This window comes from Canis lupus, chromosome 3 (assembly GCF_011100685.1).
Source record: "Canis lupus familiaris isolate Mischka breed German Shepherd chromosome 3, alternate assembly UU_Cfam_GSD_1.0, whole genome shotgun sequence".
Lineage (NCBI taxonomy): Eukaryota > Metazoa > Chordata > Mammalia > Carnivora > Canidae > Canis > Canis lupus.
Genome location: NC_049224.1, coordinates 57,697,675 through 57,930,205, shown reverse-complemented (window position 1 = coordinate 57,930,205; position 232,531 = coordinate 57,697,675). Strand labels below are relative to the sequence as shown.

At 47.7% G+C, this 232,531-nt stretch overlaps 3 protein-coding genes and 1 long non-coding RNA gene across 20 annotated transcripts; 3 read left to right on the top strand and 1 right to left on the bottom strand.

Moving 5' to 3' along the window:
- The first annotated feature begins 37,970 nt into the window (after positions 1-37,970).
- ZFAND6 (zinc finger AN1-type containing 6) lies at positions 37,971-102,332 on the top strand. Of its 16 annotated transcripts, none has more exons than XM_038533022.1 (9): positions 38,050-38,072; positions 39,566-39,675; positions 68,483-68,643; positions 80,236-80,367; positions 87,012-87,182; positions 88,338-88,443; positions 89,296-89,396; positions 99,163-99,276; positions 101,418-102,332. In XM_038533022.1, the coding sequence occupies exons 5-9, from the start codon at positions 87,029-87,031 to the stop codon at positions 101,564-101,566; spliced, it is 624 nt and encodes a 207-aa protein (XP_038388950.1). In that variant the 5' UTR covers positions 38,050-38,072; positions 39,566-39,675; positions 68,483-68,643; positions 80,236-80,367; positions 87,012-87,028; the 3' UTR covers positions 101,567-102,332. The 16 variants fall into 16 exon arrangements, with proteins under 16 accessions (XP_038388945.1, XP_038388946.1, XP_038388942.1 ...); XM_038533021.1 differs by lacking the exons at positions 38,050-38,072; positions 39,566-39,675; positions 80,236-80,367 and adding exons at positions 47,004-47,059; positions 48,557-48,602; positions 49,556-49,718; XM_038533014.1 differs by lacking the exon at positions 39,566-39,675 and having other exon boundaries at positions 38,026-38,072; positions 88,335-88,443.
- A 15,371-nt stretch (positions 102,333-117,703) lies between these two features.
- On the top strand, positions 117,704-143,837 carry FAH (fumarylacetoacetate hydrolase). The gene is made up of 14 exons (XM_038533006.1): positions 117,704-117,893; positions 120,836-120,946; positions 121,976-122,097; positions 122,560-122,609; positions 123,907-123,997; positions 126,691-126,788; positions 126,895-126,947; positions 129,475-129,574; positions 130,254-130,384; positions 131,196-131,271; positions 133,007-133,053; positions 135,064-135,165; positions 135,894-136,011; positions 143,597-143,837. The coding sequence occupies exons 1-14, from the start codon at positions 117,813-117,815 to the stop codon at positions 143,674-143,676; spliced, it is 1,260 nt and encodes a 419-aa protein (XP_038388934.1). The 5' UTR covers positions 117,704-117,812; the 3' UTR covers positions 143,677-143,837.
- A 12,245-nt stretch (positions 143,838-156,082) lies between these two features.
- Positions 156,083-211,760, bottom strand: CTXND1 (cortexin domain containing 1). Of its 2 annotated transcripts, XM_038533004.1 has the most exons (4): positions 211,696-211,760; positions 166,270-166,352; positions 159,891-160,038; positions 156,083-158,826 (listed from the first exon to the last, which is right to left on the bottom strand). In XM_038533004.1, the coding sequence occupies exon 4, from the start codon at positions 158,762-158,764 to the stop codon at positions 158,585-158,587; it is 180 nt and encodes a 59-aa protein (XP_038388932.1). In that variant the 5' UTR covers positions 158,765-158,826; positions 159,891-160,038; positions 166,270-166,352; positions 211,696-211,760; the 3' UTR covers positions 156,083-158,584. The 2 variants fall into 2 exon arrangements, with proteins under 2 accessions (XP_038388932.1, XP_038388933.1); XM_038533005.1 differs by lacking the exon at positions 166,270-166,352 and having other exon boundaries at positions 211,696-211,759.
- On the top strand, positions 173,245-179,239 carry LOC119871220. The gene is made up of 3 exons (XR_005357124.1): positions 173,245-173,450; positions 174,181-174,232; positions 178,882-179,239. It is a non-coding gene; the product is annotated as an uncharacterized LOC119871220 (long non-coding RNA).
- Positions 211,761-232,531: the final 20,771 nt, after the last annotated feature.

Below are 232,531 nucleotides of genomic sequence, written 5' to 3'. Positions count from 1 at the left end.
CCCCATGTGCAGGGGATCTCCCTGCACTGGTCAGAGCCAGAGGTCTTCTCTGTGTTCACAGTGACCAGATCTTTAAAGGAGACCACATTTCCCCTGTCACAAAGCCACCATTTCTGTGGTTCTTCCTCCCCAGCCTAAGCTTGCAGGTGATGCTCGGGGGCCAGGCTGTGGTGCATCCTGACTTCCAGCAGGGACATGGCACAGCCGAGAGAGAGACCCCAGATTGGGGAAGGCATTCGGAGACCCAGATGCTGGTCCCAGCTCTCTGCTGACTTAAACCCCTGGGCCTTTGGCTGATCAACACAATACCCGCTGTTCTCAAAGGTGGCTCAACATGCAGTGTCTCACAAACCAGAAAGTTCTGTGTCAATGCCAGTTGCTTCCCCATGTGCTAAGGACTTCTGGAACATTCCGAGTTCTGCTAACTGCCCGCAGCACCAGTGTCTGGATCCTGGGAGTCCTGCAGCCTGGTCTCTAGGCCAGGCTCAAATGCAGGCCTCCTGGGCCCATTATCCTACCTGGGCCTTGATCTTTCCACCTGTAATCTAAAAAAAAAAAAAAGGACCAGAACATTTCCACATTTTCTCCCAGCTCCCCAATTCTTTGATCCTTATCTTAGGTCTGTATAAGGGCTAGTTAGTCTCCTGAGACAAACAAGAGCTGCTTCTACCCCAGCAGAGGTGCGAGGCTGGGAGGGAGGTAGAGTAGCATGAGCCAACAGGTGCAGACGTGGGACGGGGTCAGGGGCACACCGAGCTCTCTCTTGTGTGTATTAAAAGTCTTCTGCAGTAAAAACGTCTTGTTAAGAGAAGCTCCGCTGAATGTGTGTTCACGACCTGGTTTCCAGTGCCCTCAAGTAGTAGCCGTTCTGATACAGGTGCCTTCCGAAGGAAACTCCCCTCCTCTGCCACCTGGAGCCCCCGCCTCTGCCTGGGCCGCAGACGGCTTCACCAGCATGAGACGAACTCAGGGAGGATGGGGGTTTCCAGAATCTTCTATTCCCACTTCTCATTTCTCAAGTCACTTGAATGATCACATACGTAAAGAAAAATGTCAGGGACGGGGAAAAAGTCAAACTGTCACAGCATGAAGGAAGGAAAGCCCTGTCTCTGGAGCTAAGGCTCCGTGTTAGAACCATGGTCCTGATACAGAGGGGTCAGCAGTCAGACGTGCATCCCCCTGTTTCATTATGGGGACTGTGTCCTGTAGCACTTGGGACGTACCAAGGAAGCGCAGTGCTTGGGAGGCTGTGAGGCTGCAGTGATGCTCACCTGGGAGCTGCTTGCAATGCAGGGTCACCTGCCCAGGGGTTCCCTCAACCAGAGGGAACTTGGGGCCACCTGGACAGACAGAAACAGCCCCCCAGAGTGATACCTAAAGCTCTTCTCCCGGGAGTAGAGGGGCTGGCAGGATTATGGGGACTCAAACTCAGCCCTAAACAGAGAGGGATCATCCCAGCGGTGGCCCCTCCTTGCCCGCGTACCTGCCCAGCAAGGGCAGCAAGTCTAGCCTGAGGGCACCTGACCACACCAGTGCCCGTGTGTCTACCCTGAGGGGCCACACTGGTCTTGCATGGGAGCTCCAGGAGGGCCACCCTCCAACCTCACGACTGTAGGCAGGCTGCCCAGCCGTCTCCAGGCCTCCAGATGGCAGGGGAAGGCAGAGAGGCCTCTGGGGTCACTGGCAGCAAAAGTGCCAGTTCAGGTTTTATCATTTCCCCAATTGTGTGTTTAAAGCAACAATCGTCAAGCACTCATACCTGAATGATTCGGATTTTTAAAGGACCCAGGAAGAGAGCACCCCTCCCCTGAGTAGGACCGCAAGCCTGCAGCGAGCTGGGAGCCTCACAAGGAGCCAGGAGCCGAGCGCTGAGGGCAGACAACAATCAGACCGGTCCTGGCCCCAGGGAGGCCCCAGGCTGGAGTAAGTAGCCACACGGGCAGCGGACAGAGGCTGTCATAAAACAAAATAGAGAGCGGCAAGCATCCAGGAGGAATCTCGGTGGTAGAAGGATGTTTGCAAGGGCAGATGAACACTTACTGAACGTCTACTGTGTGCCAGGAACTGCGCTGCAAACCTCACCTCATCCGAAACTCCTAAAGGGTGTCAGGAACTCCACGTCACAGAGCCTGACACAGCCAAGTCAGGATTAAGATCCAGGACTGTCTCACCCCAAAACACACAGGTGAGATGCTTAGCCATCTTTAAAATTCACATGTGGACACGCGCCAGTGCAAATACGTGTTAGCTGTGTTCACCGTGACACGTCAGTGGGGTATCAGTGTCACCGGGGCTCCCAGCTGCAGCCCAGAGGCCGTCACACCCAGGAAAACCCCAGGGCCTCTGCGGAGCGCCACTTCGCGCCCCCACATGGGATGACGGCAGAGGCAGGAAGTGGGCTGGGCTGGGGGCGCAGGGGAGCCGTGGCCAGCACCACCCACAGAGAGGACAGGGTGCGGGCTAGGGTCCCTTCTGTGTGAGCACCAGAAGGAATCTGGGTCGGGGCCAGCCTCTCCCAAGGCACCTGTGGTCCGGCAGGGGAGCTGCGGCCCGGGATGGGGCACAGCAGGGAGGGGGCAGCCGTGATGCTGTGATGCTGAGGGCTGCGTGCTGACAGAGGAGACCATCAGGGGGTGGACACTCCAGCCTGCGCAGGACAGGCTGCCCAGCAGGGAGCCGGCGGGGAGCAGAACAGGGGCTGGGGGCCTCAGGTAGAATCCAGCGGCCACAGGAGCCCAGGCAGAAAGAAGGCCGAGGCCAGATTATCAAAGGCCTCACGCCATGTGTCAGGAGGAGACCTTACTCTGCGAGAGGGGGCTTGATGCAAGGCAGTGCCGCAGTCACATCTGCATTTTAGAAAGAATGATCCAGGAACAGAAGAAAGTCTGAGTGGGACAAGGGCTCTGGGGTGATGGGCCCTAGGGTGTCAGAGACACATGCTCAGTGTGACCTCGGGCAGGACATGCCTCCTCCCCGGGCCTCTGGACTGGCTCAGACTGACCCACAGGCACTAAGGACTCTGACGGGGGAATGAGGCTCTATTTCTCCCCAACACCCCACTTCCTTCAGAGCACCTCTGCTTGCACCTGCCTCATGGGGTGGGTTCCACGAAAGAGGTCATTTGAGAAAAGTGTTTTGTCACTTAAAAAAAAAAAAGCCCACTGTAGAACTCAATGGCCTCTTGAGCTTTTCCTGTTCTGCTGCTTTATGAAGATTTGTTTGTTTGGTTCGCTAAATATTTATTGAACACATACTATATAGTAACAGTCTCTATAAACATAAAGATAACCACGTGTCCCTCTCCTCAATGGGCTTAAAATCTGGCAGTGGAGACAGTAAGAGAAGGAATGATTATGCAGATCACGAAGTAGGGAAGGATTTTAAAGACAAGGTGGCATTTGAGCTGGGCTTTGCAGAATATATAGGAGTTGGCGCTCCACAAACAGGGATGGGGCACGAAGTGATGTAGACTGGCTCTCCCATCAAAGCCAGCCAATGCACCTGCTTTGTGGCATAGTGAGGTAAGAATGTGGCAAACATGACTGGGCCCAGATATAAGATGGGGAAGGGCCCGGCCAGTCTGAGCATTTGGGGCCCTTTCTCCCAGGACAGCTGAGGGCTCAGAGTAATTGTGATGCATACACATCATGTGAGGCTCAGCTTACTCCAGGAGTTCAAAGTTGGTTCAAGATTTTAAAATTTTTTCAGTACATTTTTCCAAATGAACATAACAAGAAGAGCAATCATAGGATCAAGTCAATAAATGCAGAAAAACTTTTGATAAAATGCAATGTCCATTTTGGGTTTTTTAGAAAGTAAATTAAGGGGAACCTGGATGGCTCAGTGGCTCAGCATCCGACTCTAGGTTCGCCTCAGGTCATGACCTCAGGGTTGTAGGATCGAGCTCCACATTGCGCTCTATGCTGGGCAGGAAGCCTGCTTGAGATTCTCTCCCTCTCCCTCTGCCCCTAATAAAAAATGCTAAAAAATTAATTAATAATAGAAACGGACTTCCTTGATCTAATACAGATATAGGCATACCTACAGCAGACATAGGATGATCACAGGACCCAGCAGCTCCATGCCAGGTATACACTCAAAAGAACTGGAAACAGGTGTTCAAATCCAATTGTGTCCTAGGCAGTGCTGTACACACCACTGAAAAGTGGACTCAACACAAATGTTCATCAGCTGAGGCACAAACAAATGGAACATGACCTCTCCAAACAACGGAGCATTCTTCAGCCATAAAAAGAAGGGAGCACAATACCTACACAAGGAATCTAGTGAGGTGGAGCGGAAGAAACCAGACACCGTGGGCCACATGGCCTGTGACCCAGGAGGTAGGAGGATGGGCATGACTGCTTACTGGGGAGGACTTCCCTTGTGGGGGAATAAGGTGCTTGGGATCAGACCGTGGTGATGGTTGCAGGACACCATGGGTGCACTAAATGCGCCAATGCTAAGTTTTCTGTTATGTGTATTTTATCGCATGAGAAATTAGCATTACCACATGTTGGCAAGAACTGAATTCTTGTGCCTTGCTGGTCAGAATGTAAAATGGTACAGCCACTCTGGGACACGCTAGGCATTTTCTTTTAAAATAAAAGTGCATCTGTTTCCCATCCCCACCCTGAGGCGAAAAGAACCCAAGAAAAATGACAACATATGTTTATATGCAGTTTTACAAAGAATGTTCATGGCAGCTTTTCCTCTTAACATCCCCAAACTGGAAACAGCACAGTTGTCCCACTGAATAAACAAACTGGAAGACATATAAGAATGGAATACTAGTCAATGATAAGGAAGCATGAGCAACTGATCCAGGCAACAACGTAGATGGATGTCAAAAACATTACTACGCTAAGTGAACAAAGCTTTCCAGAAAAAGCAAACACTGTACCATTCTACTTACAGGATTCACTGTAAAAAAAAAAAAATCAGAAACATGGTTGTCTCAAAAGGGCAAAAGGAGGGACTGACTATAACAGGTGTAAGGGAACATTCTGGGGTGGCAGCAACATTCTGTAATGTGATGGGGGTTCGCGCTACATCGATGCATTGGTCAAAGCTGAGCAAATGTGCACAGGTCAGGAGGGAGCTCATGTGTACCTCGCTATCTGTTAATGTTACATCGAGAGAAAACACTATAAGCAAATACTGAATGCTAGTTCATAATATGCTTGCTGTCCTATCTGGAAGCAATGTCCTGATATCTACAGTTTACTTGAAAATTTAGTCATATGATAATGAAGCACTGCTCTTCATCCAAGGGTCTGTCAAGAGAATGACAGGCCTGAGTGGTGATGTCTGCAACCCTAGTGATGGAGAGCATCCTATCCATATCATACTGAGTGAGAACTGACTATATACACATATATGTACGTGCACATTATAGACTTTAAGTATCATAAAATGCTTACATTCATAAATGTGCATATACACAGATGTGTAAGATATAAGTGTATTTTATTATATGTGTTAGTCTTATGTACACATATATGTATACGATATGCATACATTTTTCATACATATGTCTCTCTCTCTCTCTCTCTCTCTATATATATATATATATATATATATATATATCCAGAATATGGAAAGAAAAAGACAGCACACACAGCAGGAAAACAAGCCAAAGCCTCAAATAAGCACTTTGCAATAGAACACATCCCATGGCTAGTAAATGCACGTAAAGGTGTTCGAGCTAACTCATCATCAGGGGAATACAAGATGATGCCATCTACACCCCCCAGAATGGCTAAAATTTAAAAAGCCAACAACACCAAGCATTGGTGCAGGTACAGAGCAGGTGCGGCTCTGATAAGCTGCTGATCAGAATATAAGTTGATAACGGTCGCTGATGTGCCAAAGTTGACAATATGCGTACATACCCACGCGTACCGTGACACCCAAGAATTCCATCCCAGGGTTTACAGCCAGCGGGACACATGCACATACGGAGCTGGAGCTATGCTCTGCGCTCACAGCAGCATTATTCATAATTGCCAAAAGCCAGAAACAATGCAATGCCCGTCACAATAGACTAGATCAATCACGGGTGGTCTCTTCAGACCGTGGAAATCTGTACAGCACACAACGGGAACAACCATCAGCAACACACAGCAACTAGAATGGACCTCACAAATGTAAAACTGAGCCAAAGAAGCAAAACTCAAGAGTGCACATGGAGTGATCCCGTTTATAAACAGTGCAAAACAGGCAAAGTTAAACCATACAATTCAAGCCGGCTTTCCGGTGTGGCAAAAGGGAAAGAGCAGCGAAGTGGTTTCCATGAAAGTCAGCACGACAGAGGCAGAGGATGGTAATTGCAGAAGGCCTCAGGGAAAGGGAAGCAGAAGGAGGAGGGGGCCGAATGCCCAACAGGGTTCCAGAATGTTCCATTTCCTGCTCCACGGCTGGTTACTTGGATATCTGCTTCGTAATAATTCCTGGAGCTGTGTGTTTTATGTTTTATACACTTTTCTGAGGGAGTCTTACATTTCACAATATTTTTTTTTTAAAGAGGCTCATGATTTACAGCAGGGAGAAAAGAATTATCGAACCTCCCAGGTGGCACTGCGCAAGCAGGAGTCTCAGAGACCTAGAGAAGAGCTGCAGAGAGGTAACGGGGCCTCGGAGCAGGTGGCACAGTGGGGGCAGGCAGGATGACTGCAGGTCCCACCACAGAAAGGCTGAGGAAGCCAGAGGAGAATTCAAGGCCAGATTAGGAAGGATGGGGAACAGAGCCAGCACACCAGACTGGAAGGTGTACCCCGCGTGTGGGTTCCCAGCCAGGAGGGCAAAGGTGTCCCTTGGCACCTGCCACCTCTGTCAGAGGGAGTGACATCCTGTCTGTTCTTCACAGAGCTCTGCCCCCTGGAGGGGACAGTAGCTTCCAAGTTACTTTTTTCTGATAATTCTGAAGCTCTAAAAATAACATTTTAAAAAATTTATTGTCAGGACCTGGGACTTGACTCTGGAGGCCCTGCCGCATGATAACATGGGGTAGACAGTCTTTCAACACCAGACTCAAGTCTGCCCAACACTTCCTTTCCTTCGCCATCAGAGGGCTCCGGGAGGGGAGCCCCACCAGGTCTCTGGCTTCTCTGCTGCACCCCCAGCCTTCCCCTCCACTGGCCCCCTGCCACCCTGTGCCCCATGAGCCAGAGGGCATGCCAGGCCCAGCAAGGACTCCTCAAACATCACCTGCCACCAGGCTCCATGCTTGCACTCAGGCATCCCTGAGGTCGTGCCAACGATGGCAAAGAATTAAGCCATTATGGTAATTTATAATAGGATAGGGTGATCTCACAGGTGCGCAGGTGCCAGCTGCTCTGAAATATGAAAAGGCCAGACTGTTTTGAAGGTTTTACCAGGAGGCCCAGGGTCAGCAGTGTCAGGAGGAGCCGCACTTGAGGAGCCCAAGGCCTGGGGCAGTGCAGGGGGGCTTCCTCCAGGCCCCCCTCAACTTCCCTGCACCCCAGTCCCTCACCACAGAGCTTCCAGAGTGGCAAAACATCTTGGAAAACCTCCCCTCCCATCATTAGATGAGTAAGACTAAGGACAAGCAAACACCCTTTCTGAGCTGGAGGGTGAGCACACACCTGGGAGCAGGAAGCCCGGCCATGCTGACCATTGCGGTGAGTGTGTCAGCACCCACCAGGCTCCCTGCCACCCTCCTTCCCAGACTGGAAGTCTCAGGGGCCCCAGGGGCATCAGGGGGCTTCAGAAAGAGGAGATGGACCCCACATCCCAGAGCCCCTATGCCACAGGGATCTGCACCTGCCTGGGTATGGGGACAGTGACAGCTCCCACCTGCCCTTCCTGTGCTAGAGCATGGGCAAGCCCCCCTGCCATGTCTCACAGGCTCTCCTGGGCAAAAGCTAGTGCCCTGAGTTGTCTTTGCTTTTAGTCTTTGTCTCAATGGAATCAAAGCAGAATGGGACATCGACACTGCAGTAGAACAACGGGACCCTAGAACCAGCAGCTCAGCCAACATACTCCGTCACATGTGACGTCCAGTTACACTTCTCGCCAAAACCTTCCATCCCTACCCTGGGACGTCTGGATACTCTTGTGCTGTGAGTAAATTAAATTGAAATGTTGGGAGCTATGTGTCACCCCACCCACGCTATGCTACTGTTCCCAGGGGCCAGGCACCCACGTGGAACCACCCCGACCTCTCGGCAGCATCCTCTCTGGTCTCCAGAGTAGGTGCAAGTTCTTGACACTTTGCACCTGCTACATTCAACTTCAGTTATGCCACCGGGAAACCCAGATGTGACTGGGACTCTCTTTCAAAAGCAGGGCCTTCCTAATTTGATGCACTAAAACATTTTGTACGACATTGAAGAAAATGAGGCATAAGTGGCTCAAAATGAAATCTGGTCGTGTATCATTACCATGTAATGAAAAGAATATAATTTGAAACTATTAAGTAAAAAAAAAAAAAATTGTCCCCATGGAGAGTTAGAGATCATCCATTAAGGACAGATCTCCATGAAGCATATGGAGTATTATGGCCAAGGGGTCTCATGCAAACCTCATCAGCAGTGAGTCAAGTTAAAAGTTCACCTTCGCTTCAAACTTTAGCAAATCCTTGAATTAATTAATATTTGCAATAGCTCATTTCTCTCATTTTGAGCCGTCAGGCTCCATTTCCTCTGTCTCCTGGCTTTGAACCTCTTAAAGGCTTTTTTTTAAAACCTTAGATCTTTGGCAGAACAGTATTTTAATTACATTTAATAATTTTTCAGTTCTCATTCTCCAGCATCTTCTCTGTTCCATCAACTGTGTATGGGCAGCTGCTCAGACACGGCTGCTCCTTCTAAGATGAGGCAGCCAGACGTTACTCTGACACTATAATAATCTCAAAATGTACCGGTTTTCCTTGTGACTTAAAAAAGTTTAGTGGAAAAACACTGTCTCCTCAAGCGATCTTTTGAACTGTGTTTCCTCTGAACCGTGTTTTCGCATCTCTACAAAGAGCATCCAGCAGCTCAGTCTGCCACAGGAATGGAAGCACAGAGGCCACCGCCTACTCTCCCCCCGTCCCTGTCCTCGCCTGTGGGCATGAGCAGACAGGTGGTGGGCTTCTGGGGATGTTTCTCAGAGCTGGGGACAAGTGCAGCCTGTGGGCAAAGATGGTACAAAACTGCATGTGGGAGGTAGGAGGCTGAACCCAGGAGAACGTTCTAGAGGCAGGTCAAGAGACAGCATTGGAGGCCTCTGGCCTCCTTACCTTGTCTGTGCCATGAGCTCTGCACTTTTGTGCAGCTTGGGTAGCTCCTTCCTGGGTGAGCACAGAACAGCCCCACTGGGACAGAAGCCCCACTGATTCTCTGGGGGGTGGGGGAGGATACCAAGGGACCCTTGAACAGTCCCCCGTGGCAGGCCTCTCTTGGCCTGTTTGCCTGGTCTTCACTAGCCAGCAGTCCCGCTTGACCAGGCATGGCAAAGCGTGGTGGTGAAGAGCTGGGAGCCAGAGCCCATGGGTTCAAATCCCAGCTTTGCCACTTCACAGCTGCATCACCTTGGGCAAGTTACATGAGCCTGTTGACTTGGTTTCCCCGCATGTAAAACAGGGATAGTAAGAGTACCTGTCCCACAGAGTTGCTGTGCAGACCGCATGGTTAACATGTGGAAGCCTACAACACAGCCTGGAGCATAGTAAACGCTCAGTACATGCAAGTCACCACTGTCGTTTCCATGGAGTTGGTCTCAGGGAGCCTCCATCTCCAGGCTCCTCTCAACGCCTACCTGCATTTCTTTACCCCTAGAGACCAAAGTCCTCATTCTCTCATTTTTTTTCTTATAATAGTCCTAGAGTTTCCATCAGGAAAAGCCTAATTGCTTCACCAAAAAAGCCACATCCCCTAAACCATAAAACCGCTGATAAACTGAACTTAGTCAAAAATAAAATGTGCAAAGAAGGCTGTCGAGAAAATAAGAAGTCACAGATTGGGAGGGGAAAAAAATCATAATGCATGATATATCTGATAAAGGAGCTGTATCCAGAATATATAAAGAACTTTTACAAGTCAGTAACAAGACAAACTACCCACCCCTTGATACCCTCTGGAATGGCTGAAAAAATACAAGAAACAGAAAGGACAGAGCTCGGGGATGGCAAGGTTGTAGGAGGATCCAGATGTTCACAGTGGGATGATGGGAATGGGAGATGCTACGATTATAAACAAAGTGTGGCCATTCAGTGTAAAGTTAAACGTGAACTTCCCGTGCGACCTCAAAACTCCACTGTTAGTATTTTACTCAAATACAATATATCCACCCAAAGAAGTGTGCTCAGACGCTCATAGCAGCTTCGTTCATAATTGCCCCGAACTGGAAACAACCCAAATGCCCATCATCAGGGGAACGGATAAACAAAATGGTAAATCCGTGCAACGGAACACTGATCAACAATAAAACAGAATGCATTACTAAGACACACAACCCTGGGGGGACGTTTTTAAAACAGTACGCTAGGTGAAAGAAGCCAGACACCAAAAAACGACATGCTGTATGGTTCTATGCATATGACAATCTTGAACAAGCAGGGCAAGCAAATCGGTGGTTTCCCGGGGCCGGGAACGGACAGTGAAATATTTCTGAGGGGATGGAAATATTCTATATCTTGATCAAGCTGGCTGGCAGTGATGCAGGTGCCAATACTTGTAAAAAACCTGCTGAACTGAAAATAAAAAGCCCCACTTCGAATCGTATACTTAAAATGGGTACATTTTATTATATGTAAATTTTACCACTGTAAATTTGCTTTTTGAAAACCAGCCAGCTTCATTTCTTCAGCAGGAGAAAAGCTAGTTCTCCATGCGTGGGTTGGCAGAGGGTAGAGCAGTGGGAGGGGACAATGTCCCTGCAGGGGACAGGCCTCCGTGGCCCTGGAAACGCTGTGTACCCCGCCTCCGCTGACCTCCCCAAAAGGGTGCGTCACAGATGAAGAAGGTAGAATGTTTGTACCCCATCACCCTCTGGAACCCTAGCCCCGCGGGAGCAAGGTCCGGGGGTCCTGGGGCGGGAGGGAGGCCAGGCGAGGTGTTTCCACCGCCTCTGCTGGCAGTGTGCAGACCCCCGTGGGCAGAGCCAGTTACACGGGAGCAACCGAGTCCAGACGGAGCTGCGGTGTGGCCTCCCCTGCCCTCTCCAGCATCCCCACGTCCAGCCTCACGCCAACGCCATCAGTGCTAGCTTCAGATGCGCCCCTTTCCTGGGCCTCTCCTGCCCCTGCTCCTCCCCACAATCCGTCCAAAGCTGCCAAGTGTCTCTTAGAAAGTAAACTAGACTAGACAACTGTTTAAAACCCTTCAAAGCTTTGTGGTTACTTTTCAGAAGAATTCCAAAGTCCTTCCTGTGCACTTTGAGGCTTCCTGCCAGGAGGTCTGATGCCTGCTCCTTCTCACGAGGGGTGTTCTGGCCACCCCAGGCTTCCCTTGCCTCTGACACATGCTTTCTCCTGCCTCAGGGCCCTGGTGCCTGTTGCTCTCTCTTCTTAGCTGTTCTCTGCACTCTTCACTTGGGCCACACTTCAGGCTTCAGTTTAGAAGCTACGTCCTGCCCCCTTGTGCTCACATGGAAGCGTCTGATTTTTCTGTTTGTAGACCTTGTCCTATTCTGTGATTATACACGTATCCCTGTGATGATTTGTTTCATGCCTGTTGCCCTCACTGCATGTCTTAAAAGACAGCAACAAGGGTTTGCTCCTTACTGGGCTCTTGAGGCCTAGAACCATGCCTGGCACATAAGAGGCATAAGTAGATATATTCCTCAAATGGGTGGATGAATGAACAGAGGGGTGTTTTAAAGTACAGGTTTTATGATTTTTTTAGATATGGCAGGGCCAACAGATCAGGATTCAATTGCCATTGAAAAAACTGTGTGTTATACTCACAGATCTCGGGAGAGCAGCACACATGGGGGCCATGCAGGGAAGCATCAGGCAGGAAGCAGGGGCCATAGGGGGAATTGGGGCAGGAACCTTTCCTGTGGCTTCCAGAGGAAGGAACAGGTGAGGCAGCATAAGAAGGCTTGAGATTGGCCAGTTTGGAGAACCTCACCCATCCTGGGCAGAGCAGGGGCTGTCCTTGGGCATTGGGTACCGGGTCCCAGGGGATCAGGACAGGCAGTGGCCCAATGCAAGAGGCAGCTGGGGATGGTGGGTTCCCACTCAAGAGATACTTGTTTACTATATCTAGGAAGGACCTGGCCAGCCCCAGAAAGGGAAATCCCTGCTGCATCACAGGGGCCTTAAGATGGCCAAGCCTCAGAACACAGCACACAGAGGCTGTGAGTGACACCAGGGACAAGCCTAGTACTTGACTGGAATAAATTCCCCAGAGGACTGGTCCTTCCATTATTATCACACGCACAAGCATGTGTACACACACACACATAAATTACACCTGACTGTGTCATAGTAGGACTAGAGACAGCAGCTGCGCCCGGAGTAGGGTCACTGAAGGAGGTGCTCCCAGCATGGCTCACCACCTTCTTTCCAGAAGCAGAATGGACCTTTCTTCCAGCATTATCAATAACAGGACCTGCCTCCCCAGCTGGAAGCTGGTCAACTCCCCAAGGGCATGGGCCTCTATTTTAGCAAAGCCACCCACCCAGCCAGAGCTGGAGCAGTGGTGTCATCCCAGTCCCCGGGGGGAGGGCAGTACTGTGCTCCACGCCCACTGGGCCTCTCTCGCAGCCTCAGTTACCAGAAAGAACCCGACTTCGGTCCTCCCAGGCGTGGGGTATGGGTCAGATTCTCACCTGGAGACCACAGAATCTACCCCAGCTGGTTTGAACAGAAAGGTATTTATTAGGGGTTCAAGGCAGACCACAGAATTGCTGGGGAGCAGATAGAGGAATGTGCCTCCAGGAAGGACTCCCCCAAACCACAACACAGAACTGCATGACCATGGGCTCTTCTGTGTGCCCATGATTGAGCAGATTCAGAAGCAGGGAGCTGGCCCCTAAACCAGGCAGCCACCAGCAGCCACCAGCTCCATGTGGCCTCCCCCACATTCCTCCGCCCATGTAATCCAACATCACATGCAGTCCATCTGGGTGATAGCAAGGCACTCACGTCTTGTACCCTATGGGAGTCTGGGAAATGCCATTTTCAGCTCTAGCCTCTCCGTAAGAATGGATGTGTGTGTATTCATCCATGTGTCTACCACACACTGCTCGGTTCCTTTCACTGGGCCTGATGTGTGTCTCTAAGGGACCAGATACATTTGCTTAAAAAAAAAATGAACTGTTGGACAAAATTCTGTCCTTAAATCTCAGTGGCTATGGCTCTACTCCCCATGATCCATCCTTCTATATGCTCAAGGCCATCTCTCTGGACATTGAAGTTCTCTACCCACTGTTGGCAAACACACATGGCTTTTTAGAGCACAGAACCAAACATTTGCCCAAACTCCAGGTAGACATTGGGAGGCTGTGGTTGTGGCTGCTTATCTAGTACATGATCCCATTTCCTAGCTGCCAATGAACAAATATGACCTGCTGGGCCATCTCAAGAGGCTAGGCAATTGGTCTCGACTTTCTCTGTCCCTTGAAATGCATGAAAAAGCCCTGTAACCTATAAGACATGCAGATGAGGAATACCTCATTGGTATCCTTGGGATTTACCTGGAGATCCCTGCATTCAAATCTTGAGTCTCCCATAATGTGTGTGTGTAATTCGGGGCAAGTCATTTAACTGCTTGAGATAGCCATTTTCTCATCTATAAAACAGGCCTGGTATCAACCACTTCACAAAGCACTGAGAAAAGCAAAGGAGACGATGTACAGTAAAACGCCACGCAAACTGGTAAAGTATCAGCCAAGCAAGCAAGCAGGCTACGTCTCGAGCCAACACCCATGGATGGATCGGGCCATCTGGAGAGGCGTGTTGAGAAGGGTTCTGAGTGCCACTGGGAGGCAGATTGCTGGCACTGGGAGGGTGTCACAGACATCACACACTCAACGCTATCACTCTACATAAGTGGGTACTGTGGCTGTCATCAGAGTGACAGAGTGTTCTGGAGCAGCCTTGGGACAATGGAACTCCATCGTTAATGAAGAAAGAGGAAATCTCTTGAAAGATATCATGGCTTGAAGAAAAAAGTGATTTATTTTCTTGGACGGACTTGATTTCCCAAGCAGCAAACCCCAGGCAGGGCTGGGGGAGGGGGCAGGCACGGAGCCGACCCTCCAGCTCCTTCTCTGTCTGCACTGTGAGCCCCTTCTCCAGGCTAGGCCCTCTTCTCCACCCGTGACACAGACTCCCAGACAATCCTGTCTACTCCTATGGCTGCAAATACCTCCATGGAAGGCTCTGTCCCGAGGCTCCCAGGCTCAACCTCCGCTAATCCAACTGCTATTGCACATTTATACTTAGTCTGTTGACTTGCAAGCAACAGAAAACACCTTTGGCAAACATAAGCAGAAAAAAATTCATTTGAAAAGAAATTAAGGGGCAGCCCCGGTGGCGCAGCGGTTTGGCGCCACCTGCGGCCCAGGGCGTGATCTTGGAGACTCTGGATCGAGTCCCATGTCAGGCTCCCTGCATGGAGCCTGCTTCTCCCTCTGCCTGTGTCTCTGCCTCTCTCTCTCTCTCTCTGCATCTCTATGAATAAATAAATAAATAATCTTAAAAAAAAAAGATATTAAGTAGCTCCCAGAAACTCTGAAAGGGCAAGCAGACAACACAGCAAAGAACAGGATCGAAGATCATGCCACAGAACTGCCACTAGAGGACTCAGGCACCGTCTCATGGACGTTGAAGAGTGCGAGGAAGACGCAGCCAGAAGAGGCGCCACTGTAGCCTCTGACACTGGCCACTGCCTCCCTCACTGAATCAGTTCTACTTGGCTGCAGTTCACAGTTAACCTTCCGAATCAAAGTGTTGGGGAGACATGTCTGGATGTCAGAGCCTCAGTCACGTGTCCGTGCTTTGGACTCAGGGGAGTCTGAGAAAGCAAGTCTGGATTTTTGGCCATATGGTGGCAGGTGGGCTCTGCCTCAAAGTTTAGAAGGAGGTTTGGATGCTAGATGGTACTCTGGGGCCAGCCATGGTGGATAAGAGGCACATGTGTGTCCTCCTGTCTCCTTTCTGTTCAACTCTAAGGCCAGGAGATGGTGGAACCACAGGACGGGAGGACCCTGGATCCCTAAACCACTGTATTGACATGCCATCATGCTGACCAGGAATGTCTCTGTACTGGACCATCATGGAGACCCAAAAAAATATTTTTTAATAAGAACTTTTATTGTATTAGGCCACTAGCATTGTGGAGCTTATTTCTCAGACCAGCTAGTATTACCCTAACTTTCACGGTGGCCAAAAAGAATTTAAAATTTCCACTTCATGTTCTCAATGGGTAGCTCATATTTGCCAAGTGATCCTCTTTATCCCACACCTACACACCTGCTCTCACTTTTATTTTAAATCTCCCCCACTCTCAGTCAGAATCCTGGTTGTCACCCTCCATTCTTCCATCTGCCTCACTCCTGACATTCAACCAGAGGTCAAATCCTGCAGATTCTTTCCTGCCAATCCTCTCCTAAGCTTTCCCAGTTCTACCACTTTGGCTTATACATAGATTCTCACCTCTTTCCTTCCTTGACTCAGTCTCCTAAATTGGTCCCTACCATCACTATGCCTCGGCTCCAGTTCATCCATCCATCCATTCATCCATTCATCCATTCATCCATTCATCTATCCATCTATCCAACTATTCATTCATCCATCCAACCAAACATCCACCAATCCATCCATCCAACCATTCATCTCTCCATCCAACCAACATCCATCCATCCACCCACACATCCATCCACCCATCCATCCAATTTGTATTTATTAAATGCATTACCATGTGCTAGGTAGAGTAAGCACTATATAATAAATGAGTCTCTGACACATATGATTGTGAGGACCAACACTAATGAAATAGTCCCCCTAATAAATACATAATTATAGGTTCTATGAAAGAAAATGACAGGTTTTTATGAGAGCATCATAATGGGGCCTCAAACTGGTCAGGGGGCCAAGGGAATCCTTCCCTGTGCAGGTGACCTTTGAGCTAAGGTCTAAAGAACGGAGGTGGTAAACCAGCAGGGGGGTAGAGGAAGGGACTAAGATCTTCTGAGAGAGGGAATAGTTGAACAAGGAGGAGCAGGCCCTATTTGGGATCCTAAAAGTCCAATGTTGCATAGGAACCAGTCTTTTTTATCATTGTATTCCGAGGACATAGCAGAGTACCTGGCATATAATAGGTGTTTCCATAGTCTGTGAATGAGCCAAGGAATACTGAATAAGTAAAAAATGGGTGATGGGGACAGATGGACACGCAGCTGGAATTCATAGCATAGTCTATAACTGAGAAACAGAGCTGCAGCCTCCTTGATGTCCTACCGGTCCAGGTTTGCCACCTCCAACGCCTGCTGAACCCCACGGCCACAGGTGCTTACATACATGCATAGCACATAACACACTGGATGTCTCGACTGGTTATTGTCTTACTCCTCGCCATAATGAGGTCCATGGGAACTCATCCTGTTTACCAGTATAACCCAGCACCCAGCCCATCGCCTGCAGAGGAAGCATAGCATATTAATATTTAATGTGTTGGTAGGCACAGCAGGTAAACACCAAGCATCAAAGTCAGTGGGGAAGGAGAGGGTGGAGTTGGGGGGTGAGTAAAACACAAGTCAGCTGTGAGCGTCAGTAGGCATGGAAGGGGCTGAGAGCCAAGGGGAACGCACGCATGCCCCTGGTGTTTGAGAGCACGTGGGGAGCCAGGACCAGAGATAGTAGAGGTGAGCCAGGCCATGGGTGCTGGGGACTCAGGGAGGAGCCACAGGGCGAGCCCATGTCACAGTGACAACACTCTGGCTTACACCTGTCAGGTCATGCCATGGCCCTCAGAAGGAAGCACGCACACCTGACACTTGGCTGTCTCTCTCCCGCATTACAGCTCTGTGTGTCTGTGTGTGTCTGGGCTGAGTTCCCCCGGGACACACACACCCTGGGGATGGGGAATTCCCTTTCTATTTGCCTCTGTATCCTGCAAGTGCTCTCTTACTGGGATGCAGCAAGTGTGTGCTGGGGGAATGGATGGCCAGCAAGAGCGAGCATAGGACCTGGCCGTCAGACCAGCTGGTGGGGAGGCTAAACAAACAGAACCTTGGCCAGGAGGCCAAGCAACACAAAGCCCCAGGGATGACTGTGAGGTGCTGTCTGAATGCTTCCTGTTTGCTTGCCTGAAACCAGACTTCCTATAGTGTCTATTCCGGTCCTCTCGTTTTGACTTTTCATCCTTCAGAATGAGCAGCTTCTCCATTTCCTTCTGCCCTTTGGCTCCTAGTTTCTGCAACAGATGAACTGCATCTTCGTGCATTGACTGAGCGCCTAGCCTGTGCTGGGAACAATGTCACCAGACCACAGGTTCTGCAGGAGAATCCAGTGGGGAAGATAGCCAGATGATAAACACGCATAATCTAGGGTGACAGGGGAACAAAGCACCCCCGGGATTCTGGGAGTAGATGCCTAAACCAAAATCATGTATTACTTGACCTCTAATTTTTTTCGGACTCCACTTCCTCATGTAAAAGAGTGACTGATGAACCAGAATTGGAGGAATTTGGGTCAGAGATGCTGCTAACTACTACTTGTTTCCCAAACAGCCAGCTGTGTGGTCCTTCAGAGCTGCTCAGAACAGATACTAACCCTGCAGCATTCGGAGCCCAGGTACCCAGCCTGGGGGCTTCGCCTTGAGACCACCAATGACTTGAGGGCACGCGGCCCTCCTTGGTACCTGGCCATGCCTCACGCCCAAGTGCCGAGGTCCTCAATCCTGGGACCTCGTCACTGTCCTAGAGTGACCAACCACCCCAGTTTGTCCGGGACCGGTTCTGTTGTGGATAAACCGGGAGAGCCGGTCACTGCAGTCTGAGCAGTGTGCTGCACCTGCCGGTGCACGCGCATTCCGGGGCAGCCGGTCTGGGTGGTGGCTGGCCGAGGGGGCGGCGTTCACAGAGGCGTCAGAGGATCCTGATGTCAGCACCTGCCCCCCTCTGATCAGCAGCTGGCCAGCCCCAGTCCCGGGATCCAGGCCACGGAACCTGCTGCCTGCTGACTCAGCCATCCGGGCCTGCTGAATCAGGCCTCAGGAAGGCAGGAAGAGCAGCTCTGAGCTCCCGAGGGAGGTGGAGGCCCCACTGCCCCGGGGCTGCATCGCTCTGCCCCAAGTGGTCAGCTCGAGGCCACTTCGTGGGGAAGCAGCTCAGTGATGCGGGAGCGAGCAGTGCTTGGGCTCTCGGTTCAGTGGGGTGTAGAGACAGCCCTGACACAGGCCATGAACATCCCCTGTCAGCTCTCTCCTGTGGCCATTTGGACTCAGAACCCCCGGGTCCCTCCCAGGGGCCCACGGGAACACCCATGTGCCTGGAGCCCTTCCCTCTCTGATCTTCCCACCCTGAGGGGACTCTCAGATCTGCCCTCAGGTGGCCTCACCTTGCTCCTGCCAGATTCCCATGGCCCAGCACTGGGCTTCCAGGCAGACCTCCGGCGTGTTGGCTGCCCAGTCACCCCGGGTCTGAAGTCTGGCAGCCGAGGACCCTGTTCTACTTTGCTCCTCCTCTGGAAAATCTGTGTGTTGACTTTCCTGAACCTTTGAGCTGGCAGGTCCTGGGGGTTCTGTTGCCACCCCCACCCAGCTGTACCTTCAGGGTCAGCCAGCCGACCAGGCAGAAAGAGGGAGAAACGCCAGTCTTTCTTCCTCTCCTTCCCAATGGACACATTTGTCATTAGCGTGCCTGGGAGTCCCTGAGGGCCGGGCGGGGGCCTGGTGGAGCCCTCTGGGTCACAGAGCCTGGCCTCCCACCCGGGCACACTGATGACATATGGGACTTTAGCCTTTGCGGAATCTGCCCTGATGGAATGTTCGCTCCCTCTCCAGAACCTGGTTCCCGGCTGGGTCATGCCTGCCTACCTAGGACATTCGCCCTTCATGTTCATCTCTTAGAAGGAAGCGAACCCCTTGTACATGCTGTGTTCCCATGCTGGTCCCCGGGATGCTGGTGAGCTTAGCAGGCATCTCTAGGGTGGGGTGACAGCTCTCCTGAAGGGACTGACCATTCCCCCCCAACTGTATCCAGCAGGGTCCCAACAGAGGGGCCACTCAAACTAGGATAACATGAGGAAGATGTGTTTAGGAAGGGACTCTTGGCAGGGGGTGGAGGGTGGGGGGATGGGGAGTGGGGGAGGCGACACACCACAGGAACAGTGCAGTGACCTGCTATAAGGAGTCGTAGGGAGCTTACAGGGCAGGCCTGGAGGGCCAGGGCAGGGAACCTGGAGGGACTGGCAAGTAGAGGTGTGTCCATAAGGACTGCTGAGGGGCTTTCAGAGACGCTCCCCACCCCCAGACTGCCAATGTTGGGGTAGGACACCAGGCGGGGTCTTCAGGAGAGGTTCCAGGGCCACTGGTGGCACGTGCAGTACTGCAAAGCAGAGAAGCTGGGCAGCATCATCGGATCTGAAGGCTGAGCTTAGAGCTAAGAAAGCAAAATCAAGGGACGCAGGATTCAGGCGGCTGCTGGCCTGTAGCAGGGAGGCTGGGCTGAGTGCACAGATGCCTGGAGAATTCCTGCAAAAGCAACGAGCCATGGTGCCTACTGCCACCAGTCTGTGGTCCAGGCCTGTGATGCTTCCCAAGAAGTTTTTGCTGCCCCAGACCCAGGACCCATTTCCCGAAGGAGCAGATGACTCCTTCCTCTCCCCCCCACCCCCCACCGGGAGCTTGTTCTGTCTCCCTGGACTCCTCTGTGTCCCTGTTGGCTCCGAATGGTGACCCTGCCCCGAGTGAATCCTGGTGGTTGGTGCTGCTCAGCTAAGTCTCCTTGTCGGGGTCCGGGGCCTTGTTCTGGGGGCCCACCCACTTCCTGATGAGTTTACGATCCAAACCAGTGCTTCCCAAAGTGCAAACTGCACAAAAAGATCTAGGGATCTTGTTATGTGGCAATATTAGCTAGTAGGTCTTAGAGGCTCAGAGGACAATGCACTTCTGAGCAGCTCTCAGGAGATACCAATGCTACCTGCACTGGCAAGGCTTTACCCTTCTTGAACTTTGGCTGGGTCAGGACCACCCAGAGTACATGTGGAGACACAGAGGCCCATCTATCTGCTCGCCGGGGCCAATGAGCATGAGCAACATTTGCTTGGTACAGGGAACAGGCTTGTGTACTTGGGTTGCCATGTGAGGATGGTTCTCAAAGATTCAGAAACAGTTCCTTGCCTGATGGGAAGACTGTAAAATGGTGAGAGAGGAAGCAGCCCGGAGGGAGGCCTAGGGGAAGTGCAGTGAGGCACCTCCCGTCCCTCCCCATCTCCTCCAACCCTGCAACCCAGCCGGGATGCACACAAGAGCAGCAGCACAACAAGATCAGTGTCAAGACCAGGGTGCAGCACCTGCCCTGACAGTCCCCATCTGAGATGCGGCCAGGCTCCTTGGCCTGGACCTGGCTGTGTACAAAGCCCTGGAAGGGGATTGGGGTGACTTTACGGTCCCCTACGGTGCCCCCTCATTCTCTCCTCATGGGACCCCTCTGCAAAGCTCCAGGGCCCTACAGGTGAAGGCTATCCCCACTGCCCAGAGTAGGGCTGAAAGACTAGAGCCCTCAGGCCAAATCCACCTCGCCACTTATTTTGTAAATAGTTGCTCTGGAATGCACCTGGGCTCATCTCTGGTTCTCTGTGGGGAGGAGGGGTATGCTCCCCGCCCTGAGCCCGGGCACATTCTGGGGTGTCATACCGAGGGCTGCAACCAGGCCCGGGAGGCTCCCCTACAGTGCCCAGGACGGTCCCCATAATGAAGACATATCCAGCCTAAAGTGTCCGTAGGGCCCAGACTGAGACACCTTTACAAATCATCTGTGGCTGCTTCTGAGCCACAATGAGACAGATGGGGACCTGTGACCAAGATTCTAAAATGTTTTCTGTTTGGGCTTCATATTACTCAGGGCTCTCCAGAGAAGCAGACCCAACAGGGTGTAAGTGTGGGTGTGTGGGTAGAGAGACAGTGTGTGCAAGAGACAAAGATATTTATTGAAGACATTGGCTTCTGTAATTATGGAGGCTGGTAAATTCCAAATCTGCAGAGTAGGGTGGCAGGTTGGAGCCCCAGGGAAGAGCCTATGTGGCAGTTCAAGTCCCAAGACATCTGCTCAAGAATTCCCTCCCGCTCAGGGGAGGTCTGTCTTTGTTGTATTCAGGCCTTCAATTCATTAGATGGGGCCTACCCACATTACTGAGGCCAATCTGCTTTACTCAAAACATTTAAAGCTTTAAATCCAAATATTCAAAGCAATATAAATGTTACTGTCACCCAGAAACATCTTCACAGGGTAATAATGTTTGTAATGTTTGACCAACTATCTGAGCTCCATGGCTCGACCCAGTGGACACATAAAATTAACCATCCCGGGCTTTTGTCAGAACCCTGTACTGGAGCAGGCCCAGAGTCACACCCTCTCCAAACCAGAAGACGTGCCGGCCTGGGCCCATGAGACAATTCTGGAGAAGACATCTCTGTACTGCGCTCAAGGTGGACATGATTATGGGGGTAAAGAGGAAGAAAGCACAGCCACTGGTGATGGTAAAGCTGGGGGCGCCCCTCCATGACCCAGCTGACCCTTCCGGGGGAGAGTCCACCCTGACTGTGCTGACTCCCAGTGTGGACATAGCCTTGATTTAGGACACAATTCCACAGACACTGCTGTCCTTTGTCTCTGGAAATGGCCCTTTCAGGCTGAGTCAGGGCAGGCGGACCTGTCTCGCTAGATGGCAAGCCAAGGCCCAGACCAGTGAGCTGACTCACTGGCCAGGGAGCCGGGGGTTGGTGGGTGGCATCTCCCAGTTCCCAGCTGGAGTCAGAGCTCACTGCAGGGTGACCAGCTACCCAATTCTTCTGGGCCCAAGGGGTTTCCTGGGAGGCAGCACTTTAGGTGTAAAACCAGGAAGCTCCTGGTGGAACTGGCCATCCTGTTTCATCTCCTCTGGAAGTCTGACCTTGATGGTCACCCTAGCACAAAATAGAATAGGATAACCAGGATCGCAGGCCACATGGGAGCCTCCCCAAGGGCAGTGACCTGTGCTCGCTCCATGCAGCTTGGAGAGGTGAGGAGCAAGGAGCCTTGGGTCCTGGCTGCAGGGGGCTGGTCCCTGGTGGCACCCCGTGTGGCGCAAATCCATGCTTGGCTGTGAGCAACTCCATCTCTAAAAGTACCATCTCTGAGCACACCTCACATACTATTAAGAAAACTGAGGGGGGCCTGGGTGGCTCAGTCTGATGGACATCAGACTCTTGATTTCAGCTCAGGTCATGATCTCAGGGTCATGAGTTAGAGACCCACGTCTAGCTCCATGCTCAGTGAGGAGTCCTCTTCTCTCCTTCTGCCCCTCCCTCCCCTGCTCGCACATGCGCTTTCTTTATCTAAAATAAATAGATCTTTTAAAAAATTTGAAAAGATTACACTTTCTCCTACCATCAGAGTAATAATCATTCATAATCTTAAACATGGAAAATTCAGAAGAGGAAGAAAAATATTTAACATCCAATTTCCACTAAGTTCTAGTTCTTCTCAGATTTGTTTTCCATGCACAAAGTTATCATTTACTTTCACCAACCAGTGACCATACTATACAGTTTTATTTTTTCTTTAACATTTTGGTTTTTTTTTAAATTTCTTTTCAGATTTTAAAGTACAAGGTAATTAGCAAAAATATGAAAAATACATGAAAAAAAAAACCTATAGTAATCCTCCTCCATAATCCTGTGACTCAGAGACAACTATTAAATGTGTGGTACATGATATTCCCATCTATTTTCCTAGGCATGCAGCTGTATATGTAATATAAATACATATAATTTATATCTCTGTTTATATATAATTTAGCTTTCTTTTTTTAAGAGATTTTATTTATTTATTCATGAGAGACATAGAGAGAGAGGCAGAGACATAAACAGAGGGAGAAGCAGGCTCCCTGCGGGGAGCCCGATGCAGGACTGGATTCCAGGACCCTGGGATCACCACCTGAGCTGAAGGCAGACACTTAACCACTGAGCCACCCAAGCATCCCTACAATTTAGTTTTTATTTTTATTTATTTATTTTTAAAGATTTTATTTATTTATTCATGAAAGACACACAGAGAGAGAGAAAGAGAGTCAGAGACAAGGACGAAGAGAGAAGCAGGCTCCATGCAGGGAGGCTGATATGGGACTCAATCCCAGGACTCCAGGATCACACCCTGGGCAAGGCAGACACTCAACCGCTGAGCCACCCAGGCGTCCCCCTACAATTTAGTTTTTAATACAAAATTAACATCTAGTCATTATTAAAAAAAAAATAACTTGAACACTGCAAAGGAAGTTTCCTCTTACCGCTTAAAGCCACCTCTTGGGGATGACAAACACTACATGATAATTTGGTATCTATCCTTTCAGGCATTTATCGTATGTAAATGTATACATATGTCTGTATTTTTAACACAAATATGACCTTAACAGACTGCTATTCTGGGACTTGCCTTTTTCACTTAATATATTACTAGCACGTTTTCATATTCATAGAACTTTCTTTTTTGCTTTCTTCATGGAACATTCGAAGGGGAGCTTGCAGACTCTATAAAGTACAGTATTCCACTGAGTGACTCCAGATGTTGAAGTTCATGTTGGCATTAATTTGTTGTTAATTAAGAATCATTTTGACTCTTCTAAAAAAATTTTAAGATATTTATTTATTTGAGAGAGAGAGAGCGAGCGCGCACGCACAAGCAGGGAGAGGGGCAGAGGGAGAGGGAGAAGCAGGCTTCTGAGCAAGAAGCACAATGTGGCAGGGGATACCACTTGACCTCAACACCCCACGATCATGACCTGATCCAAAGGCAGATGCTTAACCCACTGAGCCACCCAGGAGCCCCGATTCTTTTTTTTTCTTCAATATTTAAGAGTGGAGGAGAGAAAGCACAAGGCTTGATTGTATTCAATTGCTATATAGCAACCCAAACAATGGCCATATGCTCATTTGGTTAGGTGTTTCCTATTGATGGCTATTGAGGTGGTTTCTATCTGTTTCTCTATATCTATCATCTGCCCGTCATCTATCAGCTAGCTGCCTGTTGTTATTACAAACTGTATTACTTCTATTACTTTTTTGTGTATTTCTTGACTACACAACATAGTTACTGGGACAGAAGTAGGTCAATTTTAAATTACTATTGCAAGGGCGCCTGGGGGGCTCAGTTGGTTGAGCAAATGACTCTTGGTTTCTGCTCAGATCACAATCTCAGGGGTCTTGGGGTTGAGCCCTGCGTTGGGCTCAGTGGGGAGTCTGCTCTCCTCTGATTCTCTCTCTCCCTCTGCCCCTTCTCTCTCTCTCTCTCTCTCTATCAAATAAAATCTTTAAAAACAAACAGGGCACCTGGATGGCTCAGTGGTTGAGCATCTGCCTTCAGCTCAGGGCCTGTTCCTGGGGTCCCAGGATTGAGTCCCACATGGGGCTCCCAGCAGGGACCCTGTTTCTCTCACTGCCTGTGTCTCTGCCTCTCTCTGTGTGTCTCTGGTAAATAACACATAAAATCTTTAAAAACAAGCAAACATATTGCACTCTTGTATTTTTAAGCCTCAAACTGAGTGACTCAGAGTCCCTGATTCACTCTGTCCTTTCCAATGTTTAAGTAATTTAAGTATCACTAAAGCAATTTTCTCATTTCAGAGCAAGACATGGTGTCTCACTGTTGTTTTGCTTACTAGCAGGGTGGAACATGTTTACCACTCTGCCTGCCAAGTACGTTTAGCTTGCTTGTTAATTGTCCCTCCTGGATTATCTATTGCACAAGACCATCAGATTTCGGCCATGACCGGGGGAGAGAGCATGCACAACTACTGCTTATGGACCATTTATCTTTGTGGAAGACCCTGCTCTCGAGCATTTTTCATCTATCATTTTTCATGTCCTCAACCTAATGAAGAAAATAATAGGATCTCCACTTTAGAGAGAAGGCATGGGAGCCTGGACGACGTCCACCGCTTGCCCCAGATCGCTCGTCTGGTTGAGAGAAGGAGCCGAGCCCAGTGCCCGACGCCGGCGTTCTAACCACGGGCTGTTGGTTCCCTGCCACAGGGGTCTCCCATCTGTACCCATCCCTGATTCATCGGCTGGCTCGTTCACCTGACAAACATTTATCGAGGGCAAGCACATAGCTGTCTGGTACCCAGTCCCTGGTGGGGTTGCCAGGTGCTACTGATAAGCCCAACCCCCAAAACGTGGAGTGCTGGCTGTGCTCCGCACTGATAAGAGCTGGGAGGGGAGAGCTCTTTCTAGAACTTGTATGAGGAGGTGAATGCAAGAGGCCACAGTGACAGGAGCCACGGCCTTTGATAGAAGAGGATCACTCTGTGATGCAGCACAGCTAGACCCAAGAATAAGCACTCTGGCCGCAGGCTCCTTCTCCCTCCCACCTCCTACCCCCCTCCCAAGGGCCAACCACAACTGGAGGCAGGACAAGGATGCTCACAGAGGCCTCTCGGGGACAGAAAGGCTGTGCAGAGGGGCAAACAGGAAAACACCCAGCATCTGCCTCCATCAGCATGGGCAATGGCTGGTCATCCACTGTCTTGCTCACTGAGTAGCCAGTAGGGAGGCCCAGCTGAGGCAGGCCACTGCTGCATGGGAGCCCTTAGGAGAGAACACAGGCTTTTTTTTTTTTTTTTTTTTTTTTTTTGAGAACACAGGTTTTGACAGGTGTCTGAGGGTCGAGAGGGGTTTCCTTTTTCAAGAAAAGTTTGATTTTATGGTACTTTGAGATTTACAGAGAAGGCATGAAGACAGTGTGGGGAGATCCTACAGACTCCACGCCCACTTCTCCCAACTAGGAACATCTTATGGTCCATGTGTCCTGATCAGAGAGCCAAACTCACACACCCATTACTAACTGTAGCTCCTAGTTGATTTGTCCTCAGTCCTTAATGTCCTTCAGCCATTCCCAAAGTCCACCCCTGACACCACGTTGTATTCAGGTACCGTGCGTCCTCCTCCACACACTTTCTCAGAGATGCACTAAAAGAAGTAAAATTCTGAAAATACACATGGGAGGAGTCTCTTGGAGGAGAGATAAACCAAAGTGGGAATCAGTGTGGGACCCGTGCACACAGAAAGGCATGGCTCAGAGGCAAGTTCGCAGTCCTAAAGGCTTCTATATCAGAGAGATTACAAGGAAACAGATATCCACTGAATGATTTGGGGGAAGGGGGAGCAGTCCTCATGAAACTATTAGGAAGACAGTAATTAAGTTCAAATATTTAAATCAATTGGAAGCTATAAAAAAAGGTAGAATTGATAAATAGATGCAAGATCATATGCTTCAAAAATGATAAAAAAAGAAAAAAAAAAACAGACAATCCAGGGCACCTGGGTGGCTCAGTCAGTGAAGCCTTTGGTTCAGGTCATGATCCAGGGTCCTGCGATCAAGTCCTATGTCAGCTTCCTGCTCAGCGGCCAGTCTGCTTCTCCCTTGTCCTCTCCCACTGTTCTTACTCTCTCTCAAAATAAAATAAATTTTAAAATTCTTACTAAAAAAAAAAAAAGACAATCCTGTGAACTCTAGTTTAAGAGCCTAGCCTAGCAATTACCACAAGGATGTAGAAAAGGGACACACAGGTGGGTTTAGGAGAGTGCTAGGTGCAGAGAACAGTTGGCTTGACTATCACAGTATTGTTAGGACATCCTGCCTAGATGAGGCCAGTGGGGTGCCCCCCAAAGCTTCATAGGGCAGCACTCCCCATCCTGATGTGGTTACATCAGGTCTCCATCTTGCATCTCCGAATACTGCTTTTGTCATCAGATTCATTTCTCACAGACAGACTCACATTAGCCAAGGACACAAGACTGATGTATAAATCCAGGCACCAATTTATAAGTTAAAACTAAGAAATATGACTGAGGCCGGAAGAGAGCCCAGTCATATTAACTCATAACAAAGGAAGTCAGATAAATGGAGCACTGAATAATCAGAATGGCCTCATAAAGAATGTAAACTGGATAAACACTTTCATCCTCTGATAAAAACGGGCTTGCCAGCTAGGGCAGCAGGGATGGAATTCAGCAACTGAAGTAGCCTGTCCCCTGAGCAGTCTGAGGGTTCCATCTGTGAGTCTCCTCTCTCTTCTGTGGTACCCAATCCTCCCCAACTCGTGAGGGACACACACTTACTTCAGACGTCAGTGTGCTGGAAAAGGCTAACCACACTCATCAAAGAAGGCCACTGGCCCACCTTCTAACTGTGGGATCCATGGATATAGGCCTGTGGGCCATAGACAGGACGGGCCTAGGATGTACAAGAATTTCCTAACCTGGACAGAAAACCTGACATACAGTTGGTCAACGCAGTTTTCCAAGGAGAGTCTGTGGCCCCCATGAGGCCCATAAACTGCTGTCAGTGACTGTGGGCTGTCAACAGCTCCACGATGGTCCGTGGGACTGGGGTTTGCAGCTGGATTCTCAGCAGGCAATTTCCCATCTTAGTGTGGGGAGGTGGTGAGACTCACAGTCCCAGCGTATGCCCACACATTTGAAAATCTCAATGAAACAGACCATTTTTAATAAAAAAAAAAAAAAAGTATCAAAGTTAATGAAACCTGGCACAAAATACCTGAACAGACCAATGGGTCAAGCAGAGAGAGAGAGAGCACCCAGGAATCTTGTTGGAAAGCCTCTCTCTCGCTCTCTCTCTCTCTCTCTCTCACACACACACACACACACACACAGACACACACACGAAAGTGTGTGTTCAGGAGACTGAGCATCGTGGAGAGGACTAGAAACTAGGAGCACATGGACTTTCAGAATGGCCCATGGGTCCAAGGAGCCAGGCAGCAGGTGCTCCTGCAACTGATCATCTCACAGCAGGTGGACCCTGGACCCCAGGGAGGAGTGGAGGAAGGGGTGCTTTGACCCCCCTGCCTCCTGGCTGCTGCCCCTGGGGGATGTTTGGATATCAGCCCCATCACTAAGCAGATCTTGCACAGGGGAAGAGGAGATAGGACACATGGTTAGGACTGGTCACTGTGGATGCTGACCGCCAAGTGTCTGCTGCTCACTCTGGACTTACCCTCTCTCTGACAGTAAGTATTCTTTGGGCCACCAAGTGAGTCCTCCAGAGTTAGCACAGAAGGGAGCATGTGGGAGAACCTTTACGATGGGCAGGATGGGAGTTTAGACCCATTTAAATGGAAGCCAATTTGAAACCACTGATGGATTGGGTTAGATCATGTAGATAAAGACGAAAACAGAGAGTAAGAAAAAAACCAGTGGCGGATCCCTGGGTGGCTCAGCGGTTTAGCGCCTGCCTTCGGCCCAGGGCGTGATCCTGGAGACCCGGGGTCAAGTCCCACATCGGGCTCCCTGCATGGAGCCTGCTTCTCCCTCTGCCTGTGTCTCTGCCTCTCTCTCTCTCTCTCTCTCTCTCTCTCTCTGGGTCTCTCATGAATCAATAAATAAAATCTTTTTTAAAAAATCAGTGTAAGTAGCCTATTAATCTGCTACTTTACAACTACAGATCAATTATGAACATGATCTTAGCAATGGTCCTCACAAATGGGGAAAATTCAGCCATACAATTCAACAGCCATTTCTAAGAAATACTACACAGAAACGTACAAGCCACTTCCTTAGCATCATATTTTTTAAAAAGGTATTTATTCCAAATAAATCACCATTTGCCAGAAATTAGCCCAAACTGTCATCTGTTGTCAATATTAATTAACTTGGTGTGGGCAATTCTAGCTGCAGACAGTAAGACATAAAATAAGAAGTACATAGATTGTAAAGGAAGATGGAAAATATTGTTTTGATCAAAAAGCAAGCAACTGAAAAATTATTAAAGACTATTTTAAAAGATCAGGTAAGTGGTTAGATGTAAAATGACATATATAGAATTAAGTAGCAGTTATAATACATTATCAATGACCAGTTTGAAAATATAAGAAAAAAACAGAACTTTGCCCACAGTATCAACAAAGCATAAAATACATAATGAATTATTAGTGAGAAATACTATGATTAAAAAAAAAAAAAAAGAAATACTATGATTGTGTGCCTCTCTTTAATATTTCACTGTTACATAAAATTAAGGAAGCAAACTATGTTGAGAGTCTTTTTTTGGGACAATACATTATTTTTTAATTTATTTTTAATTTATTTTATTTTAATTTTGTTTTTCAAAGACTTTATTTGAGAGAAAGAAAAAGGAAAGAGGAGGGGGGAGGGATGGAGTGAGAGAGGGAGGGGGAGAGAGAGTATTTTTTTAATCTAAAATTAATACACTTTTTCTTGTCTTATAAATAAAACAATTAAAATGGGTATTGACATGATCAACTTTAACAAGATATAACCAGGAATATATTTTTATTTTAAGATTTTTTTGTAGTTTCAAATTTTATTTATTTTTATTTAAAGATTTTATTCATTTATTCATGAGAGACACACAGAGAGAGAGAGAGAGAGAGAGAAAGAGAGAGAGGCAGAGATTAGCTGAGCCACCCAGGGATCCCCTCAACTTTTTCTTTTTTTTAAGATTTTATTCATTTATTCATGAGAGAACACACACACACACAGAGGCAGAGACATAGGCAGAGGGAGAAGCAGGCTTCATGCAGGGAGCCTGATGTGGGACTCGATCCCAGGACTCCAGGATCATGCCCTGGGCCAAAGGTAGGTGCCAAACCACTGAGCCACCCACGCGTTCCTCCCTCAACTTTTTTTTTTTCTTTTTACACCCAATTGAATTTAATCTCTTTATTGCATATTGCTTTTTAAAAAAAGATGTACAGGGCAGCCCGGGTGGCTCGGCAGTTTAGCGCTGCCTTCAGCCCAAGGCGTGATCCTGGAGACCCCAGATCGAGTCCCACATCGGGCTCCCTGCATGGAGCCTGCTTCTCCCTCTGCCCGTGTCTCTGCCTCTCTCATTCTTTCTGTGTCTCTATGAATAAATAAATAAAATCTTAAAAAAAAGATGTACAGTCTCATAACACATAAAACATTTTCTTGGTACTATAACAACAGTCTTGCACCTAAAGACTAAGTGGTTCCAACTACAAAGCTAGTAAGATACAAGACATATAATTAAGTTTACGAATTACAATGCTTTCTTTTGGCATTAATTTAAAAAAACAAACAAAAAACTTTAAAATACACAGCCAAGAGAGAAAAGTGGCTACTTATACCAGCACCAATCTAAAAAGTAGATTTTTTTTTCAACAATGGCACATGGAATTTTATTTTTTATTGGAGTTCAATTTGCCAACATATAGCATAACAGCCAGTGCTCATCCCGCCAAGTGCACCCTCAGTGCCCATCACCCAGTCACCCCAACCCCCCGCCCACCTCCCTTTCCACTACCCCTTGTTCGTTTCCCAGAGTTAGGTGTCTCATGTTTTGTCACCCTCACTGATATTTTCACTCATTTTCTCTCCTTTCCCTTTATTCCCTTTCACTAAGTTTTATATTCCCCTTCACTAATTTTTATATTCCCCAAATGAATGAGACCATATAATGTTTGTCCTTCTCCGATTGACTTACTTCACTCAGCATAATACCCTCCAGTTCCATCCACGTCGAAGCAAATGGTGGGTATTTGTCGTTTCTAATGGCTGAGGAATATTCCATTGTATACATAGACCACATCTTCTTTATCCATTCATCTTTCGATGGATACCGAGGCTCCTTCCACAGTTTGGCTATTGTGGCCATTGCTGCTAGAAACATCGGGGTGCAGGTGTCCCGGCGTTTCATTGCATTTGTATCTTTGGGGTAAATCCCCAGCAGTGCAATTGCTGGGTCGTAGGGCAGGTCTATTTTTAACTCTTTGAGGAACCTCCACAGTTTTCCAGAGTGGCTGCACCAGTTCACATTCCCACCAACAGTGCAAGAGGGTTGGTTCCCCTTTCTCTACATCCTCTCCAACATTTGTGGTTTCCTGCCTTGTTAATTTTCCCCATTCTCACTGGTGTGAGGTGGTATCTCATTGTGGTTTTGGTTTGTATTTCCCTGATGGCCAGTGATGCAGAGCATTTTCTCATGTGCTTGTTGGCCACGTCTTACCTGCACAAAGCTTTTGGGGAAAAGAAACCCAAAACGGAAATGGTGAAGGAGGACTACCAGGATGGCTGTATCAAAATGAGGAGGATTATAAAGGGCAAGAGGGACGTGCTACATGAACTTGCTCCTTTATGTGACACTCCACCCACTTGTCCATTCCTTAAACTGTAAAACAAAGCCATTTTCAAAATACAGTTCTAAAACTGAGCCAGACCAAATTTCTCCTGCTACAAATAGAAAAGAAGATAGAGGCACTTCTGTTAAGGAATAGACATATCCATCGGCATCTCCCATTCCTCATCTCTCAGCCTTTTTGAGCAAAGTCTTTGCACCTTTAACCGGGTGTATTGGCAGACCTTGGTAACTAGGGGCTGGGGGCACAACTTCTGCTGGGAGTTTATGACTATCTTATTTGCCAGAGTCATTTACTTCCATAAAATGGGTAGAAAGTCTCTAAGTTTGCAATGATGCCCCCCTCAACTTTTTATTTAAATTCCAGTTGGTTAATATGTAGTGTAATAACAAGTCTCAGGTGTAGAATTTAGTGGTTCATCATGTACATACAACACCCAGTGCTCATTATAAATGTCTTTTTTAATACCCATCACCAATTTAACACATCCTCTCACCCATATTCCCTTCAGCAGCCCTCAGTTTGTTCTTTTTTTAAAAAAAAATTTTTTTAATTGAAGTTCGATTTGCCAACATATAGTATAACACCCAGTACTCATCCCGTCCAGTGCCCCCCTCAGTGCCCGTCACCCAGTCACTCCATCCCCCAGGCTACCTCTCTTCCACTATCCCTTATTTGGTTTCCAGAGCTAGGAATCTCTCATGTTTTGTCACCCTCTCTCATTTTTCCCACTCATTTTCCCTCCTTTCTCTTATAATCCCTTTCACTATTTCTTATATTCCCCGTATGAGTGAACCATATAATGATTGTCCTCCAGTTGACTTACTTCACTCAACACAATACCCTCCAGTTCCATCCACGTCAAAGCAAATGGTAGGTATTTGTCCTTTCTAATGTCGAGAGTCTTTTTTAAGCTAAATAAATGAAAAAGAAAAACCCCAGCAGACCTCTTGATGGGCCATCCAAATTCTCTGAAGACACACATTTCTTTCCCTGCTCCCCCAAACTGTTTTAGGCATATGGAATCCCAGTTAAAACCCTGGCAGAAAAAAAAAAAAAAAAAAAACCCTGGCAGGAGGGACACCTGGGCAGCTCAGCGGTTGAGTGTCTGTCTTTTACTCAGGTCGTGATCCAGGGGTCCTGGAATCAAGTCCCGCATCCAGCTCCCTACAGGGAGCCTGCTTCTCCCTCTGTCTGTGTCTCTGCCTCTATCTCTGTGTTTCTCATGAGTAAATAAATAAAATCTTAAAAAGAAAAACCTGGCAGGATATTTCTTGGCAACTGACAAAATTATTCCAAAGTTAACACGGAGGCATGAACAGATCAGAATTTTCAACAAAATTCAGAAGGAAAAAAAAAGTAGACGGACAGACTCTATTAGACCCTAAAACTTCTTCTGAGGCCATGGTATTATCACACCACAGGTCTTCATTAAAACCAGACATATGGCTGAAGCAGAACAACAGTATTAGTGGAAAAACCCAGATCTAAAAATCTATTATACAGGGGCAGCCTGGGTGGCTCAGTGGTTTGAGCACCTGCCTTCAGCCCAGGTTGTGATCCTGGAGTCCTGGGATCGAGTCCCACGTCAGGCTCCCTGTATGGAGCCTGCTTCTCCCTCTGCCTGTGTCTCTGCCTCTCTCTCCATCATGAATAAATAAATTTTTTAAAAAAAGATTTAAAATCTGTTATACAGATTTAAAGCAAGAAGTTAGTATACGATAAAGGAGACCTCTAACAAAACCAGGAGGAAGGGGAGGATTCAAACATTTGTCAGGGTCCTTGGTTAGTGATTTGGAAATGGATCAATTTACAACCCACATCTTGTTCCAATACGGAAAAAAACAAAAAACAAAAACAAAAACTCAACCCAAACATCAGATAAAGAACTTTCTGTTCTAATTAGAGAGGAAGCAAACAAACAGACTAAAAAGTTTTCCATTCAACAGGGTAAGTTCTAGTGCAGAAGGAGGCATAAAGTGTGTGACTACACATAAAGAGGAGTCCTAACTTTGCCTATAGGAGTCAAGAAAGCCTTCAGCATGGAGCAGGCATTTATAGTGGGTTTTGGGGGATGAGTAGGAGTTTGGTGGGGATAAGCAGAGTGCACACACAAGAGTAAGGTCATAAAAGGGCTGATGAATGAATGTAGGAATGTTAGTAGATGGGCAGCAGCATGTCCATGGAGTTAAGGGATCTGCTGGCCTGGGCCAGTTGGGGGAACAACTCTGAGTGGTTGTCAAGTATGATCCATGGACCCCTGGGGGTCCCTGAAACCCTCTGAGAGGGTCTGTGAGCTCAAACTGTTTTCACTATAATATTATGTCATGATTTGCCTTTTTCTTATGAGTGTACAGTGGGGTTTTGCAGAGGCTATGTGATGTGTGATACTGCAACAGAGAGAATGCAGAAACAAATATGAGAATCAGACTGCCTTCTGTGCACAACTGTAGCATGGTGTCACTCTTCTTACTGATTCATACTCTGGAAAATATAATTTTTATTTGGGAATGTTAACATGTAAGAGTGTTGTTATTACTATTTTTAAATGAGTTAACGTTTACTTTTAAAACACCTCATTTTTAATTTCTAATGCTGTACATATTGATAGAGGTAACCCACATAAAAGTTATTTGGGGTCCTCAATTTTTGAATATAAGAGGGTCCTGAGACTAAATCCTTTGGCTTAGATTCTGACGAAAAGTCAGAAGAACCACTATGGCTAGTCTGTGAGAAGTTTTTCTGAGGGTACTTCCTCCCCTATTGCTTGGAGCCTCAGGGTCTGGTCTGGCTCTGGCAGGTCCCCACTGAGGTTAGAAGGTGGTGGGACCTGGAGATGGTGTTGAAAAGGTGGGTGGATTAACATGGCCACAAATTCTCTGCAAGTTCCTTGCTTTAAAAAGTAGCATCCGTTTCCCTACTCCTTAATCTGGGTTAGTCTCTGTGATCATTAGAACAAGGCAAGTGGCATCCAAGCTCACACCCTTTGTATCTCCAAAACCTCTATGCTATGAGACCCAACTGAACGGGCATACAGCTCAACAGTCCCCAGCAGCTTCTCCATGAGAGAGTACAGGCAAGACCAACAGATCTGCCCAGCCTGGCCGCACAATCATGAGAAATAGTAAATCATTGTTTTAAGTCACTAAGTTGGAGATGGTTTTTCAGAGTGATAGATCTTTTGTAGAGCTGGGGACCAATTAGCCAGACTCAAATGCAGAAGTTCATATTTTATCTCCTATAAATACTGCCAGGGTTCTCAATTTGGCATGCCTGAAATTCAGGGCTGACAATTCTTTGTTGGCTTGGCCGGGGGCGGGGGTGAAGGTTTGTGCACTGCAGTATTCTAGCAGCATCCCTAGTGTCACTAAGTGATAGCTACACCCCCCCCCCCAAGTTGTAACCACCAAAAATGTCTCCATACATTGCCAAATGTCCCCTGGGGAACGAAGTCACCCCTGGTTTAGAACCATTGTTTTAGGCAAATGATTCTGAGAATAAAAATCACCTGGGGGCTTATTAAAAATAGATGCCCAGGCTCATCCCCTAGAGATTCTGATTCACTGTGTCCAGATCACGGACCTGCAATCTGAACTTTTAAAATGCTGCAGGTACTCTTATTGGAGGAGTCTGAGAGTTGTTCCAGGAGGAATGGGGAGCCCACAGATGTCTGACCTGCTCAATTTGTGTTTCAGGACGATCATTCAGGGAGTGGCTGGAGGACTACCTGGGTGGGGTGCAGAGACAGGAATTGTATTGGAGGCTATTACCTAAATTCAGGTAAGAAATAATAAGCGGGTGTACAGGGCAGTGCGGGGGGTGTATTTCATAGATATATCTAAGGCCGAATCAGTTAAATTTGTGACTAATTGGATGTTGGGAAGGGGAAGACTTAATTAAAAGGATGAGGCAAAATTAAAAACTTCTAGGCTTCAAATGATATCAGCAAGCAAGTGAAAAGAGAGGACCCACACATGAGAGAAAATATTTGCAAATTATATATCTGATAAGGGACTTGTGTTCAGAATATGTAAAGAACTCTCACAACCAAAAATTAAAAAGACAAAGAACCCAATTTAGAAATGAGCAGAGGATCTGAATAGACATTTCTCCAAAGAAGAGCCACAAAACAGCCAACAAGCACATGAAAAGACACTCAAGGTCATTAGCCATCGGGGAGAGGCAAATCCCAATCATTTCACTCTCATGAGGGTGGGCTCTAATCCAGAAGACAGCCCTTAACAGGTGTTGCCAAGGGTATGGAGAAAGTGGAATCCTCACTCCTTGCTGGTGGGAATGTAAAATAGCAAATCTCCTTTGGAAAAGCAGTCCAGCAGTTCAAATAGTGACAAGCAGAAGCACCACATGGCCCAGCAATTACACACCTAGGTACAGACCCTAGAGAAGTGAAAATGCATGTGCCCACTAACTCTTGTAGATAAATGTTCATAGCATTATCTACCCAGCTCACCTGCCCTGAGGCCGGCCCTCTAATTGGGTCTCAGTCTGGAACACTCTTCTCCCGGTTATCCATAGGGCTATATCCTCACCTCTTATAATTCTGTTCAAATCTCACCTTCCCAATGATGCCTATGCTGAACACCGTGTTTAATACTAAAACTTCCCCCTTCCTCGACCCTGCTCTACATTTTCTTTTTTTTTAAGGTTTTATTAATTTATTCATGAGAGACACGGAGAGAGAGAGAGGCAGAGACACAGGCAGAGGGAGAAGCAGGCTCCATGCAGGGAGTCTGCTGTGGGACTCGATCCTGGGCTAAACCGCTGAGCCACCCAGGGATTCCCTACATTTTCTTCTCTCTATACCTCTTACCATCTTCTAATTCACAACACAAATACTTATTACATGTGTCACCCATTAGAACGAAAAATGAATGAAGGCAGGCATCTTCGTTTTGTTCACTGTTTCCCATACTAATAGAAAACCAAGACCCAGGGAGATTGTGAGTATTGCTAACTGTCAAAAATGTATCTGAGTAGGGATGTGAACCGTGGCCAAAATCCTAAAATTCCATATAGTTCTACTATCTAGTGACAAGAGGACAGTGAATAGTTGAGAGAAATCCCCAGTCTGCAAAATTATTCCTAGTACTAGCAGAAATTGTTATAATCCACCATTCCTTCCCTTCCTGATAGTTCTTTTCATGCTAAAATGGCTTCTCATTTCCCACCAAGTAAAGTCAAATACTCAGTTTGGCTGTAAAGACTTGTAACACTTGACCCTAAAACTATCTGTAGTCTCCAAGTTAACCTAGTCTCCATGATCAGACATGAGATCCTTGGGCAAAACCCCCTTCTCGTGGGTTAACCCACTGTGTGTGTGTCTGTTTTTAAAATTAAAAACGAATGCCTGTTACAAACACCCTTTGAATACCTTTCCATCCTGTGCAAACTGTCCCCCTATTGCTGATGACACACTCAACTCTACACTGCATATTCCTCACCTCACAACACATCACTGTTCTTCAAACCTGGAATTCCATCTTCTGGCCTCTTTAGGAGGACAGGAAAATGCTGCTTTCCTATGCACTCTCCAGTGCCAAAGCCAGTGCAACCTCCTCCTTGAAGGCTCCGTTCTGGCCTGAATCTTCTCAACTGTTAGGCAGTTCTTATCCCCAAGCCCTATTTGCAAAAGACCTACTCTCTACACTTCCAGTTCCACCAAAATCCCTCTCCACTGGGGTTAGGACACTAAGCTAGTGACTTCAAGCCTAAAATGTAAAGGGGAACCAAAAAGCTCAGTAATCAAGATAAGTAAGATCCTGAGACTTTAGTTTTTTTGCACATTAATGCAAAAAATCCATGGTGAGTAAAATAAAATGTCCCATCTGGAAACATATGGGACCTTTGAGGCTCCTACCTTTCGGTCCCACCCTCTAAGGTCGGACTTAATGTCCTTGAACTGGTCTTGGTCCTCCCGCGCGCGCTGCACCTGAGCCGGAAGGCTGAGCTGCTCTGGGGGCACCGTTCCTACATCGCTCCGCTGGCCAGGGGTCTCGGAAGGGCGCGTGGCAGGTGTGCACAGCAGGTGTGCACGCATGTGTGCATGGCACTGTGTGCATGCAGTGGTGTGTAAGCAGCTGTGCACGGCACGGTGTGCACGGGCTCAACGCTGCACGCACGAATGCACGGCACGGTGTGTATGCAGGTGTGCACGCGCTCCCCGCTGCAGGCTGGGGCTCGGGACCCCGCGGCGGGGCGCCCCCGCAGCTCGACCCCCCGCGCTCTCCAGGGTGCGCGTGGGGCCGGCTAGGAGTGCCTTCGCGCACCCCCGGCAGGTGGAGCACCCGCTTCCCCGCGCCACGCCCCGCGAGGCAGCGGAGGTCCCACCCCCACCGCCCCCTGCACGAGGTTGCAGCTCTGGCGCGCGCCCAGCCCAGGAAGCGCCCGCCGCTGGGCAAGGGCGGGGGAGGGCTCCTCGCTTGCAGCCCCGCCCCCGCACGGGGCTCCGGCCAATCAGCGCGCGCCGCGGGCCCCGGCCCCGCCCCCCGCGTGCCCGCCCCGCGGCCCCGCCCGGCCGGTAATAATTAGGAGGCGGGCGGGGCGCCGCGTCAGCGCCGGGAGCCGGCCAATCGCGGAGCTCGGGCGCCGCCGCGTCACAGGCCGAACAACCAAACAGAAAAGTTTAATAAACAGCGGACGGAGGGCCGGCGGCGGCGGCGGCGGGGCGGGAGCGAGCGGGGGTTCGGCGGCCTCACCTGTCCCCACTCTCCGGCGGCGACCGGCGGCGGGCAGCGCGGCGGGCGGGGAGGGCCGCCGCCAGGTGAGCAGCTCCCTTCCCCCACCGGCTGAGGCGCGGCCCCGGCGCTCCCGGGCGGAAGCCAGGGCGGCGGGCGGCGGGCGGCGGGGGGCAGGGCGGGCCGGGGGTCCGCGAGCAGTTGGTGGGAGGGGTGGGCCGCGTGGAGCGGGCGTGCACCTGCTGCGGCCGGGGCGGGGGGCGGCCCCTCCTGTCACGGCCCGTTCCTGCGGCCCCGGGGTGCGGGGGCGGGGGGGGCGTTCCGAGCGGCGGCGGGGCGGGTCCGGCGGTCCCGAGCGGCCCCAGGGCGGGGGGTCCGGGGGTCCCGAGCGGCGCCGTGGGGGGGGTCCCGAGCGGCCCCAGGGCGGGGGTCCGGGGGTCCCGAGCGGCCCGGGGGCGGGGTAGGCGTTGGGGAGAGCGGTGGCCCCGGGCGGCCCCGGTGGGGGGTGGGCGTGGCAGGGGGTCCCGAGCGCCCCCTCTGCCGCAGCCGCACCTCCCGGGCCGTGCGGGGGGCGGAGCGCCGGGGAGGGGGCGGCCCGGGACCCGGTGCGCGCTGGACGCTGTGGGGCGGTCGGTGCCCCACGGTGCGCTGGCCGTGATGCCCTGAGACAGGGTTCCGGTAGGAGTTTGCTTTTCCCGAGGCTAGGCGGGGAGTCACAGGCCAGAACTTTAGGGGAAAATGCTCTTTTTCTGCAAAAGTTGCACATTTAGGTTTATGCAACAGGTTGTGTCTCAGCTGTTCCTTGCACGTTTTACGCCGTAGTCCGGGCGGGCAGGGGTGCCGGGGGCACCTGAGGAGGGGTGGGGCGGAGGGGGGACCGTGCCCTGGGTCTGTGGGTCCGCGGACGCCGCCTTCCCTGCGGGCGGTTGGTCGTGAAGCCTCCTTTCGCAGGGCGAGCGACTCGGGGCCCCAGGGCCGCAACACGACCTAGGTGGTAGGACGGGAGAGGGGCCGGCCGGAGCCCGCACCTGCTGGCCGGTGGCCTGTCTGTCCTGTGCCCTCCTCCCTGGCAGGTCAGGCCCGCCCGTAGTGTGTTCATCGTGGTTTCCTCACCCGGTTCGTGTGTCCACCACGTGCTGTCGGGCCCTTCTCCGCAGCTTTGTAGGGTCAGCGGGGCCCTGCTCACAGCCCGCCGTCCGTGGGCCCTTGGAAGTCACGGTACCTTGTTTGGCGTCAGCACCTGGCTCCCGCTGCGCACCTGCAGACGGTGTAGCCCGTACTCAGGAGTGGAGGGCGTGGGGGGAGCCGAGGGACTTTGTCACGGAGGATCCGGAGCCGGAGGACTACTTCCGAGTTTTGAACATGTGAATGAGAAACCGAGATCCCCTCCGTGTGTGTGTATGATGGATCTCCTCTGCAATCACCGGGGAGAAGTCAGGCTCTGTTTGCTACCTACTTTTTCAATGCTAAAGTAATATAAGTACAAAAACCACTTGATTGTGTGTAAAGTAAGTCACCGTGTGTGCTGGCCACTCTGTGTCACCTCTGGCCACTCACCTAAGGCTCTCTTCTCCCTTAGCACGTCCTGTAGGAGAAACCTGCCCTAATCGTCCTTCCAGCTCTGCACCGTGGGCCGAGGGAAGCCCCATCCGATGGTAGGGCCTCTCAAGGAACAGGATTGGGACCGAGGTGCTCTCTGTGCTGTGATGTTGACGGTGTCCTCGGGGCACTCTGGGAGGACTGTGCTGGCCGGTAGGATAGGCTCACCACACATTGAGGGACTTGACTTCCTTAGCCTTGGGTGTGTGCCCTGAAGGATACTTCTAAGGCCATGTGTTATTTACCACGCTCAGCAACGCACTGACAGAGTAGGAGCGGTATTAATTTCCGGAAAGTGGTGTGTAAGTAATAGGAGTTTATATATAGCTTCAAATAAGTTGTCTTTAAAGGCACAGGAGTAGAGGTGCTTTGTTGTTGTAACCAGCCTGTGTAGCTTGCTGACAAATAGGGTGGTTTGTTTTTTTTGTTTGGTTGGTTGTTGTTGTTGTGTTTTTTTTTTTTTTTTTTGTAGGGCTGTTTTATTTATCCTGTTGAAAAGCTTTTTTAAAAAAAGTCATTTTTGTATTAAGGGCAATGTGTTTTTGGTGTCTTTCCTCCCCAGCTTTCAGAAGGAATAGAAAGTTACAAAGAATAAATAACCGTTGCTAAAGTTTTGGCAGGTATACCCCTAGTCTGTGTGTGTATATTCTACACAATTGGAAGTGGGATTCTGAACAATACTGGGTTGCGTCTACTTTCAGAGCTTATCCCAAATGCAATCCATCTCAGCACCTTTGTTGTACACAGGACAGTAACAATAGTCATCTAACTGGTGTCCCTGCTTCAGTTCTGGCTCTCCTGTGGGGGAACCATCATTTAAATATGTAAGGTAGAGAGGCTCAACATCCTCCAATGACTTTTCGATACACAAAATAAAATCGAAACTCTTTACTATGACACCTATACCCAAGACCAGCAATCTCTCATGGAAATAGAATGGGAGCCACATAAGTAATTTAAAGTTTTCTGATAGCCCGGGGCGCCTGTGTAGCTCAGTGGTTAAGCATCTGACTCTTGATTTTGGCTCAGGTCAGAACCTCAGGGTTGTGAGATGGAGCCCTGTGTAGGGCTCCATGCTCAGCGGGGAGTCTGCTTGAGGTTCTCTCCCTCTGCCTCCCTGTCTGCACTCCCTACTGCTTGCTCTTGCTCATAAATGAATAAATAAATAAATAAATAAATAAATAAATAAATAAATAAAATCTTGAAATAAATAAATCTTTAAAATTTTCTGATAGCCACATTAAAAAGAGAAACAGGTGAGATATATTTTACTTATCACAAGATACTATGATTTTAATAAGTAATTAGCATAAGAAATTATTAATAGGATATTTTACTAAATTTTTCAGACTGTCTTCAAAATCCACTATATATTTTCCATGTAAAGTGCTTGGGGGACTGGCCTTGTTTCAAGTGCTGATTAGCCAGCCACACATGACTTATAGCTGTGGGTTGACTATCCAGCCTTGCCAACTTTCCCCCTGATTCATGCACCTCCAGCTATACTGGTCTTCTTGGGATTCTTCAGCATGCCATGCTTACTTCCTTAAAATTGTTGTGTTTTTCTGCCTGGCACACTTCAATCTTGTATCTGCTCAAATGTCACTGCTTCAGGCATGCCTCCACACACCATGTTCCCTGACTATATGACTCTGCATCATGTCCTTATGGAACCTGTCATCCGAAGTTGTTTTGGTTGTTGTCTGTCACTTGAGGGCAGAAGTTAGGACTCTAAGGTACACAAGCATTTCATCTTACTGTGATTAGTCGCCTGTCCTGTGGGGCTTGTTGCTTTGTCCTTTTGTCACTGGAGAGAGTGGTAAGGAGCTAAGTCTCCACATATTCCTCATTTCTTTGGGATTCAGTCTGTCTTAAATGGCTGAGTCAAAGCACATGAACTTTTTTTTGTGTCTTTTTATAAATATTGCCAAATCTTATTGTAAAATTTTGCTGAGATTATAATATAAAGTTGACTGAACCAGTATAAAGTTTGATGAAAAATGTGAGAGTACAAATTTTCTCTGTATCTTTGCCAACACTTGAATATTTTCTTTCCTGCCTGCCTTCTTCATAAGACTCTTTATATATTTCTTAGAATAATTATGATGACAAATGGAGAGAAAGGTATTATGTCTTCTAATTTGTTTTTGCTTATTTGGAGTGATGTTCTATGTTCAAAATACCCTTTTTATTCTTTTATATAATTAGGATAGCAATCCTTTGTCACATCCCACAGATATTTTCCCTGGCTCTTCGTTTGCCTTTTACTTGCTTATGGTATTTTGTTTTTTTTAACTTCAAAGAGTTTTTACCTTTTAAGAAATTTAAGTTAGTAGTTTCTTTTTATGGCTCCTACTTCACTCTCATGTTTAATGGGTACTCCTGACCAGATAACTCTTCTAGTCCTTCTATGGTTTCATTCTCATACGTATCTCTCTCTGTTTATCTAGGATTTGTTTTGATAGTATAAGTCAAGAGAAATAACTTCTTTATTTTTCCTTAATAGTTATTTTAGCCTGATTAACAAAAATCTTGTTGCCTTGAAATAAAACTGCCTTCATTATATACTAAAAGCATATATATACTTGGTTCTTTTTAGCTTTTATACAGTGTTCATAATTTGATGCTAGTGCATTGTTTTAGTAACTGGGAATAATGTGTTTTCGTTTTGTCTCCCTCCCTTTTCATCCCCAAATTTTTGACTGTTGCTTTGTTCTCTAGTTTTTTAGTTGATTCCTTAGAGTCTGCAGGTGGTTTGGGGTTTTGAAATTTTAAATTAAGTTACTGTATTTCTACACTTTGTTTTATTTTCTATGATAAAAATATTTTGTGCCATTAAATTGTCCTTTGCGTGTAGTTTTGCTTTGTTCCTTAAATGTTGATGTGTAAAAATATCTGTATTGAGTGACTCTTCCATCATCACTGCAGTTGCTCCTCGCTGCCTGTACTTTGTGCCCAGTGCTGAGGCCTTCACCCAGTTCAGAACCTCTGGGAAAGCTACGCTATTCATAGACCGATGAATAAGGAGTTTTCAGATGTTGACCAGTGCTAGCAAGGAAAGAAATCCGGTGTGCCAGCAGAGATTGGAAGGTGCTAACTCCACGTCCTAAGAATGTCTCTGTGAGGATGTAACATTTAGGAAGATTAATGGTGTAACCAAGGTTTGTTTGGGGAGTTTCTTTGGTTTCCCTATCTATCAGAACATTAAAACTTAGTAACAAGGGCACACTGAATTTCTTTTGCAAGATTTTTTTTGTAAAAATTGCCTTGTAAACAGTTATGAGCCCATAGCTTGTCCTGTAGAAAATTTGCAACTGTGCTTGTGAGTTCTGAGATCAAGAGTCAGCTAGGGGAGTGCTGGCTCGAACAGGAGAGCTTGGCTTGATTCAGGATGTACCAGAGGAGTGGAACGACTGGGGCTCCCTGAGGGAGCATTGTGGGGCCAGCCAGACTTCTTGGGGAGACAGTCCTTCCTTAATGCTGGCAAAAGAGGTTAAGCCTCTGTTGGCTGTATTTATTCATTTCATATTGGACATTTTTTTCTGCTGTAAACACTTGTAATAACTGCAATTCATTAAGTGTGTGTAATTTGTTTTACTGTCTGTTTCTTCCCTTGAGCTGTTATTTCCAAGCTAGTAGATAGCCACTTGTCACTATTTGAATGCATTAAAATTAAATAATATTAAAAATTCAGTTCCTCAGTCATACTAGTAACGTACCAGTTGCTCAATAGCCACATGTGGCTAGGGGTTGTTGTACTGGACAGCAGAGATATAAATTTAAGTAGCCAGTGGCTGTTGAAATATCACAAATCTGAATGATGCCGTAAATATGAAATAGGAACTGGATTTCTACTGCAAAAGAAAAAAATCTCAATTTTAAAAATGATTACATATCGAAGTAATGCTATTTTATGTGTATTGTGTTAAGTCAAATATATTACTACAATTGATTTAACTATTTTAATATTGTAATGTAGCTATGAGAACACTGAAAATTGCCCATGTTCCCATGACATCCCTGTGGTCTGACTCTAGACCTTAAGTCTCCACAGTGTGAGGGACAGTCTACCATGACGTGCCCTGCTACTAGTGGTGCCCAGCACATAGTAGGTGTTCTCAACCTTTGATGAGTTAAGAAGCTTTTCTTTTCTTTTCTTTTCTTTTCTTTTTAGAAGCTTTTCTTTTAACTTTGAACATTACTGTGTGATCATCAGAGGATGTTACTTACCTGTTCAACTTGTGCTTTTCAAAACCGTTTATTTTCTGTGACTATAATTTTTAAAAATTTTCCATGACTGTTGAAAAACGCAGCTTTTCTTTGGATAGCTGTATAAAAATTAATCTTATTAAATAATTAGAGTGGATGATTTATCTTTTCAAATTTTATTTATTTATTTTTTAGCTTAGGCTGCTAAGGAGAGAGGAAGGAACTTAGAATCTGCCGATCTGTTTTCCATCACTTTTCTATGTCCCACAGTTTACTTAGATCAGCGGTGGTGTTACTTGGCACATGAAAATTGATGGCTCTTAATAATTAAGCATTGAGAATGCTTTTTCCTTTACATATACTTTTGTCTCAATATTGTGACTTCTGTTCCTTTTTAATTTACATTTGTTGGTGACCTTGCTTATCCCTGTAGATCTAAAATAGTTTATCATCTTATAGACAGATACCTCAACTGGGTTTAGTTTATGCTTTCCATGGTTCAATTCCTGAATATTTCCTTTGTGTTTAGTATTTTGCTGAGTGGGCCATTAGCCCTCTCCCAGTGCTCACCTTGTGTTGTTTTCCCTTCATGAATTGGAAGACCCACGACAGGAGTTGGAGACTTAATAAATACATGCCTCACTTTTGTAAGCAATGTGTATTTGTCAGGGAAATATTGTTCTAAATGATTTTCTTTTTCTCCATTAGATAGTGATTTTGAGACCATATCTTTAGGGACCCAGTCATGCTTTGTGAATGTCAAGCTGGGCCTTTTATCAACTACTGCCTAGACCCACCTGTTAGCACCCAGGGATGATACCAAGGATTAATTTTTGTTGTATGAAGAATAGTTTGACCTCCTCTCTCAGTCCTTTAAAATCCTGAGGACATTTTCACCCTGCTCTGTACCTACTGAAAGTTACTCTTGATGGTCTAGGTACTTAATTCCTTATGCAGGGTCTTTTTAAAATGAGATGAGACCAGTTGTTCTGGCTTATCCTCTCCATTGTTAGTTGATAGGTTTGAGAAAGCTTCTGAGCTCCTCCCCCACCAAGAATATACAGTACATCCTTTGAATCCTTGATGTTCAAAAAGTGATATTGTCACATGCAATCAGGAAGCCTTGGAGCATTTGCAGGCTCCATGTTCCTATGAAGCAATATTGTTTTCAAATAATCTCAGTTGTGATATTACTTTCCTTTTATTTATTTTTGCTGTTTTCTTCTGCTACAGACTTTGAAGTGGAATAAAATCCGCGTATATAAAATGACATTTATCACCATGAAGCTCTTTCAAGTAGATCCTAGAGACCTTTGAATGGTCTGGTATAATCATATCTGTATTTCTTTTTTGGTTATAGATTGAGGGTGGTCCTGGTGTTATTTTAGTGTATGTAATACGTGTCTGTTTTATACAAATTATTGACTGAAGTGAAAAATTGAGAATGGAGCAAAAGTTATTTTGGTTCCCGTAACTCTACTAATTTTATGCTTGCCAAATTTTAAGATTTAAATGCTTGCCATCTCTTTTTCTATAGCCCTGTCAAATTCTGGCCATCTAAAACCTTTTTTTTTCTTTCAAATTTATGCTGTAACTAAAATTTTGTATTCTTTCTGTTACTTGTTCCTGTACCTCTTATGCTTCCAGTGTTACTTTGCCAGAGTGGGAAGAAGACCTCAACTTGACTTGTGAAGTACTGGGCATTCAGGGCAGAGAATCCTTGCAAAGCATCTTGGGACTAGGCCTCTGTGAATTGGCTCTTTCAATTTGTCCACTTAAAAGGCATAATAGATGATGCAGCTGTTTGGGCTTCTGCAGGGTATTACTCCATATTCATGTCTAGTTGCAATTATGTGAATTTTCAGTTTCGTACAGACTTCTCTTTGTAGTCAAAACAAGTTTGTTGGCTTTGTGTTCTAATATATGGATTTTTCTGAGGGAAAATGCAAAATTTTAGACTTTAAAAACTGTACATTTAACGTGAAATATTCTTATATAAACTTATTGAAAGCGTTTTTAAGAAACTTTAATTTGCTTTACTTTTTGGGTTTTATTTTTATAAATCACTTAAAATTTTGGTAGAGTTGAGAATCATACTTTACTGAACAAGTTAAATGCCATTCAATCAGGTAATGATTCATGTCAGTAATATTTGGTGGGCCAAGCTACTAGGACATACGGAGTTTTAATTGAAGTAAACGTACTAAAATACAGCAAACGGAGTCCTGGGTAAAGTGTTTGTGTGGGATGTTTAGAAGCCCCGCAGGTGACTTGTCCTGTCACCCGGGATTTCCAGAGGAAGACCTTGCCCTTGGCTGCAGCCCTGGTGAACTAAGGGATACTCAGGTGGGCTGCACCCCCAGGTGAACTAAGTGATGCTCAGGTGTGGTGCACGGTCGGGTTTACCCGTGTTTAGAAAGCAACAGGAATTGGCAACTGAAACAACTCAAGCCCTCCTGACCTTGGCCGGCCCTGCGCTCAGGGCACGCGGCCTCTGCCTGCGTCGCTGCCCCTCTGCGGTGCCCAGGCTGCCCCCGAGGCAGCCCTGTCCCGGCTGCAGGTGTTTGTGCCCTTGGCAGTGGAGACGGCAGAGGCTGGGCCCCCACGTTCTCGGCCCCGCTGATGCTCAGGACGCGGCCGGGACTCGGATGGCGCAGAAAGGAGTGTTTTGCATTTGGTGGTTCAGGGCTCTCTATTTTCCATGACTTAAATGATCCTATTTTCAAGTCTTAGAGAAAATATCGTTTTGTTCAGTGTGGCGAAATTTTGCATTGGATTTTCTGTTTGCCACCTTAAAACAAACGTGAACTGTTGAAAAGGGAGCGTGAGTGAACAGAGCTTCAGTGTCCCTCCGTGGCTGTGCGGGGGCACGGTCGGACGCAGGCGGGGAGCATCGTGTCTGCTGCCGCGCTTGCACTCGGTCGGGGCACCGCGGGGTGCGCGTTCTCCCCGAGACAAAAGAGTGAGCCAACACTCCGCGAGGGGAAACCGAAACCCTGCGTCCTGTCTCTTTAAGAAACCAGCTTATCAGCGGGTTTCGGCCGCGCGACCTAACCTGCTAGCGAGGAAAAGTTCTTTAAAGTAATGGATGTCAGCCGCGTCCAATCACCGCGGCCAGCCGCCCGGGCGGGGCGGGGCCTGGCGGCGGCGGCCAGTGGGCGCGCTGGGGGCGGGGCTTGCCGTGCAGGCTCGGTTGCCGGGGAGCACGGCTTCAAGTGAAGTTAATCTGAGGGGAAGCAAACAGAAAATTGTGGAGGTTTTGTTGGTAGGCTTTTTGTTCCGATCTTCTAATAATTCTTTATTTTACACTCTTGCTCCTTTATGTTTCTGTGTGTGCTAGGTTGTGTCATTGTGCTATTTTCTGCTGCAAACCGAACATGAACATTAAGCAGGGAAGCAGAACAAAAGGGCTGTTTGGACAGGAAATAGGTGTTGAGAGGATCAAACTTGACTTTGTTCGTCAGGCTCCGTAGTTGGGGCCCGAGTGGGGGCCGGGGTCCCCTCCGACGGCGGGCGCCTCCGCCCTCCCCGCCGGGGGGTCGCGGGGTCCCGGGGGGCGCGGGGGCGACCTGCCCCGGCCCGGACCGTGCAGGGGTGGGGGGGGGCGGGCGGGGGCTGGGTGGAGGCGCGGCTCCCCCCCCCGGCCCCCCCGGGTCCCCCCCGCCCCCCTCCGGCCCCCCCGCGCCCCCCACCCCGTCCGCCTCTCCGAGTGCGGGCTGCGGCGGGGGGCGGGGGGCGCGGGGCGCAACTTTCGGGGGTCGGCATCCGCGTCCCGAGGGCGCCCGGAGCCTCGGCCCCGCTGGCTGGTCCGCGCCCGGCCGCCGGCTGCTCGGGCTGCTGCTCGGAGCGCTCCGCGGCCGCGGCGGGGCCGGAGCCGGAGCCGGAAAGTCGCTCCGCACCCCGCACCCCGCACCCCGCGTCCCTGTGTGCTGTGCTGTGCTGTGCTCTGCTCGTTTTTACTCTTTTCTTTTGTACCTTACCAGATTCTTGCATTTTTCCCCCCATAATTGCAAATAAGTGCAGTTTTACATTTTTTTTTCAGTAAACTGTGTTATCGGTTAACATTCTTTAAATTTTAGTTCTATAATCCGTTAAAGTTAGTAGGACCTAAGATATACTTAGTCTTTTGCCTATTGTGTTTACGTTGTTCCCACGTTTTCACCATTTTAAATAGTATTGCATTAAACAGACTTCTGTGTGTACATTTAAAAATACTTCCTCCCCCCCGCCCCCCGCAAGATTTTTCTTCTTCTGGAAAAATCCCCAGTGGGCTTACCTAGATCAAAGAATATGAACACTTGATTGGCCAAATTGCTTCTTAGAGAGGTTGTACCAGTTTATATTGCCACCAGCAGGACGTGCTTCAAAATTTTTCTAATGGGCATCCCCTTAAGCGTTCTATTAAAGTGTGCCTCTGAAGCTCTCTGATTGGGTGACTAGTTTTTGCCTAAACTAATGACCTATTTTAAATCCCATTTTCCAAGATGTAGATGAATATAAAGTCATTTTCTGGACATTAAAGCGAGCTGAAGGAAATTGGAAAAATTTTTACCTGCTTAAGTGAGCGATTATATCTTTGTTGGGTATTTTACTCATTGTATGTATTTCTGTCAGTACTGGGCTTAATGTTTTACATCAGCCTTCCTGTTCAGACCAGGTTTTCTAGTAGATGCTTTTTCTAGTAAGCACATATTGGAGGAAGTATTTTCTTGCAAGATCTGTCAGAAACCTTTTTTTTTTTTTTTTTTTTTTTTTTTTTAAGAGAGGAGCTGCAGTGGTGCCACTTAACATTACCTGCCTCTGAACAGGTGTGGACAGCCTTTGTCACTGTTTGTGCTTCTCTGGGTTTTTTTTATATGGGAGAGAAACAGAATTAGTATGCGTGGATCTAGATTTTAAAATGGTATATCAACACCTTTTTAGTATTGCATAGGCTTTCAATTAAATGTGAGAAGATGACTGCACTCACACACAGTGGTACTAGACCTGTGTTGTTTTTGTCTTTAAGAGTGTTCTTTGTTTGGCAATGACTGCTGATCATGTGCTCTTAACAGCCAGTGTGTTCAGTGGGCTAGGCGTGACTGCTCAGGGTATCAACTTGTTAACTGATGTTCCAGAATAAACTTTTAAAAAGTTGTTTTAAAGCAAAATTCAAAACGATTAAAAGTGCTCATTTCATTGATGAATGGGAGGCAGTGATAAATCTTGGGTTAAGCTCTAACTCACTGATGCAACAGTAGTTGAGCACAGCTGCAGTTTAAATAATTTAACGTATTTTCTGTGAATTTTTATTTCAATTACTGATAACAGCATGTTTCCAACCTCCAAAGTTAATATTGCTTTGTTGGTTATTGTATTTTGTTTTTTCAGGGTAAAGCTTTTTTAAATGTCTGTTTTGGGTGAAGATTTGGGTGAGTTTTCCAGACATTAGGATTTCTCTTAATGTTTGGAGTGGAGGAGGATTTAAAACTCAACAGTTTTAATTACTGAAATAGTTACCATGAAACACATTTCCCATACATTTAAATTTTGTGGCTGTATCAGAATTTACACAGATAAATTCTTCATTCATGAATAGAACTTGAGTTTCACTTGAATTTTTGAAATTTGTGTTGGTGCTTCAATATTTATATCACCAATCTTTCCTTTGTTCTGAATTTGAGAAAGTGTGTGGTTTTTTTTTTTTTTCCAATCTTAACAGATTGATCTTGTTGCTCTATAGAGACGAAGATAATTGTAAATTTAACTATTTTAATGAAAGCCTTTGCAGGTTTAGCTGTGGCTCACATTTGAATGGGGGACCTGTTCCTCTGGGGCTCTGGGAACACCAGCACTTAGAGAAGTGAGCACCTGTAAAAGTGGCTGTGCTGTGTGTCTACTGTACTGCTCTCTGGTTAACAACACTAGGGAGTCGCAGCCTTTCGGTAAGTAGGTTTCATTCAGAGTAGAAACCAATTTTCTAGAGGGAGAAGAAAACTCTTAAATTGAACTAATACTGAGGCAAGATAAAAATAATGATAGCCAAAAAAAAATAGTGATAACTCCATTTTATTAAGGATTAGAAAAAAAAGTGATCTGAGAGGGAATATTAAATACATTCAGAGCTTCTATTGTTAAATGTCTCCATTCAAGGGAAATGGAGTGATTTTTTTTTTTCCTCCTAATGACATAGGGCAAAATTTTAATGGGCAGTTAAGTTGGTAAAACTTGAGAGAACCTAGAACCAGTGGTTTAGTATTTACAAAGTCGCTTTGTTCCTTGAAATAGGGGGGACTTTACAGTTTTGCAGTGTTCTCCTTTGTGACTTCTTTACAAAAGTAGGTAAATGTTTTAGGAAGTAATTTTTCTTCATAACTTAGAAAGTGCTTATTAATTGATGTGTCTGAGAACCTGTCTGACTTAAATCTGATTTTTCATAGTTATTAGAAAAAAGGAACTTGAAACATTTTGTTTTTGGTAAAAAGGAGCAGATCCATCATCTGTCTTTATACCTCTTTCCTTTCCTCCCCAATATAAGCACCTTCCTCCCCCACCAGTGGACTTTTTTGTTGAATATGTACTTGATTTCTCAGTAAAATTTAGCACTGTTAACTCCTTTTATTCTTCTTGAAACTCTTCCAGTGAGTTTTAGAATATTGCTTCAGCTTCTTTTTTGTGACCTCTGTCCTTTGCAAATGTTTCCTCTTTATAAACCATTAAGTATTGAAATTTCATAGGATTCTGACCATAACATTCCTCTCAGGCTAACCTTGGGTGAACTCTAGGACCACATCTTTAGTTAACTGCCTGTACGTAGTAACGATTCCAAGATCTGTATCTTAAATCCAGATTTTTTTAGTTGCACTTGAAACCCATGTCCATCCAGCTCACAAAGGTCTCTCTTCTGTACCTATGTGGAACTCAGCAAGGCTAAATTTTAACTGCCTTTTGTTGCCCTCCCAGCAGTATCCTACAATCCTTTCTTCCCTGTCCCAGAAAATGGGTGGTATGCAAGATCTATTTTTTTTTTATTCTTCCTTCTTTACCCACAGTGAGCCTCAACGTCCTATCAATTCTGATTATCTATTTTAAAAGATTTTACTTTTAAATACTCTCTACACTCAACGTGGAGCTTGAACTCATAAGCCGGAGATCAAGAGTCAAACACACCACAAACTGAGCCAGCCACCTATCTCTCCTATCAGTTTAAAATCCATGGCATCTAGGGTCCATGGCTTCTTATTTAGATTACTAAAACAGTCTCTTAACTCATCTTCACTTCCAGTTTTGTCTCTCTACATTCTCCACTGTGCAGTTGTGTCTGTTTTTCTCTGCTTAAAATTCTTCAGTGTTTCTTGTTGCCCTTTGAACTGTCTTAGCTACCTAGGGCGAGAATAATACCAGCTAATTCTGTGCTAAGCATTCTCTGAGGTAGTCCCCAAACAACTTTAAGAGGTTAAGTACGGTTACCTTCATTTAACAAGTGAGACAATTTGGAAAGGCTAAATAATTTGTCCAGGGTTGACTTAGCTGGTAAGCAGCTAGCACACTTTGAACTCAAGTGTGCCAGAGCAAAGTCCTACCTCTTAACTACTGAGCCATGTTCCCTCCTAAGCTGGCCTCTTGCTTCTTCACCCCCCTCCCCACCCACACACACACCAGTTCATTTCATCCTCTCACTAACTATTTGCAGTTCCTCCTTAGTCTAGAGGATACTCAAAACTTGTTGCTGGAGTCTAAAAGTGCTTTAAGGGTTTTCAAGAAAACATTTTTGACAATTTTTTTTAGAACACTCCAAAAAAGATCTAAGAGATTTTAGCATCCCCAAAATATAAGAAGATAAATATGAGATATAGGAAAGATACAGGTAGTTTTTCATACCTAGTTGGTTTTGAATTTCAAAGCTGTTAAATTCTTCATGTTTCATAAAAAGCTTGACACCTAGCTGTGTAAGAGGAAGATTAGGCAAAGTGGGAAATCGCTTATCAGAGCTATTTGAAATGCTAATGGGCTCTTTACATGGCTGTTCTAGTAGACCTTGTGTGTACTTCTGTGACCAGGTGTAGGAAGCTTGTACCTGTGAACACAGGTCAAATAAGTGACTGCATGATGGTGGTATATGTTCTTTTGCACCCAACATTGTATCACTACAAAAGGTTAAATACTGCAGCTGATTTTTTGCAGAAGGAAAATCGAGGTAAACAGAGACATGGTAGTTGTTTTGTTTTGTTTGTTTTTACCATTCAGGTATTTTAGAGGCAGGAAATTCTGTAGTACTCTCAAAAGTTTTAATTTGCCATACTTTATTATCCAGAATTATCTTTTGCTATTTTCTTATTTGATACAAATGCAAAGTAATAGGTCATTTAATAGATTTTAAGTTTTGTATTTTACAATAATCAAATATAGAATTTAAAAATGTATAACTTAGTGTAGGTGAATAGAAAATACAATCTTTTTAATTAATTGCTTGAAAGTGTATAGTGTATCTTTTTTCAATGGATACCAACTCTCAGTAGCTATAGAACTTTATAAAATAGAATCAGTTTTAGTGGGAAAAATTAATCTTGGCCTATTATTTAAGATGAAAACCCACACCAAAAAAGTCTCATTAATTGCCTAAAAATAATAGTTGAGTAAGCAAATTCTTATTGAGCTGTGTTCACAGAGGCTAGTCAAGTAGTCTGACCCAGTCACCTAATCAAGTGAGTTTGCCAAAGTGCTGAAAGACCTTTTTCTTTAGCAAGTTCACTTATTGTTTGAATAAATTGGGGCATCTGAATATTCTCTGCCCTATAAGTCAGTGTTTTATGTTACTGAGTGCCAAATTGTGGTTTGTTTATAAATGATTGCTGTAGAAGCTCAGCAGGGAGAAAGATACTATGAGGTAGGATAATTAAGAAATTCTAAAAAAGTAAAATCTGAAGCAGGTCTTGAAGGTTAGATACGTTTGAGACTACAGCAGTGACAGCCTTCTTCTTCTTGCTTTTTAAATTTATTTATTTTGGACGTAGAGTAAAGCTTTATTCTTTTCACCTGAAAAGGGACAACCTTGAAACAGTAGAGAGTAATAAAAGAGAAACTCTTATCTGCCTTCCACCAAAGTTTTCCTGCTTTGGTGGCTGCCATATAAATTTCCACTTGTCCAGTAAGCAGGTGGATGTCTAGTTGTTCCAGCACCATTTGTTGAAAAGACCAACGTGGTTGTATTGCCTTTGCTCCTTTATTAAAGATCAGTTGGCTATATTTATATGGGTCTGTTGCTGGGTTCTCTGTTTTATTCTAGTAATCTGTTCTTTCACCAATACAATATGGCTTGACTACTTCATATTAAATCTTGAAGCTGGGCAGTGTCAGCTCTTCAGCTCTGTTTTCCTTCAACCTTGTATTGGCTCTTCTGAGTCTTTTGCCTCTCCATATAAACTTGAGAATCAGTTTGTTTATATCGCAAAATACCTTGTAGGAATTCTGACTGGGGTTTTATTGCATCTGTAGATTAAGTTTGGAAGAACTGACACCTGGATAATACTGAGTCTTCCCATGGACATGGAATATCCCCGTGTTTATTAGTTCTTTCTTGATTTCATTCAGCAGAGTTTTGTAGTTTTCTTAATATGGATTATATGTGTTTTGTTAGATTTATACAACCTAGGTATTTCATTTTTGGTTGCTGACATAAATGGTATTAGGTTTTCAATTTCACAATCATTGTTGTATAAGAAAACAATTGACTTTTATATATTAACCTTATATCCTGCAACTTTGCTGTAATCACTAGTTTCATGAGATTTCTTTGTATTGTCGTTAATTCACATTTTCTGCATAGGCGATGATATTGTCTGTGAACAAAACCAATTTCATTTCCTCCTTTGTAATCTGTATGCCTTCTATTTCTTTTTCTTGTCTTATTGCAGTGGGTAGTACTTTTAGTACCATGTTGAAAAGAGGGTACATACTTGCCATGTTCCTGAACTTTGTGGGAAACCTTCAAGTTTCTCACAATCAGGTGTGATGTTACCTGTAGGATTTTTGTAGATATTCTTTATCAACTTGAGGTTTCCTTTTGTTCCCATACTTAACTGTTCAAATCCTCACAACAAACAGTACGTGAGCTGAGTCTCATTGTCTGTTCCACGGGTGATGATACTGAGGTGCATAGGGAATTTAGGCCACTTACAAAAGTCAGACAGCTGGTTATGGCACGTTCAGTTTGGCAGGTCTGACACCAGTGCATGATCCTGCCATTCAGATTTGCTTGGAGAAGAAAAGATACTCAAGGTGGGGAGACTGCCAGGATTGTTTTGGGAAGCTCCATGGTAATCGAAGTAATTTTACTAATCTTCTTGAACTTTAGGATTGTGATCTCAAGGCCAGATGACTTCCTGGGAGAGGTAAGGAGTACACCTTTCTTATTCCAGTGAGTGTCAGATGATAGAATTGGTGGAATTCCAGCTCTAGTGGGTCTCTCTAAGGCTGGGACCATGACTTCTCCCCACCTTTTGCTGAGTTCACATCTTCTGGTTCTTTGATTTACTGTGAGCTCAAAATTAGAAGTTTTTGTGGAGATTTATTCATCAGTTACCCTATCTTTACCTTTCTTAATTTTCTTTTTACAAAAATTTCTGAGGTGGATATGGTGCAGATAAAATGGTGGTGTACTGAGCACTGTGCTTTCTTCTTTATTATTTTTAATCTTCTAGCCCTGTGAACTCCTGGTAGTGGTACCCACATTGACAGATATTCCGCAGATTTCTTGAGCACCTACTAGGTGCTTTGGCAGGAACTTACGATATCTTGGGGAAACCTATCCAGAAGGATTAAAATGTTTGGAGATAGAAAGGGAAAAGACATCAGGTTTGTTTGTTTTTATAGATTTTATGTATTCATGAGAGGCAGAGACACAGGCAGAGGGAGATGCAGGCTCCCAGCAAGGAGCCTGATGTGGGACTCAATCCCAGGACCCCAGGATCATGACCTGAGCTAAAAGTAGATGCTCAACCACTGAGCCACCCAGGCGTCCCAAGACCTCAGGTTTTAATAAGAGCAGAGAGTGAGAGAAGACTTTATAGAGGAGAAAGTACTTATACTAAGATTAAGAAGATACTAAAAGTTACCCAGATTGAATAAAAGGTATGGAATAGGGTGGGTCTTGTAGCTGGAGAGTAAAGCACTTGCAAGATAATGATTAACAGCATAGACGTGGGGAGCTTCAAGACCCCCTTAAGAAAGAATGACAGGAGAACGAGGCTGGATAGGCAGGCCAGCAGAGTCTATTCTCTTAGTGATGGAAAGTCATTGGGTTATTGATCTGGGGAGTGGTCTGACCAGGTATATTTGCTTGAGTATTTACTTTGGCAGTAGAGTGGCAGCAGAAGGGGTTCAAGGTTACGTTGCTGGTAAGAATCAACAGCAGTTTGAATTGAGGTCACTCTGCCTTTCTTTAAATCTATTTAAGCATAGACCATTTAAGATACCTGGTGCTCAGGTTCATTGGTTAGTAATGTGGGCAGGGGAAGTGAGTATAGTACACAGGTAGTTACTGAAAATAAGCTCAGAAGACAAGAGATTAGGTGAGATTTATCATGAGATCTGTCTAATGATTGAAGTGTGACTGGCCAAAAGTGGGAAGATGTGGACTTAAACCAGGTATAATTGCATAAAAGGGTGAGATCTGAAGGATCAAGGACCTAACTACTAATTTCCATTTGAAAGAGAGATCAAAATTGACTAGCGAGTTAGTAAGCCAAGTTGGCAAAGTGAGTGATAGTTCCTTGAAAGAAATTACTGTCAGGCAGAGGTATTTTTTTGGAACAAGTTCTCAAGCAGTGTTGAATTTTGAAGTAAACCATTGAGGGTGTTCGACACTATTAGCCTGCACACTTGGCTGGCTATTAGACTCTGAGGACACACAGATAAATGAGACATGCTGGCCCAGCACCTGAGGACCACATCATGATCCTCTTGCATCTTTGACCTTCAAAATGCCTCCTAGGCTGCAGCCTAAACTTGGTGAAGAATTTTGAGGTCACTTAATTCCTGCAATGCCCACTTTATTCTTATGCCAAGTACAGTGTACTCTACTTTGTGCTCTACAGCTCTTTTCTAGAGGGAACAAGATCTTTAACCCTTCACAGAATATTTCTTTGTCACCTGCCCCTAACTGCAACTTTTCTCTTCCCAGAAGCCACCACTCTACTGTGAAATTGTACTTTCTACTTGAAATTGGTGGCAGCTGATGCCATACTCCACACCAAGAAGTTAAAAGGGATGTGAGGTCTGTGTTTTTAGCTCCATTTGTTATTTGCAGATCATTATTACTCTTCCAGGCAAAAACCTAGTGATCTATCATAGCTTTTTTCCTATTCATTATTTTCTCTACATCATTTTCATGTTTATTGAGGATTTGGCACCTGATTTAAGTTCTGCTTCATCCCATTCAGCCATCCATGTGACTTTCTACTTCTGTGAATGAAGAGATTTTGGATTTTTTTTTTTTTTTTTTATTCCTGTATCCTCAGAGCCTATAACAGTGGCTGGCACATAAGAAATACTTAATTCTTATTGAATAAATAAATTAAATTTTTAAAACTTGGTGACTTGTGTATCCATAGAGCTTTAGCAACCCACTCCAAAGACCAATCCTTACACCTTATTGCTTGAAGCAGTTCCACCTCTGAAATTGTTTTCCACCTGTGGAAGTGTAATACATATTAATTATTAAAAATTTTTAAAATGAATAGACCAAAAAAAATTCACTTACAGTCTAGCTACCTAGGGATGAAAGTGGATATTTTGCTTTTATATCTTTCTAGGCTTTTTTTCCTATGTACATGCAAATATATTATTTTTAGTTTTTTGAGAAATCACAGTTTCATAATGTGAGATCTTTCCATGTGATTATTCTTTATTAAAACATGAATGTGTGCTGCCTGCTAAGGTGATGTGTCAGTTGCAGATGGTATAGGAGGTTAAAGGAAATAGGCTCTGCAGTAGAGCTGCTTATGGGAGTCTGGTAGGCAAGGGCATCATGGCTCATGGCTGCACAGTGCTCTGTCACACAAAGCACCATAGTTTGTGTAACCACCAGATATTCTTTTTACTTTGGGACTGATTATTTTATTGTTAGACATAGTGCCACGATAATTATGTCCTTAGGGTAAATTCAAAGAAGTGGAGTTTTAGGTCGAAGACTATATGCGTTTTTAACTTATTGTTTTAGAGAAAAGTTATACTACTTTATATTCTCACCAGAAAGGTGAGCTAGTCTGTGTAAAAGCTAGTTTATCTGTACCCACACCGGAAGGTATGTGAGGTTTTTTTTAATGATCTCTGTATTATGTAAAATTCACCCATTTAGTAAGAGTTCAATTCAGTAATTTTATTTTATTTTTTAAAGATTTTATTTATTCATAGAGACACAGAGAGAGAGAGAGAGAGAGAGCTAGAGAGAGAGGCAGAAACACAGGCAGAAGGAGAAGCAGGCTCCATGCAGAGAGACTGACGTGGGACTTGATCCAGGGTCTCCAGGATCTCACCCTGGGCTGCAGGTGGCACTAAACCGCTGCGCCACTGGGGCTGCCCCAATTCAGTAATTTTAAATACATTTACAAAGTTATGTGTTTATTACCACACTCCACTTAGAACATTTCCGTCATTCTGAAAAGATCCCTCAAGCCTGTTTATAAACAGGTCTCATTCCCCAGCCCCAGTCCTGGGTAATCAATATATCTAGTCACTGTCCCTTGTAGACTTGTTCTTTCTGAACATTTAAATGGAATATATATTAATGTGGTCTTTTGAGTTTGCCTACTGTCACCAGCATGTCTTTGAGATGCATCCATGTTGTAACACCTGTCATTAGCTTGGTCCTTTTTTCTTTATTTTTTATTGTGGTAAAATACACATAAAAATAAACCACTTAAATCATTTTTAAGTGTAGAGTTGATTGGTATTAAATGCATGTACACTAATGTGCAGCCATTACTGCTAACCATCTCCAGAACTTGTCTTGAAACTGTACCCATTAAACAGGAACTCCCCATCCCTGCTGCCCAGTGATTCCTATTATTTGTGTCTGTGAATTTGCCTATTTGAAGTTCTCTCTGTTGTTGTTTTACAGTAAGCTCTACACCAGTGTGGGGCTTGAACTCATGACCCCAAGATTAAGAGTCTCATGCTCAAAAAAAAAAAAAAAAAAAAAAAAAAAAAAGACGCTCATGCTCTACCAACTGAGCATGGTGCACCTGAGGTTCTTTGTAAAAGTGGAATCAAACAGAATTTGTCCTTTTGTGTCTGGCTTATTTCACTTAGTATGAGAATTTCACTCCTACTAAAGACTAATATTCCATTGTGAGTATATATATCTTACTCTGTTTAACCATTCACCTATCTACAGACATTCAGGGTCTTTCTGCCTTTTGGCCGTTTTGAGTAGTGCTGCTGTAAACTCTGGGGGAGAAGTAACTGTTCCAGTTCCTGTTTTCACATCTTGGTAATATGCCCAGAAGTGGAGTTGGTGGATCATATGGTCATCCTCCATTTAGCTTTCTGAGGAACCACCAAACTTTTCTGTAGAAGCTCTACCATTTTACATTTTCACCACCATTGTGCAAGGGTTCCAATTTTTCCACATTCTCACCAATACTTGCCTTTTTGAAATTAGCTATCTAGGTGGTATGAAGTGGTATCTCATTGTGGTGGTGATTTGCATTTTCTAATGATTGCTCAGATGTTGAGCATCTTTTCATGTGCTTCTTGGTCATATATTAGTATGTCTTCTTTGGGGATATGTCTGTCCAAGTTCTCTGCTCCATTTTTGGATTGGGTTGGGTTTTTTGTTTTTGAGTTGTAGTTCTCTGTACTTTCTGGATACCTATCTGACGATAGCATTTGCATATATTTTCTCCCATTCTGCAGGTTGCCATTTTACTCTGTTGATTGTGTCCTTTGGACAGAATTTTTAAATTTTGATAATGTTCAAATTATCTTTTGTTACCTGTGCTTTTGGTGTCATATTCCAAGAAATCCTTGCTAAATCCAACATCCAGTCTTTCACGGTATGTTTTCTTCTAGGAGTTTTATAGTTTATATGTTTAGGTGTTTTGTCCATTTTCAGGTCATTTTTGTACATAGTATAAAGTAAGGAGCAAACTTCATTCCTTTGCATATGGAGATCCAGTTTTCCCACCACTGGCTTTTGAAAAGACTGCCCTTTCTGCCATTGAATGGTCTTGGCTTGGTAGTATTCATTATGTAGATATATACCAAATGTCACTACTCCGCTTACCAGGAGTGGACATTTGGGTTGTTTCCAGCTTTTGGGCTAGTCTTAATGCCACTGTGAACATTTAGGTGGAAGTTTTTGGGTGGCATACATTTTTGTTTCTCTTGGATAGAAACCTAGAAGTGGAATTACTAGATCATACAATAACTGCAAGTTTAACTTTATAAGAAATGGCAAACTTTTCCTAAGTTCCCACAATCTTTTACATTCCCAGTGGCAATGTGTGAAAATTTGTTTTCTCTTCACCATCACTAACACGTGATAGTCAGTCTTTTTTAAGTGTAGCTACTCCAGTAGATAATGAGTGGTATCTCATTGTGGGGGGAATTTAAATTTCTTAAACAACTGCACACAACTCCTAACATTGAATACTAGTGTAGGTCTTTCTGCTGGAACCTCCTGTTGTTCTGCTGTCCTCCTCCTTTTCCCACCACTTACTCTGAAGCTTTATAACCCCCAATCTCAGTATGACTCTTGTTTCCTTCTCCCTCCCTTGTAGCTGCAGATACTTCTTCAGTAACTTTGAGTTTCTCATCTTGGACCAGGTCAACCATTTATATACTCTACTTCTAAACCTAAGCAGTTAGTGCTACCAGAGAAGGTCACATACTTTTTGTTTTGATACTGCTGTGAGTTTCTGTAACTTTTTATGTTGATTTAATTTCAAACTTAATATAGAAGTTGCATGAATAGTGTAAGGAACTCCTGTTTCTTTTTCCCAGATTCTGAATTGTTCTGCTTTGTCCCATTTGCATATCATATTTTTTTCTGTTTCTCTATAAGTATATGTGTATACAAATATATGCATATTTTTTCCTGAATCACTGCTGTAAGCTGGAAACTTACTCAGGTTGCATAGCTATTGAATGGTAAAGCAGGGATTTGAATCCAGATCGAGTGTCTGTACGCATGCGTGCATGTGTCTGTGTACCTCTTCAGTATCTGGCACATACTTTTGGTACTCAGGAAATGCCTCTTGAATTGACTAGAGACCACAGTTCACCTGTCAGAATCTGTATCACATCTCTTCTTGGGGTTTCGGCATGTATAGGTGCTTGGGCTTTGGAGTCAGACTCTTTGGGTTCAGAACCTTGCTTTCCTGCTTAGTAGTGGTTTGTCCCGATCAGGTTCCATCATCTCACTAAAGCTCAGTTTCCTCATCTCTAGAATGGAGGAGACACAGGTCCCTACTTGGAAGGAACATTATGAAGATTAGAGGAGACAACACAGGTATAGCATTTGTCATGGACATTATCGCTTCTGCTTGTGGCTCGTCCTGCTCCTCTGATGTAGCTACTAGCTTGTCTTATTTTGGAGACACTTGCTCTGTGCTCTTACTTTAGAGCTGTAAGACTGAAGCTTCGTTCATAAAAAGACAGATACCAGGGGCGGCCCGGGTGTGATCCTGGGCAGGGGCAGCGGTTTAGCGCCGCCTTCAGCCCAGGGTGTGATCCTGGAGATCGAGTCCCATGTTAGGCTCCCTGCATGGAGCCTGCTTCTCCCTCTGCCTGTGTCTCTGCTTCTTTCTCTCCTCTCTGTGTTGCTCATGAATAAATAAAATCTTTATTTTTTTATTTTTTTTTATTTTTATTTTATTTTATTTTTTTTAAATAAAATCTTTAAAAAGTATATTTAAAAAAAAAAAAAGAAAAAAAAAAAAAATAAAAATAAAAAAAAAAAAAAAAAAAATAAAAAAAAAAAAAGATACCAGGCGTGGAGATTTTGAGATCTGGTTCCAGGAGCCATGCTGCCTTTGGGTGTTCCAGTTCTTGAATATTTTTAGTTGCCCTTCTAAACGAATGGAGTATTTCAGAAATACCATACCTTTTAGGGCCCATAAAATTCAGAATCACGTTTGGAAGCAGTACAGAAATTTGAGGTAGACTAACATGTCTGCCCTGTCCTCCAACCCTCTCAAAGGTACGTGTGTTTTCCAGCAAACTGTTCTATCATGTTGTTAGATCACACATCCTAGGTTTTTCTTCAAAAGATAAGGTCTCCTTAGGTGTGATCCCATTTGGCAAGTAGGAGGAAGAGAAAGTCGTAAAGCAAAAACTTCCAAAGTAGGATTTCATTGATCTTGTCTTTTTAGTCAGTGGAATAGTAACCTATGAGGTGATGGGGTTGTTTTGTTTTGTTTTTTAAATATATCTTTTTTTCGAAATAGTGAATGAGGTAAGGGGGTGTGTGTGAAACTAGAGACTAAGGGTAGGTGAGAGCATAGGGGCATCTCTGAGGAGTCTGGATGTTTAATTGCTGGTCTGTGTATGACTGAACTCTAAGCCATGTTTTATTATTATAATGATTTAGATAGTTTTCTTGGAATAATTAAATATCTTTTTTAAGGAAACAGTTCTTAGCACCTCTTATCTAATTATTTTCACCAAATGAGTTTCATTTAGGCAAAAATTTTAATGTGATTTTTTTTTTTTAATAATGCTGTCTTAATTTTTTATAATGCTGTCCTTTGTTAGGCCTGGGTTCTTCAACAGTTAGACAACCAAGTTTTTAGTAATGCCCATAGTACAGAGAGCACAGGCAGCGAGATAGTGACTGAGTTTCTGTAAGGTGGGGGCCACAGCTGAGCGTTTCCAAATGATCGTAATCCCAACAGATCTGACTATTTTATAATTTATGTTTGCCTAATCAGAATATGGAATATGAATCACATTCCATCTTTTTTGCTGGAAACCTTCAGTGCATTGTAGTTGGTTTCAGAAATTTAGAAAAAGCAGGAAAAGAAGCTACATTAACTATAGCTATTCTCTACAAAATGTGAACATCTTGGAATAATTTTTTTTTAAGATTTTGTTTATTCATTCATGAGAGAGACCGAGAGAGAGGCAGAGACTAGGCAGAGAGAGAAGCAAGCTCCATGCAGGGAGGCTGATGTTGAGACTCGAATCCGGGACTCCAGGATCATGCCCAGGACTGAAGGCAGGTGCTCAACCACTGAGCCACCCAGGTGTCCCACATCTTGGAATAATTTAAGCACAGTAGATGTATTGTAGCTTTGTTCTGTGAAGTCATACATTTATTTGTGTACATGTCACGTGTGTTACCTATTCTATAAAAAAAGGATGAAACCCAGGAAAAGCTTATGAACGTCTCAGTTCTCTCTGAAAAATAGGCTCCTCGGTGAAGAAGGACTTGACTTGTGTTAGTATACGAGGGTAGCATTGACCATGTTCTGTGTTAATTGGTGTTCACCCCCAAAATAATTGAGGCAGAGAGAGTGGAGCCAGGGATTCTGACTCTCCAAACTAGTGTTTCTTTGCCTCCAGCTGCCACAGCTTTTCCACCTTACATGCCAGTCTGAGGAGTGAGGTCAACGAGGACTGGTTTTGTAATTTAAATAATATAAAGATGAGCTAAGTGTATCTCTTAAGATTTCAAGAAGTATATATCATATACATGCTTTAAATGTGTGACATGCTGAAAACTATAATTCCTTAAACTTAAAAATAATTTTGAAAAAGTAAAGTGCTTATTAGTTCAGTGCTTGCTACAAGGAGGCTTTCAAAAAGTAATGTTTTTTTCAGTTCTTCTGTTTACATGCACTGTTTTGCCTGATAAACTTTTCTGTTTGCACTTTGAGCTCTTTTTTGTAGGTAGGAGTGGGATTGGTGAGCAGAGGGAAGATCTAAATTTTCTTTATACAAATTTTCATTTTTCAAACAACTTTCAGGTTTCTTTCCAGGTCAGATGGCTTGTGCTGTATCCATCCCTTTGCCTTCAGCCTGTTGGCTTTTCCTCCCTTTAGTCATTCATCTTCCAGGCTTTCTCTCACTCAGCGTGATTGTAAATGGATTGTGGTTCAGGGTTACACTTGTCTTGTGTTTCATTGAAGACAGAATTTGTGTTCTATTTCTTGTCCTCCTTGTTACTGCATGAGTATGAGAGAAACTGTTTTATTCTGTAATCCTGAAATTGGAAGTGCTCATTTCCTGTTCTATCCTGGTGCCTTCAGTGCCTTTCCAGCATTTCAGAGGAAAGCATATAAAATGGACCATAATCACCCTGGGAGTAGAACATTGTATTAGTTCAGGACATACCATCTTGAAAAATTCTTCCTGTGTACTTGAACCCTCATCTCCTCCAAGTTTTACTAAAAATTTTTGCCCCAAGTTCTGAGCAGCAGATGTCTACTAATACCATTCTTATTTTAGTTATGTCCATTACTGAAGAGTGGAGGGAACCACTTGTTCCCTACCAGCTACTTTGGTTACTTACAGACCATGTTTGCTTTTGTCCAGCCAACAAAAAGCACTTCCTAAAATTTTAAATAGTGGTTCTCCAGAGTTTGTAGTGAGAAACCATTGTTTTTTGACATTACTTTTGAGATGCATCCTTTCACTTAATTTTAGTTGGCTGAAATTATTCCAAAGTTACAATGTGGTAATTTGAAACTTGTTTTCATTTCAGCTGTAAATATGTATTTACTGTGTTTTTACTGTGTTTTGTGCTAAAATAATATTTCCCAGTATGTATCTAAAGTAGTGGTTCTCAGATTTGAATCTAAGAATTCCTCGGAAGCTTGTTAGAATGCTAATCCTTGGTATCCGTCTCCAGAAACTGATTTAAGTAGGTGTGGGTTAGGACCTAGAAATTTGTGATTTTCTGCTGTTAATCCATGTGTTTGAGAAACACTGATGTAAAGGTTATATAGGGAAACTGTTCAGAGGTTGGGTTAGGAGAACTCTTTAACTCTTTCTTGAACTTTTGTTTTTTGTTTTGTTTTAAAGACATTTATTTAAGAGACAGGGAGCACAAGCAGAGGGTGGGGGGGCAGGGGAGGGCAGAAGGAGAGGGAGAAGCAGACTCTCTACTGAGCAGGGAGCCTGACTGGGGGGCTTAATCAGAGGACCTGGGGATGGTGACCTGAGCTGAAGCAGATGCTTCACCGACTGAGCCACCCAGGTGCCCCTCTCTTGGAATTTTGAATCCTACTCTCCTTGGTCTTTGCTTTCGGCTGGCTTAAAGCTAACTCCTTGTGTCTGTTACAATCTTGGCAGTGTTAGGTAAGATAGATTTAGAAGCAAAGAATGCCTGAAAACTTGCTTCCTGCCCTCCCAGATATGTATGTATACATATAAATGTCCATATGGATACACAACCCGTATTTCTTTTTTTTTTTTTTCTTAAGATTGATTGATTTATTTGGGGCGGGGGGAGGGCGTGTGGAGGAGAATCTCAAGCCGACTTTGCACTGAGGGTGGAGCCTGATGTGGGGCTTGATCTCAAGACCCCAAGATCACAACCCAAGCTAAAACCAAGATTCAGATGCTCAATAACTGTGCCACCCATGTGCCCCTCACATCCCATATTTCTTAAATTAAGGATTTTCGGTCCAAAATTGACTTAAATTTTAAGTTTGAGTTAGCTTTCTTTTACAAGGTGGATTATTATGATTCTTGTAAAGAAAGGGCATCAACCTGCAGCATTCAAAGATTGGAGTTTGAATTGAGATCGGAGGAAAATTTGGAAAGCTAGTGCATAGATCCAATGGGCAAAGGATTTGATAATGCGCTGCCTGAGAAAATGGCAACAAACACAGGGATTCAGGTCAGGATAAAGTACCTTTGCCTTGTTTTGCAATTAAGCATTCTGTAAGGGCCTATAAAGTGCCTTCTTTAGACAAGATAGTTTGCTGTTGGGTTACAGAGATTAATCTGCTAGAGAGCCTGCCTGAAAGAAGGCCGCAGCTCTGTAACAGAGTTGATCTGGAATTAGCTAAAGTACAGTAAACAGTGGGCCACAGGATGCTCATACCTGTTGGAGGGGATCTTGAGTATAGAAGACTACAATCATCCTTTCTTCCCAGTTCATCTTTGTTCAGCCTTGACTTTCTAATATTGCTGGATATCTATCCCTCCGATTCCTGCCTTCTTTGTTAGTACGCATAGTGCTATCATTCTACTCCTTTCCCAAGTGAATTGTTTGTGAGATTTTTCCTAATAGACTATTGTTCTGTGCCTCTTGAAGAGGGGGGGGGGAAGAGTATGGTTATAACATGCAAATAGTTATACTGTAGTCAGAGCTGTGCTCTTACAGCTGTTAGTCTTACAGAGACCCTTATAACCATAGGTGAGCTGGAGTACAGGAGAAGACTAAATTGAACTGAAAACAGGGAGGGGAAAATAGGCCAAGGCACTGGGGAGGAAGATGAGCTGGGTGTTAGTAGCCTTTCTCATGCTTGCTTCGTATTATTCCTCACTGTTATCTCTCTTTTTTCCTCCCTCTTTATTTTATGGCTTCATGGCACTGAAATGTTGTGTATTACCCATTTGGGGGCCAGCTTCTCAGTGATTAACATTCTGTTAGCTTGTCTTTTCCGGGTGCTCTGTAGTGAATGTGTGCTCTATCAGCTTTTTATTGGCATTATTGAGTTTTGTTTGGGGAGGGATGTTTGTTTTACTATTTTCCTTGCATCTTGTTGATCACTCATCTCCTGTTTTGGTTCTGCTTTGCTGCTTGGCATAAGCAGAAATTTACCTGGAGTTTTTAGCAAGGTGGCACCCTTCCGCATTCCCCAGTTGAAAAAGAGCAGTTGGCCAGTGGGAGAGGTCTGCCTCTCTGACTGCTATGTGGTTTGGGGGAGGTTGCAGCAGGGTAACAAGGTTGGGAGGACCCACATGTGCCCTTGACTCAGATCCACGGAGTCATACCTTATCATCGGTGTGGAATGGCCTGTGTCGTCATTCAGCACTTTTTAAGTCATCCATCCACATAGGTTAATCAAAGAGGACTTCAGGTTGCTGTTGGATAGGAGTTTGAATATATGGAGATCAGATTGGATAATGGTCCACTTGTTCGGTATTCAGAATCCTTAGAACATCAGCTTCAAATATTTATCTTTCTCAGATTTTATTTTGAAATCATTTCACAATTATAGAAAGTTACATTGATAGTATAAATAATTCCCATATAAAAAAAATAATTCCCATATACCGCTTAGCAAGATTCACCTACTGTTAATCCTTTGCCACATTCACTCTCATTCTCTCTTGTATTTTTTTCTGAACTGTGTGACAGTAAGTTTGTGCATCCTGTCCGTTTACCATGTAATGCTTACACATTTTCTGATAAGGCCATTCTTGTATTTTCGAAGACAGTTCACTTATCAAATAAAGGAAACTTAACACTGATCTAATAGAATTCTCTAATACAGTCCACTTTTGGATTTCTTTTTCCCATCATGTCCTTCCTTCATTAATTTTTCTCCAGTCCAGGATCCAGCCCAGAATCACCTGCTGCATTTAGTTACTATGCTGCTTTATTTTCCCTGAGTCAGGAGCACTTCTTTCACCTTTCCTTGTCTTGTAGGACATAGACATTGTTTGAAGAGTGACCATTTATTTACAGAATTCTCTCAATCTAGGTTTGTCTGATATGTCCTTGTGATTAAATTTAGGAGCTGTAGTGTTGGCAGGGATGCTCCACTAGTGACGTGTGCTTCTCAGTACATCACATCAGGAGGCAACATGCCCATCTGTCCCATTATCAGTGATATTAATTTTTTATCTTTTAGTTAATGTGGTATCTGCCAGATTCTTCCATTTAAAGGATTGTTATTTTTCATTTTGTAATAAGCAATGTGTGGAGAGGTAACTTTGAGACTCAGTATACACTATTACCTGTCAAACCTGCATCTGCAAAGACTTTCAATGTGCTTTGGTCATTTTGGCTGAATCAATGTTCACTGTGGTAGTTGAGGTTCAAATACTGAATTGCACAGACTCAGTAATATAGGAGGGAGTCTATTCCAGCTTTTGGATTCCCTAGAATCAGAAAGTGTCCTATGTTGAACTGGAATTTGTCTTCTGAGACTTCCACACATTGTTTCAAATTCTGTACTTTTGCACCACATGAGATAAGCCTGCTCTTTTCCTCCTCTGTAACAGCCCTTCAAAACGCATTGCTTTCTGTCTCTTCCCTAGGTTACTTCCATTTCTCACAGTCGTTTCTTGTGAGAGATGGCTTTCCTGAATTTGTAGCCATCCTGTTGGTTACCTGATGGCATTCATTCATTAGCACCATCCCTTCTCATGGGGAGCCATATCCAGGTACCTGTTCTAGGTGCGGTTGATTAGGACACTGGACTGCTGTTGCACCACATTAATCTAGATTGATGCTCGAAGCACCAGGCTTTGGAGACAAATAAATCTGGATTCAGGGCCTGTCTCTGTAACTTATTGGCTCTGTGATCTTAAACAGGTTTCTAGCATCTCCAGACTCTTCAGCTCCATAATCTGTAAGGGGTTAGTAATAATTGTACCCACCCTTTATGGTGGAATGAGGATTAAGTGTGCATGTAACATTTTCAGCATGGGGCCTATTACACTGTAATCACTCATTAAATGTTATTGTTATCATTCAGAAAGTGTGCTTCTGTTTTACAGCCCAAGATATGGTACCATTTATTTGTTAGCTATTGTGTTTTACTGTAGGCTTATTTAAACCTAGGGCGACACTCAAGAAGTTTGAGTTCTGCTGCAGCACAGGGGAGACTCTTGGACAAATACTTCAACTCGTGTGAAAGTTACTCCATCGAGTTATAGCTTTTATGAGGCTTGAATTATTTCTTAAATCCTTTATATGCACAGTATAAGTAAAATATAAACAATTTTATTTTATAGTATATATGCAGTAGCTTATTTCAGTGTTAAGTAATACTTTAAAAATGCTCAGTGAAATTTGAGTATTGGGATGTTACTTCTCATATTTCTAAACCATGTTGCTATTATAATTAGTAAGTTTACTCTGTGAAGTACTAAATCATCTCCTAAAATTTTTTGTAGAAAATTTGAGGCCCATGTTATACGTGTAGGTGGGAAGTAGTTAACCTGGGTATTCTAGGACACTTTGATTGAATGCAGTTCTGTTTTCCAGGCAAGCCTTCTAATACTTGATAAACCTGTAACAATAGTGCTACTATAGAAATTTGAATCTGTGGGTAAATATACTGTAGATGTCCGAAACCGAGCTCATACCTCTATCAAAACAGGACCAGGGATCTCATTCTCTCTACTCAGGAGTGTCCCAAGGATACTGAAGTCATCCCCTTTGACTGTAAAATTTTTTCTTTAGTTGCTGGCTGTTTGTGCTAAATAAATTAACTAAACTTTAGAAAAGCAAAAAAGTATACCTAGTTTTGCTTATTTTGGGTATAGATGGTATATAAAAAGTAATTCTTGCTCACCTAGCCTGGGGCCAGGTGAAGAAAAATCTATATGGTGAAGTTACATGTTGCTATATTTATACATTGGTGTCTAATACCAAATAAAATGTTTTTATTACTTGTTATTTCAACAAGCCTTTTTATGTAGCTATAATAGTGAAAACACTTCAAAAATTTTAGACAATTAAAATGTACACAGTCAATTTTAACTGTCTCAACTCTGTTTCATGTTAAATGTGTTACAGGAATGAATCTGAAGTCTGCTGCAGTAAAACACTGAAGGCTTTACAATGTTTTCTTGCATAAAACTCAAACTTTAAGTAGCTGCTTATGAGGCTAGGGAAGGCAGGAGGCTAATGTGTGTCTCAAGATACAGGACAGCTGTTTGCCCATCAACCTCAACTGTGTGAGTAGACTTAACCTGTAGCCCTAGGTCATTGGGAATAGTAGCTAAATTTTTTAAATCTAAAGTGTTTGACGATACACTTGAGTCAGCATGATGACACATTTTTTTTTAGAGTCTGTTTTTTTTTCTGGTGGGTAGGATACTGAGGGTGGAGTGGGTGGTAGATTTTTATTTATAAAATATTTTTGAGAAAAACAATATTAAGTATCAGTGATCATGCATCTTTTTTCAGATATATTTTAAGCATGGGAATTTGTATTAACTGATCTTATTAGAGTGAAGCAAAAGGTTTTAATTCTTAAGATTGCAGCTTCTTTTACAGTTGATTTCATAGCATTTTTATATTAATATTTTTACCAAACAACCATAAAAATGTATTTTGGGAATACAGTGTTCTGTATTAATATAGGAAATTGCTCTTAGGAATAATTTCATAATTTAAATTACAATTAAATTGCTTAATTTTTAAATAGTTCTGTTTAACCAGACAAAGCATATACTTCCAAATAAATAAATTCTTATTGTCTAAATGCAGTTTGGAAGTCTTCAACTTACCAACTTTGTGTTTTAAAGGTGCTTTGATAATATAAGTACCTATTGAAGAAAAAATTATTTTTCTCTTATTAAAAGTTACTGCCTTAGGAATCAACAGGAGGCCAGCGGGGGTGGGGGCTTTTTTTTTTTTTTTGTCCCCCCTGCTGTTCCCTGGTTGTGTTTTTGCTTTTATTTTTTGTTTCCTTTGTTTTGTGTTGGGTTTTTTTTTTTCTACATGGATTTAGGAGTAAGACTCTTACTTGATTTTCCCCCTTAGAGGAATACATGATACGTATAGATGAGGTGATTAAAATACAAGATGTTGCTGTGAGCAAACTGTCACATGGAGTGGAGGGAATGGTATTTGCATGAAGATGAATTTACTTTCTCTTTCACATCACAAATGTCTTGGTGGAAGAAAAGTCAAAGTTGACAGTCTTTAGAATCAGTGAATGAGAAGGCATTTAGGAAGCTCATGAGGAGCGTGCCCCATGTATGAGGTCAGGTCCCAAATGTCCCTTTGCACAGCATGTTTTATTGAACGAGTGACTTCAGCCTTTCTGTGCTTTAGTGCCTGTAATCTGGAAAGCAGACATTACAATCTGATATGGGATCTTGTGAGGCTGAGTGAGTCATCAATACTTGTAAAATACTGTTATTATTAAAGGTTTGCTTCTTTAAGAGGAGGAATACTAAATGGTATATTCCAAATCCTCAGAGGAATAGATTTTAAAGGCTTTAGGATTAAGAATTTGGAAAGTCACAAAGTTAAGGTGTTTTGAGGTAGGTATCATGGGAGGCATTTCCTTAGTAGTAGGATGGAAATCCTTAACTCTTCTGCCCTCCTGTTCCCTGTCAGCTATGTACACTAGCCCTGTTTCAAATTCTCAGTAGCCTGGTGTGGCTCATGTATTTTCTAGGTAGTTGGATTTGGATCTAGGTAGTGCAGTTCTGTTAAATGTGACATTTCTCAGTGACACACAACTCTTTACTTGTCTGGAACACAAAAGATTGGCTCTTGCATCAGACTTAAGTCTACAAAGGAAGAGGAAAGTAAACCATATTTCTTTCAAAATCTTGGTGAAAGTTAGGTGTATTTTCTCTGGGTTTTAGGTAAAGTGATTTTTAGGCAATATACAAAAATCATTACAGCTTTTTTGCAATGAAGGCATGGATGAGCACTGAGGGGGCCAAGCAGTGTTCCAGGTATTGAATTCTGTCTGTATTGACTGCTGCTCGGATTAAAGCAAGCCATTTTTTATGTTTGGATGCTGCTTCATCAGAGTGCTTTCTGATACAGAAGCATCTTTGAAAGAGTGGTGGCACGGGTGGTACACGAATCTGAAGACTTTAAGGAAGGGCTAGGTATCAGTTGGCAGTTTTAATTGAAAGGGAATCTTCTCTCTTTTGGACGATCCTGCTACAGGCTCCAGAGTAGTCTGGATTTTAGCCTGAGAATCACTCTTACTGTGTATTTAAAAATAGTGCAGGAGTTCAGGGTATACCAAGAAGTAGAAACATGGCTCTGTGTTCTACAGGAGCTCACTGTTTGCTAGATTATAATCAAGGAGCAGAACACATTTGGACAGATAACTGTTCTAACTAAAGAAAGGATAAAAGAATGAAAAATCCTAAAAGAATTGCAAGAAGTTTGCGGCCTTGGTATCTTTTAATGTATCTGATATTCTATCTCTTCCCCATCCCCACATCTGACTTTAGGTTGGTTCATTGAGTCATGTGATCACCCAGGTCTAGTTAGCTTAACTGGAGTATTACCCATGGTACCATCAGAACAGCAAGAGTTGCAAGTAGTGCAGAATCTATTAAAGGGGGATGTTCACAGGGAGACAGTGATCGGGCGTGTCAATTTTAATTTCTGTAACTGAAAAGTGGGTGGTGGGGGTATGCTTCTGGAGCTTCCCTCATGGGGATACGGTGGGAACCGAAGGACGTACTTCATGTAAGGACATAGCACAGGGCCTCGTACGTAGTGATAAGGGCTGACAAGTTCAGTGAGAGCCTACGAATACATATCTAAGTGTGTGGCTTTCTGATTTGATTTTTTAATTTAGAGGAAAAGTTTGGAGAATATAAGATGGAATGATGACCTATGGATACCTACTCAGAGTATCTTAAGCCAGAGGTGGAGTGGCCACCTAACCAGGCTGGTGATCTGATGATGCTCTGGAGTTGTTGGTGGTAGCCTCCCAACCCTAGCCCAGGTTGGCTTGCCATCGGGCACTGTGTGCTCTTAACCAGAAACTTAGGGTGGATTTTCTGTATTCTAGCCATTAAAACCTCTTTGTTTAAATGCAGTCTTTTCTAGAAACCTGATCTGTAAAAATACTAGAGGAGAGAGGTTTCCGTGTGCCATCTCCTCTTTGTCCTCCCACTCCCTGCCCTCTGCCTCCATGGTAGTTGAGTAGAACGAAGCACACACAGTGAGACACAAACCTGATGAAGGACCACTGGAATGCTAAGCATATATGCTAAGTCCATGCACACCCTCAGATGCTTGCAGATTTTGTGACTCTGGCTTCTGGCACACTGCCCATTAACTGAAGTTGGGCCATGATATTATTGTTTATATTAAAAGGTGGTATCAGTAAACAAAGTAAACAACCCCCAGAAACGTGTGCTTTATTTGACAGATCTGTTGACCCTTTCACGTTATGCTCTACTTACGAACTGTAGAGGAAATGATCTTAAGTCATCTGAGTCAAGTTAATTGAACTTCTAGATAATTGATTTTTCTTTTCTTTCGGATATTTTACCTCTTTGCTGATCATATTCTTCTTTGCCTTAACTGCTAGGGTGAATAGAGTCAAATGGATGGCTTCTATTTCACAAATACACCCTTATGGGCATGTGTTTATTGACAACATACCTGACCTCTCCTTGCTTTTCCTTCCATTTTTCACTGCATCAACCATTTTTGCTTGCTTCTAATGTCATACAGCATGCACTTTTAAAGTCACCTGAACTCCTTTTCAGAACAGCAGGAGGTGCATCAACAGTGGTGGTGGTGAGGAATTAGTGAACAGTTCTGGAGAAACCCTCCTTCCTACTCTAGGGGATTGGGTTCCCTGTGGCCTGCAGGTTTACATGCAGAGCCACTCCCACCTTCTTCTGTTCCGGGCCTCTAGTGAGTTTTTCACTGGCAGTTACCCAAAATGACCAGTGTGTCCTTTCATGAACTTCAGAGAGGAGGATTTAGAAACCATTCCTTCTCACTTTTAGTCCAGAAGGCCGTATGGCTTCAGTAGTCAGGGAGGATGTGCTCAGAGGTTTGCTAGTGGGCAGTCTGTGATGAGGGTGCCTCTCAGGTTTGCTGTGGGCAGGTGAGGATTCTTGGCTTTATGACTGCAGCTTCTACCAAGTACCTGGCACTGTGCAGCTTTCCCTCACAGAGTGGCCTGCAGGGGGTTGACTTAAAAGCCACCAAAATTGAAGATTTATATTACTGTTTATGGGTCATAAAGTGTTCCACAATCATGGTCTCAATTGATTTCCTAAAGTCCTATAAATTAAAAAAGACATGTTAAAATTTAGTGATAATCTGAGGAACCAGAGGCTGACCATTTATCTACATTGAAGGTGGCAGAGTCAGAACCAACTTGAAGATTAAGTCCATTCTTTGTTCTTTCTACTCTGCCATACTACATATCAGGTTGTCCTATGTATATACGATTGTTTGTGATGGTTCATAGTTGTTCTTCTCACAATGTATTTGTTATCCCTCTCTCCAAGGTATTACATTTTAACTGAAAAAGAGTAATCAGCTTCTGGAATGTCTTGCAATTACTTTGGGCAACTATTTTTTTAAATACCTCTATGAAAGTAGAGTACCAAAAACTGTGTTTTTGGTATTGCTTATTAGCATTTTGTGGAGGTTTTTTTTTTTTTTTTTTTAAGATTTTTATTTATTTATTCATGAGAGACACAGAGAGAGAGGCAGAGACACAGGCAGAGGGAGAAGCAGGCTCCATGCAGGGAGCCTGAAGTGGGACTCGATCCTGGGTCTCCAGGATCACACCCTGGGCCAAAGGTGGCGCTAAACTGCTAAGCCACCTGGGCTGCCCCTCATTTTGTGTTTTTGTGGCTGATAGGGCTTATTGTAATTTTGGAGTTGGATGTGATATCTACAGATACATGAAAATCACACGTTAATATTCCTGTCCTTATGCATCTATTGATCCTCGAGCAGAACTGTATCATGCCTACTGTTCTACAGTTCCTGATAGATCAGTAGGCACCACAATAAGCTTATCAAGCAGGACACCCTTGTAGAAAGGGCTGTGACAAAAGAAAGTGAAACTGATTCACTCTTGTATAATTTTACTATCTTTCCTGATAGCATTCCACCTAAAACATTTTGGAAACCATTCATTTGTTCATCCAGAATTTATTTGAGAATTTCCTCTGTGCCTGGCATTTGGTCTAGAACTGGGATTGGCACACTGTGGCCTGCTAGCCAAACAAAACCTTTTGGCCACCTCTTTGTGTAAATAAAAGTTGTATTAGAACACAGCTATGCCCATCCATTTTTATAATGTGGTGGCTTCTCATTATCAAAGTGAAGTAGCCCCAATGGCCTGTCACAGAGTACACAGAGCCTTGGGTCTTTTAGAAAAAGTTGATCAATCCCTAGGGTGCACCGCTGGGGTAAAACCCTGAACAAACCAAGTAATTGGTTTGTGTATTTAATACATTTTTTTCTCTTCTAGTCTAGTCTACTCTTAGTCCTTACAGACCATATTATCCACTAATCATTCATATTTCAGTTTGTATTAAAGAACACTGTTGATTCCTAGAAGTTGCTGTCTGTTTTCCTGGTATCAGTGCTAGGCTTTCCCAGAGATGAGATGCAGAGTAGGGGCTGTGTGCCCAAGCTCCGTCCTGGGGTGACTCTAATGGGACATGTGGCTGGAAAACAGGCAGGAGGAAGACTCTGCTCTGGGATGCCAATGTGTCAGAGTAGGTCAGTGAGACAGAACATGAAATAGTAAAGCCAGTTATTCATCTAAAAAGTGTTGCACAGTTTCAGGGGAATGGAAGAGATTTTAATGTGAAGGTTGGCTATATTAGAAGAAATCAGAGAGATTCATTCACAACTACTGGAAGCTGCATTGGAGATTTGCCTTAAGGGAAGAGTGTCCTGAAACAGTGATGGGGCAGAGAATGAGGCACAGTCTGCATGATTGAATTACAAGCTTCAAGGTCAAAGAGGAGAGAGTTTTAAAAAGTGATTTTGCATGTGGATCTTGCATATATAAAAATCGTATTTTGTGTTAATCTTTTTGAGAAAAAGAGTGAATGAAAACCCATAAATGTGGAACCCAGTGGGAAATAGGAGAGGGTCCCTCCCCGTCCCCCTCACTTTTTGCAGAGAAGGAGATTCAGTTGCCTTGTGCAGATAGTAACTGTGTCTTGATTCTTTAAGGTATACAATGTGGAACCTAGGTCAGTTTGAGAACCTAAAATTGCATCTTAGGTTTAATGATAAAATTACTACATATAGTGTTCGAACCTCCTAGTGAAGCCCTCCCTCAGCGGGCTGAATTGGAAAAGACATCCATGGGCTTGGAGCATTGGAGCATGAAGCTAACCATCTTTGTTCAGTGCATACACTACCTAACCAAAGTAGTGTACCCTGCTGGCAGACCTGGATCTCTTGTCAAACAGCAAGTTCAGTTTTTTTAAAGAAGAGTCTATTCCAGTTTCTTGCCTTGCAGTAAATATTTGAGCATTCCAGGTTGTGTGCTGGCAAAGTGGCAGGGCTACTTCGTTTGTGCATGCATTCTGCAAATACTGAATGCCTACCATGTGCCAAGCATTATTTTAAGCAGCACTGAACAAAATGGACGAATTCCCTGCTGTTACTGAGATACCATTTTAGTAGGGGAAAGACAGACAAAATAAATGTGACTTAATAGTAAATTAAGATTGAAATTAAGGACATTGAAGAATAATAAAGCTGGAAAGGCTAATGATGCTGGGGGTAATTTCAAATAGAGTGGTAACGGGACATTCTCCCCGAAAGGGTGACATGCGATTAAAGGCCTGAGGGAGGTGAGGGAACCTGCTTATGAGGATGTCTGGGGGGTGGACGGTAGAAGTACAAAGTCCTCAAGACGAAGGCAGACCTGGCTTGCCTGGAGGTATGTATTGTCAGGGAGTTGGGGAGCCAATGATGAGGAGCCTCTGTCATGGTAAGGAATTTGACTTTTACTCTTGGTAACTGGAAAGCCTTTGGAGGATTTTGAGCAAGCTAGTGGTGTGATGTGCTCTGGATCTTAACATGATCACGGCTGGTATTGAAAATAGACTATAGGAGGACAAGAACAGAAGCAAGGGGACTTCTGTACTAGCAACTAATGTTATCAATTGCTGTATAACAGAGTACCTCAAAACTTAAACAATTGATGATCTCACATAATTTCTGTCAGGAATATGGAGGGAGTTGAGCTGCGTGGTTCTGGCTCAGGGTCTCCCGTGAGGTTGCAGTCCTCTGGAAACTGAACAGGGCTGAAGGATGGGCTCCTGAGTTCACTCACATAACTCTTGGCCAGAGGCCTTCCCAATGGATGATCAAGAGGGAGAGAGAGAGCAAGGCAGTAGCCACAGCATCTTTCATGGCTAGGTCAGAAGGGGTACAGCATTGCTTACATGGTATTCTGGATCAACACTGATACAGTGTGGGAGAGGGCTAAGGGGGGCCTGAATACCAGTGGCCTGAGGATCCCTGGGGCCACTTGGGAACTGGCTGGCAAACAAGTAGAAAATGAGGTTTTTAGAATATACCACTTAGAGTCAATGTTAACAAATCCCATACCTAGGAACGTCTAACAAGGTAATACAAGTCCTCTTCATGAACACTGTAACACGTTGGACATTTAAAGGAGACCTAAGTAAATTGAGGCTTATGCTGTGTTTGTACATCTGGAGATTGAACATAATCCTATTGGGTCTTTTTTGTTTTTTTTAATAGAAATTGACAAACCAACTCTAAAATTTGTATAGAAATGCAAAGAGCCATAAAGAAGCAGCACAATCTTGAGGAAGAATAAAACTGATAGTAGATGTTTGAACCTGAACTAATACCAGATATCCAAAATCTATAGTAGTTCAGAACAGGATAGACAGTCAAGTGGACTGCTAGAGTGAGTCTCTGTGAGAGGCTTTGTATGTACATGGTGCCCAGTGCGTGGACAGAGATGAGGCTGTAGTGCCACTGGGAAGGGCAGTCTCTTTAATAATGGCTTTAGAGTAATTAGGTAGCCATGTGCAGAAACACATGAATCTGAATCTCTACCCATACCTTATTTAAAAAACAAAAAACAAAAAACCCAACCCTGGATGGATTGCAGACTGCAATGTGAGAGGTGAGGTTCTAAAATGGAGGAGAGGACATGTTTATGACCGTGGAGTAAAGCACAGACTTAGTAAATCACTGGGTATCAACATACAAGAAAAGTTTATCAGTATTGTTAATCTATCAATCCAACAGGTTCAGGATGCACGAAAACCTTAAACAGGCACTTCACACTAGAGGACCCCCAGCTGGCCAGTCAGCACATGGAGGTGTGTTCGGCTGCCTTAGTCTTCGCAATAGTAGGAAGCCTGAGACAGCTGAGACATTACTACACCCATGAGAACACTTAAAATGGAAAGACACATGCATTGGTTCTCAGGTCTGCTGTGACAGTTTACCTCAAACCGGAGGCAAAGGTTTCTTCTCCCACAGTTCTGAAGTCCCATGGTTCAAGATCAGGTGTTGGCAGTGCCATGCTCCCTGCGGAGAAGCTTCTGGAGAGAATGCTTTCCTTGTTTCCAGATTCTGGCTGCAGGCGTCCCCTGGCTCCCGGCCACATCACTCCAGGCTCTACCTCTGTCTCTGCACCCCCTTCTCTATGTGTCTCAGAACTCCTTCCGCCTCTTGCAGTTCAGGCCCACCAAGGAAATCCAGGGCAAGCTCCCCCTCTTAGAAGGTAATGTTCACAGGTTCCAGGGGATAGGACATAGACAAGTCTGGGGCCACTACTCAGCCCTGTGCAGCACACTGTGCCACATACTGGTAAAATGGGGAGTAACTGGAATGCTCTTTTGTTACCAGGAGATATTCTTTCGTTACCAGTAGAATTGTATGACTGCTTTGGGAAACTGGTAGCACCTGCCAAGGATGAACATACATGCAGTAGAGCATGCCTGTGAAACCTGGAAGATGAATAGGCTACAGTGAAGAAGCCTTTATCATTAATTTATATGGAAGATTCTTTGAGTGTTCCCAGACCCAAAAATATGTCAGGACACATTGCTAACACGCATACACCATAAACCAAGATGAAGCCCAGATGCTCACAGATGCAGTTACAAGCTGTGGTAGCTGGATGCTGAGGTGCTGAGCGTGGCTGGGGGGAGCGCACTGTCTGTAAACTTGTAGTGAACGCTGTTTCTGCTTGGTGCCTCTTCTCATAAAAGCTAAAATAATCTTCGAATTTCTCAAAATAGGTACTAAATGTAGATCTTTCTTAAATTGGAGCAACAGGACACAAACCTTGGAAAGGCAGGGGATATGTGTGTGTCCTGTGACCAGCATTTCCACTCCTATATATTTATACACACACACTCTCAGGAGAAATGTGTGTGTTAATCAAAAGACACGGTCATGTTCAAAACCACAGTATTTGTCATACTCCTAAACTGAAATGTCCCCAGCCCCTGTCAACATTAGAATGAATCACGGTTTATTTGTACAAATACTCTAGATAGCAGTAAGAATGAATGCACTACAGTTAGACACGTTAGCAACATTGAATCTCAGAAACAGTGTAAGAGCAGCCAGACACTGTGTATACACTGTATATTTCCATTTATAAAAATGGAAGAGCAGAAGCTACTCTAGGGGTTTTTGAACCCCACAGTGACTTCAGAGAAAGGGTATACCTGGGAGAGGTGTGAGGAAGCTTTTGGAGCTTACTGGTGATGTTCAGTTCTTATGGGGGCGCCAGTTTCAGTGTTCAGTTCGCAAGCATTTAAGCTTTACGCTTACGTTTTTTTCTTTACGTTTTTTTTAATTTTCTTTAAATTCAATTAACATATACTGTACCATGAGTTTCAGACGTAGAGTTCAATGATTCATCAGTTGTGTACAACAGCCAGTGCTCATTCCATCACATGCCCTCCTTCCTGTCATCCCCCAGCCCTCGCCCCTCCAGTATGTTTTTCTGGGTGAAAAGAACGATAAGTAGTGGGAATTGTATTGATTTCTCTTTCTTTTCTTTTTCTTTTTCTTTCTTTTCTTTCTTTCTTTCTTTCCTTTCTTGCAGGGTAGGGGGGAGGGAGTGTCGGTGGGGTGGGGGGCTGAGATTAGGGTAGGGGGGGGAGTGCGGGATTTTGTGTTAGGGTTTGGACGAGTCATTACACCCTCGCACCTGCAACCCCCTCTCCCCTCTCACTCCCCCTCCTCCTCTTCCTTCATCTCCACCCGCTCCGCTCCTCTCCCTTGGACTAATGGAATACTACCTTCATTTTTATATCATTGATTATTCCCTTAAGTTGGAAGAGTTTTGTAGGGCAACATTTTGTACTTCCCTAGGGACTTGAATTAATTGCAAGTGAAAGCAGCCCAAATGGAACTAAAGCAGAAGCAGGATTTGTCTCCCATAACTGGGAAATCAGAGAGTTAGAGATGCCCTCAGCAAGGTGGATGCTGGAGTTCAGACCCTGTTGGATCTTGGCGCTCTCCTCCCTCTCTACCTCTCTTCCCATTTTGGCTTTGCTTACCCTATTTTTAATTGTCATGTGGAGACTGTCAGTTGTGGCAAAGAGGGCCCCAGCTACACCCAGGTGTCTGTCGTTGGCCTCTTCCCCAGCAGCACCAGTAAAATCCAGGGAGGACTGACTGGCTCAGCTTGAGACACTGCCCACCTGTGAGATGGTCCGGGCCCAGGGAGCGGTGGCTAGGCCTACTGCATACAAATGGAATGCTTTTGCCACAGGAAAGAGGTTCTGTTACCTGAAGGAAAGAACATGCTAGGCAGACCAGAACTATCTATTTCAGGAGTACAGGTATCTTCCAGGTGCAGCTACTGGGTGATTTTGTAATTATTGAGATACTTTAGCCTTGTTAAGGAGAAGATGGCATGCAATGCAGAGGTGGGTTTGTACCAAGAATATTTCTGCCACTTTTCACATTGTCACTGCACTTCTGTATAAACCTGAGGATACAGGTGTGGATGAGAGATTGCCTTTTCTTGTTCTTTCCCTTCCTGGGTGGTAAACATATACTAAATTAAGAGATGAGACTTTAGCAAGAGCAAATGATACTTAACGTTTATGTTCCGTTTGGATTAGAGAATCCCACAGTTGAGTGCCTCTGCTGGAGTCCCATGTCTGCCTGGCCTCCCTGCCTCATCTGTGGCGATGCTTACACTAAAGTCACCTGCTTGGGGCACCTGGGTGCCCAATTGGTAAAGCACCTGCCTTTGGCTCAGGTCATGATCTCAGGGTCCTGGGATCAACCCCTGCATCAGGAACCTCAAATAAATGAATACAATCTTAAATAAAGTCACCTGCTCATTTAATAGAAAATGGAGAGTTTACAAACTTTGGGCTTGTCACCTATTTTTGTTCAGCTAAGAATGGCTTTTATGTTTTTAAGTGGTTAGGGAAAAAATTAGAAGAGTAACATTTTGTGGTGTGAAAATGCTGTTGAAATTCAAATTTTGTGGCCATAAACATAGTATTTTTGAAATACAGCCATGCTCGTTGGTTTAGAACTGTCCTTAGCTGCTTTTGCAGGACACAGCAGAGTTGAACGGTTGTAAAAGCAACAGTATGGCTTATGAAGCCTAAAATATTTACTGTCTGGTCACGTACAGAAAAGTTTGACAACCCTTGATTTAAACATTGTTGGGCAGAATGTAAACAATGAATGCCTTATAAGCTACTTTGTTGGAAACAAAGAGTTAATTATTTGCTGGGAAAGAATGAATATAGAGTTCCTCCAGTGATGCTACCCTCACATGAGCCAGACGGCACCTTTGTGTTTTTCAGCCCAAGCAACAGCAGGAAAGACAGCCTGACCTAGGGCGTGGGGAACTGCTGTACACAGACACGACTACAGAGCATCCTCCGTGCAGTAGGAACCCCAATCCAGAGTCCCTATACTTTTATACTTTTATCAGAGTGAGTAGCTTTCATCCCAGGTAGTTTATATCAAGTCATACTTTCTGATCTATTTGCTTTATGAACTTTCCCAGTTTTTTTGGTCATCTCTGCAAAGGTTCTTGACCCCCAGAACATAGGTATACGGCCCATGTGATAGCTGGTAGATCCACATGCTCATAATGCTATGGGGAATTACTGTATGCCTCAGGAAATAGTCATCCCAGCTATGCCAGGATTCTCTTCTGGGATCTCCATTTGATGTAATTGCAAAGATAATTAGTTCCCAGTGATATCCAGTGATTAAAAAAGCAGGAGGGTAGGGGGAAACTGGAAGAATGCACCTTTACAAATTATATTTCCAACCTGTTTTTTTCCGGAGGAGGGAGAAAAACAATGAAAAGAAATATCTGTGTGTTTTACAGCTGGCTGGGGACTGATGGTCGTTCTTGCTGAAGGACAGCTTCATTATATAAATTATGACAACTAGGTGTGAAAGCATTTGATTCATGTTTTCTCCCCTTTTCCTTGGAAAAACAACCATTTTTGCCTGACGTGAATACTTCTAACAATAATGAAATGCCTTTATTCAAGAAAATATTCTGTGGAATTCATTCTAGACATGAAGGGGGTTTGAAGAAGACACTTAGGAGTTTAGTTGGGAAATTGTCTGCTGAAAGCACCTGAGTGATGGCCAGCCGAAGTGCCACAGAGGGATGAGTGCTGCTTTGGGGAGAAAGAGCAGAGGAGGATTGTGGTGGGCAAAAGTGGACCCAAAAGAAAAATGTTTGAACTGATTCCTGAGATCAAGATTGTTGTAGGCAGAGTACAGAAGCAGACCTTATCCACCAAGAGAGGAGCAGTGTGATAGAGCTGGAGCTTGTGTCCAGCAGATGGGGGCTGACTGTGCTTCCAGGAGACGCAGAGGAAGAGCCAGGCACTGTCTGTGCTTCCTGTCTTCCTGTCAACATTATCTGTAGTCTGGTGAGACATGCTGGATGCGACCTCCTGGGGAGTTGACACTTGGAGAAGTTTGGTAACATGTCCAGGCTATGACAGGTGACAAACACGGTGGAGCAGAGCATCAAACCGATGCCAGCCTGACCCCACACCCATCCTCTTCTCATGCAGCCTCCTTTCTAGGGAAACTGGGTTGGTTGGAGTAAAAGATCTACGACATACGTGCTAGGTCTAGTGCTCCTTCCTGGAGCAGCTCTACAGTAACTAAAACAGAAGTAATGTGATGGGAACTGGGTGTTTTAGGAGAATGTCAATAAATGGGTTGGGAGGAGGGGGAGTAAAACAAAAATCTGTTAACTCAGCGGTGAAGTGATGAGCATCAGAATTTGGAACGGAAAAGAAAGGAGCATGGAACATTTCAAAATGATCGGAATCTGGTGACTCAAACTCTAAGGCACAAAACAGGAAAGGAAGTTCAATTGACATGTATTTGCAGTTAATAATGAGGTCTGTGTTACATCCACTCATTGCTGTTCTTTTATCAGAATTTTAATAATTGAAAAAAAATAAAAAAATTTTAAAAAAAGAATTTTAATAATTGGTAATGAATTTTCTTTGCAGTCTTAAAATATTTGATCTTGAGTTTTTTAATGCCAACAAGAATTTCTTAGGTAAAAAGATTTGAAAAACAAATTTTCTTCAGAGCTTGGTTAACCTTATTAAAGCTCATAATATCTTAAGGTCGAATAAATGAGTGAAAATTTAAATTATCTTTCAATGAAAAGCATAAGAATTCGTGGATTGCTCACAAAATCACAGGTTTAGCAGGAGCAGGTTGGACTTTGAAAGTCATTCTCTTGTGTTTTAGGAGATAAAGGAAAAGACACTGACCAAAGACAGCTGCTTCCTAGATATGTGGCCTTGGGCAAGTTCTTAAATCTCGTTGAATATCAGTTCCTAATTTTTAAAACAGCACAGGGTTCTAGAGCTAAATAAAACAGAAGACATGGTTCTTGGCCCACAGTCAGTTCTAGTACCTGCTCAGTACCATTTCAGGGAAGAGAGCAGACTTGGCTGTGGTTTTGATTACAAATAGTAAGAGTCAGAAACCACATTTTCTGAATTTTCTGCAATGCATAGACATTTGTTTTTAAATTATACCATGCTAGTGAACTTTTCTGTTTATGTCTGATAATCCCGTTCTTTACCTCCTTGACTTTGCTGCTTTATAATCCCTCAAAATGGTAGCTAAGGGATTGTTCTGCATTCTCATTCCCTTACGCTCTTCCCTCCTGAGTGCCAGTCTGATGGCCTGCAGAGTCCTTCCCTGCCTCCCTCCCTCCTGAGTGCCAGTCTGGTGGCCCGCAGAGTCCTTCCCTGCCAAGAAGGTGGAACAGAGGAAGGCAAGATTTCCAGTTTCTCCACAACTGTGCCATCTTTGCCACTGCACATTGGGATAAACTAAACTACCCTTTTATGGTGGTGGTTCTCTTTGTGAGTCTTCATGGAAAGGTATATTTTGTGGCCTAAAGATGAATAAATGTCTTTTTTTCTTTTTAAATAGCCTACAAAATCCTTTGTGCTTTTTACCTGCCAAGATGATAGTTTTTTTTTAATAAGAAAGCTCACCAAAAAAAAAATAAATAAGAAAGCTCAACTTATGAAAATCATTGTTAAATTGCTGCTGTGCAGGGCAGTTTGGCTTGGGGAAATCACTAGTGCTACATGTTTTTAAAATTTATTCAGAAGCAGGTAATATGAATGAAAGCTTGGTGGTCGTATTCTAATCTGTGACTATTAAGTTTTCAAAGAAATAGAATATTTCTCTTCTCTGGGTGCTTATGATTGCCGGCCAGATGCTGAAAGGTTTATCTGTGCCACTGGAGAAAGTCTTTTTAAAGATTTTATTTATTTATTCATGATAGAGAGAGGCAGAGAGAGACAGGCAGAGGGAGATGCAGGCTCCATGCCCGGAGCCCGATGCGGGACTCGATCCGGAAACCCCAGGATTGCACCCTGGGCCAAAGGCAGGCGCTAAATCATTGAGCCACCCAGGGATCCCCTGGAGAGAGTCTTTTAATTCTCACCTTATAAATACCATTATAATGTTATTAATAGGCAACACAGGATAATTGTGGTTTAGAACAATGTTTTTCAATCTTTTTTTTTCCTCTCTGACAAAAAGCCTTTTTAAAGTTTTTTCCAACTTAGCTTCCCACCTCCATAAAATTTTAATCCACAGATATACTATATCTCTATTTATGTATTCCATATATACATACAGAGTAAGGTTTCTTATGTGCTTCCTTCCCCCAAAGAGTTGGGTTTTGTGCCCTTAAGTTGATACTGTCTACACTGGGTATGCATAGTTTACAGCAGTGGATTCTCAAAGGTTTTCATTTCAAGACTTTCATATTCTCTTAAAATTACTGAGTACCCTGAAGAACTTTGGTTTATGTGTGTCATATTTAACGATACTTCTCTTCTTACAAAATAAGGCTGAAAAAAATTACAAAATAATAATATTAAAAAATATTTTGTCAAGGATGCCTGGGCGGTTTGGTGGTTAAGCGTCTGCCTTCAGCCCAGGACGTGATCCTGGAGTCCTGGGATCCAGTCCCACATCGGGCTCCCTGCATGGAGCCTGCTTGTCTCTCTGCCTGTATCTCTGCCTCTCTCTCTCTCTCTGTCTCTCTCTCTCTGTCTCTCATGGATAAATAAGTAAAATCTTTAAAGAAAAAAAATTTTTTTTTTTTTTTTGTCAGAAGTAACCATCCCTTCCCTCATCCCCACCATCACCACCGAAAAAGTTTAGTGAGAAAAGTGCCATTGTTAGGCATTTGTGCAAATAGTAAGATTCTCATAGTTGGCTCTGCATTTTATCTGTTACAGTGTTATAAATAAAAACTGATATCATACAGATACGTCATTGAAAAAGAAAGGATGTTTTTAATAACCTTTTCAGATAACAGAGGTTGCCTTTCTTTGATATTATACCAAAATTAGGCAATTTGTAGTTTCTTTAAAGGGTTAATTGCAGTCTAGCATCTCAAACTATATGTAAAAATTTTCTGTCCCCTTACTTTAAAATTCCTTGGTCTTCCAATTTGAATGGATCTTTTGTTCATGAATCATTTTGTGCCATCATACATGATCACTGGAAAATACTGCTTCTCTGACTTACCCGGATCCTCCAGATGTTAATACCATACCAACTACTCACATGTCATTAATATCACTACTGATCTTATCAGAAACTCTAAAAATAAGAGATACTTGTCAAGCTTTTTTTTTTTCTTTTTTTTTTAAATGTGGTCCTTGGCAATGAATACTGTTATTTTTCTTGAAGTGACAGGCTCACTTTGTTCATTTATGAGAAAATGTCAGCTGTATACTCAGGTTTAAATAAACAGAGCCAGTTCTTGAAATAAAAAACGTCTTCCATGAAAAAGGTGCCTTGGGCAGCTTGAGCATTTGGGCCAGTATCTCTCCTTCCCTCTGTCTTCACACTTCTGTATGCAGCAGGAACAGTCTGTACACTTTCCAGTTTGTCACCCAAAATATTTACAAGACGTATGTTCAGGCTCAAGATTTAATAAAGTTAGTCTGTTGCTGTGAAAATGTGGCGAGGGGGGATATAGCTAGTATTGGGGCACTTTCCTGATTTGGCTCCTTAATAGGGTTCCTGTCATCGATCCATCATTGCTTGTGCACCACGAGTGCACATGGCAGCACAGTGGAAAAGGACAGACAGCTGGTAATGGAAACAGTTCTGACCTCCCTAGGGGTTCACGGAAGCACACTTTGAGAACCACTGATTGAGAGCAAGACCTTTGAGCCAGTCTGCCTGGATTGACTCCAACAAGTTGTAAGCTACATGCATGACCCTGAGCAGTTACCCTGATAACCCAACAGCACTCATAGACATTTTACCCCCAGAACAGAGGCCACAAATCCCCACAGAGTGTTTATTCGTTTTTCTATCCCATCTTTGTTTTTGGTGTTTTGTTTGTTTTTTTCATTTACATGTATATTTATATAGAACTACCAAAGTAGTCCATATAGGGAGCAGAGCAGCCAAGATTGAATTCTGAAGCAATTTGCCATGATGGAGTAAGAAAGAGGTTTGTCCAAATCCCAAATTATTCCCAGGCTAAAGGTTTAAATATTCTCATTGGTTTTAGGGCGGTTCTTTGTAAAGGCAAATGCAAAATTTGCTGCTTTGTTTTGTAATCCTGTCAAATGTATTACAGCCCTTGGTTCTGAAATTTGTGTTAAGTATACCCCTCACCCAACAGTCTTTTCAAATAATTCAGGTAAAGAAAAAATCTGTCCAAGATAAACATTGAATGCTTTCCTTCATTGTTGATTTGATTCAGGGCAACTTTAGTGGCAAAACCTTTGTCTTCCTCTGGTGATTCTTACCCCTCAGGATCTTTTATAGACTTGTCTTTATTTTTTTTTATTATTATTATTATTTTTTAGACTTGTCTTTAAATACACATACACCCATTTTGGAGTAACCTTCATTGCATTTGGGAGGATTTGGGGTTTGTTTGTTGTTGTTGTTTTAAATAGTCTGATATTACCTTCTGTCATGTTATTTATGCCAAAGGATCACTCGCTCTATGGGAGAAACAGCACATGGGGTTCTTCCATCTGTTGTGATTGATGACCAGACAGGTCCTGTGTCACAGCAGTTCTTTCATCTTAAGCACTTCAGTAAATATTTCATTCCCAATCAGGCACATTGTACCTTCATTTAAAAGGATTTCAAAAGTTCAGAAAAAGGATAATTCAGCATTACTAGCTTTGCTGTCCTCAGACACATTCTTTCCTGTCCTTCGCGATGGTTGTAGATTCTCTTTTTGTCCTAATTGACAACACATCATATATACATTTCATGTTGTGTCTTTTGTTACCAGCACTCTCTTCTACCAAAAAAGTCTTCTAAAATGTTTTAATAATCTATAACTTGAAACAAATCCATTCTCCTCATGTTGGGCATTTATTTTAAATTTACCAACATTATAAATAGTGCTGTGGAGCACATCTGTTAGGTATTTTGGTCTTTTTTTCTGATTGTACTCTAGTTATTCCGTTGGAGACCTGTGGGAGAGTGACTGGTTCTGAGGGCAGTTTTGTAAGGCTCTTAAGGTGAATTGCTAAATTTTTTGCCAGAAGGATTGAGCCAGTTTCTCATTTCCCTTGCATTCTGCCCATTTCTTCCTATCTTCACCAGTATTGGTATACTGTAAAATGCTTTTTAAACAGAAAAATATTATACAAGTAAAACATGAACTTTGAGCATAAGTGTCAGTACTTAGAAATTAATAGTATAACATATAATAAAACGTATAATGTATTATTATTAGAAGTCCAAACTGAACTAGCCTCAAGGAATTTTCCTTAGGGCTCTGGTGGTAGGGAGTCTTCAGAACAGACCTCCCTAGAGTTGTTTACATTTTCTAAGCCAGTACAAACCTTGTGTAGAGAAGGTGGGAAATACAAGCTCAGTTTGTATCTTTTGGTCTTTAGTTTTTCTCTCTATCTTAGCCCTAGGTTTTAAGACAGGTGTATATAGAATGAGTGATTTTAGATAGAGCAGAAGTGTATGTGGGTTTTTAAAAATTATATAAAGCAAATTTGGATAATGCATGACTGCTGTGTGTCTGAGTTCTTTACTAATTCTGTGTAAATTTCAGGTGTGCAACAGAGGAACATGGCTCAAGAAACTAATCACAGCCAAGTGCCTATGCTTTGTTCCACTGGCTGCGGATTTTATGGAAACCCTCGTACAAATGGCATGTGTTCAGTATGCTATAAAGAACATCTTCAAAGACAGAATAGTAGTAATGGTAGAATAAGCCCACCTGGTAAGTAATTCTGTCAAAACCCAGCAGTATTCATCATTGAGATAGATTCAGATAGCATAATGCACTGGATACGTTTTTATGCTCTCACATTGTGCACATATTACTGCATTCATATCAGAAAGTTCCTCCTTCCACATCATCATTATCAATGGTGTCCTTACCCATTGAAAATAACCAGTCCAAATGCATTCCACAGCCTTATTTGCTGTGCTATAGAACTGTTATCTTATGAAAGTACAGGCATACTCTGAGTATATGTAGGTGTCTGGGTAAAGTCAGGTGTAAGGGAGGGTGGGTTATGAAGACCTTGGTTATTTTATTGATGACTTCAAAGTCAAGATAGCTGTAGAAGAGTAGGTTACAGGTGGCCACAGCTGACTTCAGAGAAAGCCATATGCCGTAAGCGGGGAGAGGTGTAGCAGTGTGACTGGGAGTAAGGGGTGTTCATCGCCTGCTCACCTTAATTCTGGGTGCATACTGTGTGTCTGAGGATTCTGGGGTTGTGGAGGTGAGTTTCTTAGGTCAGTCAGTGGTTGTATCGGAACAATCAGAAGGATTCTGAGTGTGAGCTTTGCAGAGGTGTAGCGGGCAGTGAAGGCTGTTACCTAGTTTGTGTAAGATTCTGCATGGGGTCTTTCTCATCATTGCTTCGTGTTCAAGCCAAAAGCTAGAGCCATTTAATCAAAATTTCTCCAAATTTTCTCAAAGCTAAGATCAAATGAATATAAATTGTTTTTTAAAATTAAATCATCTACATATTTTGCCTTATGAAGAACAAGGAATATAGCTAAAATTGCTAGCACAGATTTCAATTCCGAACTTAGGTTTGCCTTAACTACTCCATCTTTTAAATACCTCATTTGTGTACTAGGACTTGCAAGATGTGTGTGAGTAACACACAGTCCTGAGAAAGAGGAGTTCAGTTCGTTAATATATACAGTTTGTATATGATTTCTTTCTTGGTTTAAATGACCTTTTTTCCATTGGGAAATTACTGAAAATTCTTACTAAAAGTAATGAACCAGCATATGATAGATGTTAGTAAAACAGGATTGGCCCACTCTGTTGCACAGATAGGTATTCTCTGTTTAGATCAGGTGTTGGGATTCCCAGAGCACAATGTCCCTAATGCAAAATGTGCTTCTGTTGCAGCAGCTTCTGTCAGTACTCTGTCTGAATCTTTACCCGTCCAGTGCACAGACGGCAGTGTCGCGGATGCTCAGTTACCACTAGACTCCACGTCTGCATCTGTGCAGCCAAGGTAAGATGTGGGCTCTGAGTGCTGCTTGTGAAGCTAGTGAAGAATAAAGCACATGTTCTCTATTTGATCAGGGCTGTGAGAAAAACTGGATCCAGTCCCTTTAGGGTTAACCTGCCCAAAGCTATGTCTATCTCATTACTGACCAACTGACCTGTTAGAAGAGGCTTCTTGTTGTGTTTGCATTGGGAAGCAGTTGGGAAGGTGTCTTTAAGTTCCCATTTCTTTTGAGACGGCCTTTCCTTTATTTCTCCCGGTAACATGTCCCAGCCCTGAAGTCCTTCTGAATTCAGACTGGCTTCTCCTAACCATGTCCTGTTCCTGCAGGGGCCCTGCCTATGACTCTCCGCTCCCTCCCTGGCATGGCGCCCCCAATTCAGGCCATGCCAGAGCTTTCCATTCTCACTGTGAAGTCCCGCCAGATAGAAGCCTGAAAACGCAGAAGTACTTGATTCGCCTGCAGTCTGCCATTAGGAGACAAGGATGACATTTCTAGTCGATAGTTTCTTTCCCCAGTTTGTGATGGGAGATGCCTAGTTCTGCTGCACCAGCACATACTTTACAGTATTATACCCGGGCTCCTGACTCTGTACCAGGCGTGACTGCACTGGTGTTCATGTGCTGAATTCATGCACAGAGACCACTCACTATTATTTTTAAAAGCCATGAATTTCTGGTCCAAACTGGTCTCTGAGTTCATGGCCTGTGGTTCATGCAGAGGTTAGAAAACAGTATCTCTGTGTTCTCTCTTGTAATGATGTACTTAGATATGTTGAACTTGTACTTATTACATCACTTTAATTACTGCTCCTACATGAGATCATTTTTCAAATCTACATATTTTTGCTTTTCTAGCCCTGTATCAAATCAGTCACTTTTATCAGAATCTGTAGCATCTTCCCAAGTGGACAGTACATCTGTGGACAAAGCAGTACCTGAAACAGAAGACCTGCAAGGTTTGCATATGAGCTAGCATACTTTTGTCGTTCATTTAACAGTTGAGGATTACAGGCCAGGCAGTAACCTAGGTGCATATTTTTTTTTAATTGACTGCCTAAAATATATTTTTACATTTATTATTATGAGCAGAATATTTTATATCTCAAGTATTTAATTGAAGTGTTGGGAGCCATTTCCCACTGATCTATAATTATGTCAACGTAAATGTAGAAAATTGTAAATGTATTTAGTTTGAGAACTATAAGTGAATGAGTAGTGGTATTACAATATACTGTTCTCTTTTACTGTTATTTTTACCAATTTAACCTAAGTATTATTTCCCCTGCAAGCAACTATAGCTGTGGCCTAAGAGGAATCTCTTGGGTTCTTTTGTTTTGTTTTGTTTTTGTTTTGTTTTTTAAAGATTTTATTTATTCATGAGTGACACAAAGAGAAAGGCAGAGACGTAGGCAGAGCGAGAAGCAGGTTCCTTGTGGGGAGCCCAGTGTGGGACTCAGTCCTCGGATCGCAGGAACATGCCCTGAGCCGAAGGCAGATGCTCAACCATTGAGCCACCCAGGAGCCCAAATCTCTTGTTTTTTGACTCAGATTGTCAGAGAGACTGTTTGACTTGACTGGTGGTCGCCCGTCTCTCAGTATCTGTGGCCACGAGCATAGCCATCACGTTCAGTTTCCCATTTTCACAGCACGGTGCCTCTAGTTCTTGCCCACACTCTTTATATCCCCATTACGTGGATTAGAATGATGTAGAAGGGTTTTAAAATGTGTATGAAGGTTTTCTGGATAGGCAAAGATGATAGACATTGTGGAGGCTGGTAGATAGTGCAGGTATGTGTGGAGACAATGGCTCACTGAAGGAGGACACTTGGGAAAGGTAAGCCCATGGCTGAGCCTGCGGCATGATTTAGAGAAGATGCCAGACCAGTGAGAACTTCCATCAAACATAGTGTTCATGTGGTAGTGACAGAGAAGTTTGCTGAAGTTTAAATGTGGCTGAGCTGGCTGGTTCCTTTGCTCTGAGTTTATGCCCAGCAAATGATTAGCATAATTTGCCTATTCATAGATGTTGTTATAGCAAGAAAATAGAGCGTCTGGCCAACATCAGTATTGTCTTCCATGCAGCATAAATATTATTTTAAGCTAATAAGTAAATATTATAATTGAATAAATTTTACTTTTTAGTTAAATAGAAAAATATAAGGAAAGGCAGAAATAGAAAAATCCCTAAGATTTTGTTATCCATGGGACGTGAGGAATAGGAGAAGGGTGGTAAGGCTTTTTGGTTTTGTGATGGTGGCAGTGGCCAGCAGCTTTAGATGGGGTGCTGAAAGAGGTGGTGTGGCCAAACAGGATGTGCATAAAGTTGGGCATGATCGCATTTCAGAACTAGCTCCATTGGAGGTTGTAGGTAAGTAATTGGTATTCAAATATGTGAGGAGTATTAATGTCTGAGATTTGGGAGTCCTTGGCACATGTTGAGAAATGAGGGCTGGGACACCTGGGTGGCTCAGCAGTTGGGCGTCTGCCTTCAGTCCAGGGCGTGATCCTGGGGTCCCAGGATCGTGTCCTGCATTGGGCTCCCCACATGGAGCCTGCTTCTCTCTCTGCCTGTGTCTCTGTCTCTCTCTCTCTGTCTCTCATGAATTAATAAACTCGAAAGAAAGAAAGAAGAAAGAAGAAAGAAAGAAAGAAAGAAAGAAAGAAAGAAAGAAAGAAAGAAAGAAAGGAAAGAAAGGAAAGAAAAGGAAAGAAAAGGAAAGAAAGGGAAAGGAAAGGAAAGAAAGGGAAAGGAAGGAAAGGAAAGAAAGAGAAGAGAAGAAAAAGAAAATGAGGGCTGAGATTAGGAGGAGCAAGTTGGAAAATGAGTCAGCAAAGGAAGGAGGAGTCATCTGGGTCCTGGTTAATTCCAGCCCACAGGTGCCCACGTCGGAGTGTTTCTAGAAGCAAGGGTTGCTTAGCAGTTTAGGAAGAGAGCTAAGTAAGGAACAGTGAAAACAGGCTGCTAATAATCATGAAGATGTTACGTCTCACAATGGAACAAATTTCAGAATGTTGGTAATGAACAGAACAGATGCGGCTTAAGGATCTGGTAGCAGTTGTTTCGCAAGTCTGACAAAGAATGAAGAGAGGTTGGTGAAAGATCATTGTGTAAAGTGCCTTTATACCACTCATGGTTAATGGATGACAACAGCCCTGAGAACAGGAATGGAGAAGGTGGTCTTGAAGCCATAGCAGGAGAAATCGAGGGTTTTGAAAATTACACTCCTTTTTCCACATACAATTTCAATGACTTTTGTGATTAAACCAGTATTAACTTGTAAGTACCTGTCTTTACAACTTAGCATTCCTTATTTTAACATTGCAGAATCTTTGAAACATCAAGTATAAGTTTCATCTGAGTTTGAGAGGATTCATTTTTCAGTATGTAAAGTCCTCTAATAGCCTAGTTTTTAAAAAGGTCTTGCTTATTCTGTTGAATTAAAAGTGTCTTCTTTCATTATAAACATGTTTCTCCTGCTATCCAAAAGTAGAGTATTTCTGTGAAACCTTTTGTAAACCAAAATGGTGTAAAGAAGCAATTACCATTTCATAAAAGCGAAAATTCTCTTTGGATATCTTTCAGTCAGCAAAAAAGGTACTAACGTAGGTTTTTCATAAAAGTGAAGTGGCATATAGCAAACTCTCAGTAGCGGGGGAATTGAATGTGTGTGTATGTGTGCCTTTAAGTATACACATACACTCATAACGTAAACGTACTTGTGATTTCTCTGTTGGATAGAAATAAATGCAGAGAATATTTTTTTCCCATCTATTTAGTGGATGGACAAAAATTGATAAAGAAGAAGTCTTGTACTCAAGTCCTGTGGTCATTTGAGCTAGAACCAGAACCCAGGCATCTGACCTGAGGCCAGTCTGTCTACTGGACAGTTGTAGCACTCCCTAGACTGGGATGTGGGTATGTGCATTCCTGTTGACATGTGAGGCCCCACCATTCATTCAGCATGGTGTCGTCTGGTTTGGTGACTGACCAATTATCTACTTTCTTCCATATTACTCCATTTGCATCCTTCAGGGAAATTTATTTAGATGGGAAGATCATCCCAGATGGAAGAGGGTACATGAGTAGCAGCTGTACATCTAATCTAAGCCAGCATCTTCTAACATTCTTTATTAGAGTTTTCAGATTAGTTTTCTTGAAACAGCTTTCTTCTCTGTAGGTATCCTGCTTATAATGAGGATATGTTGCTACCAGTTGGGTGGGACTGCTTTCATTTTGTCCTCGTGGCTCTGAAGAATTTTTCTCCTCTTTGAATGAGAATTTAATGTATCATAGCATGTTTCTCATTTAATTTTTTTATTTTAACCATTGGCAGTACCTAACTTATATTGTCTCACTTAGGAATGTCAGATTTTCAGTTGACAGAAGCTAGCTTTAAAAACATTTTTTCAAGTGTTTTGGTACATTTCACATTATCATGCTGGATTGTCGTGCTGCGCATTATGCTTCGCTTCATTTAACTGCTCAGTCCCTCGGTTCCTGGACCTCAATAAAAAGAAGTGGAATTTGGATCAAAGGTTCTGTTTGCATACATTGACACCTCCACTTCTCTGAGCCGTATTTTTATCACTTTTAAAGGAGAATAAGTAATAGCCACATGCACCTTACAGGGTGCTCGAAGTCATTGAAATAACAGAAGTGAAGTGGGCTTTGTTACACATAAGAGAAGATTGTGAAGCTTCCCAACAGTGGCACGAGGTGATGAAGCACAGGGCTGAGCCCTTCATCAGTGACACATTCTAGGAGGACTTGAGTTCATGTCAGCACAGTGGATAGGAATGCCATCCAGAGTAACTTCGTGCACTAGACTTTCAGGCTCCAGCTTTCAGGGATCCTGACTTCATGCAAACTTGAGTGGACAACTCAGTGGCTCAGAACAATCTGAGAGGAATAGTCCCATTAGACTAATTTGAGAAAGCTGCCTGGATTAAAAAATCAAAGATTTCTTCTGATTTTAAAAGCTGGGTGAGAATAGCCAAACAATCTTGAAAAAGTAAAACAGTTGGAGGAAGACTAACCATTCCCAGTCTCAGAACTGCCCACCAGCTGCAGTAGTTGAGACTTACAGGCACAGGCATGAGGACACTCCTGTTGATGGTGGGGCTAGCACAACATCCAGAAATATGCTCTGATGGTTGTGGGCAGTTGATGTTCAGCAAGTGTGCCAAGATCTTCCAGTAGGGGAGGAGTAGGCTTTAGCAGATGATGCTGGACAGTTGACAGAGTGAAGTTGGATCTCTGCCTCACCTTATACAGAAGTTTACTCCAGAATACCAGAACGTAGGAGCCAAGACTGTAAAACGTTTAAAAGAAAACAGACATAAGTCTTAATGACCTTGGCTCAGGCATGCTTCCTTACGTGGGGTATCTGAAGCACAAGCCACCAGATTAAAACACACATTAAACCTATTACTTCAAGGGCCACCATCAAGACGGTGAAAAGGGGGCAACCCTGGTGGCTCAGCGTAAAGTTTAGTGCCTCCTTCAGCCCAGGGCTTGATCCTGGAGACCCAGGATCGAGTCCCACGTCAGGCTCCCTGCATGGAGCCTGCTTGTCCCTCTGCCTGTGTCTCTGCCTCTCTCTCTATGTCTCAAATGAATAAATAAATAAAATCTTAATAAAGAGAAAAAAAAAGATGATGAAAAGGCAGGCCACAGAATAGGAAAATAACATTTGCCAGTGAGACATATCTGATTAAGATACAAAGAATGTTATAATTCAACAGTAGAAAGACCACAGTTTTTTAAAGGGCAAAGGATCTAAATAGACGTTGATCCAAAAAAGATATGCAGATGGCCGAGTGTTAAGGAATGGAGAAATTAGAACCCTAATACATGCTTGTTGGGGGTGGAAAATGGAGCAGCCATCTTGGGAAACATTTGGGCAGTTACACATTTAATTCAGAAAGTTAGAGAGTTAACCCATATGAGCCAGAAATTCCATTCCTAAATTCCAGGGGACTGAAAACGTGTGTCCACACAGAAACTTGTGTGAGAATGCTCATAGCAGCATTGTTCATAGTTACCAAAATGTGGAAACAGCCCAGATGGCCATCAGTAGGTGACTGGATAAACGAGATGTTGCCTGTCCATACTGGGATGTGTGTTCAGCTGTGAAAGGATTCCAAGTTCTGATACCTGCCACAGCAGGAGTGAACTCTGAAAACATGCAGAGTACATGCAGGTAGCAAGGCCACATGTCGTATGGTTCATTTATACAAAAGGTAAGTCTGGTGGAGAAGGCTCCCAGCCGGAGCAGAAACTGTGAGACAGGCATACAGGAGGACACATGCCATTGTGGGTGGTGGGAGCTGAGGGAGCTTGCTGGAGGGGCCAGTTCAGCAAGTCTGTGTCAGAACTAAAGCCAAGGAGGTGGTTGAAAGCAAGTCATGGAAGATCCCTGAGGTATTGGTTCTAGTAAGTGGTTAGGGGAAGAGAGCCTCATGAAGGAAGGCTGGTTGGTTTTTTGTTGTTTTTTTTTTTAAAGATGGCCTGAAATTGTACTTTAATAAGATTAATGTGACACTTCTTCACCCCAAGATAGCTGCTGATAGAAATTGCTTTCCTGCACAGAGCTGCTCTGTCCAGAAAGGTGACCACACATCTTGGGTAGCTGCTGAGCACTTGAAATGTGTCTCCTCTGAAATTAGATACTTTTTACTACATATTTGTTTGCTAGTTACACCAAGTGTAACATACACACAAGTTTCAAAGACCAGTATCAAAAAGATGAGAAATGTTAAATACCGATTACATTTTAAATGATAATATATGTTAACTTTGCCTTTCCTATACTTTTTAACACAGTGACTGGAAAATATAAAATTAAATCTATAGCTTGGTATATTTTTTTTGGAGCCTGCTATACTATAAGACTTATTTTTCCCTGGAATATTTAAAATGTTCTCATTTTGTGAAGAATTTTTGGGCTAGGACCACAGATCATTTTGTCCAATCCCTCATTTTACATAAAGTAAAGGACAGGGGAGGAAAATGAATGTTCTCCCAGTGGGTTATTGGGAAGGTGTGTGTTCATTCAATGTTTGTTGAGCGGCTGCGCTATCAGCACTGGGTGGAAGTGGTGAGCAGAAGCCTCCCAGGAAGATGTGTGTGTGTGTGTCACTTCACGTGGGGATTGTGTCTGCTGTCAGACGACTCCAGTTGCCTATTAGTATCATCACACATATTAATATGCTCCCAGAGGTAATGCTAAATCGTTTATATACTTTTATATTTGTGTGCTTTTTTTTTTTTTTTTTTTTTTTTTTTTTAACAGGACCCAGAGCTGAGGGCCTTGTTCCTCCTGAATGGGACCCTCCACGTGGGTAGTTGAACTAATTTTACCTTCCCTGTGCTTGTGAAGTGTCAAGTTACTGGCCAGTACACTTTGTCTAGTTGGGATTCCCATTAAAAATTAAGTTTACTAAAAAAAAAAAAATTTTAAGTTTACTTCCCAGGCCTCATGCCTAGGAGTCCCAAACAGCCCCTGAGGACCAGCAGGTCACACGTAGGCAGCTGACCTTGTGCACAGTTGCCATGTCACTCTGAGAAACTGCCTAGTTCTAAGGACACTTGTTCTTTTTGGCATCACGTGCAGTATGTGTACGGCTCTTTTAAAATATGGAATTGTTTCCTTTTCCATAAATAAGAGTCTGATAAGGCAGGCTTTGATTTTCAGTTTCACATACAAGAAAATGGGTCATTTTGGGGAATCCTAAGCCCTCACACAACACTAGATCATTTTCCCTATGAACTAATCCGGTGAATGTTTAAATTCAGGATGCCAGGGCAGCCCGGGTGGCTCAGTGGTTTAGCGCAGCCTTCAGCCCAGGGCCTGATCCTGGAGACCTGGGATCGAGTCCCACATCGGGATCCCTGCATGGAGCCTGCTTCTCCCTCTGCCTGTGTCTCTGCCTCTCTCTCTCTCTCTCTCTCATGAATAAGTAAATAAAATCTTAAAAAAAAAAAAAAAATTCAGGCTGCCAGTCCCCTAACTAGTTTGAAACAAGTGAAGGTCATCTTAGTCTCATGGGATCATGGTGGATGGTGAGATCAGCCTCAGAAGATGGTCCTCGTGCGTAAGCTCTCAGACTGCCTGTGGATCCTTAACTCTAAAGATAGTGTGTTTGCCATCGACAGGTTGTTGGAGCTGATACCATGAAATGTCTTCACAGAGATGTGTGTACGGAGTAGCATTTGTGTCTGTGGCAGGGAAACATGTTTTCATTCTCCTCCGTTTCCAGATTCCAAAGTTTGTGCCTCAGCAATTTACCCAGTTTTGTTTTAAAAAAGTTTTCTTGGAATAATGCTGTTATTGCTGTTGAAGCATTGTTCATATAAGTTTATGTGAACATCACAGTTTCTTGGGAGACCAGGTTAGATATTATGGCTTATAGATTTCAAAGGTAATAAACAGATTCTTTTCTGATACCAAGTTAAACTATTTTTGAGCTCTTTACAAATAGTGGAACGTTATTTGATATGTTCTGGGGGCTGTGGGTAAAACAAGTAAGACATTCAGACCCTATCCTCATGAGTTCACATTCTGAGGATATTTATTTATTAATACTGAAAGGCTTTATGTGTTCCATAGCCTGTTTTAAAACATTCATAAAATGTTTATATTTACAGCTGTCTCCCACCTGGTTTCAGAATGTCTAGGTGGAATAATCAGTTATAGAATTGTTCATTCGTGCATATTTACTTGTTAGTTGGTAGTGTTTTGTCTTTGTCATATTTTGTTAAAACGGGAGGTAATGTAGTTAGCATAAGCAGTCTAGAATCCATTACATCAGATGCTTGAGCATCTACTCTAGAATTCACTGTGCTGGAGATTCGGATAGGAAATAAGATCTCATCTGTCCTTGGTGGGCTTACAGTGTAATTGGGGAAACTGGGGCACGTGACTCCAGTAAGTGAGTAATTGAGGAATGCAGTTGAGCAGGTTTTTGTGGCGTGCCTGCCAATGTGGTCTGGGGTGTGAGGACAGGCACTGGTGGCAGGAGTGGAATGGACAAGCTCCTGCCCTGGAGGAGCTCACTGCTAAGCCAGGTTAAGACAAAGAGGCCATTATAATAGCATGGGCTATACTATTGGGGTACATAGGAAGAGCTTCCTATTCTAAGCTGTTGCATAGGGGATAGAGTGAAAGTTGATGGTATAAGCTTAAACAAGACAAGAGAGACCAGTTCAATTAAGCCAGGTAAAGAGTGAGACAAGAGGGGCATGGGAAAGCATTCCGCACAGAAAGGTTATTGACAGAATCCTTTGTATGTTTGGAGAAACTGGCATTTCCTAAGGCTGGAGCAGGGAGTGTGGCTAGGCATGGGAGAAGAGTCTTTTTTATATATATATATATTTTTTCCAGGTGATTTTATTGTGTAAAGTGAGTGTGACAGGCCTCTGAGCTTTCTCCTGGAGGTGAGTCACACCGTCAGACTTGCACTCGGAGCAGGTGGCTGGAGGTAGCGTGTGTAGACTGCAGAAGCAGCTGTGCCCACAACACGAGCTGTGCCCAGGACTTGACAGAGCCTAGCAAGGGAGCCAAGGCTAATCTGTGAACCCTGCATTTCTCCAGAGCAAGGGGGGCTTGAGCTTCACCTGCACAACGGAAGAGGTAGACCCAGGGTAGATGAGGAAGAGAAAGGAGTCCCTTTGCATAGGTTATAAATGGTGTGAGCAGAGGACTGGCTCCACGGTTGTTGAGTAGCAGGCTGCTTAGGAAGGACTAGAGGGTGAGAGGGACACCTGGGTAGTTCAGCGGTTGAGCATCTACCTTTGGCTCAGGGCGTGATCCCAGTGTCCTGGGATGGAATCCTGCATTGGGCTCCCCACAGGGAGCCTGCTTCTCCCTCTGCCTGTATCTCTCTCTCTCTGTCTCTCATGAATAAAATAAACTCTTTAAAAAAAAAAAAAAAAAGACTAGAAGGGTGAGTACTTGGCCGTGGAAAGTCACTGTTCGAGAGCAAGATGTACTGTGCCCTGGGTTATGCGCAGACTCTGGCAGCAGTGTGCAGGAGGGCCAGGGGGGTCACATTGGCTAGGGTCGACATACCGTGATTTGACTGAATCTTGCTGCAGCCAACCTTGGCCTTGCTACTTGTGTGCATCCATTTGTTATCCTAATTTTAATGTTCTGATAAATTTATCTTCTAACATTTTAGAGGTTTTATGTGAAACATTCTGGAAATTTGAAACATGGCATTCCGTCTAATCTTGGTATCAGCTTTTTTTGTCCTTGTTCTCTGAGATATATACGTAGTTCTGACCCCAACGATATTTCGACGTTGACACGTGGCTGTTTTACTTACGCACTCCCTTAGAATACCCAGCTAGTATTTGCGTGTGTGTGCGCTTGGGCATGCGCAGGCACACGCACACGCACACCTTTTATTGATCAAATACATAATTATTAGAAAAAGGGAATACAGAGTGAGACCTCAAGTCACTGCTTTAACATGTCAGTATACTAGATTTCCTGTGTGTGTATGCACAGATACATAACATGTACATACATATAATGAAAGGGGGTGTGTATTATGTAATCCACTTTGTAACTTTATGTAAGCTTCTTTCCGTGCTGACAGATTCCTCAGCTCTCCTCACAATAACAGATCAGTGAGGTTGGGGTAGGGGGACAACCACCACCCAGCATTAAAATCTTACTGAATAATTAAATTTTACCACCTTCCTGTTTTTGTCAGCTTCAGTATCAGATACGGCACAGCAGCCATCTGAAGAGCAAAGCAAGTCTCTTGAAAAACCAAAACAAAAAAAGAATCGCTGTTTCATGTGCAGGAAGAAAGTGGGACTTACTGGTAAGGACCTAAATCTAATGGTTTAAACTTAAGATTATATATTAAAATATGTATGGCTTACTGTTCTGGCTTCAATGGAGATCATTTTTGTTACCGTGAGAGTTAATACTGGATATGCTTCAGCGTCTGAATTCTCTTAAATAAAATAGCTTTAATTATATACCTGAAAGTGAAATGAATAGATTTTCTTTTAAAAATTCATTCCAGCTGGGTTTGAGAGCATTAGACCCCAGGTTGACCCCAGGTTGGGTCAGTGTGCCAGGTGCTTTGAAAGATGTGGCTCCTGCCTTAGCATAGCCAGAAATTGCAGATGAGGGAGTGTTTAAATACCTGAGAGGTACTTTCTCTGTGTAGTAATGGTAGTGGTGTGAGGGCTCAGTGAGTTAGCACTTGTGAGGTGTTAGCCCGGGGTCACCACACGACTGCAATGGAGCTGTTGACAACATTGTTACTAAGAGAGGAAGAGAAAAATATTTGAAACATTACTTGGGTGTTTAGCAAACAAAATAGATGAAGTGCCATCAATAGATTACTTTGGGAGTTCAGGGATAGGTATCCTAATTAATTCATACAAAAGGGGAATAGAGGCCCATCATGGAAAGTATCATGGAGACAGTGTGTTTCAGCTGGATCTTGAAAGATGAGGAGGACTTAGAAATGATGGGAATAGGAGCATTTCACGCAGAAAGAATAGCTTGGACAAAAGATCAGAGAAAGGAAAGAATAGGGCCTGTTGAGGTTCCCAGATGGAGAGGCTGGCTGGCGACAGCACGCAACATGTGAAGAGGGGGTGTCGACTGCTGTGGCCAGACAGGCGCCTAGTGGCGGCTGCTGCTTTGGGCTGTGCTGAACGGTGAGAGCAGGCCCAGCTGGAAAGAATGGTCATTTATTATTTATTGTGTGCCAGGCGTTGTGCTGAATCCTCCACATAAAAATTTGACCGAGGAGCTGAAGAGAGTAGATTAAGATTTTTGGTATCTCTTAGGAAGGTTTCTCTGGGCAAGGAATAGGTTTTAGCTAAGGTGGAAAGGGGAGGGGAGTACAGTCTGATATCAAAGATGTTTAAGATTGGCACATACTTTGGCAAATGTGTTTATTTAAAGAATACATGAGTAATGAGCCAATAAGATATTTTAAAATATACTTATTTAGTGTCAAATGTAGTCTTTTACATCTCAGAAACTCTCAAACTGCATGATTGGAAGGCTGAGACTTAGTAACTTTTGTCTTGTCCAACCTGTCTGGTGTTGCTCTAGCTTCATTTTCCATTTGTTATCATGAAGCTACGGAATGTTTCTAAAGCTAAAACAAAATGTGGTAAAGGAAGCTTACATCAGATGTCCGTATTTGAAATATTGATTCCTATGCTCCATTTCCAACAGTTCCATCATACCATAAAATCTTAATTTTAGGAAGTAGTCCTATTTTATATAGACTATCCACACTCTCTTTTGGCTTCAACTCCTTGGGTATTTCCCTAAAATAAATATCATTTATTGCATGTTTACTAAATATTAAGTGCTTAACACATTATTCCCTTAATCCCTAAAATAATTATTCCAAAATTATAGATGCAGAAACTGAGGCTCAGAGAAGCTAAGTAATTTGCCTACGTTAGTATAAGTAGATTTCTGCTTAGGCGCCAGACTCCAGCTCCTGCTTTTACTCAACCAGCAAGAGCAGCTCAGTCACCGCTGGCAGTCTTCCAGGGGAAGCCAGCGTGGATACTGCAGTGTTTCTTAACAGTTCTGCCAGAAGTTTCGTTATGCCTTTCTTAGTTAAATTTTAAGGTTGCTTATTATGACAATGTGCTTATTTTCATATTTGAGGAATGTCTTCCGTCCAGTGTAGCAGTCCTGATTTTGATAGGAAGTGATCCTGGCCACATCACAGGTGAAGAGACCTGAGCTCAGGGAAGTGGCTAGGATCTGTTGTGGTACAGACCTCTATTTGTAAGATAGGAACACGAAATGAAGCTATCAGCTAGTGAATTCTGAAAATGTTATTAGGTCCTGAAACTGTCTGGAATGATTCTTTAGATGGCTGTCCTAAATACATATTTTTAACATTAATGATACTAAGGAACTTAATAGTTCGACCTTCAGTCTGACTCACATGTGTGTGTATTGATCCATTTGCAGGGTTTGAATGCCGGTGTGGAAATGTTTACTGTGGTGTACACCGTTACTCCGATGTACACAATTGCTCTTACAATTACAAAGCTGATGCTGCTGAGAAAATCAGAAAAGAAAATCCAGTAGTTGTTGGTGAAAAGATCCAGAAGATTTGAACTCCTGCTGGAATACAAAATCCTTTGACCATCTGCAAACTAAAAATTGACTTGAGGTTTTTTTTCCTAGTCATTGGGAATGTAGAGCACTGTATCTTGCATAGACCTTTTAATCATGCATGTCATCAGAAGAATAGATTTTTGTTTTTGTTTTGAAAATGACTCTGAACATTTATTTCCATTGCAGTTTCTGTGGCTGAAAAGACTTAAGTAAACTTTACAAGTATTATCCTTTTAAGATCATTTTAATTTTAGTTGAGTGCAGAGGGCTTTTATAACAAACGTGAAGAAATTTTGGAGGGCCGTGATTTTTCCAGTATTAAACATGCATGCGTTGATCTTGCAGTTTATTTTCTCATTGTGTGTGTACATAGCTTTTCTCTGCAGCACGACCTCTGTCGATGGCGCCTCTTGGGGCACAGCTACTTACCAGTCACTGAATGTACCTTCATCCTTACGGCTGCTTTGGGGTTTTCATTAACAAAGGTTCTACATATGTTAGCATATAGTTTCTTTGCACCCACTATTTATGTCTGAATCATTTGTCACAGGAGAGTGTGTGCTGATGAGATTCTAAGTTTGTGTGTTTTTAAATTTTTTTGAGCGAGGGAAGGAAAAGCTGTATGCATTTCATTGCCGACTGCAGGTTTCTTTCAGATTACGTTCATCGGTCTGTGTGTATACAATATGAAGAATGATCTGAAGTAATTGTGCTGTATTTATGTTTATCCACCAGTCTTTGATTAAATAAAAAGGAAAACCATAATTGTTCCCTTGTATTACTTTTTCTGTAATTCTTTCTGGTAGTTCATTTTGACTTTTGGTCCTTTAGTTTTCTACTGTATTAGTTTTGTTCAAGTCCTGCTGCTGTTGCATGAACATCTATTTGTGACCAATCTTATGAGGATAAATTGTAATCTTAGATTCCTTTGAGTTGGAGGTGTCAGCATTTCTTTAACACCACGAACTACTTTCTGTCACGTAGATACCGACTTTTCTAGCTCTTTTCTACATCCCGTCATGCTGAGTTAGCATCTGGTTAGGAGCTCCTTTTTCTGGTAGAATTCGAGAAAACCGAAAGGGCATAATTCAGACATGGCAGCTGGAGGATTGTAGATGAGAAAGACCATTTGTCCTGTGGTTTTCAAACTTATCTGGCAGCCAATCCTTTTTTTTTTAAACATGAAACATAAAACGGGTGAAAAGCAGTATCTTAAAATACAAATTCCTAGGCTTAAATTTGTTTATCACTACTTTATTTGTAAGTTCTATCTTTCTATGTAAGAATGGCTTAGCATGAAAATCTATAAATGTAATTTATTTAAATGTAATCTGTTAATTTATTACACAAACAGATTAAAAAGAGAAAACTGTTCTCAGTAGCCCAACAGATTCAGGCTGTAAGTATTTAATAGAATTTAACACCCGTTCATGATGAGAGCTCCTGATAAATTAGAACGAGGGAGGAATTTCTTTTAGCTGATAGTTTCTATGTAAACCCAGACAAACGAAAAGCAGGCATCTTTCAAAGAGAGGAAACTCCCTTTTTTTTTTTTTTTTTTTTTTTTTTATTGGTGTTCAATTTACTAACATACAGAATAACACCCAGTGCCCGTCACCCATTCACTCCCACCCCCCGCCCTCCTCCCCTTCTACCACCCCTAGTTCGGGAAACTCCCTTTTTTAAAAAGTCGGAAACGGGATCCCTGGGGTGGCTCAGCAGTTTAGCGCCTGCCTTTGGCCCAGGGCACGATCCTGGAGTCCCGGGATCGAGTCCCACGTCAGGCTCCCGGCATGGAGCCTGCTTCTCCCTCCTCCTGTGTCTCTGCCCCTCTCTCTCTCTCTCTCTCTATGTCTATCATAAATAAATAAATCTTAAAAAAAAAAAAAAAGGAAAGGGCTGCTGGCTGTCCTGTGCTTGTTCAAAATTGAGTTGGAGATCCTGTATTCAATAGAATAGTCAAAACAGTCCTAAAAAGAAGAAAGGAAAAAGCACTGGATATTTACATGTTAGGTGTTTGTTCTTAGAGAAAATCCAGATGAATCTAGAGAAAGTACTAGACGTAAAGAATGTGGTTAAGCAGCGAGTATGACATTAACTTTCGGAGGCTGGGTGCATTCCTGATAGTGGTAATAACTAGAAAACCAGAAGACAACCTTTATGGTAGTTTCAACCCCACATACCTAGGAGATTAACCATACGTATTGAAGGTCTCTTCAAGAAAAAATTCTAAAGTATTATTAAGAGACAATAACAGATTTCAGTAAACAGGAGGGACACATGTTAATGGCTAGGAAGACCATATAAAGATGCCATGTAGGCAGCCCCAGTGGCACAGTGGTTTAGTGCCACCTGCAGCTAGGGGTGTGATCCTAGAGACCCAGGATCCGAGTCCCATGTCGGGCTTCCTGCAGGGAGCCTGCTTCTCCGTCTGCCTGTGTCTCTGCTTCTCTCTCTCATGAATAAATAAAATCTTTAAAAATAATAAAGATGCCATGTGTCCCCAGAGAAACCTATAGATGCAACGCAATTCCAATCAAAATCCCACCAAGTTTTCTCCTGGAACTTGTTAAAGCAATTATAAGTAAAAGGTTAAGATAAAGGGCTAGGGCGTTTTTGAAAAGAAAGGTCAGGGAGGTGGGCACTTGGCCTGACAGATGCTAGTGCTCATTCACATGAAGCCACATTAAAGAGCTTGGTATTAGCTAAAGGATGTACACACTTCCCAGTGGGATAGACTTGATTGCCCAGAAAAAGGCACGTATGTACTGAACTTTGGTGTAAGAGGTGGCATGTCACGTTAGGGAAAGTTAATTTGATAATTTAGCTAGAACAGTTGGTTATCTGTGTGGGAAAGAGTGAAAATTGACTCCTACCTCCTGCCCTAGGAAGTTAATGTCTTAAATGTGACACAAAATTTTCAAACTTGGGAAAAATGATAACTACTTCTTTGACCTTGAGATAGAGTACTACTTAAGACACAAAGCATTAACTGATAAATTTGATATTAAAATGAGGTATTTTATACCTAGGAATAAATTTAACCGAGATGGTAAAAGACCTGTACTCAGAAGACACTGGTGGAAGAAATTGAAGGTGATACAAATGAATGAAAAGATATTCCATGTTCATGGATTTGAAGAATTAATATTGATAAAATGTCCATACTACCCAAAGTAATCTACAGATTCAGTGCAATACCTATCAGTATACCAATAGCATTTTTTTCACAGAATCAGAATAAATGATACTAAAATCTGGAACCACAAAAGAGCCCAAAAGGATTTTAATCCCATGCTTTCATGGAACTACCTCAAACTAAAAAGCTTTCACATAGTGAAGGAAACCATCAACAAGATGAAAAGGCAACCTCCCAAGGGGAGAAAATGATTTATCCAATAAGGAGTTAATATCCTATATATATATGGGATAAAGAATTCCTACAATTCAACAGCAAGAATTTTAAAAATGGGCAGAAGACCTGAGTAGGCACTTTTCTAAAGAAGACCTTACAGATGCCCAACAGGCACATGAAAAAGATGTTCCACATCACTCATCAGGGAAAGGCAAATCAAAACCACAAGGAGATTCCCACCTCATGCCTGTCAGAATGGCTAAAATTAACCCAAGAAACAACAGGTATTGGCAAGGATGTGGAGAAAGGGGAATACTGTTCCCCTCGTACACTGTTGGTAGGAATGTAAACTGGTCCAACCACTGTGGAAAACAGTGGAGGTACCTCAATTTAAAATACCATACATTTCAATAGTTACGCTTTGGACTGTTAGGGAAACCAAAAGCTAATTCAGAAAGATAAAAGCAGCATCATTTTTATTGCAGCATTGTCTACAGTAGCCAAGGTATGGAAGCAACCTATGTCTCCAGTGGGTGAGTGGATAAAGAAGATTCGTATATATAGGCACAATGTAGTATTAGTCATAAAAAAAAAAAAAAAGAAATCTTGTCATTTGCAACGACACAGATGGACCTAGAGGTTATTTTCTTCAGTGAAATAAGAGACACATATTGTATGGTTTCACTCCTGTGGAATAATAAAAAAAAAAAACAAAAAACAAAAAAACAGACATTAACTGCAGAGAACAAGCTGGTGGCTGCCAGAGAGGAGGTGGGTCCAGTAGGTGATGGGGATAAAGAAGTACAAACTCATATTTAGAAAATAAGTCACGGGGATGAAAAGTACAGCACAGGGAATATAGTCAATAATACCATGAGAACTGATGACAGATGGTGATTCCACCTAACTGTGGTGAGCATTCTGAATGTATATAAATGCCAAATCACTGCCTTGTACACCTGAAACTAATACAACGTTGTGTGTGTCAACTATATTTCAGCTTTAAAAGGAAAATGAGATCTTTTATGCGTAATTTAAGATATCTTCAAAAAAGAAAAGATGAGTTACAGATTGGGAGAAGTTACAATGCAAATCAATACCAAAATGAGATACCCATTTTATATCCATTCAATTGGCAAAAATTTAAAAGTCTGGCAACATGTAGTGTTGGAGGGATCCCACATAACCTCTGCTGGTATTAGCCAAGAGTGGTTCAGTCCTTTAGAAGATTTGGGAGTTGCCTTTTATTTTTTAACCTTTTTATTGAAGTTTTTATTTATTTAAGTAATCTCTGTGCCCAACATGGGGCTCAAACTCACAACTCTGAGATCGAATCACTTGCTCTTCTGACTGAACCAGCCAGGTGCCCCTGGCGTTACCTTTTAAAGTTGTACTTTCACACATCCTGACATGCAGAAATTTCAGTCCTAAGTATATACCCAAGAAAAACTTGCACATAGATAACAGGAGACATGAACAAGAATTTTCGTAGCACTGTTTACAGAAAGCAAAAACCTAGAAACAACCTAAGTCCCATTAAAGAATGCGTGAATAAAATATATAATCTCACAGTAGAATATTGTACAGTAATCAAAGCTAGTGATCCTTAGTGACAACAGAATAGAAGGCATAGTAAACCTTAGAGGCATAGTGAGCAAAATCTCAAAATATACAACATGCTCACCTATAAAAGTTTTAGTAAGGTAACACTCCTTTGCGAGTCCTATAGATGTGATTTAGATGAAGAGAAAATAAGGATGGTACATGTAGAAGGGAGGAGGCAAGGGATGTGGTGCCATGTGGTCAAGCCCCCAACTCTAAAGAGTAAGTTCAGTTCTGTTTTCAGCAGGCTCCATGCCCAGTGTGGAGCCCAATGCAGGACTTGAATTCATGACCCTGAGATCCAGACTAAAGCCAAAATCAAGGGTTGGACGCTTAACCAACTGGGGCCCTGAGAGTAAGTCCATTCAGGATGCTTACATTGGATATAACTGAAGGCAGACTGTGTGTGAACCAGTGCTGAAAGTGTCATAAATCAAAGATTAAGACTAATCCAGTTTTCTGTACCCGAGTTCCAAAGTATTAAGTTATTTATAAAGCCATTTTGATAAGCACAGTTTGAAATTGAGAATAATAAATGAAATGGGCTGTTGAATCAGCTCCAGCATTCAATTTGTAATTTACTCTTTTTTTTTTTACAAAATTGTCACAAATCCATTCACTATATTAAATATATTTATATATTTATATATATTATATTATATATATTATATTTTATATATATATTAAAGCCATAAATCACAAATTGTCTTATAGTTTGGTCTTCATATCTAATTTGGGATTTCTATACTGAGATCTAGCAAAACGTCCTTTCCCCTAATTTTACTGGAATGCTAACTTGTGTGCTTTGCAGTGAAATTATTCCTTTGCTTTAAGCTCGAGGCTCAGAAGACCTGTTTTTTCCTGATGTGAAGATGGTTTATGCTAAAGTGATAATGGCTAGACAGCCCCCTTTTTCCCATAGGTTGTCTAGAACATCTAAATAGATACTCTTGGGAATTTAGGAAAGGACTCCTATTGTTTGTTGTATCTTTCCAAAGACTGGCTTCCTGGCCTTGTTTTTCCTCTTTTGTGAACACACAGCATGAAGAGTAGTTGAGAGAGTCAGTAGAATGGAAAATAAGGAATGCAGTCATGAGATGGATCTCTCAGCAACATCTGGGAACCTCTGTAGAAGGAAGCCTCCCAAAAGGCCAGGGATGTCTGTAACATCAAGCAGCAGCTCCAAGAGAGGCCACTGCATATCCTACAGGTGTTAAAAGAGTAAGGGAATATTATTAATAACTCTCTTTCCTCACAAATGTGATAACTTAGATGAAATGGACCAATTCCTTGAAAGGCATAATCTACCAAAATGCACACAGGAAGAAAGATAATCTAACAGGGCCGAATCAAAAGAAATTTAATCCACAATTAATTATCTCACAAAAAGGAAAGCACCAGGTCCAGACAGGTCAATTCTACCAAACACTGAAGGAACAAATTACTATCAATTCTCTGCAACCTCTTCCAGAAAATAGAAACAGAGGGACTGTTTCCTAACTCATTTTATGGGGCCAGCATTCCCATAATAACCAAAACCAGACAAAGACATTACAAGACAAGAAAACTAAAGCCTAATGTCTCTTATGAACATACGTGCAAAACTCCTCCACAAAATATTGGCAAATTGAATCCAACAATGTATAAAAAGAATTGTACCCCACAGCCGAGTGGGATTTATTTCAAGGGGCCGTTGACATCCAAAAATCAACTAATATGATCATACTCATAGGCTAATGAAGAAAATAGGGTCATATTGACAGATGCAGGAGAAGCATTAATGAAACCCAACACCCATTCATGATTAAAAAAAAAAAAACTCAGGAAAACTAAGAATATGGAGAAACCTTTTCAGCTACATGAGAAACATCTATGAAAAACCTAGTTAACATCAGATTTAGTGGTTAGAAACTAGATGTTTTCCCTCCTAGATGAAACAAGACAAGGATGTCCTGTCTCACCTCCAGTCCTATTCCACATTGTGCTGGGATTCCTAGCTAATGTAGTTGAGTCAACCCCCACTCCCGACCTCAAAAAAAACAAAAAAAGAAAGAAAGAAAAGGTTTATAGATTGCAAAGGAAAAAAATAAAACCATCTTTGTTCACAGATGACATGATTGCCAAATTTAGGAAAATTCCAAAGGATCAACATATAAATTCCTGGAATGAATAAGCAATGATAGCAAGATTGCCAGGCACTAGGTTAATATACAAGAGTCCATTGACTTAATAATACCAGCAACAACAAAAACAAAAAAAATAGATTTGAAATAAACATGTTATTTTACATTAACACTGGCAAAAACATGAAATAATTAGGTAAAAATCTAATATGTACAAGATTTCTGTCTGGAAGACTACAAAATTAATGAAAGAAATCAAAATCTAAATAAATGGAAATAAATCCATGTTCGTTCATTGAAGGATGACTCAGTATCCTCAAATTCTTCCCAAGTTGATCTAGAAATCCAACACAATCCCAATCAAAATCCCAGCAGGTTGTTTTGTGGATAGTGATAAAAGTGATTCAGAAGTTCCTGTGGAAAGACACACAGTCCTGGATAGCCAGGGCAGTATTGAACAAAGTCATAAGGTTGACACCACCAGACTTGAAGACTCACTACAAAGCTGCCATAATCTAGACTGTGGTCATGGTGGACGAATACATCAATGGAACAGAACAGAAAGCCCAGAAATAGACCCACATAAACAGTCAACTGACTTGACAAAGGAGCAAATGCAATTCATGGAGAAAAGAGAGTCTTCAACCAGTGATGCTGGGACGACTGGACATTCACATGCAAAAAAAATGAATCTTGACACAGACCTTGAACTTTCACAAAAATAAAATGGATCATAGACCTAAATGTAAATCACAAAACTAGAAAACAAGAAAATCTAGGTGACTTTGGGTTTGATGATGATTTTTTAGATAAAATATCAAAAGCTTGGGCACCCGGGTGGCTCAGCGGTTTAGCGCCACCTTCAGCCCAGGGCATGATCCTGGAGACTCGAGATCAGGTTCCATGTCAGGCTCCCTGCATGGAGCCTGTATTTCCCTCTCTGCCTGTGTCTCTGCCTCTCTCTCTCTCTCTCTCTGTCTGTCTCTCATTAATAAATAAAATCTTAAAAAATAAAATAAAATAAAACATCAAAAGCTTGACACGTGAAAGAAAACACTGCTAGGCTGGACTTTATCAAAGTTAAAAATTGCTCTGTAAATGACCCTATTAAGAGAATGAAAAGACAAGCCAGAGACAAGCAGAAAATATTCACAAAACACATATCCAAAAAAGGATTTTTACCCAAAATGTGTAAATAACTCAAACCTTAACTATGAGAAACCAACCCAATTGAATAATGGGCAAAATATCTGAACAATCACCTCATCAAAGAAGATATATGTTATGATAACCAAATGGAGAGATGCTCAACTTAATAAGTCATTGGGGAAATGCAAATTCACTGAGATACCACTACCTATGTATTTTTATAAATATATTTATGTATGTGTATATATCACATGTGTATATAATAGCTAAGATTGAAAACCCCAAATGCTATCTCATTCATTGCTGGTGGGAACACAGCATGATGCAGCCACTTTGCAAGATAGTTTGACAGTTTCTTGAAAGATAGTTTGGCAGTTTCTAAACATAGTCTTAACCCTACAAGCTAGCAGTTGCACTCCTAGGTATAATTTGTCCTTATGACTTAAAAATGACTTAAAAAATATGTCCACACAAGACCTGCACACAGATGTTTTTAGCAGGTTTCTTTATAATTCCCCAAAATTGTAAGCCACCAAGATATCTTTCAATAAGTGCACGGACAAACAAACCATGGTCCATCCAGACAATGGAACGATACTCAGCGATGGAAAGAAATGAGTTGACAAGGTACAAAGACAGGGAGGCATCTTAAATGTAAATTGGGAAATGAAAGAAGCCAGCGTGAAAAGGCTGGCAACTGTGTATGACGATAGCGACAGAGTGGTGGTTATGGTCCGAGTGGAGGATGGAAGACAGGAAGCATAGACTGGCGAAGCGTGGGATTTTCAGGACAGTGAAAGAAAGTCCGTATGATCCTGTAATGGTGGCTCAATGACGTGATGCATTTGTCAAAGCTGAGGACTGGACAACACAAGGTGTAGAACCATCCTGTCAACCATGGGCTTCAGTTGATGATAATGTATCAGTACTGGTGCATCAATTGTAACAAATCCACACAAATCCAAGATGTTAATAATAGCAGACTGTTGGGGGTAGAAGATAAGAGGGATGCTGTGTACTTTCTACTTTATTTTTCTGAAAACTTAAGACTGCTTTAAAAAACAAAGTCTAGGGACGCCTAGGTGGCTCAGCGGTTGAGGATCTACCTTCGGCTCAGGTCGTGATCTTGGAGACCCAGGATCAAGATCAAGTCCCGCATCAGGCTCCTTGCATGGAGCCTGCTTCTCCCTCTGCCTGTGTTTCTGCCTCTCTCTGTGTCTCTCATGAATGAATAAATAAAATCTTTTTTTTTTTTTTTAAGTCTATTAGTTAAAAATGCCAAGTGCTCTCCTTTGATGGTAGGTTCAGACAAGTCTGTAGAGACCCCTGCAAGGTAGATTGGGTTGGGCCTGCTTCTCCTGGCTCTCTGGTTTGCTGTATTTTTTGACAGCAGGGTAAACCTTTCACCCTTTTAAAACAATGTCAAAAAAATAAATAAATAAAAATAAAAAAATAAAACAATGTCATGTTAAATTCCAGGGCCCTGGGATACCGCCACAGACAGCAGCGGAGTCTGCAGGTGCGCTGTCTAATATAATAACCACCAGCCATGGGTGGCATTGTAAACTTAAATTTAAATAAGCTTAAGTTAAGTAAAATGAGGACTTTGATTTTTCATTCACAGATGACGTTTCAGATGCTCTGGTGGCTCTGTGTTGGGTAGCACAGATCTAGAACACCTTTGTACTCACAGAACTTTGTTAGATCACGGTGGTCTGGCCCAGTGATTGTGTCCGGCTTGGCTGCTCTGGTTTCTCCCCTCCGTGGTGGATGGGAGGCTTCAGGATGCCCCTGGGGTGTTCAGCACAGAGGGATGGGGGTGGGTCAGGGGCTTGGAATCAGACTCAGAGGAGGCAGATGACAGACGAGGAAAGCTTTTGGTCCAGAAACCTCAGGGAGTGAGAAACAGGCCTGACCTGGATGCTTCATTCCCGGGGAATCTTAGAAGAGGGGAGCAGAGATGTTAATGAGAGATGTATCTTGGTGAGCAGTTCCTGAGAGAGGAAAGCTGCATCTGGGGGAGAGAGGCACTGAGAATTATCTGCTCCACACCTAATGGGGTAGAGATGGAGTGCATGGTAAGTGTCGAAATTCCTCTGCATTTCTGGGAGTGCAGGGAGATACACAGCTGTAGTGCAAAAGGGCCCAGAAAACTCACTTGGGAAAAGGAGGAGTTTGGACGGAAAATCCTCCAGTATGTATTCATGTGAGACTGAGAAACAAAGAGATGAGTATCTTGCTGAAATCATGGGGACGGAGAATCTGAATTCAGAGTCGCTTGTTGCAGTGGTAACCATAAATGGAAACTCACTACATGCTACACATCATCTTGTCAGGCCACCTGTCAATCATAGTCTTCTTCTAAAGGTCTTCTAGATCAGCTTTAGTCCCCACATGGCTGTCAGGTGGCTGCTCCACCAAGACATGGACACAGTGGCACCTGGTACAGGTAGAGCAGCCTGAAGACAGGGGGCAGGGGGGCAGAAAGGGGAGACCTGGTGCTGCAAGCCCCGCACCAAGGTGCTGGTTGGGCTGCTTCCCTTGGCTCTGCACTTGGGGAGTCTAGAAACAGGGAGCTGTGACAGAGGCCCCACGCTCGGATGGAGTGTGTGTCTTCTCTCCTTCAGGCTCATGCCTGGAAATGTTTATTGCACACGTTTTAGAGTGGGCATCTTGTTTGTGGCATGTGTGTCATACATTTTGTCATCAGAGGAATATGTATCCTATGCAAACCCACGGGATATTCTGTGCTCTCAAAGGAGCTCACCATGTAGGGGACCTTGGGGATTGCACTCGGGTATTTTGAGTGCGAGTGATGTCATAGAGTGGGTAGAAGGGTAATGGGTGGGCCTCCGGAGGACCGCAAAGAGGCCACCTGGCCCATTACCCCCACTGCAGGCAGTGTCCCCCTCCTGCGTACCTGAGGGCCTCCAGTAGCTGTGCCCTTTCCCCTTCTCTTGCAAGGGAGTGAGGGGCGCGCCTGTGTGAAGGGGCCCCCAGTGCAGCTGCTGGAGCCTCTGGGTGCTGCATTGTAGCGTCCGAATTTGGTGCCTCCCAGGCTCAAACCAGCCCTTGGCCGTGGAGGTCCTGAGAGCATCCACACCCTCCACCCAGGAGCCCGCGCACAGGCAGTCATGCTGGGAAACCCCCGCGCACACAGATCTTCATCCGTGGGTTCCCCAGGCACCGCAACGTCTTCAGCTGCTGAAACTGGCCACGTGGAAACACATTCAGGAGAAAATTACAGGGACTAATAACCAGAGCAGGTGGAGAGTAGGGTGGTGGGGTTGAGGGCAGTCGTTTTGTCTGCAAGGGGTGTAACGGACATGCTCAACGCATCCCCCTCCCCAAAGGGAACGAGGAAAGAGAATACAGCGTATTTGCAAGTTAGTTCGCATGGTTTTTTCCCAAATGGAGAACAGCTTCGGCGTTTTCAGGCACGATGTATAATTAGTGGGTTGGCGAGTCTATTTTAAAACTATAAAATCTTCCTCCCCCTCAGCTCTCTCGTGCCCACACCCCTGCCCACAGGCACATGTGCCCCACGCCCTTCCCCCAGAAGGGCTGTTGGTTCTGTGTCTCCGAGGCCCTGGTCAGCCCGCTGCGCTCAGCAGAGCTGACGCTGAAGCTGCCAGGGTGGGAGCCGGCTCTGGGCCCAGGCCCCCGGGGGGGGGGGGGGGGGGTCACTGGCTACTGATTCCTGGCCTTCGCTCCGCCGTTGGATATTAACCCTTCTGTATCTGCAGAGCACCCGTCCTGTGCCCGCTGTTGCTGGGTGTTGGCAAAGCGGCGCACCAGAGGTACCAGACGAGACACTTCGTGCCGTAGGAGGAGGAGCCGGGCCAACAGCACAGAACCTGGGAACGCTCCGGGCCCTCAGCCCAGGCAGCCCTGGAATCAGGCCCCTGGTCAGGCCTCAGGACAGCTGCAGCACGCCCCTCCTCTTCCCCCTTCTGGAACCTCCTGAAACCAGCCAGACCACCTGCCTCTGCCACATCTGCCTTCATCCCTCCCAGGGCAGATTGACCATGGTCGGGGTGGGAGAGCCAGGGGGCTGGGCACGGCGGAGCCCCTGAACCTGGAGATCGCGGGCCGGCTCCGGTCACTTCGGGGCCTCGGGTCGGGGGCAGCGCTGCCTCTGCTTTCAGGCCCTCCGCTCACTGGACTCCTGCAGCTTCCAGCCTGTCTTCCCTCCAGGCCGAAGGCAGGACAGCCTCCCTGCCTCTGCACCCACACTGTGCCATTTCCCAGGGAGCCCCGAGGACCGGTCACCGGCCACTCTGCTAAGTGCGCTGGATGTGATGTGGTGTCATCCCTGCTGCACTCACAGCCCCTTCTCATTCGCATGTGCACCTCAGGTGATTCCAGATAATGCCTGGAATCCACCCTAACACATTCTCTCTCCCTTCCTCCCCCTCCTTCCTCCCCCCTCCTCCCCTCCCGCCTCCTCCCTCCCGTCCTCCCCCTCTGCTCCATGTTCCTCCTCTTCCTCTTCCCTCCTCCTCCCCTCCTCCCTCCTCCCCTCCCTCCTCCTCCTCTTCGGGTACATCACTCACTCACAGGTGTAATACTGTATTCTAACTGCAAGTTACATGCTACGCGTCTTACTGCTGACCTCGTTGAGAAGGCAGAGCTGTTCCAGCAGGGATGAATGAGCAAGGGGTCCGGGAGGGAGGAACTGAGGCCTGGCTCTGAACAGTGAAGATCACCGAGGCTGATGTAGGGAGGAGGACAGTGGGAAGTGGGCAGAAGAGTCCCAACTTCTTCTTTATGTGTAGGTCTTTCTGTCTGTTGTTATTATTATTCGTCAAAAATGTTTTTGAGGGAAAAGGGCTATTTTTTACAAACCAAACCTCGGGATGGTTCTACAACCTTTAAATGTTCTTCATTAAAATAATGTCTAGGATTTCGGCTTAAATTTATTTTCAGTCCACTCTACTTGTGTAGTCCTTGATTCATGAACATCTCCTCCCAACTTTATTGAGATATAATTGACACATAACACTGTGTCACTTCAAGGTGTACAGTGTATTGACTATACATTTACTAGTTGCAGGATGATCAGCACCTCCATCCCATCACATAGCTACCAGGTCTTTTTTATGATGAAAACATTTAAGATCTACTCTCTTGGGATGCCTGGGTGGCTCAGCGGTTGAGCGTCTGCTTTTGGCCCACGGCATGATCCTGGAGTCCTGGGATTGAGTCTCGTATCTGGCTCCCTGCGAGGAGCCTGCTTCTCCCTCCACCTGTGTCTCTGCCTCTTTCTGTGTCTCTTATGAATAAATAAATAAAATCTAAAAAAAAAAAAAGATCTAATCTCTTAGCAATATTCAAGCATATGATACAGTATTACCAATATAACCACCACATATATATTAGAACTTCAAACTTAGTATATTTTAAAGATTTTATTTATTACTTATTTGAGAGACTGAGCACATGTGCGTGAGAGAGCACAAGCAGGAGCAGAAGGAGAGGGAGAAACCAACTCTCTGCTGAGCATGGAGCCTGATGGGGGCCTCCATCCCTGGACTGTAGGATCACAACTGAGCCGAAGGCAGACACTCAACCACTGAGCCACCCAGTCATCCCCAAACTTAATTTTTTTAAAAAAAAAATTTAAATGAAGCATAGTTGACATACTAGTTTCAGATGGATAATGTAGTGATTCAACACTGTGTGCATTCTCAAGGGCTCACCGAGGTAAGTGCAGTCACCTCCTGTCACCATACAAAGTGATTACAATATTATTGACTATATTCCCTGTTCTGTATGTTTTTCATCCCTGTGACTTTTTACTTTATAACTGGAAGTTTGTACCTCTTCATCCTCTTCACTCCTGTCCTCTGTCTCCCCACCTCACCCTCCTCTGGCAACCACCACTTTGTTCTGTGTCTAGGAGTCTGTTCCTGTTCAGTTTGTTTTGTTTTTTAGATTCCATATGAGTGAAATCATATAGTATTTGTCTCTGACTTATTTCACTTAACATAAGTGCTCATAAATGGCAGGATCTCATTCTTTTTGATGGCTGAGTAATACTCCATTGTGTGTGTGTGTGTGTGTGTGTGTGTGTGTGTATCACAGCTTTATGCATTCATCTGTGGATGGACAGGTGGGTTGGTTGCTTATCTTGGCTATTGTAAATAATGCTGCAGTAGATGTCGGGGTGCATGCATCTTTTTGTATCAATTCATTAGTTTTTGACTCTAACATAAAAATTCCAATGCAAATCAACCAAAAGTCAGTGTTTCAAATACTAGTTTGTGTATTAATAAGTAGTGTGCAGCCTATACTTACATAATTTTAACTTTTTAAGAATTCCAAATTTTTAAAAAATAATTTTATTAGATCTCTACGAAATTTACATTCATATTATAAACGTACTTTCAATCAGTGATGACCACTTTGCTTTTATAGTAGTGTTCTCTCCTTTTCTGATGGTCTTCTTCATAAAGAAAAGCAAAACTCCGAAACAAAGGAATGGCTAACATTCTGGTCAGATGTCCCTGGAGGGAGAAGTGCTTGATTGATGCGGAGCTCTGTGCCAGGCATTATTTGACCATCATGCAGGTGCCAGCGTAGGCATGAATCTTAGGTCTGTGTTGCAGATGAGCAAACTCTGGAGGGCAGAGTTGAACTTGCTCCGGGCTCCGCACTTCCTTACCGTCCCAGGCGCACCTGAGATCTCCGTGCGTTCAGCCGTGACCCCCTGCCCGGACCTGCGCTGTCCGGTCCTCGCTCTCACGAGCTCCTACGTCCCTGCGCAGGCACCTGCGTCCAGTTAGTTCACTGCTGAGACGCCCTGGAGGGAGCAGGGGCCGTGGTCCTAGGAGGACAAAGCCCTCGCAGCGGCAGGGGGTAAGTGACTTGTCGGAAGTCCGGCAGCTCGTCCGCGTCATTCCGACATCAGATGCGAAACCGCAGGGGAGCTTTACTTTTTAGGCCTCGTTCTCCTGCACGCAGCCTGCCGAAGGCGCGCCCGTCCCCGCTGACCCCCGCTGACCTCCTGCGGGACTCTCGGGCCGCGGACCCGGCGGGGAGGGGTCGAGGGGGGTGCACCGGGCTGGGGTCACCGGGCCGAAGCCACCAGGGTCGGGGGCTGCCCTCCGTGGGGCCCTGAGCCCGCGCCCGCAGCTGGACTCGTGTCTCCGCGGGGGCGGCGGGCGCTCGGCTGCGGGGAGCCTGTCCCGGCGGCGGGAAGGACTAGGGCCGCGGCGCCTCCAGGACCGCCCCAGGCGGGGGAGGGGCCAGGGGCGGGCGGGGGGCCTGGAGCCCCGGGGGGTGGGGCCGTGGGGTGGCGGGGCGGAGCCGGGGGAGGAGCCGGGGGAGGGGCGGGGGGCGTGGAGCCCCGGGGGGGGGCCGTGGGGTGGCGGGGCGGAGCCGGGGGAGGAGCCGGGGGGCCCGGGGGGGCCTGGAGCCCCGGGGGGTGGGGCCGTGGGGTGGCGGGGCGGAGCCGGGGGAGGAGCCGGGGGAGGGGCGGGGGGCGTGGAGCTCCGGGGGGGGGCCGTGGGGTGGCGGGGCGGAGCCGGGGGAGGAGCCGGGGGGCCCGGGGGGGCGTGGAGCCCCGGGGGGTGGGGCCGTGGGGTGGCGGGGCGGAGCCGGGGGAGGAGCCGGGGGGCCCGGGGGGGCGTGGAGCCCCGGGGGGTGGGGCCGTGGGGTGGCGGGGCGGAGCCGGGGGAGGAGCCGGGGGGCCCGGGGGGGCGTGGAGCTCCGGGGGGGGGGCCATGGGGTGGCGGGGCGGAGCCGGGGGGGCAGGATGCGGAGCCCCTGGGGTAAGAGCCGGGGGGTGGTCGGGGGGCGCGTGAAGCCTCGGGGGGGGGCCCGTGGGGTGGCGGGGCGGAGCCGGGGGCGGACCTCAGGGGCGGGGCCGGCCTGGAGCCGCGGGGTCGCGGGGCCGGGTCGCGGGGCGGGGCCGCAGGGGCCGCGGCCCGGAGGTCTGCGGTGGCAGCACGCGGGGCGCGGTCCTGCCTGGCCCAGTGGCGCGCAGCCGGGCCCTGCTCCTCGCTGGCCAGCATGTCCTTCGTCGCGGTGGCCGAGGATTCGGACTTCCCCATCCACAACCTGCCCTACGGCGTCTTCTCCACCCCAGGCAACGTGAGCTGCTCCGCTTGGCCTCTGGGCGGGGCGGGGCGGGGGGTGCCCCCTCCGCTGGGACCCCCGCCCGAGCCCTGCAGCCTGTGGCCGGGGCCTGACCACGCAGGACGCCGGCCCGTGGTTCCCCTGCTGGACGCGGCCCGCGGGCCCCCGGGGTCACTGGGGGGCTGCGGTTTCCCTACTGGACCTGCCCCCCCCAGCCCTCTGCCATGCGCCCTGTGGTCACGGGGGCGGGGGGCAGGGGTGGTGAGATGGGGGTGGAGGGAGGCTTTGGCACTATCTCTTGAGGAGCCTCTGGTGCTGGGTGTCTGTGGGTCTGAATCTGGCCTGGTAACTTTCTAGATGTGCACATGATGTGCGTGTTTGTGTGGGATTAGATGGGAAATTAGAATCCACAAGTGTCCCTCCCAGGCAAGCAGAGCAAGAACGATTATTGCTACCGAGGAGTTGAAGCACCTGTTCTCACTGCTTACTCCGAGTTACTGGGGTTTGTTTTCAACCCCCAAACCACCATGTGGTGGCTGCTTGTTCCTCCTGCAGGTTATTATACCCTAACCCTAGGACCCAGGAAATGTTAGGGACCTCAACATTTTTAGTAGCTTAGTAAAGGGATGAGCACCTTTGCTGGCCACCTGGCTGGAAGAAATCAAGCGAATTTGCCTCCAGCTAGAATTCTTTCAGCTTACAGGGTGGGCCCCCTGGCCTTCCCTTGCTGACCAGAAGAAGCCCTTTGGACAGAAAGGAGTTCTCCCTTAGTAAGTATGGCCTGATTGGTAGAAAGAAATCTTTGAAAACTGGAGGCTTATCGACAAATATGTAAGAAGATCCCTGGGTGGGGACAGCAGATTCCCTTGGATTTATTCATGGTATTTTTTGCTTCCAACCCTAAAGGTAACCTCTGGATTCAGCTCTGTAAGCCCTAGATCCCCAGAATCTGCTTACGGTGTTCAGGAAATATTTACTAAATGAAGCTGCTGGCAGTCAGCCCCTTTCCCCTTGGTGGACCTTTGACACCATGTGGCCGGCCTTCTGTGGGCCTGCCTGCAGCAAATGCCCTGGTCTGCTAGAGCCAATGTGTGCTTTCACAATGGCCAGGACTGAGCAAACATTGCAAGGGTGTGGAAAGTTAACACTGTTCCCTGGTAGGACGGGAATACAATGAGGCAGGTTAACCCTTGACCTGTGTTAGTCAACCACACTTTCTGCCCACCACCCTCCCACTTTGCCCTCAGCGGGATGTCCTCACCTTTACCCGGGGGCACAGAAAGCTGGTGACTTGCTCTGACTTGCCTTCTCAAGGACTCGGGAGTGAATGCCCTTTGGAGGGGGGCTGGTGGCCTTTGGACCTCGGGCCCCTGCTGTTGCCATGTTAGAATGTGCAGGGACAGCCACCAAGGAGGCCTGGGGGACAGGCCCCTTCCCATGGCCCTCTGAAAAGCGCACTGCCCCACTGGCATTCCAGAAGGCTCAGCATGTTCGCAGGGAGTAGGGGTCTCATCTGAAGCGGTCCCTGCCCTCAGTGGATGTTCCAGGGTTGTGGCTGCCTCTCGGGGCTGGTCTGGCTGCCAGGGCACAGCCTCCCCTCCTCTGCCCCAGTGGCCAGCTCTTCATAATTTGGGTGGAACAGTAGTGCATTAATGTAGTCATTACCTCGTTCATACTCTTACACAGGGAATGGTTAAGAACCCCAACTTGGGCCAGACTCTGGGGGATGGGGGCTGGAGATCAAAGACACACGAGACCCCCCTCCCTCCATCTCGGAGTACTCATAGAGTGGTAGAATGTAGGAGGCTTTCTCTGTGAGGACAGGAGCAGTGGCTTCGGAGATAGGACACTGTGGTCATCTGCAGCTGATGGCCAAGTTGTTAGAGTCCCGGGGCCTGATGTACATGGGGAGGTATCCACCTCCTATCAGCCTGCTGAAATGAGCAGCCACGGGGAGAAGGCCAGCCTGTTACCCACATCTAGGCTCTGGAGCTGAAAGGGTTATGCTGGTCCCTTGGGAGAGGTGGCATCTCGGCTCAGGACAGGGCTCCCGGAGGTCAGGTCTACAGACATGCTCTCTGGTTCCTTGTTGACCAGAAAAGCTCAGTGTCATGGAACAAAGGCCAGACCTTGCCAAATACTTGAGACACCTTCATAGTCTGGGCTGAAGCTGGGATTTTATGTTGTGGGAAGGCACTTCCCTGCATGTTCCAAGCAGCTTGGCTGCATGCTCCCTGGTGACCTGAGCCCTCCGCTGTTTGAGCCACAGCCCCTGGTCTTCACACTGGGCCTGGGGCGCTCTCTGTTCTGCCATGCACAGAAATTCCCCCAGGAAGGCCTACAGTAGTCCTGGGAAATAATCCAGCTGCTTGGTGAGGTAGGGAGCTCCTCACCAGCAGAAGCATGTAAGCAGTAGCTGAGGAGCTTCTCTGGGGATGTTGCCTCGATATGGGGCTTGGACTAGGCCACTTGCATCTTCCCCTCTCCAGGGGATTTATCTCCCATTCAGTGAACATGGGTTTTTTCTTGTCCGAGAAATAGATAGGGTTCCAGGGACACCTGGGTAGCTCAGTGGTTGAGCATCTGCCTTTGGCTCAGGTCGTGATCCCGGGATCCTGGGATCAAGTCCTGCATCGTGCTCCCCAGAGGGAGCCTGCTTCTCCCTCTCCTTCTGCCTATGTCTCTGTCAGTCTGTCACGAGTAAATAAATAAAATCTTTAAAAAAAAAAAAAAAGAGGGTTCCAGATTCTGCCGGGGCAGAGATCACTGGGGTGATCTTGGTTCACTGGGAGACAGAGGGAGCTGGGTTCCGGGGCTCAGGATGCAGTTCCTTAATCCCTCTCCTTAGAGGACCATCAAAGGGAGACCATGGGCTCTTAACTAGACAGATCTTTTGGGTGAAGAACCAAGCCTGGCCAAGGCTCTCCTCCCTGTTGACTGTTCTATCTCCCTCCCAGCCAAGACAGAGGATTGGCGTGGCCATTGGGGACCAGATCCTGGACCTCAGTGTCATTAAGCACCTCTTCACTGGGCCCATCCTCTCCAAACACCAGGATGTGTTCAATCAGGTAGGACACTGGGATGGCAGGTCCTGGATCTCAGGGGCATTTGTTGCACATGCCACCAGGATGAAGCTCTTTCCCTTCTGTTCCAGATAAGAGATAGTGCCTCTGGAGGTCTCAGAAATATTACCTGGGTCAGGCTGGGTTGTTTTGGGACAGGCTGGCAGCCCACAGCCTGGGGACAGCTCCCATGGGTTCCTAGGTGGGAAGGATGTCTGTTTCTACAGTGCCGGGCCCTTCCCAGGGGTCTCTGGATGAGGCTTTCCAATAATTGCTATACATTCCCCCACCGAGCTGAGTGGGTGCTGGCCCTCGGGGTCTGTAGACACAGCCAGGGAGGAGCGGACGGCTCGCATGCACAGAAGCCTTCCGTGTTCCCAGCAGGTGGGAGGAGTCAGCCTGAGGTCCACGTCCCTGTGGGGTGGACGAGACTCTATGGCCCCATCAATGGTCAGGGGCTTTGATGCACGCCTCCCGCTCCATGGCTCAGGAGGGAGGATGGTGTTTGTTCCGCACCTCCTGTGTGCCAAGTTTCAAGCACGTCTCTCATCCCATCCTCACAACGACCCTCTGGCACAGGAATCGGATCCTCGTTACTTGGTTGGGATCTCCTCTGAAATAAGCTGCGATTCTCCATGTCACACGGCTACAAGTATTAGAGCCCTCAGAATGCACACTGCTCCTTTTGTCACACCTCCATGGCTGAGAAACCTCATGAGGCCAGTGGAGGGGTCCATGTGGACTAGTTCCCTGCAGATGGAGTGTGTGCTTCCGTGGCAGGAATGCAGCCCCCCTCAGCTGCACCCCAGGCCAGGTGGTCACCGGGCTTTGCCCCAGATAGTGGCTCCCGGGCTTTGCTGTTCGTGTGCAAACCCACAAGGTTGGGGGGGGGGCAGGGGATGATCCCTTTCCCCAGTTCCAGGGGCAGCTGGGGAAGCTAAGTACAAGAGTCCTGAGAGTGGGGGACCCTGAAGGTGACCGGCCTCTCTTCCTGGGCTTTTCTGTGTGTGATCTGCTCTCTCTGTTCCGGGGTAGCCAGCTCTCAACAGCTTCATGGGCCTGGGCCAGGCCGCCTGGAAGGAAGCAAGAGCATTCTTGCAGAACTTGCTGTCCGCTAGCCATGCCAGGCTCCGAGACGACACGGAGCTTCGGAGACGGTGAGGGGCCTGCGGATGTCGGTGGGCGGGGGGAGGGAACGGTGGGGTGGTCAGGTTGACAGCCTCTGCCTTGTCCAGCCCCTGCGGGCAGGTGTTGGTGGCAGGGCTCTGGGCCGACTGGGACAACCCGTGTGCCTGGACTGGAGGGTCCTAGCCGGGTCCAGCCCCCTGCCCATTCCCTTCTTCATCAGTATGTTCCACATCTGCATCTGGTTTCTGGAGAAGAAATAATGTGGCTCATTTTCTAGAGGGGAAAATAGGAGGCGTCGTGGCTCTTGTGGGCGGATGCCCTCCCTAGGGTGGGCTGTTGCAGCCGAGCCCTGGTCCTAGGCCAGTCTGGGGGTGCTGGCCACAGGCTCTGAGCAGGATTCCAGGGCTGGTTTGGGCTGAGCGTTCAGTGAGTGTCCAGAGCAGGGACTCCACTTCGTGCTTGACCTTGAAGCCCCCGGCTCTGTGTTGCAGTGCGTTCACCGATCAGGCTTCTGCTGTGATGCACCTGCCGGCTATCATAGGTGAGTGTGGTCCCTGTCCCCAGAGCAGCTCAATGGAGCAGTTCAGTGGGCCCAGACGGCTGGCCGGATGCTGCAGGCCTTGCTGCCTGTTGGCGGGAGGTGGGGGAGGTGGGGGGGGGGGGGGACGACGGCACGGGGAAGACTTCTGGGCTTTACCCCGTCCCCTTCAATGACCCAGGCCTATCTGAAAGCCAGAGCCCTTGCCGGGTGGCTGCTACCTGCCAAGATTTGCAGATGGCCACTGGCTCCCTTGGCAGCAACTCACTCTGTCCCGGAGGCCACAGGTAGTGCTCCCAGCTCATCCAAGAGTCTGAGTCCCACAGACAAGAGTCTGAGAGCCACAGCGTGAGCCCTCCGCAGGGAGTCTGATGGAAGTTTCAACCAGCAAGTTGCAAATGTGCCAAGTCCCTTAGCTGAAACAGAGGAGGCCCTCCACCTTGGTCTCCCAGCCCTCGGGCCCACCCACTGGGTTTGTCTGGGCATCTGTGTTCTGGAAGCTTCCAGAACCCTGGGCTGCAGGGCCCTGGCAGACCTTGTGTTGGGTCTGCCCTGAATCCTAGCACTGTCCCAGGAGGCCTTCCTGGTGGAGAATGCCCTTCCAGAGGACAGGTACATGAATCACAACTTACCCCATCCTCAGGTCGGAGGGTTAGAGCAGCTGAAGCGCACAGAGCACAGAGCTAGGTCACGCTGCATGTGGTCAGAGCCTGACACCCCTTGGTAGCTACTGCTCCTCCTCCCTCTCCCCCTGCTCCCCTCCTCCCTCTCCCCCTGCTCCCCTTCCCTCTCCTCCTCCTCCCCCTCTTTTCTGTTGTCCTCTTCTCCCTCTTCCTCTTACCCTCCTCTTCCTCCTGGACCAGTCCTGCCAGAGAGATTGGAGGGGAAGAGGCTTCCAAATATTTCCAGGATTTGGACTCAGACAGTGGAGGCGAGAACCGTGCAGGTGGCAGACGGCGCTCAAGCAAAGGCGTGGGGAGCAGAGCCCTGGGTTGTGGGTGGTGACGTGAGAAGCCCAGGAAGGGGTGGAGTGGCCATTGTCTATCTCAGGCTGTCTTGGCTCCTTGTTCCTTGTTTCTCGGAGGAGAGCTCTAAGAACAGATTGTGAATGAGGTTCCCTCGTGCTGCATTTCTAGCAGAACCTTGGACGGCGCTGTTGGGGTGCGCTCACGGGGTGGGGCTGAAGGGAAGCCTGCACTCCTGCCTCCTCCTCCTGACCTGGCTGGTCCCGGGCTCTGAGACGGTCTGTCCGTGTCCTGGGCTACTGGCCACCGCCGGGATCTCTGTGTCTCCTCTGCAGGTGACTACACGGACTTCTATTCCTCCCGGCAGCATGCCACCAACGTCGGGATCATGTTCCGGGGCAAGGAGAATGCACTGATGCCAAATTGGTATGTCTATTTCCAGCAGCGCATTTCCCAGGAGCTATATAGTCCTGCTCATGGTAAAGAGATTGGAGAGGGGACCCCATGCCTGTGATGCCACTACTTCTGGACACAGAGGGTCCACCCCTCAGCCCCTTGGCTCCTCAGCCCCTCAGCCCCTTTGTCTAGAGAACGCCAGCTGGAGATCCATCCCCGGGGGCGTAGGTCCTCCTAGGCTCCTTCATTCGGGAGCCCTGTGTTATTACTCTACTGACATGCCTTCTTCATACCTGGAACTTTGCGATGCCCGAAAATCATCAAGCATGCCCACATTCTTTATCCCTCAAAGTGTAGCCAGCCCACCCCTCAAAGTGTAGCCAACCCACAGCCTGAGCCGTGTTTGTTTGTGTGATCCACACACTAGCTGGTGGGGTCTCCAGAGCTGTGGTTGTTAGCCCCATTTCATGGGAGGGGAAACAGGCTGAGAAGGGTTGACCTGCCAGAGGACAGACAGGCCCAGAGGTGTCTCCTAACTCCAGATCAAGGCCACGCCCCGCAGGGAGCACAGGGCCCAGATCCTTGCCCCTTTGGTCCATGTTGCTCTCTGGATGTGGCGTGTACTGAGAGCGTGGTGGCAGGTGTGCACCCCAGGCCGGTCCTACCAACCACGGTAGGCAGGAAGCTGTGTGTCAAAGTCCAGATGGGGAAGGAGATAGTGAAGCAACCAGACCAAGGTGGCAGGGCAAGGTGGGTGGGCCTGGGAGTGCAGGTGCTTGGAGAGAGCGGACCCTGGTCCCGTGCAGGCTCCGGGCCGAGTAGGGGAGGCAGGCGTTGCTGTCTGCAGGTGCGAACAAAGGGGCTCCTCTCGGGACGTTTGCTGTGAGGGGGCCAACGGAGGTGCCTTTTTCACCCTGCAGATATCCTTTAGTATAAGGGGTGTGTGCGTCTGGTGATGAAGCCACGCTCTCCCTCCCTGCGCCCACCTCTGAGTCCCTTCTCCCAGGGCGGAGCGCTTGTCTGCTTCCGATATTCTTTCACCCGCATCCAGGCCTTCTCTCTGCCTGCTTTTCTATGCAATCCCTGCCCTCTTATTAATCTGAAAGAATGTTTTATGTGTGGTAGAAATGAACCCTTTGCTGTCACGCACGGTAAATATTTTCTCCCAGTGCAGTGTCTCACTTTCTTAATACAGAAACTCAACACTTTTATAAAGTCAAACACATCATTTTTTTTTTTTTTAATGACATTTGCTTTCATGTCATCCTGAGGCTTTTTCCTGCCTGAGAGTTTGGGGATAGTCTCTGTGCTTTGCTCCTAGCGCTTACTGTCACGTGACTCTGTGCAGCTTTAGATATGTGCCCCACCTTGGGACTCCCCACTATGTAGGGTGGGACGTACAGGTTCGTATTTGCTCCTGGACTGCCATAAGGCTGCTCTAATCCAGTGGCAGAAATTTATGGAGGCTGCAGGTGACCCCGGGCCTGACCTGTCACTGGATTTAGGGCCCCCCTGGGTGATCCAGGATGACCTCATCTCAAGACCTTTTTCCATAAGGTCTTTTCTGGGGGACCTACCATCAGGTCTGACTTGTGCAGACATTTATTGTCTGTTTGTCACCTTATGATGCTGTCACCTATGCTTGGGGCCCAGATTGTTGGGTCATCCATTCCCACCGCGCTGTGCTATTTTATTTTTATTTTTTAAAGATTTTATTTATTTATTCATGAGACACAGAAAGAGAGAGGGGCAGAAAGAGACACAGGCAGAGGGAGAAGCAGGCTCCATGCAGGGAGCCCAATGTGGGACTCGATCCCGGGCCTCCAGGATCACGCCCTGGGCTGAAAGCAGACGCTCAACTGCTGAGCCACCCCGGCGCCCCAGCACTGTGCTATTTTAAATCACATTATCGTGCATTTTGATATTGGGGTGCACTTTCCTATTTGACTTCCTCTGCCGCTCTTCTGTCCTGGAGACAGAGCTCTTGGCATTGTTCCTGCAGACCTGCAGCTCCTGTGTTCTGAACCTCATGGGCCAGGCCAGGGTCCCAGGATGGCGGGGAGGGAGACCTCGGAGCAAGCAGCAGGGCTTTGCTATCCGACAGGCCCGGGTGACCCAGGCCGAGCCCTGGATGCTGCTTTCCGTGAGCCAGGCTGAGTTTGCAGGGTGCTGGCCACTGGCACCTGCAGCTCAGGGTGTGGGTGCTGCCAGCTGGCTCTGAGCGCCGTGTGTGCACGGCAGCTGTTAACGTGCCCATGTCCGGTGGTGCTGGCGCTGGAGACCAGGATGGAAGAACCATGGGTGAGTGTCGGCTTCTGTGGCCCTGAGGACACTCACTACCATCCACCTCCAGAACTTGCTCATGTCGCACAGCTGAAGCTCCCCAGGCCCCCTGCTCTGGCTCTAGGAACCACCCCTCTCTTTGATTGTGGAACTGTCTGGGTCTCTGAGACAGGCCAGCGTGGTGTCATTAAGGCTCACCCGCCGTGTGGTGTGGGCTGGCATTTTCCCCCCGGGTTCATGCTTGCTGGGTGGTCACTGTCCACGGCATGTGCCAGCCTCACTTTGCTTATCCATGTGTCTGTGGGATACACACTTCGGAATACCTTTTGGTTTTGAACCATGCGTATACATGTGGGCTCCCTTTTTTGTTTTTAATTTTTTAAATGGAGATTTATTTTGCATCGTGTAACTGTTGGACGTCCCTCCGCCTTCTGTCTCAGGCTGCACTTGCCAGTGGGCTACCATGGCCGTGCCTCCTCTGTCGTGGTGTCCGGCACTCCGATTCGCAGGCCCATGGGACAGATGAGCCCCGATGACTGTAAGTGACCCCGGCGCCCAGGCCTCCCTGGTCCCTGCTCTGTGCACCCATGCGGCCAGTTCTGTGGCCTGGCGCCCACCACAGCCTCTCTCCTGGTCTCTTCCAGCTAAGCCTCCTGTCTATGGTGCCTGCAAGCTCTTGGACATGGAGCTAGAAATGGTAAGCTGGGTCTTGGTCCCTGTGCGGGTGTCTGGAGCAGCAGCACCCCCGAGAGGGTGGCCGTGGTGGGGGAGACGGTCCATCCTTACACGGGCTCCCTGTTTGGGAACTTGCTGAACGTTCACCAGGGGCCTTGTGGACAGAGCTCGCAGGGGTCATGTGTGGACTTGCACCAAGTCCCCAGCACGTGTGCTCCCTGCCGGACTGTACAAGGCCCTGCTCCACCTTCTTGTTCCAGCTCACACTGTGAACAAGTATTATTTGCACTATTTAAAGCCACATTATTTTGCACCTTTGTGCTTTTTTGGGGAGATTTTTAAAAAATATTTTATTTATTCATGAGAGACACAGAGAGGAGAGAGGCAGAGACACAGGCAGAGGGAGAAGCAGGCTCCATGCAGGGAGCCCAATGCAGGACTCTATCCTGGGTCTCCAGGATCAGGCCCTGGGCTGAAGGTGGCGCTAAACCGCTGAGCCACCCGGGCTGCCTCCATGGGGGGATGTTTTCAGTTTCAGTTACCCCTTGAGTGCTGTACTGTCATCATCTGGTGTTCGTGGGCACGAGGCAGTGGTGATGCGCCCCTCAGAGAAGATGCAGGTGGTGGATGGCCTGCATTGGACAGGACAGAGCTGGTGCTTGTGCCTTTGTGTCCGCACGTCAACAGTAGATGTTGGACAGGGTGCCTTTAACCCAGCACATCCAGAACCAGGTCACGTATTGGTTGGTGACGCAGGCCTGGTATCTTCCATAGCACTGATGGTGTGCAGCTGGATGTTCTTTATCGATAGACTGTAAGTAGCAGTAATCGACGCTGTAGCCCTGCTGCCACCATGGCCCATGCAACCTCAGAACCGTGGCTGTTCCAGGGCTGCAGAGTATTTTAAATTAAGCTTTTTATTTTGAGATAACTGTAGAGTGATGTGCAGTTGTGAGGAATAACATGGAGAGATCCCGAATGCCCTCCACACAGTCTCCCTCCAGGGTAGCATCCCCCGTGGCGGTACCTGCCATAGCCTCAGCCCTGGGACGCTGGCACTCGTCATCAGTTCCGTCACCCCGAGGACCCCCTCATGCTGCAGGGCTGGGCATTGTATGGGGGATGCTGAACTTAGGGCAGCCCCCAAGGCAAGAGGACAGTGATGGGAGGGAGGAGCTGAGTGGATGGAGGACTCTGATTCCTGGGGCAGTGACATTAAGCTCTGCTGGGTGGCCAGAGGGTTCGCAGTGGAGCCGGGCCCTGGGGGTTGGGGGGGGAAGCGTAGGCAGACAGGTGGCGGGTGGCTTCCCACGATCAGCACCTGTGGTTTTAGGTGATGTCTCTTGGTGGCAGGTGGAGGAGAAAGGGTTGTGGGGCCATCTGAGCTCCGCTCCTGCCACGTGGTTTCCTGGGCTTCCGTCCTGAGGCAGGAATGTGTGCACACTTCCAAACAGCCAGCCCTCTGCCTCCCCACAGTGAGGGTGCCACGCAGACCTGGGGAGGTCAGCCAGTCCAGAGGCCCTGCAGCCGGGCAGGTGCCCACCCTCCCCTTGGGGTGGGCAGCAAGCTGGGAAAAGCCAGAAAATCCGTGTGTGGAGAGATGTGGGGTGGGGAGCAGATGACCCGTCCTGGATGGTGATAAGATTCCAGATAAATTGGTGCCCTTGGGTTTTTTTTTTTAAATATCTTGATTAAAAAATATTTGCAGTGTTTATTTTTTTTTAAAGATTTTATTTACTCATTCATGAGAGACACAGAGAAAGAGAGAGGCAGAGACACAGGCAGAGGGAGAAGCAGGCTCCATGCAGGGAGCCAGACGTAGGACTTGATCCAGGGTCTCCAGGATCAGGCCCTGGGCTGAAGGCGGTGCCAAACTGCTGAGCCCCCCGGGCTGCCCTATTTGCAGTGTTTAAACACTGTCAGAGAACAAATCAAACTGTGAGTCAGGTTTTGCGAATGTCACAACTGATTGTGTATGTCTGATGACTGTTTTGCCAACTTCTTCCTCCAACGATGACTCGGAATTCTGCTGGTGCCTGAGCGCTGTGTTGCTGATGTTTCTCTGCAGAGGGGGCGGAGGGAAGGGGGTGTGGAGGTGTGGAGGTGCCCAGGTGCCCCCACAGAGGCAGACTTTAGATTTTTCACGACACGAGTACACAGCCAGATAGTTCTGTCTTCTATAAGCCTCGTGTAGCTGTGAGATCTTGAAATGCAGCATGTGTGTGTGCAGGGGTGTGTGTGCATGGGTGCAGGGGTACAGGGGAAAGGCAGGGTGGACTGGGGCTCGCTGAGGGAGGGAGTGGAGCCAGCACGCAGTCCAGGGCTGTCAGGAGGCCAGGTGTGCTGGCCCTGTGCTGCTCACCACTCTCCGGAGGTGACCATCTGTCTGCTTGAGTGCAGTTCATGATTTAGAACTTCGAGTGGGTTCGTAGCCTGGTTGGGACCCTGGGACCCAGGTGGCAGTCCTGGTCCCTGTCCTGGGTCAACAAATGCCTGACCTTTGCCCCCCCGGAAGCCACCGAATTCTAATCAACTTTACCCCACACCAGGCTTTCTTTGTAGGCCCTGGGAACAAGTTTGGAGAGCCGATCCCCATTTCCAGGGCCCATGAGCACATTTTTGGAATGGTCCTCATGAACGACTGGAGCGGTAATTATTGGGGTGTGGGCGTGCTGAGGTCGGGCTCACTGTGCACACTGCCGTGGGTGGAACCCGGGTGCTGGGGACACAGTCACAGAAGCCACGGGTGGTCTCCGCGTCCGGTGCTGGTCAGAGGCTGGGGTTTCACGCAGACTTGTCAGCTCGGAGCCCCTGGGCCAGTTACCTCCCCTCTCTGATCTCTGGGTTTCTCATAAGGTCAGCAGGGGCAAAGCAGACATCACAGCTAACATTTGTGAGCCCTTGTGTGCGGGGCCCCGTGCCGAACCCCTCCAAGGGGTGGCGACGTCACCTTCCCGGGCGAGGAACTGAGGCACAGGGAAATTGCACTCCGTTGCTGAGCTTAGATTACAAACTGAAGCAGTCCCATGTCCAAGTGGCTGAGTCCTGGGACATCTGTGCCCCCCAACTGGGGGAGGATGAGCCTCTAGCCCCTCCTGGGGGGAATGCCTGCCTGCCCTTTGGTCATCCTTTTTGCTGTGACCTGGCACAGTGACCTCAAAGGAACTCTGTCCTTGGCACTGAATGCTGTTGCACGCGGCCCCGGGCGGGGTGGCCAGGCCAGAGCTCCTTGCAGGACAGGACGGTGGAGGTGGGGGTGGGGTGGGGGATGGAGCCCTGGGGAAAGGCCGGGCGTCCTCTGTAAGCCCTGCCCGGCCGTCTCTTGCAGCTCGGGACATTCAGAAGTGGGAGTATGTCCCCCTGGGGCCGTTCCTCGGGAAGAGTTTTGGCACCACCATCTCCCCGTGGGTGGTGCCCATGGATGCCCTCATGCCCTTTGTGGTGCCCAACCCGGAGCAGGTAAGCATACTCTCGGCGCCTGCTGGCCCACCAGGCATCCGTGCTGTCTGACCTGGGGGAGGGCTCTGTGCCCCCCACATGCCCCTGTACTGGGGAGCCGGCTGGCAGGAAAAGAAGGGGTCCTGGCCAGTACCTCCACCTTGCACAACCTCCCCGTCCTGAGTTGTGTCCTGTGTGGTGGCACCCCCTGGGCCCCGATTGGCGGAATGCAGTCTGGAGCCAGGCCACGGAGGTCCTGGCCCCCACCCGGCGGATGGGCCAGCATCCAGAGCGTGACCTTTCCCACCTGGTCCCGTGGCAGCCCCTGCTCTTCCCCTGTCCTCCCCCTGCCTCCCGTGTCTCCCCAGGCCTGCAGTGCTCTCATCCTTTACCGAGGTCCTCACCGCCTGTTACTTATTTGTTGTTTTCCATAAAAGCAGTTTCTGTTTTTAAACTCAATATATTTAGAAAAGGAAGCTTTGTTTCTTTTACTTCATATTCTTACCGGTGTCACTAGCCTCCAAGTTAATCATAAAAAGAAAAACATACCTGTTAAAATCACCCCAGATTACTCAAGTCTTGGCTTCAGGTAGCCCTGCCAGGGGCTGCCGTGGGGACCTGTGGCCGGGCCGTGGGGCTGCCTCCACCCGGTCCCCGTTGGCTGCTGCTTCCCCCACGCTCTGCTCGCTGGCTCTCCGGGGTGTCTCTGATCTGACCTCTGCACCCTTGAGCTGTGGGTGCTCCGGCCCCACGTCTCTCCCTGTGCCTGGGGAGCAGGTTCCAGGCCAGAGCCCTCTGCCAGTGGCCCCACTGCTGTGCTCTGCCCTCACAGGACCCCAAGCCCCTGCCGTATCTCCGCCACAGCCAGCCCTACACGTTCGACATCAACCTCTCTGTCACCCTGAAAGGTACTGTCGTGGAGTGGAGGGCATGCCCAGGCCTGGGGGAGGGGCACATGTGGCCCAACACCGTTGCCCCAATTGCTCCTGAGTTCCTGGGGATGGGGGGCAGTGAGAGGGTGTCACTCACTGTTGCCTGGAGCCACGGGGAGATCTTGCACAGGGAAGAGAGGGGACGGGATGCCCTTTGCTCCTGAGGACGCCAGGCGGAGCTCGAAAGACATTGTGACCTGTCACTGCACTTTCCACTCTCAGGGCCAGAATGTGTGGAGTCTGGGTGGGGCCTCCCCCGTCTGCCTGAACTCCCGTGCCAGCTCCCCGGACACAGTCTGCCCAGCCTGCACTCACACGCACTGACCCCTTGCTCCTGCGCCCCATGTTCTGTCTGGGGCCTGTTGGAAAGCCTGGCTCTGCTCCGGGGCCGCACACCTGGGCCCCCACGCCCCACGCAGGGTCAGCCCTGAGAGCCTGGCAGACGAGGCCCCGTCCCCTGGAGGCTCTTCAGCTCGGCTCCATTGATGGTCTGCTAGAGCATTAGTGTAAAGAGCCCGGCCCTGCAGGCGGTGGCTGGGGCCTGGCTCACAGCTGCTCGGCTCTGGGCTCTGGGCAAGCGGCTGGCCCGTCTGTGCACCAGGTTGTCATCTGTACAATGGGACAGTAATGGCCCTGACTTGACTCCGTGGTGGTGAGGGTTAACGAGATGGATTCACATGAAGGTCTAGAGCAGACCAGTACCTAGGAAGAGCATGGTGGTGTTCCCATTCCTGGGGCCCTGGCTCTTGCTGCCTGTTCCAGCGTCCCCACCCTTCACAGAGGTGGTCCTCCTGCAGAAGGGTTCAGAGCTGTCACCTTGGGGGCGGGACGCTACCAGGGGACGGGGCTTCAGAGCTGTCATGGTGCCCCCTGGACATCTGTGGTGGCCCAGTCCTTCCATGTTACACTGTGGCAAAATGAGGCTCAGAGAGGAAAACAGGTTCACCTCGAGTCTTTTAGGGGGCTCCTGGCCAGGCTGAGAGGAGCACCCAGTGTCGTTGGATCTGGGCTAGTCTCCTCCTGTGCACAGACCCTCTTTGGGGCCCATTTGTGTCTCAGGTTCCTCTGCCTGCCTGGAGACATACAGAGGTATGTCCTGTCAGGGAAGGGGAGAGAGTATCAAGAAGATGCGGTGTCCAGAGTTGTAGAAAGACCTAGAAGGGGAGCATGGAGTGCAGGGAGGGCTTCCAAGACCCCCTCTGCACCACAGTCCTGAATATGCAGTTCTGACAGCCCTTTTTGGGATCCAGGTGATGGGTGTGGGCAGGAGGAGGCTAGAGGGCCGACCTTGTGTGGGGCTGAGGAGCACACCTGCTCTGTGCAGCTGTTGGAGAGACGCCAGGGCCCCGTGCCCTGGGGGAGTAAAGGGCTGTCGCGGTGTGAGCACTGTTGAGAAGCGAACAGCAGTGGCCTATGCCCTACCTGTAGTAGCTGTTCAGTTAATGCTGCTGCAGTGAATCACAAAGCAGGACGCTGCACATCTGGGGGGTGGCTTATAGGTGTCAACATGTGCACGTCTCCCGGTCATCACTTCTGGGCAGGAGGAGCTGTGAGCTCACCGTTCTGTGGGTTCCGTACGTGAAATGCTTTTGGACGAGTGCAAGCCTCAGCCACCAAACCCATTACCTAAGTGCCCCCCGCCCTCCCCACCCCCCCGTCCTTGATGAATGGAGCGAAGTCCCTTTGTCAATGCTGCTTGTGTTTCCGACAGGAGAAGGAATGAGCCAGGCAGCGACCATATGCAAGTCCAATTTTAAGGTAAGCGTGGAAGCTGGGCAGGCTGCTTCTTGGAAGCTTGGGAGACGGAGGGCCGTCTGGGAAGGAACGGGAGGTTTGCACTGATGTGGGGACATGGGGGTGGGCCCATGCCTGGGCCTGGAGTTTCTGTGGCCCTGTTCCTTTCTAAAGAGGTGATGAGGCCACAGGGATTCCTCCAGATGCAGAGACGTGACCAGTGGTTTCCTTGGGGAAACGATAGATGTTCCTATAAGGCTCCAGTCTCCTGCTGCTTCTGTCCTGGCAGGGGCTGGATTGGTCCCAGTGGTTTATCTGTGTTTGAACTGAGCTTGTAATTGAAGCATCCCACACACGGAGGAAAATGCATAAATTATAAGTGTCCAGCTCAATTGTTTTTCCCAAATCCACGTTCTTGTGTGGCCAATACCTGGGTCGGGGAATGGGAGATTTGCAGGGCATCAGCTGTCCATCTCTGTCCCTGTCCAGGGACAGTGTCACCACCCCTCCTCCCAACCTGAGATGCCATGCATTAAATTGGTCTGTTCTTCTGTTTTATGGAAACAGAATCATACAGCGTGTGTGCTGTTCCCCGCGGCTTTGGCTCTCACATCGTAGCTATGTTGCCGTTTGTAGTGGCATTTCTTTATTGCCTCTAGATGTCCCACCACTGGTTCTCCCAGTCCACTCTTTTTTAAAGATTTTATTTATTTATCTGAGACAGAGAGAGAGAGCATACAAGCAGGGAGGAAGGTCAGAGGAGGAGGGAGAAGCAGGCTCCCTGCTGAGCAAGGACCTGCCCCCGCGCCCCCGCCAACCCCCTGCCAACATGGGACTCGATCCCAGGACCCTGAGATCATGACCTGAGCCAAGGGCAGACACTTCACCCACTGAGCCCCCAGGTGCCCCCTAGTCCATTCTTGATGGACACACAGGTTGTTTCCATGGGGGGCGAGGATAGACTCCCTAGAAACAACCCAGAACACGTCCTTTGGGACACACGGGCACTTTTCACTGGGTGTGTATCCGTACAGTCGCCAATCACAGAGCACATCTATCTGTGTACTCCGCCCACAAGGACTTCCAGGTAGCTTCCTGAGGGGCCCTGCCGGCCTGGGGGGCACCCCAGCAGCACGTCAGCGTCCCTGCTGCCTGGCTGCTCCATGTCCTGGCCGGCGCGGCTGCTGTGTGCCTTCCCCTGCTGCTCGGAGGGTGGTGGTTTCCACGTGCGCCTCCCTGACGGCAATGCTGCTGGGCACCTTCCCACGTGTTTACTGGGTACACGAGCATACCCTCGATCAGTGTAGCTCTGTTTCCTGTCTCCCTTCAAGCTGGACACTGTCTGGGCTCCTTAAGCTAAGAAATCAGGGGCCTCCTCAAAGGGGCCTGTTTCTGAGTTTTCCTGCACCTGGACGTGCAGCTGCAGGAGCAGCAGGTCTAAGACGTGGGTTTGCACTGCATCTGAGCATCTGGGGGGCCATGGTCCTTGTTCCTCTTCCCCTGGTGGAGCTCACCTTCTGCTCCTTCACTCCTGGGCCTGCCTGGACATCCTGTTTGCATCGTTCAGTGGGTGGCCCTATCTGCTTGAAGGCCTGGGAGCTGGAATGGGTGGGGACTGGGGGGGGAGGATGCAAGTGTGCTCTTGGCCCACGAGGAGCCTCTGCTGTGATGAGGTCCTAAAGTGTGCCAACTCAGCACCCAAGGGTAGTCCCAGGGCAGCATGTGAGTGTGGACACCTGAGCAGGTTGTAGACTGAGCATCTGGGCAGGGAGAAGGTCTGCCTTCCTGGAGAAGGCGGGTTAGGGATGCCTGAAGGAGCAGAGGAGCTGAGGCCGTAGCCAGTGCACAGCCGGGAGGGAGGGGAGGACCCTGGGTGACCCCAGGAGGACAGCTTGTGGTTGCCATGGGCGATGGGGGCAAGCTGGTGGGGAGAGCACCTGGGGACGCTGTCTGTCCCGAGTGGCTGTGGGAGCTGCTAGCCCGGGGGCTGGGGTCAGTCACCTTGCCTGTCCCCCTCTATGTCTCTGCCCTCAGTACATGTACTGGACGATGCTCCAGCAGCTGACCCATCACACCGTCAATGGCTGCAACCTTCGGCCAGGGGACCTGTTGGCTTCTGGAACCATCAGCGGGCCGGTGAGTGTCTGGTTGCCTTGGGCACTGCCCATGTAGCCAGCCACCCCCACCCCCAACACACACAGACCTAAAGGCCCTCAGCTGGTCGTCCACAAGGGACCTCCCACCCAGGGTAGATGTATCCTAGGACTCTGACCCACAAGGATGCATGCGGGGCTTCCCTTCCAGGTCCAGACCTAAAGACACTGTCAGAATGGGAGGCCACATTTGTCTGTATAGAGGACAGAGTGACGTGGGGGGGGACGGAATCAGGGAGTGGCCACGGAGCCTGGCTGTCACTGGCTCTTGTTGGGCAGCCCCCAGAATGAGGTGGCGCCACTGCTGTGCCCCCCCATGCCACCATAAGCCCATGGTAGGGTCACAGAACCTTAGGGGCTGGTGGCTTTGGGGTGGTGTGTGTACCAGCACCTCCTGCAAGGTCCTGACCGCAGCCTCTTGGTGGATGGGAAATCTCTTCCCAGTGGAAGGGTGTCTGGCATGGCACCATCTGGGTACACTGCAGCCCCCAGGGCTGGCGGGGGCCCGGGCACATGGTTCCACACTCCCCGAGTCCCGAATAAAGCAAGCAGGGCACCATGCCGAGGTCCCACCGAGGCAGGGTCTTTGAGGGGCACGGCACCCTGTCCCTGCCCAGGGCTCCTAGGCTTTGCTAAGCATCCAGTCTGCGGCTGCCACACTCACCAACATGTGAATACACGCGAGGCTTTCTTCCCTTTCCTGTGCTGAAGGAGCCAGAGAGCTTCGGCTCCATGCTAGAGCTGTCGTGGAGGGGAACGAAGGCCATCGAGCTGGGGAACGGACAGACCAGGAGGTTTCTGCTGGATGGAGATGAAGTCGTCATAACAGGTGAGGGCAGCCAGGCCTCGCGGGCTCCGTCCCGCTCCTTCTGTTATGACCGCGTGGCGCTCCGGGCTGGCCGAGAAGCCATCTGTCCAGCTCGTCCCCGCGCTGGCATTCCCAGGCCTGTGTCTGCGCCTCGTGACCTTCCCCCCGGCCTTGGCCACCAGGGACTCTGAACCGGACCAGAGAGCCCACGGGAGTCCCGCTGTGTCTCCCTTCTGAGCGAAACTGTAAAGTGACCGCAGGCTCCTGGAGTTCTGGGCTTTGCGGTGTGGAGGCCCGAGTCCTCTGACCCGGCCGAGCCAGTGACAGGTGTCCCAGCAGCTTGTTCTCAGGGGGTGAGGGCACCCCTCCTCTCCGGGGGCCATTCTGGCTGCTGTATGGTGTGACTCGGGGGGAAGGCCCCGTGATGGCCAGCAGCGCCCTCTTCACAGTCAGACCCAAGTCGGCCCCAGAGCCCCCTGGCTGTGTGACCTTCACCAAGCTGTCGAGCTCTCTGAGACTCCAGTTCCTCATTTTTAAAATGGAGTCAGTGATACAGAACTGACCCTCATGTGGCTGTGAGGATGAGGGGAGCCGGCTTACCCCTCCATGCCAGCACACCTGCTGGGAGTCCCACTGTGGGGTCCCAGTCGTGAACGGGACAAATGCACTGTCTGGTCTTCGGGAGTGCCTGGCAGGGTTCAACTGCTTGCCTGGGGTCTTGCCGCCCGCAGGTGCTGAAACCGAGGTCCCCGCCCACGTGGCTTATGCTGGGACCCTGACTCCTAACCCCTCTGATGGGGTGACAGACTGTTTTCCCTGTCGTCACTGTGGATTTTTCCAGACACACATTTTAGAATGCAATGCACACCTGCCCCAGCCCTCCATGCCAGTACTCTACGTCTGCTCTCGGCCTGCTGACCCACACGCCACTCCTGAGTGTCATATTGCCACCCTGTTTTCCTGGCCCCGTCTTGGTGCTGCTGACAGTTTACTCTGTGGGCTGGCACCTCGGCCCCATTCCACTCTCACAGCCTGCTGACATCCTTCTAAAGCGTCATGTCACCTCTGCAGCTGCCTGTCCCATGACACCACCCCTCCGTGCCTGGACTGCCAGCTTGTGCCAGGCCCCTGTGGTCCATCCTGCGCAGGGCACCTGGAGGATGCCCTTCAGGGCTGTGTTCCCGTCCCTCTGCTGCTCCAGGTTGCCTCCTGGCTCCCTATGGCCTCTTGCGTCTAATGCGCACCTGCTGCTCCTCTGATTCTGCTCCGCCCGCTGAGCCCCATCTAACACCTGCATGCCTTTGACTTACATCTTGCTCAGCCCACACCAGGTCCCCTTTGGTCACTCAGGTAGACTCAGTCGGTGACAGCAGCAGCCTATCTAAAACACCGAATTCGGGTTCATCGTACGCATGTCTGTTCCCTAGCTCAGCTTCCTCGGGCTGCCGTAGCAAATGGCCACAAACTTGCTGGCTTAAAACAACAGAAACTTATTCTCTCCCAGTTCTGAGGGGCAGAAGTCTGAACCGCAAGGATTGGCTCTAGGGGAGGACCCGTTCTGGCCTCTGCCACTGGCTAGTCAGTCGCCTGGCAGCCATCACCCAGCCTGCTCGGCGTCCTCACGCAGATTTGTCCCAGCTGTCTGTCTCTGTCGTGCACTCACGGTGGCATTTAGGGCCCGCCCGGGTCATCTCCACATCTAAGATCCCTAATTTAACTCACACCTGCAAAAACTGCTCTGTTGGAAAACCGTCACGATCCCAGGGCCAAGGGCCTGAGGTCTTTGGGGTCATTGTGCAGCCGATTGCACGGTGCTTACAGGGCAGGCTCCAGGCCCTGCACGTCTCTGCAGGCTGACTGTGTGCCAGCCACACAGTAGGACTTGTGCGGTGGTTGGTTGATGAGGTGAAGTGGAGCTGGTAGAGAAGAGGCAGGCGGAGCTCAGGCTGCAGCACAGGGTACCCCAAATGGTCGGGAAGTACCCACTGCCCTTGCTGGTCCCACAGCCCTGTCACAGCCTAATTCCAGTTTCCCTGAGTTTATTGAGAACCTGTCAGGGACCAACCGTGTTGTAGCACATATGCCTCCCTGACTCTGTCCTACATTCACAGGAACCCTTGGGCAAGGAATTGTTACCCTGATTTACAGAGCAAAGAGCTTGGGTTACCTGCTGGGATCACACTCGGGGAGAGCTGGGGTACAGCTCAGGTCTTCTTCGTGGCCATGGTCCTCTCCGTGGTCGTTGTCCTTTCCATGGTCATGATTCTCTCTATGGGCATGGTCCTCTCAGTGGCCTTGGTCTTCTTTGTGTCTGCAGTCCTCTCCATGGCCATGATCTTTTCAGTGGCCATGGTCCTCTCAGTGGCCATGATCCTCTCCATGGCCGTGGTCTTTTCAATGGCCCTGGTTCTGTCCATGGCCATGGTTCTCTCTGTGGCTATGGTCCTCAGTGGCCATGGTCCTCTCTGTGGCTTAGTCATCTTTGTGGTCACAGTCCTCTCTATGGCCATGATCCTCTTTGTGGCCATGGTCCTCTCAGTGGCCCTGGTCTTCTTCGTGGCTGCAGTTCTCTCCATGGCCATGATCCTCTCTGTGGCTGTGGTCCTCTCAATGACCCTGGTCCTGTCTGTGGCCATGGTTCTCCCTCTGGCTATGGTCCTCAGTGGCCATGGTCCTCTCTGTGGCCCTGGTCTTCTTTGTAGCCACAGTCCTCTCCATTGCCATGGTCCTCTCAGTGGCCATGATCCTCTCCTTGGCCATGGTCCTCTCTGTGGCCTTGGTCTTCTTTGTGGTCACAGTCCTCTCCGTGGCCATGATCCTCTCTATGGCCGTTGTCCTCTCAATGGCCCTGGTCTTCTTCATGGCTGCAGTTCTCTCCATGGCCATGTTCCTCTCTGGCCGTGGTCCTCTCTGGAGCCCTGGTCCTCTCTGGAGCCAGTCTTATTTCCAGGGTTCCTGTGATGCTCGCCGACCCTGCTGCAGACCCTCAGCCTGCCTTCAGTGCTGGAGCATTGAGCCCCGAAGCATATTCTGAAGTTCTGTCTGGGGAGGGAGATGGGAAGGGAGAGGAGAGAATTCTGGCTTCAGCTCTCTGTCCCTGTCCTGGGCCCCCTATCCCTCCAAGCTGTTTCAGGCGAGCAGTGGTCCAGGCTGGGGCAGAGGAGCCTGGTGCTCAGGCCGCTCCTGTGACCATGGCATCTGAGCCACCCACGGTGGGAGAAGGATGCGAGAGGCCATGAGGGCCGCTTACTGGTGGTCATGCGTGCCTTGCTCATGACGGAGTTATGGAGGCAGAGACACTCGGGAAAGGCAGTTCCTTGGTCTGCAGCAGCGAATGTTGGCAAGAGAGGAGGGACTTGGGAACAGGTTCATGGAATCTCTGGAACCAGGACGGGGAGTTAGGCCATGGGAGAGGTGTGGGTTGCATGTTAATAGAGAGATAAAGAAAAGAGACTTTCATGGAACTGCAGGGAGTGGGTGCAGGGGAGACCCCACTGTAGGCTCTGGCAGGAGGGAGTGCATGCATGTGGTATGGGCAGTAGGACCTGGGTTCACCTGCCACCACCTGCAGGGCACCTGGCCCTGCTGCGCTGACTCCGGCTGGGAGCCACTCTGCATCCCTGTGGCCTGGTCCCCGCTCAAGCTGATGCCGCTCAGATGCCACCTTGTCATCTCCCAGCTCTGCCCTCACGGGGACTGCCCCCACATCCGTCTCTTACCCTCAGGAACGTGATGGGGCGCTCAGAGGTCCTGATGGCGCCGACACGGCAGCACATTCCGTCGGCCAGACATTTCTAGGTGCTTTACCTGTCACACACTTCCCCACGGGGCAGGGGCCCTGCTCATACCCACATTTCAGATGCAGCAACCATGGCCCAGGAAGATTCATGTCTCCCCACAGTCACATAGACAGTAAAAGGTGGAGCAGGATTTGACCCCAGGTGGCTGTGCTGTGGGGGTCCATGCTCTTAACCATCATGTCACCTTGTCCTTCTGTGACACAGCGTGACTCTCATTTCCAAGTCCCCCAACCACGCAGTGCTCAGCAGGAGAGGAGGCAGGTAAACCCTCAGCTCCACCAAGACTCTGAGCACTTGGATGCCGCCCATCCATCCCCAGGCCTGCCGTCTCTGCCCATCTGGCGTTCAGCCCGGGACCTGGAGGAGGTGTCTGCTCTGCAGACATTCGCGCAGCTCCCCGCGTGGACGTTTCTCACCCTCTGTCTGGTGGTTGACGGGTTGGTAGTTGTGCTCAGGGGTGGCTTTTTCCTTGGCATCCACAGTTATTTGTGTGGTTTTTTTTTTTGTTTTGTTTTAAGATTTTATTTATTCATGAGAGAGAGAGAGAGAGAGAGGCAGAGACAGGCAGAGGGAGAAGCAGGCTCCATGCAGGGAGCCCGACATGGGACTCGATCCCGGGTCTCCAGGATCCCACCCTGGGCTGAAGGCGGCGCTAAACCGCTGAGCCACCTGGGCTGGCCCGGGATCCATAGTTATTTGGCAATGGTACTCAAACATCTCTCCGTGTGTTCCCCGAGGCTGCCCCCACCCCCAACCACCACGCAGGCGCCTTCGGGCAGGTCTATCCACCTGCTTTCCATCCCAACGTGGCTGCTTCGTTGGCCCGCTCTGGGGTCCCTGTGCAAGGCTGATGGGAGTGACAGGGCATGGACGCAGCAGCCCTCTTGTCCGGGATCCTAGACGGTGGCCCGGGTGGCTGTGCGAGGGGTCTCAACCCCGTCAGGGGAGCCACATGACTCCTGTGGAGCCCTGAGAGTCAGGATGGGTCTCTTTTTTCTCCGCTCTTGCTCGCTGGCTCCCTGACACTTGTGAGCCCTGCCAGTGGCGTCTATTCTTGTGCTCTCACCTTGGCCAACATTTTGGGCAGAGAGGCCTCCTATGCTCAGTGCCAAGTGCAGGTGCTGGTGCACGTGGGTCCTCTGCGCGGCCTGCCCTCTGGCCGTATCCCAAGGCTCCTCACCCTCCGTGTCTCCTGCCACCGCCCCCCCCACCCCCTCCAGCCCCATCTTCTTTAGGAGTTTTGTTTCCTTCTGTTGTTGATGTAGACTCTTCCCTGGTATTTATATTTCTTGGGCCATTTCCACAGGAATAAGAGAAGGAGAAAGTTAATGTGGAATCAGAGCTCCATCCCGAGCCAGAAGCTATTTAGCAGTAATCTTTACATAAGATGCAAAGGTCCGTGATGAGCACAACAGCAGCACGATGGTTTGATGGTTTACTGTGCACTTACCATGTGCCAGGAACCGTGCGCATCATTTTACACACATCACCACATTGAATTCCCCCAATGCTGTTCTGATTTACAGAAAAGCCCTTGGCGGCCCCGCGGGGTTAAGTACTTGGACCAGAACCATGGTTAGCAGGTGGAATGCCCCTGACTGCTTGGGATGCAAAGCCCAACACCTTCACCTCCCCACGAATGCAAGCCTCCCCCATCTGCTTTCCCCAATCAATTCCTTAGTTTGGTTTAGTGGTGTAACATGCTTGGGACTCCCCGAAGCTCTGGTGGCAGAGAGACCTCTGGTTTCCAGCCTGGCTCTGCCACTTGGGGCTGGTCCCGGGTCCCTGGGGTTCCTCTGAAAAGGGAGGCGCTGACAGGAGTGGCATTCCAGGAAGCTGGGCAGCTGGGCTGCAGCTGTGGATTCGCATTTGCGTGGGTGGGATGGAGTTGGGGGGTGGGCAGAGGGTCAGGAAGGGCCAGTGAGGTCAGGATGCAGGGCTCATACTCCAAAGAAGGGGGGTATGTTTCACCGTCCACTTCTATAATTGGTGGGAGGTGGGGGGCTGACCCTGCCCTCTTGGGTCCCTCTGTCCCTGCGGGGATACACCTGCCCCCAGCTGCTTCTCTCTAGACCTGGAACCAGCATCATGGGGTCTTGGGAAGGCTCTGGGGTCGCTCCCCATGGGTTGCAGCTGCTTTCATCCCCTGGACAGCTCTGCCCCTCAGGGGACATTTGGCAACGTCCGCAGAGAATCTTGGTTGGTGGCCATGCACGGTGAGCCCTCACTAGTGGGTGACACCCGGCCCAAGATGTCACTAGCGCTGGGGATGAGAAGTGCCATCTAGGCCACCTGCTGTACCAGCCATGACATGGGAAGGATGTGGCCAGCCTCACCTATGGGGTGGCCGGTCGGGAAATGAAATGATGGGATCGTGGATCTGTGTCCAGGAAGCAGGCTGTGCGTTAGTGGGACTGGTAGCTGTCCTGCTCCAGGGCCGGGGGCCCGTGATGGACTGAGCGTTGGGGTTGGGGCCGGGGCCAGGGGAGGAGGCTGGCGGGTCAGTGTTTGCGGAGAGGAAGGCCCTTTAAAGATGCTCCTGTTCTGACTTAGTCGCTTCGACACATTTCCTGGTGGACTTTTGTGTCCTGGTGTCCACATGGGGCAGCAGAGGGCCCAGCCCCGGATTCTGTAGCAGGTGGGGGACGGGGGAGTCTGGTGGTGTTTTTCTGTACCTCAGGGTCACGAGCAGCCCTGCAGGAGCCCTCAGTCACCAGAGCCAGCGCTGCCCCCTCCCATCCCCAGCTCTGGCTTCCGCGGCCCGGGGCCTGGGGGGTCTGGGGAGTCTGACACTCACAACTCTGGGCGTTTCCATCCACCCAGGCTCTCTCTGAACTGTAGCTGGAATGTGTCACCGTCTGGCCTGAAAGTCCCCAGTGGACCCTGGGGGGCTCCAGGATGAGATTCAAGCTCCACACCACGGCTCATCAGAGCTCCTATAACCAGGCTCTCAGCCCCACGGCAGCTTCAGGCAGCACCTGCCTCTGGCCTGGGCCTCCATTCCTGTGCGGTGCCGGTCACCTGGTGCCCTTCTGGTGAACTCCTACCCACCCTTCAAATCCCAGCTCAGGGCTCCTCCCTTCCCCCTCTGAGCTCCTCCACGCTGGCCTCTCCGGAGCGCGCGCGGCCCCTCTAGCCGGGTCTGGACAGGCCCCGCCAGACCCTCCCCTGGTCCTTCCCCCACTTCTGTGGAGGTGGCATCGGGGTGCTGAGGTTCACGTGTGTTGAACATCTACTCTGCGATGTGCATCACGCTGGCGGCCCCAACGGAAGGCTTGCTGTTGCCGTTTGCAGACGTGGGGCTAGGCTTAGGTCACCACTTCCCGTGGCCACTGCCACAGGCGCCAGCTCTATCCAGGCAATGACGGGCTCCTGTCCTGTTTCCTGCACGTGAGCTCAGCCCCACGCCGTGGGTACTGTCCCCAGAGCCACTTCACAGAGGAGGAGACAGGGTTCTGCGGAGACCCACGGCCAGCAGGTGGAGCGGCCAGGTTTGGGAGTCCAGCCATGTGGCCTCGGCCAATTAGTAGGCCTGGCCTTTGAACCCAAGCCCACTCGGGGAGGGTGACCCCCGTCTGGAAAGCCACGGAGCCAGTGCTTTGGAGGGGCCTGGGCGGCAGAGCGTGCCTGGAGCTCCTCGTGGTCCTCCGTGGCTCTGCTCGGCCTCCGCTTGGCCTCTGGGGAGAGTGATTCTTCTGTTTGAAATACGTGCCATCGTTTCCGCCTAGGGCCCAGCCACAGGCCGCCCGGGTGGTGTCCAGTGTGCCCGGCAGCCTCGTGGCTCACCCTGTCCTTCTCTGCCCCAGGACACTGCCAGGGGGACGGGTACCGTGTCGGCTTCGGCCAGTGTGCTGGGAAAGTGCTGCCCGCCCTCCCGCCAGCGTGAGGTCGTCGGCGGTCCCGGACATCAGGAGCTCCGCGCCCCCCGCCTGCGGCATCAGCAGCCTCAGCGGCCTCTCTGTGGCTGTGGGCCTGGCTCTTCGTTAGTGGTAAATAAATCCACGGTGCTCGGCGTCCACGTGCTGAGCCCTGTGCTGTCGTGTGTGATGTCCACTTGTGTTCTTGGTTTGACCCAGAGGGTCGAGGCGCATCCCACTTCCTTGAGAGACATTCTTGTGTTTCCTCATTGTTATTAGTGATGCTCATCAGGCATCCTTCCCATCAGACATCCCGGACCTCTCAGTGTTCGCTGGGGGGTGGAAAGAGAGTGGACCTACATTGGCCAGGGTCCTCAGAGAGACAGATATTCCTTATTTTAAGGAGTTGGTTCATGTGGCTGTGGGGCTGCCGGGTCCAAATTTGCAGGATGGGCCAATGGGCTGGAGATGCAGGGAAGAGTTACAGGTTGAGTTTGAAGGTACTCTGCTGCGGAATTCCCTCCTCCTCAGGCAAGATCAGGCCTAGTTCTCTTAAGGCCTTCAGATGATTAGATGAGGCCCACCCCCATTATGGAAGATAATCTACTTTAGTCAAAGTTCACTTACTTAAATATTAATCTCTTTTTTATTTTTTTATTTTTATTTTTCATTTTTTTTAAGATTATTTATTTATTCATAGAGAGACAGAGAGAAAGAGAGGCAGAGACACAGGCAGAGGGAGAAGCAGGCACCATGCAGAGAGCCTGATGTGGGACTCGATCCAGGGTCTCCAGAATCACGCCTGGGGCTGCAGGTGGCGCTAAACCGCTGCGCCACTGGGGCTGCCCCTAATCTCTTTTTTTAAAAAAGATTTTATTTATTCGTGAGAGACAGAGAGAGAGAAGCAGAGACACAGGCAGCGGGAGAAGCAGGCTCCGTGCAGGGAGTCTGACATGGGACTCAATCCCGGATCTCCAGGATCAGGCCCTGGGCTGAGGGTGGTGCTAAACTGCTGAGCCACCTGGGCTGCCCAAATATTAATCTCATCTGAAAAATGCCTCCACAGAAACCTCTAGACTAATGTTGGACCAAACATATGGGTATCATAGCCCAGCCAAGCGGATACATAAAATCATCCCAGCATCCCACACATCCAGTATTCCTTGTGGCTGCCTCATGGGGGTACACGAGGTGCAGACTTGGTCCACAGGCTCTGTGGCCATCTCAGCACATTGGGAACCTCGGGTGGAGCCGCCAGGATGTGGACACACACACCAGAACTGTGAGAGGGCAGAAAGGGGGCTAGGGGCTAGCATTGCTTCCCCTGTAAGCCCACGAGAATCCAGAGGGTGCACTCCACGCCCTCTCCTCCACCCTATCCATGGCAGACAGGCAGCCCCAGTCCCAGCCTAGTCCCTGGTTCCCACGGTGGCTTTTCCTGAGCCTGATGGACCTCACACCAGAGCCCGGGAGGATGATGATGATGCCATTCACTGAATCCCTAAAGCTTTATCGAGCGCCCCCTCTGTGCCAAGCACCGTTCTGGGCACAGGAGATGCAGCGGAGCACAGAACAGCCCCACCTCTGCCCTGTGGTGTTTATATCGCAGGAGGAAGGAGACAGACGATAAGCAAAGGGATGAGGAAGAGATAGTGTATAAGGTAGCGATGACTTCATAAGCAGGCTGCTCAGAGAAGGCTCGATGTCATCCTCAGTGCTTTCCTGCCCGGAGGCCGAAGGAAGTGAGGGAGCCAACTGGATGGTATCTGCAGAGAGAGAATGCCCCGGGCAGAAGGACTAGTGGTACAAAGCTCCGAGGACGGAGCGTGCTTATCACGTCTAGGGACATCGAGGAGGCTGCTCATTCTCCCATGAAAGCATTCTAGGGCCGGGAAGCGTGGGGTTTGTACGCAGCACCGCAGTGTCATGGACGAGCCACATGGCTCATCCTCAGCACATGGTTTTCATCCTCAAGGCCACCTCATGGTACCAGAGGCTGCTGGAGCTCCAGCCACTGTGCTTAAGCTCCAGGCCTGTAGAAGGAAGTCCAGAGGCAGGGCTTGGGGAGCATAGAAGCACCCCCCTTCCGGCTGAGTTATATCAGTTTAAGCAGCCGTTCTGGGAGTTCCAGATCACACTTTTCACCCAATTTCATGGGCAAGGACTTAGTCACAAGGCCACACCTCATTGCAAGGAAGTCTAGGATGTAATCTTTTTAGCTGCATACATTGTTTCTTCAGTTAAAACCAGAGCTCAGTGGCTAAGGAAGAGGAGGGGAGCGGCTGCTGGGGCAGCTGGTAGTCTCTGCAGCCCGCTTGCTCGGAGGCACACCTGCTCTCACGCAGCCGACCCTTCCATGGCGCCCAGCCCTGGGCCATAGTCTCCGATCTTTGCTGATTTCCTGGAAATCCTGTATAGTCCGGGTGGCGGCAGGGACTCCCAGGCCCCTATACCATCCGGATAAGATTGATCCAAACACTTACTCTCTGAATTTGGAAGGCCAGACTCTTCCTGGGGGGGGGGGGGGTTTGTTCCCAGGGCCACCTCCCCTTACGTGGGCTCTGCTGGAATCTGTTCGCAGCAGAGCTTTCCCAGAGGTCTCCGGCTCACAGACAAATGTCATTAAAATCATCATCACTCCACCTGGCCACACTGGTGCCAGGGAATGCTGGAATCGGCTCCTGAAACTACACACTTATACCCCCGCTGTGTACTTGAAGTGGAAATCTGCTGGGTGGGGCTGGGGAGCCCGGGACATACGGGCAGGTGGACCCAGACGCATCCACGTATCCACGCGGCCCGAGCACGCACCTGCCTGGGCTCCCTCCGGCCGGGACTCCTTGACCTGCAGCCGCCAGGAATACCTGGGGCGCCCCCGACCACAAGGGAATGAGTGCTCTGTGGTTTGGGAGCCGAGCTCATTGAAACATCTCTGTATGTGAGGACAAGAAATACACAAACACAGCATTCGTGGCCAAATCTTCTTTCTTTAGCCACGGTGTGTCGTGAACTGGAGGCTTTTTGAAGCTGTGGATGGAGCTTGCGATCTGGTGGCGTGCATCCCCAGGCACACTGGTCACCGTAATTACTGCATCTTCTTATTAATTCGTATTTCATTTGTGCTTCCTGTCTCTAGGGGCCCTGGGGAGTGTAAATGGATGAATACACGACTGAGAGTATAATCCTTTAGACATGCCCCGACCAGGAGGAGCGAGCCCAGAGGTGTCTCTGGCAGGATGGGGTCTATGGGAGGTTATCCTGGAGGTGCTGATTGGACTTACGGACACCCTGCTGCAGGGAGGGAGGAGGGGGTAGGAGCCCTGTTGCTCCCACCACGGGCCCTCTATACCCTGCACCCTCTCCCCGATGTTGCTCCACCTTTGAGATGCCTGTTGCACATTTAGAACTTGTCCAAGAATGAGGCTAGCTTCAGGCCAACACCATATTTTTTTAATAAATTTATTTTTTATTGGTGTTCAATTTACCAACATACAGAATAACACCCAGTGCTCATCCCATCAAGTGCCCCCTTAAGTGCCTGTCACCCATTCACCCCCACCCCCCGCCCTCCTCCCCTTCCACCACCCCTAGTTCGTTTCCCAGAGTTAGGAGTCTTTATGTTCTGTCTCCCTTTCTGATATTTCCCACACATTTCTTCTCCCTTCCCTTATATTCCCTTTCACTATTATTTATATTCCCCAAATGAATGAGAACATACACTGTTTGTCCTTCTCCGACTGACTTACTTCCCTCAGCATAATACCCTCCAGTTCCATCCATGTTGAAGCAAATGGTGGGTATTTGTCGTTTCTAATGGCTGAGGACTACTCCGTTGTATACATAAACCACATCTTCTTTATCCATTCATCTTTCAATGGACACCGAGGCTCCTTCCACAGTTTGGCTATTGTGGACATTGCTGCTAGAAACATCGGGGTGCATGTCCCAGCGTTTCACTGCATCTGAATATTTGGGGTAAATCCCCAACAGTGCAATTGCTGGGTCGTAGGGCAGGTATATTTTTCACTCTTTGAGGAACCTCCACACAGTTTTCCAGAGTGGCTGCACCAGTTCACGTTCCCACCAACAGTGTAAGAGGGTTCCCTTTTCTCCGCATCCTCTCCAACATTTGTGGTTTCCTGCCTTGTTAATTTTCCCCATTCTCACTGGACAACACCATATTTTTGAGGACAAGGGAGCTTTAGGATTTGAAGTGCCGTATTGATTTTATCTCAAAGATTCCTCATGCAAAATGGACCACAAAAGTGGTTATGTATTTTTTTTCTTATTTAGTTTTGAAGCATGTATTTTTTAACGACCTCAGGAAAAATTAACGTGGCAGGGTTGCCTTCCAAAGCATGAATCTGCTTCCTGTAAATGCTCCTTATCTGCCCCCTCGGCAGGACCCTCGGGCCTGGGGGAGAAGCAGCAAGGACTCAGAGGAGCCACTGATCTACGGGAGCTGGAGACAGTGGATGCTTCCTTGCAGATTCTGCTTTTTTGTCTGTTTGGCTTTGTTTTTCATGGTCTCAGGCTAAGACTGGGGCCAGGCTTATTTCGAGACCAGTGCTCCAGTAGCTGGAGCAGGGAAACCTTTCTTGCAGCGGGATCGGGATGGGACATCTCCGTGTCCATGGAGGATGTGGCCTCTGCGATAACGGACCAGTGTTGTCTGATGATGTGCACAACGTCTGCCTCCTCCAGAGGTTCAGCTCCCGAGGGCAGGGCTAGCTGCTGCTCACGGGCTTTCTCCACTACCCAGCCCGGCGCTTGGCCAGCACAGTAGGCACGCAGCACGTATTTGCTGAATGAATGAGTATCTGGGAGATCCCTGGGGACAGGATTAGGCCATATTCCTAGGTCTACCCCTAAACTGCGAGACCCACTGAGACCCATTTCTGCCTCAGTACTTAAGATGCATAAGCCATGCTATACACTGAAATAAAATACATCCTGTTCTCCTGCCTCGACGTACGTTTTCATAATGACAAAACAAAAATAGTTGCAGAACTATCTGTAGTTTTTCTATGATCGAAAATTGGCAAGACATCAAAGTAACAGTTCTTTTTCTTTTTTAAATTGAAGTGTAACTAACATACAGTATTGTATTAGTTTCAGGTGTAGAGCTTCAGCACTTGCTTACATCACCCCGTGTCCTCTTGCTCCCCGGCCTCCGATGAACCTACCTCCCCAACACGTTCCTTCTATTCTTTTTTTTTTAAAAAAATGCTACCACTTTTTTTTAAATTTTATTTATGATAGTCACAGAGAGAGAGAGGCAGAGACATAGGCAGAGGGAGAAGCAGGCTCCATGCACCGGGAGCCTGACGTGGGATTCGATCCCGGGTCTCCAGGATTGCGCCCTGGGCCAAAGGCAGGCGCTAAACCGCTGCGCCACCCAGGGATCCCCCCTCTATTCTCTTAATCAGACATAATGGCTCAAGCTCTGCACATGAGCCGTGCTGGGGTGGCAGTGTGGGGGTGAGCATTAAAGACACACAAATTCACGAGTTGTTTTATTAATTTTTTTAAAGTAAAATGTTAACATTTAAAATCTATCATTCTTAATTTCACTAGAGTCGCTAATTACTTTGTCATAACCTAACTCTTGACATAATTCAGGGTTTTTATTTTATTTATTTATTCATTCATGAGAAACAGAGAGAGAGAGAGGCAGAGACACAGGCAGAGGGAGAAGCAGGCTCCATGCAGGGATCCCGATGTGGGACTCGATCCCAGATCTCCAGGATCAGGCCCCAAGCTGAAGGCAGATGCTCAACTACTGAGCCACTCAGGGATCCCCAATCGCATTTTAATCCTTTAGATTCATCTCTCAATAAAATCTGAATTATGGGGGACACCTGGGTGGCTCAGCAGTTAAGCATCTGCCTTTGGCTCAGGGCGTGATCCCAGGGTTCCAGGATCGAGTCCCACATTGGGCTCCCTGCATGGGGCCTGCTTCTGCCTGTGTCTCTGCCTCTCTCTCTGTGTCTCTCATGAAAAAATATAATCATAAAAAATAAATAAATAAAATGCAAATTGAATGATACTCAAAATGTACAAAATGTGGAGTCTCACAAAACTCTAATATAAAATTTATTTTATATGCATTTTTCAGTTACTTTTCTTTGATAACATTCAAAATGTCCATTAAAATTAAAGGCAAGATACAAATTATAATTGAAGAACATTAACGTTTCATATCAAAATTATTTCAATCAAGCTGAAATGTTTAAATTGATTTTTTAAAATTTCAATTAAATCATTTACATACTTCTTATAAAAATAAAACTATTTGCAATCCTAGTGTTTAGTGTCCATCACGTTGCCAAAATAATTCATATCACTCTTGAGTCCTGATGAGGCCTAATGTATACATAAATTAATACGAATCAGTTAATATTGCCAAGTGTGCCCTCATTGCCATGTGCAGCTGTTGTGACTACCAGGCTGAATCTGTACGTGCCTCCAGAAGCAGAAATTGGAAAAAGAGCAAGAAAATGGGTATTTGTTACAACTGCAAAATGCCACTGGGTTGGGCCTGAGTCAGTTGCATTTGTGCTGAGAACATTTAACCCGCTAACCAATCACCTTTCCTTTTACCCATTTTCTTTTTAATGCTGCCCTGGGTCCCCACGGTCAGGGACGAACCCACCTGCCACCGTGGCCCCGACCCACCGCAGACCTGCGTGGCATCCACACACTGTTGCTCCGAGGACACGGTGCAGGGCCGGGGGAGGCCGCCCGGCAGGTGTCACTCACGAGAGGGGCGCCTGTGGTGCAGGTCGTGATGCCAGGTGGACTCTTGGGGGCTCGCCGGGCCCCGGGACTCTTACATGAGTTTGCACGTCTATCTGCCCCATGCTGGGCCCTGAAAAGCGTGAGTCCTAGGGGAGGACCCCCGACCCAGGGGTAAGGGCAGGACGGCTCCCGCACCTCCCTGACATTTGGTGTGTGAGTGAAGAGACGTGTTCCTCTCTGACACCCGAGGGAGTGGCAGAGCCGAGGCAGGACCCAGAGCTCCGAGCTTCCAGGGCAGATGCTTCTCTCCGGCAGGCAGAGTCTGGTGCTTGGAACTTTTTTTTTTAAGATTTTTTTTTAAAGATTTTATTTACTTATTCATGAGAGACACACAGAAAGAGAGAGAGAGAGAGGCAGAGACACAGGCAGAGGGAGAAGCAGGCTCCACGCAGGGAGCCCGATGCGGGACTCGATCCCAGGTCTCCAGGATCAGGCCCTGGGCCGACGGCGGCGCTAAACCGCTGAGCCACCCGGGCTGCCCAGGTGCTTGGAACTTTGGCCTCGACCCGTGGTTTGCGTGCGAACCCCTGTCGCATGGGAGCTGCTCAGAAATGTGTGCACGGATGTTCGCCACAGCCCTGCTTGTGGAGCCCAGGCTCCAGCTCCGGGGCGTCCGGTCCCTTGGCCTTGGCCTTCTGGGCTCACCGTCCTGGGCCCTCACTCTGCCTACAGGGTGAGGCCCGACTCTCCTCAGGTTGTGGACTAATAGGCATGCCCCAAGGGTGGCTGACGCTACCGACTGTGACTACCTGGGAGCCTATTGATCAGCTGTGTCCCCTGCGGTCCCCCTTCACTATGTCAGGCCAGAGGACGCTCTTTCTCTCGGAGGAGGGGACCCAGCGGGACTTAGCCAGGGTGCCCGTGGCTTTGCTGCAGCCGAGTGGAGAGAGAGAGAGAGGGAGGACCGGAGTGTATAAAGAGTCCCAGGGGCATCGGGGACTGCCACTCCAGTCCTCGTGCCCGAATATTCAAAGTTAGAAAATCGGTTTGGGGCCGTGGCTGGGCCACGCCTAACATCTGTTGGCAGGAAGAAGACCATGGGCCCAGCGCTGGCGGTGCTCCCTTGTCTCTCCGCGTCTGTTCTCCATCCTTCCCTGCCCTGCTGTGTCCCCAGGGGTTGACACCGCCCAGGCTCATGCCCTCTGCCTCCTGGTGAGAGTGGGCAGCAGAGGCTTAAGGCGAGAGTGGAGGGCAGGAGGAGAAAGCAGCTGGGAGCAGTTGTTCTCACTCCTTCCCTTCTGGGCCAGGGTCCTGGGGTGGCTGTGTCCTGCTGTGTCCCTCTACCGATGGCTCACAGCTCCTCCGGGCACATGGCTGTGACCCTTGCTGGCTCCTGGTACTGCTGCCCCCTCCCCCAAGCAAGGGATGGCAACGGCTTCTCATTGTCATCGATTCCGAGTTACTCAATGTCCCTTAATGGTTCTTTTAGACCTGCCTACGCTGCTGAGAATAGTCCCTAAATTAAGCCCTCCTTGATGAATCCTTTGAGTGTCTGGAGTGATGATGTCTTGGGTTTCCTGGGAATACTGGGGAACGAGTCTGAGGGCTCAGGGAGATGGGAATGTTGGGGTGAGTCTGTCACGTGCAAGTGGTTCAGTCACCCCAAACCCAACCTGTCTAGGGGGCCCTGAGGATGATTCTATCACAAAGGCATTGAGAATGTGCTAGTAAGGTGGGGGGGGTCCTCCAGCATTCTTGTAGAACTCTCCCTCAGGGTGGAGACAATGATGTTCTTGCACGAAGTTTCCAGATGTCAGTGGTAATAACGGGGTCCTATGGACTGGAAGGGGCCAGGTGGTCCGGGAGACCCAATGGCGTAGGGAGGGTCTGCAGCACACAGGGATACCGTGTGGAGCTTCTAACCATCCCCAGTGGGAGACTCAGAACAGCAGCCCAACTGTAGAGGATTCAGGAGGAGACGATGCAGGGCTGTCCCCGGGAGATGTGTGTGGAAGTACATCTTTTGAAAGGTCTCGCATTTGAAGATGTTCATGTGCCAACTACATGCCCATCAGAAGACATCCAGGGCAGAGAAGGCGGTCAGTAATCCAGTGGGGATGTTGACCCCTTCCCTTATCCACTCCAGTGCTTGCTCGGTGGTGCCACCAGCTAAGCGGCCAAATGGAAGGGATATGGTGGGATATGGGGTCAGCAACACGGCCCCCCCCTCACTGAGGCTCATTTGCTCCATCATTTCTAGATATACACCCTGTCAATGAATGAGGTCAACGTCCCATCCCTGGGACTGGGCTGTGGGGACAGGCCAGCCCCTTGGGGGCAGGTTGATTGCGCTGGACCCTGTCTGTCATGGAGGGTGGTAGGAAGAGCTTCATATTCTGTATATGGGCTTGCCATCCCTGCCTCCCCAGCATTTGTAGGATGTTATTTATCTCACTGACATGACCTCCCACCAAAGGAATTGCAGCCTTGGACTCCTGCCCCAGAAGGCCTCTTGTGTACCACGTGCCTCATCACCCAGAAGCGGTTGGCATGATGGAAATTTGGAATGTCCTGTGGGAGGCTCAGTTCTGGTGGCTGACCTATAGGACGCAGTGTTTACCTTGACCCAGAGGCTGTATGGTGCCACCCTTCCCCCTAGCTGGATGATCCTGGTCTGGGAACCAAGGGATGGAGGCACAAGTGAATCCTCTGGCTGTTACACTAATAACCCACTTACAGTATTTCTGGTTTTCATCCTTGTATCCTTGGCCTTGGTGGTTTTGAGAATTCTTAGGAAAAAGAAATGCTTCCACCAGAGTACACGGTTATGGGTGTGTTAGGTTAGAAACTGAGATCCTCCTGTGGCCATTGGGTCTCCTCTGACTGGCCCAGGAGGGCAGAGAAGGGGATGACTGCACTGTTGGGGTGATCTATCCCAACAGCCAGTGGGAAGCGGGGGTGCTTCTCCACAGTGTGGGGGGCAAGGAGGATGGGTTCTGGAACCCAGAGGTTTACCGAGGAGCCATCCTACACCCCTACACCCCCATTCTGTAGGTCTGAGGTGGGGGTGTGAACTTGGATTCCTAACAAACCCCCAATGTGGCTGATACCATTATCCTAAAACCATAGTCTGAGTAGTGCCGTCCTAGGGCACCTATTCCTGCTGAGAAGGTGAGGCCTTCACACCCTCTTCCTGTGCTTTGTGGGTTGGTAGAGACTGGCAACCCAGTGAAGACAGGGCACCAGGAATCCAGATCCTTCCACGGATGAAGATATGGGACATTCTGTGAGGTAGGATACTCCACCAGCCAAGGGAACCCCAGAATAGGTAGACGGGACGTGAGTGATGCTCAAGCTGGGCCTGGTGACCAGCCACAGAAGGGAGGACTCTAGCAGCTGTGCTTTATAGCAATTGTTTATTTACTCACCCAGCGGTGGATGGGTCCGGGTGGGAGTGAGGCTACACAGCTATCGCGCCCTCCCCCGACAACATGGGGGTGGATGGAACTTTATGTTTCCCCTATGGGGGGCACATGTACACCTCTTCCCCATCCAAGCGAAGTTCATGAATGACACCATGTGCTCACAGGGGTGGGTTGTACTGGTTATGTTTCCAGGACGTTAACATATATGAGTCACTTTGCGCGGGATCCCCTGACTATGAGGTTCGGTCATTTTGGCCCATGGCAGAGCCCGAGGAGACAGTGGAGAGCTGAAGGTGAGAGATCCGGGTGTATGTTTCCCCACGTTCTCCCTGCTGCCTGTGGCGTGGGAAGGAGTCTTGACCGTCTCCCTGTGGCCACGGCTCCCGTTGGGTGACCCTCTCCCATGGTCACAGTCCTGTGGGTTCTGAGAACACTCTCCTCCTTGCCACTTCTGGCCAATCCCACGTTTCCCTCAGCCCTGCCTGACCTCTAGACATCCTTTTGCTAAGCCCTCAAACTGTGGACCACTTTGGGTGTGCCATGGCTTTCCTGCTAGGATGCGTGCTGCCTGCCTTGGTCCCGAAGAGAAGCTCCGCAGGAGGGAGGCAGAGCCTTGCTGACTGTCAAGGACGTGAGGACCTCGCGGGGAGGGCCAATATCACTGAGGCTGTCTACCCCTCTGGACACAGCCAACCTGGGTGTGGACAGAATGGCTGGAAATGGGGGTGTGGACCCTGGGAGCTCAGCAGGGGCACCTCTCCAGAGACAGCGCCCCCGGCCAGGGGGGGCCATGCAGGTTGTCCACCATAGGCGGCAGGGCCGGTCTTCGACGGTGAGTCCGGGGGGCGGAGGGGCATGGAACCACAGCAGTGGACACACAGGTCAGGCAGTTCTCCACCTGCTATTTGACCGCATGGCCAGCTCCTTTCAGACTGGGCTGGCCTCTGAGTTCTGGGACAAGGTTATGGGTGACAGAGGCCTGGGTCTTCCAATTCCATAAAAACATATGGACATTTGAGTGGTTGGAAAAAATGCAATAGAGATGCTGGGAAGTGATGCTTGGGGCTGGTGAGGCTCGTGTCCTGTCACTCCTGTCAGCCTATCTGAACACACTCAGCAGCCTCGCATCTCTGCATGCCTGTTACTCTGTCCGCTCCCGCCTATTTTTTGCTGCCACACCTGTCCTTTTCCAGACTGCGTTCCTTCACATGGCCCATCATCCAGATGCCTTTAATTGCCCCCATATACCACTACCACGGAATGCATTTTACATCAGACCTCACTGAGGGTTCGGGGGGACATGATGGGGCTGCACAGGGCATGGGGCCCTCAGCAGCCTGCAGTGGCCCCTGGATACCTTGTCTGGAAAATCCTCCACCTATTCTCTGCAGGGGGACCTGTTCTCTGGTCGAGTTTTCCCTTAACCCTTGGGCTGCAGCCAACTTCACAGACCTCTCCCCCTGCGTGCTTTCATTTCCTCTCTACCCGCTTCTGGTCTTTAAAAGTTCAGTTCGTTTCTCTTGCTGGACAGTTTGTCTCTCTGTCCACAACCCAATCTCATCTCAGCTGGCCAGGAACTGGCTGAGAGGCTCTGACCACAAAGACCACCCCCTCATCCTTAGCAGCACAGAGCAATAGCAGAAGCTCCAAATTCCCTTTAATAGGTTCAAATGCGCAGCAGGCCTCCCTCCCCAGTGAGTGTCTTAGGTGGAGGGGCTATGGTTGAAGTGTGTATTTCCCACTGTCCTGAGCAAGCTCCCAGGACTCGTGACACCTGTCTTCATCTTTCTTTGGTCTCTTGGAACACATATAATAGGGCAAATGAAAGTGATCCAAGTACTGGATGATAGGAGTCTGAATAATTGTGTACACCCACTAGATGGCATGTTCTGTTGCCACTCAAAAGATAAATAGGGGGCAGCCCGGGTGGCTCAGCGGTTTAGCACCACCTTCAGCCCAGAATGTTATCCTGGAGACCCAGGATCGAGTCCCACATTGGTCTCCCCACATGGAGCCTGCTTCTCCCTCTGCCTGTGTGTCTGCCTCTCTCTCTCTGTTTCTCATGAATAAATAAATAAAATCTTAAAAAAAAAAAGATAAATAGGAAGACCATGGCAGAAACATGCTCATGGGGTAATGTTGGGGGGGGGTATAATTTTAAATTAGATAACTGATAACATTTATAGAAAATGTATCTTGCATTTGGACAAAGATTAGAAGGGAGCATATGGATACTCAATGAAAATCACTGTTTTGTTGGAGGCTTGGATGGGGCATGATCTTTTTATTTTTCATCTTTTCTGAAATGTTATTTCCCCTTGCCACCAAAAAAACCCCAAAAAACAAAACAAACCAAAACCCTCACAAACCCAGTCCAGAGATAGGGTGGGAGATATCAGCAAATCTCAGTGTGGAAAAGAATGAAGTGGGATCACAAGATCCTCAGGGCAATGCTCCTCAAACTTGAGGGTGTCCCCAGCTGCATGGTGGCCCTTGCTAGCAGATTCCTGGGCACCGCCTCCACGGACATGGATTCTGGAGGTCTGAACTGGGCACAGGATTCTGGATTCCCAGCGAGCTCCTCACCACCACACATGTGCTTCGTTCCTCATCACAGTTTGGGTCGCACGGCCCTAGGGCACCTGCTTTTCACTCCTGAGAATTCCAGAGAATCTCCAAGTGAGGTCTTGACACCGCCCCCTTGTTCTTTGGGATCTGTTCCTAGCTGATGGGGAGTTGGTTCTGATTTACATCATAAATCCATGCTGATGAGTTTTCACAGAAGTGCTGGGTGTCTCTGAGGTAGGCTGCATAGCCAGGGCTGCTGCTGGGCCTGAGGCAACGCACGAGGTCCTTGCTCTAGATCCTTCCTGCATACAGAGTCTCCACTGCATTGGGGCTCACTGCCCCGTCCAGCTGTCCCTTTGTGCATCCCACATAGCGTGTGTGTGTGTGTGTGTGTGTGTGTGGGCAGGGGGAGACAGCTGAACAGGCCCTGGAATGTGCCTAAACAACTGTTGCCTTGTTCACTCTCAGGGGTCACCTAGTGGTAACAGGGCTCTGGAGACCCATTTCCCAGTGCCTAGGTTGGAGCTGGACCCAGGGCTGGGATGCAGGCAATGGGAAGGGAGTGCTGTGCTTTTTCACAGATGCAGGTCTCTCCTGATGGGGATGGCAGGCTGTGCCTTGGAGGGGAGGGGGTTTGGGTGGTCTAACCTCATACCATGTGCTTTCACAGATGACAATGACAATGATGTAAATGACTAGACACCGTATCCCTTGAGGTCAGGTGCTGGGAGAGGTTGCTGTGAGTATCCCTCTGGCCAGTGGTTCTGGCTGGGAGGTTTGGCCTGGGAAGTGGCCCCGGGAAGTTGAGGAAAGTTCAGGGCTCCAGGCTGTGCAGGGAGGGGCCCCCAGAACCCATGCCCCTCCTGGCTCAGACCTCTGGCTTCTCCTGGGGTGGTGGAGTCAAGGAAGGACATTGAGGTTGGTCCATGTTCCTCCATTCCATCCTCACAACAACCTTGTGAGGTAGACATGTTTCCCTCATTTTCCAGATGAGAGAATTGGGGCTCAGAGAGGCTGAGTGACTTATTTGGGGTCACATAACAGGAAGCAAATGAGCCAGGACTTGGGAGCAGTGCAATGGGTTCTGGGATCTTGCCACAAGGTCATGGATGAAGGTGATGGGGGAGGAGGGAGGCCTCGAGGGCACTCAGTATCAGCAACCTGTTCCCAGCGCCCCATATGTCCCCTCCCATCCTTTCAGCACAGGAGCCTTGCACCAAACAAGGGAGGTGGTGAAGCTTTTCCTCCCCATTGTGACAGGAGGGGACCAAGGCACGGAGAGGTGGCGGGACTTGCTCATGGCCACACGGCTTTTGAATGATTGAGGATGAGGCCCAGGACTCTCAGTCCAGTGCTCACCCTGCAGATGGAGCCTGCCCACAAGACTGCTCCATGGAATAAATTTCTGTGTAAAGAGGTCAGCCAACAATTAACTGTGTGGCCAGAGGAGACACTGCTGGAGCCGTGACCTCCCCGCCTGCTGGAATCCCCTGCAGCCGCTGGGATGATGGGTAGGCGATGCGACAGGAAGGCGTCCATGCTCTAAGAGGAGGTGGTGCAACATCGTGCATACGGTACGAATAGGACTATTTAAAAAGATACGTGTAAAAAAGCTTGGGAGAAATATATCAAAATGGCGGCTTTTGGGAGGTGGGATTATAAGTGTTATTTCCACTTTTCCTTCTATTTTTCTGTATTTTTCCCAATTCCCAAAATGCACATTTCATTCATGACAGGAAAAATAGACCCCTCTCTGTTTTAGTTTTAAAAATACTGCTGGGAAGCAGCCCCATGCCTTATGTGAAGTTGGTGAGGCCTTGGCCTTCACCACCGTTCCCTGGAGGCCCAATGGGGACATCTGTGCCCCAAGCTGCTGGGGCTCATGCGCGTGTGGCTTTGCCCTGTCAGGGCAGAGCGTGTCATCACATGGAGGGCACTATGGCGTGACGATGGGTGTCTGCCCCGGGTCCTGTCCCGGCAGGTGCCCAGGAGCCAGGGCACAGGGCCACCCCCCAGTCCCACGGAGACTCCCCAGCCTGGACCAGCCTCTGGACTCCGGGGCCAGCGCTCTCATCTCCAGGCTGGGCCCCGCTGAGCCCCCGCAGGTGGGGGCCCAGTGAACCTCCTCCGTCTGGGGCCAGGTCCACCCCCAGCTGCGTGGGCCGGCAGCCAGGGGACACAGAGGTCCCCCCACACCCGCACCTCAGTCATCCAGGTGCTGCTCCTCCCAGGTGGACGTGGGAATGGCGCTGTAGGGGTCCATGATGACCTTGGCGCAGCGAATGATCATCACCACGAGGAAGAGGCAGAGGAAGACGAAGCAGGCCAGGGTCAGCCCTTTGTCCACGTCGACATAGACGGGCTCGGGCGTGGGCTCCTCCATGTCGGGGCTGCGGCCGCGGGCTCCTCGTGCAGCCGGGGGCTGACCGGTACCATCTTCCACCCCTGCGGAGAGCCGGGGCGGTGGGGAGGCAGGGCCGGCCCGGGCTGGGGACACGGGCCCCTCCTGAGCGTAAGGACGGGCCACGGACGCAGGCGTCCTTTCAGGGACCCGGCCCTGAACCTCGGGGCCAAGCCCCGCGGAGGCCTCCTGGGCAGGGGGAGAGGTGACAGGGTGCTGGCAGGGGTGGGCCTGGGGTGCAGGTGGGGCGTGTGGGGAGCGGGCTCTGCACTGCGTCCACTGCCCGACACCCTCAGGACGGACAGCATCCTGATGCTCTCGACTGTGCCAGGCCGCTGCCCGAGGGTGAGCAGGGAGCCCTAACGGGTGGGGTCATTGGCACGTTCGTGAAACGAGCAGAAGCCCTACTTGGGACAGCACGTGTGGACAGCTGCAGGGGCTCCGCTGTCACTGCCGGGGGCGGGGGGGGGAGTGGAGGGTCTGCATCCCGTCCCCACGCCGCCTCCCCAGGGACTTGTGAGCAGGGCTTGAAGGCACAGGTGTGGCAGGAGGATGGGTGAGGGCAGCCACAGGGGCCCCGTCCCAGCCCGGCAGGGACCTGTAAGACCCTGCAGTGACTCCGTGGGTCCCGCCTGCACCTCCCTGCTGAGGGCAGCGACAACACGCAGGCACCAGGCCACATGGGGGGGTGAGGTGGCCTTACGGTCCTTGTGGCCTCTGGCCCCAGGGCCGGTGAGGCCATGCTCTGCTAGGATCCAGGAGCCACCTGCAGCAGGACTCGCCCTACACGTGACACCAGCACCTCACCCCCGATTCCTCTGAGCACTAACTGTGGTTGTACCTTCACATCGCTGTGTCATCTCCTCATCAGTGGAGGGACTGAGCCACAGATGGAGGGAGTGACTCCCGCTCAGCCTCCGCCTGCCTCTCCCTCCGCTGCCGGGGGGCCAGGTGGGCTCCGTCCCCTCCCCCCGCCCCCCGGCCTTCAGGAGGACGTGGAGGCCAGCTTCAGGTGGGCAGGTCCGGACACATCCATAACCACCAGCGACCATGCTCCCCCCTGGCCTGGACCTTGCCTGCCTCCCCACCCCTGCCTGGGGGCACTGACCTGCAGTCGGAGTGGTCACCAGGTCACAAGGGCCACTGGGAGGATATGCACTCTGGGTCGGGCCACCCCGGGAGGTCAGGCCAGAGGCTGGACATCACCACAGCTGAGAGCTGTTCACGCTGACAGCAGGCCCCTGCATGGGCAGCCACTGAAACAGAACAGGACAGATGGCCCTAGATGCTGTCAGGCTGGCAGGAAGGACCAGCTTGGGGGCTCCTCCCTGGGCTTGGCGGAGGGGCCCAAACACTTTGTTCCAATGCTGGTTTTTCTTTCCTTCTTTCTTTTACAAATGATAGTGCCTTAAAAATTTTTTTTGTAAAATATACATAACATTTGCCATAGTGACCACTGTGACATGTCCAGGTCAGTGGCATTGAGGACGTTCACGCGGCTATGCAACCATCCCCACCATCCATCTCCAGAACTCTTCATCCTGCAAAACAGAAGCTCAGTCCCTGTTAAACCACCAGGCCCTGGCCCCACCGTCTCCTTTCTGCTCTATGAACTTGACTCCTCCCAGGACCTCACATGCACAGAATCCTACAGAATTTGTCCTTTTGTGACTGGCTGACTTCACTGAGCACAGTGTCCTCTGGATGCATCCACACTGTAGCAGGGGTCAGGATTTCCCTCCTTGGTAAGGCTGAGTCGTGTTCCAACGCATGCGTGTGCCACGGGTGTTTACCCATTCCCCTGTACATGGAGGATTGGGTTGTCTCCATGCCCTGCTGCTGTGGACAATGCTTCTCTGAATATGAGTGTACAAATATCTCGAAACCCTGCTTCAATTCCTTTGGGAATATATATCTGGAAGCCACATTGCTGGATCAGTGTTATTCTATTTTTAATTTTTTGAGGACTAATTTTTTTAAAGATTTTATTTATTTGAGAGAGTGAGACAGAGATAGCATGAGCCCGGGGGAGAGAGAGAGGGAGACTCCCTGCTGAGCGAGCAGCTTGATGTGGGGCTCCATCCCAGGACCCCAAGATCATGACCTGAGCCAAAGGCAGACACTTAGCCAACCGAGCCACCCAGCTGCCTTGAGGACTAAACGTAACATTTTTGTACAAGTACTTGTACACAGTTCAAAATTCAAAAAGCACAAGGAGAAAGGAGTGAAAACTTCCTCCACCCCCAGTAATCCAGCTCATCTGTGGAGAGACAGCTGTTCCAAGCAGAGCCTCGTACATCCTTTTGATCTGAAGGTATATTCTCTGCACATATGAGAAAATACGGATGCTTATGTATTTGTTATTTACACAAATGCAAGTCTGTTATACAAACTGTTCTACGTCTTACTTTTTTTTTTACCGTTCTTTTTTGCCGATTAGACATTTAGATGGTTTCTCGTCTTTTGTTTATCATGCAACAATGGGAATATGTCCAAAAGCTATGTCGTTTTGCACGTCTGAGTACATCTGTAAATTAAATTTTGTCAGGTGCAATTGCCATCCTTAAGGATATATCCAAATTAGAATTCAAATGGATATAGAAGTCTATACCTAGAAGTCTGTGCCTGTGTAAACTTCTACTGTTGTCCTACAACCTTGAAAACTGTTATCAAGTTCTTCAATTTTTCCCAATTTGGGGGAAAATGTTATCCAGAGATATTTTTTCCCTAGGTTGAAAAAAAAATATACAGTGAACATAGATATATTTACCACTCACGCTCTACAGTTGTTAACATTTTGCTATATTTATTTTATTTCATTTTATTCCATTTTATCCATCTATACATCCTTCTTATTTTTTGGATGCAGTTCAAAGAAAGAGGGAGGTATTAGCATACTTAAAGCACCTCAGCATGCATATCATTAATTAGAATTCAATACTTGTTTATAGCTTTTTGAAAAGTGAAACTCACCTACAGTGAAATGCATGAATCTTAAGTGTGTCATTCTTGAGATCTGACAGGTGCATGTGCCTTTGTAACTCTTGGGAGTATTTTTATTGTTCATTTCTGCTAGTGACTGAGGTTAAACATCTTAAGATCCATTTGTATTTCCTTTTTGTGAAGGAAAAAGGTCAGTTTATTTCTTTTATCTATTTTTCTATTGGAATTTTGTTCTCTTTTGTGACTTTGGAAGCAGAGTGTTGAGATAAATATATGGATTTTTATTTGTTCATCTGATTTTTATTTTCCTCTGTTTGTGATTTTTTTTCTTTATCCCTGATTCCTGCTCCTAGTTCTTCCTCTTTTACCACCTGATTTTAGTCATTGGTATTAGCTCTCTGATTGTTGCGTTGCTCTTTTACATGTGCTTACATTTCTATAATTTGAATTGTCAATGTTAAGTATCTTTTTATTCCCAGCTATTACACATGAAGAAATTAGAGAACTTGTTCTAATTTCCACCTTTCCCCCCATTCTTTACATTTTAGTTGGTTCTGTTATTTTCCGGTGGTGAAATTACATCACATTTACATATTGTTTTAATCTCAATTTTCAGGGATCCCTGGGTGGTTCAGTGGTTTAGTGCCTGCCTTTGGCCCAGAGCATGATCCTGGAGTCCTGGGATCGAGTCCTGCATCGGGCTCCCTGCATGGAGCCTGCTTCTCCCTCTGCCTGTGTCTCTGCCTCTCTCTCTCTCTCTCTCTCTGTCTCTCATGAATAAATAAATAAAATATTTTTTTTAAAAAGTTGTTTAAAAAGAAATCTCAATTTTCCAGTGAGACACATTCAGTGTCCACATAGTCCTTCCGCTGGGGTTTTCCTGGCAGCTGGGATGTTCTCCAGCATGACTTTTGAGAAAGAAGGCCTCAAGGGAAGAATATTCCCCGAAGTCTCACCTGTTGGCTTCTTTGAAAATAATATACCTTTTTCTCTGACTGCCTTAAAGATTTCTCTTTGTCTTTGCTTTACTGCAGATGAGCCTGGGTGTGGTCTTCCCTGTATTTTCCTATGTAGTATTTGTACTCCTCCTTCCATCTCACTTCATGTCTCATCAATTTTTGAAAACTTTTGGCCCTTCCCCTCGTCAAATGTTCATTTGTCCTTTTCTCTCACTTACCCTTTCTGGCTCTCCAAATACACATAGACTTTTTCATTATGTTGATCTGTCTCTAATGCTTTATTCCTGTATTTTTTCTTCTCATGCTGTGGTTTGAATACTTTCTTCTGAAGCAACTTCCAGTCCATTCACCTTTTCTTCTGCTCTGTCCAGTTAGCTGTTAATTTAGCTATTCAAATTTCCATTTAAACCATACTTTTCAGTTGTGTAATTTCCCTTGGATCCTTTAAAAAAATTTCTAGCTCTCCAGTGAAACTTTCAACCTTGTTACCTATTTCCTTAAACATATTAATCACAATTTTTTATTTTTAAATTTTTTTAAGATTTAATTTTATTTTTTTAAAGATTTTATTTATTTATTCATAGAGACACACACAGAGAGAGAGAGAGAGAGAGAGGCAGAGACACAGGCAGAGGGAGAAGTAGGCTCCATGCAGGAAGCCTGATGTGGGACTCGATCCCGGGTCTCCAGGATCATACCCCCGGCTGCAGGCAGCGCCAAACCGCTGTGCCACCAGGGCTGCCCTAATCACAATTTTTTAAAGACCATATTTGACAACTCTAATGTTTGGGTCATCTGTGGATCTGCTTCTATTGTTTATTTTTTCTTTTGGTTCAATTTTTTTTTTTTAAGATTTTATCTATTCATTCATGAGAGACACAGGAAGAGAGAGAGGCAGAGACACAGGCAGAGGGAGAAGCAGGCTCCATGCAGGGAGCCTGATGTGGGACTTGCTCCCTGGTCCCCAGGATCACGTCCTGGACTGAAGGCAGGCACTAAACCACTGAGCCACCCAGGGATACCCTCAATTTCTTGATATATCTGATAAAACTTTCACTGGGATATCAAGCATTGATATGAACAATGCTTGACTCTGGATGACATTATTCTTATTCTTTGGCAGAGTGGGTTCAGTGCCTGCTCTGGTAAGCAGCTAGAATTTAGGCAGGTGAGCTAATCCAATAGAGGACTGAGCTCACTTGAAGCAGGGTTTACTTCTTGTTAACCAGGCTAGTGACCACTTCTGCTTTGACAAAACTCTATGATCTTGTGCTTCAAGATTCTGAATCGAGAACCTGGAGTGTTTCCTTCGGCTGTTTCTTCTTGGCATGTCTTGAATTCAAGTTTTTCTCTTCAATGCGTTGAGACAGATGAAAACTGGGTGAGGCAAACTATCCAGAATTATTCAGCAACTGATATTTGAATCTCCACAAGAGCATGAACTCTAATAACACTGGCCATTAGCTAATGGCACTAATGATTACATGGAAGCCCAGACCTAGGCCTGAGGACATATGTGTTTGATCAAAGTTCTCCTGTTTCTTTGCTCAGGGATTTTGAAAGCTGTTCATTGCAGCATTGTTGTAACAGTAAAAAAAACTGAGAACAAACTGAGTGTCAGTTTTGTAGTGGTTAAAGCTGCCATGATATAAATCTGTGTCATGGAATACTGTGAGGCCATTAAAAAGAAACATACACGTGTGCACACAAACGAGGTCAAAGAAATGTTCTTAAGTGGAAAAGTTGAGGAACAATAAATATGATATGATTTTTACAAAATAAAAAGAGCTTTTGGGCGTGCCTGGGTGATGCAGTCAAACATCTGAGTCTTGGTATCAGCTCAGGTTCGTGATCTCAGGGTCCTGAGATTGAGGCCCGAGTCTAGCTCCACACTCAGCGGAGAGGCTACTTGAGAGTCTGTCTCCCTCTCTCCTCCCACTCATGCTATCACTCTTTCTCTCTCTCATATAAATAAATAAATCTTAAAAAGAACTTTTAAATATCAGTATGTACACACACTTGTTTAGGGGTGGGAGGTTAGGGCCCTACTCACTGCTAGATTGAGACCTGCTTCTGCTTTAATTGGGAGATTTAAGAAAAGGGTAAGCAATATTATTATAAGTGTCTACATTTCCATCATGCAGAATTTGTTTTTTTTTTTAAGTTTATTTATTTATTTATGATAGTCACACACACAGAGAGAGGGGCAGAGACACAGGCAGAGGGAGAAGCAGGCTCCATGCACCGGGAGCCCGACGTGGGATTCGATCCCGGGTCTCCAGGATCACGCCCTGGGCCAAAGGCAGGCGCCAAACCGCTGCACCACCCAGGAATCCCCAGAATTTGTAACTATCACCTAATCGTATTTGCTTTTCCTTTTTGTTTCCATCAATATATTCCTCTCTTGTAACCACTAACCTACAGAGTCATCTCCTCTCACCCTATCTAGCAGTAACACCATCCTGAGTGTGGTATGCAGTTTCCATTCTGGGCATCCATGGAAATCCTAGGGTTCCTTGAACCATACTTTGAAAACACATTCAGGGACACCTGGGTGGCTCAGTGGTTGAGCATCTGCCTTCGGCTCAGGGCGTGATCCCAGAGTCCCAGGATCAAGTTTCACAGTGGGCTCCCTGCAGGGAACCTGCTTCTCCCTCTGCCTATGTCTCTGCTTCCCTCCCTCCCTCCCTCTCTTGCTCCCCCCCTCCCTCCCTCCCTCCCTCTCTCCCTCCCTCCCTCTCTCTCTCTCTCTTTCTCTGTGTGTGTCTCTAATGAAGAAATAAATAAAATCTTAAAAAAAAAAAAAAGAAAACATGTCCACTTCACAGACAAAGAGACCGGAATATAGGGAGAAGATGGAGTTTTCTCAGGATCTCAGAGCAATGGAATAGCTGAGTTGGGAGCAAACCCATCTTTCTGACCCTGGCCACAGGCCTTGTGGTACTGATGCCTCATGGTTGCTGGTGGCTCTTGAGGAAGGCTGAATGTGCTGGAGTGGCACAGCAGGACTCTGGCCTCTGAAATCCCAGGCCCAGGGTCTGACTTAAGTTATTAATGATACCCTGCACAGACTGTAGAGGTCAGGCCTCAGAGAGAGAGACTTTTGATCACCCCTGTCTTGTCTGGGGCCAGGATTGGGCTCTATAACCTTGGAATAGGCTCCAGAAGAAGATTATCAGTGTTTTCTGGATCCTTCCGGCTGGGAGGAATGCCAAGGATGCAGACTCAAAAAAAACAGATTCAACTTTCCGCCCTCCAGATGGAGTGTGCTCATTAACCTTAATTACCGGGCAGACACAAGTGCCATCCAGCTCTGTTTCAGAGTGAGGACACAACACCCGGGAGAGATAGTAACCCAGAACTCAGCTGCCTTTCCCAGGGAGCTGAGGGACTGGCCTTCCTGAAGGCCCGCTCAGGGCTCGCCAACATAGCTGAACTGTCCTTCAGCATGGGGCCTGCACGAGCTGGGGGCTCCATCTGCCACCTTCCTGGGGAGACTGGAGGTGAGCCTGTTTCAGAGGCAGGGACTCTGGCCAGTGAATGACCCCAAGGGGACTGGCTGCTGGACTACCTCAGCATACTCACCAGAGCCTGCAGTGTTAGGGTTCAGGTATAGCAGATCCAAATGGAGAAGAGTCCTGCCAAATGCCACAATTCAAATATAGAGCCTGGGAAGAAGTATATAAGTCAGGGTTTTCGGGAAAAACTAGCAATAAGTGTACACAAATATAGGATCTAAGTATAAATCTGTGTCCTTCTTCAGGGCTGGGGGTGGGAGGCCCAGATCCTTGATTTTATGCTGATATATTTGTTTCTGTCCATACATGTGTCTCCGTCTGCTAGGGGTGGCTTATGCAACAAGAGTGTCTGTCAACGTCTCAGTTCTGGAGGCTGGAAGTCTGGGTTAGGATCTGGCAGGGTTTATTTTCGGTGAGGGCTCTCTTCCTGGAGTCCCCACGGTCACCTTCTCACCATGACCTTGCCTCAATGTGCGTGCATGCAAAGAGGGAGAGGTTGCTCTCTCTTCTTCTTTTTATAAAGTCACCAATCTATTCAGAATAAGACCCTGACCTTTGTCACTGCATCTGACCTCCTAAAATCCCTCTCCCCAAATACAATCACACTGGGTGTCAGGATATCAATAAATGAATTGGGGGGGGCATAATTCAGTCTGCGGCAATGTGTGAGTTCCTCAAGGGAAGGGCCCACGTCTGCCGGAGGGGCAGAGCGATCTGGAGCCAGGCCAGGCTCACACTGTGTGGGCACACAGGCAATGTTGAGAGGATGAGGACCGGTGCTTGGCCATGGCCATCCAGACACCACTAGTCAGAAGACGAGATGATTGAAAAAACAATGCCGCTTGTTATTGTGGGGATAAACTTGAGGCTGTACCGACGCAGTGAACCCACCCAGAAAACAAAGACCAGAGCTGGTCACGAGCCATCGTCAGCCGGTTCTATAAATAGTAGCGGAGCCATTATGAAAGGTGACCTGTCAGAATCACTTCCCCGGATAGCAGATGGGTTAAGTGGATGGTGTTTGCTCAGGACAGAGAAGTTATCCAGTGTTTTAACCTCACACCAGTCACATTGTCCTGTGGGACTGCACTTGGTGGCCTCGCTCATCCGTCAGGGTAATTAGCATGCTGGTCAGTGTATGTTCAGAGATGATTAAGATCGTGACATCTACCAGGACTGGAGAGAGGTGTGGAGGGGATGGTATTCATGGAATACTGTAGTTAGGACTTGTCTTCCAATATTTAAACCTCTCTTATAGCTAAAGAACCTTCCAGAGCAAAGAGGCAGAAAGAAGCAACACCACTTTGGATAAAAGGGAAGAGGATGTGTCTGCCACGAGAGCGCATCATCACTGTGCCATGCTTGTGCAACCCATCGGACAATCTGCCTTCTCATTCTAGAATAGATGCTGATGCTGCCAGTATCACTGGGATCTCCTTGGACTCCCTTAACCAGTCAGTGTGCACACTTCCCAGCCTCTGCATGTTTTGCTCCTAGCAGCTCACATCTAACAGTTCCTTAGACAGCCCTTGGGTCACTGCAGCTGCCCCATTCATGCAAGCAGGGAGCTGGAAGTGCCTGGGAGTTCATGCCACTTGTGCCCTCCAGGACTCTTAGCCCATCCAGATTGAAGAAGATGCTGCCATTGGGAGACTCACCATCAGGAAATTAGGTGCTAACAGAAGGCCAGGGATGAGACTAGAGAGATGAGATGTGTTGCTCATGGATCCTGCCAGCAACCACCTCAGCAGAAGCCAGGGATAGAAATGAGATTATCCAAGAAAGACCTTTGGAAGACTCTCTCATCAAATGGAGTGCATCCCTGTGACACACATGGGCAACACACAATAGTTCTGAGATTGTTATACTGGTAGAAACACTGCCCATGGCGTCTGAAAGGGACAGAGAAGATAGGATGAAAGAAGGCTGCTGGGTTCTCAGAATTCTGTAGCAGAACACAGGCTGATGGGAATGATTGCCATAAACATGTCCTGCCCTTCAGGAACATGAAAGAATGACTCTCCATGCAACAGCTTTGGCCCAGGGGACAGAGATATGGGTATAGAGGGTGAAGCCTTGAACCCCAGATTATTCCCAGGCCTTGAAAATGAATGGAGTTTTTCTGGTGGAATTTTGGAATTGCATGGGACTGATGACTCCTTTTTTTCCTTATTTTTTTCTCTTTTGAAATGGGAATGTGTGTAACTATTTTTTTTTAAGATTTTATTTATTTATCATGAGAGACACAGAGAGAGGCAGAGACCTAGGCAGAGGGAGAAGCAGCCTCCCTGCGGGGAGCCCAATGTGGGACTTGATCCCAGGACCCAAGGATCATGACCTGAGCCAAAGGCAGACGCTCAACCACTGAGCCACCCAGGCGTCCCATGTGTGTAACTATTGTCCTATGCCTGTCCCATCACTGTATTTTTGGAGTAGATAACTCCTTTTCCACGTCCCCACAGGTGGAAAGGGATTTTATCCCAGATGGATCACATGCAGAGTGTAACCAATACCTAAATCAGACAACTGAAATGAGATTTTGGACTTCAGGTTGACAGTATAATGGGTTGAAAGGGGTGAATTCATACAGGATAGACACGAATATTTGGAGGCCAGAAAGCAGGCTGCAGGAGGTTGAATAATTACCACCCCCACCCCCAAGAAATCCACAAGGAATCTTCAGAACCTATGAATGTTATCTTAAATAGCACAAGGAACTTTGCAGATGTGATAGCTAAGGATCTTGCGATGGGGTGAATCTCCTAGGTTTTCTGGCTGAGTGCTCCACGTAACTGCCACTGTCCTTGTAAGCGTGAGGCGGAGGGAGGTTTGGCTGTAGCAGGGGAGGAAATGTGATCATGGAGCAGAGATGGTGTCAGGAGGCCAGGAGGCCAGAAAGAACCAGCCTGTCAACACCTTGATTTTGCCCCCTTAGGATTCATTTTGGACCTGTGACCTCCAGAGCTGTAGGAACACACATTTACATGATTCTAAAGCACTGAGGTTTGTGGCAGGTTGTCACAGAGGCAAGAGGAAGTCACAATCCTTTTGACTCTTACAGCACATCTTTAAGAGGCAGAAGGCTATTTTTGCTTTCTTTCCCCAGGATTGGAGAAATTGAAACAAACCGACCAAGGGCACACAAGAACATGATGTCTGGCTACCAGACGAGGAGTGACTCACTGGCAGACTGTCAGAAAAATAAGTTTCCTTAAAAGGGAACCGAAAACCCAAATGAGGGAGGAACGTGTGCAGCAGCTTTGGGTGCTGATGCAGTCATAGGAGGCAGCCACAGCTGGGGAAAGGGGAGGGAGACAGTGACAGACAGAGAGTCGCCCTGATGGTCACACTGAGGCCCGGGCCCTGGTGCTCTGGGTGCCCCAGCTCTTCCCAGCCTGCTGACCCACCACACGCAATAGTGGTAACAGGCCGGAGCAAGAACACTGGCAGAGACCCCAGGGGGCAAAGGAGGGCGAGAGGGCAAGGCTGCTTCTCGTCCTTACCCTGAGGAGTCCATTCTTTGAGGGTGAACCTGGTAAACCTCCATTCCTCACACAATCACCCCCCAGTATAGGACACCCCTGGAAAAAGCACCTTCACTTCTGGGAGGCAGTGCACCAAACAGGACCAAGAAGAGACTCGCTTTCCAGTGGTTGTGAGGAACAGATGTAGGAAAGAAAGGGTAACCCCGCTCTGTCTCCCTAATGCTGTGGAGGGCACTGTGGTGCCTGGGGACTGCTCTGACTCCAGAGACTCGGGGACCTGGGTTCGCATCCTGGCTGTGTGGTTTGCTTGAAGAAGGTGCTCTATTGGGCCTCAGTCCCTCTGCCTCTGCCTGTCAGATGCAGCTGTTACTGTGCTTATGGGCCATAACTGGGGTCCGATGACAGGGCCACACCTTTCCTATGGCCCGTGAGCACAGGACAGGACACACTTTGGAGGTTTCAAATTATTCCCCATCTGCTCAGAGCCTGCCTTCTCTCCGCTTCACTTGTCTGACATCCCCGAATGGGGCCCTGGGCCTGCCTGGCTTCAGCTGGCTTTTGGACCCTTCTCTTCTTCTCAGCCAGCATATGTCCCCAGTTACCTGCTTAGCCTGCGGCTTCAGTGTGCAAATTTGGACGTGGAGTCCAGGCCGATGCCGTGTGCTTGCTGGGTGAGGACCTTCATGCCCCGTCCCAACTTGGCCTGAGGTCTCGCCGCTTGTCTCCAAGGGTGACAACTGTCCCTGGTTTCCTCCCCACGGTGGCCCTGTTTGTGCCTTCCACTGCGACACCCCCAACCTCTGGGAGGACCAGGTCAAGTCCTGTCCGCAACCCCCGCAGGTCAGGTGCCTCCACTATTTCCAAGCTTTCTGGAAACATTAAAGAGAAATGTTCTTATCCCACAAGTAAAGAAAATCTGAGATGAATGCAAGTCAACCACAAGCCCTCTGAGCAAAATAAAATTGCTTGAAGAGGCACTTTATCCAAGGCGCAATGAATCGGAGTGAAAAATTCAGGGGGAGGAAGACAGGGAGAGAAGAAAAAAAACCAGTAAGGCGCTAATTACAGTGCAAACAATTGTCATAAATAAAGATACAGAACAATGCAAATGTTAAAAATAATTTTTGAAATAAGTTACATGATCAAAAGGTTTTATAAATATACTTTGTACCTCAAATTCCAAATTATTTTGATGAAAATGAGTGGGGTGGAGGTGGAAAGAAATTAGAGCACAATGCATTTTTTATATTATTTGGGCAATGTCAGGAAGTATTGCTTTAAAATTGATAGAAAAAACAGGATCAGATATGTGTTTGAGCATTTAAAGCTAACACTGGTAGAATGGCCTGGAATATTTGAATAGTATGGATTAAGAAGCTGAATAGACATTTTTCCTGCCTGTAGGGAATACGAGTTATTTTCAGATGTTCACGGAACATTTACGAAAATTGATTTCATATAAATTTACAAAGAAAACATCCATACATTTTTAAATGTGGAAGCTTTATAAGCTGTATTCTCTGACCACAAAGAAAAAAAAAATTAAGCAAACCAACAAACCCACAAGTCATTTTGATTAATTTTTTTAAATTGAGTTCATTAAAAAACTGAGGTGAATTATAGAATATTTAGAAAATCATTCTAATGAGAATACCACCTATTAAAAGTTATGAGATGAGGTGAGCGACAGCTGTTACTGCCCTCAGGGGCAAATTCGTACCTTTCATTACTGAACCAGAAGAATCAATTGCAGTGACACAAGGAATCCAGCGGGACGGTTATATAAACAACATCGAGAGGATCCAGAAGATGGGATCAGTAAAATTAAGAGCAAATATTCATAATTCACAAGAACAGAAAATCAGTAGCATTAAAAATAAACCATTAAGAAAGTTCTCTAAAATAGTTTAAGCTTGGATAAACCCCTGGAAAAAAAGAGAGCGAAATGGGCACACACACATCTCCAAGAATGAGAAGGAGATGCAGCCACAGAGAGGAAGGAAATCGATTATAGACACCAGGCAGTGCTACGTGGAGCTCCGCCAATACATTTAAAAAATTCAATGTTGGAATGTTTTCCAGAATGTGAAGGGTCAAAACTGACCCAAAGTGTTATTAGAAGCCCCAACACACAACCTCCAGGAGGGCTTGTTGAGAGTTTCTACTTGGCCCGAGGTGTGCTGGTGTCCGGCAGCCAGAGCAAGGTCAGGTGCACGAACTACATCGGGGCACCGGCGGTTCCTGTCCTGAGAGCTGGGGGTAGCCCGGCGGCCACCATTAACGTTCTTCTTCCCTTGTTCATTTATGTTCCTCCTCGCCATGTAGGGACCACAAAACAACACATTTCCTGTGAACTCTTCTCTGGAATGGCTCAAACTCCAATACCGTCTACTTTGAGTATGTTTCTTGTGATTAAGAAGTCCCCAAGGTGCTTATTTATGACCAAAGGGCTAGTTTGCTCATGCCTTCCAGATGGAGTGTCCCCTTGAGGCCAAAGGAGGCCACGTCACCCAGGAAGCCGGTGGACGTCAGGAAGTCTACTCCAGTGTCTGTGGCAACAGTTCAAATGGGGTGGTCCCTCAGGGGAGCTTCCCAGCATTCCTCAGTGCTCTGCCCAGAGTCCCTAGAGTCACCCCCACATGTGGGCCATGTTCCTAGGACACAAGACAGCCTCCAGGATAAGTGAACTGGGACTAACCTAAGGGTCCAGAGCTTCAGGGATTGGAGCCATTCCTCTCTCAAGAGAACCCAGCTCTGCGCAGGGTCCTGCCCCAAGCCTAATGCTCTTGTCCCCATGATGATTTTATCTCAGGGTAAAATCCTCCTTCCTTCCCTTTGGGTATCACTTAACTACTGGGTAGTTCCTCCTCCCTTTGGGTATCACTTAACTACTGGGACAGGTTTAACTTGCATCTTGGTGGGAAAGGGGTAGAGTCTCGATCGTTTCCATTCCTGAGGCTTCCAGGCTTCTCGCAAATATGCCAGCCTCCCCCGGGGCACCTCCCACGGTCTGCGTATCAGCACTTTATGTCCCAGAGAGAAATGTTCATTTTCCACCTTTTGACTATCCTGCTATAGAGAACCAACATGACATTGGGAAACAGCTATCTATACCTCGTCCCTCATTAGAAAACTCTGAAGGCCGTGTCCTGGGTCCCCGGGGGCTGTGGCTCTACCCAACAGGACGGAGCTGTGTCTGCTCTCTCTCTGGGGGTGTGTGTGTTAGGCGTGTGGCAAAAAGAGACACTTTCTTTTGATCGTATTTCCCCCAAATTCATGCAAGTCCCCCTTGCAAGCTACACACAAATTGATTTCCTGTGTCTGAAGGGTGAACAGACAAAAGCCGCCGTCTTGAGAACCAGGGGAGAGAGGTCTCTTTTCCAAAGGACATATTTCATTTGTTCCCAGCCTGGAGTTGAGATGTCCCCATTTCCCCTGCTCACCACTTTACACGAGTCCTACAGCAGCGGAGGGGCTGATGGCTCACACCTACTCTACCGCATTTGCAAAAGTAACTTGAGCTTTGGTTTTGGATCTTCTGCCTTAATGCAGAATCAGAAGTGGAGGCTTCAGAGGTCACGCCATCCAGAGCCCGTATTCAGAAGGAGGGAGACTGGTGCTCAGGGAGACAAGTGGTGGGATTCAGGGTCCCCCCCAGGGGACCCAGACCCTGGAATCTTGCAGGCGGCGAGTGCCTTGGCGTTATCCATGGTACCTCCAACTAGATTCTCTGGTGTCCTTGAGCTGCTTCCAACGGCAGAAGGTAGGTTCTGATGCCAGGACACGAGGGAGAAAATTCGTCTTGTGTTACAGTGCGCGCCAATTATAAGCTGGGCCTCTCTTCCACTATGGGCTGCATGGTAGCACAGCTCCTCAGGGAATTAGGGAAAAATGTAGGAAATGAGACAAGACTGCCAGGGATGAAGTCTGGTGGAGATCCAAGCAGATAAGGGGTTGGCATCCCATTTAAATGATTATGATATTGGTTACAGGTTTCTGGTTAATAAGTTCCACCAAATTATGGAAGTTCTCTACCTAGCTGGGACAAAGTACTTATTTTTCTTTTAATTTTAAACAATTTTTTAAAAAGATTTTATTTATTTATTCATGAGAGACACAGTAAGAGGCAGAGACACAAGCAGAGGGAGAAGCAGGCTCCCTTTGGGGACCCCGATGCGGGACTCGATTCTGGGACCCCGGGAACATGACTGGAGCCAAAGGCAGATGCTCAACCACTGAGCCACCCAGGTGCCCCCAAAGTACTTATATTCTCTAAGTTTCAATACCTTATATAGAACACAAGGGATGATAATAACACAGGCCTCATAGGACTGTTGTCAGGATCGGATAAAACACATGAAGCTCCTAGCACAGTGCCTAACACACAGTAAACACATGGTAAAATGTGCTATTTTTATTGGTTCTAGGATTCTAATGAGTTTCGGGATTTCCTAAGATAAACATGTGTTTTTTTTTCCTTTGTCTCTGAGTAGATAGAAATCTTCATGTTGCAACAACTGTATATCCTGGAGCAAATCCTACTCGGTATGTTATCTTTTAATGCATGGTTGGATTTGAATATTAATATTTTATGTGAGGTTGTTACAGTCATTACTAAGTAAAATGGAATCTATTGATTTTGTGTGTGCTATTTTTTTAAGATTTTGTTTATTTATTTGAGATATATATATAGAGAGAGGGAGAGCACGAGTTGGGGGGAGCGGCAGGCAGAGGGAGAGGGAGAAGCAGATGCCCCGCTGAGCAGGGAGCCCAATGTGGGACTCGATTCCAGGACCCTGAAATCATGACCTGAGCCAAAGGCAGATGCTTCACCGACTGAGCCACCCAGGGGCCCCTGTGTGTGCTATTTTGTTAAATTTTTTGTATCTAATTTTTTGTATTTTGTTAAATTTTTGTGCTAATTTATAAGCACAAATTGGGGGAGATTTCTTTGTGATTCTGTGCTGTTTAGTGGTTTAAAGAAGAGGAATTATCTGCTCCTCAGAACAGTTTTGAACTCAGCCTATAATCATTTTTTTGTGTGTGTGGGAAATTGGTGATGGATAGCACTGTTTAATTTTTGAACAGATGATGTGTATTTGGATTTTCTACCTCTAACAGCAATTTGAGAAATCTATTATATTTTTACAAAATTGTCCATATTATATACATATTCAATTTCAGTGACATAAAAGCATGCACAGTATTCTCTTGTTATTTTTTATGTGTCACTCTTGCTTGTGATTATCTGCTTATTTCTTATTGCACACATTACTTGGTTGTGTTTTCTCTTGGTCAGAACTTCCATAAATGTCTCCATTTTGTTAGTATTTTAAAATTATTGATACTACATATCCACTGTTTGATTTCTCTTGCTTTCCAAAGAATTACTCTTGTCATCCATTATTTTACCTTTTTAAATCAATATTACCTACGGCATTTTTTTCCTGCCAATACTTTATCTGAAGCAGGTAAACATGCAGAAAATTAGAGAATATAGTGAGTATCTGTACTATTCAGCTTTAACCAATATTTGCCTTTTGTCATATTCATTCCCTTTTTCTAAAACAAACAAGACAGAACTTAATTATATATTTTAACTAGACCCCATGCCCCATTTTTATGTTTTTACTATACAAACAGGTATTCACACACAACATTGAGTGCTATTTGCTGCAGTTATTAGGTCTTTTTCTTGTTTGGCGTTTGGACTTTATTCTAGGTATCATTTCTTCATTGGTCCTGTGCTTTGAAAATTCTCCCCCACGCCCCCAGTCTGTGGCTTGTCTTTTAATTTGTTCATAGAATCTTATTTATTCTTGCTCAGATGTTTTAAATTTTAATGGCCTCATTAATCTCTTCCTTTATAATTTATGCTTTCTGTGACTCCTTAAATCCTTTCCTATCTTAAAGTCAAATATCTTCATACACATATATAATTTTCTCTTTCCTAAAATTAGGACATTTTGGTTTTCTTCTTTAGGTCAGTGATCCATCTGAAATGGATTTTCCTGTGGTCTGACATGGGGTTCAGATTTATGTCTTCCTGTATGTAGAAAGAGTTGTCGTATCCCTGATGACTGACTAGCCTGCCTTTCTGCCGTGACTTGTAACCTCAAGTTACCGTGTAAACATGAGATCACCCCGGGCTCCCTATGCTTTTATACGTGTCTGCTGGCTATCCCTGCACCAATACCACACGGTCTGAATTCACCTGATACTGGCTTTATAATTTTTTTAAAAGATTTTTAATTTATTTATTCATGAGAGACACAGAGAGGCAGAGACACAGGCAGAGGGAGAAGCAGGTTCCATGCAGGGAGCCCGACGTGGGACTCGATCCCAGGACTCCGGGATCACGCCCTGGGTGGAAGGTGGTGCTAAACCATTGAGCCACCCGGAGCTGCCCTGACACTGGCTTGATAATACATCTTGATAACATGCCAGTCCACGCCCTACCCCATGGGACTTTTATTCAAAAGCAGCGTGGCTCCTTGTACGTGTTACGATCATCTGATCATCTCATTGGGATGTTGATTGGAACTGCATTGAATTTTAGATCAGTAGCAATGAATTACTGTCTGTATGATACAGTATTACCTTTTCCCACTCGTGAATTAGCCATTTAGGCTTTCATTCATGTCCATTCATCATGTTTTGACCATCTGGCCACGGGAAAATGCATTTTCTGTTTGTCAACTCCTGGGTACTCTGCAGTTTATGATAGGCATTAGCTTGTTCCCTTTTGCATTTTCTATTGGGTTGTCATGTGTATATACAAACAACAGAGATTTTTTTATATATGAGCTTTAAATCCCACAGCTTCCCAAGTTCTATTATTTTTTTAAAGATTTATTTATTTATTTATTTATTTATTTATCATAGACAGAGAGAGAGAGAGAGAGAGAGAGAGAGGCAGAGACACAGGCAGAGGGAGAAGCAGGCTCCATGCCGGGAGCCCAACGCGGGACTCGATCCCGGGACTCCAGGATCGCGCCCCGGGCCAAAGGCAGGCACCAAACCGCTGCGCCACCCAGGGATTCCCCCCAAGTTCTATTATTAATTTGTTTATCTTCTATTTAGAAAATCAGTGTCAGGACGCCTGGGTGGCTCAGTCAGTTGAGCTTCCGATTCGAGGTTTCAGTGCAGGTTGTGATGTCAGGGTCCTGGGATCGAGCTCCACATTGGGCTCTGAGCTCAGCTTAGAGTCTGCTTCTCCCTGTCCCTCTGCTTCTCCCCCTGCTCTCTCTCTAAAATAATAAATAAATAAAATCTTAAAAAAAAAAAAAAGAAAACCAATGTCTGCAAGGAATACTTTTTCTTTTCCTGTTGAATCTGATCACAAGCAAAATAGTCAACTGTGGGGGTGACAGGGGGCATCCTTGTCTTGTTCCTTATTTCAAAGGGAATATTTCTAATCTTTCATCATAAAAATGATGAGTTTTGTAGGTCTGAGTTTGCCTCTTTCTGCTTTTATTAGTTTTTGTTGTTCTTTATTTTAGCTTCACAGGTTGACAGTTTAATAAATTTATTTTCAATCTTTCTTGTTATATATAACAATAATTTTTAAGGCTATGGATTTTTTAAGTATGATTTTTTTTGCTACTTGCATGGAATATATGTTATTGTCTGTGGATTTTATAGATCATTTTTCTCATTGCTTTAATTTTTACATAGATTTGGATTTTTATTTTGATTTAAAGTTTCTTTGGAAATATGATTTTTCAAAAATTATTAAATAATTAGAAAATTTTATTTATTTAAAAACATTTGTTTTTGGGATCCCTGGGTGGCGCAGCGGTTTGGCGCCTGCCTTTGGCCCAGGGCGCGATCCTGGAGACCTGGGATCGAATCCCACATCGGGCTCCCAGTACATGGAGCCTGCTTCTCCCTCTGCCTGTGTCTCTGCCTCTCTCTCTCTCTCTGTGTGACTGTCATAAATAAATAAAAAATTAAAAAAAAATTTTGTTTTTAGTTCTATTACACTGTGGCCAGAAAACATAGCCTCTTCAGATTTTACTCTTTGTGGTTTGTGTGTGTGTGTGTGTGTGTGTGTGTGTGTGTGTACATGATTAATTTTTGGAAAATATTTCATGGACATTTACAAAATTTGCTATTCTCTGTTTTAGGCATGTGAGATTTTATATGTATTCATTAGACCAAGATTATTCACTATGTTATTAGAATCCTCTTCCCTCATGGCTATTGGATCCATCCAACTTTAAATTTATATTCATTTTTATGGAAATTAAAGATTCTGAATTTAAAATTTTATGGAAATTTAAAACCATCCACAAAGTAGAGATAGTAAAGAATCTTTGCCAAACCCAACGTCATTAAGATCTTCTATGTTTGCTCCCAGCAATCACTCAACTAAATGTCTGTGTGTGGTGTTAAGTAAAGTTCATTCTTTCCCCAAAAGGGATCCAGTTCTCTTGATTCATTTATTGAAAAGACCATCTTTCCTCCTAATGAACCACCATGGCACTTTGTTGCAAGTCAAGTGATCTGCGTAGGTGGGTTGATGTGCTGACTTTGAAGTACATCCACAAATCCTTTGAAAAGGTGGAGTCCATGGTGCCTCCCCTTGAGTCTGGGGGGGGGTCTCTGTGGCCCCATCATGAATAAAAGGAGGTAGAAGTGACTTCGGGGCTGGGTTAGAGAGGGCCACATGGCTTCAGCTGGTCTCACCTGTGCCACAGGCTCTGGGAGCTTTGGGCTGCCGTGCCAGGAGTTGGTGCCCTGTGGAGAGCTCGTGAGACCCTAGGGGTCCTGCCTCATCAGGGAGTCTTCCCAGCCTGGTGCCTGACATGTGGGTGAAGACAGCTTCCCGGGGACCCCAGCCCCAGCTGCCACCTGCCCACGGCCACTGAGAGCCCCTGAACAGTAGCCGCTAGCTGAGCCCACTAAACCCCCAGATTTGTGCACAAAATAAATGACTATTTTAAGCCAAGATTGGGGTGGCTGTTATGCAGCAGTAGATAACCAGAACAGCCTGGGTCTGGACTCCTCTGTCCTGTTCCACTGCTTTTCTTTTCACCAACGCCACATTTTCTTCATTCTAGCTGTAGTGTAAGTCTTGACATCTGCCAGTGTAAATTCTTCTCATTTGTTTGTTTTCAAGATTATCTTGGATATTCCTGGTTCTTTTCATTCACATAAAAATTTTAAAATTGGCTTGTCTATTTCCACAGAAATACACCTGCCAGGATTTTGATTGGGATTGCACCAAATCTGGATCAACCTGGAGACCATCGGCGTCTTCACAACACTGAGCAGTCCAAACAATGAACATGGTAGGGCTCACCATTTCTGAGTCTTTATTGACTTTGAGCGCCGTTTCCAAGTTTTCTGAATGCCTCAGAATAACTTTGTTTTGCCTTTACTCATAGACTTGTTTTGTTGAACATAGATTTCTAGGTTCAAGGTGATCCTTTCTCAGAACTTTAAAGATATTGCTTCATTATTACCTGACATCTTAGCACTTAGTGTCAGAAACAAGACATCTAGGGGTGCCTGGGTGGCTCAGTTGGTTATGTGTCCAACCCTTGATCTCAGCTCAGATCTTGATCTCAGGGTGGTGAGTTCAAGCCCTGTGTTGGGGAGCCTATTTAAAGAAAAAAAATGAAATGAGACATCTAATTTTTCTTTCCATTGTTGGCCACAAATATAAGTTATTTTCTGATCAGGAAGCTTGTAGGATTTAATCTTTGTTCCTAATATTTAAAAAGTTCTACAAGAAGATTACTAACGAGTGTGTCTTTTTTCCTTTTTTTTTTTTTTTTTTTTTTTACCTTCATTGGTTTGGGCGCTTCTTTTTAAAATAAGAAAAAACTTTTATTGAGGTATGATTGACATACAACATTATATCAGTTTCAAGTGTGTAACACAGTGAATCGATATCTGTCTATGGCACATTGGTCACCCCAACACTTCTAGCAAACATCTGTCACTGTACAGAATTGCAGTTTTTTTCTTGTGATGAGGCCTTTTAAGATTGACTCTCTCATGGTGAACATCTTGATCCAAAACTTCAAGCCTTTCTTCAGCTCTGAGAAATTGTTTCCTATTTTTTTCATTCCAACATCCTCTTGAGTCTGCCTTTCTGGTTGTATTATACAGATACAGAGTGCTGGAGATCTGTCTTCCATGCCTCTTGCTTTTTTTCCCCTGCAGGTTGTCCTTTGTTTCACACCTTTGACCTTGAAGTTTTTAGTTGGTGATCTGGTTTCCCCACCAAGTTTACCCTGTTACTCACTGCCTCTGTTAATCCTTCTGTTTTGTCCATTGTGCTCTGAATTTCAAAGACTATTCCCCCCTCTTCTCATATAGTTCTTAGGTCACAATAGTTTGCTTTTGCTTTTATGACATGTATTTTGTTACTTCATAAAATCAATATTCCTGAGGATACACATTAAAATTTAATTTTTCCTCCTGGTCCCTCAGAGCCTTTTTTTTTTTTTAATTAAAGGTCATTTATTCTAATTGCTCAACTTATTGGGATGCTGAATGTCCTCATATCTTTTCTGCCCACTTTTATGAATGGAGGTGCAGGTGCCTCTCTGTGGGTGGCTGGTGGAGGTCCTTGCACGGCTGCCTCGGTTTGGTCCCTGAGCTGTCTCCTCCAGGAGCAGAGTCCAGCTGGCACAGGGATGGGAGGGGAGGCTCGGTGCATATAGACCGAAGCAGATTAACCCTCCCCTCCCCTCCTCCTACATCAGGGTATGATGGAGAAGCCAGACCCCAACTGCAGCCAATACAGAAAGATCAGGGGAGAGTCCTGGTCCACAGAAGCTGCATGTGGGACCCAGGGAGAGACCTCTAACCTCCTTCATCAGCTCTCTGATGCCCAATTGCTCTTGTGGTCTCCTGAGAGTGTTTGGGTTAGGATGGAGGAATGTTTTAGAAAGCAAAACAAAACAAAAAACCTAGAATATTGTTCTTTTGAGGGGTTTTCATCTCCATGCACAGTTGCTATGGTGGTCCCAAGGGTCCCCCCTCCTCGCCCTCCTTGGCCTCGTGCTGTGCGAGCAGTCCCCCAGAGCAAACGCGGTCCATTTCAGCAGCAGGTGTGCATGAGGCCTTGCGGTAAACAGAAAGCTGCCCTGGGTGAGGCCTGCCCGGCGCTTAGACTACACGTTTCCCCACCTCCCCACGGCCGAGTGCTCCAGCCTTGCTGCCAGGGCTCAGTGCTCCGACCTGGGTGCTCTGTCGCTCTGCTGGGGGCAGTGACACCCGCTCCTGGTAGGTAGGGGCCAGCCTCTGACACCAGGGCTGAGCACTCGGGCATAGACTGCCAACCTACTCTCATCTGCTTCATGTCTTCCAGAAATCCCAATAGCCCTCAGCCCACCTGGACACCCCGAGGACACCCTGACTCAGTTTCTAGCACTGCTACATTTAGAGTCTGTGCTTTGTTTGGTAATTTCAGCGGGAAATATAGAGCAAAGGGAAGGAAAGGAACAATCAATTCACCATTTTTAAAGGAGCAAGACTTTCCCCCATCTTGCTTATTTGTCTATTAACTGATTTAATAGTTAATAATAGCCCTCATATTTGACTAAACTAGGGTTCGTGGTTTATTGAGTTTTATAGAGTGCACATTGCAGGTGCTATTTCAAATTTACTTGTTTTGTGAAATACATCATTTCCTACATGTTTCCCCTGACTTTTAAATTTCAGCTTCTTCCTGGGGCACCTGGGATTCATAGTGTAAATCCTGCAAGTATGCAAACTGTGCTGATTTCTCCAAGCAGGGCCAGTGATGCTCAACCTTCAGACTCTAAAATCCAGTATGCCTAGGGACGTCTGTGGGGCTCAGCGGTTGAGTGTCTGCCTTTGGCTCAAGTCATGATCCCGGGGTCCTGGGATCGAGTCCTGCATCAGGTCCCCGCAGGGAGTCTGCTTCTCCCTCTGCCTATGTCTCTACCTCTCTCTGTGTCTCTCAGGAATAAATAAATAAAATCTTAAAAAAATAAATTTCAGCTTCTTCCTTAATGTTACAAAAACAAGACAAACACAGTAACCTTGAAATGTAAAGAAAATAACTTCTGTTTCCTATAGCAGATGGAATGTCCTTTGGAGGCACTTACTGTGATGAGGAGTGGGAGACCCTTATTATCAATACCATGTCTTTCACATTATGTTTTTTCATGTTTATCTTTTAAATTGATCAGCATTAAAATTTTTATTCTGCCTGAGTGTACTTACACTCAAATAAGTTGATATCCTTGTTACAAAAATTTTTTTTTAAATAATAATACTTTGGGAGAAGGGTTGACTTTGTCTGATATCTCTGGACGTATTTCTGGGGAATCTAGGCAGAATCATTAAAAACAAGTAAATTGAATAGATGTAAATTTTTAAAAAATTTTTGGGTATAAAATTGCTGAACAATTATATTGTACACCTCAAACTAATATAACTCTATGTTAATTATGGCTGAATAGAGAAAGGAATAAAAGAAAGAAAATTTTAGGCAAAAAAAATGTTTTTGGACAGTGTGTGATCTGATTGCAGTACTATCGACAGAGTCCTTCCACTTTAAAAAGTCTCCTTTGAGTTTTGATATGTGTGTCCCACTTCCCAGCCCCCAGGGATGATCCCAGTGAATTGCTTCCTTAGGTGAACGTGGGGTGTTCATGCTCCCTCCTCCCCAAGCAGACATCTGGGGACCTGAGGGTGTCCCTGGCGGTGGGCGATGACCAGTCCTCAGATCCATGCAGTGTTCTCAGGATCTGTACTGGCTTCTGTTTCCCAGATGACTATGGCTGGGCTGTGCTGGTCCCTCCTGGACCCTGCCTATATCCAGGTCTCCGTGCACAGAACTCCTTCTCACCCCACTCTGGGCCTTGGTCCCTCTCAGGCTCACGTCCCGGGATGCATGTTGACGTCTGAATGCCCCGCACATGGTGCACAGGCGGCAGGGAAATGGGAACACAGTCTCAAGACTTGCCGTCCCTGCGCCATTTGTCCTGCACATAGGGGCCACAGGTGGGCTCACCCTAGGGTCCTGCAGCTTCCCTCGTGGCAGGTCCAGAAGTGAGCTCCTGGCCCCTTCCATGTAGCTGGGTATCTCGAGAGCTCCTCAGGTGAGACCCTGAGACTGGGGTGAGGACAGGTTGGGACTTCCAACAGTCTCCTGGGCTGGAGGGACTGTCAGGCCTGCTGTCTTCTCTACATGAGTGCTCCATGCCTGCCTTTGAAATTACTGGTTCACATTGGGGGACGCACAGACCCTCAGAGGCAGTGCTAGGAAATGCTCATAGCGATGTGACATTGTGGGGACATCCAAGTGTATGTTAACAGACTCTCTCCTTGAACAGGACACAGGCGAGCCAGGTGTGAGGCACGCGGTACATGCTGAGTATTGCTCATGCACGGTAAAGCCATGTGTGAGTCCATGACACATTGGAGATTTAGGGAAGAAGCCAGCTGGATAGTCTGAGAAGGCCTGTCTCCATCATAATCTGCTTCCATCCTGCGGCCTCAAGCTCAGTGGCCTGGGGGTGTGGGGACATCCTCTCTCTAGGACAGAAACTCTGGGACTTTGACAGTTTAATGGAAATTAAAGCATGCTAGAACATCCTCTGTTCCCTCGGCATTCTGGCTCCCAAGAGCAATACTGACTTGGCTAACAAGTTCCACTATAGGGTATGGCAGTCAAAAGCTGAATGGGAGGACACCTGGGTGGCTCAGTGGTTGAGCATCTGCCTTTGGCTCAGGGCATGATCCTGGGGTCCTGGGATCGAGTCCCGCATTGGGGTCCCCACAGGGAGCCCACTTCTCCCTCTGCCTATGTCTCTGCCTCTCCCCTTGTCTCTCATGATTAAATAAATAAAATCTTTAAAAAAATTTAAAAAGCTGAATGGGGCCTTTCTGTTTGCATTCATGTGCATGTGCTTTGGGCCAATGAGGGGACAAGATTAGGTGCATAAAAATACAAAAATACCTCTATATAGCTTGTAATTTGTCTTTTATATTTATCTCAAGCCAGAAAGTTCTACTGAGGCTTGAACAAGCTTCCCAAGATACGACAATTCTCCTTTCACATTGTAGGCTGAGAGGCCTTGGTAGAAAATTGGTAACAATGCAGATTATTCCTGCCTGACAGCAGTGCAAAGAATTTTGTCTGGTAGAAAAGATTGCCCCAAAGGATATGGTTTAATTACTCTGTAGGACATTAAAAAGTTCTCTGTAAATTAGCAATCTTATCCAAGCAGGCTTTCTTTCAGGGACTTGAAAGACTCACTTTCTCCAATTCTCTTTGAGCCGGACTTGCATTGTAATGGTCCCATCATTAATGAATTAAATAAATCACTGCTCACTTCACATATTTGCATGAGAGTTGCGATTCTAACTTTTTGAAAATCATACTAGGACACTTCTATTATCCCCTTGGGAACCAGACAATGCATCAAAATTGAAGATCATTCAAACCGCAATGCCAACATGCAGAGAAAATGCAGTGTCTTTATTTTATCTATCATTTAAGTCATCTTTTTCTGAACGTTAAGTATAGTTCAAATTTTATCAGATCCAGTGATTCATTGCAGCCTTGTAAGGCAACCCCAGGGAAAACACGTTGTGTGTGTGGATGGCATGCCCCAGGTCCTGGGAAAAGGCACCTTCGGGTATGGTGGTGGCCCTCGTGTCCTGGTCTCTGGGGCAAGATCACTGGTCTGCTGCTTTGGGTGCCCGGTGGTGCTCCTTGGCACGGGCCATGGGCTGTGTGCCTTGGGCTTTGATTTTGGTTCCTTGACTGACACAGCTCCTCACCTGCTCTCTCCACTGCAGAACCCACGTCCCCGTATCTTCCCCGTGGGCCTGGCTCACAGGCTGCAGAGGAAGCAAGGAGCCTGAGAAGGCAAAGCCTCCCCTCTCTGGATCTCAGAGGACACTGCATCTGGTGAGCAGTGCTTTTAAAGAAATGTGTCCTTTCCATCTGAATGGTCAAACTTACCACATTGAACTGCTCTCTTAGCATTTTTAACGTCTGAGACTCTGTTGTAATGCTGCCCTTTAATTCTTGATATTGGCAATCTGCATTTCTGTTTTCTTCTTTCTTCACGTTCATAAATGTCATTGATACTTTCAAAAAGCTAACCTTAAGCTTTGTTGTACCATTGCTTTCTATTGAGTTGATTTCTATCCTCACTTTTACTATTCCTTCCCTTTGGTTTTCTTTGGGTTTGACTTGCCATTCTTTTTCTGGTTGATTCCATTGGATGCACATATCACTGAAGCCGGAACTGCCTTCTTTCCTAACCGATGCACTTAGAGCTGCCCACCTTCCCTTCAGCGCTACCTTACCTGCAACCCACAAGCTCAACATGTTTTCTCGTTTGCATTGTGATTTCTTCTGTGGCCTGTGAGTATTTAACAGTGTTTGTTTAGGACACCTGGGTGGCTCAGTGGTTGAGCATCTGCCTTTGGCTCAGGTCGTGATCCCGGGGTCCTGGGATCGAGTCCTGCATCAGACTTCCTGCAGGGAGCCTGCTTTCCCTCTGCCTATGTCTCTGCCTTTCTTCTGTGTTTCTCATGAATAAATAAATAAAAATATTTTTTAAAAAGTGTTTGCTTAATTACCAAACATTTAGAGATTGTCCCAGGAAGATTCCTGTGATTGATACTGGAGTCTGCTCCCTACTTCTCCATGTCTGTCACACAATCTCCAACAAAGCTGTCACTCATCCCTAAGGGGCAAGGACCCCAGTCCTCAATGTTTCCTCAATGAGTCTAATGCACTTTGCCTTTCCAAGTCTCAGCTTGGAGAAGAAAAATGGGGAGACACAAATCTCACTACCTTCTGTCTCTCTTTCTTACCATCCTCTGCTGTTTTAGTCCTGCCTTGTTTTTACTTCCCTTGGGCCAGCGTTTCCTTCTTGAATGCAGCGAATATCTCATTAAGGACACGGGCAAAGCTCTAAGCCGCGGGAGAGATTTATGAGCCAACACCTCTAAATGGGTTTGTGATATGCTAAACAGAAAAGGAAATAAGGGAATTTGGAAAATTTCTTCTCGAGAAAATAGCTTGGGTTGTAAGGCTATTATTCTGCTGCATAATCATATTTTTGATTGTCAGGAACTGAGTATTAGCGTAGCCTTTCTTTCGCATGCTTCTTGTAGCATTCTAATCTGCTTGCAGGCGGATTGTCGCTTAGGATGAACTGGGTGAAGGTCATACACCCAGGGATGGGCAAGAGAATGGCCCATTCACCTTCATAAAGACATTCCCCACTTACAACAAGAGAAAAGTCTGTGCATGGTGAGAGCAGTGACCGCTGATACCTGTGCACAATTCATATTTTGGAAAAGGGTCGCCATTCATGGCCTCATGGAAGCAGTAACAATGTGGTTGCTATGGCTACCAAGCTAGGCAGCTTCCCAGTCTCAGGCGCCAGATGATGGGGAGGTTCTGGGGCCACAGTAGGACTGGGGCATGGGGACCCACAGTGGTACTGGGGAACATGAGTTCCTGTATTTGGAGGATCGGGCGTGGGGTGGACATGGGGACGGCCAAGCCATAGGAATGGGTGAAATCTGGCCATGACCATGAAGGCCCAGATGCATAGTCGGCCAGCAGAGAGGTGCCCAGGCTGGGAGCTCGGGTGGGAGCAGGAAAGCAGAGAGGTGCCCAGGCTGGGAGCTCGGGGTGAGCAGGAAAGCTGAGCCGAGTGGGCAGTGCTGCAGGAGCAGAAGGCATGGTGCCTGGCTCCAGGGTACCTTCCACCCTGGATCTCGGAGGGGTCACATGCTCCCTTTTGTTGTAGACCAGACTAGTGGCCAAAGATATATCTAAGAAACAGCTAACATTTCTAATTTGATTGCAATTTCATTTGTGCCCTGATGCAATTAATGACCTTTTACTTTACTAAACATTGGCAACAAGCCTCTAGCAGAAATTTTAAATGGAAAGAATCAAGCCTTCCCCTCCAAACAACGAAATCAAGTCACGGCAAGAGGAGGTGAGCAACTTTGTCAAGCCGCCCTTCGCAGCCCGCTGAAGGCCCCGCAGCAGCGGCAGGCACAGGCCCAAGCCTGCTATCTGTGCCCTCTCACCACCCAAAATAAAATCCAAGTGCCTCAGCGGAAAGCTCCTTTCATAGTATAGACCAGGTGCCCTCCCAGGTATGTCTGCACAGCAGAGTTAATGCCCAGCCACCCAGCTGGAAATGGAAAGTGGCACCTACAGAAGGCTCACTGGTCGGGAGAGCATGTGCTTGAGCTCACGTCCTGGGACACACAGTCCATGTTCCAATCCCAGCCAGCCATGCAACACCAGACAAACGAGAGAACCTCTCCAGGTCTCAGCCTCTGTATCATTCACATGGGGGTGGTCGATCCCCCTGGATCTTACCGGATCTGTGAGAAGAATGAGGATGGATGCTCGTGGTGCTTAGCCCAGCATCTGACACAGAGTAAGCGCACAGTGAAAATACCACCTATTGTGTTTATTTTTGTTTTGATGGTGCCCCTCTATAGGACTCCGTCTCCCAAGCTGGCCGCAAAAGATGCTCCTGTCCTTTGGCCTGCAAACCCCGGGTGGCTCTCGGTGGTGGCTTCCCCAGAGCACAGCCAATGACACAGCAAATAGCCTGGTGTCCTCTGCCAGAGGGACATCCTGCAATGACCAGATTCCCCTGGGGACACTTCCCTCCACCCAAAGGGAGACCAGAGGGCTGTGGGCTGCACTCTGCTGGGACAAAGGGCAAAGGAGAGCTACGCAAGCTTGCCTCCCCCACAACAACTCAGACCAACAGGGGTGAGCTGCAAGAGACCAGCGTGGCTGTCCCCAAGAATGATTAATCTCCCTGAAATGAATGGCCCCTCCAAGGCAGGAGCTGCAGTGGCTGTGCGGCTCCAGCCGTGGGACTCAGCTGTATAGGCTAAGGTGGCAGTCGGGAACCCACACACCTGCCTGTGGGTTCTGTGGGGCGCTCAGGACTGGGGGCACCATCACCGGGCTCCATGTCCACTGCCTCCATCCCCATAAACAGAGGAAAAGAGTGTATGAGTCCCTTATAACAGGAGCCAGTTTGCTGTAGAGAAGCTGAATGACCTTGAGCAAGTCTCTGAGTCTGGTGTCCTCAAGCAAATGGATGGAACAGGTTTCAGGGCACCACGCAGAAAATGGAAAACAAGGACCCCCAGCCTTGTCACCTCAGGAGGGGAGGGATGATTAAGGAAGCCTGACATTTGGGAGGCTGCTCCTCTGAGATCAGGGACACTAAATCAGTAAACGCTTTTGTAAACCAAGCCATGTGCTAAATTAGGAGTGTGATTAGGGTCAAGGATGGATGAGAACTGGAGCAGGAGTAGGGTCAGGTGAGACGGGGCTGCCTGATGTGTACCTAGAAATAAATCTGTGACCCCGCACTTCAGCCCTGCTCTTTTGATGGAGTCGTATCTGTCAAAATGTCCCTTTTATCACAACTGCTCTACAGACGGTCCGCTGCCCAAAGTCCTGCTGTGCACAATGGCCCAGGCTGGTTCTGAACGCGAACCTGCTTCTTGACTGTGGTCCTCTTTGCTGAGGCAGGAAGAGAGCAGGAGGCTGAGGGGCAGCCCTCAGAGCTTGAGCAACAGCTCTGCCCCTTGGTGGCTGTGTGACCCTGGTAAGGCTGAATGACCTCTCTGCACTATGCGACCAGAGACTTCCCCCACCCCTCAGCTGCTCTTCCCTGTAGGACCACGATGAGATGGTGAGAAGGCGAATGGGCTCTTGCACTAGTTCAGCTATAGGGCAGCCAGCCTGCCCCTCCCTGCCGGCCAGCAGGTCCAGAGCCCGTGCCCTGGGCTCCTGGGCTCCTCCATTCAAGGGATCGGGTGTGGTCACCCCCAGGTGCTGTCAGAGTCCAAGTGAAGGACCGGAGCTGCTGGAGCCTGTAGATCAGGATGCTCTCTCCAGGCACCAGAAGCACATCTCAAGGCAACCTGCAGAAGTGATGCAGGACATTTGCCACGTTTCCCCGGGTGGATCTTGGCACGAGCACGCCATAAATTGTGCCTGTTTGCATAACCCGTCGTGGGCTTGGCTGGCAGGGAACAGCAACGTCACTATGGAGGGCTGCAGGGGAAGCCATGCACCGGGCTTCTGCGTTTAGCTGGACCTCTCTGCTGAGGACTCGTTTCGCCACTGGACATCTGCACTGGGATGTCCGGAGAAGCTGCTCTGGGCTCCACAGAGGCACCATCGTGCAGCCTGTACTTCACACCCAGCACCTCCCCAGCTCCCAGAGGCCCTGCACCCTCCATGCTGCTGGCCTGCCACCAAGAGCTGAAGCCTTCCGACCTCAGCTTGCTCATCTGCAAAATGGGTGAGGCAACAGTAACTGCCTCAAGAGGGGCTACAACAGTGTCTGGTCCGCAGCAGGCACCACAGAGTCCCACCTGCACAGCTGTCAGGGCCTCAGTCCCTTCGGGCTGCTGTCACAGTCTGCCGCGGGCTGGGCAGCTCATAAGCGAGGGAGGTTTAGTTGGCAGAGTTCAGGATGCTGGAAGTTCGAGATCAAGCTGCCAGTGAGGGCCCTGCTCTGGGGCACAGGGGCGATGAGGGAGTGCTGCAGGGTCCCTTTCATCAGGGCACTGATCCCACTTGGGGGGGCGGTGCTCCTCAGACCCTCATGCCAGTGGCTAGGATTTCAATATATGAGTTTGGGTGGGAGGAGAAAACATTCAAATGAGCAGCTGGGAACCATAGTCCTCTAGATTCACATTCTCAGCACGACAGTTCTGGAATGTGTTGGATGGAAAAGGGTGAGGGTCACCCTGAGGACGGCTCGGTCCTGGCCCCTCTGGGATGTGCCCACCAGGCTCCCATGGGGTCAGCACCTGCTATCTTTCCTTGTGGGGCCCCCAAGATGAGAAAGGCTTCTGCATTTTTAAATAATTGAAAAAACTGGGGGCCCCGGGTGGTTCCATCGGGTAATCGTCCATCTGCCTTCGGCTCGGGTCATGATCTCAGGGTCCTGGGATGGAGCCTGCTTCTCTCTCCCCCTCTGCCTCTTCCCCTTGCTCATGCTCTCTCTCATTCTCTCTCAAGTAAATAAAATCTTAAAAAATAATAATAAAAAATAAGTAATTGAAAACACTAAAAAACCGAAGGCATAACACATGGTAGTCATCTGGGATTCAGGCATCAGTGCTCGGGGGACGGTTTTCTGGGAGCCCAGGCCAGCTAACAGCTCACCTACGCACAGAAGAGTGGGGTGCGCTCAGAGATCACGGACCCACAAAGCCTAAAGCACTTACCACCCTTCGCTTTGTGGAACAAGTGTGCTGACTTCTGGGTGAGAGGCCCTGTGAGGTCCAGCTCTGTGGTTCTACAGCAATTCCCAGGTGTATTTACTCCCAGCCTGAAGTGACAGTTGTTCACATTCTGAGCCTTCACTAAGGGCTGCAGCACTGCCTCGGAGTTGTCCCTGACCTTTCACTAGCTTCTCCTGGCATCCCAGCCCTGGGACTCAGCCCTCTCCACTCAGCCCAGTCCTTCTAGCTCCCTCGTGGGTCCTAGCACCCTGTGCCATGGCCCCCTTGTGTCCCCTGCTGCTCACCTCTTCGTTCCATGCCCACTGCTAGACTAACCATCCCAAATGACCACGTTCATCACCAACTTGCTACAGTGCCCACCATCCCCACCATCAAGTCAGACCCTCAGCTAAGCACTCAAGGCTGCCTTGAGTGGGTCTGCCCCAGCCTCCCTGCCTCCCTGGCTGTAGGAACCCCTACAGACCACCCAGAGCTGCTCCTCCCATTGCTCCTGACACACTGGATGCCTCTGTTTGTGTTAATCCCTATACTTGGAGTGTCCACCCTCACTGACCAGCCAAAGTCTCTAAGCCTGGCTCAACTGCCTCTTCTTCCAGGAAACCTTCCCAGACTTTCTGGGTCCCACTTCAGAGGTACATTTACCATAAAGCAAAAGGAGCTGACATTTCAGGGCCCCTCATTCATGTGGGTTCCTTCCAAGACCTTAGGCAAGCGCTCCAACAGCATGTCCATGGCAGATATTTTAGCGTATTTTGCAAAAGTCAGATGTATTAGCTGGAGTCGATGAGGACCAGCCCCTCTTTCTAGCCCATATCCTGACCTCTCACCTCTGGGCTCACTTTCTCTCCATTCTAGAGGCCTCTCAGAGCCGGCACTACTCTGGGGATCTGGCCAAGGTGAGGTTCAGTCACGAGGACACTTAGCTTGCATTTAGTGGGATGTGTTTCTGTGGCCCACGGTGACTTCTGTATAAAGAGGCCATGCATACCTCTTTTTATGTTTTAGCTTTTATTTTAATACCAGGTAGTTAGCACACAGTGTTCTACTAGTTTCGGGCGTGTAACGTAGTGGTTTTACCCACTACTGGGTGGTAGGAAAGACTCAAACTGACGTCTGTGTAACTTGTTGGCTACTAGTATTAAGAATACGCTCTATGGCCTCATATGCTCAGAGATTCATGGTCAAGCCTTTGATTCGCTGGGTAAAGGCAGGTTAGTCTACTTCCAGGGGCCTGTGAGCATTCCACACTGCTTCCCACCCTGCAACTGCTCCCGGGGCTTTCTTGCCCTGGGGATGGGGGGCTTTTGGGGGCCGCCAAGCCATCCGCACACCCTCTGTCACTCAGGGGTCCCCCACCCCCAGCAGCTGGAAGGGGTCCAGCCCTGTCATCTGTGCATCTCACTGGTTTGCTGAGGTCTGACATGATACACTGACACCCACGAAGACGAGGAGAGGCTCACACTACACACGACAGTGCAGACATCAACAACCACTGGTTAACGAGGTTAGCCAGTGCCTCGAGGACCGCAAACACCTTGGAATCTTCCCACTCACACGGGCGAGAGCTCTGCAGAGCCTTCCTCACGGAGGATCAGCTACGTGATGTTATCAGCAACGAGCTGTGTAACTGAAAGAAACATTTCTAAGCTAAGCCAATAAAAACCAAAGTTTGGCCAACTATGCATGAAGACTGACAATGCTGCTGTGTTCTGTAGAGGTGATCTTACTGAATCTGTTGAAATATACACTAGAGATCAAAATTCAGCCAAAATCATAGGAGTGAAAATATCATGCAGGTGAGTCAGCAGTTAATTTCTTTTATGGATTTTGTGATGTTTATGGTATCTTTCTCTCTTTAAGACTTACTTATTCATTATAGAAAGGGGAGGGGGCAGAGGGAGAGGGATAGAGAGAATCCCAAGCAGACTCCTCGCATTGAGCCCCACGTGGGGCTCGATCTCACGACACTGAGATCATGACCTGAGCTGAAATAAGAATCAGATGCTTACCGACTAAGCCACCCAGGTGTCCCCCCATCTTTCTCTTTCTTAATTAAAAAAACACTTAAATGTTTTTATCACTTGTAATTTGCTGTGACTTACTTTCTCATTCTAATTAAAGATCAATTTTTATGCTACATTTTGTTTTCATAATTTTGTACTGCTTCATTAAGGAGGGCTCCCTGCACTGCGCACACTCTTTCAGGCTCTAAAGCCTGGGCCTCCCCTCGTCTGTCACCACCAGGTTGGGGGGGGGCAAGTTCACCCTCTCTAGACAGTCCTCGTGCTGTGCTGCGGGGATGCGGCTGGAATCCCATCATAAGCAGACCCGCGTCAGCCGAGGGGCGCGTTGCCTGCCAACAACCCCCCCAAAACACAAGCAGCTCCCAGCAATGCACTCAGCTCTAATCGCTGTGTGCCGTGAAGAGGCCCCATGAAGACTCCCTTCTGGAAGTCCTGAGAACTTTCCAGACATCTGTTATGGGGAACAGGATTTTAGAAGCTAATTTGTTTCCCTGATTCATTGAATGGAGCTCTTTAAAATGCATCTGTTTACTGGAGACACTTTGTACAAGATATAAAAATCAGTGGCAAATGTCACATTTGAGTGAAAACAAATGCAATGAATAAAAGCTCAAGCAGCCGTGAACAAGGGATAGTATTTTCTCTGGAGCAGGCTGCATCGGGATGCTCCCGGGACATAGAGCAGTCCCCGGGACAAATCTGGCTCCCTCTGCCTCTTGGTCCTGCTATGTGCCAGGCCCTGAAGGCATGAGGGCAACCTGCCGGGGAGACGAGCCCACAGAGCGGAAAGACCTAAAGACAGCAAACGCCAGCCACTGTGCCCAGAACCCTCAAACCCACAGTGGGTGCTCACTGCACCCTCGCCAAGGCCTTGGGACGGGAGTCACGGGACCCGTGTTTGGACCTGGCCAGCAGCCCCAAGGAGGTGCAGGTGTGCGCTGACTGCTTGTCTCTGGGCAGCACACCCTTGAGCCAGGTGGTGCCCCCACCCTCTGCCCAGGTGCTGAGGGCAGGGGAGCCCCGTGGGGAGGGCTTAGCACCCACAGTCCCCGGACCGTGGGTCTGGGTGGAGGTGGGGCTTGGCAAGAAACCCAGTCCTGTTCTCTCAGCAGACTTCCTAAGGTCCTGGGTACTCGAGGCAGAGGGTGGTCTGTGCTCCTCCCCCTCCGCCTCCCTCCCTCCCTCTTGCTCTTCCTTTTCTCATATATGATGCTCCTATCACCCTGTTTATCAAAGACAATACGGGTTTTTCCCACTTCCAGACTTTGTTCACACAGACCCCTCTGCCTGGAGAGCCCAGTGCCCTTAGGAAACCCTTCAGGTCAAGTTCAAACATCACCCCCTCTAATCTGATCTGAAGACCCCCTTCAAGTGTGTGCTGTGCCCAAACATGGAAAGGCTTCAGCTGCGGGAGCCCATGTCCTCCTCCTTCTCCCCACTCTGAGGGCAAGGACCACCCTCCCACGTGCCACTGCTTCTGTCTGTGGAGAGTGGGTGCTCAGTGGATGTGCACGGTGAGGTCAGCTCCCCCCACTCTGCCTTCTGTGCTGGGAGAGGGCATGGGGACTGGGGGCTGGACGAGCCCTTGCACCTGTCAACACAGCGGGGACCCCCTCATCCTGACCCCCGGCCAGCTGCGGGTCCTCCACACCAGTCCGCCCCCCTCCACCCGCAGCAAAAGCAAAGCCAGGGAGTCTTGATGATCAGAGCGTTCAGACGTCCCCTGTGCCCGGCCCTGGAAGCCCAGTGAGCACAGCTGGGGCAGGAGAGGCAGAAACACCAAAGGTAATTCTCCCCACCTGCAGGTGAGGAACCCAGGCAGGCAAGAGGGTGCTAAAGCCTTTGCCCTGCATGGCTTCGGGGTCCAACACTTCCACGGCCGTGTCCCTGGGGGGTGGGCAGAGCGGTGACCAGTACTGGGGTTTTGCAGGAGGCTGGGGGACGCTGGGGGAGGCCTCCTGGCACAGGCCGAGTGCTCAGCCAGCCTGCCGCACGTCACCCCGAGGAGAGGCGGCCAGTGAGCTCCGACCGCATCCGTGTCACTCAGGGAGAGGAGGCAGGGAGGGGCCCAAAGGGTGCCCCTGCCCCGCAGACGTCCTTCACTCCCTGCTTTCGGATTAGGATCTCGTGGCACCCTGGACACTGAAGCCTGAGGACTCTCCTGGCCCACAGGGGGCTCCCATGAACCTGGGGACACAGAGCGTGAGGAAGCCTCAGTGACAAGGCCTCGGGGTCCCCGGAGCCTGGGGCAGGAGGGGGAGCCTGAGACATGGTCCCCTCGGGCTCCTCTTCACCAGAATAGCCCTGAATTGTCTGTCGTCTCAACTGGGCCTCATACTCCACCGGACAATGCCAGGGCAGTGTCTCCAAAGGTCACAAAGCGGCGGTCCTCCGGTAGATTTGGGTATGTTTGGCCTACAGAATGGTTTTCAGGTTAATTCTGTTTTAATCTTTAAAAATTGGCCGCTGGCAGATGTTACATATAATTCAGCGCTTCTGCTCTGGCAGGGCTGTCACATGGGCAGCACGGTGCCTACCTTTCTGCTTGGCAGCGTGTGCTGGAGCCCTGCAGCCCATGGCCCCTCAGATGGCTCGTGGGTACCATTCCCCCCGTCCTCACCGCTCCCTGCGTCACCTGCCCTGCCTCCGAGGGATCTGATTGTGCCATCACAGTCATGTGGCACCATGTTGCATGGAGAGGTCGGGAGCCTTGAACCGGTAGGAGATTTGATCTGGGGTCACACGAGCAGGGCTCTCATCTGCCAATCCTCGGATTTCCCTCCAGCACCTCCTCCTCACTCAGGAAGGACACTGTGCAAAGTGCACCTGCCCGTTTCCCGGGACCCACCACCAGAATGGATATGGGTCGGCAGGGCCAGCAAGGCTGGGCCCTGGGGGGACTCTAGGGTGGCCTACGTGGCCTGCTTGCCGGGAACTGTTGTAAGCTGTCCCAGCTGAATGCAAAGTCAGACTCCTCCAAGAGATGGTATGAAGACGCTTTACCAGCCAGCAGGTTCCCTGTGTCCACTGTCAGCTGGGCAAGCTTTCTGAGCAGACTCAGAGGCCCTGAAGGTCAGGCATGACCTTGGGGGCGAGAGGTGAGGGCTGGGGGTGGGCAGAAGTTTGTACTGGCAGGGCTCCTAGGGAGGTGGCCAGTGGCTGCAGCAAGTGCCCTGGACCAAAGGCTAGAGCTAGTTTCTCAGCTAGGGGGGGTCCTGCCGGGTTGAGAGGCTCCAGGCTCTTTGGCATTAGCATCTTTCTTTGCCACAAAATTCCAGCTGTAAAAGTGTCTCTCTCCTTGCTCCCCTCCCTGCATGGAGATAATGCCTCCCGACAGAGCACCAGGAAGATGTAGTCCAGAGCGCAGACCTGGGCTCAGCTCACACATCACTGGGGGCTTCTGTGCCTCCTCACATAAGCGGGCAGCGACCCCCGGCCCTCAGGGTGGACGGCGTCAGTGCAGCAGTGAACGTGGGGGAAGAGTCTCCACGCAAGTGGACTGAGCGGCGGTCTGCAGGCCTGCAATGCTCTGTGCCGCCTGGAGAGCCGGAAGGAGTGGGGTCCTGGGGTAGTCCAGCACTGTGCCCCAGGCACAGCTATCCTCACCCCTCAGCCACCTCTGGGTACCTCTGTGCAGACACTCCCACTTGGTCCCCAGCCAGTGCTCGCATTGGTCATCCAGGGTGTGGGAGGTGAGAGGGGCCATCCAGCCCCCCGTTATTAACTGCCCTTCCCTGTTGAATGTCCCTGAAAGTGTCAGCTTGTTTTCTGCTGAACTTAGAGCAATCTTCTCAGACTCTGCTAACATCATCTTTCCTCTGAACCCAGTAAGCAAGATTCAAATGAACAGATGAGGCCTGAGAATTTATGTGCACAGCCCCACTCTCAGGACAGTGGGGGATACGCTGGTGCAGGATGTGTCCAAATCATAGATGTTATAATCACCCTTTTATTATTCCTGAGAAACACGACCATAGGAGGGGCAACCCACACAGGGTCGACCGTGAGAGGTTGGGCCAGCAGATGCCCGGCCCCTCAGCTAGGATGCAGGCTGGGCGCAGCCAGACCCCACCCTCCCAGGAAGATGAGCAGCATAGAGAGAGGCCGCTAGTGCAGGAAGAGTGAAGGGTCGCCCGTGATGGAGACGGAGCAGACTGTCTTCGGAGTCACTGCAGAAGGGCTCATCCTGGAGCGATACGGGCAGATAGGTCAGCAAGGACGGGGTAGCTTTGCACAGTTCTGGCCATCAGACGGACTGAATCATGCTGCCCTCTGCAGTCAGGGCAAGGGTGACACCAGGGATGGGAACTGCGTTCCTTTTTTTTTTTTTTTTTTTTTTTTTTTCATTTTTTATTTATTTATTTTTTTTTTTTTATTTTTTTTTTTATTGGTGTTCAATTTACTAACATACAGAATAACACCCAGTGCCCGTCACCCATTCACTCCCACCCCCCGCCCTCCTCCCCTTCTACCACCCCTAGTTCGTTTCCCAGAGTTAGCAGTCTTTATGTTCTGTCTCCCTTTCTGATATTTCCCACACATTTCTTCTCCCTTCCCTTATTTTCCCTTTCACTATTATTTATATTCCCCAAATGAATGAGAACATATAATGTTTGTCCTTCTCCGACTGACTTACTTCACTCAGCATAATACCCTCCAGTTCCATCCACGTTGAAGCAAATGGTGGGTATTTGTCATTTCTAATAGCTGAGTAATATTCCATTGTATACATAAACCACATCTTCTTTATCCATTCATCTTTCGTTGGACACCGAGGCTCCTTCCACAGTTTGGCTATCGTGGCCATTGCTGCTAGAAACATCGGGGTGCAGGTGTCCCAGCGTTTCATTGCATTTGTATCTTTGGGGTAAATCCCCAACAGTGCAATTGCTGGGTCGTAGGGCAGGTCTATTTTTAACTGTTTGAGGAACCTCCACACAGTTTTCCACAGTGGCTGCACCAGTTCACATTCCCACCAACAGTGTAAGAGGGTTCCCTTTTCTCCACATCCTCTCCAACATTTGTTGTTTCCTGCCTTGTTAATTTTTCCCATTCTCACTGGTGTGAGGTGGTATCTCATTGTGGTTTTGATTTGTATTTCCCTGATGGCAAGTGATGCAGAGCATTTTCTCATGTGCATGTTGGCCATGTCTATGTCTTCTTCTGTGAGATTTCTGTTCATGTCTTTTGCCCATTTCATGATTGGATTGTTTGTTTCTTTGGTGTTGAGTTTAATAAGTTCTTTATAGATCTTGGAAACTAGCCCTTTATCTGATATGTCATTTGCAAATATCTTCTCCCATTCTGTAGGTTGTCTTTGAGTTTTGTTGACTGTATCCTTTGCTGTGCAAAAGCTTCTTATCTTGATGAAGTCCCAATAGTTCATTTTTGCTTTTGTTTCTTTTGCCTTCGTGGATGTATCTTGCAAGAAGTTACTATGGCCGAGTTCAAAAAGGGTGTTGCCTGTGTTCTTCTCTAGGATTTTGATGGAATCTTGTCTCACATTTAGATCTTTCATCCATTTTGAGTTTATCTTTGTGTATGGTGAAAGAGAGTGGTCTAGTTTCATTCTTCTGCATGTGGATGTCCAATTTTCCCAGCACCATTTATTGAAGAGACTGTCTTTCTTCCAATGGATAGTCTTTCCTCCTTTATCGAATATTAGTTGCCCATAAAGTTCAGGGTCCACTTCTGGATTCTCTATTCTGTTCCACTGATCTATGCGTCTGTTTTTGTGCCAGTACCACACTGTCTTGCTGACCACAGCTTTGTAGTACAACCTGAAATCTGGCATTGTGATGCCCCCAGATATGGTTTTCTTTTTTAAAATTCCCCTGGCTATTCGGGGTCTTTTCTGATTCCACACAAATCTTAAAATAATTTGTTCTAACTCTCTGAAGAAAGTCCATGGTATTTTGATAGGGATTGCATTAAACGTGTATATTGCCCTGGGTAACATTGACATTTTCACAATATTAATTCTGCCAATCCATGAGCATGGAATATTTTTCCATCTCTTTGTGTCTTCCTCAATTTCTTTCAGAAGTGTTCTATAGTTTTGAGGGTATAGATCCTTTACATCTTTGGTGAGGTTTATTCCTAGGTATCTTATGCTTTTGGGTGCAATTGTAAATGGGATTGACTTCTTAATTTCTCTTTCTTCAGTCTCATTGTTAGTGTATAGAAATGCCACTGACTTCTGGGCATTGATTTTGTATCCTGCCACGCTACCGAATTGCTGTATGAGTTCTAGCAATCTTGGGGTGGAGACTTTTGGGTTTTCTATGTAGAGTATCATGTCATCGGCGAAGAGGGAGAGTTTGACTTCTTCTTTGCCAATTTGAATGCCTTTAATGTCTTTTCGTTGTCTGATTGCTGAGGCTAGGACTTCCAGTACTATGTTGAATAGCAGTGGTGAGAGTGGACATCCCTGTCTTGTTCCTGATCTTAGGGGAAAGGCTCCCAGTGCTTCCCCATTGAGAATGATATTTGCTGTGGGCTTTTCATAGATGGCTTTTAAGATGTCGAGGAATGTTCCCTCTATCCCTACACTCTGAAGAGTTTTGATCAGGAATGGATGCTGTATTTTGTCAAATGCTTTCTCTGCATCCAATGAGAGGATCATATGGTTCTTGGTTTTTCTCTTGCTGATATGATGAATCACATTGATTGTTTTACGGGTGTTGAACCAGCCTTGTGTCCCAGGGATAAATCCTACTTGGTCATGGTGAATAATTTTCTTAATGTATTGTTGGATCCTATTGGCCAGTATCTTGTTGAGAATTTTTGCATCCATGTTCATCAGGGATATTGGTCTGTAATTCTCCTTTTTGGCGGGGTCTTTGTCTGGCTTTGGAATTAAGGTGATGCTGGCTTCATAGAACGAATTTGGAAGTACTCCATCTCTTTCTATCTTTCCAAACAGCTTTAGGAGAATAGGTATGATTTCTTCTTTAAACGTTTGATAAAATTCTCCTGGGAAGCCATCTGGCCCTGGACTCTTGTGTCTTGGGAGGTTTTTGATGACTGCTTCAATTTCCTCCCTGGTTATTGGCCTGTTCAGGTTTTCTATTTCTTCCTGTTCCAGTTTTGGTAGTTTGTGGCTTTCCAGGAATGCGTCCATTTCTTCTAGATTGCCTAATTTATTGGCGTATAGCTGTTCATAATATGTTTTTAAAATCGTTTGTATTTCCTTGGTGTTGGTAGTGATCTCTCCTTTCTCATTCATGATTTTATTAATTTGAGTCTTCTCTCTCTTCTTTTTAATAAGGCTGGCTAATGGTTTATCTATCTTATTAATTCTTTCAAAGAACCAACTCCTGGTTCTGTTGATCTGTTCCACAGTTCTTCTGGTCTCGATTTCGTTGAGTTCTGCTCGAATCTTTATTAGCTCCCTTCTTCTCTTGGGTGTAGGATCTATTTGCTGTTTTTTCTCTAGCTCCTTTATGTGTAAGGTTAGCTTTTGTATTTGAGTTCTTTCCAGTTTTTGAATGGATGCTTGTATTGCGATGTATTTCCCCCTTAGGACTGCTTTTGCTGCATCCCAAAGATTTTGAACGGTTGTATCTTCATTCTCATTAGTTTCCATGAGTCTTTTTAATTCTTCCTTAATTTCCTGGTTGACCCTTTTATCTTTTAGCAGGATGGTCCTTAACCTCCATGTGTTTGAGGTCCTTCCAAACTTCTTGTTGTGATTTAGTTCTAATTTCAAGGCATTATGGTCCGAGAATATGCAGGGGACAATCCCAATCTTTTGGTATCGGTTCAGACCCGATTTGTGACCCAATATGTGGTCTATTCTGGAGAAAGTTCCATGTGCGCTTGAGAAGAATGTGTATTCAGTTGAGTTTGGATGTAAAGTTCTGTAGATATCTGTGAAATCCATCTGGTCCAGTGTATCATTTAAAGCTCTCGTTTCTTTGGAGATGTTTTGCTTAGAAGACCTATCAAGTATAGAAAGAGCTAGATTGAAGTCACCAAGTATAAGTGTATTATTATCTAAGTATTTCTTCACTTTGGTTAATAATTGATTTATATATTTGGCAGCTCCCACATTCGGAGCATATATATTGAGGATTGTTAAGTCCTCTTGTTGAATAGATCCTTTAAGTATGATATAGTGTCCCTCTTCATCTCTCACTACAGTCTTTGGGGTAAATTTTAGTTTATCTGATATAAGGATGGCTACCCCTGCTTTCTTTTGAGGACCATTCGAATGGTAAATGGTTCTCCAACCTTTTATTTTCAGGCTGTAGGTGTCCTTCTGTCTAAAATGAGTCTCTTGTAGACAGCAAATAGATGGGTCCTGCTTTTTTATCCAGTCTGAAACCCTGCGCCTTTTGATGGGGTCATTAAGCCCGTTCACATTCAGAGTTACTATTGAGAGATATGAGTTTAGTGTCATCATGATATCTATTCAGTCTTTGTTTTTGTGGACTGTTCCACTGAACTTCTTCTTAAAGGGGAATTTTAAGAGGCCCCCTTAAAATTTCTTGCAGAGCTGGTTTGGAGGTCACATATTCTTTTAGTTGCTGCCTGTCTTGGAAGCTCTTTATCTCTCCTTCCATTTTGAATGAGAGCCTTGCTGGATAAAGTATTCTTGGTTGCATGTTCTTTTCATTTAGGACCCTGAATATATCCTGCCAGCCCTTTCTGGCCTGCCAGGTCTCTGTGGAGAGGTCTGCTGTTACCCTAATACTCCTCCCCATAAAAGTCAGGGATTTCTTGTCTCTTGCTGCTTTAAGGATCTTCTCCTTATCTTTGGAATTTGCAAGCTTCACAATTAAATGTCGAGGTGTTGAACGGTTTTTATTGATTTTAGGGGGGGATCTCTCTATTTCCTGGATCTGAATGCCTGTTTCCCTTCCCAGATTAGGAAAGTTTTCAGCTAGAATTTGTTCAAATACATATTCTGGCCCTCTGTCCCTTTCGGCGCCCTCGGGAACCCCAATTAAACGTAGGTTTTTCTTCCTCAGGCTGTCGTTTATTTCCCTTAATCTATCTTCATGGTCTTTTAATTGTTTGTCTCTTTTTTCCTCAGTTTCCCTCTTTGCTGTCAACTTGTCTTCTAGGTCACTCACTCGTTCTTCCACCTCGTTAACCCTCGTCGTTAGGACTTCTAGTTTGGATTGCATCTCATTCAATTGGTTTTTAATTTCTGCCTGATTAGCTCTAAATTCTGCAGTCATGAAGTCTCTTGAGTCCTTTATACTTTTTTCTAGAGCCACCAGTAGCTGTATAATAGTGCTTCTGAATTGGCTTTCTGACATTGAATTGTAATCCAGATTTTGTAACTCTGTGGGAGAGAGGACTGTTTCTGATTCTTTCTTTTGAGGTGAGGTTTTCCTTCTAGTCATTTTGCTCAGTGCAGAGTGGCCAAAAGCAAGTTGTATTGGGAAAAAGAGAAAAAGAGAGGAGAGAAAGAAGGAAAGAAAAGAGAAAGAGAAAAAAAAAGGGAAGAAAAAGAAAAAAAAACGAAAAAAAAAAAAGAAGAAAAAGAGAAAGAAAAAGAAAGGAGAAAAAAAGGGGGTGGGGGAAGGAAACAAATCAAAAAGCAAAACAAAACAAAAACAAAAACAAAAACAAAAACAAACAAACAAAAAAAGAACCACCGGGGAGTATCTTCTGATTCTGTGTTCTTTAAGTCCCTTGGCTTCTCCTTGAAGTTGTCAGTCTAGCTGGTGTTCTGGGGGAGGGGCCTGTTGTGCTGATTTTCAGGTGTTAGCAGTTGGGGGAGCTGCTGTGCCCCTGCCTGGTGCAGGGCTGGTGGGGGTTGTTTACCCCGTGAGGCCGCAGGAGGAACAGCCCCAGTGGCGGGGCAGCTCTGGAAACCTGGAGTCAGCTCCGGCAGGAACTCCGTCTGCAGGGCCTGGAGGCTCCGGGGCGGGGCCGCTGATCTGCTCAGCTGGGGCAGGAGCGTCCTCGCTGTCCTGGGCCCTCCCGGCCTCTGCCTGTCCCGGGGGAGGCGGGATCCTGGGCTGTGTCCCGGCGCCCTGTGCTCCGGAGCCTGCGCTGGTGGATTCGCGCTCCCGGGCCGCGCAACCCCCTCCGCGGAGCTGCCGCCCGAGCCCCTCCGAGCTGCTCCTGGAACCGCGCAGCCCCCTCCGCACGGAGCCTCTTCCTCTGCCCGAGCCCCTCCGAGCTGCTCCCGGGGCCGCGCAGCCCCCTCCGCGGAGCCGCCGCCCGAGCCCCTCCAGCTGCTCCGGGTCCCGCCGGGTCCCGCCGTGCGCGCTGCAGCCCTTAGGGAGCTCGGCGCACTCTCCTGGGCGCGCAGTTGCTGTTACTGTCCCAGGGAGCCCGAGGGCATCCCCGCCCTCCTGGGTCCTGCTCCAACTCCCCGCGAGCCCCTTTCCACCCGGGAAGGTCGGTGCAGCTCCTGCTCCTCCGGGACGGGGCTCTCCTGTCCTGGGGACCCTCGCCCCGGCCTCAGCCCGGCTCCTCGCGGGGCCCCTCCCCCTTGGAGGCCTTTGTTCCTTTATTTCTTTTTCCCCGTCTTCCTACCTTGATAGATGCGCGAACTCTTCTCACTGTAGCATTCCAGCTGGTCTCTCTTTAAATCTCAGGCCGAATTCATAGATTTTCAGGATAATTTGAAGGTTTTCTAGGTAGTTTGGTGGAGACAGGTGATTTGGAGACCCTACTCCTCCGCCATCTTGCTCCTCCCCCGGGAACTGCGTTCCTAACAGGTGCCCTGGTCCTGCTGCTGCCGCTGGGCCGCGAGCCCTGTGTGCTGGGTCTGTCCCACAGAGAAGGGCCAGTCCGGCTCCTATTATGATCAGACCTCTACACCTGCAGCTACACAGCAGCCTCCATGAACAGGGAGAGAGGGTAAGGATGGAGAACAGGGTTTTGAATCCCAGCCCAAATCCCGTTTGCGAGCAGTGTAGCCTGGGCTAAAAGTTTATTTAACCTGTGACTCAGTTTCCCAATGGGCAGAACAGGGTGATGACGAGCACACTAACCTCCCGGAGTCCAAGTGAGGGCTAGAGGCATGATTTCACTTGAACACAGAGATGCTGACAGCGCTCCAGCCGGTCTGGAGGGTGAACTGGCTCCAAGTTCAGCTGCTCCTTGCTGTCTGACCTAAGTCCTGTGGTCTGTAGCAGAAGCAGCCTGCTCCTCTGGAGATCTGTGACCATTGGCCTTGAGACTAAAGGACCAGATGTCCCCAGAAGACAACCTCAGATGCCTGCAAGTCCATTCAGGGTCATGTCCATGCACGACTAAACACTTGTGCACCTGCTTCGCCTGCATGCAGATCCCGCTTCCCATGCTTTCCCCTTCAACACCCTCCACTCTGCCTCGACAGGAAGATGCTTTTTGAGACAGGAGTCCCCCATATTCCCAGGTGGCTGGGTTCCTGAATAAAGCAAGCTTTCCTCTCCCATCATTGCTCGTCTCTTGAATACTGATTTTCAAGCGCCAAGCAGCTGAACCTGAGTTCAGAACCAGTTCTCTGGTGACAAGATGAAGGTCCAGCATCGGCTGCTGTGATTCTATCCCTTGGTGGAGAGGACCCTCACCGAGCACCTGGGGGTCAGGTCCTGGGCATCAAGGCCCTTCTAGGTTTTGACCCCAACCAGCCTCCTGCTGCCTGTGGTATCCCTGGTCCCCCCCAAACTGAAATACACCCCGTTCCTGAGCAGGCTGCTGTGATTTATTCACAAAGCACCATCATTGCTTATGAATCTAGAGGATGACTGGGCTCAGCTGGGTGCTTCTCACTGGGGGCTTTGTCCGAGGGCACAGAGGCTCAAGGGTTGCAGAGAGGGTCCCAAGAGAGACCACCCCCAGCTGTGCCAGGCACAAAGTGTCACTTCACCCCACTGTATTCACTGAGCTGGCCCCAGACCCCAGCAGGGCTCAGGGGGAGGGGCTACGGATGCACCTGTTGTGGGGCAAGAAGGACTGGGGAGTCTGGAGGCACATTTAAAGCCACCCCGAAAAAAAATAATCAAAAAAAATAAAGCCACCCCGAGGCTCTATGCCTTCTTCCCCACCCCCTCTGCCACCTGTTCTACCTGAAATGACACCTGCCCGCCATCCAAAGCCCTCCGAATGCTCCTTCCCCCATGCTGCAGAGTCTCCTGTGTTTGTGACCACGATTCACAATTCACAGGGTTTCACCCTTACAGATCCCACTGAGGCAGACAAGCAAATAGCGACGCCAGCAAAGGTATGCGCATGGGGGGTGGGAAGCAGAAGCTGCAGGGACCTCGAAAAGGTTCCTTCTGTGCCTGGCCTGGTAGGCAGTGGTTGTTCCCTTCTGCTATATTTTTCAGTATTTCCCCAAACTTCTATAAAGCCGTCTATAACTTGAATCATCAGAAAAATATTTTGCCGGAAAAAGTACCTTTAAAAATAGATGATAAACGTTTCTTGCCCTGAATCCAAAGCCCTGGGCTACTAAGCTATCAGACTCTTTGTCCTCCAAAGAAGCAAACTGTCTCTAATTCCAAAGTCCACTCTCTATTATAAAGGGGACAAAATACCACGTGACAGATCAAAGGCAAACAGAAAGAGTCTTTCTGGTGCACGGACGGAAATTGGAGCAATCCCGGGCTTCTGTTCGTGACTCAGTGATGGTTAAAAGATGCAATGGCATTACACCTAGAAGCAGGTTTCTTTCCGTACTCGGGCTTCTCCATGGTTGTGCAGGGCTGGCCTGGACATCGAGGCTTTGGCCGCGGCAGCGCTGACGGCCGACTGAGTCGTGACTTCTGTGGCAAACAGGAAATGATGAGCTGAAGCCCATTGGGGGAGTTAATGTGCATCTCTTTGGAGCCCCACGGAGAAAAAGAGCCCACAGGGGACATCCAGGGATTCATGGTGTAAACCCTGCAAGTATGCACACTATGCTGATTTCTCCACCCAGGCCCAGTGATGCTCAACCTGCAGACTCTAAAATCCAGTGTGTCTAGGGACGCCTGGGTGGCTCAGCGGGTGAGCGTCTGCCTTTGGCTCGGGTCATGATCCCAGGGTCCTGGGATTGAGTCCCACATCAGGCTCCCCTCACAGTGCCTGCTTCTCCCTCTGCCTGTGTCTCTGCCTCTCTCTCTGTGTCTCTCAGGAATAAATAAATACAATCTTTAAAAATAAATAAAATCCTGTGTGCCTCATAATGTCTGACAGAGCTCGTTACAAATGTGCACTGCTAGCTTCATGCTGGGGAGTCCTGGGTCAGGGGTTTCAGGCTGGGTCAGGGGTTTCCTGAATCTGCACTTTATAACAAGCTTCCGGAGAATTCTTGCAACATAAGCTCTGCTCTCATCATCAGAGTCAACGTAAGCTCCGCTCTTATCATCAGAGTCAGACTCTCCAGACCTGCTGCATGACCAGCACAGTGCTCACTACTTGTACCTAGTCTCTGTGGGTTCTTCCTGCAGGTTAGAGTCCATACTCATACCTCCACCTGCCCCTGAGAAAACGGTGGCATGGAGCAGGGGAGGCATGGTTCTCCTTGGTCCTGTGGCTGTGAGTTGTGGAGTCAAGATCTGGAAGCAGGTCAGGGGAGCCTGTTAAGCGGAGGCCCTTGTGTTCCCCCAGGGGAATATCTCCACGGTTCCATAATCTGTGAATCCAACCAGCTGAGGTACTGATTACTGGGTCACTATCTCTACTGCCTTCCAGCATCTGGCTACATTCCACATGCGGGGAGACCTCTCCTTACCCCCACCACCTCTGCTTCTGAAATGCCTGCCAGAGGGGTTTCTTTTGTCTTCTGAGCAGCCAAAGGTTCTCTCCTTGGAGTCCAGGTGGGGACACCTGCTCCGAAGCAGGGCGGCCCTCGGGGTGGGTGGGGGGTGCCACGGTAAGAAAGAAATCAGTTCTTCTGGTCAGTGGTCTGGCCCTTGAGACAGTGCAAAGCCACTCTCCCCACAGTAACATAGACACCCAGTATCTAAGGAGCATTCTCAGAAATCAGAGTAATTGCTGAACACAAAGGCAATTTCAGGAGAGTCAGATGTCACTGGGCATGCATACTGATGAAGGGTAATGTCCTTGTTCCCCTGGAGATATGGCCTCTGGATGAGGCAGGATTTTCAAAACTCAGTTTGCCAAAAGTGGCAACATTTCTCTATTCTTCTGGAGATACTGAGAGTGAATGTAGCAGCGTTTTACCCAGGGTCCAGAGAAGGGGGACACTCTCTGTGGGCTGCCACTGGGACCCAGGTCACCTGCTGGGACTTGAGTCCAGATGTCTATCTGTCCGGCCCCCTGACCCCCTGGAGGGCACCTCTCTCAGGGATCGGTTTGTAAGAAGCAAGGGGAACGACTGCTTCCAAGAAGAGAGGAGGTCATATTGGAAGCTGAACAGCCACCCTTTTGATGGAGGTTTGGATGGCAAGTCCCTCCGTGCCTTCCAGGGACCCCATGCATGGGGCCTCAGGGCTGTGCCAGCCTGGACTGCACCCTGTCAGCTACAAACAGGCCAAGTTTAAGTGCTATTCCATCAGATGTTGTCAGATGTTGTTGCAGACATAATGGTGTCCCCTGCCTTCCAAATTCATACTCAAATCCTAACACCGGTATCTTGGAATGTGGCTGTATTTGGAGAATCCAGTCTCCAAAAGTATTTGATCTTTTACTTTCTTTTTAAGCAGGTTCCACACCCAGCATACAGCCTAATGCGGGGCTTGATCTCATGACCCTGAGATAAAGATCTGAGCCGAGATCAAGAGTCGGATGCTTAATGCACTGAGCCACCTGGGTGCCCCTGGAGAAAGGTCTTTTAAAGAGGTGATCAGGGTAAAATGAAGTCAGATGGATGGGCTCTAGCCTGATACAACTGGCTGGAGTCCTTAAAAGAGGAGGTGAGGACACAGACATGCACAGAGGAGGGATCATGTAAGGACAGGGGGAGCAGAGCCCAAGGTGGGCAGAGGAGCAGCGCTGCATCACGCTCACCCGGCAGCACACAACTCAGAGTCTGCGCTCCATCCTGGTGAGTGTGGGGTGCGCCGGGCTACAGGGGTAGTCTGTGTTCACACCCCTATGGCTACCGGAGGGGCAGAGGGGAAAGGTGACCATCGCCTTCCTCCTCACAGTCTCATCATCTACAGACCCAACTAAATGCCATTTCATGAGCAGACTCCAGGCAATGGTCGAGAAGGATCCCGAGGCCCCACTCTGGCTCTGTGGGAAAGAATGTCATGATTGATTAGCAAAGTCTGCTCTGGGCAAGGGAAGGAGGCATGACAGATGTGTGCCATAAATTTGCAGCCTTCTAGAACACAGGGAGCTCCACTCGAGCCAAGGAGAAGTCAGGGTAGCCAGAGGGAGCTGGGTATGATTTAAAGGACATGCAGTTCCAGGCCACTTACTGGCCACCAAGGCCCATCACTGGATGACAAACAGATGTCATCATGACCACTACCTCTGGTCAACTCACCGTGGCCACCTGAGCATGAAAACATACGTCCCTGTTTATGTCCATGAGGAGAACATTATAATTCAATTCCCACTGTCTCCATGGGCCTGGATTGCAGGAGTGCTGGCAGGACTCCCTGTCCCTCTGACCTCCTTGCATTCTCAAGGGTAGACTCAGGGCCCTCTACCATCACATCATCCCAAGGACATAGATGAAATGCCAGTTTGGGGCCCATGGGTTTATGGGTTACATGGGGCCAGGGGACAGGAGATGGATTGTTAAGAAGGAAGACAGATGACTGAAGGCTTGGCCTCCCTCCCTGGGGCATGTGTACACTGAGTGGGTGGCAGTGCGGTCCAGTGGTCAAGGTCACTGCCTCCAGAGTGGTGTTGGTGCTGGGCTTCTCCTCTCCCTCCCTGCTTCCTTTATTGGTTGGGGAGGGGCAGAGTCAGAGGGAGAGAGAGAATCCTAAGCCGGCTCCATGCCCAGCACAGAGCCTGACACAGGGCTGCATCTCAGGACTCTGAGATCACGACCTGAGGCAAAATCAAAAGTTGCAGATGCTTAACCAACTGAGCCACCCCGGGCTGCCTTGCTTTATATTAAGAAAGATAAATTATGGAGTGGAACAAAACAATTTTTAAATTTTTAATTAAATTAACAAAATTTTTAAACATAAAAATAGAATGTAGTCCTATATACCAAAAATGAAATATGTGCCTTGAGACCCTTTACTGAGGGCTTTGTTGGGGGCACACTCCTTTGGGGGTCATTGGTGGTTTTCAGTGGGGAAGTAGAAGAAGCTCTGGTCTAAGTGGGTACGTGCTGTGTCCTCCCTCCATCGGTACCCATCCTTGCCACGGGAATGGTGATGGAGAGGGCCAGGGAGCACCTGCTCTGCTTTCAGCCTGGACTCAAGCAAGAGGGAACAGCAGTCCTGGGCTGTGCCCAGGAAGGGCAGGACCACAGGGGCTTGAGGCTGAGCTGCAGGTGTACTTGGGGGTGCCTGCTCATGTAGAAGCCCCTCTGTGCCACCCAGGCCTCAGCAAAACATGCTCAGGCCATAGGTGGAGGGCTGGGGATTTGGGGATTAGGAATCCCAACCTGATCTCTTCCCATCGAGGACAGTGTCCTTTTACATTGCCCTTGAAATGAGTTCCCTGAGGAGGCTCTGCCTGGAAGGGCTTGGAAGGTCCTTAACATGGGGGCACAGCAAGGACCCCTCCAGAAACTTGCAGCCATTGAGGGACATGTTCAAGAACATGCAGAGGAGTCTCCCCTGAGCTCTGAGGTCCACGGTGACACAGGGCGGACCACGGGAGGGAAGGTTCACAAGGCTTCTTTTATAAAACACCTGCAATGTGATAGGCTCACATCCGTCGTCACCGATGAGTCCCCACAACAACCCAGCAAAGAAGGCAACCATTCCCTAAGGTGACAAATGGGAAGACCGAGTCTCAGATGGAGTCCGAAGCTTCCGTGCAGCAGCCCATTACAACAGAGACCCAGCAGAGATGGACTGCGTCTGCAGCCTCTGTACGCATTAACGGATTTAATGTCACCCTCACAGCTGGCATCACAGCTCAGCGCAGATATACTTTTGGTGTGTTGAGCGCTGACTCTAAATCAGGGATGCCTCCTCTGAGCAGCCTCCTGGGACAGGTACAGCACAGGTGAGAAGAACCCAGGCTTGGAAATCAGATGAGCCCTCCGCCCCAGGAACGCTAGCTCTCCTTCCCTGAACCGACCTCGGGGACACTGCGTTGCTTCTCTGCTCACAGGAAAACAAGGATGATAACTGTCGTCTGGGGAATTAGGCAGCAGCATCCACAAAGCGCTTCAGATGAAACTAACTTTCAGGTACTGGTTCTCCTTAGTTTTACGACTGAGAGACTGATGCTCAAAAGGCAACTGGCTTACAGTTACCCGGCCAGGGCAGAGCCAGGAGCAAATGCTGCCCTGTTGGCCGCAAGCGTCAGGATTCTTTCTCCCCCACAAACCGGAGAAGTGAGGTTCACAGGGCTGATCCTGAGTTGTCAGGGAACATCTGGATGCCCATTAGCCAGCTCTCTGATTGTAGGAAGCACGTAACGTGCTTCAGCAGTATTTTCTTCCAACACCATTATTTTCACCCTCAGTTGAAAATCCTGTCACTTCTAACGCTTTCCTGTGAACCTCAGTTATCTAAAGAATTCACCGACATGGACCCATTCCAGAGCCTTCCACGCCAAAATTCAGAGCCATTACGGTCTTCCTCCATATCAGAATTTATTAGAAGCTTTAGCCTTAGAATCTTGGAACCTTGTCAATTTTATAAACGCTGTTCTTTCTATCATGGCTGGACAGGAGGATTTAAGGACACTTTCCTTGATACCACTTCATTTTCCACTTAAATCGTGGAAACACTGTGGAACTTGAGAGATACTGTGCACAAACTACCCCAGGACGGCAGCTTCTGAGAGCTAGGGTAATCTGGTAGTGTAAATATTTGTTGGAGAAAGATTAACTAGCAAGGCAGTGTATTCAGAACGGCTGCCTCTCTCATTAGCCCAGGAAGGAAGTAAACTGGAAGGCTGAGCAGTTCTCTACATCTCAGCTTATAAGCAGTCATTGGACATCTGGACAAACTACCTGTTTTTAAAGGCTAATTCAGGTTTGTACGATTGAAAAAAAAATTCTCTATTTCGCCATAACCTCGTTTAACGTAAATTTGCATTTTAAATATCTAACGGCCAAAAGTTTGCTATAATTTTCCAAATTCATTTGAATTCAGAGACACATTACACTTGATGCATTCGTTGCTGGCATGTTGTTGTTTATCAATAATAAATATAGCCAATAATGATTGGGGAATTAATCATTCAAGACAAGAGCATTTAATGCAAAAATTACATTGAATAAATGAACAGCTTACCCTCAATTTCTCTTATGGATAATGTGAAGTTACTGGTTTCGGAGCAGTTTTCCAGAAATAACTGTTTGCTGGCAAAGCTTCCCTCCCAGTGGGTCCTCAAAGCTGGTCTTATGCTGAGCCATCCTTGAAAATGGAACCTTCACCCAACTCCAATTTGTAAGTCACATCTACAGCCTTGGGTGTTTGGTTTTATTCTGAGGTTTGCAAGGACCACACGTCAGGTTACTACAATTCCTCTCCAGGGGAGCCTCTGGTCGCAGAAGGACTCACAGGGGACTTGAACCCCCCAGCTGCTAGACACAGACCCCCTCATCCACTGGACACAGATTTGACATCAAGGAGTAAGACGGCATTGCGGTGCCAAGCCAGGTACTCCTCTGGCTGGAATCCGGGGAAGCTCCGGGAGACCCACAAAAGGATTCAGAGGCCCCTGCAAGCTGCTGCAGACCCGGCTTAGAGCAGAACCTTTTCCCAGTGAGGGCAGCCTGCAAGCCCTGCCTGGGACTCATTTCTGGGTCCAAGGCCACATTGCGACCTTACTGAGAATCTAGTGAGAAGGTGTATCACCATGGTCTCCCAACAGGCTTTCCCTTCCAGAACTTTCCCCGTGGAGACAGACACTCATAGAATTCAGTTCCATAATACAGTCCCCAAACATCTCCCAGAGGCATTCTCAACACCGAAACGGAGGGGAAAGGATGGGAAAGATTGCAGTAAGGCTTTTCGCTGGAGATCAGAACAAAACCCAACTGAGACTTGACATTTTGGAAAGGCGGCCACCAGCAGAACTTCTCCCAGAAGTTACACGATTGTGACCTTCATCCCCTCCCCTGTTACGATCAGCCACAGAAGGGGTGGATTTCAGGCACTGAACTTGTAGAGAAGGAATTTCTAACTTCGATTCAGTTTCCAGTTGCACCCCCTCCACACCCGGGGACAGAGGGCCGGGTCCCCCACCCGGTGCCGAGGGGCGGCTGGGTTGGGGTGGGTGGCCGCACCCCCTCTGGAGTCTGGAGCCCGCAGCACCCCATGCCCCGGGCTCGCCCTCCGCGCAGCCTCCCCGCGCCCCCGGGGCTCGCCCTCCCCGCAGCCTCCCCGCGCCCCCGGGGCTCGCCCTCCCCGCAGCCTCCCCGCGCCCCCGGGGCTCGCCCTCCGCGCAGCCTCCCCGCGCCCCCGGGGTCGCCCTCCCCGCAGCCTCCCCGCGCCCCCGGGGCTCGCCCTCCGCGCAGCCTCCCCGCGCCCCCGGGGCTCGCCCTCCCCGCAGCCTCCCCGCGCCCCCGGGGCTCGCCCTCCGCGCAGCCGCCCCGCAGCCTCGCCGAGCCCCCGGGGCGCAGAGGCTGGGGGGGTCCGTGCTCCCCGCGGGCAGCGCGCGTGGACCCCGCGGGGCTGCCGGGCACCCGGTGACGCGCGGAGCCGCGGCGCTCCTTACCTGGCGAGGCCGTCCCGTGCGCTCGCGGGTCCCGGGCGGCGGGGCTGGGGCGCGGGGCGCAGCGCAGGCCCGGCTCGGCGGGGAGGGCGGCTGCGGCTGAGTCAGCGCCCCGGAGGTGCGGGCGAGCCCGGCCCGGCGGCCGACAGGGGCTGAGCGCGGAGTCGCGGCCGCCCCGGCATTTTAAAGGCGAGGCAGCTGGATGCGGTTCAAGCGGAAGCGCAGGGCGAAACTTCACCGCGGCCGGCGCGGGGAGGGGGCGCTGGCGGGGACGGAGGGGGGCCCCGGAGAGGCTCGGGAAGGGAATGTGGGGAGGAGGAGGCAGGGAGGGGAGAGGGCGGCGGGCGCCGGGCGCGGGGGTGCGGGGCGGGGCGGGGCGGCGCGGCGGGTCCCCCGCGGGCGCGCAGCCTAACGGGCGCTTCTGCGGGCTCCTGGGACGCGCTGCCTCCGGAGGTTCCCCAGACAGGGTCGCGGGGCCTCTCCTGCATTATGCTTAATAGCGACACGTTTCCATCGAAGTTGGGAGCGAGACCGGGGCGGTTTGCAAAGTCCAGGCAATGCAATTAGACCAGAGAAGAAAGATGGTGTGAAAACCTTACCAGGTTTGCCTTTGTAAAGCCAAAACCAATTTTTTTTTAATTGGCTTTTTTAAAATTGGAAAACAGGGGAAACGATTGCTATTTGCAGTGTCTGTACTGGTCCAGCTGGAGAATCCAAACTGGAGATGGAAATAGTAGCCTTTTCAATGAACTGGCCCATTGTCCGACAACAGACCAGATGAGCCATATTCTTGGGCACTTATTAACCAGTTGGAAATGGAAATGAAGAATCCCATTGATAACAAAACCACAAATAGCGGGGAATATAAGCATAGAAGGGAATATGTTCTACTTTGTAAAAACAAAAACAAAAACACCTGCTCTTTACTGAGGTGTTAGGTTGGATCTGTTAGGACACAATCCTTATTCTTGGACAAGAAGCAGTGAACGTTGTAACCCTATTACATCCTCTTGGTAAATTCAATACAATCTCCATCAAATTCCATGTGGAATTTTCTTTTCGACTTGATGTAATGATTCTAGGTCTCGTGTGGAAGAATAAAGAGAGGAGTCAACAAAAGGTTGATAAAGAAGAGGAGGATGAGGGAAAGCAGCCCTGAGGGATTTTATAATGAAAGAACGTGCCTGCACGAATGAATGAATAGAACAGCCTCTGCTGAAGAAAGTGCTTCCCAGGTACGAGCGCGTGTGGTGCCTCACAATCCTACGATGCAGATATGAATCTTGCTGTCACTTTCAGATAAGGACATGCAGGCCCCATGGAATAAATATCACACCTAAAGTCACACAGGGATTTGAGGCCGGCACTCTGCCTCCAGAGCCTTTGCATCTGTGCTAACCCTCGTCACACAGCACTGCCTTTCTCACAAAGCAGCGTAATTAAAACAGCATGTCACTGGCCAGCAGATGAGTTTGGTGCAGAAGGACGAAAAGACCAAAATCAGGAGTACAGGAGAAACTGGTATTTAAGAGGCCACTTCAAGCTGATAGAATAGTTGAATGTTTCAAAAAACAAAGTTGGCATAACTAGATAGTACGTAGTAGGGGCTGAGTTTCTACCTGGTTCTCTAGAGCAAAATAAATTCCAAAATCCAACAAAAGGTGAATACAGGAAAGTGAAGTTATAAAGCAATAAGGTGGATATATAGGTGAATATTTATCCTAAAGCTTCCTGGTGAGAGGTGGGAACATTTCCAAATATATCACAAAACCATAAAGGAAAACACTAATAGATGGGATTATAAAATATACACACACCCAGTTAAATGTGAATTTCAGGTAGACAACAAATGATTTTTTAGTATAAGTATGTTCCATTCATTGTTTATCTGATAGTCAAGTTAAACCAGATGTCCAGTATTTTATCTGCTACCCCTAATATTACAGAAACATTTGAAGGCAGAAAATTCACAAAGATCTCTTATAATCATTATACAAAGATGACCACCCTGATAGAGCAAGAAATAAAAGAAATAAGCAGTCAACTCACAAAAGAAGAAAACACTAAAGTCCAAAATATAGAACAAAGCAATCATCTTGCTGCAACCAAGAAACTCAGAAAGCTCTACTTTTACCTACTAGGCTGCAAATTTTAAGATACTGACAAAGTTCAGTGCTGGTGTGGGGCTTGGGGAAAATAGACATTCTCTCTCACTGTTGATGAAAAGGTCAGTTAGCATAGTGTTTCCAGAAAGCAGTTTGAGAACAAATACCTAATTGAGTTCTTTATGTGCTTAGGAATAAACCAAGCAAATCCACCTTGAAGAATTTTTTTTTAATATTTTTTTTAATTTTTATTTATTTATGATAGTCACAGAGAGAGAAAGAGAGGCAGAGACACAGGCAGAGAGAAGCAGGCTCCATGCACCAGGAGCCCGATGTGGGAATCGATCCCGGGTCTCCAGGATCGCGCCCTGGGCCAAAGGCAGGCGCCAAACCGCTGCGCCACCCAGGGATCCCCACCTTGAAGAATTTATTGAAAGATAATTTTGCAAGTGAGCAAAATGCATAAAGCGGATGCTTCTTGCTTTCCATAAATAAAATATAATTGTTAAAAGTTGGTAGTGAGCTAAATGTCTATACATGGGGGGAGGTTAATTAAATAGTAACAACATGTGTTGAGACTTTACTGTGATGCAGGCATTGTTCTAAGCACCTCCTGTATACTCACTTGTTTAATCCTCAAAAACAAAACAAATCCTTCATACTCCCCACGCCCCAGCTCCCCTGAGTGGAAGGTACTGTCAGCATTTCCATCTTACAGAAGGGAAAAGAGGACAGGGAGGGGAGGCGACTCTCCCAGGGTCCCACAGCTGGAAAGGGACTTCAACGGAGCAGATTATGTTCAGCCACCACGGGATCAGCTCTTGTGCCATGTGGTGTAATTAGGGGACTCTCTGGGATGGCATGCCAGATGACTCCATTCATAGGATGGAAAGCTATATGGTCGCTAAAAATGACAACACGGCTTATACGTGTTGGCACAGAAAAAGTTCATGACATGGTGTTAAGTGAGAAAGGAAGTTTCCAAAAATACAGTGCTGTGGACTGAAGGTCTGTGTCTCCCCCAAAATTCATATGTTGAAACCCAATCCATCAGGTGAGGGTATTAAAAGGTGAGGCCTCTGGAAGGGGATCAGGTCAGGAGGGTAGAGCCCTCCTGAATGAGATAAGCACCCTTACAAGAAGGACCCCAGAGAGCTCTGTTGCCCTCCTGAGGACACATGGACAATAGGGCACATCTGTGAGCCAGGAAGGGGGGCCCTCCCCAGACACAGAATTTGCCTGCATGTTGATCTTGGACGTTATAGCCTCCAGAACAGCAAGAAATAAGTTTCTATTGTTTATAAGCCCCCTGGTTTATGGAATTCTGTTGTATTGCTTGAACAAACAATGACCCATTTATGTAAAATCGAAAATATTTGTATGCAGCTGTATGTGAACATAGGGATAAGTTTGGATGAATAGTCACTAATATATTAACAGGCTCTCTTTCTGACTGACGGGAGTTCAGATGATTTCTTACTTTCTTCTTTATACTTTCCCAAATGACTCAGATTTTTAAATGATGAACACATATCATTGAAATACCCAGGAAAAAAAAAACCCGAGAAAATAACATCTTCCCATTTTATGATTCAGTTCTTCAGGATCATGATGCTCTAGATTTCTCCCAAGCTTTTCCCTCTGAATTCGGGGAGCTCAGATCCCTGGCTGAGGACTCAGTTCTCCACCCAGGCGAGTCCCAGGCATCCCTCCCACCTCCTGCCTGCCTCCTCGTGAGCAAGGAGGACAGTGCCCGGGACCTCGGACCTCTCAGGTGGAGTCCAGGCGCTCTTACAAAGGCCCCGGAGGACCCGGGGGAAGCACTACCCACGGGCTGGCCCCGTGTCTCAGCTGTACAGGATGCGTAAGTTAGGGCCATGGTTGCCAAGGACGGAAACCAATGGAAACTAGCTTAAGAAATAAGGCAACGTTCCCTGGAAGGGTTGGGCAATCCCAGCATCCAGGCAGAGGAGGACGCCAGGGCCGGGTGAGGCCCGAGTTGCGCGTGAGCCTTCAGAGCCGCTGGGGACGCTGGACCCGCACCTGACACCTCCCTCTGCGTCTCCCTGGGCCTCTGCTTCCTCTCCTCCTCCATCCACAGAAACATGGCAGCCTCCCGAGCCTTATGTAACAGCTTTGGTCACCCAAAGAGATTAATTTTCTTGCTACTTAGTTTTAAAATCTCCGAGTCAGGGATCCCTGGGTGGCGCAGCGGTTTGGCACCTGCCTTTGGCCCAGAGCGCGATCCTGGAGACCCGGGATCGAATCCCACATCGGGCTCCCGGTGCATGGAGCCTGCTTCTCCCTCTGCCTGTGTCTCTGCCTCTCTCTCTCTCTCTCTCTCTCTCTCTCTGTGTGACTATCATAAATAAATAAAAATTAAAAAAAATAAAAAAATAAAAAATAAAATAAAATCTCCAAGTCAGGGCTTCATTAACTCAGCTTGGTGCAAATGTGCGTGCCGTGCATCCATTGCGGATGGGCTGTGGCTCGGCTCCAGGTCAGGGATCCCGTGTGGGACCCAGGCTGAAGAAGCAGCTTGTATATGGAGCGTTTGGGTCTAGTGGCAGAGAGGAAGCGAGTACAGCCAGTCTTGGGTTGGCTCTTAGCCTGCTGCCAGACCAGATCGCATGGCCGAGCCCAGCGTCCCTGGGGAGGAAGTCAGAGCAGCAACACCACCTCCCACAGCCAGCGCGTGGTGGGAAGGGGTCGTAGCAGAATATGGCACTGGGGACCGCAACCCTTGGATGGGATAGATGGTGGTGCCATGTTCTGATACATCCCCATCCAAGGAAAATGACACAGGGCCATGAAACAGACAGTTGCAGCCTTACCCCAACGGTCATTACATTAGGACCGTGTGAGGCTGGACAGGGGCTAGGTGGCCCCTGGGGCACTTGGGTGCACGGGAAGATACAAGAGCCCACAAGTTGCTTCTTAAGTCATTGGTAGCTTGAAATCACCTGTAAGGTTTTCAGCACTGCGCTCAGGAGGCCACGTCCTGGAGAGCGGCGGGGCACTTTGAGCCCTGGCACGGGCTGCGGAAGGGCGAGCCGGTCAGTCTCCAGGTTCCTGGGTCCAGTCCACCATGGCCTTCCCTTGGGGCCCCAGGGGAGCACATCAGGAGAGGCCAACTCTGCCGTGTGTAGGGAGGTGTCGCAGCAGCTTCCACTCCCTTTCAAGCCAGCAATCATTTTTAAACATTTTTATTTGTTTTTTAAGAGAGAGAGCATGGTGCCTGTGGGGGAGTGGGTAGTGGCAAGCGGGGACAAGGGGAATGGGAAGGAGAATCTCAAGCAGACTCCATAGTGCAGAGCTGGGTGCAGGGCTTGATCCCAGGACTCTGAGATCATGACCTGAGCTGAAGCCAGGGGTCAGCCGCTCAACCCACTGAGCTACCCAGACACCCCAAACCTAACAGTCATTTTTAAGGTTCTTTAACTCTCCATTTACAACTCCTAGTTAATTAACTTGCCTCTGTCTATAAAATACCTGAATGAACGTTTCGTCAACTCCTCCGAACAGCAGCCAGAGACCCTTTAAAACCTACTTCTGCTTTGCACAGAAATCTCCGGTGGTTTTCCATTTCACTCAGAGCGAAATCCAAGGTCTTTTGATGACTGACAAGCGCTAGATCACCTGGTCCCTCTGCGGCCTCCTTTCCGACCTCCATCCCCCCTGCCTCTCCAGCCCAGCAGCTAGCGGGCTCCCCCGGCATCCCCAGTCATTCCTGTCCCTGGGCCTTTGTGCTTTCTGCTCTTTCTCCTGGGACTGCTCTTCCACCGGAGATGGACAAGATTAGCTCTCTCTCCTTCCTTGGCTCAAACATCAGATCAGGTAACTTCCATGATCATTCTGAGCAAAAGGGAAACTCTGTCCCTTTCACTCTGTCTCAGCTCCCTTGCTTTTCGTGTTTGTATTATTCACCTCCACGGCCAGAGTGCACGCTTACTGGTGTGTCTGTGGTCTCTCTCCCATAGAGTCCCCATCCGTGAGGGCAGGGCTTTGTTTTGTCACATCCTGTGTCTTTAACAATTGGCCCAAGCTGAGGACATGGGCGCTCAGATGGGTTGCCTGGTGGAAGGGAGCCTGCTGCCTCACCAAGGATGCGAGAGCCGCAGCCTGGCCTGCTGGAGGCAGGGCACTGGCTCCTGTGGGGTCTGCCAGTGAAGGCTCAGTTGGGAGCTTCAACTTGATTGGCCTTGTCCCAGCCCTGGGCAGGGCTCATTGCCTTGCAGACTCAGAAGGAGGAGACCCCCAAAGACCCTCAGAAAAGCCCTCGGGGGCCAGCTCAGGAGCAGGTTGGACAGGACACACTAGACAGGGTTCTGCACTTGACCTCGGGCCAGCCCCTCTCTCTTTGGGGCTTCCTTTTCTCCATCAGATCAGAGTGTGTGGTGCTCTGAGCTCCCTGTCTGCTCTGGCATTCCCTGTTTCATCCCTGGATGGGCTGAGGAGGCAGCTTTTGAGGGAAAGCTTTTTGGAAAATCCCCAGCTGTTGGCTGTTGTCTGCATCGTGGTGCTGTGGATGCTTTGCTCTGGGCTCCCTGCCTCTGCTGGATGACACAGCACGGCCGTGGGTCAGCTCATCCTTCTCCTCCTCTCACCCTGTGCCTCCGGGCCAGGACTTCCAGGCTGATTCGTGGTCTCGGTGAACTGGAAAGGCAGCATGGGGCAGACTTTAGTGACAGCCCATCCCTCCTCTCTGCATTTTAGGGAAGGCTGATGGATGGCCTAGTCCTGATAGAAGAGGCTCAAAGGAAGGAGATGGTGTCTGCCAGCTGGAACAGCTCAGGGGGTACAGAGCCCATTTTCATACAGCGTCTGTACTGCTAATCCCACTTACAGGCAGGCAGGACAGAGCAGGTAGGAAATGATGCAGGCAGGGAAACTGAGGACGGAGAGGTGATACAGCTGGTCCAGAGTCCTGAAACATCAGGCCCAAATCCCAGAACTAGAAGCCAAGTCACCTGAGTCTTTGTTTGATACAGTTTCTTCCACTTCCAATTGCCTGCCCTGGCACAGTGTCACATTGTCACACTCTTGAAATTGTTGCTGAGTGGCCAAGTGGCACCAGAGCTTGTGGCCTATGGCCTGTGGGCTGTGGGGGCTGGCCATCTCTGCTTCCATGAGGTCCCAGGAGATCCCAGCACTGGCAGCCCTGCAGGGTCTGATCCCTCTGGGCTCTGTGTCATTCAGCATCATCCAGAGAGCGCCTAATCACTGGGCTCTCCCCTGTCAGCTCAGAATGGGGGAGAGTGTGTAGAGTGAGGTCTGCTGAGACGTGCTGTTAAGATGGACCTGCTACAGGGAAGGTTCAAGCTGGTGGCGCCCACAGGAGCCACGATGCTGCAGAGCCCTACTCGACTGAGGACCCTGCTCCCCTCTTGCCAGAGCCTGGCATTACTCCTCCTCCTTTGGCCTCCACAGCTCAATCTGATCTCCTGGGCCTTCTCTTGGAGTGGGGCTGACCTTCCAGCTTCCCTTTAGAGACAAGCCTACTTTTAAGGGGCTTCCTCTGATCCTCCGGGTAAGCGGAAGACAGTGACAAATGGCAGGGGTTGGGAGAAGTGGCAGTTTCTGGAACTTACAGAGTTCTCACTGACCCTCGGTCCTGATCCTTGCTCTGTGGCTCCTGACTCTCTTCCCAGTGGGTCAGAGCAGATGCTTCCGTGGATGCCCTGCCAGCTCAGAAACCCACGGTCCCCTGGAGAGCCATATGGAACCCCTGCTCTGAGAAGGACCATTTGCCTGTTCACTCCTTGCATCTGTTTCCCCTGAGGGCTGGGTACAAGGGCACAGCTCCAGCCACTGCTGGCGTCTCCCCAAATCCTCTTTCTCCAAACCTCAGCATTGTCTACCAGATGGATGCACTTCTAATTCCTTCTAATTCAAGCAAGCTATGTCCCCGTGAAGGTACTGCCAGAGGGAAGAGAGGAAAAGCTGGGAGGTAAGACTTTTAAAAAGCTTTGGGTCTGGGACAGGAAGGGAGAGAGACCAAAATGAAATCTCAGGTCACTCACTCTCCGTCTGTGATCTGTTCTTGTTTTATCCCCAAGGCTGATGAATTTGTCATTGAAAGGGGTCAGTTAGACAGTGGTAGGGTGAGAGTCTCCGCTCTCCTTCCCTGTGATTCCCGCTGCCTCGCTGACTTCCTTTGGGACACCTGCCTCAGGAGAGCCTGGCTGTTCAGAGTGCTGGGTAGTGACGAGCCATCTCTAGCTGTGGAAGAGGGAGGAGGCTCTGTTGGCTTGTATCTGCTCTTCTGTCATCCTCATGCCTGGGAATTCCACATTCTCCACAGGGCTATGCAGGATGACACGCATTTATCTTATTTTCTCTCTTGTCTTCCCTAGCCACACACGCATATGACCCCCTCCCTGCGCTCACTGGATGAGTATGTACTGAGTTTCCACAGTGAGGTCAGTGACTACAGAAGACATGGTCTCTGCTCTCGTGGAATTTACAATCCAGTGGGTCAGAGTGACATAGAAGGAACATTTACACAGTATCTGGTTACAATTGTGTTAAGTCTCATGACAGACAAGGGCAGGGTGTGGTGAGGAAATGTAATAGGAGACCAGACTGAATCTGGACAGTGGGGAGGCTCCCTGGAGGAAGTGACACTCGTGCTGAGGTTTATAGCATGAGCAGGAGCGTGGAAGACGGGAGCCTGGAAAGCAGACCAAGATGGCCATGCGTGCAAAGGCCCTGCAGTAATGCAGAATTCGATTTAGAGGATGAACTAAAAAAGGACCAGGGTAGGGGTGGGCAAGGCAGCAAGCGAAGCCAGAATGGTGAGAAGTCAAATGTGAATGACCTTGGAGGCCTCCATAAGGATTTTGCCCTCATTATAAGAGCAATGGATGGTACGGTTCTTAGGAGGGAGAGACTTGGCCAGATTTACATCTTAAAGTAGCATGGGGGAAATGCATGAATGGGCCACAAAGTGGAAGAGGTGCCCATCTGGAGGCACAAGATGATGGGCCTGACCAGGGCAGTGGGGGTGGGGACAGATGACACAGAAGGAGGACTTCCAGATTTGTTTGAGGGTAGAGCCAATAGGACTTGGCAGTAAGCTAGTTTTAGAGGTATTGAGAGAGAAAGGCCTGTCCAGAATAGTGCTCAGGATTTTAGCTTGAGCAAATGGGCAAGAATAGGATGGGGGCTGGAGGGTGCGGCATTTGCTGAGGTGAGAAGCAGATTTGGGTGCCACTAGATCATTGGTTCAGACTTAATATGTCAAGCTTGAGATGTGTGTGGATGTTTGAGCGGAGATTTTATGGATACAGTTAGATACAGGGAATCCAGCTACAAAGAAAAGATGAAATTGGAGGATATGTGGGTAGTAGAAGTCACGCACCAGCTGGGATTGCCTGGGAGGAAGCAGAGGCTGGGAGGATGGATGACCCATCCTGGGTGCACCAGCATTTACACACTGGGTGGAGGAAGATGGTCAGCTAAGAAGATGGGCATGGAGTTACAGAGGGTCTGAGGGGGCCTCTGGGAAATAGTGGCTTCCAGACCAAAGGAGGTTCCTTTCAGGAGGAGGACACCCTCCTAACACTGCTGGCTAACACTGAAAGCTGAAAAACCACACCCACGAGAGCTGAAAAGCAAGCCTGGAACTTAGCAGTTTCAGGGTTCGGGGTAACCTTCATGAGAACAGGTGTGGCAGAGGGCATGGAGAGAACTCAGACTGAAACTGGTGGAGGAGCAATTAGGAGGGGGGTAAGATATGGAGACTAAGTTCAGACAATTTGTGAGGAGAGAAGAAGGTGGGGAACGCATGGGGTCAGGAAAAGTGCTTTTTGTTGTTGCTTGACTTTGTTGTTGCTTTTGTTTTTTTTTTTTCAGAGGGAAATGACTTGAGCAATTTGGACACTGATAGGATGGATCCAGCAGAAGGAGAGGCTAGTGTGGATAATGGCTGTTTCTAAAGCCCTCAGGAGGCTGACGGTGGGGTCGAGGAGGAGGGCTGACTTCTATGGGGAGGCAGGTGCTTTTCTATCACGTCAAGTGGAAAGGTGCAGCCTGGCTGCAGTTAAAGACAACTTTGTGAATGCCAAGGAGGGGGCAGGTGGCGCCTGCTGGTTTCTATCTTCTCTGTGAAGAATGAGGCCAGTGTATTCTCCCAGAGTGAGGGAGGCAGAGGAGAGGTCAGAGTGGAGAAGGCACATTATCACTGAGAGGTGTCAGAGCTTTGCCTTTGGAACAGCAGGGTTTGGGGTTAATGAGGCTCCATAAACCACAGGTTCACCCTTTCATGCCCACTTTTCCCAGATTCCTCATCTCAATCCTTGTACCAAAGGCATAATTCTAAGGTCTACACTGCAGTTGGTCTACAGCCTGCACTCATGCCCCCCTGAACTCTAATTGCAACCAGTGGCCAAGGGCAGTTGGTTTACACCTCTGATACCACGCCCCACTCCTCACCATCTGCCACTGCTACATCCTCTTCCTTCTGCATCAGAACATTAAAAAAAAAAATCACAGGCAAGTACAGAGCTTATTATCACAAATCTTCGTGTACCTGCCACTCGTTTAATGAATACCAACATTTTGCCACTTTTGCTTAGTTTTTCTTTCAAAAATGCAACATGTTACTGGATTTCTTGCTCTCACGACCTATTTGTCTTTGATTTATATTTTTAATAGGTAAATAGTCATGTGATCCAAGGTTTTAAAAGTAGGAGAGTTGATCCTGCTCCTGTCTCCTGGTGGCACCATCTGATGTCAACGACTGGGCATCTCACAAAGGGGTCTGTGTGTCGACCTCTAGTCTGACAGGGCTGCAGTAAGGATTGGGGAGAGGTAGGGAGCATTGGCACAGCACAGACCCTATCCTTCCACATCCTTCCAATCCACCGAGAACCCATCTTCTGTTGACAATTCCATCTGAGGGTGATCTGAACTCAGAGTCGGGGCTGAGTTGACTGTCTCACTCCCCAACCCATGCACTTTCCACCATCCTGCAGGTGCCAAAGAGAATAACATGGCGATGTATTGTGGTCTCTGCTGCCCTGGAGACCGTGAAGGTCACTGGTGGGGTTGCAAAGGGACCTGGTGCTGTTTTTACAGAGGTTCAAAGCCAATGGAGCAGGACCTCGGGTCCCACTACCTTGACCAGCAGTGAGGCAAGGGCATCCCTGGGCATGTTGTGTAAAACAGCAGGAGGGCCGCTGTGGCCGCTGCGGCAGGGTTACACCCGGCAAGATGCCTGTGTTCCTGCCCTCCCTTGCCCCATGGCCTGCACATCCTGGGGCTCCAGGGAGCTCATTGTCGTCGGCACTGGGCCATATGGTGGAAAGCAGGATGCATTCCCCTCCCCGGCGGAGCCAGCTCAGTATGCTTTCCATTCAAGCAGAGAACACAGCTGTCTCCTTCCAAATGCCATGGGAACAAGCTCATATTTTGCCCTCGTGAGTGGGCACAGGGTGCTCTAGCCCACTCACTATCTGTCATTCAGAAAAACATAAGCTAAAATCTCCCAACTTTCATTGGGCAGCTCATTTGTGTTAGACACCCCTGGGCCCAGAGATGGGAAGCCGACTGCTCCTGGTTTTACGGTGTTTAGGGCCCAGCCAGGGAGGCAGACATGTAATCAAATCACGTTTAACAGTCGAGTATTGAATTCCAGACACCCGAGCCAACAGAGCCCAAGGCAGGGCATTCCCCATTCTCTAGACACATCTCCAGCTACCTCTCTCCCGCCCCACCCCTGCCTTCGGATGTGTCTACTGTTGCCATCTGCATGTTCCACTCGCTACTCACTTTGCTGAGCCAGGCTTCCCATTCATAATGCTCTAGAAACTCTAAAAAGCTCCCCAAGGGTGACAATGACTCTGAAGGACTCTAGAGGCCAATGGGCCTGTTGGAAAAATTTCTTCCTCCCTCCCTGTCTTGTCTTTCCTCATCTGGAGTCAGCATTCAGCACAGTCCCTGTGCCCTCTGTCTTAGTCTGCTCAGGCTGCTGTAACAAAATGCCACAGGCCAGGGTCTCAAGGGACAAGACTTCTTTGTCACAGGGAAGGAGGCTGGGAGTCCGAGATGTACTTGCCACCAGATTGGCCTCTGGTGAGAACCTCTTCCTGGCTTCAGACAGCCAGCGCATGGTCTTCCTCCTCCTCATTCCCCTTCCCGTGGGTCTTTTTTTTTTTTTTTTTTCAATTTTCATTTATTTATGATAGAGAGAGAGAGAGAGAGGCAGAGACACAGGCAGAGGGAGAAGCAGGCTCCATGCACCGGGATGCCCGATGTGGGATTCGATCCCAGATCTCCAGGATCGCGCCCTGGGCCAAAGGCAGGTGCCAAACCGCTGCGCCACCCAGGGATCCCCCCGTGGGTCTTATCTTAGTCCCACCCAGTTTCCCAGGGAGATGTGGGAATCGCTCGTGAGGCCTGCTTCACTCTCCGTCCACACACCCAACCAGTCCTCCTTCCCATCGCCCTCACTGGCGTGACCCCCCCACCTCTACCTTTTCTTATTTGCAGGCCAGTCTGTCCTCATTCTGTTCTTCAACATGTGGTTGAAATGATCTCCCAAAAACGCAATTCAGAGCACGTCATTCTCCTGCTGGAAACTTTGAAACAGTCCCAATCTCCACTGGGACTGAGCAAAATCTATTGATATGGGAGCATTTTAGGACCTCGCTGAAATCCACATGGTGTCCTTTCTTCATCCCAGAACTAATTTCAATCCTTCTACACTAAAGTGACAAGGAGTGAATTTTAAGATACAGAGGCAGGAGGCTAGAGAAAGGAGTTTGCTGCCACCCATCCATCCCATCCCCAAGGTAATGTCAGGCAATGTTCAGATGGTACCCATCCTGGTGTCAGCCTTTGGAGGGTGAAACCATGTTTGCTTGTAGCCAGAGCAGCATTTATATTTCATTATTGTTATTTTGAAGGGGATGATCACACCCCGAGGTAGACAGGATTGGTCCCCGATGATGGGATGTGATGATCCCTCCCATCTGTCACAGGTGGTGGGTTCAGCGCAGAGGGACCTGTGCCAGGCTGGGCGTTGGTGGCTGCATACAGAGGTTTCCTGCTGCACTTTTGCAAATACTATATGCTATTTGCTGCAACGTCTGAGATGTATCTATTTCTAAAAACGTAAACACACGTCTCACTCATGTTCAACAGCACAATTTGATAAAGTCTTTTGTTTTGTATGAGAGAAAACATGCTAGCAGTAGGGTGTTAGAGGGAGGACACAGGCCTTGGAGGGGCTGGCCACAGGTCTCTAGGGAAGAGTTTTAGGCCTTTCCATAAGAACTTGTATCCAGAATATGTAAAGAACTCTCACAGCTCAACAATAAAAGGACAAACAACCCAATTAAAGAATGGGCAACAGATTTCTCCAAAGATATATTTCAGATGGACAAGGAGCACAAGAAAAGATGCTTAACATCATCAGACATTGAGGAAATGCGAACGCAAATCACAATGGGGTTGTGTTGCACACTCCCTAGGATGGCTACAGTAAGAAAGAGACGACAAAGAGTGTCAGTGAGGATGTGGAGATACTGGAGTCCCCGAGCACTGTGGCTGGGAAAGTAAAACGGTGTGTCTGCATTGATAAACAATCTGACTGTTCCTCAAAATGTTGAGTGTAAACATCACACACGGTGAGAAATTCTACTCCTGAGAGAGTGGAAACACAGGTCCACACAAAAACTCGAGCAGCATCATCAGCACTGGTCAGGGAAATAGGAACAACCCAAATATGGTTCAGCCACACAACAGAGCAGGATCCAGCCCCGAGGAGGAAAGCATTCTGCTGTGTGCGACGACACGTGTGAATGTGGGAAACACTGTGCCACACTTAAGAAGCATGAGCCCACTTACCAGGAAGGTCTGTAGAGACAGAAGCAGATGAGTAGTTTCTAGAAGCTGGGGGAATGGGGAAGTGGGAGTGCCTGCGGATGGGGTGGGATTTCTCTCTTGGGTCATGAAAATACATTGAAATTAAAAGTCATGGTAGATGAATTCCATTCTGCTAGGGCTGCAGAGACACAAAGAAACCGTGAGCAGGTCGGAGTGGCCGGCACAGCGTGGGGTGGGCACGGGGGGGGGTCGGAGGACCACCAGGTCGGGTGTATGGGAGCACGTGGAGTGTCCCGAGTATGCAGGGGACATGGAGAGTCATGCCCCAGGCAGGCTGCTCTCAGCCAGGACTTGTAGAGGGGATTTGGAATTGCAGGGGAGGGGGTGAGACATCTTGTCAGTGACCAAGGGAGCTGGGCTGAGGTTCAAGCAGCATCTGTGTGCAGGGAACAGAGTGACTTCTTGGTCTTGGCCTTGGCATCATGTGCCACATGCCCAGCGAGGAGGCTTCCGGGCACTGATCACTGACTCACCCTCTGAGTCCTCATGGTCCTGGAGATAAGCATCATCCCCGGCTCCCCTCTCTAGTCCATGCCATCTGGGTGCTGGCCTGGCTCATGGCCGTCCCCCTGAAGAACCATCCCAGTGCTCCGTGGATCCACAACCAGCCCCGACAACCAGAGGATCAGTGTGTGGTCACCACTGACCCCCAGCTGGAGCATCTGGGACTTTGCAACTCAGAGAGTCACAGGCAGGGTCTGTCCACGGCAGTGGCATTGAGGAGAGTCACTGGCTGCTGGTGCCAAGGCCTGTGACACTGCCGTGGCTTTGCTCCTCCTGAGGCCTGGGGGTTTGTCTGCCCCCCAGATGCTGTGAGCTATTCCTGGCCCCGTCTCCCCCCCCCCCGCCCCGTTATGCTCCATGGGCCAGAGAGGTTTCAGAGGTGCAGCTGCCAGGCTCCGTCTCCACGACTCAGTGGGTGCAGGCGAGCCCCCTGTGGCCTGTGGGACACGCTCCATCACCAGGGAGGTCAGTCTCAGTGACCAAGGCCCCGGGAGTGGGCTTTCCTAGGGCAGATATGTGTGACAAGAGCACATTTCTGGAAGATCTATCAAGTTCTGTTTCTTTCTAAGGCTCTCTCTTAGCCCTGGGAAGGGTCAGGGTTAGACGACCTCACCCTGGGGTGGGGTGGTGTGAGGGCATTGTGACAAGGCGCCTCCGTGTCTGTCACGGGCATGGAGGGAGGACTGTCCCCACTATGGAGATTCACCTCAGGACCCCACCCCCCAACCTGGGCAGGGCCTGCTGATCATTCAGGAGGCTGAGACTTGTCAGGTCCGCAGCCCAGGTCTTTTCTCGCTCAATATCACATGCCCTGCTCCGTCCAGCATCTGCTTCTGGGGACCCCATGTGCAGCACTTAGTGCACCCACCTGCCAAGTGTTCGGGTCTAACACAGGGTGTGGGAGGGGCAGCAGGAGTCAGCGGTGGGCATGGGACCCCTCCAAGGGTGCACAAGATGACTTGGACATTATCTCTAAGTGGAGGTTTGTATACAGATGCCTTGTGTTCATGTGTGTGTGTTTAAAGTGTTGTTTCATTAAATGCAAATATTTAAAGACACATTACAATTTCCCTAAACCCATTCCGACATTTTTAAACTTTTTTAATATACTGGCTAAAAAAAAAAAAGAAAGAAAGAAAAACAAATGCATTTGAATCCTTCTCAACAACGAGAGGCCTGAGAAAATTATATTAATGAGCCATCAAGTATTCAACTATTCATTTAACACCCCCAGGCACAAATATGAACAAGAAATATAGGTTATGTAAATTAGACATTTCAGCCATTTAAAAATAATCTCCTACCCATATGGGCCCTGTTGTTTCAAGTTTCAAGCGAATGGTACATCCTGTCTCCGGCCCCTCCTGTGTTCCCTTTGCTGTGGGCTGGGCAGCCGTGGGCTGCAGACACAGCTGGGAAGGTGTGGCTTCCACACAGGTGGCAGCCCTGCCCATCCCGGAGGGAGCCCCAGGTCACCAAGGGAGCCCCGGGTCCACGCCCTCACCTTTGCCTACAACAGGGCCAGCAATCCACCCTCCTGGCAGACAGAGAAGGGATTTGGTTAAAAGGGAGGACCTTATCTTCACTCGAGGGGTTTGCTGAGTGTCACCTGGCGCTGGGCTGGTGGGACCCCCAGGACACACACTCTGGCCGCCGGACTCCTGCTCCTGCACAGACTGTTGTGTTCGCTAGAGTCCTTGTGAGCTGGTTCAGTAGGATGGGTGCGCTCCCTCCTGACTTCAGTCCTCCTGCCCCAGGACCCAAGTCCCCCATCATTTGCCAATGCTGAGGCCATGTGTTATCCTGAAGCCACACTTGCCTTCCCTGGGCAACAGCATCACCTTGAAACACCAGCCCCAGCAGCTCACCTGTGTGGTACAGATGTGCTCTGTTTTCCTCCTGCCCAACACACGGGGCCGGGGTGTCCTTGTCCTGGGACCGGCCCCTCCACCCCAGCCCTGGAGCCCATCCTTTCACCTCCGACTCTGGGTGGGTCTGAGAACCCCTCCATCACCCCAGTGCCTCCAGTGCCCCCCAGGCCACTGGCTCTTCCATCGACCAGCCCATGTGTGTCTGGTGCCTGTTGCATGCCAGGCTCCATTCCAGGGTCTGGAGATACAACAGTGAACAAAAACAGAGTCATCCTAACCCTACTTTCTTGGACTTTAGAGTTTATGGGGGGCTGGGGGCTAGTAACAGGCAACTCAGCCAGCAAAGGACACTCAAAAGTGCCGGTGATGCGAAGTGACCAGGACACAAGGAATGGAGAGTGTCTTTCATCAGCACCAGAGCTGGTTCGTTGCTGTTGCTTGTCATTGTTCGCCACCTGCCCTGGGAGTTTATTTTCCAGCAGAGGCAGAGAGGCAGTGCCGGGGGACGTGCCAGTTGCCCAGCTGTCGTGGCAGAGGCTCACCCCAAGGGGGTCGCAAGTCTGTGATCAAGATCCTGCTGTCATGAGGGCCTGGACACCAGGCTCCCCATCTCTGCCTCTTACTAGCTGCAGGATTAATTCGTTCATAACCTGCAGACACATTATTCTGACACCCAGAGCAGCCCTTGGCCAGTGAGGCCATGCTGGACCCCAGGGGGCGGGCTCCCGTGAGCCCAGAGAAGACCGGCCCTCCTCATGCACTTGCTGGGACTCTCCACTTTTGCTTCCCTATTTTTTTCCCAATTATTCTTTGTTAGTTGCTAATATTTTTCATGCTGCTTTTTTCCTTATGTGTTTTAGAAACTATATATCTTGTTCTTACGATACTAGCTATTACCTTTCAGGAAAAAAACATAAATTTGAAGCTGTCTTTCTGCACTTAAATGAAAAATAACTCTCCTCTCCCTAAGTAAAGTAAGAAATTTAACACACCTTTAAATCTCTCACTCTGTCCCCATTTAACATTATATTTTCTTGGAATAATCTAGGCTTTTAGATCCACATTATTATTAATAACCCTGTCTTCCTACAACTTCCTTGTGAAGTGTATATAATATTTGCTTTAAGTTAATGTCCGTGTTAACAGGAGTTTTTAAAATCTAATTACCCATTTAATAGGTCTAAATATCATGTGTTTAATTATTTTCTCTGCTATTCCTTGAGTCCTAATTTTAACTGGGTTGGTTTCTTTTGGGCAGGGGTGGAGTGAGGGGTGTAGGGCAGTGTGCCCCCCCGACCCAGTACCCACAGCTATGCCGCAGCTCATCTGGGATGGGGCACCCTTCTCTTGCCCTTGACTTTCCTGGTGGTTGTGTGACTTCTCTTGACCAGTGGTATGTTGGCTGACATGAAAAGACATGTGTTCTGAGTTTGACCTTCAAATGTCCTTGCCCATTTCTGCTTGTCCTCTTGTGCCTCCACATGTAGTTATGCAGAGACTTTTGTAAACATCTTGCAGGACATCCCGTGGCCTGCAGACCTGAAGGGAGAAGCAGTGCCATCTGCCCACGTCCCTCCTGAATCAACCAAACTCAGCGGGGTCGTTTTTAGGAAATAATAGATGACCAATACATAGGAATTCTTCAATTCTTATCGAGAGGTGGGCCCGATTTCTTGACCTAGCCCTTAGGAGGCCTAACAGCATTGTCTGTCCTATCCTGGGGTCCAGCCTCCTGTGTGGACAGAGAAAGGCCCCGCCAGACACCACCTGGTGCAGCTGCCCCAGCTAAAGCATCAGAGCAGCCACTACCTGGACAGAGCCAACTGATCACCTGCCAGCCCCACCACGCAGCACAACAGCCTGCCTGAGCCCAGCCAACCCACTGAGTCGGGAGGAATATTAGATTCGGGATGGTCTGCTGGGCAGCAGTAGTCCACCAGGAAAGAGAAAGTAAATACTGAGGGGTGACTAGCAGCCTCAGCCACAAAATCTCATGAGCTCTTTTGTTCTTAGTTGCAACCTGGAGTCAATGTTGTGGCTTCTATTCCAATGAGGGTCACACACCCCACACTAATAGTTTGCCACAACCCCAAGCCGGGTGAGGGCATGAAGCAGCCACCTCACAACTTGAAGAAGCCCTGGGTCCCTCACTAAATGTGACTTGAGGACCAAAACTTGGTCCCTGGATATCTGGCTCCAGAAGGTGCCTCTCCAGACTTGGCAGTGAGACAGGGACAGGGAACATGGGGAGGCTCACACGCTCAAACAGGCCAAAGGATGGCCATTTCTAACACCTGGGAGTATCCCCAGTGTTGGTAAACACAGTAGCAGGGGGAAACTGAACTTTACAAAAAAATAAGTGCTTGAGGACATTTCTGCCTTCTAGGGAGGTGGGAAGGCCCTTTCCTGAGGTTGGGAGGGCTTCTCTTTGAGAAAAGATCTCAAGAATATACTAATACTCAGTTTAGATTGTTTGCTTTTATCAGAAGTAATCTTTAAAAAAAATGTTACTGTGATAAGAACACTTGGCAGGAGATCCACCCTCTCAACAGATTTTCAAGAGTAGAACACAGTATTGTCACCTGCAGGCATGATGCTGTACAGCATGTCTCTAGGGCTCGTTCCTCCTGCAGGACTAATTTTATGCCCATTGATTAGCATCTCTTTATTTCTGCCTACCCCCAGCCCTGGCAACCCCACTCTACTCCCACCACTTTTTTTTTTTTTTTTTTTTAAGGAGAGGAGGTGGGGAGGCGCGGAGGGAGAGAGAATCTTAAGCAGACTCCATGCTCAGCACAGAGCCCAATCCAGGGCTCAATCTCACGATCCTGACATCATGCCCTGAGCTGAAATCCAGAGCCAGACACTTAACTAACTGGGCCACCCAGGTGCCCCACTACTTTCTGCCTCTAAAAGTTTGACTATTTTAAATACCTCATAGAAGGCGAATCACACAGAATTTGCTCTACTGCATTTGGCTTATTTTACTTAGCAGAATGTCCTCCAGGTACATCCGTGTTGTCACAAATGGTAGGATTTCTTTCTTTTTAAAGTCTGAATAGTATCATATTCCATTGTATGTATTTACCACATTTGTTAGGTTTGTACACCTGTTGGTTGATGTAGGGGCTGTTTCCACTTTCTGGCTTTTGGGAATGATGCTGGAATGCATGTGGGAGTGCTAAACCTCTTTGGCCTCCTGGTTTTAATTCTGTATCATAAACACCCAGAGGTGGGCTTGCTGGATCTTCCTTCCCGCACCCCACATCTTCAAGGAAAGTCTGCTGTATGCACTCTCCGTGTAGGCAGGCTACACTTTCGGGGCTGGTCCTTCACGTAGATCAGAGCACTGAGGATGGAAATCACCGCAGGCTGGGAGTGGGGAGTGATGTGTGGAGCCCCCTGGGAATGGGGGTTGGAAGGAGGGGTAACCCCAAAGTTTTGATCCCCTGGGGCCTATAGACACTGAGCAGAGGGCCTGACTGGTTAACACAAACACGCAGACAGAGGAGTGGGGACTCTCAGGTTGGGTGGGACAGATGGGGTTAGACAAAGGAGACACCACCTGGGCATTCCTTTAGGAAACATAGAACCCTAAAAAAGCAGCATCCTGCTCCTTCTCCCTGTGTCTGGGCCATGTGAGCAGCCATTGCCTGACCAGCCAGAGAGCCAGACGGGCTTCTCTTTGCCCATGAGTGCTGACCAGAGGGCGGCCAAGGCCTGGCATGACTTGCCGTGTCCCCACATCCAGAGCCTCCCGAGCTCCGAAGGAGATGCAGAATGTGTGGCAGGCTAGACACCTGCCCTTGAAGCTGCACCTGCAGAAGGCTGAGTGGGCAGGGCCCAGGCTGCACGTCTGGTCTCCACCATCCTTCCCAGTGTGGCGAGCAGCTGGGACCATGGGCCGTGTGAGAGGCTTGCCCCTCAGAGCCATGAGCCAAAATGAAGGCCAGTGGTTACACATCACTACCCGTACAACCTCTTCTGGAAAGTTCTGGAAAGAAGTGTCATCATCAAGAAGGAGACTTATTTACAGATAATACATGCCCACCTAGAAAACTGACAGAAGAAATTGAACAACTGGAAAAATTAATGTAAAGTGGATACAAAATAAATGTTCAAAGGTCCTCAATTGTTATAATAATCACACAGGAAAGGTAAAGGAGTACATGAACAGAAGGCAATATAATTTATAAACTACTTAGGAGTAAACTTAATAAGAAACTGGCTAGGTCTTTATTTTTAACCATTTTTTTTTAACTGAGCAACATAAAAGTCAACATGAATAATTGCAGAGAAAGGCCTATGCAATGAACAGTCATTGCCAAGATAGCAGTTCTCCAGAAACTAATTTATAAATTGAATGTGATTCTAATGAAAACATAAGGAGATCATTTTTGAACTTGTCAAGTAGGTCTCAGTTCATGGAAAGAATAAATGCTCACAAAGAGCCAAGAAATTCTTGAG

Coding starts and splice junctions, on each gene's coding strand:
- CTXND1 (XM_038533004.1), bottom strand. CDS start 158,764: ATGGAGGAGCCCACGCCCGAGCCCGTCTATGTCGACGTGGACAAAGGG.
- ZFAND6 (XM_038533007.1), top strand. CDS start 39,639: ATGGTAGGGCCTCTCAAGGAACAGGATTGGGACCGAG. Junction 39,676..87,011: donor GGAACAGGATTGGGACCGAG/GTGCTCTCTGTG, acceptor TGTAAATTTCAG/GTGTGCAACAGAGGAACATG. Junction 87,183..88,334: donor TGGTAGAATAAGCCCACCTG/GTAAGTAATTCT, acceptor CTTCTGTTGCAG/CAGCTTCTGTCAGTACTCTG.
- FAH (XM_038533006.1), top strand. CDS start 117,813: ATGTCCTTCGTCGCGGTGGCCGAGGATTCGGACTTCCCCATCCACAAC. Junction 122,610..123,906: donor GCACCTGCCGGCTATCATAG/GTGAGTGTGGTC, acceptor TCTCCTCTGCAG/GTGACTACACGGACTTCTAT. Junction 123,998..126,690: donor AATGCACTGATGCCAAATTG/GTATGTCTATTT, acceptor CTTCTGTCTCAG/GCTGCACTTGCCAGTGGGCT.